Source organism: Dendrobates tinctorius, unplaced genomic scaffold, assembly GCF_039654945.1.
Source record: "Dendrobates tinctorius isolate UK_male_01 unplaced genomic scaffold, ASM3965494v1 ptg000158l, whole genome shotgun sequence".
Classification (NCBI taxonomy): Eukaryota; Metazoa; Chordata; class Amphibia; order Anura; family Dendrobatidae; genus Dendrobates; species Dendrobates tinctorius.
In genome coordinates, this window is record NW_027361825.1 from 27,627,765 (window position 1) to 27,916,122 (window position 288,358).

The 288,358-nt window shown below is 46.5% G+C and overlaps 3 protein-coding genes across 5 annotated transcripts; all 3 read left to right on the forward strand.

Moving 5' to 3' along the window:
• The first annotated feature begins 19,585 nt into the window (after positions 1-19,585).
• LOC141052010 (cytochrome P450 2C8-like) lies at positions 19,586-70,895 on the forward strand. Of its 2 annotated transcripts, none has more exons than XM_073549177.1 (9): positions 19,586-19,933; positions 24,928-25,090; positions 41,273-41,422; positions 41,798-41,958; positions 45,108-45,284; positions 45,640-45,781; positions 60,727-60,914; positions 61,437-61,578; positions 69,229-70,139. In XM_073549177.1, exons 1-9 carry the CDS (start codon positions 19,751-19,753, stop codon positions 69,237-69,239), a joined length of 1,317 nt encoding a protein of 438 aa, XP_073405278.1. In that variant the 5' UTR covers positions 19,586-19,750; the 3' UTR covers positions 69,240-70,139. The 2 variants fall into 2 exon arrangements, with proteins under 2 accessions (XP_073405278.1, XP_073405277.1); XM_073549176.1 differs by lacking the exon at positions 69,229-70,139 and adding an exon at positions 70,146-70,895 and having other exon boundaries at positions 19,587-19,933.
• A 569-nt stretch (positions 70,896-71,464) lies between these two features.
• Positions 71,465-73,885, forward strand: LOC141052011 (uncharacterized). The gene is made up of 2 exons (XM_073549178.1): positions 71,465-72,501; positions 72,637-73,885. Exons 1-2 carry the CDS (start codon positions 72,307-72,309, stop codon positions 73,882-73,884), a joined length of 1,443 nt encoding a protein of 480 aa, XP_073405279.1. The 5' UTR covers positions 71,465-72,306; the 3' UTR covers position 73,885.
• A 9,224-nt stretch (positions 73,886-83,109) lies between these two features.
• Positions 83,110-222,701, forward strand: LOC141052012 (cytochrome P450 2A4-like). 2 transcript variants are annotated; one of them, XM_073549180.1, is made up of 9 exons: positions 83,110-83,447; positions 179,912-180,074; positions 194,174-194,323; positions 196,080-196,240; positions 197,483-197,659; positions 197,858-197,999; positions 199,583-199,770; positions 201,621-201,762; positions 221,120-222,701. In XM_073549180.1, exons 1-9 carry the CDS (start codon positions 83,268-83,270, stop codon positions 221,302-221,304), a joined length of 1,488 nt encoding a protein of 495 aa, XP_073405281.1. In that variant the 5' UTR covers positions 83,110-83,267; the 3' UTR covers positions 221,305-222,701. The 2 variants fall into 2 exon arrangements, with proteins under 2 accessions (XP_073405281.1, XP_073405280.1); XM_073549179.1 differs by lacking the exon at positions 83,110-83,447 and adding an exon at positions 158,386-158,711.
• Positions 222,702-288,358: the final 65,657 nt, after the last annotated feature.

A 288,358-nucleotide genomic window follows, 5' to 3' on the forward strand; every position in this document is an offset into this window, starting at 1 on the left:
TTTTTTGTGACATATGAGTCAACTGTGACTTGTTTTGATTTGATCTCATAGAAAATATTTTTTGGATACTGTGAACCATACAGTATTATGGGCCACATATAATGCTCATTCATACAGTATATCATGGGCCCCATACAATGCTCCTCCACAGCATTATGGGCCCTCTGCTCCTCCATACAGTATATTATGGGCTCCCATGCTCCTCCATATGGTATATTATGGGCCCCCATGCTCCTCCATACAGTATATTATGGGCTCCCATGCTCCTCCATACAGTATTTTATGGGCCCTCATGCTCCTCCATACAGTATATTATGGGCCCCATGCACCTCCATACAGTATATTACGGGCCCCCTGCTCCTCCATACAGTATATTATAGGTCCCCCTGCTCCTCCATACAGTATTATGGGCCCCATGCACCTTCATACAGTATATTATGGGCCCCCTGCTCCTCTATACAGTATATTATGGGCCCCTTGCTCCTCCATACAGTACATTATAGGCCCCCATGCTCCTCCATACAGTATTATGGGCCCCATGCTCCTCCATACAGTATATTATGGACCCCAATGCACCTCCATACAGTATATTATAGGCAACCATGCTCCTCCATACAGTATATTATGGGCCCCCTTGCACCTCCATGCAGTATATTATGGGCCCCCTGCTCCTCTATACAGTATATTATGGGCCCCCTGCTCCTCCATACAGTACATTATAGGCCCCCATGCTCCTCCATACAGTATTATGGGCCCCATGCTCCTCCATACAGTATATTATGGGCCCCAATGCACCTCCATACAGTATATTATAGGCACCCATGCTCCTCCATACAGTATATTATGGGCCCCCTTGCACCTCCATACAGTATATTATGGGCCCCCTGCTCCTCCATAAAGTATATCATGGCCCCCATGCGCCTCCATACAGTATAATATGGGCCCCCTGCTCCTCCATACAGTATATTATGGGCTCCCTGCTCCTCCATACAGTATATTATGGGCCCCCATGCTCCTCCATACAGTATATTATGACCCCATGCTCCTCCATACAGAATATTATGGGCCCCCATGCTCCTCCATACAGTATATTATGGGCCCCATGCTCCATACAGTATATTATGGGCCCATGTACTGCTGCATATATAAAGAAAAAATATCACATACTCACCTTTTCCATTCCCACTACAGGTCCCGTACACTCAGCGTCTCTCCTGGCTCTGCAATGCTCAGGACAGAGAGGGCGCACAGTGATGACGTCACCCTCTGCCCTGAGACGCTGCAGAGACAGAGGGCACTGAAGAAGACCCTGCAGGCTGCAGCTGCCGGAACGAGGAGAGGTGAGTAGGGGGGCCCCGATGCCAGCGCTGGACCCCATGGTGTGTCCCACTCCCACCACCCGTTCACCCAGGACCACCTGGGTTCGCCGGGTGGTGGTGCCACTGGCCCTGGCGGTGGGTCGGGAGTCGGGACCGCACACTCGGGACTCACGCGCCTGGATTGCTCTCACTGATTTAAAGGGCCTGCATCCCTATTTTTTTCTCCTTCTCTTCCTCCTCTCTGGGCCAGCAGGGCCCACCGGGCATTTCACCGGTATGCCGGCGGGCCTGACCGACCCTGTGTGTGCCCATAAACAGTAGTTTTCCCCCACATATGAGGTATTGGCTTACTCAGGAGATATTTCACAACAATTTGTATAGTTCAATTTTTCTGTTACCGTTGTGAAAATAAAAAATGAGGCTTAAATAACATTTTTGCGGGAAAATGCGATTTTTTTTATTCTCACAGCTCAATGTTATGAACTCCTGTGTAGCATCTGGGGGTTCAAGGTGCTCACCACACATCTAGATACCTTTCTTGAGGGGTCTAGCTTACAAAATGGCATCACTTATTTGGATTTTCCACTGTTTAGGTACATCAAGGGCTCTCAAAAAGCGACATGGCGTCCGCTAATGATTCTAGCCAATTTTGCTTTCAAAAAGTCAAGCTGTTCTCCTTCCCTTACGGTCCTGCCATGTGCCCAGCGAGTATTTTTCTCACACATATGGAGTATAGGTGTAGTGACGAGAAGTTGCACAACAATTTTTCAGGTCCACTTTTTTCCTGTTACCTATGTAAAAATTAGAAATTGTGCCGGTTTTCCCCTGTTTAGGTACGTCAAGGGTGCTACATATGTGACATTGTGTCCGCGCACGATTTCAGCAAATTTTTGCATTCAAAAAGTCATCCCGTGCTCCTTTCCTTCCGAGTACCACCATGTGCTCAAACAGTAGTTTTTCCCCACATGTGGGGAATCATAGTGCTCAGGAGAAATTGTACAAAAAATTTTGGACTCCATTTTCTTTGTTCTTTTTCGTGAAAAATGTTGTGTTCATTATTTTTCCTTCCACATTGCAAAAATTCCTGTGAAGCTCATAAAGGGTTAATAAATGTCTTGAATGTGGTTATGAGTTTTGGGCACCTTGAGGGGTAATGTTTTTAGAATTGTGTCAATTTTGGGTATTTTCTGTCATATAGGCCCTTGTAAGTCACTTCAAATGTGAAGTGGTCCCAAAAAATATGGTTTTGTAAATTTTGTTGGAAAAATGAGAGATCGCCGGTCTACTTTTAATTCTTCGAAATTCCTAATAAAGATAATTATGTATTATATTCAAACATTGTGCTGATGTAAATTAGACTTGTGAGAAATGTGATGTATTCACTATTTTGTGTGACATAACTTTCTGGTTTAAAATTTGCAAAATTTTCTCCAAATTTCCGATTTTTTTCATGACTAGTAAACACAAGTCATATCAACAAATTTTACCACGATCATTTAGTACGATATGTCATGAGAATCAGTGTGATCAGTTGAATAATTCCAGAGTTAATACCACATTAAGTGACACTAGTCAGAAATGTAAAATTTGGCCTGGTCATGACATCGCTTGGGGGGTAAAGGGGTTAATCTACGGTAAGTAATCATTGCAGTTTTTACAACCTATTGCACATTAGTGCTGTAATTCTGCACTCTGCACTTCACTGGGAAAGCCTGTTCTCAGCAATGACAAGCTGGAATGTTCCCCTCTCCGGACCCACTGAATATAATACACAGAGGCACAATACAGATGGAGCTGTAGGGGTTGGGGCTCGGGATGGCTCTGAATATGGCAGCAATGATTCTTGTGACAAGAGTTGAGCGAAACGGGTCGAAAAAATTCAAAAGTCGCCGACTTTTGGCAAAGTCGGGTTTCATGAAACGAAACCCGACCCTAGGATGAGGTCGGCCACGAGGTCGGCGACTTACGCGCCAAAGTCGCGTTTCAAAAGTTTGTTTTGCGCTCTTTTTCAGCCAATCAGGATCCACGGACACTGTGGGCAACGTGATGACATAGGCACGGGTCACCACCATCTTTCAGAAGGGCATGCAAGTGATTGGCTTGCTTTGGTGGGCGTCACAGGGGGTATAAAAGGGCGTGCACGCCGACCGCCATCTTACTTCTGCCGATCTCAGTATAGTGAGAGGTTGCTGCTGATTCTGTAGGGAGAGCGTTAGGCAGGGAAGAAGACCAAAAAACTGCTTCTGCTGCTAGCGATTTGGCCTGCACAACACACCAGTCACTGTGTGTGCAGTGCAAGGGGAGGCTATATAGTGGTGTATCAGTGGTGTTGGTTGTTGGGCTGCCTTCTAAGGCTTCCTGACAGGCTGGCATTGCTGTTTACCCACTGCTCCGCAAACTGCTTTTTTAAAAGCAATCCAATCTCCCTTATCCTCTAGTCACTTTGGTCACAGCTGTGCCATCGAGCCTGTCACATAGCGCTCAGATATTCATTGGGCCTCAAACTGCTTTTTTAAAAGCAATCCCAATTTTTTTTTTTTCTCCTGCTGAGAAGAAAAAAAAACTGCTTCTGCTGCTGATAGCAATTTGGCCTGCACAACACACCAGTCACTGTGTGTGCAGTGCAAGGGGAGGCTATATTGTGGTGTATCAGTGGTGTTGGTTGTTGGGCTGCCTTTTAAGGCTTCCTGACAGGCTGGCATTGCTGTTTACCCACTGCTCCGCAAACTGCTTTTTTAAAAGCAATCCAATCTCCCTTATCCTCTAGTCACTTAGGTCACAGCTGTGCCATCGAGCCTGTCACATAGCGCTCAGATATCAGTGGGCCTCACACAATCCAAAAGTGTCCAGTGTCCAAAAGTGTGTGCAGAGATTCAAAATCTCACTTATCCTCTAGTCACTTAGGTCACAGCTGTGCCATCGAGCCTGTCACATAGCGCTCAGATATCAGTGGGCCTCACACAATCCAAAAGTGTCCAGTGTCCAAAAGTGTGGGCAGAGATTCAAAATCTCACTTATCCTCTAGTCACTTAGGTCACAGCTGTGCCATCGAGCCTGTCACATAGCGCTCAGATATCAGTGGGCCTCACACAATCCAAAAGTGTCCAGTGTCCAAAAGTGTGTGCAGAGATTCAAAATCTCACTTATCCTCTAGTCACTTAGGTCACAGCTGTGCCATCGAGCCTGTCACATAGCGCTCAGATATTCATTGGGCCTCACACAATCCAAAAGTGTCCAGTGTCCAAAAGTGTGTGCAGAGATTCAAAATCTCACTTATCCTCTAGTCACTTAGGTCACAGCTGTGCCATCGAGCCTGTCACATAGCGCTCAGATATTCATTGGGCCTCACACAATCCAAAAGTGTCCAGTGTCCAAAAGTGTGTGCAGAGATTCAAAATCTCACTTATCCTCTAGTCACTTAGGTCACAGCTGTGCCATCGAGCCTGTCACATAGCGCTCAGATATCAGTGGGCCTCACACAATCCAAAAGTGTCCAGTGTCCAAAAGTGTGTGCAGAGATTCAAAATCTCACTTATCCTCTAGTCACTTACAGTAGGTCACAGCTGTGCCATCGAGCCTGTCACATAGCGCTCAGATATCAGTGGGCCTCACACAATCCAAAAGTGTCCAGTGTCCAAAAGTGTGTGCAGAGATTCAAAATCTCACTTATCCTCTAGTCACTTAGGTCACAGCTGTGCCATCGAGCCTGTCACATAGCGCTCAGATATTCATTGGGCCTCACACAATCCAAAAGTGTCCAGTGTCCAAAAGTGTGTGCAGAGATTCAAAATCTCACTTATCCTCTAGTCACTTAGTGCACAGCTGTGCCATCGAGCCTGTCACATAGCGCTCAGATATCAGTGGGCCTCACACAATCCAAAAGTGTCCAGTGTCCAAAAGTGTGTGCAGAGATTCAAAATCTCACTTATCCTCTAGTCACTTAGGTCACAGCTGTGCCATCGAGCCTGTCACATAGCGCTCAGATATCAGTGGGCCTCACACAATCCAAAAGTGTCCAGTGTCCAAAAGTGTGTGCAGAGATTCAAAATCTCACTTATCCTCTAGTCACTTAGGTCACAGCTGTGTCATCAAGCCTGTCACATAGCGCTCAGATATTCATTGGGCCTCACACAATCCAAAAGTGTCCAGTGTCTAAAAGTGTGTGCACAGATTCAAAATCTCACTTATCCTCTAGTCACTTAGGTCACAGCTCTGCCATCGAGCCTGTCACATAGCGCTCAGATATCAGTGGGCCTCACACAATCCAAAAGTGTCCAGTGTCCAAAAGTGTGTGCAGAGATTCAAAATCTCACTTATCCTCTAGTCACTTAGGTCACAGCTGTGCCATCGAGCCTGTCACATAGCGCTCAGATATCAGTGGGCCTCACACAATCCAAAAGTGTCCAGTGTCCAAAAGTGTGTGCAGAGATTCAAAATCTCACTTATCCTCTAGTCACAGGTCACAGCTGTGCCATCGAGCCTGTCACATAGCGCTCAGATATTCATTGGGCCTCACACAATCCAAAAGTGTCCAGTGTCCAAAAGTGTGTGCAGAGATTCAAAATCTCACTTATCCTCTAGTCACTTAGGTCACAGCTGTGCCATCGAGCCTGTCACATAGCGCTCAGATATTCATTGGGCCTCACACAATCCAAAAGTGTCCAGTGTCCAAAAGTGTGTGCAGAGATTCAAAATCTCACTTATCCTCTAGTCACTTAGGTCACAGCTGTGCCATCGAGCCTGTCACATAGTGCTCAGATATTCATTGGGCCTCACACAATCCAAAAGTGTCCAGTGTCCAAAAGTGTGTGCAGAGATTCAAAATCTCACTTATCCTCTAGTCACTTAGGTCACAGCTGTGCCATCGAGCCTGTCACATAGAGCTCAAATATCAGTGGGCCTCACACAATCCAAAAGTGTCCAGTGTCCAAAAGTGTGTGCAGAGATTCAAAATCTCACTTATCCTCTAGTCACTTAGGTCACAGCAGTGCCATCGAGCCTGTCACATAGCGCTCAGATATCAGTGGGCCTCACACAATCCAAAAGTGTCCAGTGTCCAAAAGTGTGTGCAGAGATTCAAAATCTCACTTATCCTCTAGTCACTTAGGTCACAGCTGTGCCATCGAGCCTGTCACATAGCGCTCAGATATCAGTGGGCCTCACACAATCCAAAAGTGTCCAGTGTCCAAAAGTGTGTGCAGAGATTCAAAATCTCACTTATCCTCTAGTCACTTAGGTCACAGCTGTGCCATCGAGCCTGTCACATAGCGCTCAGATATTCATTGGGCCTCACACAATCCAAAAGTGTCCAGTGTCCAAAAGTGTGTGCAGAGATTCAAAATCTCACTTATCCTCTAGTCACTTAGGTCACAGCTGTGCCATCGAGCCTGTCACATAGCGCTCAGATATTCATTGGGCCTCACACAATCCAAAAGTGTCCAGTGTCCAAAAGTGTGTGCAGAGATTCAAAATCTCACTTATCCTCCAGTCACTTAGGTCACAGCTGTGCCATCGAGCCTGTCACATAGCGCTCAGATATTCATTGGGCCTCACACAATCCAAAAGTGTCCAGTGTCCAAAAGTGTGTGCAGAGATTCAAAATCTCACTTATCCTCTAGTCACTTAGGTCACAGCTGTGCCATCGAGCCTGTCACATAGCGCTCAGATATTCATTGGGCCTCACACAATCCAAAAGTGTCCAGTGTCCAAAAGTGTGTGCAGAGATTCAAAATCTCACTTATCCTCTAGTCACTTAGGTCACAGCTATGCCATCGAGCCTGTCACATAGCGCTCAGATATCAGTGGGCCTCACACAATCCAAAAGTGTCCAGTGTCCAAAAGTGTGTGCAGAAATTCAAAATCTCACTTATCCTCTAGTCACTTAGGTCACAGCTGTGCCATCGAGCCTGTCACATAGCGCTCAGATATCAGTGGGCCTCACACAATCCAAAAGTGTCCAGTGTCCAAAAGTGTGTGCAGAGATTCAAAATCTCACTTATCCTCTAGTCACTTAGGTCACAGCTGTGCCATCGAGCCTGTCACATAGCGCTCAGATATCAGTGGGCCTCACACAATCCAAAAGTGTCCAGTGTCCAAAAGTGTGTGCAGAGATTCAAAATCTCACTTATCCTCTAGTCACTTAGGTCACAGCTGTGCCATCGAGCCTGTCACATAGCGCTCAGATATTCATTGGGCCTCACACAATCCAAAAGTGTCCAGTGTCCAAAAGTGTGTGCAGAGATTCAAAATCTCACTTATCCTCTAGTCACTTAGGTCACAGCTATGCCATCGAGCCTGTCACATAGCGCTCAGATATCAGTGGGCCTCACACAATCCAAAAGTGTCCAGTGTCCAAAAGTGTGTGCAGAAATTCAAAATCTCACTTATCCTCTAGTCACTTAGGTCACGGCTGTGACATCGAGCCTGTCACATAGCGCTCAGATATCAGTGGGCCTCACACAATCCAAAAGTGTCCAGTGTCCAAAAGTGTGTGCAGAGATTCAAAATCTCACTTATCCTCTAGTCACTTAGGTCACAGCTGTGCCATCGAGCCTGTCACATAGCGCTCAGATATCAGTGGGCCTCACACAATCCAAAAGTGTCCAGTGTCCAAAAGTGTGTGCAGAGATTCAAAATCTCACTTATCCTCTAGTCACTTAGTGCACAGCTGTGCCATCGAGCCTGTCACATAGCGCTCAGATATCAGTGGGCCTCACACAATCCAAAAGTGTCCAGTGTCCAAAAGTGTGTGCAGAGATTCAAAATCTCACTTATCCTCTAGTCACTTAGGTCACAGCTGTGCCATCGAGCCTGTCACATAGCGCTCAGATATCAGTGGGCCTCACACAATCCAAAAGTGTCCAGTGTCCAAAAGTGTGTGCAGAGATTCAAAATCTCACTTATCCTCTAGTCACTTAGGTCACAGCTGTGTCATCAAGCCTGTCACATAGCGCTCAGATATTCATTGGGCCTCACACAATCCAAAAGTGTCCAGTGTCTAAAAGTGTGTGCAGAGATTCAAAATCTCACTTATCCTCTAGTCACTTAGGTCACAGCTCTGCCATCGAGCCTGTCACATAGCGCTCAGATATCAGTGGGCCTCACACAATCCAAAAGTGTCCAGTGTCCAAAAGTGTGTGCAGAGATTCAAAATCTCACTTATCCTCTAGTCACTTAGGTCACAGCTGTGCCATCGAGCCTGTCACATAGCGCTCAGATATCAGTGGGCCTCACACAATCCAAAAGTGTCCAGTGTCCAAAAGTGTGTGCAGAGATTCAAAATCTCACTTATCCTCTAGTCACTTAGGTCACAGCTGTGCCATCGAGCCTGTCACATAGCGCTCAGATATTCATTGGGCCTCACACAATCCAAAAGTGTCCAGTGTCCAAAAGTGTGTGCAGAGATTCAAAATCTCACTTATCCTCTAGTCACTTAGGTCACAGCTGTGCCATCGAGCCTGTCACATAGCGCTCAGATATTCATTGGGCCTCACACAATCCAAAAGTGTCCAGTGTCCAAAAGTGTGTGCAGAGATTCAAAATCTCACTTATCCTCTAGTCACTTAGGTCACAGCTGTGCCATCGAGCCTGTCACATAGTGCTCAGATATTCATTGGGCCTCACACAATCCAAAAGTGTCCAGTGTCCAAAAGTGTGTGCAGAGATTCAAAATCTCACTTATCCTCTAGTCACTTAGGTCACAGCTGTGCCATCGAGCCTGTCACATAGAGCTCAAATATCAGTGGGCCTCACACAATCCAAAAGTGTCCAGTGTCCAAAAGTGTGTGCAGAGATTCAAAATCTCACTTATCCTCTAGTCACTTAGGTCACAGCAGTGCCATCGAGCCTGTCACATAGCGCTCAGATATCAGTGGGCCTCACACAATCCAAAAGTGTCCAGTGTCCAAAAGTGTGTGCAGAGATTCAAAATCTCACTTATCCTCTAGTCACTTAGGTCACAGCTGTGCCATCGAGCCTGTCACATAGCGCTCAGATATCAGTGGGCCTCACACAATCCAAAAGTGTCCAGTGTCCAAAAGTGTGTGCAGAGATTCAAAATCTCACTTATCCTCTAGTCACTTAGGTCACAGCTGTGCCATCGAGCCTGTCACATAGCGCTCAGATATTCATTGGGCCTCACACAATCCAAAAGTGTCCAGTATCCAAAAGTGTGTGCAGAGATTCAAAATCTCACTTATCCTCTAGTCACTTAGGTCACAGCTGTGCCATCGAGCCTGTCACATAGCGCTCAGATATTCATTGGGCCTCACAAAATCCAAAAGTGTCCAGTGTCCAAAAGTGTGTGCAGAGATTCAAAATCTCACTTATCCTCCAGTCACTTAGGTCACAGCTGTGCCATCGAGCCTGTCACATAGCGCTCAGATATTCATTGGGCCTCACACAATCCAAAAGTGTCCAGTGTCCAAAAGTGTGTGCAGAGATTCAAAATCTCACTTATCCTCTAGTCACTTAGGTCACAGCTGTGCCATCGAGCCTGTCACATAGCGCTCAGATATTCATTGGGCCTCACACAATCCAAAAGTGTCCAGTGTCCAAAAGTGTGTGCAGAGATTCAAAATCTCACTTATCCTCTAGTCACTTAGGTCACAGCTATGCCATCGAGCCTGTCACATAGCGCTCAGATATCAGTGGGCCTCACACAATCCAAAAGTGTCCAGTGTCCAAAAGTGTGTGCAGAAATTCAAAATCTCACTTATCCTCTAGTCACTTAGGTCACAGCTGTGCCATCGAGCCTGTCACATAGCGCTCAGATATTCATTGGGCCTCACACAATCCAAAAGTGTCCAGTGTCCAAAAGTGTGTGCAGAAATTCAAAATCTCCCCTATAGACACCTTGTACCTTGTTTTACATACTATATAGTTTGTTGGATTTTGTCTACATTTCTACCAAAAATGAGGAAGGCTGGTGGAAGAGGCCGTGGAATTGGGCGGGGGTTGGCAGCTGGTAATGATGGTGTTGGTGGTGGATCTGATGGTAGTGGCAAGAGCAAAATAGGACCGAATGCAGGAGGTGTTGAGCCTGCGTCATCGTCTGGCTACATAAGGCCTCGAAAGCTTAGTTTTCTAGGAGTTGGCAATCCGCTTTTAAAGCCAGAGCATCAGGAAAAAGTTTTGTCTTACATTGCTGACTCAGCCTCCAGCTCTATCGCCTCCTCTTCTTCAGTTGTAAAAAGTAAAAGCACTGAGTCGTCATTGGAGGCTCATGTTCATGAACCACACCTTTCCTTGTGTCCTTCACCCCAACCAAGATTGAAGGATGACGCAGGCCATACTACTGATTACTCCATGGAGCTGTTTTCACATACCATGCCTGGATTATCAAGTCAAATGGTGAATTACCCAGGCCAAGATGAATCTGACATGGAGTGCACTGATGCACAGCCGCTGATGGATGATTCTGCTGGTACATTCACTCAGAGCACTACATTGTCTTCGCAGTGTACAGAGCCAGATTCTGACCCTGATGAGACTCAGGTGCCCCTTCCCGCACACTATACCACCATACACGGTGACACAGAGGAAGGTGCACATGACATAGAAGAGGAGGTGATGGATGACCCAGTTGTTGACCCAGATTGGCATCCATTGGGGAAGAGGGTGCTGCTTCCAATAGCTCAGATGAGGAGCATCCACAGCAGACATTGACATCGCAACAGCTGTTATCTGGCAGGCCTGGAGCACTCCAAAGACAGGTTCCAAACATCAAAAGAGTTGCTGGACAGCTTGTCCAGAGGGTCAAAAGATCACAGCGTGCTAGGCCGCAAAATGTCTGCCAAAGTAGGAAGAGTGCAGTGTGGCACTTTTTTGAACAAAATCCTCATGATCAGGCCAAGGTTATCTGTAAGAAGTGCGCAAAGACCTTTAGCCGAGGGAAAAATCTGAAAAATTTGAATACCAGTTGTATGCTTAGACATTTAACCAGCATGCACTTGCAAGCGTGGACACAACACCAAACCTCAAGTGCCACATGTGCAACTGATCACAACGAAGGTAGTCATCAACGCTACATTGTTTCCCCCACTGTAAGCCCACCGGTAAGCACAGCAGCAATTGTTGAGGTGTCGTTGCAAGGCCATAGCAGTCAGGGAATCCCACTGTTATATCAACGAAAGACTGATTCTAGGCCATCAGAAAGAACACCAACTCCATCACCATCATCAACCCTCTCTCAGTCCGCCCTGTCCACCGCTACTTCCACCATATGCAGCTCTCAAGTCCAGCTCACCCTCCCAGACACTATGAGTAGGTCAAGAAAGTACTCAGTCTCTCATCCGCGTACACTGGGTTTGAACGCCCACATTGCCAAACTAATCTCGTTTGAGATGATGCCCTTTCGGTTGGTGGAAAGCACAGCTTTCCGCGAACTCATGGCCTATGCAGTACCACGCTATGACCTACCCAGTTGCCACTTCTTCTCTCGCAAAGCCATCCCAGCCCTCCACCATCATGTGAAAGACCGCATTTTCCATGCACTCAAGCAGTCAGTGAGCGGAAAGGTGCACCTCACAACTGACGCATGGTCCAGTCGGCATGGCCAGGGCCGTTACGTGTCCATCACTGCGCACTGGGTTAATGTGGTGGATGCAGGATCCACAGGGGACAGCGGTGGTGGGAGTGTGCTGCCTAGCCCACGGTATAGGAAACAGTTGGCTGTAGGCGTTCCACCCTCCTCCTCCTCCTCCAGAAGCGAAAGCTCGTCCACAGAGCGCAGTCGTACGAGCACTCCATCTGCAGCTGCCACTGTTGCACACGAGGTGTCCCCCTATCGAGCAGCTAGTGGAAAGCGTCAGCAGGCTGTGTTGCAGATGATGTGTTTGGGCGACAGACATACCGCCGAGGTGCTGGCCGAGTACTTGAAGCGACAAACTGAGTCATGGCTGGGCAGTGTACATCTTGAGGCAGGCAAGGTAGTTAGTGATAATGGCCGTAATTTTGTGGCAGCCATAGCCCTTTCAAAACTCAGCCACATACCTTGCTTGGCTCACACCTTGAACCTGGTGGTGCAGTGCTTCCTCAAAAATTATCCGGAGTTAACAGCCCTGCTCCAGAAGGTGCGAAGGCTGTGCGCGCACATCCGCCGGTCGCCTGTACACTCCGTTCATATGCAGAAGCTGCAGCGATTGCTCCACCTTCCCAACCACCGCCTCATTATGGACATTGCAACAAGGTGGAACTCCACCCTGCACATGGTGGAGCGGCTGTGCGAGCAGAGGCAGGCCATAATGCATTTGTGGGAGGATACACGGCCAGGCACTTTGAGAGCAGACATGGAGTTGACAGGTGTGCAGTGGACGAAGCTGAAAGACCTCTGTAAAGTCCTTCAGTGTTTTGAGGAATGCACACGGCTGGTAAGCGCAGACGACGCCATCCTAAGCATGAGCATCCCACTTATGCGTCTGCTCATGCAAACTTTGACGCACCTTAAGGAGCAGGCGTCTGCAGCCAATGTTGATGAGGAGGAAGAGGAGGAGGGAATCCTTGATGACATTCAGCCATTGTCTGCTCAGGGACCTCTCCTGGACGAGGTGGAGGAAGAAGAGGAGGAGGAGGATGATGATGGGGATGATTACTTAGGGGAGGAGGATGCATCTCGTGGGGCAAGTGAAAATGTTGGCGTGGCAAGGTCTGGTACAGGGTTTGTGCGTGACTGGAGGGATGTGGATTTGCCAGAAAGTGCTCCTCCAACCAGCACTCGCAGTGCATCATTGACACCGGGAACATTGGCCCACATGTCAGATTATGCCTTGCGGATCCTAAAAAGGGACCCCCGCATTGCCAAAATGATGAACGATGACGACTACTGGTTGGCCAGCATCCTGGATCCACGCTATAAAGGCAAATTACAAAACATCATGCCACAGGAGAACCTTGACCTAATATTGGCTAATAAACAAGCAACTCTGGTAAATCGGTTGCTTGAGGCATTCCCAGCACACAGCAGCGGTGATGGTTCTCACACGAGCCGTACGGGCCGGGGACAGCTTGGCAGAGGTGTTCGTGGTGCACACAGCAGAAGTGGCGTTGGAGACAGGGGTTTCATGACAATGTTGTGGACTGATTTTTCAAATACCGCTCACACAACTGGTAATACTGCATCGATGGAAAGTGACAGGAGACAGCAGTTGTCAACCATGGTTACAAACTACTTTTCCTCCCATATCGATGTTCTCCCACACAGGTCATTCCCCTTTGACTATTGGGCCGCTAAACTGGACACCTGGCCTGAATTGGCACAATATGCCTTACAGGAGCTCGCTTGCCCAGCTGCAAGTGTGCTATCGGAAAGAGTCTTCAGTGCAGCTGGATCAATCCTGACAGAAAAAAGGACCCGTCTGTCAACCCAAAATGTGGATGATCTAACCTTCATTAAAATGAACCATGCATGGGTTTCCAAGGATTTTGTCCCACCTTCCCCTGATGACACATAGGGTGACAGAAAAATGGGTTGCTTTGGTCCACCTCTTCCTGGGACTTGACCTATTTCGCCTTTTGCATCAGCTGAATGTCCAACATCAACATATGCCACTTTCTAAAACTCCCTAACTGTGCTGCCTCCCCCCCCATGGCCGGGGTCACCACCTAGCGCACGACACCGTGCGAGTGCCGTTGCCCTGGACAGGTGGGTAGGCCAACTCTTGGGCGCGGGCACTGGCACAGGGTCCCTCATAGTGCAATCAAGTGTCTCTGACGGTGGTGGTGCACACCCGCCATCAGACACACCGCTGTACTATGAGGGGCCCAGTGCCAGTACCGACGCCCACGAGTGGGCCCCCCTTGCTTGGGCAGGGCCCCAGCATTTGCAATCTTTACCTCTCCCTGCTCCTCCGCTGTGTAATCTGGGCCGTCAAATCCATACTGTGCCTGACACCGTCTGAGCCTGCCTCCTGAGACATATATTTTGAATGTGTACGCTATCCATACATGTTATCCGGGGATACGATACCCTTTCAAACCTTTGTGCAATCACGTGCAATCCATACTGGGCCTAACACCGTCTGAGCCTGCCTCCTGAGACATATATTTTGAATGTGTACGCTATCCATACATGTTATCCGGGGATACGGTACCCTTTCTAACCTTTGTGCAATCACGTGCAATCCATACTGGGCCTAACACCGTCTGAGCCTGCCTCCTGAGACATATATTTTGAATGTGTACGCTATCCATACATGTTATCCGGGGATACGGTACCCTTTCTAACCTTTGTGCAATCACGTGCAATCCATACTGGGCCTAACACCGTCTGAGCCTGCCTCCTGAGACATATATTTTGAATGTGTACGCTATCCATACATGTTATCCGGGGATACGGTACCCTTTCTAACCTTTGTGCAATCACGTGCAATCCATACTGGGCCTAACACCGTCTGAGCCTGCCTCCTGAGACATATATTTTGAATGTGTACGCTATCCATACATGTTATCCGGGGATACGGTACCCTTTCTAACCTTTGTGCAATCACGTGCAATCCATACTGGGCCTAACACCGTCTGAGCCTGCCTCCTGAGACATATATTTTGAATGTGTACGCTATCCATACATGTTATCCGGGGATACGGTACCCTTTCTAACCTTTGTGCAATCACGTGCAGTCCATACTGGGCCTAACACCGTCTGAGCCTGCCTCCTGAGACATATATTTTGAATGTGTACGCTATCCATACATGTTATCCGGGGATACGGTACCCTTTCTAACCTTTGTGCAATCACGTGCAATCCATACTGGGCCTAACACCGTCTGAGCCTGCCTCCTGAGACATATATTTTGAATGTGTACGCTATCCATACATGTTATCCGGGGATACGGTACCCTTTCTAACCTTTGTGCAATCACGTGCAATCCATACTGGGCCTAACACCGTCTGAGCCTGCCTCCTGAGACATATATTTTGAATGTGTACGCTATCCATACATGTTATCCGGGGATACGGTACCCTTTCTAACCTTTGTGCAATCACGTGCAATCCATACTGGGCCTAACACCGTCTGAGCCTGCCTCCTGAGACATATATTTTGAATGTGTACGCTATCCATACATGTTATCCGGGGATACGGTACCCTTTCTAACCTTTGTGCAATCACGTGCAATCCATACTGGGCCTAACACCGTCTGAGCCTGCCTCCTGAGACATATATTTTGAATGTGTACGCTATCCATACATGTTATCTGGGGATACGGTACCCTTTCTAACCTTTGTGCAATCATGTGCAATCCATACTGGGCCTAACACCGTCTGAGCCTGCCTCCTGAGACATATATTTTGAATGTGTACGCTATCCATACATGTTATCTGGGGATACGGTACCCTTTCTAACCTTTGTGCAATCACGTGTAATCCATACTGGGCGTGAGAACGGCTGGCGAGCTGTTAAGCAAGCTACAGCACCTGTGGTTTGCACACGTAAGTTTTTCATTTTTTCAGGAATGACGGTTAGGCCTAATTCCGGAACTGCAGTTGACCTGCACTTACTGGGAAATCATTGTTCGCGGGTAATAATTGTAATCAGTGATCCCCATCACTAACGTTGTTCAGCGGGTTATCTGCACCTGTAAGCGACAAACGCTGGCCTTTTCAGTGTAGCGCACATGCAGCCACGGACATGTAAGGGCATGACACACCAGTTATTGGCCAATCTCATGTTCCAGAGCCTCACGTGTCCCTCTAGTAAGCCGGACTCGGACCGCGGGGCATGACGGAGTCTCGTTCGTTAACGGAATTAAGCTTGCAATGTGTGCATCTGTTCTGTAGCTGGCATGGTTGAGGTTTCCCAGGTGGAGTCGAATTTAACCGTAGGCTCTACTCCTGGTGGTGCCCTTCTGTATATTCCTTTAAGGTTCAGCTTTGCAACCATACTGCCCACGTAAAACAAACACTTTGCCTTCATGAACGCTGTTTGGAGGGTCATGACTCGTGGGAATAACGCCGCCCAATCAGTTAACCTGCTAGAGAGATCCTTCGTTGCTCCCAAGCATGACATCACACTCCCTAGGAGGAAGGTAATGCCACTGTGGCGACCGTACTCCTGGGGGCGACACAAGTGCACTGATGCCCAGCCACTGCTCGATGAATCTGCTGGTACATTGACCCAGACCACTACATTCCCCTCACACGCTACACGGCCTGAATCTGACCCTGATGAAACTCAGTTTACCCTTCCCATATACAGTTCCATCTTACACGGTGACAAAGAGGAAGCTGCAGATGAAAGTGCAGGTTCGGCCCACCCGCCATCAGACACACCACCGTACTATCAGGGGCCCTGTGCCAGTGCCGTCGCCAACGAGTGGGCCCCCCCTGCTTGCTCAGGATCACAGCACTTGCAAGGTTGAAATACTGTGCAGTGAGATGGAAGATGGGGACGACGAGGAGTCCAGACTAGTACAGGGATTCCCTAGCGAGGAGACTTATTTGATTGTTTTCAATGTTGGGACAGCAATTTTTGGGGAGCACGTTACTCTGGAGAATGATAGATGGGGCCCACCATACACTGGAACATTCCAAAGGTGGACATCAGACACTGGAGCAGCATTTACAGGGCCCATTATACACTAGAGCATTAGAAATGGGGCCCATTATGTTTGGAGCATTATTTGGGCCCATAAGACAGTGGAGCTTCATCCATGGGGACCAACATATACTGTAGCATTATGTGGAGCTCATCATATACTGTTTCAAACATTATATGGGACCAATGATTCTGTATGGAGAAATAGATGGGCCTCGTCATGAGATGTAAAAAGTGAAGTATTTTTCATTGTACTATACCGCTATTTCTCTGCCGTATCGGAGCATGATCATTGATGATTTGTGGTATGTGTTAAAGGGGCGCTCTTTCGCCCAGGGCACATGAAAACCTGCAGCCTGCCCTCCCCCCCCACAACTTTAGCCAAATAACCCCCATTTTTCAGTGCGTAACTTGTATTATGAAGTTAATTAAGGTTGACAAGCTTAAGTAAGAAGAATTGATGCTTTTGGCATTCAAATGGGCACTGTAGGTGTGTTTCCTGTCCTCCTCTCACTGCCGACTTTTATTCCCCATTGACTTACATTGGGTTTCGTGTTTCGGGACGACCCCGACTTTTCCCTATAATCGGACGATCTTGCTCGACCCGACTTTTGGAAAAGTCGGGTTTCACGAAACGAAACGCGACCCTAAAAAACCAAAAGTCGCTCAACTCTACTTGTGACTACTGGAGTCACTCTCCTTTTTTATCTCATTAAATGGTGGGGTAGAGTCAAATACAAGGACCTCGCTTTCCACCTCTTCCGCTTATGATTGATATGCAGTTTTTTTGTTACAAACCATAATTCCATAGATATATATTTTGGTGAGATAAATGGGTCAATCCTATATATTTGAAAATCTCCTCGGTTATCAGAAAATCTGTTCAGTAACCATAGAGCAGGGGAGGAGGAGAATCCAGCTGAAGCATCCCCACCTAAGTTTTGGTCTGTGAGAGGGGTGGGTGTCATGTCTGATTTCCAGAGCGCTCTGACATCACACCAAGATGAGACTGCCCTCTCTGCAAGCACTGAGAGCGGAAGTGTTGAACAATACAGATGTATCTCTGCCCTAGGCAAAAGTTTAAAGTAGTGCCTCAAATGCTAACATTGTAAGATCACACAAACATTTAGGTTACATTACATGAGCAGGATGCGGATACAGTTGGCAGAGGGGCCTGGAGCCAGTGCTCCTCGCACTGTGGCCCCCATATTCAGGGGCCTTGTATCGGCCAGCGAGTCTGCCACTATTAGCAATACGCAGGGGCGTTGCTAGGGTCAGAAAAGATTGGGGACCCAAGCCCCAAGACAAAGAGTTGGCCCCCCAATCCCCTCTTAATTTTTTTTAACACTGCAGATAACACAGTGATAACTCTCTGAGAATAAATAATGTAGTAGATGTTACCTGCAGTCCTATGTAACACCAGAGATAGCAGTGATAACTCTCTGAGAACAGATAATGTAGTAGATGTCACCTGCAGTCCTATGTAACACCAGAGATAGCACAGTGATAACTCTCTGAGAACAGATAATGTAGTAAATGTCACCTGCAGTCCTATGTAACACAACAGATAGAAAAGTGATAACTCTCTGAGTACAGATAATGTAGTAGATGTCACCTGCAGTCCTATGTAACACCAGAGATAGCACAGTGATAACTCTCTGAGAAAAGATAATGTAGTAGATGTCACCTGCAGTCCTATGTAACAACACAGAGAGTACAGTGATAACTCTCTGAGAACAGATAATGTAGTAGATGTCACCTGCAGTCCTGTGTAACACCACAGATAGCACAGTGATAACTCTCTGAGTACAGATAATGTAGCAGATGTCACCTGCAGTCCTATGTAACACCACAGATAGCCATAGTGTTTCAGAGTAAGACTATGTTCACATGCAGCAATTTTTTCAGTAGCTAAAATCTGTTCTATTGGTGGTAAAAATGTTGCGTTCAAAACACCTGTTTTTCAGCTTGTTTTGTGGTGTTCTTTACACTTTTTTTCAGCTTTTTTTTTTGGAGTGAGGATGTTTGCTTTGTCTACAGCATGTTTAAATCGTAGTTCTCAAAGGGGACATTCTTATTCTTGATGGACACTGTATATACCTTCTTCCTTTTTGTATTTTTAATAGTTTTTAGATGTATTTTGTTCTGTTGTCAGTTGTCCAATGAAATTCTCTTTACATTATGATTTTTCTGAGCGTGCACTGATATTCAGGTCGGCTTCTTCTCCTTTGCCCTACCTCTAATCTGCAAATGATGGAAAGATGGAAATATAATTTTCAAAGCATTTTGAATTATTCAGTATGGAGTATTAGCGCCTCATGCAGAAATGCTTTCTTTCTTCATTTGCTTGTCATTAACATGTTTCTCGATCTGGTCATTTTCATAACTCTCCATGAAAGCAGATTTTTGCTTGTTCTTCCGATGATCGGTGGAATATTTCGAAATGTTTACATGAGCAGAATATCATCCCATATAAATGGGTGTTCACTCTAATTCTACTTCTTCTACCGTTTACGATTGATACACAATTTTATGTTCCAAGCCATAGATCCAGGCAGCCATATTACTCATATTTAGGTTGCGATAAAGTACTATATTTTAGAAGGAACCTCAGAAATCAGCAAATCTGTACAGTAGCCATAGAGCAGGGGAGGAGGAGGACCCAGCTGCAGTATTCACCCATCGCATTGTTTGATTTCCAGAGTGCCCTGACATCACACCAAGATGAGACTGCCCTCTCTGCAAGCAATGAGAGCGGAAGTGTTGTACAATACAGATGTAACTCTGAACTTTGCACACACCCAACTTCTTCTCACTGATTACATGTTGGAAGGAACATCGCATATAAATACATAGAACACAGTACAGACGGAGCTGTACTCAGCGGTAGAGGTCGCGGCTCATGATGGCTCTGAACATTGCGACAACGCTTCTCCTGGCTACTGGAGTCACTCTCCTTATTTATCTCATCAAATGGTGGGGTAGGGTCAAACAGAAGGACCTACCCCCAGGACCTACACCTCTGCCCATCCTGGGGAATATGTTTCAAATCAGCAACACGGAATTACCACAGTCATTAGTGAAGGTAAGATTACGACCGACTGTACCTGCTGTTTAATCGTCTGAAATGGGGGAATAGAGAAAAAGATCAGCTCACCAATCCGTGAGTGCACGGGATCCCAATTCCAAAGGAGAGGCAGTCCAAGAATAGCAGGTGATCCAGCACTTCAATAAAATGTAAAAGTTTTATTTCTTCATTTTAACCCCTTCGCACCTGAGCCTGTTTTTGCCTTCGTGACCGAGCCAATTATTTCAATTCTGACCAGTGTCACTTTATGAGGTCATAACTCTAGAACGCTTCAACGGATCCTACTGATTCTGACATTGTTTTCTCATGACATATTGTACTTCATGATGGTGGTGAAATTTTTTAGATATGATCTGCGCTTATTTGTTAAAAAAATCAAAATTTGGCGAAAATTTAGAAAATTTTGCAATTTTCAAACTTTTAATTTTTATGCCCTTAAATCAGAGAGTGATATCGCACAAAATAGTTAATAAATAACATTTCCCACATGTCTACTTTACATCTGCACAATTTTGGAAACATAATTTTTTTTTTTAGGAAGTTATAAGGGTTAAAAGTTGACCAGCGATTTCTCATTTTTACAACAAAATTTGCAACACCATTTTTTTTAGGGATCACATCACATTTAAAGTGAGTTTGGGGGGTCAATATGACAGAAAATACCCAAAAGTGACACCATTATAAAAACTGCACCTCTCCATGTACTCAAAACCACATTCAAGAAGTTTATTAACCCTTCAGGTGCTTCACATGAATGAATGGAATATGGAAGGAAAAAATAAACATTTAACTTTTTTTCACAAACATTTTACTTCAAAACCATTTTTTTTTATTTTCACAAGTGTAAAAAGAGAAAATGAAACACAAATTTTTTTGTGCAATTTCTCCCGAATACGCCAATACCCCGTATGTGGGGCTAAACCACTGTTTGAGCACACGGCAGAGCTCAGAACGGAAGGAGCGACGTTTGACTTTTTCAATGTAGAATTGGCTGGAATTGAGATCGGATGCCATGTCGCATTTGGAGAGCCCCTGATGTACCTAAACAGTGGAAACCCCCCACAAGTGACCCCATTTTGGAAATTAGACCCCCCCAAGGGACTTATCTAGATGTGTGGTGAGCACTTTGAACCCCCAAGTGTTTCACTAAAGTTTATAATGTAGAGCCGTGAAAATAAAAAAAATCATTTTTTTTCCACAAAAATGATCTCTTAGCCTCCAATTTTTATTTTCCTAAGGGTAACAGGAGAAATTGGACCCTAAGAGTTGTTGTCCAATTTGTCCTGAGTACGTTGGTACCCTATATGTGGGAGAAAACTACTGTTTGGGCACACGGTGGGGCTCGGAAGGGAAGTAGTGACGTTCTGAAATGCAGACTTTGATGGAATGGTCTGCGGGTGTAATGTCGCGTTTGCAGAGCCCCTGATGTACCTAAACAGTGGAAACCCCCCACAAGTGACCCCATTTTGGAAACCAGACCCCCCAAGGAACTTATCTAGATGTGTGGTGAGCACTTTGAACCCCCAAGTGTTTCAGTAAAGTTTATAATGTAGAGGCGTGAAAATAAAAAAATCATTTTTTTTCCACAAACATGATCAATTAGTCCCCAATTTTTATTTTCACAAGGGTAACAGGAGAAATTGGACCCTAAGAGTTGTTGTCCAATTTGTCCTGAGTACGCTGGTACCCCATATGTGGGAGAAAACTACTGTTTGGGCACACGGTGGGGCTCGGAAGGGAAGTAGTGACGTTCTGGAATGCAGACTTTGATGGAATGGTCTGCGGGCGTCATATTGCATTTACAGAGCCCCTGATGTACCTAAACAGTGGAAACCCCCAATTCTAATTCCAACCCTAACCCCAACACACCCCTAACCCTAATCTCAGCCCTAACCATAACCCTAACCAAAAACCTAACACCAACACACCCATAACCTTAATCCCAGCCCTAGCCCTAACCCTAGCCCTAACCCTAACCCTAACCCTAGCCCTAACCTGTGTACCTGCTTTTTTTTTCTTTACTTTTTTTTATTTTTGTGAAAAGATCGCTGCCCTGCGATCTGACTCATAGTAACGCCACTTCTCCTCTGATCTCACACTGACAGATGATCAGAGGTGAAGCAGCGTTACTATGTGACATGATCGCTGCCTGGCACATAGTAACGCGACTTCTCCTCTGATCTCACAATGACAGATGATCAGAGGAGAAGCAGCGTTACTGTGTGACAAGATCGCTGCCTGGCACAGCTGTGCCAGGCAGCGATCAGCTGTGCCAGGCACCGATCTAGTCACACAGTAACGCTACTTCACCTCTGATCATCTGTCAGTGTTAGATCAGAGGAGAAGCCGCGTTACAATGAGTGAGATCGCCGGGAAACAAGCAGCTTTCCCAGCGATCGCTCCCATTGGCTGCTGTGACGCTGACGTCATCAGGACCTGAACCAATCAGGTCTCGATGACGTCGGGGGTCCCAGCATGCATTGTGCACCAGGATCCCCGCGTTGTAAGGTATGTGGGGGTCCCGGGGGGCACAAAACCGCCGACAGTAGATAAACGTCGGCGCTGCACAAAGCCCAGCAAGCGCCAACGTTTATCTACTGTGGGCGGTCGGGAAGAGGTTAAAAGAATATTTCTCAAAAAAAAACAGTTGGACATCACCAGTATAATGGCCAAAAAACATATTGAAATGGTTGAATTCAGTTTTTAACCTGAATTATAGTCTCTACAAGGACTTTTTTCCTTGTATGTTTGTGACATTCGCTTTTAAAATGAAATAAAAGTTTTCCATTTTATTGAAGTGCTTGATCATCTGCTATTCAATCGTCTGAAATCAGACGGCCATAAACAGCGACTAAGTATGCATACTTTTATTTCTTAGATTCTATTTATGTTCTTGGAAAAGGAAAATAGGGAGAGGGTGATTTGAACTTTTGCATCTGTACCATGTGTATGCACGTGGCGCTCATACTCAATGCAAAACAAATCAAATTGTTTTCTAATTTATATTCTATTTCATTTATTATTTGGATATGATTAACATATCTATCGATCCTGTGATTTTCAGAATTCCAAGACTTGTTTTTTGGTGTTGCAATTTTAAGATAGCAATATTGAGGAGTCTCATCAATCATCTGAAGGCTTCTCCCTGACACATTGGAACGACAGATCAGCTCTGCTGATCAGCACCTAAGCAAGCCTTCATCTCAAGGTCACCCACCTTGAGATACATAACGATCCTTCAGCATCATATACCCATTACCACAATGGATATGCCTGTAGGCCCATCCTGGGACACCCACACAGCGCCCCCTAGCGGACATAGTGGTCACTGCACCACAATATATATATATATATATATATATATATACTGTATATATACACACACACTGTATCAACATTAAAATTGCAACATCAGAAGGAGTGAAGGAAAAGTCGTGAAATTCTGGAAATCACATGATGGATAGACATGTTAATGATATGGAAATGAGGAAAAAAAATAGAACAATTTTTTTCAAAACTTCTCGATTTATTAAATCTGGAGTATAAGCGCCTGATGCAGAAATCCCTGCACTTACAGTCTCAGCAGCAAACAGTGAGAATATTAATTGTAGTCTGAGGATTGTTTTGCTGCTGAATGCACTTGGGTACAAATATCGTCAAGAACAGCTGCTGGCAGCTTCCTGAGTAATTACCGACCACTGATGTCCCAGATGTGCTCGATGGGAGACTAAAGATTCTGCAGGCCATAGTAGCAGGATTAGTCCACACTGGTTGAAAATGGAAATCTGAGCTTAGATCCCCGACACTTGAATGAGTTTGCCGAATGCTGAGACTGATGTAAATTATAACACTTGTTTTGCTGTCTAAAATTAATAGTGACCTAGATCCCTTAAAAGCATGCCATTCACAAAGTGTCTACCACTGGATCCATGAGCCATCAGCAGTTATCTGTTGCATTGGGTTTTCGATGTGACTACAGCACCCTGCAGGATCAATGAAGCATCACATAATACTATTTCAAAAGGAACCTGTCAGCATTTTTATATCTTAGGCTGGATTCATATTGCATTAGGGGAGTGCGTTTAACGCATCCGTTACATAGCGGCATTAACGCTATGTAACGGATGTGTTAATGCACCCACAGACTGCTATAGACGAGCACATCGCTAACGCATGTCATAATCGGCATGCGTTAGCGATGTGCCGTCAGTCTGTGATGGACCCTCAGACGCGGTCTGCAGCGTCCGAAGGTCCGTCACTGCTAGTGCAGATGAATCATCTGTTCTAGCGGGATCGCATAACACGATCCAAAAAAGGAAGTTGCGCTTGCGCCGTCCGTTTAACGCATACTTTGAACGGACTGTCCTAACACAATGTGAACCTGGGCTTAGAAATCACCTTTGAATGCATGTAAATAAACTTCCTACAACACTTTTATACTCTCATAGGTGCTCATGCATACCTCTGAAAAAAATTGTTTTATTCACGTCCCGCGCTGCATGCAAATTGTGCGGTCCGGTCCAATGGAAGAGTCCAGATCACACTCATTGCAGCCCCAGCCCCTTCAAATGCCACCTTTTCTAAATTGATGGAAGTGGATGACTTCTCCTGCATCATCCACACAATGCTCGAAGTCTCACACCTATGTCACTTCCTCTCTTGCTGTTCAATAGGGCAGAGTTAGGCACAACTGCGCGGGACTCTGCCCTGTGTGGTTGATGTAGGAGATATCATCCACTGCCATTAACTAAAAAGAGGAGACGTTTGAAGGGACTGAAACAGCACTGACCGCGATCTATATTTGAATGGACTGCACATTTTGCATGATGTACGGTACGTGAATTAAACACTTTTTCTGAGGTATGCTGGGACCCCTATGAGAGTATAAAGGGGTTGTGGGAACCCCATTTACTGTTGAGCACATTTCTTATATATTCATGTGAAAATAGCCAAAATTGTTACATACATCATTTTTTTCAATATCTCTATAGCTCAGCCAGACATATGGACCTGTCTATACCATCTACTTTGCAAACTTTCGGATAATAATACTGATTGGCTGTGATGCTGTGAAAGAAGCATTGGTGGACTACAGCGATTCATTTAGTGATAGGGGAGACACAGGATTTGGAGAATTTTATTTAAAGGATTTTGGTAAGGAATATTTAATCAGAAAATGACCCACTGTCTAATTAAGGTGTATGTGTTACATGAATTCTTTAAAAAGTTGACTTTCTTTTCAAATCACAATCTTTATACCAAAAAGCTAAATAGAAATCTTGAAATTAAAATAGAGAAAATAGAAATGCAAAAAAAATGCGGGTGCATAACTGTTAACACCCTCTTATATTTGAGGATGTGCTTGTGTTCAGATTACGCCAATTATATTTGAACCCATGTGAAATAGTAGCCAGTACACAGCTCCATCATTTACTTTAATTTTCATTAGTTGCATTTTATACTAAAAGCCATGGTCCTTACACAACTTACAACCCAGCAAAGGGATCTCAATGCTGAAAGTTGTCAGCCAGGGGAGGGGTACACAAAAACTTCCAAGGCATTAGCTATACCATGGATTTAGAAGGTCATCAAGAATTGGCTTAAATTTGGCACAAAAGTGACATTACCTAAAACTAGATGTCCCTCAAAAACTGTTGAAAGACAAAAAGAAAATATTTCTGAAAGGCACCAAGACGGATGCTGCTAAGAAGCCTATGGTAACATTAAAAGAGTTGTCCGGCCTTTGGCAACAAATCTGCAGTTTCTTTATGTGACTGTAAGATGGGAGCCTTTTCTTAAAGAAAATTATCCAAACCTGGCTATGCTTTAACCTACATCATGTCTGTCAAAAGCATGTGGGAAAATGCCATATTTCCAAAAGGTATCTTTGGTGTAAAGAAAGGATTGTGCATCACCAGAAAAGCACCTTCCCACAGTAATGCTTGGTGGAAGTAGCATTATGTTTTTGGGCTGTTTTTCAGCAGCTGAAACAAGGGCTTTAGCCAAGGTGGAGGGAATTGTGAACAGTTCCAAATATTAATCAATTTTGTATATAAACTTTCAGGCCTCTGCTAGAAAGATCATGATGAAGAGGAATTTCATCTTTCAACATGACTAGAGTTGAGCGAAACGGGTCGAAAAAATTCAAAAGTCGCCGACTTTTGGCAAAGTCGGGTTTCATGAAACGAAACCCGACCCTAGGATGAGGTCGGCCACGAGGTCGGCGACTTACGCGCCAAAGTCGCGTTTCAAAAGTTTGTTTTGCGCTCTTTTTCAGCCAATCAGGATCCACGGACACTGTGGGCAACGTGATGACATAGGCAGGGGTCACCACCATCTTTCAGAAGGGCATGCAAGTGATTGGCTTGCTTTGGTGGGCGTCACAGGGGGTATAAAAGGGCGTGCACGCCGACCGCCATCTTACTTCTGCCGATCTCAGTATAGGGAGAGGTTGCTGCTGATTCTGTAGGGAGAGCGTTAGGCAGGGAAGAAGACCAAAAAACTGCTTCTGCTGCTAGCGATTTGGCCTGCACAACACACCAGTCACTGTGTGTGCAGTGCAAGGGGAGGCTATATAGTGGTGTATCAGTGGTGTTGGTTGTTGGGCTGCCTTCTAAGGCTTCCTGACATTCCTGCATTGCTGTTTACCCACTGCTCCGCAAACTGCTTTTTTAAAAGCAATCCCAATTTTTATTTTTTGTCCTGAGAAGAAGAAAAAAAAACTGCTTCTGCTGCTAGCAATTTGGCCTGCACAACACACCAGTCACTGTGTGTGCAGTGCAAGGGGAGGCTATATTGTGGTGTATCAGTGGTGTTGGTTGTTGGGCTGCCTTTTAAGGCTTCCTGACAGGCTGGCATTGCTGTTTACCCACTGCTCTGCAAACTGCTTTTTTAAAAGCAATCCAATCTCCCTTATCCTCTAGTCACTTTGGTCACAGCTGTGCCATCGAGCCTGTCACATAGCGCTCAGATATTCATTGGGCCTCACACAATCCAAAAGTGTCCAGTGTCCAAAAGTGTCTGCAGAAATTCAAAATCTCCCTTATCCTCTATTCACTTTGGTCACAGCTGTGCCATCGAGCCTGTCACATAGCGCTCAGATATTCATTGGGCCTCACACAATCCAAAAGTGTCCAGTGTCCAAAAGTGTGTGCAGAGATTCAAAATCTCCCTTATCCTCTAGTCACTTTGGTCACAGCTGTGCCATCGAGCCTGTGACATAGCGCTCAGATATTCATTGGGCCTCACACAATCCAAAAGTGTCCAGTGTCCAAAAGTGTGTGCAGAGATTCAAAATCTCCCTTATCCTCTAGTCACTTTGGTCACAGCTGTGCCATCGAGCCTGTGACATAGTGCTCAGATATCAGTGGGCCTCACACAATCCAAAAGTGTCCAGTGTCCAAAAGTGTGTGCAGAGATTCAAAATCTCCCTTATCCTCTAGTCACTTTGGTCACAGCTGTGCCATCGAGCCTGTGACATAGCGCTCAGATATCAGTGGGCCTCACACAATCCAAAAGTGTCCAGTGTCCAAAAGTGTGTGCAGAGATTCAAAATCTCCCTTATCCTCTAGTCACTTTTGTCACAGCTGTGCCATCGAGCCTGTGACATAGCGCTCAGATATCAGTGGGCCTCACACAATCCAAAAGTGTCCAGTGTCCAAAAGTGTGTGCAGAGATTCAAAATCTCCCTTATCCTCTAGTCACTTTGGTCACAGCTGTGCCATCGAGCCTGTGACATAGCGCTCAGATATTCATTGGGCCTCACACAATCCAAAAGTGTGTGCAGAGATTCAAAATCTCCCTTATCCTCTAGTCACTTTGGCCACAGCTGTGCCATCGAGCCTGTCACATAGCGCTCAGATATTCATTGGGCCTCACACAATCCAAAAGTGTCCAGTGTCCAAAAGTGTGTGCAGAGATTCAAAATCTCCCTTATCCTCTAGTCACTTTGGTCACAGCTGTGCCATCGAGCCTGTGACATAGCGCTCAGATATTCATTGGGCCTCACACAATCCAAAAGTGTCCAGTGTCCAAAAGTGTGTGCAGAGATTCAAAATCTCCCTTATCCTCTAGTCACTTTTGTCACAGCTGTGCCATCGAGCCTGTGACATAGCGGTCAGATATCAGTGGGCCTCACACAATCCAAAAGTGTCCAGTGTCCAAAAGTGTGTGCAGAGATTCAAAATCTCCCTTATCCTCTAGTCACTTTGGTCACAGCTGTGCCATCGAGCCTGTGACATAGCGCTCAGATATCAGTGGGCCTCACACAATCCAAAAGTGTCCAGTGTCCAAAAGTGTGTGCAGAGATTCAAAATCTCCCTTATCCTCTAGTCACTTTTGTCACAGCTGTGCCATCGAGCCTGTGACATAGCGCTCAGATATCAGTGGGCCTCACACAATCCAAAAGTGTCCAGTGTCCAAAATTGTGTGCAGAGATTCAAAATCTCCCTTATCCTCTAGTCACTTTTGTCACAGCTGTGCCATCGAGCCTGTGACATAGCGCTCAGATATCAGTGGGCCTCACACAATCCAAAAGTGTCCAGTGGCCAAAAGTGTGTGCAGAGATTCAAAATCTCCCTTATCCTCTAGTCACTTTTGTCACAGCTGTGCCATCGAGCCTGTGACATAGCGCTCAGATATCAGTGGGCCTCACACAATCCAAAAGTGTCCAGTGTCCAAAAGTGTGTGCAGAGATTCAAAATCTCCCTTATCCTCTAGTCACTTTTGTCACAGCTGTGCCATCGAGCCTGTGACATAGCGCTCAGATATTCATTGGGCCTCACACAATCCAAAAGTGTCCAGTGTCCAAAAGTGTGTGCAGAGATTCAAAATCTCCCTTATTCTCTAGTCACTTTGGTCACAGCTGTGCCATCGAGCCTGTCACATAGCGCTCAGATATTCATTGGGCCTCACACAATCCAAAAGTGTCCAGTGTCCAAAAGTGTGTGCAGAGATTCAAAATCTCCCTTATCCTCTAGTCACTTTGGTCACAGCTGTGCCATCGAGCCTGTGACATAGCGCTCAGATATTCATTGGGCCTCACACAATCCAAAAGTGTCCAGTGTCCAATAGTGTGTGCAGAGATTCAAAATCTCCCTTATACTCTAGTCACTTTTGTCACAGCTGTGACATCGAGCCTGTGACATAGCGCTCAGATATCAGTGGGCCTCACACAATCCAAAAGTGTCCAGTGTCCAAAAGTGTGTGCAGAGATTCAAAATCTCCCTTATCCTCTAGTCACTTTGGTCACAGCTGTGCCATCGAGCCTGTGACATAGCGCTCAGATATTCATTGGGCCTCACACAATCCAAAAGTGTCCAGTGTCCAAAAGTGTGTGCAGAGATTCAAAATCTCCCTTATCCTCTAGTCACTTTGGTCACAGCTGTGCCATCGAGCCTGTGACATAGCGCTCAGATATCAGTGGGCCTCACACAATCCAAAAGTGTCCAGTGTCCAAAAGTGTGTGCAGAGATTCAAAATCTCCCTTATCCTCTAGTCACTTTGGTCACAGCTGTGCCATCGAGCCTGTCACATAGCGCTCAGATATTCATTGGGCCTCACACAATCCAAAAGTGTCCAGTGTCCAAAAGTGTGTGCAGAGATTCAAAATCTCCCTTATCCTCTATTCACTTTGGTCACAGCTGTGCCATCGAGCCTGTGACATAGCGCTCAGATATTCATTGGGCCTCACACAATCTAAAAGTGTCCAGTGTCCAAAAGTGTGTGCAGAGATTCAAAATCTCCCTTATCCTCTAGTCACTTTGGTCACAGCTGTGCCATCGAGCCTGTGACATAGCGCTCAGATATCAGTGGGCCTCACACAATCCAAAAGTGTCCAGTGTCCAAAAGTGTGTGCAGAGATTCAAAATCTCCCTTATCCTCTAGTCACTTTGGTCACAGCTGTGCCATCGAGCCTGTGACATAGCGCTCAGATATCAGTGGGCCTCACACAATCCAAAAGTGTCCAGTGTCCAAAAGTGTGTGCAGAGATTCAAAATCTCCCTTATCCTCTAGTCACTTTGGTCACAGCTGTGCCATCGAGCCTGTGACATAGCGCTCAGATATTCATTGGGCCTCACACAATCCAAAAGTGTCCAGTGTCCAAAAGTGTGTGCAAAGATTCAAAATCTCCCTTATCCTCTAGTCACTTTGGTCACAGCTGTGCCATCGAGCCTGTCACATAGCCCTCAGATATTCATTGGGCCTCACACAATGCAAAAGTGTCCATTGTCCAAAAGTGTGTGCAGAGATTCAAAATCTCCCTTATCCTCTAGTCACTTTGGTCACAGCTGTGCCATCGAGCCTGTCACATAGCGCTCAGATATTCATTGGGCCTCACACAATCCAAAAGTGTCCAGTGTCCAAAAGTGTGTGCAGAGATTCAAAATCTCCCTTATCCTCTAGTCACTTTTGTCACAGCTGTTCCATCGAGCCTGTGACATAGCGCTCAGATATCAGTGGGCCTCACACAATCCAAAAGTGTCCAGTGTCCAAAAGTGTGTGCAGAGATTCAAAATCTCCCTTATCCTCTAGTCACTTTGGTCACAGCTGTGCCATCGAGCCTGTGACATAGCGCTCAGATATCAGTGGGCCTCACACAATCCAAAAGTGTCCAGTGTCCAAAAGTGTGTGCAGAGATTCAAAATCTCCCTTATCCTCTAGTCACTTTTGTCACAGCTGTGCCATCGAGCCTGTGACATAGCGCTCAGATATCAGTGGGCCTCACACAATCCAAAAGTGTCCAGTGTCCAAAAGTGTGTGCAGAGATTCAAAATCTCCCTTATCCTCTAGTCACTTTTGTCACAGCTGTGCCATCGAGCCTGTGACATAGCGCTCAGATATCAGTGGGCCTCACACAATCCAAAAGTGTCCAGTGTCCAAAAGTGTGTGCAGAGATTCAAAATCTCCCTTATGCTCTAGTCACTTTGGTCACAGCTGTGCCATCGAGCCTGTCACATAGCGCTCAGATATCAGTGGGCCTCACACAATCCAAAAGTGTCCAGTGTCCACAAGTGTCTGCAGAAATTCAAAATCTCCCCTGTCCTATAGACACCTTGTATCTTGTTTTACATTACTATATAGTTTGTTGGATTTTGTCTACATTTCTACCAAAAATGAGGAAGGCTGGTGGAAGAGGCCGTGGAATTGGGCGGGGGTTGGCAGCTGGTAATGATGGTGTTGGTGGTGGATCTGATGGTAGTGGCAAGAGCAAAATAGGACCGAATGCAGGAGGTGTTGAGCCTGCGTCATCGTCTGGCTACATAAGGCCTCGAACGCTTAGTTTTCTAGGAGTTGGCAAACCGCTTTTAAAGCCAGAGCATCAGGAAAAAGTTTTGTCTTACATTGCTGACTCAGTCTCCAGCTCTATCGCCTCCTCTTCTTCAGTTGTAAAAAGTAAAAGCACTGAGTCGTCATTGGAGGCTCATGTTCATGAACCACACCTTTCCTTGTGTCCTTCACCCCAACCAAGATTGAAGGATGACGCAGGCCATACTACTGATTACTCCATGGAGCTGTTTTCACATACCATGCCTGGATTATCAAGTCAAATGGTGAATTACCCAGGCCAAGATGAATCTGACATGGAGTGCACTGATGCACAGCCGCTGATGGATGATTCTGCTGGTACATTCACTCAGAGCACTACATTGTCCTCGCAGTGTACAGAGCCAGATTCTGACCCTGATGAGACTCAGGTGCCCCTTCCCGCACACTATACCACCATACACGGTGACACAGAGGAAGGTGCACATGACATAGAAGAGGAGGTGATGGATGACCCAGTTGTTGACCCAGATTGGCATCCATTGGGGGAAGAGGGTGCTGCTTCCAATAGCTCAGATGAGGAGCATCCACAGCAGACATCGACATCGCAACAGCTGTTATCTGGCAGGCCCGGAGCACTCCAAAGACAGGTTCCAAACATCAAAAGAGTTGCTGGACAGCATGTCCAGAGGGTCAAAAGATCACAGCGTGCTAGGCCGCAAAATGTCTGCCAAAGTAGGAAGAGTGCAGTGTGGCACTTTTTTGAACAAAATCCTCATGATCAGGCCAAGATTATCTGTAAGAAGTGCGCAAAGACCTTTAGCCGAGTGAAAAATCTGAAAAATTTGAATACCAGTTGCATGCTTAGACATTTAACCAGCATGCACTTGCAAGCGTGGACACAACACCAAACCTCAAGTGCCACATGTGCAACTGATCACAACGAAGGTAGTCAGCAACGCTACATTGTTTCCCCCACTGTAAGCCCACCGGTTAGCACAGCAGCAAATGTTGAGGTGTCGTTGCAAGGCCACAGCAGTCAGGGAATCCCACTGTTATATCAACGAAAGACTGATTCTAGGCCATCAGAAAGAACACCAACTCCATCACCATCATCAACCCTCTCTCAGTCCGCCCTGTCCACCGCTACTTCCACCATATGCAGCTCTCAAGTCCAGCTCACCCTCCCAGACACTATGAGTAGGTCAAGAAAGTACTCAGTCTCTCATCCGGGTACACTGGGTTTGAACGCCCACATTGCCAAACTAATCTCGTTTGAGATGATGCCCTTTCGGTTGGTGGAAAGCACAGCTTTCCGCGAACTCATGGCCTATGCAGTACCACGCTATGACCTACCCAGTCGCCACTTCTTCTCTCGCAAAGCCATCCCAGCCCTCCACCATCATGTGAAAGACCGCATTGTCCATGCACTCAAGCAGTCAGTGAGCGGAAAGGTGCACCTCACAACTGATGCATGGTCCAGTCGGCATGGCCAGGGCCGTTACGTGTCCATCACTGCGCACTGGGTTAATGTGGTGGATGCAGGGTCCACAGGGGACAGCGGTGGTGGGACAGTGCTGCCTAGCCCACGGTATAGGAAACAGTTGGCTGTAGGCGTTCGACCCTCCTCCTCCTCCTCCTCCTCCAGAAGCGAAAGCTCGTCCACAGAGCGCAGTCGTACGAGCACTCCATCTGCAGCTGCCACTGTTGCACACGATGTGTCCCCCTATCGAGCAGCTAGTGGAAAGCGTCAGCAGGCTGTGTTGCAGATGATGTGTTTGGGCGAGAGACATACCGCCGAGGTGCTGGCCGAGTACTTGAAGCGACAAACTGAGTCATGGCTGGGCAGTGTACATCTTGAGGCAGGCAAGGTAGTTAGTGATAACGGCTGTAATTTTGTGGCAGCCATAGCCCTTTCAAAACTCAGCCACATACCTTGCTTGGCTCACACCTTGAACCTGGTGGTGCAGTGCTTCCTCAAAAATTATCCGGAGTTAACAGCCCTGCTCCAGAAGGTGCGAAGGCTGTGCGCACACATCCGCCGGTCGCCTGTACACTCCATTCGTATGCAGAAGCTGCAGCGATTGCTCCACCTTCCCAACCACCGCCTCATTATCGACATTGCAACAAGGTGGAACTCCACCCTGCACATGGTGGAGCGGCTGTGCGAGCAGAGGCAGGCCATAATGCATTTGTGGGAGGATACACGGCCAGGCACTTTGAGAGCAGACATGGAGTTGACAGATGTGCAGTGGTCGAAGCTGAAAGACCTCTGTAAAGTCCTTCAGTGTTTTGAGGAATGCACACGGCTGGTAAGCGCAGACGACGCCATCCTAAGCATGAGCATCCCACTTATGCGTCTGCTCATGCAAACTTTGACGCACCTTAAGGAGCAGGCGTCTGCAGCCAATGTTGATGAGGAGGAAGAGGAGGAGGGAATCCTTGATGAGATTCAGCCATTGTCTGCTCAGGGACCTCTCCTGGACGAGGTGGAGGAAGAAGAGGAGGAGGAGGATGATGATGGGGATGATTACTTAGGGGAGGAGGATGCATCTCGTGGGGCAAGTGAAAATGTTGGCGTGGCAAGGTCTGGTACAGGGTTTGTGCGTGACTGGAGGGATGTGGATTTGCCAGAAAGTGCTCCTCCACCCAGCACTCGCAGTGCATCATTGACACCGGGAACATTGGCCCACATGTCAGATTATGCCTTGCAGATCCTAAAAAGGGACCCCCGCATTGCCAAAATGATGAACGATGACGGCTACTGGTTGGCCAGCATCCTGGATCCACGCTATAAAGGCAAATTACAAAACATCATGCCACAGGAGAACCTTGACCTAATATTGGCTAATAAACAAGCAACTCTGGTAAATCGGTTGCTTGAGGCATTCCCAGCACACAGCAGCGGTGATGGTTCATACACGAGCCGTACGGGCTGGGGGCAGCTTGGCAGAGGTGTTCCTGGTGCACACAGCAGAAGTGGCGTTGGAGACAGGGGTTTCATGACAATGTTGTGGACTGATTTTTCAAATACCGCTCACACAACTGGTAATACTGCATCGATGGAAAGTGACAGGAGACAGCAGTTGTCAACTATGGTTACAAACAGGTCATTCCCCTTTGACTATTGGGCCAGTAAACTTGACACCTGGCCTGAATTCGCAAAATATGCCTTACAGGAGCTCACTTGCCCTGCTAATAGTGTGTTATCTGAACGAGTCTTCAGTGCAGCTGGATCAATCCTGACAGAAAAAAGGACCCGTCTGTCAACCCAAAATGTGGATGATCTAACCTTCATTAAAATGAACCATGCATGGGTTTCCAAGGATTTTGTCCCACCTTCCCCTGATGACACATAGGGTGACAGAAAAATGGCTTGCTTTGGTCCACCTCTTCCTGGGACTTCACCTATTTCGCCTTTTGCATCAGCTGAATGTCCAACATCAACATATGCCACTTTCTAAAACTCCCTAACTGTGCTGCCTCCCCCCCCATGGCCGGGGTCACCACCTAGCACACGACACCGTGCAAGTGCCGTTGCCCTGGACAGGTGGGTAGGCCGACTCTTGGGCGCGGGCACTGGCACAGTGTCCCTCATAGTGCAATCAATTGTCTCTGACGGTGGTGGTGCACACCCGCCGTCAGACACACCGCTGTACTATGAGGGGCCCAGTGCCAGTACCGACGCCCACGAGTGGGCCCCCCTTGCTTTGGCAGGGCCCCAGCATTTGCAATCTTTACCTCTCCCTGCTCCTCCGCTGTGTAATCTGGGCCGTCAAATCCATACTGTGCCTGACACCATCTGAGCCTGCCTCCTGATGTATAGACATATATTTTGAATGTGTACGCTATCCATACATGTTATCCGGGGATACGGTACGCTTTCTAACCTTTGTGCAATCACGTGCAATCCATACTGGGCCTAACACCGTCTGAGCCTGCCTCCTGAGACATATATTTTGAATGTGTACGCTATCCATACATGTTATCCAGGGATACGGTACCCTTTCTAACCTTTGTGCAATCACGTGCAGTCCATACTGGGCCTGACACCGTCTGAGCCTGCCTCCTGCTGTATAGACATATATTTTGAATGTGTACGCTATCCATACATGTTATCCGGGGATACGGTACCCTTTCTAACCTTTGTGCAATCACGTGCAATCCATACTGGGCCTAACACCGTCTGAGCCTGCCTCCTGATGTATAGACATATATTTTGAATGTGTACGCTATCCATTCATGTTATCTGGGGATACGGTACCCTTTCTAACCTTTGTGCAATCACGTGCAATCCACACTGGGCCTAACACCGTCTGAGCCTGCCTCCTGAGACATATATTTTGAATGTGTACGCTATCCATACATGTTATCCGGGGATACGGTACCCTTTCTAACCTTTGTGCAATCACGTGCAATCCATACTGGGCCTAACACCGTCTGAGCCTGCCTCCTGAGACATATATTTTGAATGTGTACGCTATCCATACATGTTATCCGGGGAAACGGTACCCTTTCTAACCTTTGTGCAATCACGTGCAATCATACTGGGCCTAACCCCGACTGAGCCTGCCTCCTGCTGTATAGACATATATTTTGAATGTGTACGCTATCCATTCATATTATCTGGGGATACGGTACCCTTTCTAACCTTTGTGCAATCACGTGCAATCCATACTGGGCCTAACACCGTCTGAGCCTGCCTCCTGAGACATATATTTTGAATGTGTACGCTATCCATACATGTTATCCGGGGAAACGGTACCCTTTCTAACCTTTGTGCAATCACGTGCAATCCATACTGGGCCTAACACCGTCTGAGACTGTCTCCTGAGACATATATTTTGAATGTGTACGCTATCCATACATGTTATCCAGGGATACGGTACCCTTTCTAACCTTTGTGCAATCATGTGCAATCCATACTGGGCCTAACACCGTCTGAGCCTGCCTCCTGCTGTATAGACATATATTTTGAATGTGTACGCTATCCATTCATGTTATCTTGGGATACGGTACCCTTTCTAACCTTTGTGCAATCACGTGCAATCCATACTGTGCCTGACACCGTCTGAGCCTGCCTCCTGAGACATATATTTTGAATGTGTACGCTATCCATACATGTTATCCTGGGATACGGTACCCTTTCTAACCTTTGTGCAATCACGTGCAATCCATACTGTGCCTGACACCGTCTGAGCCTGCCTCCTGAGACATATATTTTGAATGTGTACGCTATCCATACATGTTATCCGGGGATACGGTACCCTTTCTAACCTTTGTGCAATCACGTGCAATCCATACTGGGCCTAACACCGTTTGAGCCTGCCTCCTGAGACATATATTTTGAATGTGTACGCTATCCATACATGTTATCCGGGGATACGGTACCCTTTCTAACCTTTGTGCAATCACGTGCAATCCATACTGGGCCTAACACCGTCTGAGCCTGCCTCCTGATGTATAGACATATATTTTGAATATGTACGCTATCCATACATGTTATCCGGGGAAACGGTACCCTTTCTAACCTTTATGCAATCACGTGCAATCCATACTGGGCCTAACACCGTCTGAGCCTGCCTCCTGCTGTATAGACATATATTTTGAATGTGTACGCTATCCATACATGTTATCCGGGGATACGGTACCCTTTCTAACCTTTGTGCAATCACGTGCAATCCATACTGGGCCTGACACCGTCTGAGCCTGCCTCCTGATGTATAGACATATATTTTGAATGTGTACGCTATCCATACATGTTATCCGGGGTTACGGTACCCTTTCTAACCTTTGTGCAATCACGTGCAATCCATACTGGGCCTGACACCGTCTGAGCCTGCCTCCTGATGTATAGACATATATTTTGAATGTGTACGCTATCCATACATGTTATCCAGGGATACGGTACCCTTTCTAACCTTTGTGCAATCACGTGCAATCCATACTGGGCCTAACATCGTCTGAGCCTGCATCCTGAGACATATATTTTGAATGTGTACGCTATCCATACATGTTATCCAGGGATACGGTACCCTTTCTAACCTTTGTGCAATCACGTGCAATCCATACTGTGCCTGACACCGTCTGAGCCTGCCTCCTGAGACATATATTTTGAATGTGTACGCTATCCATACATGTTATCCAGGGATACGGTACCCTTTCTAACCTTTGTGCAATCACGTGCAATCCATACTGTGCCTGACACCGTCTGAGCCTGCCTCCTGAGACATATATTTTGAATGTGTACGCTATCCATACATGTTATCCGGGGATACGGTACCCTTTCTAACCTTTGTGCAATCACGTGCAATCCATACTGGGCCTAACACCGTCTGAGCCTGCCTCCTGATGTATAGACATATATTTTGAATGTGTACGCTATCCATACATGTTATCCGGGGAAACGGTACCCTTTCTAACCTTTGTGCAATCACGTGCAATCCATACTGGGCCTAACACCGTCTGAGCCTGCCTCCTGCTGTATAGACATATATTTTGAATGTGTACGCTATCCATACATGTTATCCGGGGATACGGTACCCTTTCTAACCTTTGTGCAATCACGTGCAATCCATACTGGGCCTGACACCATCTGTGCCTGCCTCCTGATCTATAGACATATATTTTGAATGTGTACGCTATCCATACATGTTATCCGGGGAAATGGTACCCTTTCTCACCTTTGTGCAATCACGTGTAATCCATACTGGGCGTGAGAACGGCTGGCGAGCTGTTAAGCAAGCTACAGAACCTGTGGTTTGCACACGTAAGTTTTTCATTTTTTCAGGAATGACGGTTAGGCCTAATTCTGGATCTGCGGTTGACCTGCACTTACTGGGAAATCATTGTTCGCGGGTAATAATTGTAATCAGTGATCCCCATCACTAACGTTGTTCAGCGGGTTATCTGCACCTGTAAGCGACAAACGCTGGCCTTTTCAGTGTAGCGCACATGCAGCCACGGACATGTAAGGGCATGACACACCAGTTATTGGCCAATCTCATGTGCCAGAGCCTCACGTGTCCCTCTAGTAAGCCGGACTCGGACCGCGGGGCATGACGGAGTCTCGTTCGTTAACGGAATTAAGCTTGCAATGTGTGCATCTGTTCTGTAGCTGGCATGGTTGAGGTTTCCCAGGTGGAGTCGAATTTAACCGTAGGCTCCACTCCTGGTGGTGCCCTTCTGGACATTCCTTTAAGGTTCAGCTTTGCAACCATACTGCCCACGTAAAACAAACACTTTGCCTTCATGAACGCTGTTTGGAGGGTCATGACTCGTGGGAATAACGCCGCCCAATCAGTTAACCTGCTAGAGAGATCCTTCATTGCTCCCAAGCATGACATCACACTTCCTAGGAAGAAGGTAATGCCACTGTGGCGACCGTACTCCTGGGGGCGACACAAGTGCACTGATGCCCAGCCACTGCTCGATGAATCTGCTGGTACATTGACCCAGACCACTAAATTCCCCTCGCACGCTACCCGGCCTGAATCTGACCCTGATGAAACTCAGGTTACCCTTCCCATATACAGTTCCATCTTACACGGTGACAAAGAGGAAGCTGCAGATGAAAGTGCAGGTTCGGCCCACCCGCCATCAGACACACCACCGTACTATCAGGGGCCCTGTGCCAGTGCCGTCGCCAATGAGTGGGCCCAGGATCACAGCACTTGCAAAGTTGAAATACTGTACAGTGAGATGGAAGATGGGGACGACGAGGAGTCTAGACTAGTACAGGGATTCCCTAGCGAGGAGACTTATTTGATTGTTTTCAATATTGGGACAGCAATTTTTGGGGAGCACTATACTCTGGAGAATGATAGATGGGGCCCACCATACACTGGAACATTCCAAAGGTGGACATCAGACACTGGAGCAGCTTTTACAGGGCCCATTATACACTAGAGCATTAGAAATGGGGCCCATTATGTTTGGAGCATTATTTGGGCCAATAAGACAGTGGAGCTTCATCCATGGGGACCAACATATACTGTAGCATTATGTGGAGCTCATCATATACTGTTTCAAACATTATATGGGACCAATGATTCTATATGGAGAAATAGATGGGCCTCGTCATGAGATGTAAAAAGTGAGGTATTTTTCATTGTACTATACCGCTATTTCTCTGCCGTATCGGAGCATGATGAGTTGTGGTATGTGTTAAAGGGGCGCTCTTTCGCCCAGGGCACATGAAAACCTGCAGCCAGCCCTCCCCCCCCACAACTTTAGCCAAATAACCCCCATTTTTCAGTGCGTAACTTGTATTATGAAGTTAATTAAGGTTGACAAGCTTAAGTAAGAAGAATTGATGCTTTTGGCATTCAAATGGGCACTGTAGGTGTGTTTCCTGTCCTCCTCTCACTGCCGACTTTTATTCCCCATTGACTTACATTGGGTTTCGTGTTTCGGGACGACCCCGACTTTTCCTTATAATCGGACGATCTTGCTCGACCCGACTTTTGGAAAAGTCGGGTTTCACGAAACGAAACGCGACCCTAAAAAACCAAAAGTCGCTCAACTCTAAACATGACAATGACCCAAGTATACCTCAAAATCAGCATAATAATGGCTTATCAAGAAGAAGTTTTAGAAAATCCCAGCCAAGGCCCGGACCTGAATTTAATTGAAAATTTGTTGGTGATCTGTAAAGGGCACTGTAGACAAGAGATGCCGGCATAGTCTAAAGGGTCTGTCACACTAAGCGATATCGCTAGCAATATCGCTATAACGTCACTGGTTTTTGTGACGTTATAGTGATATTGCTAGCGATATCGCTGTGTCTGATACTTACCTCCGACCGCTCCCCCGCTGGTTATCGCTGATCGCGCGAGAACGTCCTGGACCGTTTCTCGTCATCAGCTTCCTGCTGGGCTTCCTGCTGTGGCGACGAGGGACGCGTGGATGCGGGCGGGAGGACGTCAGGACCGCCTCGTCTGAGGTAAGTAGCGACCACCGACCCCTGCGATGTCGCTGGTGAGATCTGCCTGTGTGGCAGCTCGCTAGCGACCACTTAGCGATGTACCAGCGATCCTGACCGCATCATATCGCTCGTCGGGATCGCTGGTACATCGCTAAGTGTGACACTACCTTAACAGATCTAGAGATACTGCAAAGAAGAGCAGGCAAAGATTACCAATTCATATGTGCCATGCTGGTAGGCTTCTACCCAAAAAGAATGAATGCTGTCATAAGTTCAAAAGGTAATTCAGCAAAGGATTACCGTAGTTCAAGGGTGTGCTTTTTTCTGCAACCACAAGATTTTAATTCTTTATTTTTCTTTTATATAACATATATTGTAGCAAAACTAGGTGGGACATGGTTAAATCCTAACACTAAAGGTCTTGATTAGATACACTTGATTAGATACACCTGACTAGTTTCAACTAAGAACCAGTGCCTGTGTTCACTAATGGTGTGTCAGTCTGCTGAACAAAGCAGTTGAGAGTGCTGCTAGTAAGTGACCAGCCAAAATGTGAGCTGTAGCTGGGAGAGAGACATGCCAGAGTCCCTCTCTGAATGGAAACAGCAAGGTTCATCTAGGAAAGCTGAGCAGTGTGTGTGCAAGCTGAAGACTGTTCAGTGGGAACTACCATGCATGGAGGTGAATACTTCAGTTTGGTGGTGAAAGTTGCTGGAGCTCAGGCTGAAGATGATGCCAAGACTGGTGGGATCATGCCTTTTCTGTGTATGAAGTTTTCTCCTGGAGAAAGGACTGTAATCTGTTCAGGTAGAACGTACTGACATATATGTGCCTGCTACATGAACTGTTTATTTGCTGTGATACCTTTGTGCATAGAAAAGGCTGTTTTTAGTTTTGAATCCCTTAGAGTTTTATGAAAACAAAAAAACTGCACCTGTTTGGACCAAACAGCATTGACTGTGTGAACGCTGCCTAATGCCTACCTGAGTGAGTGAAGCCCTACAATATATATACCATATGTATATAGATAAATATGTTTATATCTTTATCTATTTAATATGCCTATATATGTTATTTTTTTAATACAAAACTTAAATTTTTAAAACCCAATGTAGTCTGTAATAACATTTTGCTTGAATTTGCAGGGATCTTTGCAAGCAGTGGAGAAAGATGGAAAATCATTCGACGATTTTCTCTGACAACTCTGAGAAATTTTGGATTGGGAAAGAGAAGTATCGAAGAAAGAATCCAAGAAGAGGCCCAGTGTCTCACAGAGAAATTCATGAAGGATAAAGGTGGATATAATTTCAAACATTTTCCTCATGTTCCCTCAGGCGAGCCATACCTATTAAATTGCTTTTGATCAATAGCCATCAGTCCGGAATACTTCATGAAAATGCACTCTCGGATTGGGCAAATAAACGATTGGTCACATTGAAATTCAACATTTCTGTTTCTTTTTTTTTCCCCAACATTTGCTATGTTGGAACTGTCAGGCTTCCCCTGCACCCATTATGTCAGTGGCTGATTTGCTAAAATGGGTACAGTTAACATTAACATTAGCTCACCATACATAGCGGAATAATTGACATGATCTAGATTTTCTTATTATCTCTAGTGTGTTGTATAGTTAAATCAATGCCTGATACTCTCTTTATCTTTACTTACAGATGCTCCCATTAACCCTTTATATATAATGCGATTCGCTGTTTCTAATGTCATTTGCTCCGTTGTGTTTGGTGAAAGATTTGACTACGAAGACCAAAAATTCTTGTCTCTCTTGAAATATATTGAGGATATTATCCTATTGTCAAGCTCCCGTTCAGGGCAGGTAAATATTACAAAATATGCATTCTAAAATATCTTAGGGTGTAATTTAATTAATATTGAAATTACAACAATAAAGGGATTTCACTACCTATGCCAATTTCTGCCTACACGACTGGCATATGTTAGGACTTCTTGGTGAATTCTGTAATGCTGTAGATAAGCCCCTGATGTAACCTGAAAGATAAGAAAAACGAGTTAGATTATACTCACCCAGGGTCCGGCCCGGTCCGATGGGTGTCACAGTCCGGTCCGGCGCCTACCATCTTCATGCGATGACATCCTCTTCCTTGCTGCTTGTTGCGGCTCCAGCGCAGGCGTACTTTATCTGTCCTATCAGAAAACATGCTTTGTGTCATGTGTTGCAATCTCCATTCACATCAGAGGAGAGATAAATGGGGTCCCCTGATCCTCACCCGGTACGTCTCTGGTGTCCCTGCATCCAACCCGTGATGTCCCTTGGCCGGCGGCATCTTCTTCCGGGAAGAAAATGGCGGGCGCATGCACAGTGCACCCTCCGAGATCTGCCGGCCAGCACCCGGCAACAGTAGGAAACTTTTGCTATTGGTTCATTTTGATCACTGTGATAGACCCTATCACAGTGATCAAAATGAAAAAAATAGTAACTCAAACCCCTTTATCACCCCCTTAGTGAGGTAAAAATAACATAAAAAAGTATATATTTAAATTTTTCCATTAGAGTTAGGGTTGGGCTAAAGTTAGGGTTGAGCTAGGGTTAGGGTTGTGGTTAGGGTTGATATTAGGGTTAGGGGTGTGTTAGGATTGGGAGGTTCCACTGTTTAGGTACATCAGGGGGTCTCCAAACGTGACATGGCGCCATCATTCATTCCAGCCAATTTTGCGTTCAAAAAGTCAAACGATGCTCCCTCCCTTCTGAGCCCTGCCTTGCACCCAAACAGTGGCTTTCCCCCACATATGTGGAAATGGCATACTCAGGAGAAATTGCATTTTTGGTCCTTTTTCTCCTGATACATTTTTTTTGTGAAAAAAGTAAAATGTTCATTTTTTCCTTCCACATTGCTTTAGTTCTTGTGAAGCACCTGAAGGGTTAATAAACTTATTGAATGTGGTTTTATGAACCTTGAGGGGTGTAGTTTTTAGAATGGTGTCACTTTTGGATATGTTCTGTTATATTGACCCCCAAAATCACTTCACATGTGAGGTGGTCCCTAAAAAAATGGTTTTGCAAATTTTGTTGGAAAATGAGAAATTTGCTGGTCAACTTTTAACCCCTATAACGTCCTAACAAAAACAATTATGTTTCCAAAATTGTGCTGATATAAATTAGACGTGGGAAATATTATTTATTAACTATTTTGTGTGACAGTGATCTTTGATGTAAGGGTACAAAAATTAAATGTTTGAAAATTGCAAAATTTTCTACATTTTTGCAAAATTTCCGTTTTTTTCATAAATAAGCACAATTAATATTGAAGAAATTTTACCACTACCATGAAGTACAATATGTCACAAAAAACAATCTCAGAATCAGTGGGATACGTTGAAGCATTCTAGAGCTTTAACTTCATAAAATGACAGTGGCCAGCATTGTAAAAATTGGCTTGTTATCAAGTACCAAATAGGCTCTGTCACTAAGGGGTTAAACTGTATAGGAATAAATGTTAGCACAGCCAAACGGGGAGGTGCCACACAGTAGGTTCCCAAACCTTATAACCAAGTATCAAATACCGGGCAAACTCAAGGATTTTTGGTGCAAAAACATCAGAATTTTAATGCATACAGTAGACACTAGTTACAAACGTTTTGGTCGTGATAGACCTTCATCAATGTACTAGGGTTAATTTCTAGATGCTAGTGTGAGTAAATCACAAATAGTAGCCAGGTATCTTATGTCACGGTATCCACCTCAAGACACATCCCTGTCTTGCAGTGAACGCCGTGACATAAGATACCCGGCATATACCTATTTTGGCACACCTGATTGCAGGTCACTGACCACCTATGTTCCGGGCTACACTCTTTACCTGATCTTTGGCTACTATTTGTGATTGGAATTGAAGGTAACACATTGCCACTATGCACCAAGATGGCTCTTAGGCTTGTTTTGGGTGAATCAATGAAAAGTCTCCATTTGTCTGGATTATGACTTATCTTTAGAGTTTACATTAATCTGTTAATCTTGTTGCATGCCACAAGATCATCCTGCTTGACAAAGAATAGGAGAAAATCTTTATTATGATTGTGGAACCAAAAAATCTGACGTCGCCAACTACGAGATTACACTTCTGTAGCCTGGAACCTAAGAGGCCAGCCTTACTTTTGAAAGGATTCAAATCGCTAACAAGATTGTTCAGTTTATTTTGTGTTTGAAGGTTTGTTTCAGTTGAGGTTACTGATAGAAAGTCTGGTTCATGAGAGGAAGATGCTTCATGACACCATGTGCCATCTTCTTCCTCACTTGACTCAACTGAAAATGTTTCTGGTGCTTTTCGAACCAGCGGTTCTTCTGTATGTCATACTGGGCGTAATGCAGATGGAAGTTTTGGTTAGTGTAAAGTCCGCTTCATCCTTGAAATTCCTTTACTAATGGGCACCATACAGAAATAGCATTTGGTCGTGTGATCAGCTGGCTCTCTCCAGATCATTGGGAATGCAAAAGGCATAGATTGCCTCTTCCCATGCAACCACTGGGTAAGATGTGATGCACATCTATTTCAGCATACGTGTGGAGCCCAAATCTTGTTCTGATCTCCTAGTCTGCAGCCAGATTACAGGTTTTCCTTATTATAGTAGTCAAGTTTTGCCTTTGTGACTTCTCCACATATGCAGCAAAAACTATCCACTTTTGTTAATGCAAGAATGAGGCATGTATGAGAAAAACATATAGAAACATGTCAAAATATTAAGAAGCTAAGCTAAGCAAATTATAATCAGTGGTATGGGAACCGAATCAGATAATGCTGGATTAGTTTGTAGTTTGTGACCATGGAGACACATATCCATTTAATGGAACTGTAGGCACAAAACAGAAGTCTCTGTATGGTATTGTTTTATCATTTATCATTTCAGATTTACGAAAACAGTTTTGCCAGGGCGAAAAATTAAAATTTCACTGAAGCATCAAATTAATGGTAATAATATTTTTATTTTCGATTACTTTTCCTTAATTAGCTCATTGTCATGTTCCCCACCATAATGCCCTATATTCCTGGTCCTCATCAGAGGTTCTTCAAAACTATAGCCAGTCTGAAACAATTTATTAATGAGACGATAAAGACCCATCAAGACAGCCTGGATGTGAACTGTCCTCGTGACTTCATAGATTGCTTCCTCATTAAGATGGAAGAGGTGAGTGTGCAGATAATATTATTAGACCTTGAAGGGTCACATATTTTGGGTAAGGAGCGTTCATAATAACTAAAATGCAACTAGCTTTGAACATTTGGTGTTGAAATCAATCATCATAAAATCAGCCATCATATTGATTATAATTGTTTTGACTCCAATATGGTCTTCTAAGGGTCCATGCTGAGGTTTTTGTTTGCTGAGATGTAAACTGTGCGTTTTGATTGGAAAATTGGAGAATTTTGTGTTCCAAAACCTCACAAAAACAAAAATTATCAGTGAGAACACATCCAACGTGTGTATAAAGGCTTTTGACCTTTTTTGTTAAATAAAAACATTTATAAATTTTAATTTTTAGGAAAAAAAGAATCCAGACACAGAATTTCATCAGGTGAATCTACAGGCCACGATCATTGACCTATTTGTTGCTGGAACAGAGACGACAAGTATGACGTTGAGATACGGTTTTCTCATATTCATGAAATATCCAGAAATCCAAGGTGATGATTTAAATTAATTTAACTAATGCATTTTCATATTATGTAATATACTCCCCGAGTAGATTGTGCAGGAGACATTTCTGAATCGGGCCAAAATCCGATGTAGACGTACACCTGGATTAAAAGAATGGTTGATTTTTAGTGAAAGGAGAAGGAAAACGGGCACTTAACAAACTCGCATACCTCCAGTCGAGCATAGGATTCGGCTTGTGGACAGGTTGCTTCTTACACTGAAAACTCACAGGTGGATATAAACATCCCGGCAGATGAGCTTGTTGAAGCATAGTGTGTACGCGAAACCACCGTAGCCTGTGCCGTCGCCTGCGCTCCCCTGCCTCCATGGCTTTTTTATGCAACTAATAAAGAAGCTTTTTTACCGATCAGTGTCCACAGAGTGCCATCTTTCATCTTCTCTCCTGCATACCGGAATGGTTGATTTTTTGCATCTTTTTCCTCTTGCTGCTCTCTTTTTCCTTTGTATTGACCTACTCCACTAATGTCACCGTAATGTTACTGCATACATGGCCTGGCATATATCTCTATTGTAATTTACTCCACTTTTGTGCATAAACTATGATGAAACTGTTGGTTAGAATTTACACAATTTTACAGATGGGACTGGGGTAAAAAGCCAAAAGTTGTCAGATTTTCGAGTTGCCACATTTCAGATAATTTTGTATAAAAATTCTGGTAAAACCTCTTCGATCAATCAGATAGCATCACACCTCTTGCCATGTTAACCCTCAACACACACACTCCTCAACACACACTCCTCTCACCTTTCACCATCTCCACTCACTCTTTCACTCCACATACAACCCCTTCTCTCACTCCGTCTCTCATACTCACGCCGTCATCGCCGCTGCTCCACGATCCCCGACATCTTCTTCCGCCGGCGCCATCCTGGATCCAGACGTTGTCCACGCCGGTGACATGTTCTTGCGGCGACGCCATCTTGAGTATTCTGAAATCCCGCGATAGTCAAGATAGCGTCGCCGGAAGAACATGTCGCCGGCGTGGACGACGTCGGGATCCAAAATGGCGTCGGCGAAATCTCGCGAGTTTTCGCCGACGCCATTTTGGATCCCGACGTCGTCCTCGCCGGGGACATGTTCTTGCGGCGACGCCATCTTGACTATCGCGGGATTTCGCCGATCCAAAATGGCGTCGCCGCAAGAACATGTCACCGGCGTGGACGACATCGGGATCCAAAATGGCGTCGGCGTAATCTCGCGAGATTTCGCCGACGCCATCTTTTTGGATCCCGAGTCGTCCACGCCAGCGACATGTTCTTGCGGCGACGCCATCTTGAATCTCGCGGGATTTCACGAAATCCAAGATGGCGTCGCCGCAAGAACATGTCGGCGGCCTGGAGAACGTCTGGATCCAGGATCGCGGCGGCGGAGGAAGATGTCGGGGCAGCGACGATGACGGTGTGAGTATGAGAAACGGAGTGAGAGAAAGGAACGTATGTGGAGTGAAAGAGTGAGTGGACGTGAGTGGAGGTGAAAGGTGAGAGGAGTGTGTGTTGAGGCGGTGTTGTGTGTTGAGGGTTAACATGTGCGTGTGTGTGGTGACGTCACCGGTTACAACTGGACAGAAGTTGTTACAACCGGAAGCTGCTTAGGGCATTTATTATTATAGATGATGAGGAAGAAGCCGTCTGTTGTTGGCGGTGATGGCGTGTAGAGGCTTCTTCAGCCAATGTAATAGATTTAGAGTTAGGGGATTCGTGTGTGAGACGACGGCGTTTATAAGCCTTAATCTTGTCAAGTCGATGCTGTTTTTCCTCTGGAGTCTCATTAGCACGGCGTTGTTTTTGTCGTAGTGCTAAAGCTGCTTTCCTTTCACTGGCATTGGCATACTGTGCATCGGTATTGAATGGTGGTATTGATAGGGCAGAAACAGATTGCTGATTAGTTATGTCAGTGAACGGCATATGGGATGAAGTGTAGCAGTAAATTGTTCCACATGCTGATGTGGAAGCATCCTGTTGTGAGTCTAATAATAATGATGAGGAAGAGGCCGTCTGTTGTCGGCGGTGACGGCGTGCAGAGGCTTCTTCAGCCAATCTTATGGATTTAGAGTTAGGGGATTCGTGTGTGAGGCGACGGCGTTTATAAGCCTTAATCTTCTCAAGGCGATGGTGTTTTTCCTTAGGAGTCTCATTAGCATGGCGTTGTTTTTGTCGTAGTGCTAAAGCTGCTTTCCTTTCACTGGCATTGGCATACTTTTTGTTATGACTCATGTTGGCACAGGTAAAGGAGTCTATTTGGCAGTTATCAGGCAGTGAAGAAGGCGTCCTGGAGTATTGTAGAGTAAACAGATACTAATTGACCCTGTAATTGCCCAGCAGTAGTTATGAAGTGGTAGTGGCAAATTGGCCCTGTAGTTAGACACCTGCAGAGGAGCAAGGCAGCAGTAGTTATGGCGGTAGAGGCAAATTGGCCCTGTAATTAGACACCGGCAGAGGAGCAAGGCAGCAGTAGTTATGGCGGTAGAGGCATATTGGCCCTGTAATTAGACACCGGCAGAGAAGCAAGGCAGCAGTAGTTATGGCGGTAGAGGCAAATTGGCCCTGTAATTAGACACAGGCAGTGAACAGTCAGAGGAGCAAGGCAGCAGTACTTATGGCGGTAGAGGCAAATTGGCCCTGTAATGAGGCTGGTTTCACATTTGCGTTAAAACAACGCTGCGCCGTTAAGCCCCGCCCCGAGCCGGCTCCCTGCCGGCCCCATCCGGGATCACCGCCTACTTTCGCATTTGCACGCATGCGATCGGCGCACCCTATCTTTAGCATAGGGTGCGCAGATCGTGCGCTGCCAGTGTGAAAGTAGCGTGCTGCGCACTTTTGACAGTGCGCCGTGCGCGCCGAAATGCAGCATGTTGCATTTCGGCGCGCACGGCGCACCGTCAAAAGTGCGCAGCACGCTACTTTCACACTGGCAGCGCACGATCTGCGCACCCTATGCTAAAGATAGGGTGCGCCGATCGCATGCGTGCAAATGCGAAAGTAGGCGGTGATCCCGGATGGGGCCGGCAGGGAGCCGGCTCGGGGCGGGGCTTAACGGCGCAGGGCGCAGCGTTGTTTTAACGCAAATGTGAAACCAGCCTTAGACACCGGCAGAGGAGCAAGGCAGCAGTAGTTATGGCGGTATAGGCAAATTGGCCCTGTAATTAGACACCAGCAGAGGAGCAATGCAGCAGTAGTTATGGCGGTAGAGGCAAATTGATCCTGTAATTAGACACCGGCAGAGGAGCAAGGCAGCAGTAATTATGGTGGTAGAGGCAAATTGATCCTGTAATTAGACACCAGCAGAGGAGCAATGCAGCAGTAGTTATGGCGGTAGAGGCAAATTGATCCTGTAATTAGACACCGGCAGAGGAGCAAGGCAGCAGTAGTTATGGCGGTAGAGGCAAATTGATCCTGTAATTAGACACCGGCAGAGGAGCAATGCAGCAGTAGTTATGGCGGTAGAGGCAAATTAGCCCTGTAATTAGACACCGGCAGAGGAGCAAGGCAGCAGTAGTTATGGCGGTATAGGCAAATTGGCCCTGTAATTAGACACCGGCAGAGGAGCAATGCAGCAGTAGTTATGGCGGTAGAGGCAAATTGGCCCTGTAATTAGACACCGACAGAGGAGCAAGGCAGCAGTAGTTATGGCGGTAGAGACAAATTAGCCCTGTAATTAGACACCAGCAGAGGAGCAAGGCAGCAGTAGTTATGGCGGTAGAGGCAAATTAGCCCTGTAATTAGACACCGGCAGAGGAGCAAGGCAGCAGTAGTTATGGCGGTATAGGCAAATTGGCCCTGTAATTAGACACCGGCAGAGGAGCAATGCAGCAGTAGTTATGGCGGTATAGGCAAATTGGCCCTGTAATTAGACACCGGCAGAGGAGCAAGGCAGCAGTAGTTATAGCGGTATAGGCAAATTAGCCCTGTAATTAGACACCGGCAGAGGAGCAAGGCAGCAGTAGTTATGGCGGTAGAGGCAAATTAGCCCTGTAATTAGACACCGGCAGAGGAGCAAGGCAGCAGTAGTTATGGCGGTAGAGGCAAATTAGCCCTGTAATTAGACACCGGCAGAGGAGCAAGGCAGCAGTAGTTATGGCGGTAGAGGCAAATTAGCCCTGTAATTAGACACCGGCAGAGTAGCAAGGTAGCAATAGTTATGGCAGTATAGGCAAATTGGCCCTGTAATTAGACACCGGCAGTAAACAGGCATAGGACCAAGGCAGCAGTAGTTATGGTGGTACAGGCAATGCCAAGCGTCCGCACAGCAAGTCGGCGTGAGGTAAATGACGCAATTTCACGAATGCAAGATGGCGTCGGCGAAATCTCGCGAGATTTCGCCGACGTCGTTAAGGCTGTGTGCACACGCTGCGGATTAGGTGCGGATTCATCCGCGCGGATTTTGTAAAATCCGCAGGTGAAACCGCAGGTCAAAAGACCTGCGGTTTTACCTGCGGATTGCTCTGCGGTTTTGCCCTGCGGTTTTTCATCTCCTAAATAGAGGAGATGGCAAACCGCAGGAGAATCCGCAGAAAGAATTGACATGTCAATTCTTTCTGCGGATTGAAAACCGCAGATAATCCGCGCGGAAAATTCCGCACCGTCTGCACTGCGGTTTTTGATTCCCATAGGGAATCATGGTACTGTACACCGCAGCAAAAACTGCTGCGGGTCCGCAGCGGTCAAAACCGCTGCGGAACCGCAGCAAAATCCGCAGCGTGTGCACACAGCCTCACACCTCTTGCCATGTTAACCCTCAACACACCACACCGCCTCAACACACACTCCTCTCACCTTTCACCTCCACTCATGTCCACTCACTCTTTCACTCCACATACATTCCTTTCTCTCACTCCGTTTCTCATACTCACACCGTCATCGTCGCTGCCCCGACATCTTCCTCCGCCGCCGCGATCCAGGATCCAGACGTTCTCCAGGCCGCCGACATGTTCTTGCGGGACGCCATCTTGGATTTCATGAAGTCCCGCGATATTCAAGATGGCGTCGCCGCAACAACATGTTGCTGGCATGGGCGACATCGGGATCCAAAATGGCGTCGGCGTAATCTCGCGAGATTTCGCCGACGCCATCTTTTTGGATCCCGATGTCGGCGGCCTGGAGAACGTCTGGATCCTGGATCGCGGCGGCGGAGGAAGATGTCGGGGCAGCGACGATGACGGTGTGAGTATGAGAAACGGAGTGAGAGAAAGGAACGTATGTGGAGTGAAAGAGTGAGTGGACATGAGTGGAGGTGAAAGGTGAGAGGAGTGTGTGTTGAGGCGGTGTGGTGTGTTGAGGGTTAACGTGCGTGTGTGTGTGGTGACGTCACCGGTTACAACTGGACGGAAGTTGTTACAACCGGAAGCTGGTTAGGGCATTTATTATTATAGATGGGGCAGCCGCTTATGTTTTCACACAAACTGTGTATCCATGTGACACACATGGAGACATGTCCATTTCATTTTGCAAGCATGCTGATAAATAGATTTATAGATAGATAGATAGATAGATAGATAGATAGATATGGGATATGGGATAGATAGATTTTTAGGCATCGGGTTCCTGTCGCTGCACAGCAGGAATCCCAAGCCTTGCATTCGGCGGTCTCCCATTACTCTACCCCCCAGAGGAGGCTGCTCAGCAGACTCGTCGATCCCATCGCTCTGCTCAGACTAACACTGTGGGTTTGGTTGCTGCTGCCCCCTCTCGTCCAACTATAGCAATGCATGCTGGCCAGCAGCGAGCTACTCAAGGGACTAAGTCTTCCTTTCGGTCCACCGAGCATGCCCATGGGGCGATCTCTCATTGGAGATCGGAGGTCACATGCTCAGGTCCTTCTCCAGCTCGGATTGGACCATCAGGAAGGTCCCGGAAGCACGCTGATATAAAAAGGTTGCATGGCTGCTCCGCCATGCGCTAAGATAGACTTTTGTTGAGACTTGTGTGAGTGATGATGGATGCATGGAACTGGTGACTGACTTATTAAATAACCCCTCCCTTTGATACATATGTGTTAGGGTTAGTTTAGTTAGAGTCAGCGCCTCATGGTGGCAAAGCATGTGCCACAGTGCTCCAGTCAAAGCACAAAGGTTCGCGCCATAGTGCCACCATATCTCCCGTACCTCTGGGCGGTACAAGTGTATCCGCTGCACCCTGTGAAAGCTAACAGGGCACAGCATTCACCTAGAGTCACCCTCTAGTGCCGCTGCAGTGGCTCCGTGCGCAAGTGGGTCTAGAAGGACTCTGACTCTGTGCCTCTGGGCAGAGTTCTGTGACCACATTGCTTGGGCTCATATCTTATTAGTATAACCCTGTGAAGCTCGCCTCGTACACTCCGGGTGAGGTAACCCGAGTGTGCTATTATCCGCCATTACCTAGCAGCAGGTTACATCTCTGCACAGTGGACCCCGGGCTGCGAACGCACCTCTTACCATCATAATTATTAGGTGCGTTCCGCTAGCCCCTAACATAGATAGGCAGATAATTGATAGGAAGATAGATAGATAGATAGATAGATAGATAGATAGCAGATGATAGATAGGTAATAGATATGATAGATAGATAGATAGATAGATAGATAGATAATAGTTAGTTAGAAAAAAATGGAACAGCACATGCAATCAAGTGGGTGCACAGGCCTCCCGGCAACTAATCCATATACTTGTGAAATATACAAGAATTAAAAATGGGAAGCAACACTCCAGTTTTAGCAAAAAATGTAAGAGTGGATTTTATTAGGCCCACATGGCGTGGTGCAACGTTTTGGCTTCAAAAGACTTTTTCAAGCAGTGAAGATAAAAGTGAATACAAGCATATAAATAGGTTCATGGTAATGAGATACAATTAACATAATAATCATACCAGATCATTTTACAAGTAATATTTTCACATTTTCATATAATACATGCTGTCCAGTCATGTCACAAAAAGTGCCTGTGCTATAAAGTGCAAAGTGACTGCATACCTTACAGTAAAAAAACATGTATCGCTCATTGTGCTACAAGTGATATCATGTGCATCGCATTAATATCTTATCACTCACCCAGGTGTGCATTGCCGTAATCGCTAGTTTCTTTGATTACATACCATAGTTGGCGTGTTTGAGATGAAACTGCGCATGTACTGCGCATAATCTTTCTGTCACTAGCCGCTAAGCCAATCAAAGCGGGATATTCCCAGCGCATGCGCACTAAAGAAGGTCCTGCACTGTCGGCACCATGTTTAGTATGGAATATTCCATTAATGTTATTGTGCATGCGTAGTGTCCCGCCATTGCATTTATGCATAGCTGAGACTTCGTTACTTTAGCATCTGCTGCGGCTAGTGACAGGATGATATCTCTTGTAGCACAATGAGCGATACATGCTTTTTTACTGTAAGGTATGCAGTCACTTTGCACTTTATACCACACGCGCTTTTTGTGATATGACTGGACAGCATGTATTATATGAAAATTTGAAAACAATACTTGTAAAATGATCTTGTATGATTATTATGTTAATTGTATCTCATTACCATGCACCTATTTATATGCTTGCATTCACTTGTATCTTCACTGCTTGAAAAAGGCTTTTGAAGCCGAAATGTTGCACCACTCCATGTGGGCTTAATAAAGTCCACTCTTACATTTTTTGCCCAACCTGGAGTGATGCTTTTCATTTTTTATTCCTAGATAATAGATAGATAGATAGATACAGTTGAAATCAGAAGTTTACATCTATATATATATACCGGGTGAGTCATAAAGGACGGACGTTTTTAAACTAATCATAAAATCGTTAAATATAAAGGACGGATGTATTTGAAGTAGCTATAACTCACCACCAGGTGGAGGTAGAGATGTGCAGGAGGCGGGGTTATGTTTGTGAGGTGAAAGCATTGTTTTTATTTTAGTTTCAGTTTAAGCTATGGTGCCGTGGACGATAGAACATCGCGTTTTTGCGTACGACAGTTTTGTCAAGAATAATGAGTGCATCACAGCCGTTCAGCGTGAGTTTCGGCGTCATTTCAATATTCACAGAAATCAAGCTGTTCCCGCTCGTAACACTATCCTACGTTGGGTTGAAGCACTCCGTACACGAGGTACACTAATGAACAAACGACCACCGGGGGCTCCACGAACGGCACGTACCCCTGAAAATGTGGAACGCGTCAGGCAAGCCATGCTGCGTAGTCCGAGTCGATCTGCTCGGAAACATTCTTTAGAACTTGCCCTCAGTAATCGTACAGTAAGGCGTATTTTGCATTTAGACCTGCATTTCCACCCCTATAAATTGGCCATTGTGCAACAGTTGGAGCGCGGGGTTACGCAGCGCGACTGAAGTTCGCACATGAGATGGAAGCAATTATTGAGCAAAACGACAACCTTATTTTATTCATGAGTGATGAAGCTCATTTCCATGTCAATGGCATGGTTAATCAGCAGAACTGCCGTTATTGGGCCTATGAAAATCCGAAAGAATTACATGAACGACCGCTGCACAGCCCTAAGGTAACGGTGTGGTGCGCTATGGGCAAATATGGCGTGATCGGTCCGTACTTTTTCGAAGGCGATAATGGCAATACTGTTACCGTGAACTCACAACGTTATATCGCCATGATAAATAACTTCTTTGTTCCTGAGTTACGACGGCAACATATCCCCATCTCTAGTGTGTGGTTTCAACAAGATGGGGCAACGGCCCACACAGCCGGAGCAACAATGAACGTTCTTCGCCCTCTCTTCCCTGGTCGCATCATTTCCAGGTTTGGCGATATTAATTGGCCTCCTAGGTCCCCAGACCTGTCCATGTGCGATTATTACTTATGGGGTCACCTCAAATCACGTGTATACAAGCTTAAGCCTCGATCATTACAAGAACTGAAGGAAGCTATTCGAGTGGAAGTTGCCCAAATCGACAGAGTTGTGTTGGAACGTGTTGATGCCAACTTCCAAGAACGCCTTTGGAAATGCATCACTGATAATGGCCACCACATGGCAGATGTTGTTTTCCACACTTGAATTTGTCAAATGCTATTAGTATACATAACCAAATCTGTGAATACATTTATATTTAATAAATATTTAACGATTTTATGATTAGTTTAAAAACGTCCGTCCTTTATGACTCACCCGGTATATATAAAAATAGCAACCAATCACTAAGCATCTTTCATTTCACTAGAGCTGTTTAAAAGAAGCTGAGTTGTGGTTGGTTGCTATGAGCAGCAGTTTTCCTTGTAGACAGTTGTGGTAACTGAGGCCTATAATTCTTATCATTTCTATGGTGTTATCGTCCTTCTGTAAAGCTGGAAATAACACAATTTATTACCGTGCCGACACAGACCACCCTCTGACACAGACTGCAGGGGGAGCCCAGGATCACATAGGATAGGATTAGATACACAGCTCAGCAGTCAGTATCACACAGGATAGGATTAGATACACAGGTCAGCAGACAGTATCACACAGGATAGGATTAGATACATGGCTCAGAACACAGTATCACACAGGATAGGATTAGATACACAGGTCAGCAGACAGTATAGGATTAGATACACAGCCCAGTATCACACAGGATAGGATTAGATACACAGCTCAGCAGTCAGTATCACACAGGATAGGTGTAGATACATAGCTCAGCAGTCAGTATCACACAGGATAGGATTAGATACACAAGTCAGCAGACAGTATCACACAGGATAGGATTAGATACACGGCTCAGAACACAGTATCACACATGATAGGATTAGATACACAGGTCAGCAGACAGTATCATACAGGATAGGATTAGATACACAGCCCAGTAACACAGAGGATAGGATTAGATGCACAGCCCAGTATCCCAGGATAGGATTAGATACACAGGATAGGATTAGAACTTGAAGACCTACCTCTTCCAACAAGCCTACAACTTGCAGTAACCACCGATCCACCAAACCGCTGCACGACCAGCTCTACCCTCGCCTACTGTATCCTCAGCCATCCCGTTGTAGATTGTGAGCCCTAACGGGCAGTGTCCGCTCTCATTCTGTACCAGTCGTGACTTGTATTGTTTAAGATTACTGTACTTGTATGTATTATGTATACCCCTCCTCACATGTAAAGCGCCATGGAAAAAATGGCGCTATAATCTAATATATAAAGCTCAAGTGTGTGTATGTATGTATGTATGTATGTGTGTATGTCCGGGATTGGCATCCGCACTGTCGCAGCTACAGCCACAAAATTTGGCACAGTCACACGTCTGGACCCCGAGAGCGTCCTAGGCTATGTTGTGAGGTGAAATTTTAACCCTGCGCGTTCCAATTCACCAAACAATTTTGCCCCGATCTACATAATGGGGAAAAAGTGTGTGTGTATCATGCCCCGCCCCTCATTATGATGTCATAATGGTTGACTATGGGATGGGGGATGTGTGATGGGTATATGGGCACTGGACTATGGGATGGAGGATATGTATGATGGGTATATGGGCACGGGACTATGGGATGGAGGATGTGTGATGGGTATATGGGCACTGGACTATGGGATGGAGGATATGTATGATGGGTATATGGGCACGGGACTATGGGATGGAGGATATGTATGACGGGTATATGGGCATGGGACTATGGGATGGAGGATGTGTGATGGGTATATGGGCAATCAAATATGGGATGGAGGATAGGTATGTTGGGTATATGGGCACGGGACTATGGGATGGACGATAATTATAATTTGTTATAACTATCCACAGTTAGTTACTATGCCCTGGCAGTGTCGTGCTCTTCAGCTAGTAATAAATAATAATAATAATAATAATAATAGATACACAGCCCAGTATCACACAGGATAGGATTAGATACACAGCTCAGCAGACAATATCACACAGGATAGGATTAGATACACAGCCCAGTATCACACAGGATAGGATTAGATACACAGCTCAGCAGACTGTATCACACAGTATAGGATTAGGTACACAGCTCAGCAGATAGTATCACACAGGATAGGATTAGATACTCAGCTCAGCAGTCAGTAACACAGGATTAGAGTAGATACACAGCTCAGCAGACAGTATCACACAGGATAGGATTAGATACACGGCTCAGCAGAATGTATCACACAACAAAAGATTAGATACACTGCTCAGCAGACAGTATTAAACAGGATAAGATTATATACACAGGTCAGCTGAGAGTAACACACAGGATAGGATTAGATATGCAGCTCAGCAGACAGTGTCACACAGGGTAGGATTAGATACACGGCTCAGCACACAGTAGCACACAGGATAGGATTAGACACATGGCTCAGCAGGCAGTAACACACAGGATAGGATTAGATACACGGTTTCACAGTCAGTATCACACAGGATATTAGATACACAGCTCAGCAGACAGTATCAAACAGGATAAGATTAGATACACAGGTCAGCTGACAGTAACACACAGGATAGGATTAGATATACAGCTCAGCAGACAGTATCAGACAGGAGAGGATTAGATACACGGCTCAGCAGTCAGTAACACACAGGATAGGGTTAGATACACGGCTCAGCAGTCAGTATCACACAGGATAGGATTAGATACACAGGTCAGCAGTCAGTATCACACAGGATAGGATTAGATACACGGCTCAGCAGACAATAACACACAGGAAAGGATTAGATACACAGGTCAGCAGTGAGTATCACACAGGATAGTATTAAATACATGGCTCAGCACACAGAAACATTCAGGATAGGATTAGATACATGGCTCAGCAGACAGTATCACACATGATAGGATTAGATACACAGTTTAGCAGTCAGTATCACACAGGATTAGATTAGATACACAACTCAGCATACTGTACCGTAACACACAGGATAGGATCAGATACACAGCTCAGCAGACTGTATCACATAAGATTAGATGCACGTCTCAGCAGACAGTATCACACAAGATAGGATTAGATACACCACTCAACTGTCAGTATCACACATAATAGGATTAGATACACAGCTCAGCAGACAGTACCACACAGGATACAATTAGATACATAGCTCAGGAGACAGTATCACACAGGACAGGATTAGGTGCACAGCTCAGGAGACAGTATCTCACAGGATAGGGTAAGATACACAGCTCAGCAAACAGTATCACAAAGGACAGGATTAGATACACAGCTCATCAGATGTTATCACACAGGATAGGATTAGATAAATAGCTCAGCAACAGGATGTGCCAAAGGAAAGGACATTTTCATTCCAAGAATTCCACTCATTCCATCTGATTTGCCTTTTGATTTTAAACGCCTCCAGTTTCCACTTCAACTGGTATTTGCAATGTCCATTAACAAGGCTCAGGGACAGTCCTTGAAAGTAGTAGGGATCGATTTGCAATCTCCATGCTTTTCTCATGGTCAATTTTGTTCAAGAATTGGAACTGCCAAAAATCTGTTCATCTTTGCACCGAAAGACAAAAACAAAAAGGTTGTTTAACAGAAGGCTCTTGAATGAGTTGAAAATAAAATTTTGTCAATACTTAGGTAATCATTATGTTAATTTGTGTTGCAAATCTGTAGGGTTTAAAGTATGATGTGAAATGTTTTTATGTGCAATATAATCATTATAATTTGTTATAACTAACCACAGTTAGTTACTATGCCCGGGCAACGCTGGGCTCTTCAGCTAGTACACTATATAAAAAGACACATCTGCATGTTTTTCTCAATATGTGACATGAAATCAGAATAAAACTTTCTTTTTTTAGGCCAATTAGGATTATCAAAATTATTAATATTTACCAAATGCCAGAATAATGAGAGAGAGAGAATTTCTTAAGGCATTTTTATGCATATACTAAGATTACTATGCCTTTGAACAATTTTGGACTGCCCATGTGATGATGTCATGTGTTTGAAACTTCTGATAGGTTTTAGGACTATATTCAACTCTTTTCCAGCTCTTAAACTCAAACACAACTTTAGCAATGTCAAGGTCACTTTCAAATACATTGTATGGCCATGGGAAAATAGGTAGTAACCATTTTTACTGCTGTTTTGTCACACAAGCTTATTGTAGAGCATATTCAGAAAGTTTTAGCTTTAACTCCCTACATCCATTGCTAAACTGTAATCTGTAACATTCCCTCACTAAACAGATTCACTCCAAGTTGGCTGCTATATTCCTTGCCTCAGCTTTTATGCAGGCTATGATATGGTTAGTTTCACCTGGTGAGGTGGATCCTCCAAAACTAAGGTCCGGGTGGGCACATGGGCATCAATGCAGCAGGTGAGGAATGTGGGATACACATAACGGAGGTACTAGAGACCGCAAGCAGACAGGAAACTGGGAACAGGTAGCTGAGGTACAGACAGGAGAAAGGTACGCTAAAGTGACATGATTTCTCCACTCAGTGAGGTGAGTGGCAGCTCTGTTGTACAATCTAGGATAGGGGAATGGTGAGTGGTCAGTAATGTGATTGATAACTCAGCTGGTTAACCTGGGGCTGGGATGTGCTGAGCTATTGGTGTTCTGAGTGACAATTCTTTCGCCCAATAAGGGTTGGGGTGTGCTGGGTTTCCTGCAGGTGTTTTCTTTTCTGAGGTATTCCCTAGCTATTTAGCTATCTGTCTGTGTTATGAGCGATCGCAGACAGTCTTAGCAAGATTGGCACCAAAACAGCAAAGATGTAGCCACAGACGCACTTGACACAAGCTACCCCAGTTGGGGGAGCCTCTTCACCCAGTTCCCAGTAAATAGGAAGGGGACTTGGGCAGATCCCTTCCAAGGCCCTCTGTTGATGGGCAGCTGGTGCATGGTGACGTGGCCAGAGCCTAGTCGAGGTAGGTGTCTCTGCGAGAAACCCTGGGAGTGTAGCGCAAAGAGAAAAGGAAGGGAATACCAAGACCAATTCCAAAAGAGAGCAACCAAAACTGCAAGCACAGTTCATCACCACAACTCATATGAATTGTAATAAATAACAAAGTTCTGAGCTGGGAGAAGGGTTAAATAGCCCTCCTGATTCTGAAGGAAATGATCTCAATACTTCCTAATCACCCCAGACAACAAATCCCTGGTAACTTGCACAGCAGAATGGACACAATCCCACAACTGCCTACTACCAGACACAGCAGCATCTTGCATTGCCTGGAAACCGGGGCTCACAGCGTTCCATTTTTCCCAGGCAGTGAAATCGGTGGGAGGTACGGTATCCTGCATCCCCACACATAATACTACTCCAGAACGCAATGCTATATAAGAATGAGATGGTATCCCTGTGTGTGGGAGCTCTAGATCCAGGGTGTGCAGACCCTTTACTGATAACCAGGGAAGGCTGACAGTGTACCCTCTCAGGGCCAACAGGACAATGGCAATGCTTGACCAAGGTGTCTGTCTTGGTGGTCCTTATACAGGCCAAAGGAGATCATCCCATGGGTTCATGCTGGACCTTCTGCAAAGCCCGACGTCAAGCACAACAGGATTTAGCTGACCGGGGTGAGGGGAGCAAAGCTTTGATGGAGGACAGGGGTTAAAAGATATGTTGTGTTATATTATGTAATCTCCTATACTATATGATAGCTGTGAGACATTATTGAGAAGCACACCTGGTCACTCTTGAGGTAACTTCTCTGACTGAAGGAACCTTCTGCAGTCTGTAAAATAGTTATAGACATTTTTGGCATTTTGCTTGAATCAAATTGTAATTGATTATACTGGGACCTGCAAAATTCGACTCAAAGTTGAATCACAACTAATCATTTACTATACATATTATCTTATCAAAAACCTGTGTTACCTTGTATTTCTTGGTCTTGGCATGGTGACATTTTCAACTAATTTTTGATTAATAATAATCTTTAATAATAATCTTTATTTTTAAATAGCGCTAACATATTCTGCAGCGCTTTACAGTTTTGATTGTAAAATAGCACTATACTGAAAAGTATGAAAGTTTGTTCTTTGTTCCATTTTGGAAATTTCAGAGAAGATCCACAAAGAGATTGATCATGTAATAGGCAAGGATCGCTGTCCATCAATAGAAGACAAGAGTAAAATGCCATATACAGAAGCTGTAATCCACGAGATCCAGAGATTTGCTGATATTGTACCTATAGGAGTGCTCCATGCTGCCAGCAAGGACACAATCTTCAGAGGATATCACATTCCTAAGGTACAATATACTTTTCTTATCGACCACATCTGAAAATTTTTTCTGTTTGGCATCAATTTAAGTGTGTGCTACTGTAAATTTTCGGTCATAGTTACACATTATCTTAGGGGCCATGCACTTTCCTACGCATTCTTCACTCCACCAACCCTTGGTCCTTACCTTTCTGACACAGTAAGGGAAAATTAAACATTTTGGGTCCCTGGACAGCTGCTTACTTTTCTATGAGTCTGGAACGTTTACTCATTTTACATGAGTGTACTGACCGATCCAGGAGACTTGACAAGCATGACTTCTTAGCTCATCACCTGTTTCTATCTTTTACGTTTATGAAACAAGTTCAGCATTTAACATGTTTTCTTTTAATTATTACTCTACTCCTATTTATACAGTATCTTGGAGCCACTGTCAAAAAAGTTGTTTTGATCTTTTTAATGTCTTGGCTCTTCCTATCAGCTGCTACCTAGATCTCACTTTTAACATTTCAGATTTCTATATCTACATATTTTATATATTTACTTTCAGAGAAGCTTATTGCTTCCAGTCTTGACATCTGTCCTAAAAGACCCCAAATATTTCAAAAACCCAGGGGAGTTTGATCCTGGACACTTCCTTAATGAAAACGGTGAATTTAAGAAAAGTGATGGGTTTATGCCATTCGCTGCAGGTAAGAAACCATTTCTTGACTATGGCAAAAAAATTGTCTGTAAACTATGACTGAATTTAAGCTTCAAATTTTCTGAGGTTTAGAATGTGAGATTATCCTAGTTTGATATGGTTGGCAGATACAGGCTGGGTTTAAGGTAGGCCAAATTATGCCTTGATATGCCTTTGTTTTTACAAACACACCATATTTATAATATTACAGCGAGAGATGAGTGAACCTCTTGACGTTCGGTTCGGCGAACATTTTGTTCTCTGACTTGTTTGACAAACGTAACCAAACGTCGAAAGCCCCTGTGCTGGTCATTGCCGATCTGTCAGATGACATAGTGAGCTTGCAGCTTTGACTGAAGGTAAAAAGTTTACCTCTGGTCACAAGCGTCTGCTGATGTGACTACAGCTCCCATCAGCGCACGTCTACTGAAGCTGATAACGGCTGCAGCAGGTGCCGCTCATGGGAGTATTAATTTATATATACCTACAAAGCCATCCATAATCTATTTCCTTCATGTATCGCTGAACTAATCTCCCAATATCTTCCAACACATAATCTCTGGTTCTCCCAAAACCTGCTTCTCTCCTGTACACTTATACGCTCCTCACCTAATTGCCTCCAAAACTTTTCCAAAATATGCACAATCCTCTGGAATTCTGTGCTTCAACACGTCCGATTATCTGCCACTAGAGTTGAGCGAAACGGGTCGGTCATATTCAAAAGTCTCCGACTTTCACTGAAGTCGGGTTTCATGAAACAAAACCCGACCATAGCGTGAGGTCGGCCACGAGGTCGGCGACCTGAGCGCCCAAGTCGCGTTTCAAAAGATGCTTCCAGCGCCCTTTTTCAGCCAATGATGGAGGACGCACACTGTGGGCAATGTGATGACATAGGCATCGGTCACCACCATCTTTGAGAAGGGCATGCAAGTGATTGGCTGGCTTTGTGTGGCGTCACAGGGGCTATAAAAGGGCGTGCACGCCGACCGCCATCTTACTTCTGCTGATCTTAGCATTAGGGAGAGCTGCTGCTGCTGCTGATTCTGTAGGGAGAGCGATAGGCAGGGAGGAAGAACCAAAAAAACTTCTTCTGCTGTTAGCGATTTCCACTTACAACACAACACTTTGTGTGCAGTGACAGGGGAGGCTATATTTTTGTGCATCAGCTCTGTTGGTTATTAAGCTGCCTTATAAGGCTCCCTGATAGCTGCATTGCTGTTTGCACACTGCTGTGCAAACTGCTTTTTTTAAAAGCAAAAATACTTTTCTTCTACTGGGCCAGACACAATAGTTCTGCGTCCTCAAATCTATAGTGTGATTCAAATTCTCACCAATCCTATAGATACCCTACACCTTGTCATACACCATCCAATTTCAGCCTGTTACATTGAGGTGTAAACTCTACTGGGCCAGAGACAATAGTTCAGCATCCTCAAATCTATAATGAGATTCAAAATCTCACCAATCCTATAGACACCCTCCACCTTGTCATTCACCATCCAATTTCAGCCTGTTACATTGAGGTGTAATCTCTACTGGGCCAGAGACAATAGTTCAGCGTCCTCAAATCTATAGTGAGATTCAAAATCTCACCAATCCTATGGACACCCTCCACCTTGTCATTCACCATCCAATTTCAGCCTGTTACATTGAGGTGTAATCTCTCCTGGGCCTGAGACAATAGTTCAGCGTCCTCAAATCTATAGTGAGATTCAAATTCTCACCAATAGTAGATACACCTTCTACCTTCTATTACAGTACCATATAGCTGGTGGCATTTTGGGTACATTTTCCCAAAAATGAGCAAGTATGTGGAAGACGCCATGGAAGTGGGCGGGGGTTGCCAGCTGGTCCCGATGGTGGTGGTGTCGCATCTGTTGGTAGTGGCAAAAGCACAATAGCACCTAAGGCAGGAGGTGTTGAGCCTGCGTCATCATCTGGCTCCACAAGGCCTCGAAGGCTCTCTTTTCTGGGAGTAGGTAAACGACTTTTAAAGCCGGAGCTTCAGGAGCAAGTTTTGGCTTATATTGCTGACACAGCCACCAGATCTCTCGCCTCCTCTTCTGAAGTTTCAAAAAATAAAAGCACTGAGTCGTCATTGGAGGCTCCTGGTGAGGAACAACACCTTTCCTTGTGTCCTTCACCCCTACCAAAAGTGAAGGATGTGGCAGGCCACACTACCGATTAATCCATGGAGCTCTTTTCACATACCATGCCTGGGTTAGCAAGTCAAATCGTGAATTCCCCAGTCAAAGATGAATCTGACATGGAGTGCACTGATGCACAGTCACTGCTAGATTTTTCTGCTGGTACATTCACTCAGAGCACTACATTGTCCTCGCAGTGTACTGAGGCAGAATCAGACCCTGATGAAACACAGGTGCCCCTTCCTGCATACTATACCACCTTACACGGTGACACAGAGGAAGGTGCACATAAAATTGAAGAGGAGGTGATGGATGACCCAGTTGTTGACCCAGATTGGCATCCATTGGGGGAAGAGGGTGCCGCTGCCAATAGCTCAGAAGAGGAGGAGGATCCGCAGCAGGCAACGACGTCGCAACAGCTGTTATCTGGCAGGACCGTAGCAGTCCAAAAACGTGTTACAAAAAAACAAAATAGTTGCAGGACAGCTTGGCCAGAAGGTCAAATTAGCACAGCGTGCAAGGTCTCAAAATGTCTTCCATAGTAGGAAGAGTGCAGTGTGGCACTTTTTTGAACAAAATCCTAATGATCAGGCAAAGGTAATCTGTAAGAAGTGCGCAAAGACCTTTAGCCGAGGGAAAAATCTGAGAAATTTGAATACCAGTTGCATGCTTAGACATTTAACCACCATGCACTTGCAAGCGTGGACGGACTACCAGACCTCACGTACCACATGTGCACCTGCTCCGAATGAAGGTAGTTAGCAATGCTACATCGCTTCCCCCACTGTAAGCCCACTGGTTAGCACACCACCAGCAGCAAACGTCGAGGTGTCATCGCAAAGGCAAAGCAGTCATGGAATCACAATGCTATTGCTACGAAAGACTGAATCTAGGCCATCAGCAACACCACCAACACCATCACCATCACCAACCCTCTCTCAGTCTGCCATATCCACCGCTAGTTCCAACATATGCAGCTCTCAAGTCCAGCTCACCCTACCAGAGACTCTTAGTAGGACAAGAAAGCACTCATCCTCTCATCCGTGTACACTGGCTTTGAACGCCCACATTGCCAAACTAATCTCGTTGGAGATGATGCCCTACCATTGGTTGAAAGCAAAGCTTTCCGCGAGCTCATGGCCTACGCAGTACCACGCTATGACCTACCCAGTCGACACTTCTTTTCGTGAAAAGCCATCCCAGCCCTCCATGTGCATGTGAAAGACATGTGTGGGAGGATACACGGGCAGGCAGTTTGAATGCAGACATGGAGTTGTCTGGTGTGCAGTGGTCGAAGCTGAAAGACCTCTGTAAAGTCCTTCAGTGTTTTGAGGAATGCACACGGCTGGTAAGCGCAGACGACGCCATCATAAGCATGAGCATCCCACTTATGCGTCTGCTCATGCAAACTTTGACACACATTAAGGAGCAGGCTTCTGCAGCCGAGGAGGAAGAGGAGGAGCGAAGCCTTGATGACAATCAGCCATTGTCTGCTCAGGGAAGTCTCATGGACGAGGTGGAGGAAGGAGAGGAGGAGGAGGAGGATGATGGGGATGATTATTTTGGGGAGGAGGATGCTTTTCAGGGGGCAAGAAAAAATGTTGGCATGGCAAGGTCAGGTACAGGGTTTGTGCATGACTGGAGGGATGTTGATTTGCCAGAAAGTGCTCCTCCACCCAGCACTCGCAGTGCATCATTGACACCTGGAAAAAAAAGGGACCCCCGCATTGCCAAAATGATGAACGATGACGACTCCTGGTTGGCCAGCATCCTGGATACACGCTATAAAGGCAAATTCCAAAACATCATGCCACAGGAGAACCTAGAGCTAATATTGGCTAACAAACAAGCAACTCTGGTAAACCTTTTGTTTGAGGCATTCCCAGCACACAGCGGTGGTGATGTTTTTCCAACGAGCCATAGGGGGCAACATGGAAGAGGTGTTCGTGGTGCACACAGCCGAAGTGGCGTTGGACACAGGGGTTTCACGACCATGTTGTGGACTGATTTTTCAAGTACCGCTCACACGACTGGTAATACTGCATTGATCGAAAGTGACAGGAGACAGCAGTTGTCAACTATGGTAACAAACTACTTCTCTCATATCGATGTTCTCCCTCACCGGTCATTCCCCTTTGACTATTGGGCCAGTAAACTTGACACCTGGCCTGAATTCGCAAAATATGCCTTACAGGAGCTCACTTGCCCTGCTAATAGTGTGTTATCTGAACGAGTCTTCAGTGCAGCTGGATCAATCCTGACAGAAAAAAGGACCCATCTGTCGACCCAAAATGTTGATGATCTAACCTTCATTAAAATGAACCATGCATAGTGTTGAGCTATACCACCCGATACTGAAAAATATCGGATCGAAATGGATCGGCTGATCTAAAAAAAGTATCGGGTATCGCCGATTCCGGAAGTCCCATTCAAGTCAATGGGACAGAAATATCGGAACTAAAAAAACCCCTTTCTTGCCTTGTACAGCCTGTTCGGGAGAGGGGAAGAGTGTGGGCGGTATAGTACAATGAAAAATACTTCACTTTTACATCACATGACTGATATCCATTTTAAATTCTCCAATAGCTCCAAAAACGGACAGTATATTACTCCATACAGTATTATGGCCACCGCATAGTGCGCTATACAGAGTAATGAGGCCCATATATTTCTCCATACAGAATCATTGGTCCCATATAATGTTTGAAACAGTATATGATGAGCTCCACATAATGCTACAGTATATGTTGGTCCCCATGGATGAAGCTCCACTGTGTTATGGGCCCAAATAATGCTCCATATATAATGGGCCCCATTTCTAATGCTCCAGTGCATAATGGGCCCTGTAAATGCTGCTCCAGTGTCTGATGTCCACCTTTGGAATGCTCCAGTGTATGGTGGGCCTCATATATCATTCTCCAGAGTATAGTGCTCCCCAAAAATAGCTGTCCCAACAACCTGTCTCCTTTCCCATTATTTTGTAGACTATAAGCCCACAAGGGTAGTCCTCTCCCCTCTGTACCAGTCTGTCATTGTTAATTTGTTCACTGTAATTTACAGTGGGTACGGAAAGTATTCAGACCCCTTTAAATTTTTCACTCTTTGTTTCATTGCAGCATTTGGTAAATTCAAAAAAGTTCATTTTTTTTCTCATAAATGTACACTCTGGACCCCATCTTGACTGAAAAAAACAGAAATGTAGAAATGTTTGCATGTTTCTTAAAAAAGAAAAACTGAAATATCACATGGTCATAAGTATTCAGACCCCTTGCTCAGACACTCATATTTAAGTCAAATGCTATCCATTTTCTTGTGATCCTCCTTGAGATGGTTCTACTCCTTCATTTGAGTCCAGCTGTGTTTAATTAAACTGATAGGACTTGATTTGTAAAGGCACACACCTGTCTATATAAGACCATCATTCCCAAGAATGCTATAAATGGAAATTTGTGGATATCACCCAAGCTGCTGAAAAAAAGAGAGTCCAGGCTTATTGCAAATAGAAGATGGTGGTTTATTCTCAATGCTTTTCGAAGTCAATAGGACTTCTTCCTCAGGAGATAGCACAAATGGTTTCTCCTGAGGAAGTCCTACTGAGTTTGAAACTCAAGCTCAAAAGGGTGCTTCTACTTAATACTGAGCAAAGAGTCTGAATACTTATGACCATGTGATACTTCAGTTTTTCTTTTATAATAAATTTGCAAAAATTTCTACATTTCTGTTTTGTTTTTCAGTCAAGATGGGGTGCAGAGTGTACATTACTGAGAAAAAAATGAACTTTTTGAATTTACCAAATGGCTGCCATAAAACAAAGAGTGAAAAATTTAAAGGGGTCTGAATACTTTCCATACCCACTGTATATTTGTATTTTATTTGTTACCCCTTCTCAAGTACAGCACCATGGAAATAATGGTAATCTAAAATAAAGAATAGGAATAATAATAATTTCTCACACATGCTATGATTATAGGCCTTATAATAGCAAAGATTGGCCTAGGAACCCCCATAAGTACAAATTAATAATTTCAATCTGATTGGAATCACTACTAAATCTAGAGTATTGAAAACATAAAAGGGACCTCCTGTACTTATGGTGACTCAAAATTTCTTTAAAGACAATTTAGAATATTCTTTCTACACCACACAACTCTTTAAAGGAACTCTGTCAGCAGAGAATGACTTTTCAAACCAAACACAGACACGTGGTGCTTTGTAAAGAGGTGGCAGGACCCCCTCAACTGCCCCTCTCCCAAGTGTGACCTATGCGACCTTCTTTTTGACAAAACTTGTATATGATATGTGTCACATACAGCTCTGGCAAAAATTAAGAGACCATTTCCAAATGTTCAGTTTGTCTGATTTTTCTCTTTATAGGCATATTAGCTGAAGAGCCCGGCGCTGCCCGGGCATGGTAACTAACTGTGGTTAGTTATAGCAAATTATAATTATCCTCCATCCCATAGTCCCGTGCCCATATACCCATCATATATATCCACGATCCCATAGGCCCGTGCCCATATACCCATCATACATATCCTCCATCCCATAGTCCAGTGCCCATATACCCATCACACATCCTCCATCCCATAGTCAACCATTATGACATCAGAATGAGCAGCTGGGCTTGCAACTTATGATGACATCAGCGTCGCCATGGCAACCATTATGACATCATAATGAGGGGGGGGTTTGATATACACACACACTTTTTACCCATTATGTAGATAGGGGCAAAATTGTTTGGTGAATTGGAATGCGCGGGGTTAAAATTTTGCCTCACAACATAGCCTAAGACACTCTCGGGGTCCACACGTGTGACTGCCAAATTTTGTGGCTGTAGCTGCGACGGTGCGGATGCCAATCCCGGACATACACACATACATACATACACACACTTGAGCTTTATATATTAGATTTTTGAGTAATATGTAAGTTTTAGTCTACAAATTTCTGACAACATGTCTCTGAATTTCCAAGCAATAAATTTTGTATTTTTTTCTGAAAAGGAGAAATGGTCAAAATAAAAAAACAGTGCTTTCGGATATCAAATAATACAAAGAAAACAAGTCCATAATCACTGAGAAACAACAATACTAATGTTTTAACTCAGGAAGAGTTCAGAAATCAACATTTTGTGGAATAACCATGATTTTTAAAAATAGCTTTCATGCGTTTTGGCATGCTTGCCACCAGTCTTTCACGTTGCTTCTGGTGCAAAAATTTAAGCAGTTCTTTGGTTGATGGCTTGTGACTATCCATCATACTCTTGATTACATTCCAGAGGTTTTCAATGGGGTTCAGGTCTGGAGCCCTTGACAGGGTTTTGATGTGGTGGTCTCTTAATTTTTGCCTGAGCTGCATGTTCTCTCTGTGTACTATTGTTGTAGTCCACTGTAAACACCATGTGATCGTACTGACTTGCCTTATCTTGTAGCGTTCTATATACATTGTGGTATTGTGAAAGTGTCCTTTAAATCATCTGTGCTGTTTCACTGATGTAGAGTTATCAACAGGTAATAGTTAAGGAAGTGGGCTGGGCCAGCTGCAGCAAAGGTGGCAGGATGCTGCTGCTCCCAGTTGAGAAGCTTGGGCACGTTAGCCCTGAGCAGATGTGTGGCTGTAGCTGGGGCATTGCTAGACTCCAAGGAGGGAGAGGATCTGCTGCCCCGGGCCAAAGGACGCAACAGAGCATTGCCAGACTCCCAGGAGGGGGGAAATCTGCTGCACCGGACTAAGAACTAAAGGACCACAACACGGGCCCCGGACTTTGGATGGGCCCCAGCTGAAGGGACAATAAGCGTCCAGATTCCAGCATGTGGACTGATTGCCTGAACTCAGCTACCGTGGCCATTGTGGGTACGGCTGTGGATAGTTTCAGGGAAAGAGCAGGAAGACAGTGTTATATCTTCTTTTCTACTACTTTTTTCTACTTTGTTACTATTGAGAAAACATAAAATAGTTATCCCTGTTGGATCACATCAGTGACCCTGAATTTTGATTGCCAGATTACAGTGGCTGGAAAGAAAAGGTAACTCTTGGGAAGGAGATGTGTCAGTTCTGTCTATTTATGCACAAGGGGCCGGGGGTGTTCGCTGACCATTTGCTTAGTGGACTCTATCTGTGGACTATGCCTTTAAGTATCTCGACCATAACTACCCCCCCCCCGTGCCCCCTTGTTACAGCTTTATGGCCGGGCCAATTATATACCGTACACCTTCCTAACTGCTTGTTTTCCATCTATGGTCAGCCTTCTTTGACTCTATGAAGCCTGAGTTGCTAATCAAAGAAGATTGAAAGTGTATTTAAATATTTAGCCCCACCATGAAGCATCGAGCTGCGGGATTTAGAACCGTCATGTTGTGCTGACAGAGTCCCTTTAAGTTTAGCTTGACTTCCTATTGTGTACTCTCATTCCATACTGTTTTCTCAGGTAAACGTACATGTATGGGAGAAGGCCTGGCTCGCATGGAGCTCTTCCTTTTTCTGACCACCATACTGCAGAAGTTCACCTTGGAGCCCACTGTAGACAGAAATAATCTGAGCATAAGACCCGAGCCCAACACCAATGCTTCAAGACCTCAGTCCTACCAGATGAATGTCATCCCTCGTTTCTGAGATGAAGATGAACGTCTTGCACAATGGAAAAGACTAAGCTCCAAAGTCCATGCCAAAAAGGAAAAAATAGGTGACATTCCGTGATGCAGTAAAACAATCCTTTGTTTATTCAATACAAGTAGTACATGGACCAACCTTTAAAGCATCTGATCGATGCAAAACGGCCATTGACTTCCTCTTAACCTGTGCTCTTGCATCCATGTACCACTTGAATTGAATAAAGAACGGACTGCTTTACTGCGTCATGGAGTGCCACCTATTTTTTCCTCTTTGACCTGGCCTTTGTACGACGCTGATCATGTTGTTGCACCCTGGATTTTGCAAGCTATACACCGAGTAATCTCGAAAAGGTATGTTTTTAGTTGTTTGGTGCTGGTTTTCTTTATTTTCCACAAATAGGTTCCATAACCGACAAAACACTACAAAAACTTGCTGGCTCAAAATAATCATACAGGTTTTTTAATTATATTTTTAGTGTTTTTTATGCCACAACTCTATTTTGCACAATATAATACAATATACAACATCTGTGATCATTTTATCTTAATAAAAATATTGGACTGTATCGTGTCTATTGTCCTGAATACTTTGCATCTCCTGTTTGCTTTTTCACAATTATTTATTTTATTGAGGCTTCTATGCTACTTTGTGTAACAGAGTTGTATAGCTTTAGATATCTTCACATACTGTATGCATTTAGTCTGGAATAATGGTAGACACCATGACGAAAGGCTAACAGCTCCCAATATAGTCAACAGGTCCATCCATTGGAAGCACCAGGGGCCATCATGTGATGCATCTGACACTTTCAAATGATTTGTTTTTCTTCTCCTATGATCGAGTGGAATAACATTCTTAACATTTTAGTTGTGAACAGTCTTGTTGCATGGAAGCAGATCATTCACCTGGTTAATGATTGGATTGTTGAATGTTTAGCATATTATATGATCCTAAAGGGGTTTTCTGCTTTCAAGCAACCTGCAGAATATAGAAAGCAAGAAAGAGTCAGCTTAAAAACAAAACAGCCATCAAAGGGTTAAAACAGCTGTAAAGGAAGATTCAGCATGTGTTGAAGCTGCATTTTTCCATGGTACATGACGGCACCACGAGAGAGGGGATCCGCCCTACGAGGACAGGAAACCTTCAAGATAAAAAGGGGCGGCTCCTCTCTCCGCATCAGTTGGTTTCCTGTCCTCGATGGGGAACCCTCAAGATGAAAACCTCTTGATGGAAGAAAGAAGAGGATGCCTGGGCCTGGGTCGGGTGATTAGTGGCAGGCATGGGTCTGCTACACCCGACACCGGGTACCGGTAGTCGCCTCGGGGGCCATATACACCTATGCCCCCCCTGAGCGAGAGCATGGCCACAGCCGGGCAGATACCCAGGCGAACGGAGGTCAGCGAGGAGGTCCAGGGAGGCCACTGATAGTGTCCCTCCCTGTTGACATATAGTGGCCATGCAGCCCGGGAGGCACATCAGTGCCCGGGCAGAAGAGCTCCTCGGAGGCCACAGATTGTGTACCCTCCCTGTGAGCACCAGACACCGGACCCCGCAGCAGAGGTCGTTCCGCACATACCTGCGCCAGAGCAGGGAGATGGGGTCCACCATGCAGGTAAGAGGTGTCCGGGGGTCCCGAAATGCAGACGCTCACTCGGCCGGGCCGCACCGGGAGGCGCGCGCACTGAGAGCGCGCATCATGGCCGACGAACCGGAAGTGGTGCGGCGACCCGGAAGTAGAGCGGCGCGCACGACACCACGGGGCCTGGGAGAAGCAGAAGGTGTGCACGGTCCCGGGAGGGGCACGGAGCACGCATGCGCGCGCACGCACGTCCACATAGAGGCGCGGCAGGTGCAAGACCAGTTGGTCTAAAAAAAAAAAAAAAAAAAGGGGGCTATTTAAGTTCGCCAGAGAAGGCGAGCAGGCGTCACAGCACCAATTTGGAGCAGAAGTAACTGCTTGCAGCATAAGCAGCGTAATGGAGAGCCCTTCGCCAGAGCATGTGCTACCACGCCAGGAAGCAAAAGAGGGGCGGTCGCGCTCGGAGGAGAAAGCACGTCGCAGCAGTAGTGTGAGCCACTCGGGCAGCGCACGGGCGGGTCGTCACCGCAGGAAAGAGGGGTCCGTAGTCTCGTTGGGAGACAGTGAAAGGACCAGCCAACCTCCAGATCCGGTACCCGTTCTATGAAGCGTCCGAGTGGTGAGTGAACTTCGAGAAAGTCCAGTTATCTAATATCTGTTCTCTTTCTCCTTTTCTTTCTCCCTCTCCTCCTCCTCCTCTTATATACATTGGCGGGGTGGAGTATAGGACGTCCCTAAGAAATATAGAGGGAAGTCGAAGAATAAGGAATGTGCCTTATGTAAAAACCCCACAGAGGCAGCCTGGAACAAAAAGTTGTGCCAGGAATGCATTAACAAAACCATAGCGGAGGAGACACCCTCATTTTCGGCTAGTCTGAGGACCATAATTCAGACAGAAGTTTCAAAATCAGTAAGAGCATTACAACCTGTAGATACAGAAAGGAAAAATAGGAGAGCAAGCACCTCAGGGGTCTCTCAGCAAGACTCTACAGAGTCAGAGGACGACTCAAATAAGTCTCAGTATGTAGGAAGTAGCTCGGATGGGGAAGATACATTTCCAGTAGAAACTACGGATGAGCTCATTAAAGCAGTTAGATCTACCATGGGACTAGTAGAAGAACAGACAAAAAAGACAGCCCAAGATCTCATGTTCAGCGGATTGCAAAAGAAAAAACGTAAAGCCTTCCCTGTTAACGAGCAACTAAAAGCACTAATAAAACGCGAATGGGAAAAGCCAGAAAGGAAGTCCCAGATAACGAATTCCCTAAAGAGGAGATACCCCTTTGAGGAGGAAGCGTCCTCGTCCTGGGATAGGGCCCCCAAAATTGATGTGGCGATATCAAAGGTCGCCAGAAAATCTTCCCTACCCTTTGAGGACCTGGGGTTCCTAAAAGAGCCACTGGACCGAAAGGTAGACAATTGCCTTAAATCAGCCTGGGAAACCTCGGCTGGCGCACTAAGACCCGCCATCGCAGCCACTTGTGTGGCTAGGTCCCTAAAGATATGGACAGACAACTTGGAAGATCAGTTAGAACAAGGATTTCCCAGGGACATGATTCTGGAATCATTACCGGCTATTAGAGCGGCGGCGGGCTTTCTTGCAGAGGCGTCAGCAGATTCGGCCAGACTAGCGTCAAAATCAGCAGCCTTAACAAATGTAGGACGGCGGGCGGTATGGCTCAAGTGCTGGCCGGGGGACACACAAGCAAAACTGAAGCTTTGTTCTCTACCATGTGAGGGAAATTTCTTATTCGGTCCAGCACTGGATGAAGTATTGGAAAAAGCGAGTGACACAAAAAAGAATTTTCCGAAACAACCGTTTCAGGCCTTTCGGCGCTCCTTTCAGAGGGGCCGAAAGTTTAGAAGGCAACAGTTCAAAGAACGTGACAGAAATAATTCTGACAGACGATACAGAGGAGGGAGAGGCTTCTATTTTAGTAAGCCCCCTAGAGAAGCCAAAAAACCCGGCCAGTGACGGTCCCTCTCAGGTGGGGGGAAGGCTCTCTCACTTCCTCCCAGCCTGGGAAAGGATCTCATCCAGTACCTGGATCCGACAAATAGTAGGGTCAGGTCTGGAGTTAAAATTCCACCACTGGCCACCACAAAAATTCATCCAAACTCCGGTACAATCATCCCAAGAAAGACAAAAGAGTTTAGAGGGGGAGGTGTTATCGCTTATACAAAAGCGCGTACTGGAAGAAGTTCCAGAAGGGGAAAAGAAGGAAGGTTTTTACTCCCCCCTATTTCTGATAAAGAAACCAGACGATTCCTGGAGGACGATTGTAAACCTGAAAGGCCTCAACAAGTATCTAGTAGTCCCATCGTTCAAAATGGAAACGATAAGGTCTACGGTGAAACTCCTCTTCCCTCGGTGTTACATGTCGGTCCTGGATCTCAAGGACGCTTACTATCATGTCCCGATCCGGCAGCAAGACCGCAAATTTCTCAGGGTGGCAGTCCAGATAAACTCTCAGTGGCATCATTTTCAATACAAGGCTCTGCCCTTTGGGGTAGCAACAGCCCCCCGGGTCTTTACGAAGTTAATTGCGGAGGTCACGGCACATCTCAGAGAAAAAGATGCTCTAGTAATACCATATCTGGACGACTTCTTGATAGTGGGGAAGGATTTCGCTCACTGTCAGGAACAAGTCAAGACAGTAATAGAGACTCTTCAGACTCTGGGTTGGCAACTGAACTTCAAAAAATCCAGGTTGGAGCCAACGATGGTCCAGAATTTTTTGGGCCTAACAATAGACTCGGTAATGCAGGAGTGTCGCCTCCCAGAGGAGAAAGAAGAGAAAATCAAAAACCTAATCAGAACAACGTTAGGAAAGCCAACAATGATGCTGAGGAAAGCCATGTCAGTGTTGGGGTCCCTAACCTCCTGCATACCAGCGGTAAAATGGGCCCAACTTCACACAAGGGAACTTCAGTGGTGTGTGTTACAAAACGATCTGACGCTTCAGGGGCAATTGGAACAGAAGCTTACCATCCCGGATCCTGTACTCCAGTCGCTAAAGTGGTGGCTACAGATAGAGTCCTCTCCGAGGGGAGTACCCTGGACATATGCAGCCTCCAGAGTAGTCACGACAGATGCCAGTCCCTGGGGCTGGGGAGCCCATCTAGACACCCTGTGGCTCCAAGACCCTTGGGCGCGGGGGGAAAAAGATCTATCCTCAAACGAGTGGGAACTACTAGCCATCGAAAGAGCGCTGGAAAGATTACTGACACACCTAAGAGGACATCATGTGAAAGTCCTATCAGACAATCGTACGGCGGTTGCATACGTAAACCATCAAGGGGGCACTCGTTCTCGGTCTTTGATGGAAATAGCGAAAAGAATCTTGACTCTGGCGGAACATCAGTTCCTTTCATTATCGGCCCTGCATATTCGAGGCGCGGACAACCTGAAGGCGGACTTTCTGAGCAGGAACCACTTAAAGCAAGGAGAATGGTGCCTAAAAGAGTCCATTTTTCAGCACATTGTGCAGAGGTGGGGAAAACCCATAATAGATCTCTTCGCCTCAATAACCAACAGGAAAGTTCAAAAATTCTGCTCCCTAAGACCAGCAGACATGCCACTGGCAGTAGACGCCTTCAGAATGAGATGGACATCAGGTCTCCTATACGCCTTCCCTCCAATATGCCTCATTCCATTAGTCCTGAAAAAAATCAGGGAGGATCAAGCCAGAGTAATTATGATAGCTCCCTTTTGGCCAAAAAGGCCGTGGTTCTATTGGCTGAGGGTGATGTCAGTGACAAACCCATGGGTGCTCCCAGAGGATCACGACCTCCTAACACAGGGTCCCTTCAATCATCCTCCGAATTCCAGGCTGCATTTGACAGCCTGGAATTTGAAAGGTCACTGTTAGAGAAGAAAGGCTTTTCAGCAAGATTGATTTCCACCCTAATTAGTAGCAGAAAGCCAGTGACCACAAAAATATATGGGAGGATATGGAGAAAATTTTTGTCCACCTCAGGCCCAATACAGGAGGGGGAAGTGCCTGTGAGGGCGGTACTAGAATTCCTACAAAAGGGTTTGGACCTGGGCTTAGCAGTCAGCACCCTGAAAGTACACGTTTCAGCCCTGGCAGCATTATTTAATTGTGACCTGGCAAGCGATAGATGGGTCGTCAGATTTATCCGGGCCTGTGCTAGAGCTGACTCTGTCCCATCTCCTAAACCTCCTCCCTGGGATCTAAATTTAGTCCTATCATCCCTAACGGAAAGTCCATTTGAACCAATAGACGCAACATCAGATAAAGTGGTAACTTTAAAAACAGCCCTGTTAGTGGCGCTCACATCGGCACGTAGGGTTGGGGACTTACACGCAGATCCACCATACACTCAGGTTATGGACGATAGAGTCGTGTTGAGATTAGATCCAGCATACCTCCCTAAGGTAGTGTCAAAATTCCACAGAGCCCAGGAAATAATCTTGCCATCCTTTTGTCCTAACCCCGGTAACAAAAAGGAAGAGAAATTACATTGCTTAGACGTTAGAAGATGTATCCTACAGTATTTAGAGGTGACAAAACCATGGAGGAAACAGAGGGCCTTATTTGTCTCGTATCAAGGAGCAAGGAAAGGCCTTAAAGCCTCTAAGCAAACTATAGCTAGATGGGTGAGAGAGGCCATCATACTAGCATATAGTAGTGCAGGTAGGGCTGTTCCAGAGGGCCTAAAAGCCCACTCCACGAGGGCCATGGCAACGTCCTGGGCGGAGAAAGCGGACGCCTCCATCGACCAAATCTGTAAGGCGGCCACTTGGTCCTCTCCATCTACCTTTTTCAGACATTACAGATTAGACCTATCTGCCACCTCTGATCTCACATTTGGGAGAAGAGTGTTACAGGCAGTGATCCCCCCCTAAAAGAGAATACAAATCTCTGTAACTCTCTTGTGGTGCCGTCATGTACCATGGAAAAACACGGGTATTACATACCTGGTAATGTGTTTTTTCATGAGACATGACGGCACCCTTATATTCCCGCCCTATCACGTCATTAGTTGGGTGTTTCGTTAGTATTATACACTCCCTTGGTGTTGGAAATTTAGCAGTGTAAAATATGTATTGTTCATGTGTGAACTAACCTGCGGAGTTCCTCTCGTGCTCTGTAAAACAACTGATGCGGAGAGAGGAGCCGCCCCTTTTTATCTTGAAGGTTTCCTGTCCTCGTAGGGCAGATCCCCTCTCTCGTGGTGCCGTCATGTCTCATGAAAAAACACATTACCAGGTATGTAATACCCGTGTTTTATGCCAGTACTGGCCCATCTACAAAGCATATATGGTGTATAGATTCTGGTGCAAGCAGTTATATAACAAATAACAAGGATTTCTTCACTGACCTTAATGAAAGCAAGTCAGAAAAGGTCATCTTAGCTAATGGTCACTATATGACTTCAGAAGAAGTAGGGGACTGCTACCTCCACTGTCCAGTTTCCTCAGCACAAAGCCAAAAGATCCCAATAAAGGATGTTCTCTGTGTTCCCAGCCTTGAAAGCAATCTTCTGTCAGTAAAGAAGCTCACGCAAAAAGGGAATGTAGTTACTTTTAGAGATAACAGCTGCATCATCTCAAAGAAGGGTCACACTCTTGCAGAAGGAAAAACCCAAAATGAACTTTATCACCTATAATGCAAAGAAAGAGTGTACGGTGCTAGACAAGATCTACATAAAAACTGTATCAGCCATCTTGGGCACAGAGACCCAGAAGCAGTAAGGAAGCTAGCTCTACTAGCAAATGGTATTGAAATCAACCAGTGTAGTCAAATGATGAAGAGCACTAGCTGTCTTATAGGGAAAATGTCCAGAAAATCCTTTCCTAAAATAAGCACCACTAGATCTACACAGCCTCTGGATCTGATACATACAGAAGTGTGTGGTCCAATGAGTGTTCAAACTCCTAGCAAGAAGGGATATACAGTCGCCTACCTGCTTCACAGTAAGGATGAAGTTCCACAGAAACTTGAAGAATATCTTGATGTAGTGTTTAACAAATTTGGAAGAATGCCAAAAGCCCTGCGTGCAGATAATGGAACTGAATATACAGCTGTCGCAAAAATTAAGAGACTACTGCAACATTTTCAGTTTGTCTGATTTTTATCTTTGTAGGTATATTTTTGAGTAAAATGTAAATTGCTCCTTTATTTTATAAACTACTGACAACATTATTTGTATTTCTAAGCACTAAATTTTGTATTTATTTTCAGAAAATGAGAAATGGTCAAAATAACAAAAAAAATGCAGAGCTTGCAGACTTCAAATAATGCTAAGAAAACAAATTCATAATCATATAGAAACAACAATACTAATGTTTTATCTCAGGAAGAGTTCAGAAATCAATATTTTGTGGAATAACCATGATTTTTAATCCCTGCTTTTTTGCGTCTAGGCATGCTTTCCGCCAGTCTTTCACACTGCTTTTGGGTGACATTATGCCACTCCTGGTACAAAAATGTAAGCAGTTCTTCTTTGTTTGATGGCTTGTGACTATCCATATTCCTCTTCAGTACATTCCAAAAGTTTTCAATGGGGTTCAGGTCTGGAGATTGGGCTGGCCATGACAGGGATTTGATGTGATGGTCCTTCATCCACATAATGATTGACCCAGCTGTGTGGCATGGCACATTATCCTGCTGGAAAAACCAGTCCTCAGAGTTGGGGAACATTGCCTGAGCAGAAGGAATCAACTGTTTTTCCAGGATAACCTTATATGCGACTTGAAGTATATATCCTTCGCAAAGATTAACCTGCCCAATTCCAGCCTTGCTGAAGCATCCCCAGATCATCACTGATCCTCCACCAAATTTCACAGTGGGTGCAAGACACTGTGGCTTGTACGCTTCTCCAGGTCTCCATCTAATGATTAGACCATGCGCTTGACAAAGCTGAAAATTAACCCTGACGAAGGAAGCTGTAGTCTTCTGAAACGCGTAGGAAATTTGGTCCGTCTAGCACTCCTTAGCTGATCACGTGACTCATCACGTGATTGTGACGTCACGCAAGGTCCTGTTCCTTGCCGGTTTGCAGCTTTTACACAGCGTGTCTCTTGCTGTGCTGCGGCGCTATTCTGTTAACAAGGTGGACGATTGTCATCAGTCAGGACATCGTCCTTTACCTGTCATCACATTAGTGACATTTTATCATTAACCTTTGATACCAATTTTGGAGGTTCCCTCACTTGGACTATAACGGGACATCTTTTCAGCACAAGGACCTTCGGCTTTCAGTGGGAGCAGCCACTCTGTGTACTCAGCCTTGGATTGTGATTACAGAGCACCTCTTAAACATGGCTCTATTCAGGTGTTGAAAGGTACTCGTCTGGTTAACATAATTGTGCTTTATCTTAAAATCACACCAATCCCATTTCTCTAGGCATAGTAGTGCTTTATCTTTATTTATTATTTTTTATGGATATTGCATGTTATACTTTAGGGTGTTTTGTCTTTGAATTTTAGGACACACTTTTTTAGCGCAAATATTTATGTAATTATAAAGCTGAAAATTAGACTCAACAGAGAAGATTACCTTACACCAGTCCTTTATGGTCCAATCCTTATGGTCTGTGGCAAACTTCAGCCTGGCTCTCTTTTGCTTCTCATTGATGAAAGTTTTTTCTGCTTTTACATGAATCATAGAATCGTAGAGTTGGAAGGGACCTCCTGGGCCATCTGGTCCAACCCCCTGCTCAAAGCAGGATTCGCTAAATCATCCCAGTCAGATGTCTGTCCAGCCTCTGTTTGAAGACTTCCATTGAAGGAAAACTCACCAGCCTGTTGCACTCATTGATCACTCTAACTGTCAAAAAGTTTTTTCTAATAACTAATCTGTGTCTCCTCCCATTCAGTTTCATCCCATTGCTTCTAGTCTTTCCTTGTGCAAATGAGAATAAAGATGATCCTTCTACAATGTGACAGCCCTTTAGATATTTGTAGACAGCTATTAAGTCTCCTCTCAGTCTTCTCTTTTGCTAACTAAACATTCCCAAACATGACTTGAGCCCTGCCTCTAGGAGCCTGTTGCAAACTGTTCTTGCCCTGCACTTCACCACAACATCCATTTGCCATTCCTTTTGTAGGTCACTTGATGTCATCCTGCGGTTGCTGAGTGACATGCGAATAAGATGACGGTCATCCCGGTCAGTGGAGAGTCGTTTTCGCCCTCTGCCGGTCTGTAGCTTTGTTGTCCCCAGTGTCTACTGCTTGACCTTGTTGTAATGGACTACTGTCTTAGACATTTTAAGGATGGAGGCAACATGACACTCTCTGTATCCCTCTGAGAGTAAAGCCAGAATTGAGCCCTTCTTTCCCTCACTCAAGACTTTTCTTTTCAACTCCTTGGCATGTTTAAAAGTAATTTTTTCATTCCTATTACGTTGGGATATTACTACCACTTGCTTTGCCATCCATACATTGTTTTGTATATATATATATATATATATATATATATATATATATATACAACCCCTGGAATCACCGGCCTTGGAGGATGATCATTCAGTTGTTTAATTTTGTAGAAAAAAAGCAGATCACAGTCATGGCACAAAACTAAAGTCAATTCAAATGGCAATTTTCTGGCTTTAAAAAACACTAAAAGAAAGCAAGAACAAAAAATGTGGTAGTCAGTAATGGTTACTTTTTTAATCCAAGCATACGGGAAAAATTATGGAATCACTCAATTCTGAGGAAAAAATTATGGAATCACCCTGTAAATTTTCATTCCCAAAACTAACACCTGCCTCAAATTAGATCTGCTCGTTAGTCTGCATCTAAAAAGGAGTGATCACACCTTGGAGAGCTGTTGCACCGGGTGGACTGACATGAATCATGGCTCCAACACGAGAGATGTCAATTGAAACAAAGGAGAGGATTATCAAACTCTTAAAAGAGGGTAAATCATCATGCAATCTTGCAAAAGATATTGGTTGTTCACAGTCAGCTGTGTCTAAAATCTGGACCAAATGTACCTTGTCTCTTTAAGGTACTTGTATATTTATCTTCTTATTATAATGCACATCTAGTGCTATTTGCTTACTTGATGAATGTGGCCCAACTTAGGCCTTGTTAATTCTGCCTAATTTGGGTATTCTCTATTGCCATTGTGCATATATGAGCGATGTGTTATATATTCATTATTATGATGTTGTTATGTACCTGTTTTTTATCTTTTATTGCCACTGTGCATACATGAGCAATGTGTTATGATGTTGCTATGTACCTGCCTTCTGTCATACCTACCCAGGGCCCCGTACATGTGGTTGGAATGACCTTTACATCTTCAAGCTTCACTTTGTGCCTGTCTGCCTATATGATCTTTTATGTACCAATAAAATTGATTTTATTTGTTATTTGACCTTATGACTGGTTTTGTCCTCTGTCTGTGATTATACTACTACAGTTGGTCTTCTGTTGTCCGTACTTGTTGTGGGTGCGTGAGATTATATCTTTTTCTACTTCATCTAATTTTTCACCCACTATTATCATTAGATTCATCTTATATCCTGCCATAGAGCAAAAACTGTGAAAACATTGTCAATGTCATAGTCTGCAAATAGTCAATGTCATGTCAAGTCAATGTCATGGCCTGCAGATAGTCTGGATCTCAATCCAATTGAAAATCTTTGGTGGAAGTTGAAGAAAATGGTCCATGACAAGGCTCCAACCTGCAAAGCTGATCTGGCAACAGCAATCAGAGAAAGTTGGAGCCAGATTGATGAAGAGTACTGTTTGACACTCAATAAAGGCCCCGTTACACATAACGATGTCCCAGCGATCCCACCAACGATCCGACATGATGGGATCGCTGGCACATCATTAACCTGGTCGCTGGTGCCGCGCGGCTCCTGGATACCCGATGTTTACATTAGAAACCAGCATTCAGCGTCGCTGATCGCTGGTCTCTCGCTGCCACACGCAGCGATGCGTGATGGCCAGCGGGAGACCAGTGAACGAAAAATGGCCCAGCAATACCCGGCAGTGGGGCCGATCGCTGATCCCCGTCACACACAGCGATCTTGCTGGTGAGATTGCTGTGGCGTCACAAAATCAGCGATCTCGCTAGCAAGATCGCTGTGTGTGACGGGCCGTAAGTCCATGCCTCAGAGACTGCAAGCTGTTATAAAAGCCAGAGGTGGTGCAACAAAATACTAGTGATGTGTTGGAGTGTTTTTGTTTGTTTTTCATGATTCCATAATTATTTCCCTCAGAATTGAGTGATTCTATAATTTTTTCCCTATGCTTGGTTTAAAAAAGTAACCAATACTGACTACCACATTTTTTCTTGATTTCTTTTAGTGTTTCTTAAAGCCAGAAAGTTGCCATTTGAAATGACTTTAGTTTTGTGCCATGTCTGTGATCTGCTTTTTTTCTACAAAATTAAACAATTGCATGAACATCCTCCAAGGCAGGTGATTCCATAAATTTTGCCAAGGGTTGTATATATGCACAAATATGCATAAATATGTGATACTTCAGATTTTGTATTAGTCTAGCCTGATGAAGAGACCTGAGTAGTCTGGAAAGCTTGCAATGTGTTACCATCTTTTCAGTTAGCCATTAAAAGGTATCAACCACTGAGGACTCTCAATTCTGAATATTCTTCTATCTACTGGCTAACACGGTACAAAGATATACATCCTTCCTGCATCTTTCTATAGAGATTTCCAGTAACAGCATGGTTCTCAGATGAAGTCCCCTATATCTATTAGGTTGCTCCACTAGAGTTGTACACGCAGTAGCCTGGTTAGGAGCCCACTCAAATATTTTGCCCCCTCCAGCTGAATTCCTAGCTACGCGTCTGCATGATCTATCCAGTGATATCCAGACTTCCACAGGCTCACCACCCTCAGGAAAGCAGATGTTTTGCTCATTCTTTAGATTACCAGCGGAATGTTTACATGAGACGAGTACCTTCCTGTATAAATGGACGTTCTCTCTCTTTCCTCTTCTTCTGCTGCTTCATCCATAGTAATAATATTTTGATTGAAATAAAGGAGTATATTTTGGAAGGGTCAAATCTATATTTGATTTTTTAATATGTTCTCAGTAATTAGCATATCTGTATAGTAGCAAAAGAACAGAGGAGTCAGCTACAGTATCCCCCCCATCTCAGTGTTTGCTGTGAGAGGGGTGGGGTGTCATGTCTGATTTCCAGAGTGCTCTGACATCACACCAAGATGAGACTGCCCTCTCTGCAAGCAATGAGAGCGGAAGTGTTGTACAATACAGATGTAACTCTGCACTCTCCATTCACCCTATCTGTTCTCACTGATTTCATGTTGGAAGATCACCCTTTACCTTACTGAATACAAATACACAGGACACAACACAAACTGAGCTGTAGTCACAGGGGCTCAGAATGGCTCTGAACATCGCAACAACGCTTCTCCTGGCTGCTGGAGTCACTCTACTTATTTATCTCATCAAATGGTGGGGTAGGGTCAAACAGAAGGACCTACCCCCAGGACCTACACCTCTGCCCTTCTTGGGGAATATCTTTCAAATCAGCAATACTGAACTGCCACAGTCATTAGTCAAGGTAAGATTACATAATACACGACCGTCTGTAAATGCTGTTCAATAAAGATGAGGAAACCTTCCAAGGTTCAGTTCGGTTAGCCGAATGACCTGATGTTCGTTGAACATGGTCGCCGAACAGTTTGATGAACGTACCCGAATCCCATTAAATTCAATGGGAGGCCAAACAAAACATATATACAAAACCTTAAAGGGTGAAAAAAAAGTTTCCCAAACAGCTAAGATTAGGGGCAGACAACATGAAAAGTGGCATCAATTTACCCACAGTAGACATTTGCAAATGGCAGAGCAGCAGTCACCCATAGGCCATGCATGATGAATCAGGACCTGGCCCAGTATTCAGAGCTTTGAATTCAAGTTTCAGTTAAGACCTGGTGGCTAATTGTAAGCCTTCTTTGCTAGGAGCCCTGATACCTCATGCAACACTTCCAATTGTTTTATTCCCCAGCCACACTCAGATGGCACAAACGTCAGTTTCATAGACTATTTTTGGTTGAAAAATGTAAGGAAAGTAACACAGGTAGTTGACTGATCAGCTGCCCACAGTAGAACATTTTATAATTGCACTGAAGTAGTCAGCCATGGCCAGTGTATGAGGTATGAGGGTCTGGACCAGCATTTATAGCTTTGAAATTAAGTTTGATTTAAAATTAGGTTGCTCAGGGAGCAGTGTAAGCCTTCTTTGCTGGGAGCCCTGATACCTCATGCAACACATGAAATGTTTTTTTTCCCAGCCACACTCAGATGGCACAAACATCAGTTTCACAGAGTACTATTGGTAGAAAAATGTAAGGAAAGTAACACAGGTAGTTGACTGATTAATTGACCCACAGTAGAACATTTTATAATGGCACAGAAGAACAGCAGAAAAATGCATGAAGAGTAAAGCTTGCAGTAAGGTGAAAATAAGTGCAGGCCTAACTGTCTGGGAGCCCTACTGCTACAGGCAACACACAAGAAGGAGACCCAGCTTGGATTTGCAGATTTCTTGCAGATTAATTGCGGATTTGTTGCGGATTATCATGCATTTTTTGATGTGCGGATTTGCCTTACTCAATGTTTAGTCAATGGGTGCAGAAACGCTGCATTTCCGCGCAAAAAATTAACATGCTGCGGAAAAAAAACTGCAGCGAATCCACGTGGATTTTTCCACAGCATTTGCACTCCAATTCTCAAATTCCCATTGACTATTATTGGTAATGAATAGAATTGGGTGATGTTACTGCTCTACAGGGCCTCTCACAATGCACTGGCAGGAGACAATGGCACCTGCAGTGCATCACTGAAGAGGTTACCTGAGTTCATCTCCTCACTTTATGGCAATGCTGCGTGAGAATTTTCTCACACAGCATTGGCGGTAAAAGAATGAACTTAGGGTTAGGGTTAGGTATAGGGTTAGAGGACCTCTCTGCTGGCGGCGGAGGGATACAATGCGGATGATTACCTCCGCCTGTGCATCGCGGAGGCCCTGTAGAGCACTGACATCACCCAATGTCAGTGTTCTACACAGAAGCTCGTCATAGGACACTCGTTATTAACTGGACTACGGCGGAAAAGTAATGAATAGTTTGATTTATTATTTTTATTACAGGAGATCGAGGGCTTCGGGGACTAGGTGATTGGTGAGTATGTTCTCTATGTTATATGTTGTATGTACTGTCTGTAATGTATGTGTATATGTATGTACTGTATGTTCTGTATGTTTGTTTTTTTCCATTACTGAACACATGCATTGTCTAATGGGACTACTGTCCCATCATCGGCAATGCTATCACTGTGAGCATTCATAGCCGGATGGGAGCAGTAGTCTCATCAGACAATGGCTGCTTACACAGACATGCACACACACAGGGACACACGCACACACTCAGATACACACACAGACACACAGACCCGCACACACACATACAGGCAGACCCCCCGCAAACAGACACACACATAGTCTCCACCCACACTCCGTCCACACTCTTCCCTCCTCCCGATCTGCAGCGCTTCTCGCACCCACAGTCGCAGCAAATCCGCAGATCTTTTTTACACCTGTGGTTTTGCTGCGGATGTGCCTGACTCAATGGAAGTCAATGGATGAAGAAACACTGCAGATCCCCAAAAAGAATTGACATGCTGTGGAAAAAAAACACTGCAAATCTGCGAATTTTCTCACAGCATGTGGTCAACAAACCTGAATTTCCCATTCACTAACATTGGCTGTGCACTACACTGCAGATTTGATGCAAATCCGTGCAGCCAAAAATGCTGTGGATCCGCATCTAAATATGCAACATGTGCACATACCCTAATAGGCTTCTGGCACACATTCCAATACAGGCAAACCAGCAGATGGAGACCCAACTTGGTGTCTTCAGATTTCAAAAGAGTACTGTCACACACCACTAAATTGTCATCAATTTCCACAGAGTAGAAACAGTACAATAGGCCTCTGACACACCTTACACTACAGGCAACCCACCAAACACCATCGCTTAGTTTGCCCGGTCTATGACTGGGGTGCAAAAGTCATTGGAGATGGATGTCTTGTTCATGTTGATGAATGTTTGGTGGTCTACACTTTCAGTGGAAAGCCGGATGTGTTTATCCATCAGCAGTGCTAAATGAGATATTGCTGGCATGACAAAACCTCAAAGGCATGACATGCGAGCTCAGGTCACTCTTCCATTTTTTAAAACCAAAATACAAAAGGGTCCAAATTCCCCTGATGGCATTGATATTGAGTTCGAGATACTTCTGCACCATCTTCTCAATTCATTCACAACATGTCAGACATGTACTCTGTTCTGCTAGTGCTGGTGTAAAAAATGTGTGAAATGACTCACAAAAATTGCTTATACCATTTACATTGTTACTGTGGCTAATGTTTTTGCAGTGACACTTTGACATTCCCGGACTTGGAAGTCTAGAGCTGTGATGCACATGGGTCACCCTCCCAGGGCTGTGGGGTACTCGGTACCGGGCCGGTATCAACGGGATGTGTCACGGCAGCAGTGACCCGGTCCGTGGCCCTGGACGCCCAATTAATAGGGGAGATTGAATGGTGGAATGTAGTGGATTAAATGAATAGTTCGTGACGCCACCTGTGGTGTTCGGCAATTGAGATGTTAAGCCGACGCTGCATGGAGATCCTCTGGGACTGGTGGTGTGGTGCAGCAAAGATGCTGAAGCTCCCCACAGGTGGAGCTGAAGTCCCAGGGCAGTGTAAAGGAGATGATAGTTGGGAGACGTGAATGGTGCAGCAATGTAGCAGTGTTGGGGGTGTTGGTGCCGGAATGAGTAGAGGACACGAGGGCTGGTAGTTCCAAAGCTTTACTCACAGTCTGTTGTACAAACAGGTGCCTGCCTCCGTGCTGTGCCCTCCGGGTCAGGGGCCCAGTCAGCCTCCAAGCAAGATGGAATGCTCCCTTCCAACACTCCACCAACATGTGCCTTTCTGAACGTCTCCTCTATAGCGCCTTTGAGTGAAGTACTGGAGTTCATCCTGTTAGATGTTCCCAAGAACTATACTTGTATGGCAGACAGCTGTAGCCTGCTTCAGGGACTCCTCACTCCTAAGTCCCAGCTCACTATCCAAGTTGCTGTTGTGCCCTCAAGTCTTAGATGGGAGTAGTGCATTTACAGCCCACTACTCCACCGGTGTCTGCTGTAGGACTCTTAGTATCCATACAACCTCGGGGACCGGGCCCCGGCCTTGCGCTTACAACTTCTAGGCAGGGTTCTCTTCTAACCCATGTCCTCTGTTCCCTTTTACTCCTACTTTCCGTACTAGTCCTTTCCTTCTTATGGAAAATCAGGGTTCTCTTCAATGTCTGACTCTTTCTTTCCTTTCCCGTGCCAGCAGACCCAGGTCACTGTGATCTGCTGAAGCACTTCCTTCTTCCATCCCTCTCCCAGGGATCTCCTCTCCTCCACTCCGAACTGAACTGACTGACTTGAACTCCTAAACCTTCCCACTCTTTTATGTATTCTAACTCCACCCGCCTCCCAGCACGTTTCGTGTTCCAAGCATGGAGCCACCAAAGGTGCTCTGCTACACTCCAAGCAAGGAGCCTCAATGTGGCTTTGCTACACTACTTTGTGATGATGGGTGCAGGTGTTGGAATGTGGTCAGGAGCCTCCAACTTACCTGGATGGTGGGGTACCACACCTCAGGAGGTGGTGCAGTACCTCTGTGGCAACTGAACCCTCAGCGGCGCCACACACACAGTGTGTCTGACTGCTGTCTTGGGGAAAACAACTCTTAAGATTGTCTACAAGCATGTTTCAATATTCCAGTATGTGCCATCCTTTCTAGCGTGAAGCATCTGGCAAAATTTACTCTTGTATTGTGGATCTAACAGAGTGGGAACCCAGTAGACAGCATCATTTTCTAATTGTAAAAATACAGGCATCATGGTGCAGCAAGAAGGAGCTCATGTGTTGGGCATTTCAATGATGCCCAAGTCCATGGTGTGTTGGTGGCAGGGTAACACTCAAGCTTGCTTCCTCCGTCCCCTCATGCACAACAGAGAAGAAATCATTTTCCTCTTCATCTACTGACTGTGGCGCAGCCATCACCTCTTTCTCCTCATCCTCAATTAGTTCCTTGCCTCCTGCACCTTCAGTAAAAGGTAGTCTGGTATCAAGAGCTCCCCTCAATCACTGTAATCCATGCTCCCATGGCACCTGCCTGTACGGTGGCAGTCCAGAACTTAGAGATATTGTTGTCTCTTCTGCATCCTCCTCTGCTTCCACCTCTTCCTCTGGGACCACCATCTCATCACACAGGCTATTCAGAGTGCTCCAGAACGTAGATGACCGGAATAGGGATGCTGATTATGGCATCGTCAGCGCTACCCATCTTAGTAGCCATTTTAAAACTGTGCAGAAGGGTGCAGAGATCCTTCATCTGTGCCTACATCTTTGCACCACGTCTGTACTGCGTTGGCCCAGGCTATGCAAAAAAACATACTGCACCAGGGCTCATCGCTGCTGCCTCAGCTGCTGCAACATGTGCAAAGTGGAATTCCACCATGTCAGAACATCGCAAATCAAACAGGTAACCGGTAGGCCAAAAGACCTCTGCAACAATGCAAGTCAATGACCCTCGGGGTGCGACTGTCGGAAGTTGGAAGTGAGCACACAGTGACAGTGCTCTCTGTAGCAGTGCATCCAGGCCAGGATAGTGGCAGAGAAATTGTTGTACCACCATATTGAGGACTTGAGCCATTCAAGGCAGATATATGAGGTTGGCCTGGCCTAGGGCCACCACCAGGTTTTCATCATTATCCACACAGCCTTCCCTGGCTCCAGGTTCATTTGAGACAGCCGTTGCTCTAACTCAGCCTGAATAGCTGTCCACGATCTTTGAGCTGTGTGACTGCAATCTACAATGCATATTAGTGGAAGGTGATTCACTTTGCACTGTTGGGTCAAATGTCTCCTTAAGGGAGAGGTTGAGGGCGCAGGTGGAGGCCCTAGAGGAGGTAGACGAGGCAGAAGCAGTGGAGGAAGTGCTAGATAGAGGTTTGTCCAGCAAGCCATGGGGATTCCAAGACTTGTTGAGCAGCCCCTTTGCTTGCCTTCCCCCACAGCCACCAGTCATCCAGTGCCCAGTCAGTGCGGTGTAACATTCTGCCCATGTTTGCTCATCCAGGTGTCAGTCATCAAATGCACCCTGGCAGCCATAGATTTTTTTCAGAGAATGGGTGATACTGTCTGCGACTTGTTGGTGTAGCCCAGGCACAGTATTCTCAGAGATGTAATGGTGTCCAGGCAACTGGTGCTGGGGGACTGCGACGGCCATCAACTTTTCAGAAAATGTCTGAATCCACCAGGCGGAAATGCAGCATTTCCATGGACAACAGATTGGAGATGGTGTAATTCAAGCTCTTAGCTTTGGCATGTGTAGAGGGACACATTCTTTTACGTGACCACAACTGCGGGACCGAGGAATGGCTGCTGTGCTAAGAGAGGGTGGAGTAGGATGAACACAACAAACTGCTGGACTGTGAGTGAGGTGCAGGATTAGTGGACTGAGAAAGATGTGTTGTTCTTGGTGACAGAAAAACAGCAGGCATGTCCACTTCTGCAACAGCTGACATGCTCTCACTGACATGACTTTCGGGGTTAAACAAGTGGAGTTTCTTCGATCAGAGACCTATGTGAGATGACTTGGCATGGTGACGGAAGAGGAAGAAGCAGCAGATTTGGTTGATGGATGGGTCAGTCAATGTTTGGCAAGGCCCGCTAGTCCGCATTTTAGTGCAGTGAGATTCCCAGACTAAGGAATGTTGTATGCGCATATGCCTGTAATGCATGTAGTTGCCAAATTATTGCAATTTTTGCCTTTGCGGAGTTTCTTTTAGCAAATTTGGCAGATAAGAGAGTTGGGTCATTGTTTGCAGTTTAAAAAAATGCCCATGCTAGCAATTCTTGCCGCCCCTGCAAACTGCATACTATCAACCGATGCTGGCCATAGCCAGACTTGTGGCTGAAGATGCAGGGCTTGTCATGGTTGTGTCACTCAGTATCATGATAAATGTTTGGTCATTGGTGTAGATGCTTTTCTCCTCTGGATTCTGTGGAGAAGACCTCTGATGCCCATAGAACATAATGTATGAACTTCACTGCCAAATGGCCCATCTGTGTTTCCCCACAGTCAGTTGGAAGTTTGTGGCACGGGTGTTATGCATCGAGTTCCTGCAACTGCACAGGGGGAATCTCAAGCCATGTCCGCTACGGTCTCCCATTCTTCTGCAGCCGCAGAGGTTCCTGCTCAGCAGAGACGTTGGTCCCAGTGTCTTGCTCAGGCTAATGCTATGCGTTTGGTTGCTGTTGCCGCCTCAGGTTCAGTTATAGCAGTCAGCATCAGTCAGCGGCGAGTAGACTCTCCTGGAACTAAGTACTGCTTTCTCCATCTGAGCATGCCCGTGAGACGACCGCTCATTGGTGGTCGGAGGACACATGCTCAGGTCTTCAAGCAGCTCGGATTGGGCCATCAGCAAGGTCCCGTAAGTTATAAAAGGATCGCATGGCTGCACGCTAGTATAGATAATGTGGAGTGAGTGTTGTATGCATGTATGAATGTACACACGTGCCCTCTACAGTGCTGTTACTTGGAAAGTTCACCTAACCACAAACACGTGGACAAGTTCATGTGGTCAGGGATGGTACATCTCACTGAGGGCACACTGGGTTAACACAGTGGAAGCCGGGACCCACTCTGACCTTGGTATGGTGCACGTGCCCCCAACCTCAAGTATTGCAGGCCCCACGTCAGTCTGGGTTGCCCCCAGTCTACAGCTCCTGCATCTCCTCCTCCTTTTCAGCCTCCATCTTGAAAAGTATCACATCATTCACAAGCTGGAAGCACTGCAGCACTGCCTCATCAAAGTGGCAATAGGCTGTGCTGAAGCTAATATACTTAGGTGTCAAACCACACAATGATGAAGAGTTGTGGACAGCTCTGAAAGAGCAGGTGTGATGAAGGAGCAGCTGCCATCTTAGATATGGGGCCACATGTCTGAGCTTGGCATCCATTTTGGTCTAAGTTCAGGAATTACAGGCAGCTAACATACCCCCAGGTGCTGTGTACTTAGTAAATACAGGCAGGATTTAGTGTGTCAATGCTATATAGACAGGGCCATTGGTGTGATAATGAGGATAGGCCCAAAACAGAGCTTCAAAGCCCAGGTACGGAGCCGTGCCAGCAGGGGGCCAGAAAAAAGCCTAGGGCTTCAATTAGAATGTACCTGCTAGCAGATGCAGGAATATACGTCCTTTGTGTGTCCCAGACGCTTTGGCTCCTTCCTAGGAGCATGGATTATTAGCCCACCCTCTGACATAGGGGGAGGAACCTAGCGTGTTTAAGGGCTAGCAGCCCCTGGCAGATATTCATTCCTTAACACAGAAGATCTAGACGATGATGATCTAAGAAGGACCTGGGGACAGACCTGCCGAGGGGAGCAGTGGCCCATGCTTTGGGGGTCTGTCCGGCAACTAAAATTCTTGTACCTGTGGACTGCAGAGCTCCCCAGCACCCACATGACCCTACAATCTGGTAAATTGACCTCCAGCTTAATATCTTAAGTCTTGTACCCTTATTGTTATATATTTTCTCTGACTGCAAATTTACTGTATATTTCTGTAACTATCTAGTGTGCCCTTAAGGCAATTAAACTATAAACTTAATCTTGGGTTGATGCTTTTACTCTGATCACGAATCTTAGAACCCCCAGCGGGTAAAAGGACCTCCTCCCCAGCGACCATTTGCTCTAGGTGCAGTTCCCTTACTGACCTGAGAGACAAAGGGGGCGCCGGAGACCTGTGCCTGTGTAGTTACGTCACGGTGGTGACGTGGGAGGAACCAGTCCATGTGCGTTCCTCCACACTTGGTGGCAAGCGGTGGGATCAGAGTAATAGTGTGCGTGGGACCCATACTCCCAGACATTAGAGACTACCAGCGGTAACTTTCACTGCTGGGGTCTTAAGGTCAGCCCAGCACTAGGCGGTCAGAGTGCAAATATAATAAGTTGTGTGCGAGGCTAGGGTTGCAGCTGTGTCAGTAACCAGAGGTTCCCAAAATGGCGGAAGGCACCAGAAGTAGGACAAAGGGGAGGCCAAAGCTATGGTCTATGAGGAGGTGGTGGAGGACAATACCAATGAAGGCGAGGGGGAGCTCAGCCAGGGCTCCCCAAGGAGCCAGACCCCCGTGCTCAGTTCCGCAGTGGACTGCCCACCACCTGCCCACCCCAGCCTGTCCAGATCGGAGGCCCTTTTCCAAGCGGCTATGGCACAGCTCGAGGCTGGTAACGGCGCCACCCATGACAGACTCCTAGCGGCAGCAGAGAAAGCAGCGGAGCATGAGCAAGCGGCGGCCGAGAGAGCAGCGGAGCGTGAGCATACTGAACGCCGTGAAGCTGCAGAGCGCCGGCACTGACTGGAGATGGCTCAGGACGGGCTCCCGCTGGATTCTCCAGCCCCACCAGGGACCAAGGCTTCCAAGGTCCGGGCGGAGGACTTCCCCCTGCTTGAAAAGGATGGAGACCTGGATTCCTTTCTGCTGGCCTTTGAAAGAACCTGCCTCCAACACCATCTGGCCCTGGATCAGTGGGCAAGGTACCTGACCCCCTGTTTGAGGGGTAAGTCCCTGGAAGTTTTGGGGGACTTACCTGCCAGGGAGGAGCAGGACTACAACAGCATCAAGCGGGCCCTGATCCAGCACTACAACCTCACCCCGGAGTCGTACCGCAGGAAGTTCTGGAGCCTGCAGCGGGGCTCAAAGGACACCTGGACGACCACATGCGGGCACTGCTGAGAGCTGCGGAGCACTGGACCTCGGGTCTAGAGCTCACCACCCGCCAGGAGGTCCAGGAACTGTTTGTCACGGAGCAGTTTTTGTGGAACTGCCCAGAGGACCTCCAGCAGTTCCTCCATGACCGGAAACCAAAGGGGGCTTCTGCTACAGCCGCCCTGGCAGATGAGTATGCCAACAACAGGGCCTCTGAGCCGGAGAAGCCTGCCAGCAGCACCTGTAGAGGGGGTAAGCCCAGTCCTGCCCCTGTCCCCCCAGCCCCCAGAGTGCAAAGGGTGTTCCCCCCTGCTGCCCTCTCCAGGCCAGGAGCAGAACCCACACGTTGTCATCATTGCAACCAGCCGTGACACTTTAAGGCTGCGTGTCCCCAGCGCCATAAGGCCCCATCCCTGTCCCAGAAACCGTCCACTGTTTTGTGTGTGGGAGGGGGTGGTGGGAGGTCCCTGGACAATTACCAACCCGTCACCATCGGCCGCTCAGCGGTCATGGGACTGCGGGACACAGGCGCTGAACGAATCCTGGCACGTCCTGAGGTGGTGTCCCCTCAAGACTTGGTGCCTGGGAAAACCCTTTCCATCTCCGGAATTGGAGGTGTTGAACCGGCGCTGCCCGTCGCCAAGGTGTTTTTGGACTGGGGCGCCGGGAGGGTAATGCGGGAGGTGGGAGTAACGCCAAATATTCCTGCCAATGTGTTGCTTGGGACCGATTTGGGGCAGCTAGTGTCAGTATGTGGCCACTGAACCCTCAAGTCTGGCTCCCCAAGAATGTCATGACCCTACTGTGACTGCCAATGCTAATGTATTGAGTGTGCCTCCAACAATGGAGGTGGGAGTAATGCCAAATTTTCTTGCAAATGTGTTGCTTGGGACTGATTTGGGGTGGCTAGTGACTTAGTGGGTGACCACTGAACCCCCAAGTCCGGCTCCCCAAGAATGTCATGACTCTACTGTGAATGCTAATGTTAATGTGTTGAATGTGCCTCCAACAGGAGGGAGTGAAACCTGATGGTAAGCCATGCACTGACACTACACACACAGGGCTCACAGTGAGGACAGGTGAGAAGCCTGCAGGGGAGAGCTCAGAGGTGGAGGGAGGGGCTGCTATGGGCAGTGTAGGGCCCCTAAGTGAATCCAGCCTGCTGAGTCGAGGGCCTCTGCAGAAAGAGGAACAGGCCATGGGGGAGGGGGCGTCCCGGGAGAGGAGCCACCAGGTAAGACCCCAGGGCAGGAGTTCCCCACATCTGGGATGTCAGGAGGCCAGGGAAGTCTGCCTGACCCGGCGACTTGGTCAGGAGCCGAGGGGAAGCAGGCGCTACCTGTGGTCGCAGCGGTCGTGGCCGCTGTTACCAGGAGTAGGAGCGCCGGAGCCCAAGGAGCCTCGCGGAGGTCCGACGGTTCCCCTCTCTCCGACCAAGTGGCTGCCGAGTCAGACAGCGGCCAGGAGACAGATCCCGGGGAGCTGACAGAGGAGGTGGCAGTTTCGTCAATTCTTGCCACATCGAGTCAGGGATTTTCAGGCAGCGTTGGAAGCTGACGCTAGCCTGAAAGCTCTCAAGGAGAAGGCGGCACAGCCTCCCCTGGAGTCCGACCGCGAGCGAGTGGTCTGGGACCAGGGACGGCTGTACCGGGTAACGGTCCAGCAGGGTTCACCGGAGGCGTGGCCCAGGGACCGACAGTTAGTGGTACCCTATCCGTTCAGGGCAGAATTGTTGCGGATCGCACATGAGAATCCCATGGCCGGACACCTAGGGATCGCTAAAACCAGGGCCAGGCTAGCTCAGCATTTCTACTGGCCAGGAATGAGGACCGAGGTGATTGCCTACTGCCGTTCGTGTGACACCTGTCAGAGGGTGGGGAAGGCGGAGCGGCGCCCCAAAGCCCCACTGTAACTCTGCCCATCATCAAAGAGCCTTTCTCAAGGGTGGCTGCGGATCTCATTGGACCTCTGTCCACTCCCAGCCGCTTCGGGAAATGCTTCATACTAACGGTAGTGGACTATGCCACCCGGTACCCGGAGGCGGTAGCTTTGTCGTCCATTCGGGCCAACAAAGTGGCCACTGCCTTACTGGAGATTTTCTCCAGAGTGGGGTTTCCCCAGGAATTGCTCACCGACCGAGGGACCCTGTTCATGTCGCAGCTGATGGAGTCTCTCTGTAAGCAGGTACAGGTGCAACATCTGGTACCCAGCCCGTACCACCCACAGACCAATGGCCTGTGTGAGCGGTTCAATGGCACCTTAAAGCAGATGCTGAAGATGTTGGTCGACTCCCACGGGAGAGACTGGGAGCGGTATCTCCCACACCTGCTGTTTGCCTACCGAGAGGTCCCACAGACCTCAACAGGATTCTCCCCCTTTGAGCTCCTGTACGGGCGACGTGTACGGGGGCCCCTTGCTCTGGTGAAGAAAGCATGGGAAGGGGATTTGGCTACCCCTGGAGTGTCGGTCATTGAGTATGTCATGCGCTTCCAGGACAGAATGACGGCCTTGACACGGCTGGTGCATGACAATATGGCCTAAGCCCAGGCTGACCAGAAGCGGTGGTACGACCAGAATGCTTGTGAGCGGACCTACGAGGTGGGTCAAAAGGTGTGGGTACTAGTCCCCGTACCTCAAGACAAGCTTCAGGCGGCCTGGGAGGGTCCATACCTCGCGAACCAGCGGCTCAACGCTGTCACCTATCTGGTCACCCTGGACCACGCCCGTGGAAGGAGGAAGGCCTTCCACGTGAACATTAGGGATGGGCGAATCTACTCGTTAGGACTCGTTACTCTGCGAGTAGTAGGGACTCGCAGGAGTCGGTACTCTGCGAGTTTCCAAGCGATTACTCGCACAGTAACGAGTCCAATGCAAATCAATGGCAATCCTAGTTTTTTCAGAGTTTAATACAAGCAATCCTAGTTTCTTAGCGATTTTGTGTCCCGCTGTCAGCAGCGAGTCTTAGCGAGTCTAGGACTCCTATATACTGTATTCGGGACTCGCAGAATACAGAATATGTTAATTTTCAGAGACAGCCTAGTTTGTTAGGTGAGAAAACTGTGAAGAGCACTACTATGATTGGCTGCTGTCCATCATGATGCCTATGTCATGTATCACAGGCAAGGCTGTATATAAACCCTGCCCCTGCCATTTTGGGCATATTCCTGTGACTATCTGAGCTAGTGCAGGGCGAGTTGGAGACATAGAGCAGATCTAGGGACTGTTAGTCAGTGTAGGACCTCAAGATTCCTCACATATAACACAAAAGTTCTTTTCAGAACTACCAGGACGGAGGAGTACTGTAGAGGACTGTAGGCAGGGAGAAAGGCAGGAGCAGCCTTACAGTGCATACAGCACCATCCTCAGAGCTTAGCTTACTCACTCAGCTTCCATCAGAGCTGAAATCAGAAGCATAGCTGAGCAAATTTTCTTTTTTTTTTCCACCAGATATTATTGGGGTCATATTTACCCCTGCAGCGGTATTGTTTCTGTGGCAGACTAGTGCGTTGCTGCTATCTATCCCACCAGCTAATAGCATGCACGCTGCCTGCTTGTGTGCACCACAGTCCACCTAGGTGACTGCCTTTGCGCACTAAACAATTTTTTCAGGGAGAGTGCAGGGCTTCTCTGCTACCAGCTAATAGCACGCACGTTACCTTCCTGCTGTGCCAATACGCATCACTAGCCTTGATTGTCCTCCTATTACAGTCCCCTGTAGTTATCCCCTTTGCACTGTGCATCCCCTGAGACTACAGCACGGGTCACATCACATCCCCCAGTGAAGCAGACCCCGGCCCGGTGCTGGGTACCACGGTTTCAGTGCGTCACAGACGCCAATGGTGACACAAGAAATCTCACTCTCTCCTAATCCAAAAAAGGGTACAGTAAAAGAAAATAGAAGAAATGACATCACATAACTCTTACCCATGTTTGCCTGCCCATCTTCTCCAGCGTGATCAAATGACGGGAACATACTTCTGGCGATGGACCTCCAAGCCATATTTCGCTGTCTTTCATCACCATAGCCAGGGTGGGTGGGCTGCCACAGCTGGGGCCACTCTTCAACCAGGCCGATCAGCCTCTCTGTATCACGTCTGATACACATCTTTGGTGGGCCTGTGTGTGCAGATCAGATCTGCCTGTGTGTGCAGAATATCAGATCAGCCTGTGCAGTAAATCGGTTAGCACAGGCGACTTCCTGTTTAGCTTCTAGCGTGATGTAGAAACGATTTTCTGTGCTTTAGGGATGAATTCTAAATCGCTAAGCTAGGGGCCACTTGCGAGAGTAAAGAGTAAAAAAAATGGCAGCACAGGAATCGCTGCAATACTCGCATCCCCATTCATTAACATTGGACTCGCTAGACTTGCAACGAATAGCGAGTTTCCGAGTCGGACTCGTTAGAGTCTAGCGATTCTGAGTATTTCAGGATTCGCCCATCCCTAGTGAACATGATGAAGGCCCATCATGAGCGGGAGGCTTGTGCCCACCCAGTGTGCAACCTTCCCGCGGAAGGAGAGGTAGAAACCCCTCTGGATCTGGTCACACATGCCAAGGCGGGTGGATCCATCGAGGATGTGGGGGTTGGCCACCGACTCTCGGAGGAACAACGTTCCCAGCTGAGGGTCACCCTACACCCCTTTAGGGAGCTGTTCAGCAGCCTGCCCGGAAGGACTGAGACAGCTTTCCAGGCGCTTAAGACCGCCCTTTCTAGTTCTCCTGTACTACAGGCAGCCGACTTCACGCGGCCGTTCGTAGTGCAGACCGACACCAGCGACTTCGGCCTCGGTGCTGTGCTCAGCCAGGTCGACCCTACGGGCCATGAACACCCCGTTCTGTACCTGAGCCGGAAGCTCCTGCTGAGGGAAGTGGCCTATTACACGATGGAGAAGGAATGTCTGGCAATTGTGTGGGCCCTGCAGCGTCTGCAGCCATACTTGTACGGATGCCAATTCACCGTGGAAACAGACCACAACCCCCTCAGCTGGTTATACACGGTCTCTGGGATGAATGGGAGGTTGTTACACTGGAGCCTCTCTCTCCAACAGTATCACTTCACCATTCTCCACATAAGAGGCAGGGACCATGGTAACGCTGATGGGCTGTCCCGGCAAGGAGAGGGTGCGGAAGGGCGCATGGGGGATCAAAAGAATGTTATACCCCCTAGTGCCCTCTAAAGCAGGGAGGTGTGATGAAGGAGCAGCCGCCATCTTAGATATGGGGCCACATGTCTGAGCTTGGCATCCATTTTGGTCTAAATTCAGGAATTACAGGCAGCTAACATACCCCCAGGTGCTGTGTACTTAGTAAATACAAGCAGGATTTAGTGTTCCAATGCTAAATAGCCAGGGCCATTGGTGTGATAATGAGGATAGGCCCAAAACAGAGCTTCAAAGCTCAGGTATGGAGCCGTGCCAGCAGGGGGCCGGACAAAAGCCTAGGGCTTCAATTAGAATGTACCTGCTAGCAGATGCAGGAATATACGTCCTTTGTGTGTCCCAGACGCTTTGGCTCCATCCTAGGAGCATGGATTATTAGCCCACCCTCTGACACAGGGGGAGGACCCTAGCGTGTTTAAGGGCTAGCAGCCCCTGGCAGATAATCATTCCTTCACACAGAAGATCTAGACGATGATGATCTAAGAAGGACCTGGGGACAGACCTGCCGAGGGGAGCAGCGGCCCATGCTTTGGGGGTCTGTCCGGCAACTAAGATTCTTGTACCTGTGGACTGCAGAGCTCCCCAGCACCCACATGACCCTACAATCTGGTAAATTGACCTCCAGCTTAATATCTTAAGTCTTGTACCCTTATTGTTATATATTTTCTCTGACTGCAAATTTACTGTATATTTCTGTAATTATCTAGTGCGCCCTTAAGGCAATTAAACTATAAACTTAATCTTGGGCTGATGCTTTTACTCTGATCACGAATCTTAGAACCCCCAGCGGGTAACAAGACCTCCTCCCCGGCGACCATTTGCTCTAGGTGCAGTTCCCTTACTGACCTGAGAGACAAAGGGGGTGCCGGAGAGCTGTGCCTGTGTAATTACGTCACGATGGTGACGTGGGAGGAACCGGTCCGTGTGCGTTCCTCCACAGCAGGCAGATCTGTGGCTGACACCACTGAACCCACAGCCAGGCATAGTTATGTGTGACAATGGCTGGAACCTGGTGGCTGCTTTGTGGCAAGGCGAGCTCACATGCATGCCATACCTGGCTCATGTGTTTAACCTCATTGGTCAACGTTTTCTGAAAAGCGACACAGAGCTGCCAGATCTGCTAGGAAAATTACAACGCTCTGCATACCCATTTTAGAAAGTCAGCTCCAGCTTCATCTGCCCTTGCTGTGCTTTAGCAGTGCTTGCAGCTTCTGGCTCACCGACTGGTGTGTGATGTCCCCAGGCATTGGAACTCTACACTGCAGATGTTGGAAAGGATTTGTGAACAGAAGAGGGCAGTTGGTGACTAGTCTACCAGCATCAACAAGAATGTCGGTATTGAGTTCTGACTTCACACATAAGATCTCAGGAGTGGACATGGATGTCTGACATGTGTACCATTCTCCAAAACTTTGAGGAATCCACCAAGAGGGTGAGCGTCAGTGACACCATAATTAACATCTCCATCCTGCTTATCTGTGTTCTAATTTGAATATTGAAAGTTATTATAGAGTGAAACATATTTACAGTTTAACAGTTTCAAACATAACAGTCATAAATAACAACAATAACAATAATCAAAGCCAAATAAAACTACCCTGCTCGTGACAGCTTACAGTCTGCACTAAGTAACAATGATAACAATAATTTAACCCAAACAAAACAATCCTGCTCTTGACAACTTACAATCCAAAATGAGATGGGGGAACTTAAAAATACAGGGGTGTATTTACAAGAAGGTATTTACAATGATGTTTGTACTATGATCTTACTGAGGTTTGCTGTAAGTGCTGCAGGCCTGAGGACAAGGAGGAGGAGGACAGCATGGTCAGTCGTCCCCTTGGTGACGACACGGAAGTGGAGCGCCCTCAGTCACCAGGGCAATGGGGTGCTCGGGCCAGTTGATCTCAATGGGGTGAATGTCATCACGGCAGTTGTGACCTGGCCCGTGGCCCTGGGCTCCATTCTAAAAGGGGGATAAAGTCTATTGATGATTCGTGACGCCATCTGAGGTGTTCGGCAAGGGAGGTGTTAAGCCGACGCTGCATGCAGATCCTCTGGGACTGATGGTGTGGTGCAGCAAAGATGTTGTAGCCCTCCACAAGCAGGTGTTATGATTGAGTCACCGTAGGAGGCAAAAACAGAAATGCTAGCTAAGTCCAGAAAACCAGAGAAGTTGTCAGCTATCAGATTGCAGACCCCTGAACCTATCAACACAACTAGCAGTAGCCGTGGGGGGTTCCTACGATGCCCTAGACCCCTCGATCACAGCCAGAGAATTAAATAGGCCTAATGAAAGAAAGGGGAAATCTAAACTGCCCCAGAGCAGACCCCAAAGCAATAGGCAGCCCCCAACATATAATGACGGTGAAGCAAGATGAAAATACTAACACAGACAGAAAGATAGACTGAGCAAAGAAGGGGCACAAGCTAACTAAATAGAAAAGGACAGGAAGGCTGCTGTCTGCAATCCGTAAAAAAACCCTATGAAAATCAGAGCCAACAGACTGACAGTGAAAAAGGCCCTGAAGACGCTAGGCTTCAAAAAAGCTATGTCAGTACTCAGGAATAAACTGAAGACAGAGCTACAGGCAAAAGGAGATTCAGCTCACCCCAGCAGGGAATGGCAGAATACTGAAAAGCAAGGAAAACAAAAAACAAAACAAAAAGCTAACAGGCAAAACAGAAACTTAGCTTTAGAGGAGCAGGAATCAGACTGGTGTCCTAGAAGTCCACAGAGAAATCACCAGCAGGGCAGAAGGGCGTCGGCAGCCTTATATCCAGTCCGTGACTCCACTCAGCCAGTCATCCTCATTAGACTCAGGTGCCTGATAATCAGGCTCATTACCTTCCTCCACCAGAATAGGGAGTTCACCAGACCCCAGTGACGAAGGGGAAAATGAACTCACAACAGGCAGGGCTGTAGTCCCAGGGCAGTGTAGTAAATGAAGAGGCAGGGAATAGGCGCAGACAGTGTAGTGGATGGCACCGAGATGTAGCCGTGCTGAATGTGTTGGTGCAGGAATAAGTGGAGGACACCAGGGCATGTAATTCCAAAGCTTTACTCACAGTCTGTTGTGCAAACAGGTGCCCGCTTCCGTGCTGCGTCCTCCGGGTCCAGGACTCAGTCAACCTCCAGGCCCGATGAAACACTCCTTTCCAACACTCCGCTAACATGTGCCTTCTCCGAACGTCTCCTTTTATAGCACCTAAAATGAAGTACTCTCAGTACTGAGTTACACTGGAGTGCCTCCTGTCAGATGTTCCTATGAACTCTACTTGTACGGCAGACAGCTGTAGACTGCTTCGGGAACTCCTTGCTACTAAGTCCCAGCTCATTTCTCTGATGCTGTTATGCCCCCAAGTCTTGTGTGGGAATAAAGTGGTCACTACTTCTATTCCTCCGGTGTCTGCTGCAGGACCATTAGTATCCATACAACCTTGGGGACCGGGCCCCGGCCTTGCGCTTAGAACTTCTAGGAAGAGTTCTCCTCTAACCCAAGTCCTCTGTTCTCTTTTCTCCTCACGTTCCGAACTAATCTTTCCTTCTTATGGAGAATTAGGCTTTCAGTCTTTGTCGCTCTCTCACTCTTCCTTACCTGTGCCAGCAGTCCCAGATCACTGGGATCTGCTGCAGCACTTCCATCCATCCATCCCTCTCTCTGGGGATCCACTCAGCCGCGCTCGCTGGCTGACTGCTCACTCTCCGACTCAGACTACCAAAGGACCCTAAAGCTTCCCGCTCTTTTAATATATACTAACTCCACCCGCCTCCCAGCACGTTTCGTGTTCCAAGCAGGGAGCCACCAATGGGTGCTTTGCTATACTCCAAGCAGGGAGCCGCCGAAGGTGCTTTGCTACACTACTTTGTGGTGTGGGGGTGCAGGTGTTGGAGTGTGGTCAGGAGTCTCCACCTTACCTGGATGGTGGGGTTCCACACCTCAGGAGGAGGTGCAGTACTTCTGTGGTGACTGAAGCCTCAGGGGCGCCACAGAAGTATTGCGTGTTAGCAGTCTAGGATGCATTGGGCTGACTTTATGCTGCTCTGTGTTTCCCGTGACACTCGCATTATCAAATTTTCGGTGACACTCATTACTGGTTGGTGACACTTCTAGACCCACACTACAAGGAGAACTTTCAATCTCTTCTTCCAGAGGCAGAGAGGTGTACAAAAATTTTGCTGTACCAGAGGGCCCTTGTAGCGGAATTACTGAAAAAATTCCCTTGTGAGAACACTGGCAGCAGACGTCAGAGTTAGATGTACAACCAAGGAGTCCAAACGAGCGAGAAAGAAGTACAAACCAGCTCAGGCAGGGGAACCTGAGACAGTTTTCTCAGACCCTCCAATCGTTTCGGCACAGAGGCAAGGGGTGCTGGCACAAGAAGTGTTTGGGAAGATACTGAGGGAGTACCTTGCAGATCATACAAACGTCCTCCGGGATTCCTCTGTGCCTTTGAATTATTGGGTATCCAAGCTGGACACGTGGCATGAACTGGCTCTCTACGCCTTGGTGGTCCTGGCCTGCCCTGCCGCTAGCATTCTGTCAGAGCATGTTTTTCGTGCCGCAGGTGGAGTTATAACAGATAAGTGCATCCATAGTCACAGTAAGAAAAGATGGACTGCACTCACCGGGCTAGTGAAGAAAAAACTTGCTTCTTTATTGGCACATATAACACATTCTGGCCAGGGGGGTGAGAGCAGGACTGAACAGAAAACTGCATCCGCCTGTCAACTGACAATGCTGGCAGGCTGACTCTTATAAAAATGAACAAGGGCTGGATTGGGCAAGACTTCTGTACACCACCGAATGAAAACAGCAAAACATAACCTCAAATACATTGTCTTTTTTGTTGAGGTGTATTCTCATACACCTCTTCACAACCACACATGGGTATCCGCTTCCTGACTTGGTCTGTTTGGTGTTATCCTCCTCCTTATCCTCATCCTCATCATCCACAACCAGTAGAACACCAGGGTGAACGTATTCTGTGATGCAAAATTCACTCAATTTTTGTGCAAGGGTGTTTTTATGATGCCCGTTACTAATTTGAAACCAAAACCAATGTTACTCCCCCAGAGGGAACTGTCATAAAAATAAGATGTACGTTTATTCTTCCCATTTATTGTTATATTTTCCAGTTTTACTATCTCTCGACCATCCTCTTAGGACCTAGTGTGTACCTCTACAATAGAAAAATACTGAACTACTATTATATTATATTTTAATTTATATCCGCTGTTACAGGCAGTCCAAATTTTGGCAAGGGTGTCTATGATGCCCATAGTATATTTTTAAAAAATGTACCCCCCATGGGGAAATGTTTGTCAGCCCATGCACTGCATGTATATAATGAGAGTGACAGACTGCCCAAAAAAGGGAATTTAGGCCTAAAATGCCTCAATTTATGGCACACGGATGTATGTATGAGGCATGTCAGAGATAGACCCCACTGTAAAATGTGGCCTGTTTTTATTTAAAAAATGCAACATACTGCTGTATATAACTTGAGTACCAGACAGGAAAACACTGGAGTACTGGCCTAAAATCCACAAATTTTTTGTCATGATCCATTTTTTGGATCTGTCAGTTCTGGATCTCCTCATATCTAAACCTTTTTTCCTTTTTGGTCATCAGGGTTAATATGAGTTTTTGCCAACGGTGGCCACCGGGGTTACTGCATGGAAACTGCACGTGATTAATTATTTATGCAGGTGGTGACTTCACCCCCTCCTTCCTATAAAAGGAGTGCAGGTGCTAGAGATCACTGTTGGTCATACAGTACACTTGCTCTTGGGAGACCAACCAAGCTGGAGTTTAGGAGCTGAGCTCTGTGGTGCTTCAGTTGTTTTGCTGTTGTCAAGTGCTATCTCTGCTGTCCAGGAGCAATGCAGCAGAGCAAGCTAAGTTTTATTTTATTTTTACCCTGTCTGTTGTATCTTTCCTTTGGGTTTTTTGTGTAGCACACTTTTTCCCTGTCTCACCTCCTGGGGAGGGGGTTGGGGGTTTAGCTTAGGGCTAAACAGGAGAAAGGGACAGGTCGGCGACTTGGGCCTCACTACCTTTAAGTGTACCCCCAAGTTAAGGAAAGACAGGGCAACCCCTTAGCTTGAGGGGCAGTTCAGGGGTCCCGGTTCCATATCACCTGTCTTCCCCTTAGTGCCCCGTGACATTATAACCAAACCTCACATTTTGCCTGCTGAGCCATGGCCCAAATGCAGGCCTTCGCCCAAATGCTACAGTCTCTCACCGATGAGTTTAAGTTGTTGCGAGGTGAGATGGTGCAACAACTGCAGCAGTTGGTGGGGACCTGGGGCCTCAGCTCAGGTACAGGCCCAACCAGAACCTAAGATCTCTCTCCTGGACAAGTTTTCTGGTGGAAGAGACAAGTTTATTGTGTTTCAGGAGGCCTGTAAATTATATTTTAGGCTTCGCCCCCTGTGGAGGACACAACACAGGACCCATTCGTCCCCCGTCACCAATGTGACATAACTACACAGGCACAGCTCTCCGGCGCCCCCTTGGCCTCTCAGGTCAGTAAGGGAACTGCACCTAGAGCAAATGGCCACCAGGGAGGATGTCCTGTTACCCTCTGGCTATTCTAGGATTCATGATCAGAGTAAAAGCATCAGCCCAAGATTAATTTTATAGTTTAATTGCCTTAAGGGCACACTAGATAATTACAGAAATATACAGAAAGCTATACAATGGAATTACAGTGGATTTGTAGTCAGAGTAAAATATTGCAATAAGGGTACAAGACTTAGAGATATTAAGCTGGAGGTCAATTTACCAGATTGTAGGGTGCATGTGGGTGCCGGGAGCTCTGCAGTCCACAGGTACAAGAATCTTAGCTGCCGGACAGACCCCCAAATCACGGGCCGCTGCTCCTCTTGGCAGGTCTGTCCCCAGTTCCTTCTTAGATCACCATCATCTGGTTCTTCTGTGTGAGTGTCTGTCTCTGCCATGGGCTGCTAGTTCTTAAACACGCTAGGTTCCTCCCCCTGTGTCAGAGGGTGGGCTAATAATCTCCACCCTTTAGTTCTCTGCAGAACTTATTCCCAATATCTAAGAAAGGGGGTAACTTTCAGCAGCATGATCGGATCAGGACATGAGAGGTGCCAGTGAATGCGGTTTGTTTTGCCTGTCATGTGGAGAGCGAACATAGCCCCATTGGGTCGCTGTGGAGGGCCAATCTATGTATCTCAGGTCCCAGAACCCTCAACGAGGTCACCGTAGGAGGCAAAAACAGAAATGCTAGCTAAGTCCAGAAAACCAAAGAAGTTGGCAGCTATCGGATTGCAGACCCCTGAACCTATCAACACAGCTAACAGTAGCCGTGGGGGGTTCCTACGATGCCCTAGACCTCTCGATCACAGCCGGAGAATTAAATAGGCCTAAAGAAAGAAAGGGGAAATCTAAACTGCCCCAGAGCAGACCCCAAAGCAATAGGCAGCCCCCAACATATAATGACGGTGAAGCAAGATGAAAATACTAACACAGACAGAAAGATAGACTGAGCAAAGAGGGGCCCAAGCTAACTAAATAGAAAAGGACAGGAAGGCTGCTGTCTGCAATCCGAGAAAAACCCTATGAAAATAAGAGCCAACAGACTGACAGTGAAAAAGGCCCTGAAGATGCTAGGCTTCAAAAAAGCTAAGTCAGTACTCAGGAACATACTGAAGACAGAGCTACAGGCAAAAGGAGATTCAGCTCACCCCAGCAGGGAATGGCAGAATACTGAAAAGCAAGGAAAACAAAAAACAAAACAAAAAGCTAACAGGCAAAACAGAAACTTAGCTTTAGAGGAGCAGGAATCAGACTGGTGTCCTTGAAGTCCACAGAGAAATCACCTGCAGGGCAGAAGGGCGTCGGCAGCCTTATATCCAGTCCGTGACTCCACTCAGCCAGTCATCCTCATTAGACTCAGGTGCCTGATAATCAGGCTCATTACCTTCCTTTACCAGAATAGGGAGTTCACCAGACCCCAGTGACGAAGGGGAAAATGAACTCACAACAGTACCTCCCCCTTGAGGAGGGGTCACCGAACCCTCACCCACGCCACCAGGGCGATCAGGGTGAGCCCGATGAAATGCACGCACCAATCTTTTGGCATGAATATCAGAGGCAGAGACCCGGGAATTATCCTCCTGACCATAACCCTTCCACTAACCAAATACTGGAGTCTCCGTCTAGCCAGACGGGAATCCAGTATTTTCTCTACCTCATATTCGATGTTACCTTCAACCAATACAGGGTCTGGAGGTGCCACCCCAGGAACAACTGGTTCAACAAACCTCTTCAACAAGGACTTATAGAACACATTATGGATTTTAAATGTGACAGGAAGAGACAAACGAAAAGAGACCGGATTAATAATCTCCAAAATCTTGTAAGGTCCAATAAATCTAGGCTTAAACTTAGGAGAAGCCACCTTCATAGCAATATTTTTTGATGATAACCACACCATATCACCAATCTTAAACTGGGGACCAATGGTCCTATGTCGATTGGAAAACCGCTGGGCCTTATCCTGGGAGAGAGATAACTTATCCACCACTTGGTCCCAGATCTGGTGCATTCTCTCCACCACAGTGTCAACACCTGGGCAGGCAGAAGGCTCCACCTGCCCTGAAGAAAATCGAGGATGAAACCCAAAGTTACAAAAAAAAGGTGACATCAAAGTGGCAGAACTAGCTCTATTATTTAAAGCAAATTCGGCCAAGGACAAAAACGAAACCCAATCATCCTGATCAGCGGAAATAAAACATCTCAAAAACGACTCCAAGGTCTGGTTTGTTCTCTCTGTCTGCCCATTGGTCTGAGGGTGAAAAGCAGAGGAGAAGGACAACTGAATTCCCAGCTTGGAACAGAAAGTCCTCCAAAATCTAGACACAAACTGAACTCCTCTGTCAGACACAATGTTCTTAGGAATCCCGTGTAAGCAAACCACCTGTTGCAAAAACAGGGGCACCAACTCAGAGGAAGATGGCAACTTAGGGAGTGTTACAAGATGAACCATCTTAGAGAACCTATCACAAATCACCCAAATAACAGTCATTCTTTGAGAGACCGGCATATCAGAGATGAAATCCATTGAAATATGGGTCCATGGCCTCCTGGGGACCGGCAAAGGCATCAACAACCCACTAGAGCGAGAACAAGATTTAGACCGGGAGCAAGTCCCACAGGACTGCACAAAATTCCTGACATCATGAGACAAGGTGGGCCACCAAAAAGAGCGACTCACCAGATCTCTAGTACCAAAAATACCTGGATGACCAGCCAATGCAGAGCAATGAACTTCAGACATCACTCTCTTCTTCCACTGGTCAGGAACATACAACTTTCCACTGGGACAACGCTCAGGTTTGTCCTCCTGGAACTCTTGCAGAGCAAGACTCAAATCGGGCGAGATGGCAGAAAGAACTACCCCTTCGCTTAAGATGGTAGCAGGCTTGGTCACCACAGGAGAATCAGCAAAGAAACTCCTAGAGAGGGCGTCTGCCTTGACATTCTTAGTTCCAGGAAGAAAAGAGACCACAAAATCAAAACGTTTAAAAAACAAGGCCCACCTAGCCTGTCTAGGGTTCAAGCGTTTAGCCGACTCTAGGTAAATCAAATTCTTGTGGTCAGTGAGGACCACAACTTGATGTTTATCTCCCTCCAACCAATGTCTCCACTCCTCAAATGCCCATTTCATGGCCAATAGTTCCCGATTCCCCACATCATAGTTACGTTCAGATGGAGAGAACTTTCGGGAAAAGAAAGCACAGGGATTCATTTTAGATGTTACAGGATCCTTTTGGGACAAAACAGCTCCTGCACCAATCTCAGAAGCTTCCACCTCTACCTGGAATGGGAGTGAGACATCAGTTTGCCGCAAAACCGGGGCGGAGGTAAATCTTCGCTTCAGCTCCTGAAAGGAAGCAACAGCCTCAGGAGACCAATTCAACACATCAGCACCCTTCTTAGTCAGATCAGTCAATGGCTTGGCAATACTAGAAAATTTTGCTATAAATTTCCGATAAAAATTAGCAAAACCCAAAAATTTCTGGAGGGCCTTCAAAGAAGTGGGCTGAACCCAATCGTAAATGGCCTGTACCTTGGCCGGGTCCATTTCAATAGTCGACGGAGACAAAATAAATCCCAAAAATGAAATCCTCTGTACTCCAAAAAGGCATTTTGATCCTTTGACATACAGGGAATTCTCCCTCAAGATCGGGAACACAGTCCGAATATGTTCCACATGAGAATCCCAATCCTTGGAGAAGATCAAAATATCATCCAGATAGATAATCAAAAATTTATCGACAAAGTCTCGGAAAATATCGTTCATGAAGCACTGGAAGACAGAAGGGGCATTAGTGAGCCCAAAAGGCATCACCAGGTACTCAAAATGTCCCTCCGGAGTATTAAACGCCGTCTTCCATTCATCCCCCTGCTTAATGTGGATAAGATTATATGCCCCCCTGAGGTCAAGCTTGGTAAACCAGCAAGCACCTCTAACTCTAGAGAATAGATCCGAAATCAGGGGTAACGGATACTGATATTTAATAGTAATTTTATTGAGGGCACGATAATCAATACAAGGCCTTAAAGAACCATCCTTTTTGGCCACAAAAAAAAAACCGGCACCTAAGGGTGAAGGGGATGGTCTAATATGACCCTTCTCCAACGCCTCCTTAATATAGGTCCGCATAGCCTCGTGCTCGGGTACAGATAAATTGAAGAGCCGACCCTTGGGAAATTTACACCCCGAGCTTAGTTCAATTGCACAGTCATAACTCCTATGAGGAGGCAAGGACGCAGACTCATTCTCACTAAATACATCATAAAAGTCTGCCAAATAGTCAGGAACATCATGCGACTGAGGAGAGGTGGAAAAAACCGGAGCCTCACTAAAGGCACACCGACAACCCCAACTCACCACAGACACAGATTTCCAATCCAAAACTGGATTATGAATTTGCAACCAGGGAAACCCCAGAACAACGGCATCATGCAGACCATGCAATACCAAAAATCTGCAATTTTCTTGATGGTCTGGGACAACCCGCATGACCACCTGGGTCCAAAACTGAGGTTTATTTTTAGCCAAAGGAGTAGCATCAATACCCCTCAAAGGGATAGGCGTCTGCAGAGGTGTCATCGGAAATCCACAACGTTTAGCAAAATCCAAGTCCATTAGGTTTAGCGCTGCTTCCGAATCCACAAAAGCCTTGGCGGAAAATGTGGACAGGGAGCAGATCAGAGTAATTGCCAGAAGAAACTTAGGTTGAACACCACCAACAGAAAACGTGTGTGCAAAGCGTTTCTCTCGTTTAGGACAAACAGAAATAATATGCGAGGCATCTCCACAGAAAAAACAAAGCTTATTACGCCTTCTGAACTCCTGACGTTGCGCCCTAGACAAAACTCTATCACATTGCATAGGTTCAGACGTCTGTTCAACCGGTGGCAACACCTTTCGTGCAATCCTGCGTTCACGTAAACGCCGATCAACCTGAATGGCTAATGACATAGAATCATCCAGACCAGAGGGAACAGGAAATCCCACCATAGTATCTTTTACGGCTTCTGACAAACCCTTCCGAAAGAGAGCAGCCAAGGCATTATCATTCCAGGTAGATAGTAAGGACCGCCCACTTTCGGAACTTTTGACAGTACAACTCTGCAGAATCTCGACCCTGGTTCAATGCCAACAGGGTCTTTTCAGCCTGATCAATAGCATTAGGTTCGTCATACAACAACCCCAAAGCTTGAAAGAATGCGTTCACATTAGTCAGAATAGGATCATCTGGTTTCAAAGAAAACGCCCAATCCTGGGGATCGCCAAGCAGCAAAGAGATGACAATTTTAACCTGCTGCGCAGAGCTCCCTGACGAGTTAGGCTTCAAGGCAAAAAATAATTTACAATTATTTTTGAAACTCAAAAATTTAGATCGATCCCCAAAAAATACATCAGGTGTAGGGATCTTTGGTTCAACAGCATGCGAACGAGCAAGGTAGGCGGAAATTCCCCGCACTTCCGCAGCGAGCTGCTCCCCCCTACGGCCTCAGAGATATAGAGGAAAGAATATACAAACACCTTTTTTTTTTTTAAATCACAATTCTTTCCTGCTATTGAGTACCCTAGGATCTGCGGTATGGCGGGTGATTCTGTTATGATTGAGTCACCGTAGGAGGCAAAAACAGAAATGCTAGCTAAGTCCAGAAAAGCAAAGAAGTTCGCAGCTATCGGATTGCAGACCCCTGAACCTATCAACACAACTAACAGTAGCCTTGGGGGTTCCTACGATGCCCTAGACCCCTCGATCACAGCCGGAGAATTAAATAGGCCTAAAGAAAGAAAGGGGAAATCTAAACTGCCCCAGAGCAGACCCCAAAGCAATAGGCAGCCCCCAACATATAATGACGGTGAAGCAAGATGAAAATACTAACACAGACAGAAAGATAGACTGAGCAAAGAGGGGCCCAAGCTAACTAAATAGAAAAGGACAGGAAGGCTGCTGTCTGCAATCCGAGAAAAACCCTATGAAAATAAGAGCCAACAGACTGACAGTGAAAAAGGCCCTGAAGACGCTAGGCTTCAAAAAAGCTATGTCAGTACTCAGGAATATAGTGAAGACAGAGCTACAGGCAAAAGGAGATTCAGCTCACCCCAGCAGGGAATGGCAGAATACTGAAAAGCAAGGAAAACAAAAAACAAAACAAAAAGCTAACAGGCAAAACAGAAACTTAGCTTTAGAGGAGCAGGAATCAGACTGGTGTCCTAGAAGTCCACAGAGAAATCACCAGCAGGGCAGAAGGGCGTCGGCAGCCTTATATCCAGTCCGTGACTCCACTCAGCCAGTCATCCTCATTAGACTCAGGTGCCTGATAATCAGGCTCATTACCTTCCTTTACCAGAATAGGGAGTTCACCAGACCCCAGTGACGAAGGGGAAAATGAACTCACAACAGTCCATAACTCGAAAGATGTGCTCATAATCCGTGATCCTAGGATGGAGCCGGAGAGGCTGGGAGAGACAATGGATGTGTATTTCTGTGTCTAGCTGGCAGGTACCTTCTGATTGAAGCCCTCAGGCTTCTTCCTGCCCCATGCTGGCGTGGCTCCATACCTAAGCTTTGAAGTTCTGTTTTGGGCCTTATCTCATTATCATACTAAAAGGCCTTGCTATTCAGCATTGGAACACGAAATCCTGCTTTCTTCAATATGCTTACAGGTCCTGGGGGGGTAGGAGCAGTTAACTCCTTCATCACACCTCCCTGCTTTAGAGGGCGCTAGGGGGTATCACATTCCTGTGTTCCCCCATGCACCCTTACGCACCCTCTCCTTCCTCGGGAAGGTTGCACACTGGGTGGGCACAAGCCTCCCGCTCAAGATGGGCCTTCATCATGTTCACGTGGAAGGCCTTCCTCCTTCCACGGGCGTGGTCCAGGGTGACCAGATAGGTGACAGCTTTGAGCCGCTGGTGCACGAGGTATGGACCCTCCCAGGCCGCCTGAAGCTTGTTTTGAGGTATGGGGACCAGTACTCACATCCTTTGACCCACCTCGTAGGTCCGCTCACAAGCATTCTGGTCATACCACCGCTTCTGGTCAGCCTGGGCTTGGGCCTTATTGTCATGCACCAGCCGTGTCAAGGCCATCATTCTGTCTCGGAAGCGCACAACATACTCAATGACCAACACTCCAGGGGTGGCCAAATCCCCTTCCCATGCTTCCTTCACCAGAGCAAGGGGTCCCCGTACACATCGCCCGTACAGGAGCTCAAAGGGGGAGAACCCCGTTGAGGTCTGTGGGACATCCCGGTAGGCAAACAGCAGTTGTGGGAGATACCGCTCCCAGTCTCTCCCGTGGGAGTCGACCAACATCTTCAGCATCTGCTTTAAGGTGCCATTGAACCGCTCACACAGGCCATTGGTCTGTGGGTGGTACGGGCTGGGTACCAGATGTTGCACCTGTACCTGCTTACAGAGAGACTCCATCAGCTGCGACATGAACTGGGTCCCTCGGTCGGTGAGCATTTCCTGGGGAAACCCCACTCTGGAGAAAATCTCCAGTAAGGCAGTGGCCACTTTGTCGGCCCGAATGGACGACAAAGCTACCGCCTCCAGGTACCAGGTGGCATAGTCCACTACCGTTAGTATGAAGCATTTCCCGGAGCGGCTGGGAGTGGACAGAGGTCCAGTGAAATCCACAGCCACCCTCGAGAAAGGCTCTTCGATGATGGGCAGAGTTACCAGTGGGGCTTTTGGGGCGCCGCCCCGCCTTCCCCACCTTTTGACAGGTGTCACACGAACGGCAGTAGGCAATCACCTCGGTCCTCATTCCCGGCCAGTAGAAATGCTGAGCTAGCCTGGCCCAGGTTTTGGTGATCCCTAGGTGTCCGGCCATGGGAATCTCGTGTGCGATCCGTAACAATTCTGCCCTGAACGGATAGGGTACCACTAACTGTCGGTCCCTGGGCCACGCCTCCGGTGAACCCTGCTGGACCATTACCCGGTACAGCCGTCCCTGGTTCCAGACCACTCGCTCGCGGTCGGACTCCAGGGGAGGCTATGCCGCCTGCTCCTTGAGAGCTTTCAGACTAGCGTCAGCTTCCAACGCTGCCTGAAATCCCTGACTCGATGTGGCAAGAATTGACGAAACTGCCACATCCTCTGTCAGCTCCCCGGGATCTGTCTCCTGGCCGCTGTCTGACTCGGCAGCCACTTGGTCGGAGAGGGGGAAACCGACGGACCTCCGCGAGGCTCCTTGGGCTCCGGTGCTCCTACTCCTGGTAACAGTGGCCATGACCGCTGAGACCACAGGTAGCACCTGCTTCCCCTCGGCCCCCAACCAAGTCGCCGGGTCAGACAGACTTCCCTTGCCTCCTGACATCCCAGATGTGGGGAACTCCTGCCCTAGGGTCTTACCTGGTGGCTCCTCTCCCGGGACGCCCCCTCCCCCCATGGCCTGTTCCTCTTTCTGCAGAGACCCTAGACTCAGCAGGCTGGATTCACTTAGGGGCACTACACTGCGCATAGCAGCCCCTCCCTCCACCTCTGAGGTCTCCCCTGCAGTCTTCTCACCTGTCCTCACTGTGAGCTCTGTGTGTGTAGTGTCAGTGCATGGCTTACCATCAGGTTTCACTCCCTCCTCCACTGTTGGAGGCACATTGAACACATTAACATTAGCATTCACAGTAGAGTCATGACTAGTGTTGAGCATTCTGATACAGAAAATATCGGGTATCGGCCGATATTCGCTGTATCGGAATTCCGATACCGAGTACCGATATTTTTACAATATCGGATACCGGAATCGATAGTTCCCATAATGCAATGAGCCAGTGTTGTGACTGTGATTGGCTGCTGAATTGATGCCATCATGATGCGCGGTCTGTGCGCATCATGATGCGCGGTCTGTGCAGGCCTGCTGGGGGTCTGTACGGGACTGCTGGGGGTCTGTGCGGGCTGCCAGGGGTCTGTGCGGGCCTGCCGGGGGTCTGTACGGGACTGCTGGGGGTCTGTGCGGGCTGCCGGGGGTCTGTGCAGGCCTGCCGGGGGTTGTGTGTGTGTGCAGGCATCGTCCGATGGGACTACAAGTCCCATCGGGCTATGCCTGCTACAATGACAGTGATTGACACATTAGCCAATGATGGGACAGTAGTAGTCCCATCATCCGGCTAATGTGTTGAATGTAAAAAAAAAAAAACAAACATATATACAACATTGATACAACATACATACATACTACATACAGACTTCATATATACTACATTCATACAACATACATACATACTACATATATACTACATTCATACAACATACATGCAGCATACATACTACATATATACTACATTCATACAACATACATACAACATACATGCTACATATATACTACATACATACTACATACATACTACATTCATACAACATACATACATACTACATACCACATACATACTACATATATACTGCATTCATACATACATACATACTTACTACATACATACAACATACATACAACATGCTACATACATACAACATACATACAACATACATACTACATACATACTACATACAATACATTCATACAATACATACATATAGACATACAGTACATATAACATAGAGTACATACTCACCATCACTTGTCACTTTGATCCCCGAAGCCAGTGTCATCTTTAAAAAATATTAAAATAACAAACAACCGATATACTCCCTGATCCACAGAAATCCACAAGTGTCCCACGACGATCTCCTGCAGCTGCATCACTGAGAGGTTACTGTAGTTCACTGGTCTCACTTTATGGCAAAAGCTGCGTGGGAACTTTCTCACACAGCAATGCCAAAAGTGAGACTAGGGACTATTTTTTTACAATGGCGGAGGAATACAGTGCGGAAGGATACCTACCTCCCATCATTGTATTCCTGGGGCCCCTAGAGAGCGGTGGCATCAGCTGATGCTGCTGTTCTCCACGGGAGATCGTCGTGGGACACTCGTGGATTTCTGCGGATCAGGGAGTATATCAGTTGTTTGTTATTTTAATATTTTTTAAAGATGACACTGGCTTCGGGGATCAAAGTGACAAGTGATGGTGAGTATGTACTCTATGTTATATGTACTGTATGTCTATATGTATGTATTGTATGAATGTATGAATGTATTGTATGTAGTATATAGTATGTCTGTAGTATGTCTGTAGTATGTATGTTGTATGTCTGTAGCATGTTTTATGTATGTTTTATGTATGTTGTATGTATGTTATATGTATGTAGTTTGTACTATGTATGTATGTATGTTGCATGAATTTAGTATATATGTAGTATGTATGTAGTATATATTTTGTATGAATGTAGTATATATGTAGTATGTTTGTAGTATGTATGTATGTTGTATGAATGTAGTATATTTGAAGTATGCATGTAGTATGTAGTATGTATACATGTTGTATGAATGTTGTATATATGTAGTATGTATGTAGTATGTATGTATGTATGTATGTTGTATGAATGCAGTGTATATGCAGTATGTATTTAGTATGTATGTTTTTTTTTTTTGTTTTTTTTTACATTCAACACATTAGCCGGATGATGGGACTACTACTGTCTAGAGTTGAGCGACTTTTGGTTTTTTAGGGTCGCGTTTCGTTTCGTGAAACCCGACTTTTCCAAAAGTCGGGTCGAGCAAGATCGTCCGATTATAGGGAAAAGTCGGGGTCGTCCCGAAACACGAAACCCAATGTAAGTCAATGGGGAATAAAAGTCGGCAGTGAGAGGAGGACAGGAAACACACCTACAGTGTCCATTTGAATGCCAAAAGCATCAATTCTTCTTACTTAAGCTTGTCAACCTTAATTAACTTCATAATACAAGTTACGCACTGAAAAATGGGGGTTATTTGGCTAAACTTGTGGGGGGGAGGGCTGGCTGCAGGTTTTCATGTGCCCTGGGCGAAAGAGCGCCCCTTTAACACATACCACAACTCATCATGCTCTGATATGGCAGAGAAATAGCGGTATAGTACAATGAAAAATACCTCACTTTTTACATCTCATGACGAGGCCCATCTATTTCTCCATACAGAATCATTGGTCCCATATAATGTTTGAAACAGTATATGATGAGCTCCACATAATGCTACTGTATATGTTGGTCCCCATGGATGAAGCTCCACTGTCTTATGGGCCCAAATAATGCTCCAAACATAATGGGCCCCATTTCTAATGCTCTAGTGTATAATGGGCCCTGTAAATGCTGCTCCAGTGTCTGATGTCCACCTTTGGAATGTTCCAGTGTATGGTGGGCCCCATCTATCATTCTCCAGAGTAACGTGCTCCCCAAAAATTGCTGTCCCAACATTGAAAATAATCAAATAAGTCTCCTCGCTAGGGAATCCCTGTACTTGTCTGGACTCCTCGTCGTCCCCATCTTCCATCTCACTGCACAGTATTTCAACTTTGCAAGTGCTGTGATCCTGGGCAAGCAGAGGGGGCCCACTCGTTGGCGACGGCACTGGCACAGGGCCCCTGATAGTACGGTGGTGTGTCTGATGGCGGGTGGGCCGAACCTGCACTTTCATCTGCAGCTTCCTCTTTGTCACCGTGTAAGATGGAACTGTATATGGGAAGGGTAACCTGAGTTTCATCAGGGTCAGATTCAGGCCGGGTAGCGTGCGAGGGGAATGTAGTGGTCTGGGTCAATGTACCAGCAGATTCATCGAGCAGTGGCTGGGCATGAGTGCACTTGTGTCACCCCCAGGAGTACGGTCGCCACAGTGGCATTACCTTCCTCCTAGGGAGTGTGATGTCATGCTTGGGAGCAACGAAGGATCTCTCTAGCAGGTTAACTGATTGGGCGGCGTTATTCCCACGAGTCATGACCCTCCAAACAGCGTTCATGAAGGCAAAGTGTTTGTTTTACGTGGGCAGTATGGTTGCAAAGCTGAACCTTAAAGGAATGTCCAGAAGGGCACCACCAGGAGTGGAGCCTACGGCGTAATTCGACTCCACCTGGGAAACCTCAACCATGCCAGCTACAGAACAGATGCACACATTGCAAGCTTAATTCCGTTAACGAACGAGACTCCGTCATGCCCCGCGGTCCGAGTCCGGCTTACTAGAGGGACACGTGAGGCTCTGGCACATGAGATTGGCCAATAACTGGTGTGTCATGCCCTTACATGTCCGTGGCTGCATGTGCGCTACACTGAATAGGCCAGCGTTTGTCGCTTACAGGTGCAGATAACCCGCTGAACAACGTTAGTGATGGGGATCACTGATTACAATTATTACCCGCGAACGATGATTTCCCAGTAAGTGCAGGTCAACCGCAGTTCCGGAATTAGGCCTAACCGTCATTCCTGAAAAAATTAAAAACTTACGTGTGCAAACCACAGGTGCTGTAGCTTGCTTAACAGCTCGCCAGCCGTTCTCACGCCCAGTATGGATTACACGTGATTGCACAAAGGTTAGAAAGGGTACCGTATCCCCAGATAACATGTATGGATAGCGTACACATTCAAAATATATGTCTCAGGAGGCAGGCTCAGACGGTGTTAGGCCCAGTATGGATTGCACGTGATTGCACAAAGGTTAGAAAGGGTACCGTTTCCCCGGATAACATGTATGGATAGCGTACACATTCAAAATATATGTCTATACATCAGGAGGCAGGCTCAGACGGTGTTAGGCCCAGTATGGATTGCACGTGATTGCACAAAGGTTAGAAAGGGTACCGTATCCCCAGATAACATGTATGGATAGCGTACACATTCAAAATATATGTCTCAGGAGGCAGGCTCAGACGGTGTTAGGCCCAGTATGGATTGCACGTGATTGCATAAAGGTTAGAAAGGGTACCGTATCCCCAGATAACATGTATGGATAGCGTACACATTCAAAATATATGTCTCAGGAGGCAGGCTCAGACGGTGTTAGGCCCAGTATGGATTGCACGTGATTGCACAAAGGTTAGAAAGGGTACTGTTTCCCCGGATAACATGTATGGATAGCGTACACATTCAAAATATATGTCTATACATCAGGAGGCAGGCTCAGACGGTGTTAGGCCCAGTATGGATTGCACGTGATTGCACAAAGGTTAGAAAGGGTACCGTATCCCCAGATAACATGTATGGATAGCGTACACATTCAAAATATATGTCTCAGGAGGCAGGCTCAGACGGTGTTAGGCCCAGTATGGATTGCACGTGATTGCACAAAGGTTAGAAAGGGTACCGTATCCCCGGATAACATGTATTGATAGCGTACACATTCAAAAAATATGTCTATACATCAGGAGGCAGGCTCAGACGGTGTTAGGCCCAGTATGGACTGCACGTGATTGCACAAAGGTTAGAAAGGGTACCGTATCCCCAGATAACATGTATGGATAGCGTACACATTCAAAATATATGTCTCAGGAGGCAGGCTCAGACGGTGTTAGGCCCAGTATGGATTGCACGTGATTGCACAAAGGTTAGAAAGGGTACCGTTTCCCCGGATAACATGTATGGATAGCGTACACATTCAAAATATATGTCTATACATCAGGAGGCAGGCTCAGACGGTGTCAGGCACAGTATGGATTTGACGGCCCAGATTACACAGCGGAGGAGCAGGGAGAGGTAAAGATTGCAAATGCTGGGGCCCTGCCCAAGCAAGGGGGGCCCACTCGTGGGCGTCGGTACTGGCACTGGGCCCCTCATAGTTCAGCAGTGTGTCTGACGGCGGGTGTGCACCACCACCGTCAGAGACACTTGATTGCACTATGAGGGACCCTGTGCCAGTGCCCGCGCCCAAGAGTCGGCCTACCCACCTGTCCAGGGCAACGGCACTCGCACGGTGTCGTGCGCTAGGTGGTGACCCCGGCCATGGGGGGGAGGCAGCACAGTTAGGGAGTTTTAGAAAGTGGCATATGTTGATGTTGGACATTCAGCTGATGCAAAAGGCGAAATAGGTGAAGTCCCAGGAAGAGGTGGACCAAAGCAAGCCATTTTTCTGTCACCCTATGTGTCATCAGGGGAAGGTGGGACAAAATCCTTGGAAACCCATGCATGGTTCATTTTAATGAAGGTTAGATCATCCACATTTTGGGTTGACAGACGGGTCCTTTTTTCTGTCAGGATTGATCCAGCTGCACTGAAGACTCTTTCCGATAGCACACTTGCAGCTGGGCAAGCGAGCTCCTGTAAGGCATATTGGGCCAATTCAGGCCAGGTGTCCAGTTTAGCGGCCCAATAGTCAAAGGGGAATGACCTGTGTGGGAGAACATCGATATGGGAGGAAAAGTAGTTTGTAACCATAGTTGACAACTGCTGTCTCCTGTCACTTTCCATCGATGCAGTATTACCAGTTGTGTGAGCGGTATTTGAAAAATCAGTCCACAACATTGTCATGAAACCCCTGTCTCCAACGCCACTTCTGCTGTGTGCACCACGAACACCTCTGCCAAGCTGCCCCCGGCCCGTACGGCTCGTGTGAGAACCATCACCGCTGCTGTGTGCTGGGAATGCCTCAAGCAACCGATTTACCAGAGTTGCTTGTTTATTAGCCAATATTAGGTCAAGGTTCTCCTGTGGCATGATGTTTTGTAATTTGCCTTTATAGCGTGGATCCAGGATGCTGGCCAACCAGTAGTCGTCATCGTTCATCATTTTGGCAATGCGGGGGTCCCTTTTTAGGATCTGCAAGGCATAATCTGACATGTGGGCCAATGTTCCCGGTGTCAATGATGCACTGCGAGTGCTGGGTGGAGGAGCACTTTATGGCAAATCCACATCCCTCCAGTCACGCACAAACCCTGTACCAGACCTTGCCACGCCAACATTTTCACTTGCCCCACGAGATGCATCCTCCTCCCCTAAGTAATCATCCCCATCATCATCCTCCTCCTCCTCTTCTTCCTCCACCTCGTCCAGGAGAGGTCCCTGAGCAGACAATGGCTGAATGTCATCAAGGATTCCCTCCTCCTCTTCCTCCTCATCAACATTGGCTGCAGACGCCTGCTCCTTAAGGTGCGTCAAAGTTTGCATGAGCAGACGCATAAGTGGGATGCTCATGCTTAGGATGGCGTCGTCTGCGCTTACCAGCCGTGTGCATTCCTCAAAACACTGAAGGACTTTACAGAGGTCTTTCAGCTTCGACCACTGCACACCTGTCAACTCCATGTCTGCTCTCAAAGTGCCTGGCCGTGTATCCTCCCACAAATGCATTATGGCCTGCCTCTGCTCGCACAGCCGCTCCACCATGTGCAGGGTGGAGTTCCACCTTGTTGCAATGTCGATAATGAGGCGGTGGTTGGGAAGGTGGAGCAATCGCTGCAGCTTCTGCATACGAACGGAGTGTACAGGCGACCGGCGGATGTGCGCGCACAGTCTTCGCACCTTCTGGAGCAGGGCTGTTAACGCCGGATAATTTTTGAGGAAGCACTGCACCACCAGGTTCAAGGTGTGAGCCAAGCAAGGTATGTGGCTGAGTTTTGAAAGGGCTATGGCTGCCACAAAATTACGGCCGTTATCACTAACTACCTTGCCTGCCTCAAGATGTACACTGCCCAGCCATGACTCAGTTTGTCGCTTCAAGTACTCGGCCAGCACCTCGGCGGTGTGTCTGTTGCCCAAACACATCATCTGCAACACAGCCTGCTGACGCTTTCCACTAGCTGCTCGATAGGGGGACACATCGTGTGCAACAGTGGCAGCTGCAGATGGAGTGCTCGTACGACTGCGCTCTGTGGACGAGCTTTTGCTTCTGGAGGAGGAGGAGGAGGAGGAGGGTCGAACGCCTACAGCCAACTGTTTCCTATACCATGGGCTAGGCAGCACTGTCCCACCACCGCTGTCCCCTGTGGACCCTGCATCCACCACATTAACCCAGTGCGCAGTGATGGACACGTAATGGCCCTGGCCATGCCGACTGCATCATGCATCAGTTGTGAGGTGCACCTTTCCGCTCACTGACTGCTTGAGTGCATGGACAATGCGGTCTTTCACATGATGGTGGAGGGCTGGGATGGCTTTGCGAGAGAAGAAGTGGCGACTGGGTAGGTCATAGCGTGATACTGCATAGGCCATGAGTTCGCGGAAAGCTGTGCTTTCCACCAACCGAAAGGGCATCATCTCAAACGAGATTAGTTTGGCAATGTGGGCGTTCAAACCCAGTGTACGCGGATGAGAGACTGAGTACTTTCTTGACCTACTCATAGTGTCTGGGAGGGTGAGCTGGACTTGAGAGCTGCATATGGTGGAAGTAGCGGTGGACAGGGTGGACTGAGAGAGGGTTGATGATGGTGATGGAGTTGGTGTTCTTTCTGATGGCCTAGAATCAGTCTTTCGTTGATATAACAGTGGGATTCCCTGACTGCTGTGGCCTTGCAACGACACCTCAACATTTGCTGCTGTGCTAACCGGTGGGCTTACAGTGGGGGAAACAATGTAGCGTTGCTGACTACCTTCGTTGTGATCAGTTGCACATGTGGCACTTGAGGTTTGGTGTTGTGTCCACGCTTGCAAGTGCATGCTGGTTAAATGTCTAAGCATGCAACTGGTATTCAAATTTTTCAGATTTTTCCCTCGGCTAAAGGTCTTTGCGCACTTCTTACAGATAACCTTGGCCTGATCATGAGGATTTTGTTCAAAAAAGTGCCACACTGCACTCTTCCTACTTTGGCAGACATTTTGCGGCCTAGCACGCTGTGATCTTTTGACCCTCTGGACAAGCTGTCCAGCAACTCTTTTGATGTTTGGAACCTGTCTTTGGAGTGCTCCGGGCCTGCCAGATAACAGCTGTTGCGATGTCGATGTCTGCTGTGGATGCTCCTCATCTGAGCTATTGGAAGCAGCACCCTCTTCCCCCAATGGATGCCAATCTGGGTCAACAACTGGGTCATCCATCACCTCCTCTTCTATGTCATGTGCACCTTCCTCTGTGTCACCGTGTATGGTGGTATAGTGTGCGGGAAGGGGCACCTGAGTCTCATCAGGGTCAGAATCTGGCTCTGTACACTGCGAGGACAATGTAGTGCTCTGAGTGAATGTACCAGGAGAATCATCCATCAGCGGCTGTGCATCAGTGCACTCCATGTCAGATTCATCTTGGCCTGGGTAATTCACCATTTCACTTGATAATCCAGGCATGGTATGTGAAAACAGCTCCATGGAGTAATCAGTAGTATGGCCTGCGTCATCCTTCAATCTTGGTTGGGGTGAAGGACACAAGGAAAGGTGTAGTTCATGAACATGAGCCTCCAATGACGACTCAGTGCTTTTACTTTTTACAACTGAAGAAGAGGAGGCGATAGAGCTGGAGGCTGAGTCAGCAATGTAAGACAAAACTTTTTCCTGATGCTCTGCCTTTAAAAGCGGTTAGCCAACTCCTAGAAAACTAAGCGTTCGAGGCCTTATGTAGCCAGACGATGACGCAGGGTCAGCACCTCCTGCATTCGGTCCTATTTTGCTCTTGCCACTACCATCAGATCCACCACCAACACCATCATTACCAGCTGCCAACCCCTGCCCAATTCCACGGCCTCTTCCACCAGCCTTCCTCATTTTTGGTAGAAATGTAGACAAAATCCAACAAACTATATAGTAATGTAAAACAAGGTACAAGGTGTCTATAGGACAGGGGAGATTTAGAATTTCTTCAGACACTTGTGGACACTGGACACTTTTGGATTGTGTGAGGCCCACTGATATCTGAGCGCTATGTGACAGGCTCGATGGCACAGCTGTGACCAAAGTGACTAGAGGATAAGGGAGATTTTGAATCTCTGCACACACTTTTGGACACTGGACACTTTTGGATTGTGTGAGGCCCACTGATATCTGAGCGCTATGTCACAGGCTCGATGGCACAGCTGTGACCAAAGTGACTAGAGGATAAGGGAGATTTTGAATCTCTGCACACACTTTTAGACACTGGACACTTTTGGATTGTGTGAGGCCCAATGAATATCTGAGCGCTATGTGACAGGCTCGATGGCACAGCTGTGACCAAAGTGACTAGAGGATAAGGGAGATTTTGAATCTCTGCACACACTTTTGGACACTGGACACTTTTGGATTGTGTGAGGCCCACTGATATCTGAGCACTATGTGACAGGCTCGATGGCACAGCTGTGACCAAAGTGACTAGAGGATAAGGGAGATTTTGAATCTCTGCACCCACTTTTAGACACTGGACACTTTTGGATTGTGTGAGGCCCAATGAATATCTGAGCGCTATGTGACAGGCTCGATGGCACAGCTGTGACCAAAGTGACTAGAGGATAAGGGAGATTTTGAATCTCTGCACACACTTTTGGACACTGGACACTTTTGGATTGTGTGAGGCCCAATGAATATCTGAGCGCTATGTGACAGGCTCGATGGCACAGCTGCTGTGACCAAAGTGACTAGAGGATAAGGGAGATTTTGAATCTCTGCACACACTTTTGGACACTGGACACTTTTGGATTGTGTGAGGCCCACTGATATCTGAGCGCTATGTCACAGGCTCGATGGCACAGCTGTGACCAAAGTGACTAGAGGATAAGGGAGATTTTGAATCTCTGCACACACTTTTGGACACTGGACACTTTTGGATTGTGTGAGGCCCAATGAATATCTGAGCGCTATGTGACAGGCTCGATGACACAGCTGCTGTGACCAAAGTGACTAGAGGATAAGGGAGATTTTGAATCTCTGCACACACTTTTGGACACTGGACACTTTTGGATTGTGTGAGGCCCACTGATATCTTAGCGCTATGTGACAGGCTCGATGGCACAGCTGTGACCAAAGTGACTAGAGGGTAAGGGAGATTTTGAATCTCTGCACACACTTTTGGACACTGGACACTTTTGGATTGTGTGAGGCCCAATGAATATCTGAGCGCTATGTGACAGGCTCGATGGCACAGCTGTGACCAAAGTGACTAGAGGATAAGGGAGATTTTGAATCTCTGCACACACTTTTGGACACTGGACACTTTTGGATTGTGTGAGGCCCTCTGATATCTTAGCGCTATGTGACAGGCTCGATGGCACAGCTGTGACCAAAGTGACTAGAGGGTAAGGGAGATTTTGAATCTCTGCACACACTTTTGGACACTGGACACTTTTGGATTGTGTGAGGCCCAATGAATATCTGAGCGCTATGTAACAGGCTCGATGGTACAGCTGTGACCAAAGTGACTAGAGGATAAGGGAGATTTTGAATCTCTGCACACACTTTTGGACACTGGACACTTTTGGATTGTGTAAGGCCCACTGATATCTGAGCGCTATGTCACAGGCTCGATGGCACAGCTGTGACCAAAGTGACTAGAAAATAAGGGAGATTTTGAATCTCTGCACACACTTTTGGACACTGGACACTTTTGGATTGTGTGAGGCCCAATGAATATCTGAGTGCTATGTGACAGGCTCGATGGCACAGCTGCTGTGACCAAAGTGACTAGAGGATAAGGGAGATTTTGAATCTCTGCACACACTTTTGGACACTGGACACTTTTGGATTGTGTGAGGCCCACTGATATCTGAGCGCTATGTGACAGGCTCGATGGCACAGCTGTGACCAAAGTGACTAGAGGATAAGGGAGATTTTGAATCTCTGCACACACTTTTGGACACTGGACACTTTTGGATTGTGTGAGGCCCAATGAATATCTGAGCGCTATGTGACAGGCTCGATGGCACAGCTGCTGTGACCAAAGTGACTAGAGGATAAGGGAGATTTTGAATCTCTGCACACACTTTTGGACACTGGACACTTTTGGATTGTGTGAGGCCCAATGAATATCTGAGCGCTATGTGACAGGCTCGATGGCACAGCTGTGACCAAAGTGACTAGAGGATAAGGGAGATTTTGAATCTCTGCACACACTTTTGGACACTGGACACTTTTGGATTGTGTGAGGCCCACTGATATCTGAGCGCTATGCGACAGGCTCGATGGCACAGCTGTGACAAAAGTGACTAGAGGATAAGGGAGATTGGATTGCTTTTAAAAAAGCAGTTTGCGGAGCAGTGGGTAAACAGCAATGCCAGCCTGTCAGGAAGCCTTAAAAGGCAGCCCAACAACCAACACCACTGATACACCACAATATAGCCTCCCCTTGCACTGCACACACAGTGACTGGTGTGTTGTGCAGGCCAAATTGCTAGCAGCAGAAGCAGTTTTTTTTTCTTCTCAGCAGGACAAAAAAAAAATTGGGATTGCTTTTAAAAAAGCAGTTTGCGGAGCAGTGGGTAAACAGCAATGCAGGAATGTCAGGAAGCCTAAGAAGGCAGCCCAACAACCAACACCACTGATACACCACTATATAGCCTCCCCTTGCACTGCACACACAGTGACTGGTGTGTTGTGCAGGCCAAATCGCTAGCAGCAGAAGCAGTTTTTTTGTCTTCTTCCCTGCCTAACGCTCTCCCTACAGAATCAGCAGCAACCTCTCCCTATACTGAGATCGGCAGAAGTAAGATGGCGGTCGGCGTGCACGCCCTTTTATACCCCCTGTGACGCCCACCAAAGCAAGCCAATCACTTGCATGCCCTTCTGAAAGATGGTGGTGACCCCTGCCTATGTCATCACGTTGCCCACAGTGTCCGTGGATCCTGATTGGCTGAAAAAGAGCGCAAAACAAACTTTTGAAACGCGACTTTGGCGCGTAAGTCGCCGACCTCATGGCCGACCTCATCCTAGGGTCGGGTTTCGTTTCATGAAACCCGACTCTGACAAAAGTCGGCGACTTTTGAAATTTTTCGACCCGTTTCGCTCAACTCTACTACTGTCCCATCATTGGCTAATGTGTCAATCACTGTCATTGTAGCAGGCATCGTCCGATGGGACTTGTAGTCCCTTTGGGCGATGGCTGCACACACACACAACCCCCCGGCAGGCCCGCACTAACCCCCGGAAGCCCGCACAGACACCTGGCAGCCCGCACAGACCCCCGGCAGGCCCGTACAGACCCCCGGCAGGCCCGCACAGACCCCCGCCAGCCCGCACAAACCCCCGGCAGACCCGTACAGACCCCCGGCAGGCCCGCACAGACCCCCGGCAGCCCGCACAGACCCCCTGCAGGCCCGCACAGACCCCCGGCAGGCCCACACAGACCCCCGGCAGGCCCGCACAGACCCCCGAGAGGCCCGTACAGACCCCGCCCGCACACACAGACACGCAGTGTCCGCCCAAGCACCGCCCACACTCTTCCCCCCTCCTGAACTGATGTGCAAGTAAAGAAAGGGTTTTTTTTAATTCCGATATTTCTGTCCCATTGACTTGCATGAGGTTTCCGGTATCGGAATCGGCGATACCCGATACTTTTTGGGTATCGGTCCGATCCAATCCGATCCGATATTTCTCAATATCGGAAAGTATCGCTCAACACTCGTCATGACATTCTTGGGGAGCCGGACTTGGGGATTCAGTGGCCACATACTGAGACACTAGCCGCCCCAAATCAGTCCCAAGCAACACATTGGCAGGAAAATTTGGCGTTACTCCCACCTCCACTGTGGGAGGCTCATTCAACACATTAACGTTAGCAGTCACAGTAGGGTCATGACATTCTTGGGGAACCAGACTTGGGGGTTCAGTGGCCACATACTGAGACACTAGCCGCCCCAAATCGGTCCCAACAACACATTGGCTGGAATATTTGGCATTACTCCCACCTCCCGCATTCCCCTCCTGGTGCCCCAGTCCAAAAACACCTTGGCGACGGGCAGCACCGTTTCAACACCTCCAATTCCGGAGATGGAAAGGGTCTTCCCAGGCACCAAGTCTGGAGGGGACACCACCTCAGGATGTACCAGGGTTCGTTCAGCGCCTGTGTCCCGCAGTCCCATGACCGCTGAGCGGCTGATGGTGACGGGTTGGTAATTGTCCAGGGACCTCCCACCACCCCCTCCCACACACAAAACAGTGGACAGTTTCTGGGACAGGGATTGGGCCTTATGGCGCTGGGGACACGCAGCCTTAAAGTGTCCCGGCTGGTTGCAATGATGACAACGTCTGGGTTCTGCTCCTGGCCTGGAGAGGGCAGCAGGGGGGTACACCCCTTGAACACTGGGGGCTGGGGGGACAGGGGCAGGATTGGGCTTACCCCCTCTCCAGGTGCTGCTGGAAGGCTTCTTTGGCTCAGAGGCCCTGTTGTTGGCATACTCGTTCTCCCCAAAACTTCCAGGGACTTACCCCTCAAACGGGGGGTCAGGTACCTTGCCCACTGATTCAGGGCCAGATGGTGTTGGAGGCAGGTTCTCTCAAAGGCCAACAGAAAGGAATCCAGGTCTCCATCCTTTTCAAGCAGGGGGAAGTCCTCCTCCCGGACCTTGAAAGCCTTGGTCCCCGGTGGGGCTGGAGCGTCCAGCGGGAGCCCGTGCTGATCCATCTCCAGTCGGTGTCGGCGCTCCGCAGCTTCACGGCGTTCTGCAGCCTGCAGCACACGTTCGGCATGCTCACGCTCTACGGCCGCTTGCTCACGCTCTGCTACTTTCTCTGCCACCACCAGGAGTCTGTCATGGGCGGCGTTGTTACCAGCCTCGAGCTGTGCCATAGCCGCTTGGAAAAGGGCCTATGATCTGAACAGGCTGGGGTGGGCAGGTGGTGGACGTCCACTACGGGACTGAGCACGGGGGTCTGGCTCCTTGGGGAGCCCTGGCTGAGCTCCCCTTTGCCTTCATTGGTATTGTCCTCCACCACCTCCTCATAGACCATAGCATTGGCCTCCCCCTTTGCCTTACTCCTGGTGCCTTCTGCCATCTTGGGAACCTCTGGTTACTGACACAGCTGCAACCCTGACCTCGCACACAACTTATTATATATGCATTCTGACCGTCTAGTGCTGGGCTGACCTTAGGACCCCAGCAGTGAAAGTTACCGCTGATAGTCTTTAGTGTCTGGGAGTAGGGGTCCCACGCACACCATTACTCTGATCCCACCGCTGCCACTAATGTGAAGGACACAACACAGGACCCGTTCCTCCCATGTCACCAATGTGACGTAACTACACAGGCACAGCTCTCCGGCGCCCCCTTGGTCTCTCAGGTCAGTAAGGGAACTGTAGCTAGAGCAAATGGCCGCCGGGGAGGATGTCCTGTTACCCGCTGGGTATTCTAAGATTCGTGATCAGAGTAAAAGCATCAGCCCAAGATTAATTTTATAGTTTAATTGCCGGGTGCACTAGATAATTACAGAAATATACAGAAAGCTATACAATGGAATTACAGTGGATTTGTAGTCAGAGTAAAATATAGCAATAAGGGTACAAGACTTTGAGATATTAAGCTGGAGGTCAATTTACCAGATTGTAGGGTGCATGTGGGTGCTGGGAGCTCTGCAGTCCACAGGTATAAGAATCTTAGTTGCTGGACAGACCCCCAAATCACGGGCCGCTGCTCCCCTTGGCAGGTCTGTCCCCAGCTCCTTCTTAGATCACCATTGTCTGGTTCTTCTGTGTGAGTGTCTGTCTCTGCTATAGGCTGCTAGTTCTTAAACATGTTAGGTTCCTCCCCCTGTGTCAGAGGGTGGGCTAATAATCTCCGCCCTTTAGCTCTCTGCAGAACTTATTCCCAATATCTAAGAAAGGGGGTAACTTTCAGCAGCATGATCGGATCAGGACATGAGAGGTACCAGTGAATGCGGTTTGTTTTGCCTGTCATGTGGAGAGCGAACATGACCCCATTGGGTCTCTGTGGAGGACCAATCTATGTATCTCAGGTCCCAGAACCCTCACCAACTCAGAAGTCACACTGCCAGATGCACGATTTCCTCAGGGTCACTCGGATATTTTTCATGAGTCCATAACTCGAAAGATGTGCTCATAATCCATGATCCTAGGATGGAGCCGGAGATGCTGGGAGAGACAATGGATGTGTATTTCTGTGTCTAGCTGGCAGGTACCTTATAATTGAAGTCCTCAGGCATCTTCCTGCCCCATGCTGGCGTGGCTCCTTACCTAAGCTTTGAAGTTCTGTTTTGGGCCTTATCTCATTATCATACTAAAAGGCCTTGCTAGTCAGTATTGGAACACTAAATCCTGCTTTCTTTAATATGCTTACAGGCCCTGGGGGAGTAGGAGCAGTTAACTTCTTCATCACACCCCCGTTCTTCAGGGAGTGAAGAACAGCGCGTGGGAATTATTGTCTCCTTACTTAGAGGTGATCCCCAGGCCTGAACTTTCTCCCTGCCGACCGGTACGCCATCTTTACAGTCTGTAGACAGGTTTTTTACTGCTCTGGCGCTGGTGTATAGCGATCCTGATGGCGTCTCCCTGGCGGAATCCCGACTCCGTAAGATCAAGCAGGGAGGCCGGCTTGTTGAGGACTACTGCTCAGAGTTTAGGAGGTGGGCCACTGACACACAGTGGAATGACCCTGCACTGAGGAGTCAATTTGTACAGGGTCTGTCTCCGAAGTTGCAAGATACTCTGGTGCAGTACGCCGCCCCCAGGTCGCTGGAGGCCGCCATGTCCCTTGCCATTCGGGTGGATAGACGCCTCAGGGAGATACATACACCATATGTGCCCCCTATGGTCCTTGCTAGGGAGAAGGACACACCTGGGCAATCGGAGGAACCCATGTAGCTTGGAGTAGTAGTTTCCAAAAAGAGGTTGCCTGTGGTTTGCTGAGGTGTGAGGGCATGTTTTTACTGTGGGCAGACTGGCCTTTTTATAGGAGTCTGCCCAGTGCGCGCCAAATCTTCCGTATCACCGAAGAAGCAGCCCCCCCTGGTCGTGTGGAGGGAGACAACCAGGGAGTGTAGATTTCCTCCATTTCTTCCCCTCAGTGTACCCTATCGGCAGAGTTTACGATGGGTGGGGAAACTGAGGGCCTTCCGTACTTGTGGACAGTGGAGGTGGAGTCAACCTGGTGGATGCCATATTTGTCAAGACCCATGGCCTCAAGTGTAGGATGCTAGCCAAACCCTTAAGCGTATAGGCCATTGACTCAGTCCCACTAAGCCAGGGGAGCCTTACCCAAGTCGTCGACAATACAATCTTCGTGTAGGGACTCATCATGAGGAGTCCCTGTCATGCTACGTCTTGGGCGGAATACCATTACCCATCGTTCTAGGCCTCTCTTGGTTAAAGAAACACAACCCGGTGATAGATTGGCGCTCTGGGAAAGTTGTCAGCTGGGGGCAGTCGTGTGAGGGCTGCTGCCCAGGGGCAACTGTCTCCACCGTCCTGCTACAGCAGTTCCCTTCTTCCTCAGTGGAGGCAGCAGAGGTGCTGCCCGGGAGTGGGGACAAGTCTCAACCCTCACCAGTAGCCAACCCTGGTAGTCGGAGTCCTCGTAGGAGGAGGGATCAGCGGAGGGTGGTGGTTTCCACTGAAAATTGTGGGGGTGTGAGTGTGGCGACACAGGGGGATGCCTCTGTTGTCAGTCCTTCAAAGAGTTCACCATTTTGTGGCAGACGCATGAGTGGTATTAAACGTTCAGGTCCGGACTTGTGTGTGAACGAGTTTGTATGGGTGTCCACCAATCACATCCGGTGGAAGTGTGCTGCTGGATTCTGGAACTCTTGAGTTATTGGTCCTTATCGAGTGTCTGCCATTCTCGGCCCAGCGACCTACCAGCTGGAATTACCCTCTGTCATGCCCATACACAATTCGTTGCCCAGGTCGGCGCTCTGAAGATGTGTGTCGCCTCCGGAACATCTACATAACCGCATTTGCCATAAACCTGTGAGTCAGGTGTTTACTTAGGTGAACTCAGCTGTGTCAGGCGTCCTCATCATAGGTGTTGTTTTTGGTGAAACGCTTTTTTGAGGGTCCAGAGGCCCCTCTTTGAGGGAGGGGTACTGTCATGATCCATTTTTTGGATCTGTCAGTTCTGGATCTCCTCATATCTAAACCTTTTTTTCCTTTTTGGTCATCAGGGTTAATATGTGTTTTTGCCCCCGGTGGCCACCGGGGTTACTGCATGGAAACTGCACGTGATTAATTATTTATGCAGGTGGTGACTTCTCCCCCTCCTTCCTATAAAAGGAGTGCAGGTGTCGGAGATCACTGTTGGTTATACACTTGCTTTTGGGTGACCAACCAAGCTGGAGTTCAGGAGCTGAGCTCTGTGGTGCTTCAGTTGTTTTGCTGTTGTCAAGTGCTATATCTGCTGTCCAGGAGCATTGCAGCAGAGCAAACTAAGCTTCATTTTATTTTTACCGTGTCTGTTGTATCTTTCCTTTGGGTTTTTTGTGTAGTACACTTTTTCCCTGTCTCACCTCCTCTGGAGGGGGTTGGGGGTTTAGCTTAGGGCTAAACATGAGAAAGGGACAGGTCAGGGACTTGGGCCTCACTACCTTTAAGAGTAACCCCAAGTTAAGGAAAGACAGGGCAACCCCTTAGCTTGAGGGGCAGTTCAGGGGTCCCGGTTCCACATCACCTGGCTTCCCCTTAGTGCCCCGTGACATTTTTATTACACGGACGTAGGAGGCATTGCACAGATATACCACACTGTAAAATATGTTTCTTTGTTTTTTGGTGGATGCAAAAGACTGCTGGATATAACTAGAGTGACAGACTGCCCAAAAAAGAGAATTTTGGCCTAAAATGCCTCAATTTTTGGCACACGGATGTATGAGGCATGTCAGAGATAGACCCCACTGTAAAATGTTTTTCATTTTTTTTTAAAAAAATGCAACATACTACTGAATATAAGTACAGTTTCACCCAGGACAAAAAATGAAAACCACCGAAAACTGGCAAAACTTTGAGGACACACAGATATCAGCTGGCACGGAGATACCACTATGACAAATGTGTGCCCTGTGTTTTTTTTTTATTTTGGGCTAACTAGTGCTGTATTTAACCAAAAGTGACAGCCAGGCAAAAAAAAGAAAACAGCCGTAAACGGGCCACACTTTGAGCATGCGCAGATATGAGCTACCATGGAGATACCACTACAACAAATGTGTGGCCTGTTTTTTTATTTTTGGGCTAACTAGTGATGTATATAGGTAAAGTTTCACCCAGGACAAAAAGATAAAACCGCAGTAAACTGGCAAAACTTTGGGCACACACAGATATGAGCAGCCATGGAGATACCACTACGACAAATGTGTGACCTGTATTTTTTTTGTTGGCTAAATACTGCTGTATCTAACCAAAAGTTACATCCAGGCAAAAAAAGAAAACAGCCGTATACTGGCCAAACTTTGAGCACGCACAGATATGAGCTGGCACGGAGATACCACACGAAAAAAAACGTGTGGTCTGTATTTCTTTTTGCTAAATACTGCTGTATTTAACCAAAAGTGACAGCCAGGCAAAAAAAACAAAAGAAAACAGATGTAATCTGGCCAAACTTTGAGCACACACAGATATGAGCTGCACGGAGATACCACACAAAAAAATTTTTGACATTTTTTTTTTACCTGATCCAGATCCCTCTATTTGGTGAGACCGTTCCTACCTATTGAATGAATGCCATATTTTTGTGTCATGATTGTCCCCTCTAGTAAGAGGGCAGATGAGGTGCTTACTGCTAAAGTGAGGATATGTATGAATATTTAATTTCCTCTGTAACACCATATTGTGCATTTGTTGTATAAGTTAACCCCTCAAGAACCTGCAGAAGTCTCAATAACTGGGGTTAAGGAGGGTTAAAGCTGGTAAGTGGACTATAGCTCTGGGTGAAAGTCCGCTATATTGGTCTGTGCACCTAAAGAAGCTGTAGCAATGTTTTGTGAGGTCCTGAATAGACCTATTGATATGCTATGCTTTGAATAAGATACTGAGTCGCCCTCCCAGGGCTGTGGGGTACTCGGTACCGGGCCAGTGTCAGGGGGAATGTGTCACAGCGGTGGCGGTGACTCGGTCTGTGGCCCTGGGCGCCCAATATCAATGTGATGGTTTTTGTGGTTAATGGAATAGTTTGTGACGCCACCTGTGGTTTTTGGCAAGTAAGATGTTAAGCCAACGCTGCTTGCAGATCCGCTGGGACTGATGGTGTGATGCAGCAAAGATGGTGTAGCTCCCCACACATGGAGCTGTAGTCCCAGGGTAGTGTAGGCGCTATGGATGAGGAAGGGTACAGGATGGTGTGGATGCTGATACCCAGATGTAGCAGTGCTGAAGATGTTAGCGACGAATGAATGGAAAACACCAGGGCTTGCAGTTTCAAAGCTTTACTCACAGTTCGTGGTACCCACTGGTGCCTGCCTCCGTGCCATGTCCTCCGGGGTAGAGACTCAATCATCCTCCCGGGCAAATCAGGGCTCTCCTCTCCAACACTCCGCCAACATGTACCTTCCTGAATGACTCCGCCAATGCGCCTTGTGGTGTGAAGCACTCCAGTACTTAGTAACCCTGGAATACCTCCTAGGAGGTACTCGTCTTGAACGTTACCAACAATTCTTATTTAGCTATCTAAAATTTTTAATTCTAAGTGCAGTTCTCAATTTCAAAGTGCTATGCTCTGTAACACATTTTCTCTATCATTTTTCTCTTTCTCTTTCTTCTGACGCAAGACGCTGACCTCAAATACCTTGTCCGTTACCTGTCACTTTCAATTCTTTATTCAAATTGCTCATCTCTATATCAGACATTCCTAATTCTTCTATAAAAGCTATCTCTCAGCTACTAATACTCTTATAAAACACATTATCAAATACTTTTCAATAAAACAGTGTAAAGATTCTTGTAAGTGCTGGGCACCGCTCCAAGACGGGATTTCTTGCAGTGTCCTTAGAGTTAGACATCATCTTCGAAAAGTGTCCATGCAGAACATCATCTTCGAAAAGTGTCTATTTATGTAAAACCAAGAAAGGGCACCTAAAGAGGTGCAACTATTTACAAGAAAGTTTTGGATCATACAGCGTCCATGATCTCCTCAGTTCCAATCAGAAAACAACGCTGCCAATAATATTAGGCAACAAAAAGTGCTACCAGCAAAAATAGAGCATGATGAACAAAAAGGCACAACTGGTGCAAACTAACCCTCCTGGGTAACGAGAAATTTTGAAAATATTCTAATTGTGGTCCCCTCCTGGGGTTCTGGAAGCTGAACTGGAACTGCTACCAGCTGAAATGCTTGCTGTGTCTTCATCTTGATTCTGGTTTCTGGCCAAGGAACCTCGAAACTGTGGCAATGGGAACCCGTGATGCATCTCAATGCCCATCAACTGTTCTTCAGCAATAGGTGGTTCCACGACTCTGGTGCGAGGTCTAGCACCGAGGGATGTCTCTGCTTGTCGGCGCTGATAGGCGACTAAGCGGGGGTTTTCCGGCAACGGGATGTCAATGTTACTATGCCAAATCGACCTAGATTCTTCCAAGCCATAGAGATGCCTGACCCTGCGGGCTTGGTCCAACCGTACCCTTCTCAATAGGGACCTCCTCCACCTTCCCATCTCCGACTGACTTAGGCCCCCAGCCGACTCTTCTAACTGCCCCAATTCGAGTTGCAGCAAGCCCGCCTCTGACAACGTGAACTCAGAGGGTAACCCATTAGGAGGGCCAGTATATATACCTGGTACTTCCCAGCGGTGCGGCCTCTGCTCCGGTGCAGGTGTAGTGGCGTTGGGCTCAGCCCGGTGGGACACCGGGGACGGCGGTGGAGCGAATGGCGGCTCCGGGTCCGCAGGGGCTTCCGGTGGGACCTGCGCGGCCGCGTCAGGTCCAGGAATGAGGGCGGCCTCAGCCCCCAGGGTCTCCGGTGACTCCTCCGGTGGGGTGATGGCAGTGGCAGGCTCCATACAGTCAGCCAGGATAGAATCCGGTGTAGCAGCGGCTAGTACCGGAGTAGCGGGTACCGCGGGTGTAGGCCCCTCCTGGGCGTGCTGCCAGTTCAGTGTCCATAGCGCTTCCTGCCTCAGCCACAGGCGGCGCGTCAGCTGGATAATCTCGTCCTCCAGCCGCTGGCAGTTCATCTCGTAGATTGGGTTGGAGCCTTCAGCCATGGCGCCAGGGAGATCTGTTTCCCCGCGCTCCGCAGGACTCCTTCCCTCTCTCTCCAAAATGGCGTTCTGGCGTTCTTCCTGCCTCGCCCCTTTCCCGCCACTGGCTTCTTCTGCCCCTCCTTCCGGGGGCGGCATCTTCTTCCAGCGCCTCCATACCAAGCCAGTATACGAACCCCTCGAGGGATGGGCCATGTAGATCTCACATAGTAATTCAGGCAGGGGAGGCCCAAGACTTTTCGCGGTCTTTTCCTAGGACCTCCCATCTCTTCACGCCCTTCTTCTCCACTCCAGCGGCCATTTCTAATGTCCATTTTATAGTCTATCAAATCAGGTCTTCTACACATTTTCAAAAATACAGAGTCCAATAAATCTCAAGCGCACAGAACCCGATGGCATCGGGTCTTGTCATCCTGTTCGTGACGCCAAATATTGGGTCACCTTCCCAGGGCAGTGGAGTACTCGGTACCGGGCCGGTGTCAGGGGGAATGTGTCACAGCGGTGGCGGTGACCCGGTCTGTGGCCCTGGGCGCCCAATATCAATGTGATAGTTTTTGTGGTTAATGGAATAGTTCGTGACGTCACCTGTGGTGTTTGGCAAGTAAGATGTTAAGCCAACGCTGCTTGTAGATCCGCTGGGACTGATGGTGTGATGCAGCAAAGATGGTGTAGCTCCCCACAGATGGAGCTGTAGTCCCAGGGCAGTGTAGACGCTATGCATGAGGAGGGGTACAGGATGGTGTGGATGCTGATACCCAGATGTAGCAGTGCTGAAGGTGTTAGCGACGAATGAATGGAAGACACCAGGGCTTGCAGTTTCAAAGCTTTACTCACAGTTCGTGGTACCCACTGGTGCCTGCCTCCATGCCGTGTCTTCCGGGGTAGACACTCAATCAACCTCCCGGGCAAATCAGGGCTCGCCTCTCCAACACTCCGCCAACATGTACCTTCCTGAACGACTCCGCCAATGCGCCTTGTGGTGTGAAACACTCCAGTACTTTGTTACCCTGGAAAACCTCCTGTCTAGATGTTCCTAGAACGCTACTTGTATGACAGACAGCTGTAGCCTGCTCAGGGATGCTCCTGGATCCCGGCTCTCTATCCATGTTGCTGTTGTGTCCCAAGTCTTGGATGGGAGTAGTGCATTTACAGCCAACTACTCCACCGGTGTCTGCTGCAGAACCATAAGTGTCCATACAACCTCGGGGACCGGGCCCCAGCCTTGCGCTGAGAACCTATAGGCAGGGTTCCTATCCAACCCACTCCTCCTCTCTGTTCTCTTTACTCCTTCATTCCGTACTTGTCTCTCCTTCTGATGGATGCTTAGGTTACAGGTCTATGTCTCTCCATCTTTCTTACTTTCCCGTGCCAGCTGGCTCAGGTCACTGAGGCAGCTGCAGCACTCCTTCCTCCATCCCTTCTTCCAGGGATTCCCACTCCTCACTGACTGGCTTCCTACTCCGCCGACCTTCTGTCAGACTCAACCTGAGACTGTCTTATCCTGTTCTGTAATTCTAAACCTTCCCAACCTTTTATATGGATCTAAACTCCACCCACCTCCCAGCACATCTCGTGTTACAAAGCAAGGACCAACGAAAGGTGCTCTGCTACCCTCTAAGCATGGAGCTGCAATCTGGTCCTTTGCTGAACTATCCTGTGTGCGGGTGCAGATGTTGGAGTGTGGAAAGGAGTTCCCAACTTACCAGGATGGTGGGGCACTACACCTTAGGAGAAGGTGCAGTACCTCTGTGGCAACTGAGCCTCAGGGGTGCCACAATACCATGAGGTGAATTTGATCCTGATATTTGAACCACAGTATCTGATATTAGTTATCTGTGGATTGAATTAATATAACATTGTGTCACTGACAATGGCCTAGTGGCCAAACTACAATACCTAGCTATCGGGCATTACCTTTGTTTTTTAAGCCTAAATGTGCTATCTGTATGGACCCGGTATTTAAGGTGCAGTATTGTAACACAGGGCAATAGCGTTGGACCCAAGTTTTCTGTCATAAAGTTAAATGTTAAGACAGACACTTCCTGTTGAAGTCGTGTGGACCGATACTTTTACTTCACCAGCTTTTTGCTTGGTTATCTGATTTTGAGCACCTTGCACTCTACTATTGAGACATGTTTTTATATTACTGAAATAAAAGTTGTATCTTAATCCAATTTGCTGAATCAAAAAATGTGTGGCCTGTATTTTTTTTTTGGCTAAATACTGCTGTATTTAACCAAAAGTGACATCCAGCCAAAAAAAAGAAAACAGCCGTAAACTGGCCAAACTTTGAGCATGCACAGATATGAGCTCGCACGGACACACCACACCAAAAAATGTGTGACTTGTATTCCAGTTACACCTGGGGCTAGCTATATATGGCTAATATATCCCACAGGTAGCAGCAGCAGCAGCACCAGAACCCAAGAAGGGAATGGACCCTCTTGATGTATGCAATGATCTAGGCCTACAGGCCTTGCACTGATGTGTATAGAGCGATGTACACTATCCCGCCTGCCTAACACTGGAACCTATATCCTCCGGAATTAGTCCTTAGAAGGACTGTTGGTTTAGCTGGATGTGAGTATTTAGGATGCTAGACCCCACAATAACTAATAAATCCCCAATTCAGACCCTATCAAGGCAGCCGCTCTCCCTACACTCTCTCAATCCAGAGCTGAATGCGCTGAGCAGGGCGGCGTCTGGTCTCTTATACCCCTGATGATGCTGTGCGGAGAGCCGATCACTGCACAACCACAACAAAGATGGCTGCGGCGGTTCACGGCCTGGCAGACCATCCCTGCAGCATGATTGGGTCTCTAAAGTCTGCCAAAAATGCTGGGTGGAGACCCGAGTTCTCGCCGAGTAATCCTGGAAATGCTCGGTGCTCACCGAGTACACCGTGTACAGTGATACACAGGCGGGTAACAAGTAGTAGCGAGTAGAGTTGAGCGAAACGGGTCGAACAATTTCAAAAGTCACCGACTTTTGGCAAAGTCGGGTTTCATGAAACGAAACCCGACCCTAGGATGAGGCTATGTGTTTTTAAACCTGTGGAATCTGCATCAGCTGGCCTTTCCTAACATTGAGGGTGAACAAGCCATATCCCTTACAGGCTAATTAAGGTCTGAAACCTTGGTCAAAGTTATATGAGCACTAGAGTTGAGCGAAACGGGTCGAAAAAATTCAAAAGTCGCCGACTTTTGGCAAAGTCGGGTTTCATGAAACGAAACCCGACCCTAGGATGAGGTCGGCCACGAGGTCGGCGACTTACGCGCCAAAGTCGCGTTTCAAAAGTTTGTTTAGCGCTCTTTTTCAGCCAATCAGGATCCACGGACACTGTGGGCAACGTGATGACATAGGCAGGGGTCGCCACCATCTTTCAGAAGGGCATGCAAGTGATTGGCTTGCTTTGGTGGGCGTCACAGGGGTTATAAAAGGGCGTGCACGCCGACCGTCATCTTACTTCTGCCGATCTTAGCATAGGGAGAGGTTGCTGATTCTGTAGGGAGAGCGTTAGGCAGGGAAGAAGACAAAAAACTGCTTCTGCTGCTAGCGATTTTGCCTGTGCAACACACCAGTCACTGTGTGTGCAGTGCAAGGGGAGGCTATATTGTGGTGGATCAGCGGTGTTGGTTGTTAGGCTGCCTTCTAAGGCTTCCTGACAGCTGCATTGCTGTTTCCCCACTGCTCTGCAAACTGCTTTTTTAAAAGTAATCCCAATTTTTTTTTGTCCTGCTAAGGTACTGAGCGTGCACCACACAGCGGTGTACGCTCCTCACACAGTACCGTGTAACGGCTGTTATGACAGCCACAGTGAAGCTATCTGTGTGTCACTGTGGAGGACTTGTTCCGTTCTTACAGACCTACACTCTAGGGAGATTCCTATTCTGCACAATTCTACAATTTACTTTTTTCACACCTGTGCCATCGAGCCTGTGACATAGCGCTCTAATATTCAGTGGGCCTCACACAATCCAAAAGTGTCCAGTGTCCACAAGTGTCTGCAGAAATTCAAAATCTCCCTTATCCTGTAGTCACTTTTTTCACACCTGCTGCATCGAGCCTGTGACATAGCGCTGTGATATTCAGTGGGCCTCACACAATCCAAGTGTCCAGTGTCCACAAGTGTCTGCAGAAATTCAAAATCTCCCTTATCCTGTAGTCACTTTTTTCACACCTGCTGCATCGAGCCTGTGACATAGAGCTGTGATATTCAGTGGGCCTCACACAATCCAAGTGTCCAGTGTCCACAAGTGTCTGCAGAAATTCAAAATCTCACAGAAATTCAAAATCTCCCTTATCCTGTAGTCAATTTTTTAAAACCTGTGCCATCGAGCCTGTGACATAGCGCTGTGATATTCAGTGGGCCTCACACAATCCAAGTGTCCAGTGTCCACAAGTGTCTGCAGAAATTCAAAATCTCACAGAAATTCAAAATCTCCCTTATCCTGTAGTCACTTTTTTCACACCTGTGCCATCGAGCCTGTGACATAGCGCTGTGATATTCAGTGGGCCTCACACAATCCAAGTGTCCAGTGTCCACAAGTGTCTGCAGAAAATCTAAATCTCCCTTATCCTGTAGTCACTTTTTTCACACCTGTGCCATCGAGCCTGTGACATAGCGCTGTGATATTCAGTGGGCCTCACACAATCCAAGTGTCCAGTGTCCACAAGTGTCTGCAGAAATTCAAAATCTCCCAGAAATTCAAAATCTCCCTTATCCTGTAGTCACTTTTATCACACCTGTGCCATCGAGCCTGTGACATAGCGCTGTGATATTCAGTGGGCCTCACACAATCCAAGTGTCCAGTGTCCACAAGTGTCTGCAGAAATTCAAAATCTCCCAGAGATTCAAAATCTCCCTTATCCTGTAGTCACTTTTTTCACACCTGTGCCATCGAGCCTGTGACATAGCGCTGTGATATTCAGTGGGCCTCACACAATCCAAGTGTCCAGTGTCCACAAGTGTCTGCAGAAATTCAAAATCTCCCAGAAATTCAAAATCTCCCTTATCCTGTAGTCACTTTTTTCACACCTGTGCCATCGAGCCTGTGACATAGCGCTGTGATATTCAGTGGGCCTCACACAATCCAAATGTCCAGTGTCCACAAGTGTCTGCAGAAATTCAAAATCTCACAGAAATTCAAAATCTCCCTTATCCTGTAGTCACTTTTTTCACACCTGTGCCATCGAGCCTGTGACATAGCGCTCTGATATTCAGTGGGCCTCACACAATCCAAAAGTGTCCAGTGTCCACTAGTGTGTGCAGAAAATCTAAATCTCCCCTGTCCTTTAGACACCTTGTACCTTGTTTTACATTACTATATAGTTTGTTGGATTTTGTCTACATTTCTACCAAAAATGAGGAAGGCTGGTGGAAGAGGCTGTGGAATTGGGCGGGGGTTGGCAGCTGGTAATGATGGTGTTGGTGGTGGATCTGATGGTAGTGGCAAAAGCAAAATAGGACCGAATGCAGGAGGTGTTGAGCCTGCGTCATCGTCTGGCTCCATAAGGCTTCGAAGGCTTAGTTTTCTAGGAGTTGGCAAACCGCTTTTAACGCCAGAGCATCAGGAAAAAGTTTTGTCTTACATTGCTGACTCAGCCTCCAGCTCTATCGCCTCCTCTTCTGAAGTTGTAAAAAGTAAAAGCACTGAGTCGTCATTGGAGGCTCATGTTCATGAACCACACCTTTCCTTGTGTACTTCACCACAACCAAGATTGATGGATGACGCAGGCCATACTACTGATTACTCCATGGAGCTGTTTTCACATACCATGCCTGGATTATCAAGTGAAATGGTGAATTACCCAGGCCAAGATGAATCTGACATGGAGGGAACTGATGCACAGCCGCTGATAGATGATTCTGCTGGTACATTCACTCAGAGCACTACATTGTCCTCGCAGTGTACAGAGCCAGATTCTGACCCTGATGAGACTCAGGTGCCCCTTCCCGCACACTATACCACCATACACGGTGACACAGAGGAAGGTGCACATGACATTGAAGAGGAGGTGATGGATGACCCAGTTGTTGACCCAGATTGGCATCCATTGGGGGAAGAGGGTGCTGCTTCCAATAGCTCAGATGAGGAGCATCCACAGCAGACATCAACATCGCAACAGCTGTTATCTGGCAGGCCCGGAGCACTCCAAAGACAGGTTCCAAAAATCAAAAGAGTTGCTGGACAGCTTGTCCAGAGGGTCAAAAGATCACAGCGTGCTAGGCCGCAAAATGTCTGCCAAAGTAGGAAGAGTGCAGTGTGGCACTTTTTTTAAAAAAATCCTCATGATCAGGCCAAGGTTATCTGTAAGAAGTGCGCAAAGACCTTTAGCCGAGGGAAAAATCTGAAAAATTTGAATACCAGTTGCATGCTTAGACATTTAACCAGCATGCACTTGCAAGCGTGGACACAACACCAAACCTCAAGTGCCACATGTGCAACTGATCACAAAGAAGGTAGTCAGCAACGCTACATTGTTTCCCCACTGTAAGCCCACCGGTTAGCACAGCAGCAAATGTTGAGGTGTCGTTGCAAGGCCACAGCAGTCAGGGAATCCCACTGTTATATCAACGAAATACTGAATCTAGGCCATCAGAAAGAACACCAACTCCATCACCATCATCAACCCTCTCTCAGTCCGCCCTGTCCACCGCTACTTCTACCATATGCAGCTCTCAAGTCCAGCTCACCCTCCCAGACACTATGAGTAGGTCAAGAAAGTACTCAGTCTCTCATCCGCGTACACTGGGTTTGAACGCCCACATTGCCAAACTAATCTCGTTTGAGATGATGCCCTATCGGTTGGTGGAAAGCGCAGCTTTCCGCGAACTCATGGCCTATGCAGTACCACGCTATGACCTACCCAGTCGCCACTTCTTCTCTCGCAAAGCCATCCCAGCCCTCCACCATCATGTGAAAGACCGAATTGTCCATGCACTCAAGCAGTCAGTGAGTGGAAAGGTGCACCTCACAACTGATGCATGGTCCAGTCGGCATGGCCAGGGCCATTACGTGTCCATCACTGCGCACTGGGTTAATGTGGTGGATGCAGGGTCCACAGGGGACAGCGGTGGTGGGACAGTGCTGCCTAGCCCACGGTATAGGAAACAGTTGGCTGTAGGCGTTCCACCCTCCTCCTCCTCCAGAAGCGAAAGCTCGTCCACAGAGCGCAGTCGTACGAGCACTCCATCTGCAGCTGCCACTGTTGCACACGAGGTGTCCCCCTATCGAGCAGCTAGTGGAAAGCGTCAGCAGGCTGCGTTGCAGATGATGTGTTTGGGCGATAGACACACCGCCGAGGTGCTGGCCGAGTACTTGAAGCGACAAACTGAGTCATGGTTGGGCAGTATACATCTTGAGGCAGGCAAGGTAGTTAGTAATAACGGCCGTAATTTTGTGGCAGCCATAGCCCTTTCAAAACTCAGCCACATACCTTGCTTGGCTCACAACTTGAACCTGGTGGTGCAGTGCTTCCTCAAAAATTATCCGGAGTTAACAGCCCTGCTCCATAAGGTGCGAAGACTGTGCGCGCACATCCGCCGGTCGCCTGTACACTCCGTTCGTATGCAGAAGCTGCAGCGATTGCTCCACCTTCCCAACCACCGCCTCATTATCGACATTGCAACAAGGTGGAACTCCACCCTGCACATGGTGGAGCGGCTGTGCGAACAGAGGCAGGCCATAATGCATTTGTGGGAGGATACACGGCCAGGCATTTGAGAGCAGACATGGAGTTGACAGGTGTGCAGTGGTCGAAGCTGAAAGACCTCTGTAAAGTCCTTCAGTGTTTTGAGGAATGCACACGGCTGGTAAGCGCAGACGACGCCATCCTAAGCATGAGCATCCCACTTATGCGTCTGCTCATGCAAACTTTGACGCACCTTAAGGAGCAGGCGTCTGCAGCCAATGTTGACGAGGAGGAAGAGGTGGAGGGAATCCTTGATGACATTCAGCCATTGTCTGCTCAGGGACCTCTCCTGGATGAGTTGGAGGAAGAAGAGGAGGAGGAGGAGGAGGATGATGGGGATGATTACTTAGGGGAGGAGGATGCATCTCGTGGGGCAAGTGAAAATGTTGGCGTGGCAAGGTCTGGTACAGGGTTTGTGCGTGACTGGAGGGATGTGGATTTGCCAGAAAGTGCTCCTCCAACCAGTTATCACAGTGCATCATTGACACCGGGAACATTGGCCCACATGTCAGATTATGCCTTGCAGATCCTAAAAAGGGACCCCCGCATTGCCAAAATGATGAACGATGACGACTACTGGTTGGCCAGCATCCTGGATCCACGCTATAAAGGCAAATTACAAAACATCATGCCACAGGAGAACCTTGACCTAATATTGGCTAATAAACAAGCAACTGTGGTAAATCGGTTGCTTGAGGCATTCCCAGCACACAGCAGCGGTGATGGTTCTCACACGAGCCGTACGGGCCGTGGGCAGCTTGGCAGAGGTGTTCATGGTGCACACAGCAGAAGTGGCGTTGGAGACAGGGGTTTCATGACCATGTTGTGGACTGATTTTTCAAGTACCGCTCACACAACTGGTAATACAGCATCGATGGAAAGTGACAGGAGACAGCAGTTGTCAACTATGGTTACAAACTACTTTTCCTCCCATATCGATGTTCTCCCACACAGGTCATTCCCCTTTGACTATTGGGCTGCTAAACTGGACACCTGGCCTGAATTGGCACAATATGCCTTACAGGAGCTCGCTTGCCCAGCTGCAAGTGTGCTATCGGAAAGAGTCTTCAGTGCAGCTGGATCAATCCTGACAGAAAAAAGGACCCGTCTGTCAACCCAAAATGTGGATGATCTAACCTTCATTAAAATGAACCATGCATGGGTTTCCAAGGATTTTGTCCCACCTTCCCTTGATGACACATAGGGTGACAGAAAAATGGCTTGCTTTGGTCCACCTCTTCCTGGGACTTGACCTATTTCGCCTTTTGCATCAGCTGAATGTCCAACATCAGCATATGCCACTTTCTAAAACTCTCTAACTGTGCTGCCTCCCCCCCCCATGGCCGGGGTCACCACCTAGCGCATGACACCGTGCGAGTGCCGTTGCCCTGGACAGGTGGGTAGGCCGACTCTTGGGTGCGGACACTGGCACAGGGTCCCTCATAGTGCAATCAAGTGTCTCTGACGGTGGTGGTGCACACCCGCCGTCAGACACACCGCCGTACTATGAGGGGCCCAGTGCCAGTACCGACGCCCACGAGTGGGCCCCCCTTGCTTGGGCAGGGCCCCAGCATTTGCAATCTTTACCTCTCCCTGCTCCTCCGCTGTGTAGTCTGGGCCGTCAAATCCATACTGTGCCTGACACTGTCTGAGCCTGCCTCCTGGTGTATTGACATATATTTTGAATGTGTACGCTATCCATACATGTTATCCGGGGATACGGTACCCTTTGTGCAATCACGTGCAATCCATACTGGGCCTAACACCGTCTGAGCCTGCCTCCTGATGTATAGACATATCTTTTGAATGTGTACGCTATCCATACATGTTATCCGGGGATACGGTACCCTTTCTCACCTTTGTGCAATCACTTGCAAGCCATACTGGGCCTTACACCGTCTGAGCCTGCCTCCTGATGTATAGACATATCTTTTGAATGTGTACGCTATCCATACATGTTATCCGGGGATACGGTACCCTTTCTCACCTTTGTGCAATCACGTGCAAGCCATACTGGGCCTAACACCGTCTGAGCCTGCCTCCTGATGTATAGACATATATTTTGAATGTGTACGCTATCCATACATGTTATCCGGGGATACGGTACCCTTTTTCACCTTTGTGCAATCACTTGCAAGCCATACTGGGCCTAACACCGTCTGAGCCTGCCTCCTGATGTATAGACATATATTTTGAATGTGTACGCTATCCATACATGTTATCCGGGGATACGGTACCCTTTCTCACCTTTGTGCAATCACGTGTTACCCATACTGGGCATGAGAACGGCTGGCGAGCTGTTAAGCAAGCTACAGCACCTGTGGTTTGCACACGTAAGTTTTTCATTTTTTTCAGGAATGACGGTTAGGCCTAATTCCGGAACTGCGGTTGACCTGCACTTACTGGGAAATCATCGTTCGCGAGTAATAATTGTAATCAATGATCCCCATCACTAACGTTGTTCAGCGGGTTATCTGCACCTGTAAGCGACAAACGCTGGCCTTTTCAGTGTAGCGCACATGCAGCCACGGACATGTAAGGGCATGACACACCAGTCATTGGCCAATCTCATGTGCCAGAGCCTCACGTGTCCCTCTAGTAAGCCAGACTCGGACCGTGGGGCATGACGGAGTCTCGTTCGTTAACGGAATTAAGCTTGCAATGTGTGCATCTGTTCTGTAGCTGGCATGGTTGAGGTTGCCCGTGTTGAGTCAAATTACGCCGTAGGCTCCACTCCTGGTGGTGCCCTTCTGGACATTCCTTTAAGGTTCAGCTTTGCAACCATACTGCCCATGTAAAACAAACACTTTGCCTTCATGAACGCTGTTTGGAGGGTCATGACTCGTGGGAATAACGCTGCCCAATCAGTTAACCTGCTAGAGTGATCCTTCGTTGCTCCCAAGCATGACATCACACTCCCTAGGAGGAAGGTAATGCCACTGTGGCGACCGTACTCCTGGGGGCGACACAAGTGCACTGATGCCCAGCCACTAGAGTTGAGCGATACCGTCCGATACTTCAAAGTATCGTATCGGATGGTATCGGCCGATCTTTAAAAAAAGTATCGGTATCGCCGATTCCGATACCGGAAGTCCCATTCAAGTCTATGGGACTTCCGGTATCGGAATAAGAAAAACCCTTTCCTGCCCTTGTACAGCCTCTCTGGGGTCTGTACGGGCCTTTCGGGGGGCTGTGCCGGCCTGCCAGGGGGTCTGTGCAGGCTCCGGTGGTCTGTGCCGGCCTGCCGGTGGTCTGTGCAGGCTCCGGGGGGCTGTGCCGGCCTGCCGGGGGGCTGTGCCGGCCTGCCGGGGGGCTGTGCCGGCCTGCCGGGGGGCTGTGCAGGCTCCGGGGGGCTGTGCCGGCCTGCCGGGGGGCTGTGCCGGCCTGCCGGGGGGCTGTGCCGGCCTGCCGGTGGTCTGTGCAGGCATCGTCCGATGGGACTACAAGTCCCATCGGGCGATGCCTGCTACCATGACAGTGATTGACACATTAGCCAATGATGGGACAGTAGTAGTCCCATCATCCGGCTAATGTGTTAAATGTAAAAAAAAAAAAAAAAAAAATTACATGCTACATACATACAACATGCATACTACATACATGCTACATTCATACTACATACTACATACATGCTACATTCATACTACATAAATACTACATGCAACATACATACTACATATATACTACATGCATGCTACATACATACTGCATGCTACATACATACCACATATATACTACATACATACTACATGCATGCTACATGCATGCTACATGCTACATACATAACACATATATACTACATGCATGCTACATACATACTACATGCTACATACATACTACATATATACTACATGCATGCTACATACATACTACATGCTACATACTACATGCATGCTACATACATACTACATGCTACATACTACATATATACTACATGCATGCTACATACATACTACATGCTACATACATACTACATATATACTACATGCATGCTACATACATACTACATGCTACATACATACTACATATATACTACATGCATGCTACATACATGCTACATGCTACATACATACTACATATATACTACATGCATGCTACATACTACATGCTACATACATACTACATATATACTACATTCATACTACATACTACATATATACTACATACATACTACATACATACTACATGCATGCTACATACTACATGCTACATACATACTACATATATACTACATTCATACTACATACTACATATATACTACATACATACCACATACATACTACATGCATGCTACATACATACTACATGCATGCTACATACATACTACATACATACTACATGCATACCACATATATACTACATACATACAATACATTCATACAATACATACATAGACATACAGTACATATAACATAGAGTAACATACTTACCAATACTTGTCACATTGTTCCCCGAAGCCATTGTCTTTTCCGGGATAAATATTAACATAACAAACCACAAAAATACTCACCCACGATCCGAAGCAGTCCACGAGTGTGTCCCACGACGATCTTGGGTAGAGAACTGCAGCATCAGATGATGCTGCCGTTCTCTACGGGCTGCAGGAATCCAATGACGGAAGGTAGGTATCCTTCCGCACTGTATTCCTCCGCCACTTAAAAAAAAAAAAGTCCCTAGTCTCACTTTATGCCATTGCTGTGTGGGAAATTCCCACACAGCAATGGCATAAAGTGAGACTAGGGACTTTTTTTTTTTAAGTGGCGGAGGAATACAGTGCGGAAGGATACCTACCTTCCATCATTGGATTCCTGCAGCCCGTAGAGAACGGCAGCATCATCTGATGCTGCAGTTCTCTACCCAAGATCGTCGTGGGACACACTCGTGGACTGCTTCGGATCGTGGGTGAGTATTTTTGTGGTTTGTTATGTTAATATTTATCCCGGAAAAGACAATGGCTTCGGGGAACAATGTGACAAGTATTGGTAAGTATGTTACTCTATGTTATATGTACTGTATGTCTATGTATGTATTGTATGAATGTATTGTATGTATGTAGTATATATGTGGTATGTATGTAGCATGTAGTATGTATGTGGTATGTATGTAGCATGCATGTAGTATGTATGTAGCATGCATGTAGTATGTATGTAGCATGCATGTAGTATGTATGTAGTATGTATGTAGTATGTATGTAGTATGTATGTAGCATGCAGTATGTATGTAGCATGTATGTAGTATGTATGTAGTATATATGTAGTATGTATGTAGCATGTAGTATGTATGTAGCATGCATGTAGTATATATGTAGTATGTATGTAGTATGTATGTAGCATGCATGTAGTATGTATGTAGTATGTATGTAGTATGCAGTATGTATATAGCATGTATGTAGTATGTAGGTAGTATGTATGTAGCATGCATGTAGTATGTATGTAGTATGTATGTAGCATGCAGTATGTATGTAGCATGTATGTAGTATGTATGTAGTATATATGTAGTATGTATGTAGCATGCATGTAGTATGTATGTAGTATGTATGTAGCATGCAGTATGTATGTAGCATGTATGTAGTATGTATGTAGTATATATGTAGTATGTAGCATGCATGTAGTATGTATGTAGCATGCATGTAGTATGTATGTAGTATTTTTTTTTTTTTTTTTTAACATTTAACACATTAGCCGGATGATGGGACTACTACTGTCCCATCATTGGCTAATGTGTCAATCACTGTCATGGTAGCAGGCATCGCCCGATGGGACTTGTAGTCCCATCGGACGATGCTTGCACAGACCCCCACAGGGTGCACAGCCCCCCGGCAGGCCGGCACAGCCCCCCGGCAGGCCGGTACAGACCCCCACAGGGTGCACAGACCACCGGCAGGCCGGCACAGCCCCCCGGCAGGCCGGTACAGACCCCGGGCAGTCCACACAGCCCCCTGGCAGGCCGGCACAGCCCCCCGGCAGGCCGGCAGAGACCCCCGGAAGGCCCGAAATGACGGCGCATCATGATGCGCACACACCGCGCATCATGATGACGTCAGGCCGTCAATCAACTGAACTTCCGATTCCGATGCCGAATTCCGATATTGAAAAAATATCGGAAGTCGGTATCGGAATTCCGATACAGCAAGTATCGGCCGATACCCGATACTTGCGGTATCGGAATGCTCAACACTACCAGCCACTGCTCGATGAATCTGCTGGTACATTGACCCAGACCACTACATTCCCCTCGCACGCTACCCGGCCTGAATCTGACCCTGATGAAACTCAGGTTACCCTTCCCATATACAGTTCCATCTTACACGGTGACAAAGAGGAAACTGCAGATGAAAGTGCAGTTTCGGCCCACCCGCCATCAGACACACCACCGTACTATCAGGGGCCCTGTGCCAGTGCCGTCGCCAACGAGTGGGCCCCCCTGCTTGCTCAGGATCACAGCACTTGCAAGGTTGAAATACTGTGCAGTGAGATGGAAGATGGGGACGACGAGGAGTCCATACTAGTACAGGGATTCCCTAGCGAGGAGACTTATTTGATTGTTTTCAATGTTGGGACAGCAATTTTTGGGGAGCACTATACTCTGGAGAATGATAGATGGGGCCCACCATACACTGGAACATTCCAAAGGTGGACATCAGACACTGGAGCAGCATTTACAGGGCCCATTATACACTAGAGCATTAGAAATGGGGTCCATTATGTTTGGAGCATTATTTGGGCCCATAAGACAGTGGAGCTTCATCCATGGGGACCAACATATACTGTAGCATTATGTGGAGCTCATCATATACTGTTTCAAACATTATATGGGACCAATGATTCTGTATGGAGAAATAGATGGGCCTCGTCATGAGATGTAAAAAGTGAAGTATTTTTCATTGTACTATACCACTATTTCTCTGCCGTATCGGAGCATGATGAGTTGTGGTATTATGTGTTAAAGGGGCGCTCTTTCGCCCAGGGCACATGAAAACCTGGAGCCAGCCCTACCCCCCCACAACTTTAGCCAAATAACCCCCATTTTTCAGTGCGTAACTTGTATTATGAAGTTAATTAAGGTTGACCAGCTTAAGTAAGAAGAATTGATGCTTTTGGCATTCAAATGAGCACTGTAGGTGTGTTTCCTGTCCTCCTCTCACTGCCGACTTTTATTCCCCATTGACTTACATTGGGTTTTTAAATTTAAAACAACAATCGCACCGCACATCCGCTAATGTATAAGGGAGGGAGGGTGGGTCAAAAGCTTCTAGGTATCGCCCGGGGAGGAAAGAGGAAGACCCCCACCCCAGCACCTGAATTTAACCCCTGAGGGTGTGGCCAGACACCCCTTCCTCTCTCTTCCCGTTGGCCAGTGGGGCGTCCTAATTATGGCATCACCTTGGTGGGAGTAGTGGGAGGGGGAGGCACTGCACGGAATTCGCTTCTAAATCAAATCCATGGGGGCTCTACAGTCAGATGCACGATCCTTAAGCAGGACTGTGCCTGCCAGTCCGGCTGCTGGTGAAACCATCTAATCTGCAGTGTCTGCCTTCCACTGACTGGTTACAGCTGACGTCTTTGATCCTCATCTACTTGAGGTCGTATCTTTCCTCTGTCACAAGCAGAGACCCAAGCAATGAACGAGTATGTAAATTAGAAAACTATACTGTTGTGGAGGGCCAAATCAATAGGTTGAAATGTATTCTGCTCAATATTAATATATCATTTATTACTATTTTATATTAATGTTAAATGTATCACTTAATAATTAAGAATTATGTATGCAAACATCCTCCTAAATTCCATAAGAGCCCTCAAACAGCCCCCTATGAACTGTAAGAGCCTCCCCCCCACATCCTCTTATATACAGGAGGAGCCCCCACTCAGCCTCCTTTATACAGGAGGAGCCCCCACTAGCCTCCTATATGCAAGAGGAACATCCAGTGAAGCCCCCACACAACTTTTATATACAGGAGGAGACATCACACAGCCACTTATGTATAAGAGGAGCCCCCACACAACCTCATATATACAGAAGGAGCCCCCACACAGCCCGGACACTCTGACTTTGTTTTCTCCAATGCGCTGACTCTCCACAGTGGACAGCTGATGCAATAAAATGATATCACTTCATTTGTCTCACAAGCTGATTGGTGGAAGGAGGGGCCCAATGCATTCAACTCTGCCTGCATCCTAGGGATGCAGATATTGGTGACAGTGGGTGGTGGCAGACAGACTGAAGAGGACATGGTGAAGTCGGTCCGCAGGTCAGGTAGGAACAGCCAGATAGCCGGATGTGGCCCACAGGCCGCACTTTGCCCAGGTCTGTGCTAGGGGATTCATCTAGAAGTCTTCTTCACCGGCTGGAGCTGGTTTCTTTTTGTTAAAAAGATGGATGGAACTCTCTAGCTGCGTATTGACTTTAGCGGTCTCAACCAGATCACAATCACAAACAAGTATCCGCTGCCTCTCATCCTGGAACTGTTTGACCACTTAAGAGATGCCAGGATCTTCACCAAGCTGGATCTGAGAGGAAACTATAATCTAATCTGCATCCGCCAAGGATATGAGTGGGAGACTGCTTTCAACATCCGGACAGCCGGTATAAGTACTATGTTATGGCGTTTGGGCTCAGTAATGCCCAGCAGTCTTCCTAGAATTTGGGAATGACATCTTTTGAGATCTCCTTTACTCCTGAGTGGTGGTGTACCTGGACAATGTAATGGTTTTCTTTCCAAACCTACCTTTTCATAGGAGAAATGTTGCCATGTCTGGCACAGATGGAGAAAGAATCACCTGTACGCTAAGTATGAGAAATGCGTCTTTGAGCATGGGGTTAAAAATGGATCTGGAGAGGGTGTCTTCATTCTCAAATGCCCATGTCTAGATGACTTTAAGGCAATTTAGCGATTTTTAGAACTTCCCAACTATTGCCACCATTTTATTCACCATTTCTCCTCTCTAACCACCTTTGTTATTTCAGCGCTGATCCCTAAGTGTGCCAAACCAAAGGTGTAGACTCCAGAGACTGACGACGCATTTCTGATCTTAAATGAGTCCTTTGCATGCCTTAGCTCAGGAGCAGATGCAATCAATTAACATTTTTTTCTGGAAGTGGATGATTCATCCTATGGGGCAGGGGCAGTTCTCATTCAGTTTTCCTCTGGTCATATGGTCACCTGCGGTTTCTTCCCCAAGGTCTTCTCTGCTCCTGAATGCAACTACTCAATTGAGTGAAAGTTACTAGCGATTAAGATAGTTCTAGTAGAGTGGTGCTACTTTCTTGATGGAGCAGTTCATACAGTCATTATATACTCTGACCATAAGACATCCTCAAGCATATTAACCTGGTGTCCTACAAGTTGAAGCTCCCCCGCTTCATTACATGTGCCTAACTCCTTACACATATTTCTCCTCAAGCCAGTTGTCTTAAGTCCATTCTTCAAGGATTCGGTACAACTCCTGCACCAGTCAGCTCAGAGAAGGTCTTCGAGCTAGACACCACCTTGGCATGAAAAAGATGTGAGGAAAAACCTTTTTGTCTAGTGGATTTGAAGGGATTCGGTCCCGAATAGAGATTGTGGAAACTCAAGGAAATGATTCAGACCCTACTAATTCTGAAGAGGTTCCTGGAAGGCTGGAAGAAAAGGAGGCATAAGGGGTGTTATACCAGTGCCAACATCCCTACATGGCACCTCTCCCTTCCTCCCCACAGGTATGCCGACTTACTCACCACCCTGGCTGCTCCTTGTTCTGGCACAGCTCTTAAAGCAGCAGCGTGCATTCCTGATTTGTACCCAGCCAATAGTTGGTAGACACTGGCTACTAATCTGATGCTAGGTCTCTGTGTCATGATCTGACAGTTTTAAATCGGACAAAGTGAATTTTTTTTACTTTGTCAAGTGCAAAGTGTGACGTGATTGCCCCCGGTGGCCATTGGAATTATCACACGTGGTGTCTTTCATTTTAAGTTGCCCGGTGGTGGGGAGTGGTATCGCACCTTAGTGTTAGGTTTAATTTGTAATTATAAATCAGGTGTTAGGCTCTATAAATGAGTCTCAGGGTATGCAATCATTGTTGGTGATAGTTGTTCATTTGCAGCCAACCTTGGTGGTGGAAGGAGCTGGAGAGATTGCTCAGCTCAATCTGAGAGTCAGAAGGAAGTTCTTGGCAGCGCTGACTGAACTTGGTGGCAGCTATTCAGGAGGAAGGCTGCAGTCGGTTGCTGGACTCTGTGCTGGAGCATTTGCACAGAGAGAGCTAAGTTTTCTATTTTCCCTGTTTGTGACTTTCCTTGTGTGTGATCTAGTGCAGTGGTGGGATTAGTTTCCGCACCGGCAAATGCCCTAGCGAGGGACTAGGTTCAGGGCGAGTCAGGGCATAAGGTTCGCATGCGGCGACAGGTGCGGAGCCTGTATAGGGAACGTAAGGAGTGCAGGGACGTTGCCTCAGGGGAGCTTAGGAGGTCTCCACGTCCCGATTTCCTATTACAGGGTCCACCACTGTAATTGTTCCTGTGTTTCCCCTTAGTATTTAAATTCGCCAGCTGGAGGCGCTGTATCCAGTTTTACGTGTACTTTTTAAATTCGCCAGCTGGAGGCGGTGTATCCGGCTGCACGTCCCGGTATTATTTAAATTCGCCCCGCTGGAGGCGCTGTATCCAGGGTCACGTGTGTCATAAATTTGCCCTGCTGGAGGCGCTGTGTCCAGTCACACGTTGATCGTTACATTATCACCAACCCTCAAAATTTTGTTTTCTGCTGAGCCATGGACCTAATGCAAACCTTTACCCAGGTACTGCAGACCTTTACTGAAGAGATTAGAGGGCTGCGCGGTGAGATGGTGCAGCAACTGCAGCTGTTGGTGGGCTTTGGAGGTTTGGTTCAGGCACAGGCTCAGCCAGAACCCAAGATATCTCTCCCAGACCGGTTTTCTGGAGGGAGAGATCAATTCTTGGTATTTCAGCAAGCCTGTAAATTATATTTCAGGCTGCACCCTCGTTCTTCAGGAAGCGAAGAGCAACGGGTGGGAATCATTATGTCCCTTTTGAAGGGGGATCCCCAATCCTGGGCCTTCTCCATGCCGGACGATTCACCATTTTTAAAGTCCGTGGACGAGTTTTTTGCGGCTTTGGCGCTTGTGTATGGGGATCCTGATGGCGTCTCTCTGGCGGAATCCCGACTCCGTAGGTGTAAACAGGGAGCCCGGGTTGCTGAGGAGTACTGCTCTGAGTTTAGGAGATGGGCCACTAACACTCAGTGGAATGACCCTGCACTTAGGAGTCAATTTGTGCAGGGTCTGTCTCCAAAGTTGCAGGACACTCTGGTGCAGTACGCCGCCCCCAGGTCGCTGGAGGCCGCCATGTCCCTCGCCATCCGGGTGGATAGACGCCTTAGGGAAAGACATACACAAAATGTGCCCCCTGTAGTCCCCTCCGGGGGGGAGGACCCCCCGGTACGGTTGGTGGAACCCAGGCAGCCCGGGGTTGTTGGTACAAATAGGGGGTTGCCTGGGGTTCGCCGTGGTGGGGGGGTATGCTTTTCCTGTGGGAAGCCGGGCCATTTCATGGGAACCTGCCCAGGGCGTGCCAAGTCTCCGGACAAACCTATGCAAGTAGGAGGTGTTGGGTTGTGTTCAGGCCTGCCTACGGTTCAGGGAGTGGTGTTGGCATGTTTTTTCTGTGGGCAGACTGGTCATTTCCTTAAGGCGTGCCCATTACGTGCCAAAATATCTGTGTCATCTCAGAAGCCGCAGACTCCTGGTCGTTTGGAGGAAGGCAACCAGGGAGTGTGCATTTCCTCCATTTTGCCCTCCCAAGGTATTATGTCAGCGGAAGTGTTGGCTGGCGGGGTACCGGAGGTAGTACCGGTGCTTGTGGACAGCGGAGCAGGAGTCAGTCTGGTGGATGCTCGTTTTGTCCAGACTCATGGCCTGAAGTGTAGGACGCTGGCCCAACCTATAAGCATCCAGGCCATTAACTCTGTTCCACTGAGCCAGGGGAGTCTTACCCAAGTCGTAGATAACATCCATCTGCGTATAGGACATCATGAGGAGTCCTTGTCATGCTACGTCTTGGAGGGAATGCCAGTACCTATCGTTTTAGGCTTCCCTTGGCTGAAAAAACACAACCCGGGGATAGATTGGCGAGCAAGGGAAGTAGTTAGCTGGGGGCAGTCGTGTGAGGGCTGCTGCCTTGGGACTACTGTCTCTGCCATCTCTCTTCAGGGGACCCCTTCCTCTCTAGTGAGAGCAGCGATTGTGCGGCGGGAGAGTAGGGGCAAGTTTCAGCCCTCGCCGCTACCAAACCCTGTGAGAGGCAGACCTCGTGGTGGAAAGGGTTGGAGGGTGGTGTACCCTATGGTGTAGTGCGGGGGTGTGAGTGTGGTGACTCAGGGGGACGCCTCTGTTATCAGGTCCAGAATTAGTTCACCTATTTTATGACAAACGAATGTGTGCAATAAACGTTCAGGTCCGGACCTGTGTGTGAACGAGCCTGTATGGGTGGCCACCAACAAACATCTTGTGGAAGAGTGTTGTGGAGCCTGATCAGCTCATAACAATGATACTCATACATAAACTCGTTCCCCAGGTTGGCGCTGTGGAGATGAGTGATGCCTCCAAAATAAACTTTATTTGCCAATACCAGCTGTGTGTTTGTCATAAATTTGAATTCAGGCTGATGGTGGGGTGAACTCAGGGTCTGGGCGTCCCCGCTGTAGGTGTTTCCCTAATGAGGGGTGGTCTTGAGGGTCCAGAGGCCCCTCATTAAGGAGGGGGTACTGTCATGATCTGACAGTTTTAAATTGGACAAAGTGAATTTTTTTTACTTTGTCAAGTGCAAAGTGTGACGTGATTGCCCCCGGTGGCCATTGGAATTATCACATGTGGTGTCTTTCATTTTAAGTTGCCCGGTGGTGGGGAGTGGTATCGCACCTTAGTGTTAGGTTTAATTTGTAATTATAAATCAGGTGTTAGGCTCTATAAATGAGTCTCAGGGTATGCAATCATTGTTGGTGATAGTTGTTCATTTGCAGCCAACCTTGGTGGTGGAAGGAGCTGGAGAGATTGCTCAGCTCAATCTGAGAGTCAGAAGGAAGTTCTTGGCAGCGCTGACTGAACTTGGTGGCAGCTATTCAGGAGGAAGGCTGCAGTCGGTTGCTGGACTCTGTGCTGGAGCATTTGCACAGAGAGAGCTAAGTTTTCTATTTTCCCTGTTTGTGACTTTCCTTGTGTGTGATCTAGTGCAGTGGTGGGATTAGTTTCCGCACCGGCCAATGCCCTAGCGAGGGACTAGGTTCAGGGCGAGTCAGGGCATAAGGTTCGCGTGCCGCGACAGGTGCGGAGCCTGTATAGGGAACGTAAGGAGTGCAGGGACGTTGCCTCAGGGGAGCTTAGGAGGTCTTCACGTCCCGATTTCCTATTACAGGGCCCACCACTGTAATTGTTCCTGTGTTTCCCCTTAGTATTTAAATTCGCTAGCTGGAGGCGCTGTATCCAGTTTTACGTGTACTTTTTAAATTCGCCAGCTGGAGGCGGTGTATCCGGCTGCACGTCCCGGTATTATTTAAATTCGCCCCGCTGGAGGCGCTGTATCCAGGGTCACGTGTGTCATAAATTCGCCCTGCTGGAGGCGCTGTGTCCAGTCACACGTTGATCGTTACACTCTGTTCTTGTCAAGTTTATCTGTACCAGTACTAGCCTTGTCTGAATCAGTACCATAACCCAAAGCCAAACCTGCGGTGTCTAAACCTGAAACCACTCTGGTGGCACCCGAACTTGAAATCTCTCAGGTGGTACCCAAGCCTAAAACCGCTCTGATGTTACCTGACCCTGAAACTGCTCCTGAAGTATTTGAGCCTGAAACTGCTCCAGTGGTACCTGAACCAGTACCTGTGCTTGATAGCCATACTATCTGAATCAACACTAGTGCCTATCCCTTCTGAAAGTCCAGTTCTGTCAGAGCCTGATCCGTCTGAACCAGCTCCGATATCTGTTCCATCATAATCTCGTCCTACCTTGGACTTAGAGTCTATGTCTGCTATCCTGACCCTTTGGGTCAGCTGCCCCAGTACCGAGGGCTTTCCTTAGAGTGGTACGAGGTGGATACCTGCAGCTTAAGCCTAATGCCACCATTAGGAGCTCCAACAAACACCAGGTAGCCGCTTAGCCACCCCCTCCAGGATAATCCCGGCCCCTGGCTCAGAAGTTCCACAATTCTTCAGCATGAGAACTGCAATAGGAATCACACCCTGCCTATATGCCTGCTCTAATCTAAAGCTGGAGTCACACATAGCGACTCACCAGTGATCCCGACAACGTTATCAACGTGTCAGGATCGCTGGTAGGTCGCTATGTGATCGCTGGTGAGCTGTCAAACAGACAGCTTCACCAGCGATCAGCACAGTGACGCCGATACCCAATGTGTACGTTAGTTACCAGCTGATCGCTGGTCTCCCGCCTGTCACATGCAGCAATGTGTGCTGGCCAGCGGGAGACCAGCGACCAAAAAAATGTCCAGGGCTTTCCTACAGCGATCAGCGATACCGGCAGGGGGCCGGTCACTGATCGCTGTCATACACAGCGATCTCGCTGGTGAGATCGCTGTTGTGTCACAAAACTTGTGACTCAGCAGCGATCTCGCTAGCGAGATCTCTATGTGTGATGGGGCCCTAAGGGTCCCATTTCACTTAGCGACGCACCAGCGATCCCGACAACGATACGACCTGGTAGGGATCGCTGGTGCGTCGCTAATAAGCTAGTAAGCTGCCAAACAGGCAGATCTCTTCAGCGATGCAGCAACGATCCAGCGATAAAACACAGCGATGCATGCTGGCAAGCGGGACGCCAACGACGAAAAAATGGCCCTGGACATTCCTGCATGATCAGCGATATCCAGCAGGGGGGCCGGTCGCTGCTGCGTGTCACATGTAGTGAGATCGCAGGCGAGATTGCTGTTGTGTCACAAAATCAGTGATGCATTAGCGATCTTGCTAGCGATCTCGCTATGTGAGACGGGGCCTTAAGTTCTCCCCCTTAGATCAGCTCTCTTTGAACTGCTTCCAGAGGAGATGTGCAGAGCATTGCTTCACCGACTGTTCTTTAAGACCTGATGACACGATGTGGCCTTATGGCCCCGTTACACACAGCGATCTCGCTGATTTTGTGACATATCAGCGATCTCTCCAGCGAGATTGCTGTGTGTGACATCCAGCTGTTACCGGCCCCCCTGTCGGCTATCGCTGATCGTGCTGGATCGTCCTGGGCCGCTTTTTCATCGCTGGTCTCCCACTGGCCAGCGCGCATCGCTGCGTGTGGCAGCAGGAGCTAGCGATGAGCGATGCTGCACGCTGGTATCCAACGTAAACATCGGGTTTCTAAGAGCCGTGGAGCACTTAGAAACCCGATGTTTACCCTAGATACCAGCGTGCATTGCAGGCAGGGCGGGAGGTGGAGGCAGAGCGGCGCACAGACAGACCGGAGTAGCTCTGCTCCGCAGCTCTTAGAAACCTGATGTTTATGTTGGATACCAGCGTGCTCGCTGGTCCTGATTGCTGGTGAGTCTGTCTATGTGACAGCTCACCAGCGATCAGCTTAACATGTCCCAGCGATCCCATCCATGTCAGATCGTTGGTGGGATTGCTGGGACATCGTTATGTGTAACAGGGCCCTTACAATCACAGTCATGCCAGTAGCCAACATGGCTATGGAATTATCGTGTGAGGCAGGCAATCCCCACATGTTTATTGACTTGCTTACAGCTGATAAACATGTGAGACGGGGACTCAAGCATGACGCTCAAGCACCCGCGATACTAAATTGAGTAACAAGCGCACCCAAGCACCCCTAATCAAGTATCGAGCAGAACTCCAAAATTTGTATGAGAACCAGACAACTATCAATAACTTATCTGATAGCATCCGAGGCTGTCAATGAGGAAATTCATGACTTCAGCTCTCATACTCTAGAGTGAATAAACTGAGATGTTTTTAAAAATGTGTTTCTATTTTTGCATCATTTGCAGATCAGTAACATGTCCATCTGATAACTTCCATAATTCCACATGCATATCAGCCCGGGTGTTTTATAGATGATCAGCGGAATGTTTACATGAGCCGAGTATCTTCCTGTATAAATGGACGTTCTCTCTCTTTCCACTTCTTCTGCTGCTTCTGATTGATATGTAGTTTTCTGTTACAAACCATAAATCCACAGTACTAATATTTTGGTTGAGATAAAAGGGTCAATCCTATATTAGATATTTGAAAGTGTCCTTACAGTTATCAGCTTATCTGTACAGTAGCCATAGAGCAGGGGAGGAGGATCCAGCTACAGTATCCCCCCCCATCTCAGTGTTTGCTGTGAGAGGGGTGGGTGTCATGTCTGATTTCCAGAGTGCTCTGACATCACACCAAGATGAGACTGCCCTCTCTGCAAGCAATGAGAGCGGAAGTGTTGTACAATACAGATGTAACTCTGAACTTTACACACACCCAACTTCTTCTCACTGATTACATGTCGGAACATTGCCCTGAACGTGCTTGTATATAAATAAACAGGGACACAATACAGACGGAGCGGTACAGGCCGCGGCTCATGATGGCTCTGAACATTGCGACAACGCTTCTCCTGGCTACTGGAGTCACTCTCCTTATTTATCTCATCAAATGGTGGGGCAGGGTCAAACAGAAGGACCTACCCCCAGGACCTACACCTCTGCCCATCCTGGGGAATATCCTTCAGGTGAACAAGTCAGAATTAGGACAGTCATTAATTAAGGTAAGAACACTTTACCTGATGTCCAACTTCCTGAAAGCAGCAACCTATAACCTACTGCCAAACAAACCTACAGAGTTAAAAAAAGAAACTTTCTGACCCTCTTTGCTCAGCATTGCATTGATTTGTTCGTTTAACCAGTGGTACAGCCTTTTCTCTATTATTAACACCACAACCACAGGACGCATGTTGCTGGTGATACTGTGATCAGCCGGTGCGTCCTAAATGTGCTACCGTGGCCTTAGCGTCTCTGGTCTTGTCTCCCATGGAGCATGTCTGGGACATTATTGGTCAGCAATTATTAAAGTGCATTCAATTAGGCAGAGCATTCCTCAGGCAAAGGGATACCTTAGACAACCATATTGGCGGTCTGAGTGTGATCTGACAAACATTGGATTACACTCGGACCAATGTTAGTTAATTGGGCCATACACGTCATCACTCGCATGTCATGAACGGTCTCCGTAAAAAAAAATCACAGCTTGCCTGTTTGTTTCGATATTCGGATCACACGCGGCCACGCAAGTCAAAAAGTGCGAGGAAACCATCGGACTGCAAGCAGATGGAATATGAAAAGTCTGCAAAGTTTTTTTCATATAATAAAATCATATCAAGAAGAATCATTTCAGAACTTTTTCCACCCATAATCTGTACAATTCAATTGAAAAAATAAACTTTCCAGAGTGAAAAAGAAAGAAAAATAAGGAACTAAGATTATGTGGTTGCATAAATATGCACACCCTTAAACTAATACTTTGTGGAAGAACCCTTTGATAATATTCAGTCTTTTGGGGTAGGAGTCTGATTACCACAGCACATCTAGAATTGGCAAACTTTGCCCACTCTTCTTTGCTGCAGCGTCAGATCTGTTAGATTGTGACAGAAAAATATTCAGGATTGAGAGTCCTCAGTAGTTGATACCTTTTAATGGCTAACTGAAAAGATGGTAACACATTGCAAGCTTTCCACACTACTCAGGTCTCTTCATCAGGCTAGACTAATACAAAATCTGAAGTCACATATTTATGCACAATACATCCTAGAAAAAATGCAATAGATAAGACAAGTGACGTGAAGCAGAACTATCAATATGGGAGAGGGAGAAACATAAATATAAACATTGGACCAGTTCATAGATAAGGAGTCTGGATGTTTTATGGTCCTCTGATTGGGGTCTAGTTCTGTGTTGCCCCACAAGGTTTTAAAAGGAAATTCCTTAATTGATGTAAAAAGACATAAATCCATGCGACACATTCATTCCAGCACTGAGAGTGTCAAAGTTCGTCATAAATTTGTACTCCCAAACTCGTCTCTCTCTCTGAGATGTGAAGTTACCTTTCAATACCAGTAATTTCATATCCATGCTGCTGTGATCAGGGATACAGAAATGTTTTGCCACAGGTAGATCCATTCTTTTTTCTCTTATTGTGTGACGATGAGCATTCATCCTTGTTCTAAGCTTTTGCCCTGTCTCCCCCACATACAGACCCCCAGTTGGACATTTAGTACAAATAATTAAGTACACCACATTAGATGTAATGCAGGTGAAAGTACCTGGGATCTTGTAGTCCTGATGTGAGTTGGGGATCTTTATCTTGTCCGTGGTCATTATAAATGGACAGGTTTTACATTTTTTCTGGTTGCAAGGAAAGGTTCCTGCAGCTGTTGGAGAGGACAGGGAGCTTCTGACAATGATGCTTCTTAAATTTGGGGGCTGCCTAAAACACAGCAGTGGGGGGTCTGGAAAAATGGATTTTAGTCGGGCATCTTTTTGTAGTAAAGGTTGTAATTTCCGTGCAGCTCCCCTTAGCACCTCCAGATTTGGGTTGTAGGTGACTACTAGAGGCACTCGGTTATTTTCTTCTTTAGCTTTGTAATGTAGCAGGTGATTCCTTGACAATCTGGTGGCTCTTGTAATTTGGTTTTCAATTGTTCTTGTTCTCTCCAAGAATAGGGACATTCTACATGCTTCCCAAAATCCACAAATCTGGAAATCCAGGAAGACCAATTATTTCATGTGTGGGCACCCTCACTGAGCAGGTATCTGGATGGGTAGAGGGTATTCTTAAACCACTGGTGAAGGATTCATCCAGCTACATTCAGGACACAACTGACCTATTGAATAAACTAGCAGCAATAGGTCCTCTACCAGAAGGAACCATCCTGGCCACCATGGATGTGGAATCTTTGTACTCTAATATCCCACACCAAGATGGTTTACATGCCTGCAAATTCTTCATGGAAAACACAGGGACTGATGCTGATGCTGTGGTGAAACTTATAAAATTCATCCTCACCCACAATTACTTTGAATTTGACAACAGGATCTATCTACAGGAGACTGGCACAGCTATGGGAAGTAAAATGGCTCCACAGTATGCAAATCTTTTCATGGCCAAGCTTGAAAGCGATTTTTTGTCCTCATGCCCCATCAGGCCCCTGGCCTACTACCGCTTCATTGATGATATTTTAATCATCTGGACGGAGTCTGAGCAACAGCTAAAGACGTTCCACGAACAGTTTAATCAATTTCATCCCACCATCAATTTAACACTCAACTACTCCAGTACCGAGATTAATTTTTTGGACACCATCATTAAGCTAAAAAACAATGAAATAGAGACATCCCTGTATCAGAAGCCAATCGACCGTCCAACATACCTTAAATGGGACAGTTTCCATCCAAAACACATAAAGAACTCTATTATCTATAGCCAAGCCATCAGATACAATCGTATATGTTCCAACCCCATGGATAGAGACAAACACCTTGGTCGCCTCAAAAAGACCTTTTTGAATCAGGGTTACCATCCAAGAACAATTGAAAACCAAATTACAAGAGCCACCAGATTGTCAAGGAATCACCTGCTACATTACAAAGCTAAAGAAGAAAATAACCGAGTGCCTCTAGTAGTCACCTACAACCCAAATCTGGAGGTGCTAAGGGGAGCTGCACGGAAATTACAACCTTTACTACAAAAAGATGCCCGACTAAAATCCATTTTTCCAGACCCCCCACTGCTGTGTTTTAGGCAGCCCCCAAATTTAAGAAGCATCATTGTCAGAAGCTCCCTGTCCTCTCCAACAGCTGCAGGAACCTTTCCTTGCAACCAGAAAAAATGTAAAACCTGTCCATTTATAATGACCACGGACAAGATAAAGATCCCCAACTCACATCAGGACTACAAGATCCCAGGTACTTTCACCTGCATTACATCTAATGTGGTATACTTAATTATTTGTACTAAATGTCCAACTGGGGGTCTGTATGTGGGGGAGACAGGGCAAAAGCTTAGAACAAGGATGAATGCTCATCGTCACACAATAAGAGAAAAAAGAATGGATCTACCTGTGGCAAAACATTTCTGTATCCCTGATCACAGCAGCATGGATATGAAATTACTGGTATTGAAAGGTAACTTCACATCTCAGAGAGAGAGACGAGTTTGGGAGTACAAATTTATGACGAACTTTGACACTCTCAGTGCTGGAATGAATGTGTCGCATGGATTTATGTCTTTTTACATCAATTAAGGAATTTCCTTTTAAAACCTTGTGGGGCAACACAGAACTAGAACCCAATCAGAGGACCATAAAACATCCAGACTCCTTATCTATGAACTGGTCCAATGTTTATATTTATGTTTCTCCCTCTCCCATATTGATAGTTCTGCTTCACGTCACTTGTCTTATCTATTGCATTTTTTCTGTGTTGTATTGTGCATAAATATGTGACTTCAGATTTTGTATTAGTCTAGCCTGATGAAGAGACCTGAGTAGTGTGGAAAGCTTGCAATGTATTACCATCTTTTCAGTTAGCCATTAAAAGGTATCAACCACTGAGGACTCTCAATCCTGAATATTTTTCTATCCACTGGCTAACACGGTACAAAGATATACATCTTTCCTGTATTAGATTGTGACAGAAACCCCTGTGTACAGTGCCCTCTTTAGATCATCTACAGATTTTTAATTGGATTCAGGTCAGGCCTCTGGCGGGGCCATTCCAAAACTTTGATCGTCTTTTGGAAAAGCTATTCTTTTGTTTTTCTCTTGTCTCTGCTATTTGTAGAAACAAGAATTCTCTTGTCCCTACATTTATCATTCCCTTCTTCAACTCCTGACCCAACTGCTCTGCTATTCTCCCTTCCGGGACTTTTGCAGTGAGTTATGACTCATACAAGGAAAACTGACCTCCTATTTCTACATAGAGATTAGAAGGATTCAGCATGTCAGTTTTTAGGCATGTGCAAATCAGAAAAATTAACTGGGTAGAAAGGGCAAAATTAGCAACTGTATGAACACAGTGCTATATATTATGACAACTGCAATATATTAAGAGGATATTTTCGTGGAAGGAGAAGTGCTTCTTTAACCCCTTTCTGACATCTGACGTACTATCTCGTCCATGGGACCCGGGTCCCTATGCCCATGGACGGTATATTACGTCATAGTGATCAGCGGCACTCACGTGGTAAGCGCCGCTGATCGCGGCCAGGTGTCAGCTGATTATCACAGCTGACAGCACTGTGTCAGGGGCGGTCACAAACCACCCCCGACACGTTAACCTCTGGCACACTGCGATCAAACACGATCGCAGTGTAGCGGGGGTTTAGAGAAGCATCGGCAGGGAGGGGGCTCCCTCTGTGCTTCCCTGAGACGCCCGCAGCAGCACAACGTGCAGCACTGCTGCGGGGGCCTCCTACTCTGCTGGTCCCCGGATCCAAAATAGCGGCGGGGACCTTTGGGGGCCTGCAGGGAGGTGGCTTCCTCATGCCTGCAAAGCGCCGGCAAGGAGGAAACCTGCACACTGCCTGTGACAGATCGCTGATCTGTCACAGGCAGATCTGTGATGTGACAGATCAGCGATCAGTCACATGACAGCTATGTCCCCCCTGGGACATTGTAATAAAGTTAAAAAAAAAAAGTGTAAAAATAATTTATAAAAAATCGCTAAATAAATTTAAAAAATATATATTCCCTAATAAATTTATTTTTTGGAAATAAAAAAAAACTAAATAATAAAAGTACGCATATTTAAAAACGGTGCGTCCGTAACGAACCGCCCTATAAAACTGTCCCATTAGTTAACCCCTTTAGCGAACCACTTAAAAAATAAAAATAAAAAACAAAGCAAAAAATAATGCTTCATTATCATACTGCCGAACAAAAAGTGCAATAATGCGCAATCAAAAAGACGGATATAAATATCCATGGTACCGGTGAAAACGTCATCTCACGGTATCATCAGCGAAAAAATAAAAAAGTTATAGCTCGCAGAATAAAGAGATGCAAAAATAATTATTTTTTATATAAAATTGTTTTTATTGCATAAAAGCGCCAAAAAATAAAAAAAATATAAATGAGGTATCGTTGTAATCGTACTGACCCGAAGAATAAAACCGCTTTATCAATTTTACCTCACATGGAGCGGTGTAAACACACCCCCAAAAGAAATTCTTGAAATGCTGTTTTTTGTTCAATCTGTGTCCCAAAAATTGGAATAAAAAGCGATCAAAAAATATCATGTGCCCGAAAATGTTACCAATAAAAACGTCAACTCGTCCCGCAAAAAATAAGACCTCACATGACTCGGTGGGTCAAAATATGGAAAAATTATAGCTCTCAATATGTGGTGATGCAAAAACTATTTTTACAATAAAAAGCGTCTTTTAGCGTATGACAGCTGCCAAACATAAAAACCCACTATAAATAGTAAATCAAATCTCCGTTTATCACCCCCTTAGTTAGGGAAAAATAATAAAATTAAAAAAATGTATTTATTTCCATTTTTCCATTAGGGTTAGGGTTAGGGTTAGGGCTAGGGCTGAGATTAGGGTTATGGGTGTGTTGGGATTAGGGTTGGAGTTAGAATTGGGGGTTTCCACTGTTTGGGCACATGAGGTGCTCTCCAAACGCAACATGGTGTCTGATCTCAATTCCAGCCAATTCTGCGTTGAAAAAGTCAAACGGTGCTTTTTCCCTTCCAGGCTCTGCTATGCGCCCAAACAGTGCTTTACTCCCACATATGGGGCATCAGCCTACTCAGGACAAATTGCAAAACAACTTTTGGGGTCCAATTTCTCCTGTTACCCATAGGAAAATAAAAAATTGGGGGCAAAAACATCATTTTTGTGGAAAAAAAATATGATTTTTTTATTTTCACACCCGGGTGTTATAAATTTCTGTGAAGCACTTGGGGGTTCAAAGTGCTCACTACACATCTAGATAAGTTCCGTGGGGGGTCTAGTTTCCGAAATGGGGTCACTTGTGGGGAGTTTCAACAGTTTAGGCACATCAGAGGCTCTCCAAACGCGACATGACACCCGCAGACCATTTGTCACGAGCCCCGTCCTGTGTGACACAGCCAGCAGGCCGGTAACTAATACAAAAGGACACGGCACGTGTAATTGCACAGTATGACGCGGCCCGCAGGCCAGTAACTAATACAACAAGACACAGGGGATAGGGAAACATTTACAACGGTGGGCCCTGCGATAGGGGACGGGGGATGTGGAGACCTCATGCACTCCCCTGAGTCAGTATCCCTAACACTCCTAACGTTCCCTCTACAGGGTCCTCACCTGTCGCCGATCAGGATACCTGTCACCCTAGCACACCCTACACCTATTCCTTACTAGGGAGCTGGGTGGTGCAGGCACTGGCCCCACCGCTGTACTAACACCAGCATGAGGAAAAGTGACAAACAGGGAAACACTTAGCTTTGCTCTGATGCACTTGCTCCAGGCAACAGAGTCCAACACCTGAGTGCATCTTCCTCCCACTGTGTCCAAAATCTGGGTGCAGCTGTCTAGCAACAGAGTCCAGCACCTGAGTGCAGCTGTCCAGCAATGGAGTCCAGCAACTGAGTGCAGCTCTACACCATAACTGCCACTCCATCAAGCTTTGCAAGAATTCTTCACTGACGCCATAGCTGCCACTCCACCATGCTTTACACGAACTCCTCGCTGACACCATAGCTGCCACTCCAGGACTCTGACTGAGCTGTCCTGGACTCTCCTCAGCTCCTTCCTTCCCACCACCTGAGTGCAGCTGTCCAGCAACGGAGTCCAGCACCTGAGTGCAGCTTCCAGCAAAAGAGTCCAGCAACTGAGTGCAGCTCTACATCATAGCTGCCACTCCACCAAGCTTTGCAAGAATTCTTTACTGACACCATAGCTGCCACTCCACCATGCTTTACACGAACTCCTTGCTGACACCATAGCTGCCACTCCAGGACTCTGACTGTGCTGTCCTGGACTCTCCTCAGCTCCTTCCTTCACCCAGCATGGTTGGAAAAGACCAACAATATCATCAAACATGAGTCAGAACAACTGACACACCTTTATTGAGTAAACACACCTGTTAGTGATTCCCGTGCAATTACACTAACCACCACCGGGGGCAAAACTAACTCTAAAAACACCAGTGCAATGACCATACTGGCCACGGGGCAAAACTACCTCTAAGTACACCAGTGCAATGACCATACTGGCCACCGAGGGCAAAACTATCTCTAAGCACAAAGCTTAGAGAGAGGGAAAAAAAAAGGTTGCCAGTGCTCTTATCTGACATGATCCCGCATGGATCATGACACCATTCCATCAAAGTCTGCATTCCAAAACATCACTACTTGCCTTCCGAGCCCGAAAGTGGGCCCATATGGTAGTTTTCTCCCACATATGGGGTATCAGCGTACTCAGGATAAATTGGACAACAACTTTTGGGGTCCATTTTCTCCTGTTACTCTTGGAAAAATAAAAAAATTGGGGACTAAAAGATCATGTTTGTGGAAAAAATATGATTTTTTTTTATTTTCACGCCCGGGCGTTATAAACTTCTGTGAATCCCTTGGGGGTTCAAAGTTCTCACCAAACATCTAGATAAGCTCCTTGGGGGGGTCTAGTTTCCAAAATAGTGTCATTTGTGGGGGGTTTCCACTGTTTTGGCACATCAGGGGCTTTCCAAACGCGACATGGTGTCCGATCTCAATTCCAGCCAAAAAAGTCAAATGGCGCTGCTTCCCTTCCGAGCTCTGGCATGACCCCAAATAGTTGTTTACACCCACATAAGGGGTATCAGCGTACTCAGGACAAATTGCACAATAACTTTTAGGGTCCTGTTACCCTTGGAAAATAAAAATTGGGGGTGAAAAGATCATTTTTGTGGAAAAAATATGATTTTTTAATTGTACGGCTGTACGTTATCAACTTCTGTGAAGCCCTTGTGGGTTCAGAGTTCTCACCACATATCTCGATAAGTTCCTTGGGGGGTCTAGTTTCCAAAATGGTGTCACTTGTGGGGGCTTCCCACTGTTTAGGCACATCAGAGGCTCTCCAAACGTGACATGGTGTCCGATCTGAATTCCAGCCAATTTTGCATTGAGAAAGTCAAGCGGCGCTCCTTCCCTCCTGAGCTCTGCCATACGCTGAAACAGTGGTTCCCCCCACATATCAGGTATCAGCGTACTCAGAAGAAATTTCACAATAACTTTTGCAGTCCAATTTCTCCTGTTACCCTTGGTAAAATAAAAAAAATTGGCCCTGAAGTAATTTTTTTGTGAATAAAAGTTAAATGTTCATTTTTTTTAAAACATTAAAAAAATTCATGTGAAGCACCTGAAGGGTTAATAAACTTCTTGAATGTGGTTTTGAGCACCTTGAGGGGTGCAGTTTTTAGAGTGGTGTCACTTTTGGGTATTTTCTATCATGTAGACCCCTTAAAGTGACTTTAAATGTGATGTGGTCCGTAAAAATAAAATGGTTTTGTAAAATTGAGAAATCTCTGGTCAACTTTTAACCCTTATAACTTCCTAACAAAAAAAGTTTTGGTTCCAAAATTGTGCTGATGTAAAGTAAACATGTGGAAAATGTTACTTACTAAGTTTTTTGTGTGCTGTATCTCTGTGATTTAAGGGCATAAAAATTCAAAGGTGGAAAATTACAAAATTTTCAAAATTTTCGCCAAATTTCTGTTTTTTTCACAAATAAACGCTAGTTATTTGAATGAAATTTTACCACTAACATGAAGTACAATATGTCACGAGAAAACAGAATCAGAATCACTGGGATCCATGGAAGCACTTCAGAGTTATTACCTCATAAAGGGAAAGTGGTCATAATTGTAAAAATTGGCCCGGTCATGAACGTGCAAACCACCCTTGGGGGTAAAGGGGTTAGAAGAGCTTTTGAGATAACTGTCCAATTATTTTTGTCCCTTTAAAAAGAGGCAGCTACAATTAAAGAGCTGTGATTCCTAAACCCTTACTCCAATTATGCTGTGAATATCCTCAAATTAAAGCTGAGTGTCTGTACGTTAATTCCATATAGATTATGTCAGGAACAACATGGAAGCGATCACACAGATCCCACCACTGCCACCAATTTGTCAGAGATAAGAGCAGGAGGAATAGCGCAGATCCCGTTTGTCCAGAGACGCAACTCTGCTGTCTCCAAACATCAGGACAATTACGCAATTGACTGACAACTTGTCAGTGACAAATGATGGAAGAGGCCACTGCTGCTTCCACTACTAGGCTGCTTTTTGGGGAACTCGCCGTGAGTATATGGTATATACACCTCCTATTCAAATGCATGGAATATATAAATATATACAGTGAGGAAATAAGTATTTGATACACTGCTGATTTTGCAAGTTTTCCCACCTGCAAAGAATGGAGAGATGTGTAATTTTTATCATAGGTACACTTCAACTGTGAGAGAGAAATTCTTTAAAAAAAATCCAGAAACTCACATTGCATGATTTTTACATAACTAACTTGCATATTATTGCATGAAATAAGTATTTGATACAATATAAAAACAGAACAATTTGGTACAGAAACCTTTGTTTGCAATTACAGAGGTCAGACTTTTCGTGTAGTTTTTAACCAAGTGTGCACACACTGCAGCAGGGATTTTGGCCCACTAATCCATGCACATCTCCAAATCTTTCAGGTGTCAGTGCTGTCACTGGACAACATTGAGTCTGAGCTCTCGCCAAAGATTTCCTATTGGGTTCAGGTCTGGGGACTGGCTAGCCCACTACAGGACCTTGAAATGCTTCTTATGGAGCCACGCCTTAGTTGTCCTGGCTGTGTGTTTCAAGTCATTGTCATTCCGATATTTGCGGTATCGGAATGCTCAACGCTACTGGTCATGCCTGGGTCTTCCACAGTCCTTTATGCCCAGCTTTGTAGGACCTCGCCATAGCCCACTGCTGCGGCACGAACAAATTGAAGCTGTTGTCGGATGGAGAGATGTGTAATTTTTATCATAGGTACACTTCAACTGTGAGAGAGAAATTCTTTAAAAAAAATCCAGAAACTCACATTGCATGATTTTTACATAACTAACTTGCATATTATTGCATGAAATAAGTATTTGATACAATATAAAAACAGAACAATTTGGTACAGAAACCTTTGTTTGCAAATACAGAGGTCAGACTTTTCGTGTAGTTTTTAACCAAGTGTGCATACACTGCAGCAGGGATTTTGGCCCACTAATCCTTGCACATCTCCAAATCTTTCAGGTGTCAGTGCTGTCACTGGACAACATTGAGTCTGAGCTCTCGCCAAAGATTTCCTATTGGGTTCAGGTCTGGGGACTGGCTAGCCCACTACAGGACCTTGAAATGCTTCTTATGGAGCCACGCCTTAGTTGTCCTGGCTGTGTGTTTCAAGTCATTGTCATTCCGATATTTGCGGTATCGGAATGCTCAACGCTACTGGTCATGCCTGGGTCTTCCACAGTCCTTTATGCGCAGCTTTGTAGGACCTCGCCATAGCCCACTGCTGCGGCACGAACAAATTGAAGCTGTTGTCGGATGGAGGGATGTGTAATTTTTATCATAGGTACACTTCAACTGTGAGAGAGAAATTCTTTAAAAAAAATCCAGAAACTCACATTGCATGATTTTTACATAACTAACTTGCATATTATTGCATGAAATAAGTATTTGATACAATATAAAAACAGAACAATTTGGTACAGAAACCTTTGTTTGCAAATACAGAGGTCAGACTTTTCGTGTAGTTTTTAACCAAGTGTGCACACACTGCAGCAGGGATTTTGGCCCACTAATCCATGCACATCTCCAAATCTTTCAGGTGTCAGTGCTGTCACTGGACAACATTGAGTCTGAGCTCTCGCCAAAGATTTCCTATTGGGTTCAGGTCTGGGGACTGGCTAGCCCACTACAGGACCTTGAAATGCTTCTTATAGAGCCACGCCTTAGTTGTCCTGGCTGTGTGTTTCAAGTCATTGTCATTGTCATTCCGATATTTGCGGTATCGGAATGCTCAACGCTACTGGTCATGCCTGGGTCTTCCACAGTCCTTTATGCGCAGCTTTGTAGGACCTCGCCATAGCCCACTGCTGCGGCACGAACAAATTGAAGCCGTTGTCAGATGGATGGCAGCTAACGCATCGACTTCAATTACTTCCACATCCTTTCAGGGCCAGAGCACTGAAGAGCAACCATCTGTCTCTTCACCACCTGCCAAATTGCCAAGGCAGTCTGAGAGCCCTGGACAGGAGCCATCTCTACTTCTGTTCTCTGAATCTCTTGGCTTGGAAACAGGGGGCCAGCCAAGCAGCATTCTAGAATGTGAAGAAGAGGGAGTATGCAGTGATGCGCAACTGCTTTGTCTCTCTGAATCTGAAGAGGTGGGTGGGCCAGTGCCTATGCTCAGCACACCTCAGTACGCATCAGATGATGAGACTCAGGTGCCACTTTCTGGTGCGTACTGTGCTGGCGAGACTACCCAGGAGAAGCAGGTGTTTGAAGAGGGGAGTGTAGATGATGAGGTCCTTGACCCATCATGGCGTGAGGAACAGGAAGGTGGTGGGAGCAGCTCTGAGGAAGAGATTCCCCGAACGGCCAAAACCGGAGGGAGAGGGAGGGGGCAGACTTGGTTGCCTGTAGCCTCCACTTCGGCACCCATTAGGAACATTCCTCCTCCAAAACCCAAAACGGGCGCTCCCAAGACTTGCAGTGCGTGGTCTTTTTTTTGACACAGTTGCAGATGACATTTGCTTTGTCAAATGCAAGCTGTGTGATCAGAAAGTCAAAAGAGGGAAAAGTGTCAGCAACCTCAATACCACAAATATGTGAAAACATGTGCGGACCAAGCATGTGGTGGAGTTACAAAGACACACTGAAGACGTAGGCCAACCTACAGCACCACCTACCACCTCTTCAGCTCGTGTTGTAGCCTCTTCCTCCAGCTCACACACAGCTGGTTCAGCTTCCTCACAGGATCACCATGGATGAACCTCTGGCACTGTTGTCCAGAGACCCAGTGACATTCCACCCACAGCACCATATTCCCTGTCATCCTCACACTCCCAGGCCACTCTACAGCCATCGGTAGCACAGGCATGGGAGAAAAGGCGGCCATACTCGGCAAATCATCCCCGAGCACAGGCTCTGAATGCTGGCATTGCAAAACTACTGGCCCTTGAAATGCTCTCATTCAGGCTGGTGGAGACTGACACCTTCTGTAACTTCATGGCATTGGCATTCCCACAATACACCGTGCCCAGCCGCTTTTATTTCAGCAGGCAAGCCGTCCCTGCCCTGCAAAAGCATGTGGAGGGAAAAATTAAACATGCGCTACTAAACGCCGTCAGTAGCAAGGTCCACCTGACCACCGATGCGTGGACCAGTAACCATGGACAGGGACGATACCTTTCCCTCACTGCCCATTGGGTCAATGTTGTGGAGCCGGGTACAGATCTTGAGAGTGGCGCTGTATGTGTTCTGCCAACTCCAAGGATTGCAGGAATCCAGTCTGTACACATTGACTCCTCCTCATACTCCAGTTCCTCAGAATCAGCGCTGCAGGAGCCGTCACGGTCTACCTCCACATGGACCCGTGAACGCTTATCTGTTACGACCAATATGAGCACAGCCATGGCCAAACGTCAACAGGCGTTTGAAATGAATTTCTTTGGGGAATCGAAGCCACACAGCGCAGGAGCTCTGGAATGCCATCAAGCAGGAGAGCGACATGTGGTTTGTGCCAGCGAATCTCCAGCCAGGCATGGTAGTGTGTGACAATGGCCGAAATCTGGTGGCAGCTCTGGGCCTAGGCAACCTCACTCACATCCCATGTCTGGCACATGTGCTCAACTTGGTCGTGCAGAGCTTTCTGATTGACTTTCCGGATCTTGATGCACTGCTGCACAAGGTCCGCATAGAGTGCGCTCACTTGCAGCGTTCCAGCATGGCAAGATCGCGCATTACAGCTCTGCAGCGCCGATTCCGCCTTCCGGAACATCGCATCATATGTGACCTACCCACCAGGTGGAATTCAACGTTACATATGTTGGAGCGGTTGTGTGAGCAGCAGGCAGCAGTCATGGAGTACCAGCTGCATCAGGCGCAAACAAGTCGCAATGTGCGTCGGTCACACTTCACCACCACTGAGTCGGCCTATATGAAGGACATCTGCCACGTTTTGCATGCCTTCAATGATTCCACGTGGATGGCAAGTGCAGATGATACACTAGTCACCATGACTGTCCCCCTTATCTGACTGCTTCAAAAAACACTGCAAGCACTAAGGGAGGAGGTTTTGGAAGAGGTGGAGGGTGAGGAGCCACAAATGCCATCTGCTTCTGGACAGTCTGCGCAACATGGTTCCTCACAAAGGCCTAGGCAGGGGACACTTGATGAGGAGGAGTCAATGGAGGAGGAAGACATCTCTCCAGAGGAGGGAGGTACACAATGCTCTAGTAGTCAGTATGTAGAGCTAGGATGGGGTGATGCAGAGCAGGCAGAGACGACGCCTCAAGCAGGGGACAGCGTTTCTTGGCAAGTTGGGAGTCTGGAGCACATGGTTGATCTCATGCTGCCGTGCCTGAGAGACGACCACCGCATCGCCCACATTCTCAACACGGCTGATTTTTGGTTGTACACCCTCCTAGATCCTTGCTACTGGGACAACTTACAAAGCCTCATAACACCGTTAAAGCGGGAGCGTAAAATGTGGGAGTACCGAGACACACTGGTGCACTCCCTCATGTTCTCCATTCCACCTGAGAGCAGTGCTGCTAGTGCTTTACAAAGCAGCTCTGTGCGTCGAGGCAGTGGAGGAAGCTCTGCACAAAGAGGGAGCAGAAGCAGCGCCTCAGCACAAGGCAAAACCAGTATGGCCAAAATGTGGCAAAGTTTTGTGTGCCCGCCACAAATGTCTACACCATCACGGCTCCAGTCAGCAGGAGGCAACGTTTCCGTCAGATGGTGACAGACTACATGTCTTGCCCTCTCAATATACTCCCAGACAGCTCTTCCCCTTCAAGATTTGGGTCTCTAAGCTGGATACCTGGCCAGAGCTTAGCCAGTATGCATTGGAGGTGCTGGCTTGCCCTGCTGCTAGTTTATTATCGGAACGCATGTTTAGTGCCGCAGGTGGTGTACTAACAGACCGTCGCATGCGACTATCCTCCGATAATATTGACCGGCTTACTTTTCTGAAAATGAACAAGGCCTGGATCTCGCCTGAATTTGCCAGTCCTCTTCCAGATTAAATAATTTGTTGGCAACAGTATCCAGGTCTCCTGTTGTGTTCATGTTTCTACCACCTGAACTGTAATCCCTGGGCTCCAACATGACCAGTTGCTGCTCAGAAGTGCCGTCTTCACAGAAAAAAACACTAGCTCCTGTGTTATTGGGGTTCAGTAGCGCCAGCTGCGCCCCTGCTGTGTGTACGGCAATGTCTCCTGCTCCCTCCACATTCAAACTACATCAGATATTAAACTTGCTCCAATTAGGCCTCAGCCTACTCCTTGATTGACCCTGGGCTCCAACACCGCCAGTTTCTGCTCGGAAGTGCCGTCTGCACAGATAAAAACACTAGCTCTTGTGTTAGTGGGGGTCAGTAACGCCAGCTGCTTCCCTGCTGTGTGTCCGGCAATATCTCCTGCTCCCTCCACATTCACACAACAATATCAGATATTAAACTTGCTCCAATTAGGCCTCAGCCTACACCATGATTGATCCTGGGCTCCAACACCGCCAGTTGTTGCTCGGAAGTGCCGTCTGCACAGATAAAACACTAGCTCCTGTGTTAATGGGGTTCAGTAATGCCAGCTGCTCCCCAGCTGTGTGTTGTCAATATCTCCTGCTCCATCCTCATTCACACTACAACATCAGATATTAAACTTGCTCCAATTAGGCCTCAGCCTACACCATGATTGATCCTGGGCTCCAACACCGCCAGTTGTTATTCAGAAGTCCCGTCTGCACAGAAAAAAACACTAGCTCCTGTGTTAGTGGGGTTCAGTAACGCCATCTGCTCCCCTGCTGTGTGTCCGGCAACATCTCCTGCTCCCTCCACATTCACGCTACAACATCAGATTTTAAACTTGCTCCAAGTAGGCTTCAGCCTACTTGGTGATTGTTCCTGGGCTCCAACACCGCCAGCTGTTGCTCAGAAGTGCCGTATGCACAGAAAAAACACTAGCTCCTGTGTTAGTGGGGTTCAGTAACACAAGCTGCTCTCCTGCTGTGTGTCCAGCAATATCGCCTGCTCCCTCCACATTCACACTACAACATCAGATTTTACACTTGCTCCAATTAGGCCTCAGCCTACTCCTTTTGATTGACCCTGGGCTCCAACACCACCAGTTGCTGCTTGGAAGTGCCGTCTGCACAGAGAAAAACACTAGGTCCTGTGTTAATGGGGTTCAGTAACGCCAGCTGCTCCACTGCTGTGTGTCCGGCAATATCTCCTGCTCCCTCCACATTCAAACTACAACATCAGATTTTAAACTTGCTCCAAGTAGGCCTCAGCCTACTCCTTGATTGACCCTGGGCTCCAACACCGCCAGTTGCTGCTCAGCAGTGCCGTCTGCACAGTCAACATATGCTCCAGTGTTATTGGGGTTCAGTAATGTCAGCTGATCTCCAGCTGTGTGTTCGGCATTGTCTCCTGCTCTGTCCACACTCACACAACTAAAGATTTTAAACTTAGGACTCTTCCTCCACTCTGTTTGAACTGTAATCCCAGGGCTCCAACACCGCCAGTTGCTGCTCAGAAGTGTCTTTGGCACAGGTAGTCCTTCCTGGCCAGCCTGGTTCAGCACGCCAGCTGTTTCCGGGAGGTGTCAACGTCACTTTGTCACCAATATGTTGTCCTGTCGTGTTGTGGTTGGGTTAGCCGACTCTATGGTGCCTGCAGTTTAGGTGCTTCCTATGTGGGTTGCGGGTTCTGACAATAAAGGCTGGTTCTGTAGTGCCAATAGGACAAGCACCCCCTGTAGGACTGTGGGTTTCAGTAACTGCGGCGGGCTCGCGGCCTTGCAACTTTGTTTTTCATGGGTACCTTCTGCTACCCATCCGGGTTCCAGCACCTTCAGCTGGTTCTCGGCAGTGCCTTTGGCTTAGGTGCCTCCATCTCGGTATCCGAGTTCCAGCAACGTCTGCTGGTCCTTGGTAGTGCTTTCTAGAACAGGTACCTCCTGCTTAGTCAATGGGTTCCAGTAACGTCAGCTGGTCCTTGGTAGTGCCATTGGCTCTTGTAGCTTCTGCTACCCATCCGGGTTCCAGCACCGTCAGCTGGTCCTCGGTAGTTCCATTGCCTCTTGATCCTTCTGCTGCCCCTCCGGGTTCCAGCACCGTCAGCTGGTTCTCGGCAGTGCCTTTGGCTTAGGTGCCTCCATCTCGGTATCCGAGTTCCAGCAACATCTGCTGATCCTTGGTAGTGCTTTCTAGCACAGGTACCTCCTGCTTAGTCACCGGGTTCCAGTAACGTCAGCTGGTCCTCGGTAGTGCCATTGGCTTTTGTTCCTTCTGCTGCCCCTCCGGGTTCCAGCACCGCCAGCCGGTTCTCAGCAGTGTCAATGTCACTTTGGCACCAATACGTTGTCCTGTCGTGTTGCGGTCAGGTTAGCCGACTCTATGGTGCCTGCAGTTTAGGTGCTTCCTATGTGGGCTGCGGGTTCTGGCAATAAAGGCTGGTTCCGTAGTGCCAATAGGACAAGCACCCCTGTAGGACTGTGGGTTTCGGTAACTGCGGCCGGCTCGCGGCCTTGCAACTTTGTTTTTCATGGGTACCTTCTGCTACCCATCCGAGTTCCAGCACCGTCAGCTGGTTCTCGGCAGTGCCTTTGGCTTAGGTGCCTCCATCTCAGTATTCGAGTTCCAGTAACGTCAGCTGGTCCTCGGTAGTGCCATTGGCTCTTGTTCCTTCTGCTGCCCCTCCGGGTTCCCGCAACGTCAGCTGCTTCTCGGCAGCGTCAACGTCACTTTAGCACCAATGCACTGTCCTGTCGTGTTGCGACATTATTATTAGTTGTTTTTCTTCATGTAGAATTAACCTACAAGGAAAGAAAGGGTTTATTTTAATTCCGATATTTCTGTCCCATTGACTTGCATTGGTTTCCGGTATCGGAATCGGCGATATCCGATACTTTTTGGGTATCGGTCCGATCCAATCCGATCAGATATTTCACGATATCGGAAGGTATCGCTCAAAACTAATGACCAGTCTTCAATGCTCTTACTGAGGGAAGGAGGTTGTTGTCCAAAATGTTGCAATACATGACCCCATTCATACTCCCTTCAATATGTTGCAGTCACCCTGTTCCCTTTGCAGAAAATCACCCCCAAAGTTTGATGTTTCCCCCACCTTGATTCACGGTTTGGGATTGTACTCATCCTTCTTCCTCCAAACACGTCAAGTGAAGTTGATACCAAAAAGTTCTATTTTGGTCTGATCTGACCACATGACCTTCTCCCATGCCTCATCTGGATAATCCAGATGATCATTGATAAACACCAAACAGGCCTGGACATGTTCTGGCATGAACAGGGGGACCTTGAGTGCCCTACAGGATTTTAAGCCATCACTGTGTAGAGTGCTACTAACAGTAATGTTTGAGACTGTGGTCCCAGCTCTCATCAGGTCATTGACCAGGTCCTCCCATGTAGTTCTGGACTGATGCCTGACCATTCTCAGATCACAGATAGCCCATGAGGCGAGACCTTGCATGGAGCCCTAGACCGAGGAAGATTGACAGTGTTTCTTCCATTTTCTAATAATTGTGCCAACAGTTGTTGCCTTTTCACCAAGTTGCTTCCCTATTGTCCAGTAGCCCATCTCAGCCTTGTTCAGGTCTACAATTTTGTCCTTGGTGTCCTTAGACAGCGCTTTGGTCTTGGCCGTGGTGGGGAGGTTGGAGTATGATTGATTGAGCGTGTGGACAGGTGTTTTCAATAGGTGCAATTAATACAAGTAATAAGTGCAGAGTAGGAGGGCTTCTTTAAAAAAAACTAACAAGTCTGTGAGAGCCAGAATTCTTGCTGGTTCGTAGGTGATCAAATACTTATTTCATGCAATAAAAAACAATTAAATTATTTAAAAAATCATACAATGTGATTTTCTGGGTTTCACTTTTGGATTCTGTCTGTCACAGTTGAATTGTAGGTACGATTAAAGTTACAGACCTCTCATTCCTTGAAGATGGGAAAACTTGCAAAATCTGCAGTGTATCAAATACTTATTTTCCACACTGTATCTGTAAAAACACACACATTACATATATATATATATACTGTATATATATATATATATATATATAGTATATACAGTATATTCCGATAATTATTTCCAACTCCACAAGCAAAAAGTCCTACTAGCTGCCACTACCAATCGTTTATACATGCAGATTGGACACCCATTTCAGATAGCCTATGGTTTCAGGGGTATGTTTTACAGATCAAGAGGAAAGGATCCATTGCATTTTATATATTTAATCCAGAAAGATATGCAAAAATATACGTTATATGCAACTACATGGGATAAAAGGAATAACAAAAGAATAAGTACTAAACCTGTGTCATGGAAATGGTTCAGAGCTTAGTGGAGGGGGGTACTCTTTTAGGAAATGGATAGAACTACAGCAAGCTATACTTTCCAGAACCAACGAATGACCAAAACCCAAACTCCGATTTTTTTTAGATCACGTTTACGCCCACATACCTCCACTTGGGGAGCTCATATTGGGACTGGTCATGAGATGTACTAGATCCTTTAGAAGCTTATGAGACTTTCAGGATATTTTTGCACCTGGAGATTGTAGGCGACAGATATTGCTGTCATTTTTATCATGATTTTACATTTCATGGATAAAGTAAAGTATCTGAATTTAGTTGAAGGTCTTCGACAAGTCTTGGTGATGTGAGTGAGTGCGTTATGCTTGTCCCTTCATTATGACACACAAAATATATCTTCCTTAAATATCGGATTTATGCAAGCCTCAATATTCATCACTGAATACTGGCTCCAGAGAGTCTAAGATAAATCCTTTGAACTGAGAAAGCTAATTACTTTGAACAGAGGGAGCCCCTGTGCCTCTAAGGCTAATTTCACACTAGCGTTACAGGGCGCAGCGCACGGCTGCCACTAAGCTCCGCCCTGGCCATGCCCCCTCCAGTCAGCTCCTCCTCTGATTGCATAACGCTGCATGCCATCAAGGAACCCTATATTTAGTGTTGGGTATGCTGGTCGTGCGCTGGCACACTTGCCGGTGCATCCCAGCTTTTGGCGCTGCGCCGAGTGTACAAAAATGCAACAGTGTGTTTGGCGCACGTCGGCGCAGCGCCAAAAGGGCAGATGCACCGGCAAAAGTGTGACAGCGCACGACCAGCATACCCAACGCTAAATATAGGGTACGCTGATCGCATGCAGCGTCATGTGATCAGAGGAGGAGCTGACCGGAGGGGGAGTGGCCAGGGGCAGAGCTTAGCGGCGGCCGTGCACTGCGCCCTGTAATGCTAGTGTGAAACTAGCCTTAGTATATATAATAAAAAGATGGTAATAAGGTGCGTTTGCAGCCCTGGATCCACCGTGCAGAAATGTTAACAAATATTTCTATATCTAACTACTTGGAGTTGGAAAAAATTTATAAAAATGATGCTATGGTCAAAATACGCACTTGTCTAACAATTCTGCACAAAGTGTATCTATAATGATTTTCCTTTTTTGTACAGCTTTTAATTAGTCTTTCTAAGGGACTTGAAACTATGATCACTTATACACTGCACTGCAGTACTGTAATATTGCAGGATATTGTATGTTACAAATTGCCTGTGATCTGGATGGACTTCATTGGTGTACAAACATGCTAGACACTTCATCACAACCCCAGCTACATGACAATGCTATACTGCCATAGGCATCGCTCAATTTGAAGGAAAACCTGCCCAACATTTCCAACATCTTAGATTCTGCTGTCATGACAAACAGAACACTCTAAAGGGTTGAACGGCTGCAATTGGAGCAACATCTGATAGATGGATCTGATAATTGGAGCAACACATAGACTTGAGAGCTGGTTGCAAATCACAGGGCCAGATACCCCTCCATTTGTGCCGTGTACACATTGGCTGTTCATGCACACCAAATGGAAATCTGGGCTGAGTTGGACCTCACCATTTAACCAGATTCGCTGATTGCTGATATTGCCTGTAATGGAGTATACACAATAACTATTTTTGCTATGTAAAAATAGTGGATGGTGATTTATATCCCTTTACAGCATGCTATTGACAAAGTACCTAGCCTCTGGACTTAACGAAAATCATCTGTTATCTGTTGTCTGTTGCAGTTGAGTGTTAAATATGTCTGCAGCACCCCCACAGTAGCATGAAAGTATTACATGGTGCTAGTTTAAATTGTAATGCATGGACATGTTGGGTCCTCCAAGAGAGGTTATGCCCAGCTGTTTTACTCTCTAAAAAGGGGTAGCCCTAAAATGACACCCTTTATATTAATTAAAATAAATATTAGTATAATACAGGTCTGTAAGTTAATCATATCTCATCACATAGGAAATAAAAACCAGACGATGGCGAGTCCAGCACAGTGGTAATGAATTCCACAGGAAGGGGTGAAGAATTTTTGTATTCCGGTTAAAAATGATGATGAAGACTAAGTATCAATAAATATATGTATCATTAAAAAAAATGTATCAATGGGTGTATCAGGTGAGCATACATCTTATGTCTCACCTTATCCAGATGGCAATTTGCTTTTCCCTTTTTCCCGAAAAAGTTTATAATCTCATCCTATAAGTGCAAGAAAACATTTTCCCAAATCTTCTAGGTAAAATATTATTGCACTGAGCATGATGTGTTATATACTGTATATGCATTATATACTGTATGTTTTTTTTTATGCTTTTTTTTTTTAGCTGAGCCAGAAATATGGACCTGTCTATACCTTCTACTTAGCAAGCTATCGGACGATAATGCTGATTGGATACGATACTGTGAAGGAAGCTTTGGTGGACTGTGGCGACGTGTTTAGTGATAGGGGAGAAACAGGAATAGGAGATTTCTTTTTAAAGAATTTTGGTAAGTTAAAAAAGGGAATAGTTATCAAGAACAGGACTATCTATTTCAGGAGTTAATGTTACATGGATTGTTTAAAAAATTTTGGATTTTTTTTGGCCAAATCCAAATTGTTATGAAAAAAATGTACAAATAGAAATTTTGCAATTTTCACATTGGGTGCTGGGGATATTGTACACTCAAGCTTTCTGATCTTTCAGGTAATGCGCATGTGCATTAGCAGCAATATACTATCTTTTGTATTGAAGCATCTAATGAACTGTGACATCTCCTATTGTGAATGCTGGATTCTATTGTAACTGCTCTGTATAGAGGTGAAATCTGTCATTGTAGAGCTGTCTGTGATGATAAGACAACTGTGGAAATGCCTTCCCTAAAGAACAGGAAGCATTAGTCTAAAATAGCCTCAGTAGCCAATGTAGAATTTGCAAGATTTCTCAGTTTGTATGCAGATTCTGATATGGAAAAATATTAAAACTGCCAAAATTTTAAAAAAAAAAATACATTTTACACAAAAATTATTTAAATAGCAGGTCATTTATGATTTCTTTAAGTACATGAATAAAATGGTAGTAAGTCGTGAATGATTTCAATGTGAATTCTTAATTATATGCACACGCCATATTGTTCTAGAAATAAATATAGTGTATATACTGTATGTTAATAATAAATAAACCTGATAGAAACTTGCGCTAATTAAATGTGTCTTGGTTAAATAAAGATATCTTATGAAGAAATCTATTACCTTTACTGAAGCTAAAAACTGGCGAGGCAGGGAAAAAGGTCTTCAGAATGCAGGGTGGATTTCCAGGTCCTTTCCCAATAATACTCCCCGACACAGGTATATAAAAACTTACTGGAGCTAAAGGGTGCTACCTCCTAGCATGCCGCTGTCCCGGCCAGTGACTGGCGTGCAGCTGGAGGTGTATATCGGCAGGCTGTAAGAGTACCAGCTGCCGCTTGCAAAAGCAGGCCTGCAAGGTCCAAAAAAGCTGAAGGACCTTGCGTGACGTCACAGTCACGTGATAGATCACGTGACAGGCAAGAAAGCCCTATGGGGCGCTGATGGGGCCAGAAAGCAATGGCAAACCTACGCGTTGCGGAATTCACTGATTCTTTCTTGCCGATATACACCTCCAGCTGCGCGCCAGTCACTGGCCGGGACGGCGGCATGCTAGGAGGTAGCACCCTTTAGCTCCAGTAAGTTTTTATATACCTGTGTCGGGGAGTATTATTGGGAAAGGACCTGGAAATCCACCCTGCATTCTGAAGACCTTTTTCCCTGCCTCGCCAGTTTTTAGCTTCAGTAAAGGTAATAGATTTCTTCATAAGATATCTTTATTTAACCAAGACACATTTAATTAGCGCAAGTTTCTATCAGGTTTATTTATTATTATTATTTTATGGAGACAACTTGAGTGGTGTGTTGTCTTATTACTTGCTGCTTTGTGTTCTGTGGGTGTACGCTTGAGCGCCATTGGTATACACATATATTTATTATATACTGTATGTATCTGGCAAAAATTAAGAGACCACTGCAAACATTTTCAGTTTGATTCTTCTCTTTATAGGTATATTTTTGAGTACAATGTAAAGTGCTCTTTTATTCTATAAACTACTGACAACATGTCTATGAATTTCCAAGCAATACATTTTGTATTTTTTTTTTTTTAGAAAATGAGAAATGGTCAAAATAACAAAAAAATGCAGTGCTTGCAGACCTCAAATAATGCTAAGAAAACAAGTTCCTAATCATTTAGAAACAACAATACTAATGTTTTAACTCAGGAAGAGTTCAGACATCAATATTTTGTGGAATAACCATGATTTTTAATCACAGCTTTCATGTGTCTTGGCATGCTTTCCACCAGTCTTTTGAGTGACCTTATGCCACTCCTGGTACAAAAATTTAAGCAGTTCTTCTTTGTTTGATCGCTTGTGACTATCCATCTTAAACTTGATTATATTCCAGAAGATTTCAATGGGGTTCAGGTCTGGAGACTGGGCTGGCCATGACAGGGATTTGATGTGGTGGACCTCAATGCATATATTAATTGACATAGCTGTGTGGCATGCCACATTATCCTGCTGGAAAAACCAGTCCTCAGAGTTGGGGAACATTGCCTGAGCCGAAGGAATCAACTGTTTTTCCAGGATAACCTTGTATGCGGCTTGATTCATACATCCTTCGCAAAAAATAACCTGCCCAATTCCATCCTTGCTGAAGCATCCCCAGGTTATCACCGATCCTCAGCCAAATTTCACAGTGGGTGCAAGACACTGTGGCTTGTACGCATTTCCAGTTCTCTGTCTAACCATTAGACGACCAGGTGTTGGGCAAAACTGAAAATTAGACTCATCAAAGAAGATTACCTTACTCCAGTACCCTATGGTCCAATCCTTATGGTCTTTGGCAAACTTCAACCTGGCTCTCCTTTGCTTCTCATTGATGAAAGGTTTTTTTCTAGCTTTACATGACTTGAGCCTGCCATTAGGAGCCTGCTACGAACTGTTCTTGCCATGCACTTCACCCCAGCTGCCATTTGCCATTCATTTTTTAGGTCACTTGATGTCATCCTGCGATTGCTGGGTGACGTTCAAATAAGATGACGGTCATCCCGGTCAGTGGAGAGTCATTTTCGCCCTCTGCTGGTCTGTAGCTTTGTTGTCCCCAATGTCTGCTGCTTGACCTTGTTGTAATGGACTCCCATCTTAGAAATTTTAAGGATGGAGGTAACATGATGCTCACTGTATCCCTCTGCTAGTAAAGCCAGAATTGAGCCCTTCTTTTCCTCACTCAAGACTTTTCTTTTCAACTCCTTTGGCATGGTTAAAAGTTATTTTTTCATTCCTATTACTTCTGGAATATTATTAGCACTTGTTTTGCCATCTAGCTTGTCCTATTGCAAGAGAATTGTGAACACCACAGCAGGGTTTTTTATACTTTACTTCATTAAATAAGATTTGGTTCAGGTGATCACCTAATCAGAAGCACATTAAGTAGAATGAGGTGCACTCTGGTTGGAATTTAACTGACACTGGAATGGAATGGCTGTCAGACATGTAGGGAAGCTGGTTTTTATAAAACTGTGCAGTGATCTCTTAATTTTTGCCAGAGCTGTACAAGTGGTAAGGTGCAAACCATTTTGAAAAAGGATCGAATCTTGTTCCTGACTACCATTCCAAACAAGCCAGAACAAAATGGCATTGCAGAGAGATGGCTTCACATTAGCGTTTTTTAGCCCAGCGCATCATGCGCGTCCATGCGCATGCGCCATACGCCCCTATGTTTAACATGGCGGGTGCATGGTCTAGCGTTTGCACGCGCACGTATGCGGTTTTGTGCGCATGCATTTTTTTGTAGTGTGTGCCTAGGCTCGCCCGACTCAACCTGTTGCATTTTTGGGTCCGCCCAATGGTGTCAAAATAATGCATGCACATGGTAGCGCACAGAATGCACAAAAATAACACATTGCAGTCTATGGGAACACAGGCGTGTGCGTGGTCATGCGCACGCCTGCGTTTGAAATCGCATGCGTTTTAAGAGTTAACATGGCTACAAACTGGTTAAAACGCATGCGCCTAAAAAACGCAAACGCATGCAAAATGCATGATGCGTTTTTTGCATGCTTTTCTATTGCGCACAAAGCGCAGCGCTAAAAAACGCTAATGTGAAACTAGCCTAAGTATGACAATGTGCATGATATACAGTGGGTGTTTGTAATATGTGATATCTATGCAGAGTAACATATGTCCACTGTAGTGTCTAATTTGTAATTTTTGCATCAGGTATCTAATGTTTGAGAGCAGTTAGAGTTCATGCTAGCGTCTGATGTGCAAAAAGTGTAAATGCAGTATATGTGTTTGCATTACAGTGTTTGCCTCAGCTCTCCCAAAAACGTGGTAAAACACATCTTTTTGTTGTGATTTTCAAAAATTACAGCAGAAGAACGCAACACAAACGCGTTGTGTGAACATACTCAACTGTCATGATTTCTCGGTAGTCCCTCAGAAGCGGTCGGTCGCAGATTTGTGTGTATGCAGCTTGCATACTTGACATCAGGTGCCGAAAACTAGACTCATTCAGCTTCTCCCAATTTACTTCTTCTGAGAGAAGTCAAAGGCGTATAGTCAGTGTGTGGCCACAAGTTTGCAAATCGCATACATGCTGTCATTAGACCGCTCTCTCGCACCAGCAATACTAAGGTATCGTGAGAGTGTGCCCACCACACACTGTCACTATTAAGCAGTCCGCAGTCACATTGACTGCCAACCAACTTTTACTCAAATCTGGACAACCCCTTTAATGAAGTTATAATGTAATCAATCATTTAGGGTCTGGGGCAGAGGGGTCTTTTGTCAGTTACGGCCTTATAGGTGATATAGAAAGAGAGCTTTCCAGAAAACATGTTTGGGGTGGACATAGAGAAGGTTCTTTTTGTAAATCAATAAAACCATAACAGCTTGAGGGTTCCACTGTCAGTAGGGATACATGCATACACGGGAGATTTGCAGTGAATTTTTGCACAGCATATCTCCAGCTTATCGTTTGCAAAATCTGTTACACGCTGCTTTTGCTGTAGATTTAGGGTATGCTCACATGACGTGTTTTTTTCATCATGGTTTTTTTATGTGCTTTTGCTTTTTACACCTTTACATCCAATGACGGACACAGTCCGTCATGGCAGGGTGTAAGTTCCCCCACCAGGATGGACTGTGTCCATCATGCATTTCAACTACCACTGCGAGTTCAGTGCCGACAACTGTCTGTGACAGCTGAGAGGCACGGGAAGAGGTGCAAGGACCCGTGCTGTCGGTCCCCGGGTCATCAAGCTACGGAAAGACTCTGAGACCATGCTCACAGCATGGTATCAGAAGCTATCAGCATAGGTATAATGCACTGCAATGCTGGAGCATTGCAATGTATTATACCTGCAATCAAAGTGAAAAAAGTGAAAGTCCCATGAAGGGACGAGGTAAGAAAGAAAATGTAAAAAAAAAAAATGTTAAATTTTTTTTAAAGATAATAATAATAAAAGAATCCACTAATACACATTTTTATGTAAAAAAATTAAATAATCGATCTATAAAAACAACACACTAGTTAACCCCTTCAGTGAATGCCGTTAAAAAAAAAACACACAAAAAAGTAGCAAATTATGCCTTATCATCATACAGCTTGGAAAAAGTGGAATAAAACGAGATGAAAAAGACGAATGGTAATAAAAAAATTATCACTGAAAGAGCTATCTTGTCCCACAAAAAACAAGCCACCATACAGCTCCATCAGCGGAAAAAAAAAAAAAAAAATATAGCTCTCAGAATAAAGCAATGCTAAAATAATTCCTATTTCTATAAAAGTTTTTATTGTGTAAAAATGCCAAAACCTTTGTATTGTCAGGTGACATCAAGCCCACGGATTAGTAATGGAGAAAGGTCTATAAGACACCTATCCATTACTAACCCTATAGTTGTATAGTAAATAAAGACACAGCCAGAATAAAGTCCTTTATTTGAAATAAGACTAAACGCAGTTTTCCATTTTTATTTAAACGCCTAATTGCAGGGAAGCCCTCGTTCTCCTGTAATAAAAGTAAAATAAAAAAAACAGCAATATAAGCTGTGTGCTTGAATGTCAAAAATACAAAGGTGACATCAACCCCACAAATATGAACCCCACTTGTCATCGCTCCAGGTCAAGTGGGAACAGCCGGGCAAAGATCCAGAATTGGCGCATCTAAGAGATGTGCCTTTTCTGGGCAGCTTTGGGCTGCTATTTTTAGGCTGGGGGGGCCAATATCTATGGCCCCTTAACAGCCTGAGAATACCAGCCCCCAACTCTCTGCTTTAGCAAGGTTGGTTGTCAAAAATGGGGGGAACTCCACACCATTTTTTAAATTATTTATTTACATAATTAAAAAAACTGTGGGGACCCCTCTATTCTTGATAACTTGCCTTGCTGAAGCTGACAGCAGAGGGTTGCAGCCCCCAGCTGTGAGTTTTGTCTGGCTGGTTAGCAAAAATAAGGGGGAATCCACGCCATTTTTTAAAATTATTTATTTACAGCGTAGGAGCGGCTGATGAACACTCCCATCCGCCGCTCCTGCTCTCATTGTAATTAGCAGCAGTAGGTGTCGGATGATGGGATCAGTAGTCCCATCAGCTGACACCAGTGACCGGAGGTAAGCTTTATACCTCCGATCACAGCTGAGTGCTCACACTGTCTTTTGACAGAGTGGGAACCATGGCTCTCTGACTGGTGGGGACGATTTCCCTGCCGATCAGAAGCGGTGTTTGCACATTTCAGCACAGGAAACACTGGATGTTCGGGCACCCCATTCAATCGAATGGGGTCCGGGATCAGGTTCAGGTACTGTTCTGGTACCAGAACCCAAACTTTTGTAACTGTTTGGCCGAACTCGCCAGACCCGAACATCCAGGTGTCTGCCCATCTCTACTTCTTACCCTGCCCCCCACCAACTCTGCCACTGTGATGAAGCAACCTCCATTTTGAACCACGCCTAAGATAACTGCACCCAGCTCAACTTCGACCGACCCCATGTGATTAAAAAAGGGGGAGGGTGGGTGGGTCTTCTCCTGCTGTCTTTCGGACTAAGTGAAGGGTTCCCGCACTATTCCTGACCCTATATATCGCCCCACCCCCAATTCTCCTCCGCTCTCCCTGAACCACCAATCCTATCCTGCCCACCTGATTTTAAAACAAAATAAAAAAAAACCTTCATGTCCCCAGCGCAGTCATGTGGGGCTTCCATACGAGCTGTGCCTATTCCTGCCCCTTCTTGACCGCGTATGGCCAATCTGGGGGTTTTTCTTCATCCTGTACCCCCATACACAACTCCCGTACTGGGAAAAACACCCGCCTTATTAAAATAAAAACACTACACATTATCTTCTTTGGATAATTTTGGCAACAGCCTTCAGTTTTTTAACAAATAACATAAACATTTACAATAAATATTAAATACACAATCTTATACAACATGAGGGGAGGGTTCTTGGAGCCCTAACAATCTGGCTAAATATTTGGCAAAAAACACAAGAACTTAAAACTCCACATTACCCTCAGCCGTAAACCATCAGCTCTAGGGCACCAAACCTCCAAAGGCTAACCACCAAAAGCTTCCGCGTAAAAAACCCCGTCCAGAGCCGTAACCAAAAGCCAGATCCACCGAAACAATTTTAACTATCCAGAATTTTAACTTCCAATTCCTTTTCGCTGATTCAGCGTCAACTCCAAGAACCCCGCCAACCACGAACAGCCCTGACCACCTCAGGCTCGTGAGTGCCCCAACACCGCCAGTGGTCTTTCGACTCCACCTTGTATTGCCAATGCCCACAAATCAATTCCTGTCTCATTCAAATGAACCCCGTCGCCCCTCCAAAAATTACCAACCTCCGCTTCTAATTCGAAATGCCGCATGCAGATACCCCCATTTCTGGAAACAAAACTGGATACGGCCCGATTCAACTTCACCCTGGCCTGTTAATCCCTTTTAACGATCGGGCTGCCCTCTACTTCTTTCTGGGAACAATATCAGACCAAATAGTCAGCACCCCAGGAAACGATGCCCACAAAGAAAGTCAAAGCGAATGTTCCTAATAAACTCCCTGACAGTTTTGACGCACAAATCATTTCCTCCCAGATGCACCACCAAAATGTTGGGGTCATTATCCAAACGAGCAAATCTAGAAAACTCTGACAAAGCCCTGCTCCAGACCATCCCTCGAAGTCCCAACCATCGAATGACAACTTGATCCCTCCTAAAACCCAATTGCCTACCATCCGGCCTCACATCCGCCTGAAGCGCCCCCAATGCACAAAAGAGTGTCTGAAAATCTAGGCTAAGTACGGATCCCGACCTGAAATACATAACAAAAACAGCATTTGTCAATCGCCCCCAAACCGTTTACCCCAGCACCAATCAATGCCACACATACGTCAAGTATCGATCGGAATTCCAGAGGCCGATACACTTGATCTCATCCACCCCCAAACCACGACTATCTGCTTCAGAGGCCGCGCCAATCCTAAAAGAATGCGACCCATATGAACCTGGTGGGAGACCCAACTCCCTCAAACCTTTCTTAAGAACCGCAATAAACTGGAAACGAGACAAAAACGCACCGCCTTTGTGGCACATCAAGGGGCCCACTCGACCTGACAACAAGCGCCAATAAGACTCCAAACTCTTTTCTGGGCACATCACAGCTCTCTCCACTCTCCCCAATACCACTTGCTTACCCCTTCCCAACTGATCAGTTTTTGAATGCCGAATCCAAAAAACAATCCCCCTTTCCAAAATTCAAAATCCTCCGCCAGCAGACCTCCAGCCCTATCTTTACTATGTGACACTATTTCACCTATCTGCATAGCCCCAAAAAACGCTAAAGAAAAAGCCAATTTGAACAATGCCACCTCAAATGTAGAACTACAAATCCTTTCCAGAACTCTCCTCAACCGTTCCAACATGCTAAATGAAATAGGTCGACACCTGTCAAAACTCTGGGTCCCTTTTCGGAAACCTTTCAACGCTTGCCTCACCAGGAAATTCTTCGTCACATCGAACAAACCTTCCAACTTAAAGCCAAAAGCAAGGCCAGCGATGAATTTATTAACCCTCATAATTGACCAGCCCGTTTCCGCCACCCTGCCAACCAAAAACAATACCGCCGATGTCCTGTCTTCTTTGGATTCCAATGCTCCCCAACGGGACACCCAAGTCCGCCAAATGTTCCATGCTGCTTCGTATGATTAACAAGTCTGTCTCGTAACCGACTCCCGGATCAAGCTTCCTGCCCGTCCGTAATAATCTGCCACAAGTGCAAAGGGCATTCCGCTCCTGGGGCCTCAGCGTCTAGTGCCAGTTCCCGCAAGCGCTCCCACTGCAAACGAGACAAAGCATCTGCTATAGAGTTTTGCACGCCCGGCACATGCACCGCAGTTATCCAAGCATTCAATTCCAGGCACCGTACCACCAGTTCCCTCACCAGCTTAATCACCGGGGGAGAAGAAGCGGACAAAGTGTTGATCACCGACACCACACTCATGTTATCACAATGAAACCTAACTCTCCTATTCTCGAACATCTCGCCCCGAATCCATACTGCCACCACAATGGGGAACAATTCCAACAAAACCAGATTTTTTGTCAAGCCTCTCTGATGCCACTGATCGGGCCACATGCCCACGCTCCACCGACCCCTACAATAGGCCCCATATCCGACCCTGCCTGCTGCGTCCGTATAAATCTCGTAATCGAAATTATTCAAAAATTCCTGTTGAATCAAAGATCTGCCATTGTAAGTCTCCAAAAAATGCTGCCACACCGCCAAATCCTCCCTGTGTTCCCTAGTCACCCGAATGAAATGATGCGCTAATTGCACCCCGGCTGTTGCGCCGGACAACCTGCGGCAAAAAATTCGGCCCATGGGCATGATCCTGCATGCAAAATTCAACCGGCCTAGCAACGACTGCAACTATTTCAATGTCACCTTCCTTAATCTCCTAACCCTAAGCACTTCCTGCTTCAACAACGACAGTTTATCCTCCGGTAGCCGACACTCCATTCTTTCTGAATCAATCAGTATACCCAGAAAACTCAAAACCGTACAGGGGGCTTCGGTCTTTTCCCTCACCAACGGCACCCCAAAACTCTCTGCCACCCATTCCATGGCGGCCAAGGTATTCCTACATAAAACCAACTCTGGTGGACCTATAAACAAAAAATCGTCCAGATAATGAATGACAGATGGCACACCAGAAACATCCCTGACCACCCATTCCAAAAAGGAACTGAACGTTTCAAGCAAAGAACACGAGATTGCGCAACCCATCGACAAACACCTATCCAAGAAATACCCCCCTTTCCAAAAACAACCCAACAACGGAATGCTATCTGGGTGCACTGGTAGCAATCTAAAGGCCGACTCAGTGTCGGTTTTAGCCAACAAAGCCCCCGTGCCATATTTGCAAACCCAGTGTACTGCCGTATCAATTGATGTATATACCACTGAACACAACTCCTGAGCAATACCATCATTGACCGACAAACCCTTTGGTTAAGATAGATACTGTATTATCCTAAATTTATTAGGCTCCTTTTTTGGCACCACGCACCAACGGGGAAGCAATCACCCCTTCAACTGGTAGTAACGCAAACGGCCCCGCCATCCTACCCAACTCGACTTCCTTTTGTAATTTTGCGCTAACCACTTCCGAGTGCAGATTGGTCGACCTCAAATTCTTAATAGAAAAAGGTACCATGTGGCTGGGAGGGGGTATCTTGAAACCCTCTGCGAAACCCGTCCAGATCACCCTGGCCTTATCTTGATCCGGGTATCTACTTAGAAAGGGGGCCATTCTTTGAAGCCTCACCGGCGTCTCCCACTTGACTGGCACCCACCGCTGGCTTACCCTTTGCTTTCCTAAAACATTTTGAGGCCCCGTGTGAGCCACCGTTGCAATGGGAGCACACGTGTGTGAACTTATAGGTGCTGCCATAATTCCACTGCTCCTCATTGAATTGCCAGCACTTTCCTGATTTTTCTTTTCCTCCTTGCATACCCTGACCACTGCTTCCGAGCCGCCCTGCTGATTACCACTACCTCCGCTGCCATGAAAGGACTGCCCGTACCTGACTGGCGCCATCACTTTTAACCAGAGCCCAATGTCCTTCTGATCCCACCTAATTTCCGGCCTCACCGCCTTCCTCTGCCTAATCTGTTCATCATAGCGCAGCCACGCCTGCCCACCATAAGTACGTTGCGCCTCACCAATCGCATCGAGGTAACAAAACAGACCCAAACAGTTTTTGGGAGCCTTTTCCCCTATAACACTTGCCAATATCGCAAATGCTTGTAACCAGTTCACAAATGTCTGCGGAATAAGCCGCCACCTCCATTTTTCCTCCTCCTCTTTCTTACTGTCTTCTTTCTTCCCCTTATCCAAATTAAACTTCTCAAGGGGAGAAGGAAGAAAATCTCCACATACTCATCCCGCCAGATCTTCTCTTTTATCTCCTTTTTCAAATGCGCCCCCAAATGTCCTTCGAAGCACACGTACACTTCCCCTTTTGCCCTGTCGTCCAATTTTACCGAATTTTCCTTATTCTTTTCAGTCTGAACAAATACCAATACACCTCCTATTGCCCCGTTCTCTCAAACTGGCCTCAATGACTCCCCGACCAAAGGTGGACCGACCTCCACACCCGGGAGCGAAGCCCCCACGGATGACGTCCCAGATCTGCTCACAGCCCCCCCTCCATTCTTTTTAAAATTTGGGACAAACTACAAAACAAGCCTGGTGCCTCCATCCCGATTACTCCTCCTATCCCCCTTTCATCCAACCCTGACTTCTGACTCACCCCGACCCCTCGTGCTATTGCTCCCATGGGCGACAAACAAGACATACTCACATGGCTGCGTGGGTGCTGTGTCCCCACCAGCCGGACCTCCCGAATCCTGCTGCTGTTTGCTGCCATCCTCCGAATTTTCAGTGCTGCTCCGCTGGCCCTCGCCCCTGGCCTCCTCGTCACCAGGGGGGCCAGAGCTCCTGCAGCACCCCGCACCAACGACCTCCTCCTCGATCTTCACCGCGCTTGCCCGCCAGACCTAGGTCGATTAGCCCAGTCCACTCAACGCCCCCGTGACCTGCCAGGCAGCTCGTCCTCAATGCCCACCGCCTGCGGATAGCTGCTTGGGCCCGGCAGCATAGGATCACGCTGCTGCTGCCGGCCCGCTGCGACTCTCCCCATGCGCTCCTTTCAGCCAGCCCTCGACTAGGGCCGCCACCATATGCCCTCGCTGCAGTGGTGTTCCTGGGGTCCCCGTCCATGGCAGTGCAGGCCGTCGCCCCTGGACCGCCGCTGCCTCCGCTCTAACACGGGAGGCCGCCAGCCTCTCTGCTGTGCCGTGGGCCCAGGTGCCACACTCCTCACCGCCGGCCGCACTTCCGGTGCAGCCCTCACTTCCAGAGTGGCATTCCCTGCAGCCACAACCCGCCAACCCGCGCCCGCCGGCCGGCTTGGTGGATTCCTGCCGGGCGGCGCAGGGCGAGAAGAAGCCGCACCGCTGCCGCCAGCCTCCGCAGGGTCCCCGGAGTGGCTCCTTGGCCTACGCCAGCTGCGCGTCGTTACCTCCAGCGAGAGCCTCTCCGGGGGCCTGGTCCTCCTTCTGCCTGCGCTCTCCCGGGTCCCGGCATCGCCTAGCAGGGAGGAGAGCTGCTCCTCCAGCCATCCTCCCCTCCTGGAACGAGCGACGTCCCGCAGCCTCTCCAGCAGCATGTCCACGGACTCCATGGTAAGGACTGCTGCTTCTTCTGTCTTCTCTTCTCCTGTTGTCTTTCGGCCGAAGTGAAGGGTTCCCGCACTATTCCTGACCCTATATATCGCCCCACCCCCAATTCTTCTCCCCTATCCCTGCTCCACCAATCCAATCCTGCCCACCTGATTTTAAAACAAAATAAAAAAAAACCTTCGTGTCCCCAGCGCAGTCATGTGGGGCTTCCATACGAGCTGCACCTATTCCTGCCCCTTCTTGAGCAACTTAATAAATAAAAAAAAAGGCTAAACAGTTTCCTATGCTTAAGAATATAATGGTTTTGTGAAAAATGCATGACATACTGTACAGTGGATAACTCAGAAATGATGCATTAAAAATCTCCACAAAACAGGATTCAGGTGTATGCACCGATGGGACCATTGACTATAATGGTGCAGACAGAGTCAATGTGTACTCTGCTGTGCATCATTTTCAGGCATTCATGCCTACTAGAGGCAGACACCCAAACAAAGTCTACTACGTCTTGGTGTCCACCTCCATTGGGCGTATACGCCAGAAAATAATGCACAACATAAAACACGTTGACTCTGTTTGCACTACTATAATCACTGGCACCACCAGTCCATATACCTGAATCCCGGTTTGCAGGGGTTTGAATATATAAGACACTGAACAGAAGAGAAAGTGCAGTGGGAATTGGTGAGTCTGATCTGAAATTCAGGTTAAAGTAGTCCGTGATGTGATTTTTCACACGCAGACTATTTGTACATATGTAAAAATGTTCATGTGAACTAATACATTGACTTGTATTTCCGCTCCATGCATCATTAACTGTTGAGGAAGAGTAAGACACTGACTCCTGTTGACGGTATCGCTGTCAGAGGCTACATCTTCCTGCTGTGATTAAGATGAGTGGTGTGATAGACATTCTATTACACCCTCCACTTCCTCTCCATTAATATATTTGCCAGAGGGAAAGGAGGCCAAGTATGACCTGTGTTTAGTACCACTACTACTACTACTGGAATTGTTGCAGTTTCGGTGGTGTTGCTGTTGCTTGCAGCTCTCACATTTTCTCCTGATATTTTTTTCTGTCACTCAACCATATCCATTGCCCGTGCCATATTTTGGTTTAATATACATTTCAGACACAAGTATTATGTTTATTTTGTGTTCAACCCAGGTAAAAATATGAAATCAATCTGAAATTCTAAAAATGACGGACAAAAAGGATAACTCAACAATAGTCTTCCTTTAATATTGATGTAGCGTGTATGTGTCTCCAATTTGACGATTTAGACAGCTGTGGCAAAGCAGACCTGCACGGTTAAATATCTCAATTTGATGTTTGAAAATGTGGGGTTAAAGCAAATTAATTAATAACCTCATTATTGAAGCCAAGGTGTGCAAATGTATTCCTGCGAATAGTGCTCACACTCGATACTGAATAAATGGAATTGCTTTGAAAATTTGGCCTCCATTTTTTCATCACTTTCAGATCATTAGTATGTCTTTCAATCCTGTGATTTTAAAATTCCTTTTTCCTTTTTTTTTAATGGTGAGGCATGTATATATATATGAATTGTGTATTTTGAATTTGCAAAACCAAGTACCGAAATCAACAAACCCTTAACTTACTAGATACAATATGGGGGTTACTAAGGAAAACAAACTCTTATGTAGGTATATCTGAAAAAAAAATAGAGTTATAAGCTTTTTAATAATATTTTGGGGTTAATTGCCTCATCTAGAAGTGCCTGTTTTGGAAAGCAATCTTTTTAACCGTTTGCTTGAACTTACAGGGATCTTTGCAAGCAGTGGAGAAAGATGGAAAGTTCTTCGCCGATTTTCAATGACAACTTTGAGAAATTTTGGTTGGGGAAAAAGAAACATCGAAGAAAGAATTCAGGGAGAAGCCCAGTGCCTCACTGATAAATTAATTAAGGATAAAGGTGGGTGCAATGTCAGAAATATACCTTATGTTATTGGGCCAGTCATATCTGTTTTGGTTTTTGACCAGCAACAAGCATTTAAGACTTCCCTATCAACATGCACACTTGGACTGGGAGAAAAAAGGACCAGTTATGTTGAGATTCAACAATGCCAACCCTTCCTTTCATACATTTTTTTGTTGTATGAGGTAAAACTGTCAGATCAATGACTGATAGACTGAAGTTGAAGGGTACGGTTAAAATATGAGCCTTCCATGCAAATTGGATTACAGATCTGCAGTCCCATTTGGTAGCAGTCTTGCCATTGTCCATATTTTTGCTAATATCTCTAGTGTTTTATAATTGATCTGAAGATGCTAGATAATTGGATTCGCACACAGTAGCTAAAGATTAAAAATACAGTTTTCCAAAATGATAACAAAAAATACACGCAAGAGGATATATATATAAATATATATATATATATATATATATATATATTATGGCAAAAGATGTATACAAGACAATACAAAACATACAAGACATAAAAAAATGTATAATGTCAAAAAGGACAATAACAATAAACTTGTATTATACTCAGCCTCCACATCTGAAAGAGCCCCTGTCTAGAGTGCTTCCACATCTCAGGGAGTCCCTCCCTGCCTAGACTGCCTCGACATCTGGGAGAGTGTCTCCTGGCCTAGACTGCCTCCACATCTGGGGGAGCACCTCCCTGCCTAGACCACCTCTACATCTGGGAGAACACCTCTCTGCCTAGTCTGACTTTACATCTGGGGGAGTTCATCCCTGCCTAGACCACTTCCACATCTGATGGAAACCCTCCCTGCCTAGACTGCCTTCACATCTGTGGGAGCATCACCCTGGCTAGACTCCTCCACATCTGAGGAGCGCATTTCTTCCTAGACCACCTTCACATCTGGGGGAGTGCCTCCAGCCTAGACCACTTCCCTATCTGGGGAAATCTCCCTGCCTAGACTGCCTCCATATCTAGGGAAGCTTTTCTGCCTAGACCACTTCCACATCTGATGGAAACCCTCCCTGCCTAGACTGCCTTCACATCTGTGGGAGCATCACCCTGGCTAGACTCCTCCACATCTGAGGAGCGCATTTCTTCCTAGACCACCTTCACATCTGGGGGAGTGCCTCCAGCCTAGACCACTTCCCTATCTGGGGAAATCTCCCTGCCTAGACTGCCTCCATATCTAGGGAAGCTTTTCTGCCTAGACTGCCTCCACATCAGGGGGAACCCCTCCCTGCCTAGACTGCCTCCACATCTGGGAGAGCACCTCACTGCCTAGAGCATCTCTATATCTGGGGGAGCGAATCTCTGCCGAGACCACCTTCACATACATGGGAATGCCTCGGTGCCTAGACCGCCTCCATATCTGGAGGAATGCCTCTCTGCCAAGGCCCTTATAGACTCAAGTGCAAAACTTCCATATTACAGTTTCTAATGGACTGAACCCTTCACTTAACAACATTTTTATACCCTTGAGACCTTTAGACAACCCCATTGTGTTAAAGCCTCTTTCTACACAGTGGACTGGTCTTACCTGTTGATCCTGAGATCAACACTTTGGAATGTCTTTGTCTAGCAGGTGCCTATGTACTGTGCACTCCCTGGTATCAAAAAACTAAATCGATGCTGACCATAGGATTATTAAAGTGGTAGAATCAAATAGAGCCAGTAAATTAATCCTGTACTATACACTCTGGTGATACCAGTGACTGAAGGCCTCTTTATATTTACTTACAGACACACCAATTGACCCTGAAAATATATTGCGACTCACTGTTTCTAATATAATTTGCGCCATTGTGTTTGGTGAAAGATATGACTATGAAGATCAAAAATTCTTGACCCTCTTATCATACTTTAATGAGATTTTACAACTGACGGGCTCCTTTGCAGGACAGGTAAATATTACATATGTAAATGCTAAAATGTCCGAGGGTGCCATGTTAGCAACATGAATTTACAAAAATAAAAAGATTTCACTTCTTATACCAACCTCTGCTTACATGACTGACATATGTACAAAATGGATCAAAGATCCACCTAGTCATTGGTTAAGGCAAGTTTATAGACAGTCTCGATTAAAAATTATCCTTCTGTTTAGTGTCTACAGCTCCTGCACACACAGGGGTACACCTGTGGGGAGTGCAGAGCTAGCAGTCCACCAAATTCTTGGTAAACTACTGTACCAAATACGTTAGTAAGATGTACATGGCAGAAAGTATGACGAACTGCAGGATATGACAACGCAGGGTTTGTTTGTAGTCTGTCACCGTAGAAACAAAGAATATCTCCTCAGAGATATTTGGGTCTGCTCAAAATACTGGGGCACACAGCAATTAAAAATACTAATGTGTCATTTTAAAGGAGTTGTCCAACTTAAATGAAACATAACTTGTGTGAAAAAAGTAAAATCTGGCGGATTCTGCTGCTGTCACCCCCATGGATCAAGCCCAGGCCTCTCCTTCAGTAAGGACGCCATCCTTTTTCTCCTGAGCCTCATATTGCATCATCATAGAAAATTTACATTCATCTGACCGCTACAGGCGTTCACAGGCTTCAGTTTACATATTGAAGAAAAAGGTGACATCATCACAAAAGAAGACCTCAGATTTTGTTATTTTCACCCCCTCCATACCCCCAACAAAGTTTACTTTAGGTTGAAGGGCTCATTTATAATGGCAGAGATGGGGGTAGTATTTTTAATTGCATTGGAGTCCACTACTTTCCAATTGCACTTCTGTTTGCACATCTTTTTTGTCTCCAGGGTTACAGACCATAAACAAATCCTGTGTTGTCCTAAACTGCAGTCCATCGTACCCTCATCCATCTGCCTCCTCTTTCTTATAAAACCACATTTGAGGTAGCTTGACAAGAATTAGTGGATGAATAATTGATAGTATGAAAACATGATCAGTTTTTTTTTCAGTCTGTAACCATGGAGACAACTCTGTCGTGGAACTGTAGACATAAAACAACAGTGGTTTTTTTTTAAATCCCACATTGTTGTCTCATTTTTAAATTCAGATGCACTGAAGAAATGCAAAAAAAAACAGTTTTGTGAAGCTGAATAATGAAGATGAAGACAACTGAACCAATTGTGTTTTTTTTCCATTTTTTTTTTTGCTTCTTTCCAAATTTAGCTCCTTAATACAGTCCCAAGCATAATGCCCTACATTCCGGGTCCTCATCAAAAGTTCTTCAAACTTGTCAAAAGCCTGAAGCTGTTTATTAAGGAGATGATAAAAAACCATCGAGACACCCTGGATGAAAACTGTCCTCGCGACTTCATAGATTGCTTCCTCATAAAGATGGAAGAGGTGAGTGTGTAGATAATATTAAATTATCAAACCATTTGGTATGTAGAGAAAGTCCATGTATTCAAAATTTTACTAACTTTGAAAATAAGACATCATCATATTGACTGCGCTTGTTGTGACTCCTATTTGGTCTACACCGTATGTGTATTTTGACCATAAATACGCATTAAAATTTCACGAATTTACATTTTTTTTTAGGAAAAAAAAAATCTGGACACAGAGTTCCATGATGAAAATCTAGAGGCGACAATCATAGACTTATTCTTTGCTGGAACAGAGACGACAAGTATGACGTTGACATACGGTTTTCTTGTACTCTTGAAATATCCAGACATACAAGGTGATCATTGTAGTTCATTTTCTTAAAGCATTTCTATATTTCTCATACTCAAGTATAAGTGGATATTTTCAGCCCGTTTTTTTAGGCTGAAAGTGCCCCTCTCGGCTTATACACGAATCATTGTCCCAGGGGGTCGGCGGTGGAGGGGGAGTGGCAGGAGCTGGTGGCTGCCAGATCATACTCATCCACTCCTTGCCTGGTCGCTGCAAGTCCTCCCTGCATCTCTCTGTTGTCCGGCGAGGCAGCTTCTTCCTATGTTCAGTGGTCATGTGGTACCGCTCATTAAAGTAATGAATATGCATGCGTCTCCACTCCCATAGGCGAGGAGCGCATATTCATTACTTTAATGAGCAGTACCATGTGACCGCTGAACACAGGAAGAAGCTTTGCTCCCACAGACCCTGTTCACACACAGGCAGACAGGGCAATGTCCGTTAAACACTCAGTTCCATAGGACAGTACAGTCTCTTACTGACCGGGGTAAGTGCCACTCACGGTTGTCCGACCATCCACTCTGGAGATATCTCACAGACCTCGTTCTGCTGGTTCAGGACAGCCAGTACTGCTTCCCCAGGCTGTGTGATATCCAGCAAGCAGGGTTGGCCTGGAGCCACACACACAGGAGGCCTTCTACCTCCCTGGTCACAAACAACTCTGTAGTGTCCCACCTGGACACATGGAAGTCTGTGCACAAACCAGACTCCCAACACTCTCTCATGTGCTAAACACACCTTCATTATGTAGGCTGTAACCTCACCCTCAGGTGAGGTATGGAATACATGGCTGGTCATCTGGTCATGACCTCACGGCAGATCCTGAGAATACCTGCAGGTCCTGAAGGAAAATAGGGGTACAGCCAGCACCCTCACCCAAAGGTGAGGTAATATGGGTAGCCTGACCCTCCCATCTCTCATAGCTACCCGCAACCCGGACCCAGGTGCACTAACCGTTATATTAGTGCTCACATGCACTAATAATAAGACACTCCGGGTTGCATCTCAGGGATCATCCATCCCTGTGACATATATCGACCATTCACAACCCTGCCAGTCACTGTTTCTGCATCACCACAGAGAGAATGCCTGTATGCATGACCTGAGGAGCCCACATAGCACCCCCTAGCTGTCACAGGGGTCACGGCATTACAGTGCATTCAAAGTTTTTTTTGGCCTTCTCTCCATATTTTCATTGCTAAGCAGTAAGATCCTCTAAGTAAACAGATTCACTCCAAATTGGCTGCTGCATTCTATGCCTCAGCTTTTATGCAGGCTGTGATAGATTGTTTTATACTATCTGATGTGCTATATTATGTGATATGTTGTTTATAAGGCATTATGGGGAAACCCGCCTCATCATCAATCAGTTTTTAATTGGCTATCCCATGTATACTATTTATGTATTGTGTAAGCTATTTTCTTATTGTGCTTATTTAATAAAATATTACTTTCTTATCTAGAAGATGCATCACTCACCTCATATTTTTTGGTCTTGGAGTAGTGACATTTTCCACAGAAACAATGTTTGGTGGTAAAATAGAACTATTACAGTATATTATGTTTTTCGTTCCATTTTGGACATTTCAGAGAAGATCCACAAAGAGATCGATAATGTAATAGGCAAAGATCGCTGTCCATCAATAGAAGACAGGAGTAAAATGCCATATACAGATGCCGTAATCCACGAGATCCAGAGACTTTCTGATGTTGCCCCTACAGGCGTGCCCCATGCTCCCAGCAAGGATACAACCTTCAGAGGATATCACATTCCAAAGGTACAGTATTATGGTCTTATCAACCCCTCTTGACAATGTTTGTTGTTTGGCATCAGTTTAGCAATGTGTGTGTCGCTACAAATTTTCAGTTATTGTCACATTCCATTTTAAGGGCCATGTTCTTGACTCTTCATTCTCATCCTCTCCATTCTCTGCCCCACCAACCCTTGGTCTTCATTTTCTGAGCCAGTGGGAAAAAGAAACATTCCGAGTTCTTGGAAATGTTCTTATTTTTCGAAGAGACTGAATTGTTTCTTCTTTTCCATTAAGGGGAATCTGTCACCTATTTTTAGCTTTAAGGTCCCGTCACACCTAGCGACGCTATAACGATCCCGACAGCGATACGACATGACAGGGATTGTTGCCGCATCGCTATGTGGTCGCTATTGAGATGTCAGACAGTCCAATCTACCCAACAACGGAGCAATGATCTAGCGTGTCATAGTGACCTTTGTAACGATGTCGGGAACGCTAATCCCCACCTTGTCTTGCTTCTGAGTCGCTAATGAGGTCGTTAGGCTAGGTGTCAAACGTGACGATACAAGCGACTCAGCGGGACATGAGTGACCAAAGAAATGTCCAGACATTTCGGGCACGATCAGCGATACCCGGCAGGGGAGCTGGTCGCTGGTCACTGTCACACACAGCGATCTCGTTGGTAAGATCGCTATAACGTCACAGTTCTAGTGACTCAGCAGCGATCTCGCTAGCGATCTCGCTTAGTGTGACAGGGCCTTTATAAGCTGCGGCCACCGCCATCAGGGACTTATCTACAGCATTTTGTAATTCTGTAGATAAGCCCCCCCCGATGTAACTTGAAAGATAAGAAAAGCAAGTTAGACATTACTTACCCAAGCGTCCGGTCCGGTCCGATGGGTGTCGCGGTCCGGTCCAGCGCCTCCCATCTTCTAGTGATGCCGTCCTCCTTCTTATTTCTGCCGCGGCTCCTGCGCAGGCGTAATTTATCTGCCCTGTTGAGGGCAGAGCAGAGTACTACAGTGCGCAGGCGCTGGGCCTCTCTGACCTTTCCTGGCGGCAAAAGTAAGAAGGAGGACGCCATCACTAGAAGATGGAAGGCGCCGGACCGGACCGCGACACCCACCTCACCTGACCGTGCCCGCCGGTAAGTATAATCTAAATTGTTTTTCTTCTCTTTCAGGTTACATCAGAATGTTGTAGATAAGCCCCTGATGCCGGTGGCCGCATCTTTTAGGGCTAAAAATAGGTGACAGATTCCCTTTAAGCCTCCTGACCGATCCAGGAGACATGGCACTATTGCTGTTACTGTCTTAGCTTGTTATCTGTTCTTTTATTTTATGTTTATGAACCACAGCCAGTATTTGACATTTTCTCTCTTTATTATTATTTATACAGTAACGAGTCAATAAACCTTAGACATACCAGGTAGAGTTGAGCGACTTTAGTCAGATCGGGTTTCATGAAACAAAATTCGTTTCAGATGAAACTGGTCCGACTAGGGCAAAAAAAGTCGGAGTTTCGTCCGAAATCCGACCCCAATGCAAGTCAATGGGAAATAAAAGTCGGCATTGAGCGGATGAAATTCATCCGCTCAATGCCGACTTTTATTTCCCATTGACTTACACTGAGGTCGGGTTTCGGACGAAACTCCGACTTTTTTTGCCATAGTCGGACCACTTTCATCTGAAACGAATTTTGTTTCATGAAACCCGATCCGACTAAAGTCGCTCAACTCTAATACCAGGGTAATTCCATGGAAAACAAAGTGCTGATCTTCTCTGTGTCTTGGGTCACTTCTTCCCATCAGTTATTTACTAGACCTCACTTCTAACACTTTTTGACATTGACATATTTCTTACATTTACTTTCAGGGAACCATAGTGATTACAGTTCTGACCTCTGTCCTAAAAGACCCCAAATATTTCAAAAACCCAGATGAGTTTGATCCTGGACATTTCCTTGATGAGAAAGGCAGCTTAAAAAAAAATGATGGATTTATTCCATTTTCTACAGGTAGGAAACTATTTCTTGATTATGGTAAAAAATTATCTGTAAATACTAGTGATGGGTGAGCACTAAAATGCTCGGGTGTTTGTTGCTCAGGTCGAGCAAATTGGAATGCTCGGGTGCTCGACCTGAGCAACGAGCCCAATGTAAGTCTATGGGAGACCCGAGCATTTTTTGCCGCGATCCCCCCTGAGGGTCCTTTAAGGGTCTAAAATCATCTGAAATCAATGGAAACAGTGCTCTAATGCCATGGGAACATCATGGGAAATAACCCTGGAAGCATTTCTGAGTCACAGGTCACAGCTGTGAACAAGGTTGTCAGAGTATTACGCCACGCACATAAAAAGGTACAAAAACGAAACCAAAATGGATTTTCCTGGGAAATATGTTAAGGATCATCCTTTCCAGGGTATTGATTTGTATGTTAGGCAAAATAAAGAACCCCCCCAAAAAATGTACCTCCACCACTTGGCCTATTTTCACACGTAGAGTTTTTGATGCATTTTTCCACTGTAGCATTGCTTTCAACCAATACAAATGCATTCACTGGTAAATGCCATTTTAACATTAAACAACCTTAGCTGGCCATGTGGAGTGTGACACATCATCAGACGCATCCTGTTTCATTTATGAAGGAGGGACTCTGAAAGTCACAAAGTCTATTTTTATAGGGCCAGCAGTCGGCCCTCAATTTTCTTAGAAAGCCATAAGCCGGCTATGCATTGTTGTTCCCATTATTAAAGGGAACCTTTCCCCCCAGGGTATTTTTAAGTAAAAGATCCACCTTCAGCAGCACTAAGGCTGTTATGTTATGAAAATAAACAGTTAAGAGTCATTAATTATGTTGGAGACAGAGCATTCTCCATCTAGCATTGAAAAGATGCCACCATTCCTATCCTCTGAAGACACAATAGGACCAGCTCAGTCACTGGTCTGGAGAATGTCTTAGGTCCTTCTCCTTTGGCCATCGTGAGTTCGACTTTGCGGACATTGTCATATTTACTCAGGAATGTTGCAGTCAATAGTCCAAGTGGCCAGTGGTTCCGATGGGCCTGACAGTATTTGACAAGGACGAGGTCACCGATACTCAGATTAGGCCTGGTAGATTGCCACTTCCTCCGTGGCTACAGGTTAGACAAGCGTCGTTTGCGCCACCTCTCCCAGAATGCATTGGCAAGACTTTGTACCTGCATCCATTGGCGCTTGTAAAGGTCCTTAGCGTCGAATCCTCCTGGAGGGGCACTGGATAGTCCTGTTTTCTGGGTTAGGAGACTAGCTGCAGTCTTTGTATGAAGTGTAGACACCTGAGGGCGGATTTCAGCACCTGAGTCCTCTCACAAGTTCAAAAGTGTCTGGACAACGTTCCTCAGTGTACAATAGTTCTGGTCCTGAGAGCCATATTGTGCTCTCTAGTCTACTTGCGTCAACTGCTCTAGATGCATGATCTGCAGGGTTTTGGTCCATGGGCATGTAATGCCACTCTTTTGGATGATGGATGTATCCCAGGACTACTTTGCTGTCTGAGTAGAACTTGGCTTGTGTCAGGTCGATATCTATCTCAGATGTGATGAACTCTGCTAACTCGACGGCTAAGACTACAGCACAAAGTTCTAACCTAGGTATGGTGTGCTGTAGTTGTGGAGCAAGTTTGGCCTTCCCCATAACAAATCCAATGTGGCTCTAACATTTGGAGTCCACAGTTTTGAGATAGGCAACAGCAGCAATTGCTTTTACTGAAGCATCTGCAAATACATACAGTCTTTGACTCTGTATCTCTGTAGACGGCACAGGGGTGTATGGCCTTGGCACATTCAGGTTGGAGAAGGCTGCTAAAGAGTTCTTCCACACTTCCCACTGGATTCTCTTATCAGGTGGCAGAGGTGCATCCCAGTCATAAGTCTCCTTAGTTAAGTCTCTTAGTATGGCTATAGTGACAGGAGCTGCAAAACCTAAGGGATCGTACAGGCTGTTGATGGTAGACAAGACACCTCTGCGTGTGAAAGGCTTTTCTTCCTGGCTGACCTGAAAGGTAAAGGTGTCTGACTGTAGATTCCAGAAAAGCCCGAGGCTACGTTGCATTGGTTTGGGGTCTGACCCCAGGTCTAGGTCTCAGAGACTGTTACACAAGTCTTGTGAAGGGAATGCTTTCATGAGTTCTTGGCTGTTTAAGGCTATTTTGTGAAGCCTGAGGTTAGAGCAAGCAAGCATCTCTTGGGCTCTCCTGAAAAGACTGATGGCAGTCTCATTTGAAGGCATGGCTTTCAGACAATCATGAACATAAAAGTCTTTTTCTGACATCTGATCCGTACTCTGTTTCTCCTTCTTGAGCTGACCTTTTGAGTCCATAAATGGCGACTACAGAAGAAGGTCTATTGCCAAAGATGTGCATTCTCATGCGGTACTCTGTGACTTCTTTAGCAGGATCATTGTCTCTGTACCAGAAGAATCTTAGGAAGTTCCTGTCTCTCTCTCTCACAAGGAAACAATGGAACATTTGCTGGATGTCAGCGATGACGGCAATGGAATCCTTACGGAAGCGCATAAGTACTGCCAGTAATTTGTTATTGAGGTCTGGTCCTGTCAGTAGAACATCATTCAGGGAGACATCATTAAACTTAGCACTGGAGTCGAACACCACTCTAATATGGCCCGGTTTCTTAGGGTGGTATACTCCAAACATAGGTAGAAACCAGCATTCTTCGGAGACTTTGAGAGTGGGAGCTAGTTCTGCATGGCAGTTCTCAAATATCTTTGACATGAAGGAGAAGAAGTGATCTTTCATCTCTGACTTCCTTTGCAGATTATGTTTGAGAGAGGAGAAACGTTTGAATGCCTGATCTCTGTTGTTTGGTAGACGTGGTCTGTTGGTTGTGAAGTGAAGAGGTGCGATCTAGTTGTTGGTCTCATCATTTACGAGTCCCTTGTCCATTACCACTAAGAACAACTTATCCTCTACCGACATTGCTACTTGGTTGTCTTGCTTAGTTCTCTGGAAGACCGTGCACCCCAACTGATCCCATAGCTTCCTAACACCATACTGCTGTCATGAGTAAAGTCTATTAAATGATTGGGCAGTTGGATGCTGTGTGGTAGTTCCTTGACATGGAACTCATTATTGCAAGTTTGAAACAGAAATGGGTATCATTTCTCCAGTGTATTTGTTAGCATACTTGTCACAGAAGATGGGGCATGCATGTGTCCCAAGCATACGTTTCTTATTATGGCTAGTGTTGAGCGATACCTTCCGATATCGGGAAATATCGGATCGGATTGGATCGGACCGATACCCCAAAAATATCGGATATCGCCGATTCCGATATCGGAAACCAATGCAAGTCAATGGGACTCAAATATCGGAATGAAAATAAACCCTTACTTTCCTTGTAGGTTAATTCTACATGAAGGAAAACAACTAAGAATAATGTAGAATGTATTGGGGGAGGTGGAGGAGACATTAAAGGCATAGAGGTTTAGCCCAATCAAATGGAATAGCAGGAATTAATTTTTTTTTTTAAGACACTTCATCGTCTTCTTCGGGGTGGTCTTCAGGGTCGTCGTCTTTAGGGTCGTCGTCAGGGAGATCCAGAGTGATTACCAAAAACCATTTCAAAAAGCTTGAACTTGGAAATGTAGCAGAAGGTACAAGAAAGCTGAGGAGCTGCTGAGAACCAGCTGACGGTACTGGAACCTGGATGGGTAGCCGAAGGTGCAAGAGCCAATGGAACTACCGAGGACCAGCTGATGGTACTGGAACCCGGTTACAAAGCAGGAAGTACCTGTGCCAGAAAGCACAGCAAGGACCAGCAGACGTTGGTGGAACTCGGATACCGAGAAGGAGGCACCTAAGCCAAAGGCTCTGCCTGGAACCAGCAGTTACTGGAAATCAGGGGAACATATTCAAGATTGACTTCCAAAGAACCAGCTAGTGGTACTAGAACTCAGATAGGCAGCAGAAGGTACACATGAAAAAAAAAGTTGCAAGGCCGCGAGCCGGCAGGAGTTACTGAAACCGACAGTCCTACAGGGGGAGCTTGTCCTATTGGCACTACGGAACCAGCCTTCATTGCAAGATCCTGCAGTCCACATAAGAAGCACCTAAACTGCAGGCACCATAGAGTCGGCTAAACCGACCGCAACACGACAGGACAACATATTGGAGGCAAAGTGACGTTGACACTACCCGGAAACAGCTGGCGTGCTGGATCCAGGCTGGGCAGGAGGGAGTAACCGTGCCAAAGACACTTCTGAGCAGCAACTGGCGGTGTTGGAGCCCAGAGATTACAGTAGAAACAGAGTGTAGCCAGAGGCCTAATTGGAGCAAGTTTAATATCTGTAGTAGTGTGAATGTGGACAGAGCAGGCGAAATTGCCAGACACACAGCAGGGGATCAGCTGACGTTACTGAACCCCAATAACACTGGAGCATGTGTTGACTGTGCAGACGGCACTTCTGAGCAGCAACTGGCGATGTTGGAGCCCAGGGATTACAGTAGAAACAGAGTGTAGCCAGAGGCCTAATTGGAGCAAATTTAATATCTGTAGTAGTGTGAATGTGGACAGAGCAGGCGAAATTGCCGGACACACAGCAGGGGATCAGCTGACTTTACTGAACCCCAATAACACTGGAGCATGTGTTGACTGTGCAGACGGCACTTCTGAGCAGCAACTGGCGGTGTTGGAGCCCAGGGATTACAGGAGAAACAGAGTGTAGCCAGAGGCCTAATTGGAACAAGTTTAATATCTGTAGTAGTGTGATTGTGGTCGGAGCAGGAGAAATTGCCGGACAAACAGCAGGGGATCAGCTGACGTTACTGAACCCCAATAACACTGGAGCATGTGTTGACTGTGCAGACGGCACTTCTGAGCAGCAACTGGCGGTGTTGGAGCCCAGGGATTACAGTTCAGGTGGTAGAAACATGAACACAACAGGAGACCTGGATACTGTTGCCAACCAATTATTTAATCTGGAAGAGGACTGGCAAATTCCTGCAAGATCCAGGCCTTGTTCATTTTCAGAAAAGTAAGCCAGTCAACGTTATCGGAGGATAGTCGCATGCGACGGTCTGTTAGTGCACCACCTGCGGCACTAAAGACGGGTACTGATAATACACTAGCAGCAGGGCAAGCCAGCACCTCCAATACATACTGGCAAGCTCTGGCCATGTATCCAGCTTAGAGACCCAAAATTTGAAGGGGGAAGAGCCGTGTGGGAGAACACTGAGTGGGCAAGACATGTAGTCTGTCACCATCTGACGGAAACGTTGTCTCCTGCTGACTGGAGCCGTCTGTGATGGTGTAGACATTTGTAGCAGGGACTCAAAACTTTGCCACATTTGGGCCATACTGGTCTTGCCTTTTGCTGAGACGCTGCTTCTGCTCCCTCTTTGTGCAGAGTTTTCTCCTCTGCCTCGATGCACTGAGCTGCTTTGTAAAGCACTAGCAGCACTGCTCTCGGGTGGAATGGAGAACATGATGGAATGCACCAGTGTGTCTTGGTACTCCCGCATTTTACGCTCCCGGTTCAACGGTGTTGTAAGGCTTTGTAAGTTGCCCCGGTAGCGAGGATCTAGGAGGGTGTACACGCAATAATCAGCCATGTTGAGAATGTGGGCGATGCGGCGGTCGTTTCTCAGACACTGCAGCATGAAATCAACCATGTGCTGCAGACTGCTAACTGGCCAAGAAACGCTGTCCCCTGCTTGAGGCGTCATCTCTGCCTGCTCTGCATCACCCCACCCTCGCTCTACATACTGACTACTAGAGCATTGTGTACCTCCCTCCTCTGGACAGATGTCTTCCTCCTCCATTGACTCCTCCTCATCCTCCTCACAAAGTGTCCCCTGCCTAGGCCTTTGTGAGGAACCACGTTGCGCAGACTGTCCAGAAGCAGATGGCATTTGTGACTCCTCATCCTCCACCTCTTCCACAACCTCCTCCCTTAGTGCTTGCAGTGTTTTTTCAAGCAGGCAGATAAGGGGGATAGTCATGCTGACTAGTGCATCATCTGCACTCGCCATCCGCGTGGAATCATCGAAGGCACGCAAAACGTGGCAGATGTCCTTCATAGAGGCCCACTCAGTGGTGGTGAAGTGTGAATGGCGCGCAGTGCAACTTATTTGCGCCTGATGCAGCTGGTACTCCATTACTGCTGCCTGCTGCTCACACAACCTCTCCAACATATGTAACGTTGAATTCCACCTGGTGGGTAGGTCACATATAATGCGATGTTCCGGAAGGCGGAATCGGTGCTGCAGAGCTGCAATGCGCGATCTTGCCATGCTGGAACGCCGCAAGTGAGCGCACTGTATGCGGACCTTGTGCAGCAGTGCATCAAGATCCGGATCGTCCCTCAAAAAACTCTGCACGACCAAGTTGAGCACATGTGCCAGACATGGGATGTGAGTGAGGTTGCCTAGGCCCAGAGCTGCCACCAGATTTTGGCCATTGTCACACACTACCATGCCTGGCTGGAGATTCGCTGGCACAAACCACACATCACTCTCCTGCTTGATGGCATTCCAGAGCTCCTGCGCTGTGTGGCTTCGATTCCCCAAAGAAATTAATTTCAATACGGCCTGTTGATGTTTGGCCACGGCTGTGCTCATATCGGTTGTAACAGGTAAGCGTTCATGGGTGCATGTGGAGGTAGACTGTGACGGCTCCTGCAGCGCTGATTTAGAGGAACTGGAGTATGAGGAGGAGTCAATGTGTACAGACTGGATTCCTGCAATCCTTGGAGTTGGCAGAACACGTACAGCGTCACTCTCAAGATCTGTACCCGGCTCCAAAACATTTACCCAATGGGCAGTGAGGGAAAGTTATCGTCCCTGTCCATGGTTACTTGTCCATGCATCGGTGGTCAGGTGGACCTTTCTACTGACGGTGTTTCGTAGCGCATGTTTAATTTTTCCCTCCAGATGCTTTTGCAGGGCAGGGACGGCTTGCCTGCTGAAATAAAAGCAGCTGGGCACGTTGTACTGTTGGACTGCCAATGCCATGAAGGTACGGAAGGTGCCAGTCTCCACCAGCCTGAATGAGAGCATTTCAAGGGACAGTAGTTTTGCCATGCCAGCATTCAGAGCCTGTGCTCGGGGGTGGTTTGCCGAGTATGGGCGCCTTTTCTCCCATGCCTGTGCTACTGATGGCTGTAGACTGGCCTGGGAGTGTGAGGATGACAGGGAACGTGGTGCTGTGGGTGGAATGACACTGTGTCTCTGTACAACAGTGCCAGAGGCTCTTCCATGGCGATCCTGTGAGGAAGCCGAACCAGCTGTGTGTGAGGTGGAGGAAGAGGCTACAACACGAGCTGAAGAGGTGGTAGGTGGCGCTGTAGTTTGGCCTAGGTCTTCAGTGTGTCTTTGTAACTCCACCACGTGCTTGGTCCGCACATGTTTCCACATATTTGTGGTATTGAGGTTGCTGACTCTTTTCCCTCTTTTCACTTTCTGATCATACAGCTTGCATTTGACAAAGCAAATGTCATCTGCAACTGTGTCCAAAAAGGACCAGGCACTGCAAGTCTTGGGAACGCCCGTTTTGGGTTTTGGAAGAGGCATGCTCCCAATGGGTGCCGAAGTGGAGGCTACAGGCAACTGAGTCTGCCCCCTCCCTCTCCCTCCTTTTTTGGCCGTTCGGGGAATCTCTTCCTCAGAGCTGCTCCCACCACCTTCCTGTACCTCACGCCATGATGGGTCAAGGACCTCATCATCTACACTACCCTCTTCAAATGACTGCTTCTCCTGGGTAGTCTCGACAGCACCGTACGCACCAGAAAGTGGCACCTGAGTCTCATCATCAGATGCGTACTGAGGTGTGCTGACCATAGGCACTGGCCCACCCGCCTCTTCAGATTCAGAGAGACAAAGCTGTTGCGCATCACTGCATACTACCTCTTCTTCAAATTCTCGAATGCTGCTTGGCTGGCCCCCTCTTTTCAAGTCAACAGATTCAGAGAACAGAAGTAGAGATGGCTCCTGTCCAGGGCTTTCTGACTGCCTGGGCTATTTGGCAGGTGGTGAAGAGACAGATGGGTGCTCTTCAGTGCTCTGGACCTGAGAGGATCTGGAACTAATTGAAATCGATGCGTTAGCTGCCATCCATCCAACAACGGCTTCAATTTGTTCGTCTCGCAGCAGTGGGGTACAGCGAGCTCCTACAAAGCTGCGCATAAAGGACTGTTCCCTGGTAAAACTGGGGGATGCTGAGTTACTGGTGCCCGCAGCAGGCACAGAATCCCCACGTCCTCTCCCTGTAGAAACTCCACGCCCACGACCACGTGCCTTACTCCCTGCCTTCTTCATCTTGGTAGACTGATAAAGATAGGCAGAAAAGTACTAAGGGCTTAGTGTGCTGCTTATACCTGAACAGCTGCTAACAGGTATAAGAAACACTAATTTTATAGAGTGTGGACTAGACTTTAATATGAGCTAATGTGGCCTACACATCTGTAAAGTGAAGTGTTTGGTGAACGTTATTAACTTTTTTTTCACAAAGACACTGGATGTGCCCAAAGATGTAAAACCGATAGTATCACAAACTTTTTATAGCTATGACAATGCAGGAAGGTAACCTACAATGCAATAGATGAGGCTCCAAAAAATAGGCTAATACTAATCTGGCTGGGGCTGCAGGGCACAAGCCAGCAGAAAGGCTCCTCTATCTACTTCTATATAGTGTTTGCAAATATTCTAGCTGGATACGGATGGAACCACACTAATAGGAGAAATCTGGGAAAATGAGCAGCACTAATGCAAAAAAGGACAATGTATGAGGCAGTGACGCACGCTGAACAGACTGCAACCGGAGGTGGCTGCAGAACACAGTACAGCGTGAGCTGCACTCACACACAGAGACCTCGCAGACAGCCGTGAACAGCGCTGCAAGGCTGCAGAAAATCTCCTCTATCTACTCCTATATAGTGTTTTCAAGCAATCTAGCTGGATACAGATGGAACCACACTAATAGGAGAAATCTGGAAAAATGAGCAGCACTAATGCAAAAAAGGACAATGTATGAGGCAGTGACGCATGCTGAGTGGACTACAACCGGAGGTGGCTGCAGAACACACTACAGCGTGAGCTGCACTCACACACAGAGACCTCGCAGACAGCCGTGAACAGCGCTGCAAGGCAAAAGAAAGCTTCTCACACAGTGGTTGCTAAAGTAGCCTTGGTAAAGCACAATAAAGCAAATCGCTAGCTCAAACTGTCCCTCAGAGTCAGAAAAGCAGCGTCCTGTCCCTAAGTAAATTAACAGCAGAGTGAACTCAAAATGGCAGCGGCGGCTTTTATAGTGCATCATGACATCATTTCAGCAGCCAATTACAGCCATGCCATTAGTTAACATGCCTAACATGCATAACAGGATGTGCCCACACTTCTTAGGATTCCTCATTGGCTGAATAAAATTAAACTGGCTCATTGCATTATGGGAACGTCCGATTCCGGCATTCGATTTTCTAAAAGTATCGGAACTCAGTATCGGAACTCAGTATCGGAACGCCGATACCGCGAATATCGGCCGATACCCGATATTGCAGTATCGGAATGCTCAACACTAATTATGACCCATCCTAGGTCTAGATTTTGGGCATAAGGAGCATTGTGGAGTCCATTGATATGACTTCTCACTTTATGAACCTGTAGGATATCTCTTCCCAATAGCAGTATTATCTGTGCCTGATGGTAAAGTTCTGGTATAAGGTGTGCTATGCATTTCAAATGAGCATGATGGATTGCTACATCTGGGGTAGGTATTTCAGATCTATTGTCTGGGATCTGGTTACACTTGATGATTGTAGGTAGTGGCAGGCAGAATTGTCCGTCTTTCCTGCCTGCTGTTGTCACAGTACCTGCACATGTCTTTAATGAGTAAGGGGTGCTTGGTCCTTTGACGATGAATAGGTCGAAGAATGTTGTTCTAGCCAGGGATCGATTACTTTGATCATCCAATATAGCATACAGTCATACAGCTTTGTCTTTATGGCCCTTTGGGTACACTCTGACGAGGCATATTTTAGAACAAGACCTACTGTCTATTGTCCCTTTACAGACTTTAGTACATTGTGAAGTGATCTCTGGCATAGCTGCATCAGTGCTCCTTTCCTCCCCGCCATGCTCACTGTCAATTCGCGTGTTCTGTGCACTCCATGGAGCTGGCCCAGGGTGTAGGGCAGTGTTGTGATCTTTGGTACCATATTCTCTGCATTTTACTGTACACTGACCTTACAATCCTTGGCGAGATGAGTGGTGGATGAGCAGCATTTGTACCAGATACCGTTCTCTTTCAGGAAGCTTCTGGGATCTGGCATAGATTTTCCTCGGAAGACTCTGCATTTCAGGAGAGGATGAGGCTTCTGATGAAGCAGGCACTGCTTGTCAGGTTCTTGTACCTTTGTCTCTGATTGAGAGCATCCAGCAGACCTGTAATTGGAACGTGGAGAAGAAACATAAGTCTTGTGCACTGCCATAGATGTTCTGCGTGGGTTTGCAGCTGGTGGTGGTGCGGTATATGACATTGCAAAGTCAAAGCTGGGATCATTTCTGATTGTCGCTTGCTCGTGTATAAAGTCTACAAAAACGGAGAAGGGAGGGAATGAAACACTGTGTTTGTATTTGTGCGTGGAACCACGTGTGAGCCACCTCTCCTGTAGATTGTAGGGCAACTTTTTGACTATAGGGTTAACACCTTTGGCTTTGTCGAGGTATGCAAGTCCTGGTTGGTCACCTTCACATTTGGCAACTAGGACCTTTTGTAGCAGATTACCTAGCTCTCTAAGTTTTGGGAGACCTTTGTTAGATATTTTAGGAAAGTCATTGATTCTTTAGAACAAGGCTCTCTCTATGACCTCTGCTGAGCCGTAACACTCATCCAGCCTCTTCCAGATCTCTTTGAGACCGATTTCAAGGTGATTTATGTTAATGTCTCTGATCCTTACTGCATGTTTGACTGACTCTTTTCCTAGGTATTTGACTAAGAGGTCTATCTCTTCCCTGTGTTGTAGCCCCAAGTCTCTAATAACATTTCGGAAGGAAGCTTTCCAAGCTTTGTAACCTTCAGCATGGTCAGTGAATTTCATGAGTCCCTTGGTAACCAGATCACGTCGTGTAAAGATCCTAGCAAGTTCTGATGTGAACCGGTTGTCAGCAGAGTATACTGGTGATGGGTCACCCTGATACTGATGTGAGGTGCATTCATACCTGTTAGTATCCTCGGGGTGGCACCAGCCGGTGTCATATTGCTTCGGTCTGACGTGCGGTGTGTCAGCAAAGTGATTCACGTTGGTTACCTGGTGAGAGGCAATGGAGACATTAGCAGAGTTGCTTTGCTCCACATTTTCCTTGAGTTGAGCCTCATGATGACTCTCACTCGTTTCACTGGATGTGTCATGATCTTGGTTATAGTTTGGATCAGGAAGTTCATTAACATACTGAGATGTGCGTTGTGGTGAATCTTGCAGTGGCAACTCCAGACTTGACACACTGCTACGGCTATGCAGCTCAGGGTTGTGCACAGCTTCTAGTGATTCTGCCTCTGCTATTGCTGCAGCAGCCTCTCTTTTTACTGCTAGGCTCTCTAAGGCGGCATCCACACGTGCCTTCTCTAACTGCGTCTTTCTCTCTTGAGCCTCTCTTTCTATGCGTGACCTTCTCTCTTGGTCTTCTAAGCGTGCCTTCTCTAATTTAAGAGGAGAGGGAAGATAAAAACCTTCCAAAACAACAATAAAGGTCGAAAATATATAAAATTGCTTTATTGGACACAGGGCAAGGAACAATACAGATAGAAAATTATAGCAGATAGCTTGTCACAAAAAAGGCACCGTGGTCTACATATACTGCTTCATGTGCACCATGTGCCGGCCAGGGGGCGGGATCATCTGGCCGCACTGAGCAGGGAATGCCGCGCATGCGCATAAGAATTAAAACAAACCTGGGCGCCATATTCACTATGGGCACTAGTGCCCACTGTGAGTGGAGCATGGCAATGCAATTATACCACCCACAAAAAATTATATAAAAAATAGCTAGTGCCCTACAAGGACAGGCTAATGCATAAGCATGGCCGGCACATGGTGGCTTTGGGCGTCCGGTCACGTGGGGCCCCGCGTCTTCCGGGCGTCACGGCCATCCATGTGCTATGCAGGGGGATGTATCTATGGTTGCCGGGGCAGCGATGACGCACATCCGGCCACTGTGATCGGAGCTATTTCCGACCCTTGTACTATTTATAGCACGTCTCAATACTGTATCACAGCGCCCCCTGACGAAGGTTCCCGAAATGCGCGTCGGGGCAGGCACCAGACCTCTCATCTGCTTGCGTGCACTTGCACATATTTGGTATGTAGGATGTTTTTTATCTTTTATATGGCTATCCTTAGTGCACTTTTTGTGCTATTACTGTTCAATTGAATGTGCTATGCCTTGTCATTGTATATGTAATGAGGGATACAGTGGGGAAAAAAAGTATTTAGTCAGTCAGCAATAGTGCAAGTTCCACCACTTAAAAAGATGAGAGGCGTCTGTAATTTACATCATAGGTAGACCTCAACTATGGGAGACAAACTGAGAAAAAAAAATCCAGAAAATCACATTGTCTGTTTTTTTTTCATTTTATTTGCATATTATGGTGGAAAATAAGTATTTGGTCAGAAACAAGCAATCAAGATTTCTGGCTCTCACAGACCTGTAACTTCTTCTTTAAGAGTCTCCTCTTTCCTCCACTCATTACCTGTAGTAATGGCACCTGTTTAAACTTGTTATCAGTATAAAAAGACACATGTGCACACCCTCAAACAGTCTGACTCCAAACTCCACTATGGTGAAGACCAAAGAGCTGTCAAAGGACACCAGAAACAAAATTGTAGCCCTGCACCAGGCTGGGAAGACTGAATCTGCAATAGCCAACCAGCTTGGAGTGAAGAAATCAACTGTGGGAGCAATAATTAGAAAATGGAAGACATACAAGACCACTGATAATCTCCCTCGATCTGGTGCTCCACGCAAAATCCCACCCCGTGGGGTCAGATTGATCACAAGAACGGTGAGCAAAAATCCCAGAACCACGCGGGGGGACCTAGTGAATGAACTGCAGAGAGCTGGGACCAATGTAACAAGGCCTACCATAAGTAACACACTACGCCACCATGGACTCAGATCCTGCAGTGCCAGACGTGTCCCACTGCTTAAGCCTGTACATGTCCGGGCCCGTCTGAAGTTTGCTAGAGAGCATTTGGATGATCCAGAGGAGTTTTGGGAGAATGTCCTATGGTCTGATGAAACCAAACTGGAACTGTTTGGTAGAAACACAACTTGTCGTGTTTGGAGGAAAAAGAATACTGAGTTGCATCCTTCAAACACCATACCTACTGTAAAGCATGGTGGTGGAAACATCATGCTTTGGGGCTGTTTCTCTGCAAAGGGGCCAGGACGACTGATCCGGGTACATGAAAGAATGAATGGGGCCATGTATCGTGAGATTTTGAGTGCAAACCTCCTTCCATCAGCAAGGGCATTGAAGATGAAACGTGGCTAGGTCTTTCAACATGACAATGATCCAAAGCACACCGCCAGGGCAACGAAGGAGTGGCTTCGTAAGAAGCATTTCAAGGTCCTGGAGTGGCCTAGCCAGTCTCCAGATCTCAACCCTATAGAAAACCTTTGGAGGGAGTTGAAAGTCCGTGTTGCCAAGCGAAAAGCCAAAAACATCACTGCTCTAGAGGAGATCTGCATGGAGGAATGGGCCAACATACCAACAACAGTGTGTGGCAACCTTGTGAAGACTTACAGAAAACGTTTGACCTCTGTCATTGCCAGCAAAGGATATATCACAAAGTATTGAGATGAAATTTTGTTTCTGACCAAATACTTATTTTCCACCATAATATGCAAATAAAATGAAAAAAAAACAGACAATGTGATTTTCTGGATTTTTTTTTCTCAGTTTGTCTCCCATAGTTGAGGTCTACCTATGATGTAAATTACAGACGCCTCTCATCTTTTTAAGTGGTGGAACTTGCACTATTGCTGACTGACTAAGTACTTTTTTTCCCCACTGTATATATCTCTACCCCCTTATATGGGTGATATTGAAGCAATATATAGGGGCGGGCATTGGACCTCTCACTCTGCCTGCGTGCATTTGCACATTTTTGGTTTGTGGGACATATTCATTGCCCTTAGTGCTTTTTTGTGCTAGCACTGTTCAATTGAATATGTTATGTTTTGTCATATGAAATGAAGGTTATACTTTCTCGTCCCCCGTATATATGGGTTATATTGAAGCAGTATATGTAGACCACGGTGCCTTTTTTGTGACAAGCTATCTGCTATAATTTTCTATCTGTATTGTTCCTTGCTCTGTGTCCAATAAAACAATTTTATATATTTTCGACCTTTATTGTCGTTTTGGAAGGTTTTTATCTTCCCTCTCCTCCTATGTCAGTCTGACAATTGGTCTGTGTACAGTCCACAGCACTATAAGTATTATGGGGTATTTTATTGTTACACTGTCTTTACTATGATATATTCCCCATATAGCAGGTTTGCTGGAGTATGCCTCTTTTTTCTTTATCTTCTCTAATTTAAGTTGCATCTCTTCTTCAGGATAGCGTGCTTGCATTTTGGCGGCTTCCGCATTTGTGTGGGCAATGGCGACCACGCTGCTGATAGATACAGTCTTTGAGGAGACGGATGTAGCAGATTTTGTTATGTGTGATTTGTGGGACATGGTGTCTTGGAGGGATGCTTCGCTGTGCAGAGATTGCTGTAGCTGTGTTAGTCTCTGTGTAGCCAGTGAATTGAATCTCACTAGATGGATTTCTGCAGTTTACTAGTTCCTACAAACTGGGTGAAGGGGTGTCTTTTCCCTGAATTGCACTAGCTGGATGGTGCTGTGTAAGGCTACTTTCACACATCAGGTTTTCGGCGTCAGGCGCGATCCGGCGTCGTGCCGGAATGCCGGATCCGGCAAATGTTTTGTAAAACCTGATGTGCCGGATCCGGTTTTCTGCCGGATCCGTCTTGTTCTTGACAGACAAAACCGGATCCGTCTCATCCGGTTCATCCGTTTTTCTATCCGTTTTTCGACGGATTACGCCGGATCTGGTTTTTAAAATTGACCCTTGTGGCCTTCCGAACGGGATTGGCTACTGGAAAACTATATATAGCATGTTCCTACAGCCCTTCTTTGACAGGTTGTAGAGGAGAAAGTGCAGGTTGGAGAGAAGAGCAAGTTACTGGCGAAGATGGATGTTGTCATTGGAAATATTACCACTAGAAGTTCTGTGACGGTTTCAGTAATGAGGGACAATTTTGCACTATACTTTATGTCACCTCAAGGCAGAGTACACTGGCAGGATGACAGAGTGTGAAAGATTTGTGCCCTAACCAAACTTGTGTACCTTCTGGACCAACAGTATATACCTTTGCCAACCAAAGTTGGCTATCTTGTCATGGTCTTACTATTTTTAGCTTTAGGCCACAGGTGTGTACCTGGTTGTGTTTTATGCAAAGTATTTCACCTTTTAACAAAAGTTGTGTACATTGTTAGGAAATCACCAACAATAAACACAACTTTTCAGGTGAAATACTTTGCTTCAAACACAACCAGAAACACAACTGTGGCAAAAAGCTAAAATTTACCCACAGTTATATACCTGGTTTTGAATACCTTTTTACCTTTTAAATACCCTGTATTTAACCTTTTTTTTAAACATATTTCGCCGCAGAAAGAAATGACAGACAACCAGTGTAAACAATAATTTAACTTTTATTTAAAATATTTTTTTTAGTGTAAACTGTTTTTAAAGTTAAAAAAACTTTTTTAATAAAGGTTTGAAACCAACCAAATGGGCATTTTTATTACAAAAAAAACATTATAACTCGGTGTAGTGTGGGGTGGAAATACTGCTGGAGGGGCTGCGGGACACTTCGACAATGGGAGTGTGGAGAGAGGACTGGGATCGTGGTGGGGAAGGAACAGTTAGAGGTGATGGTGTGGAAAAAGCTACAGAATGGGTGGACATGTGGGAGGCAGAAGAGGTGGTGGGCGGTGGAGTGGAGGGTTGGGCAGGGACTGTAGGAGCAGATGATATTGATGGAAAGTTGTATGGGGAAGGAGTTTGGTACGGGGAAGGAGTTTGGTACGGGGAAGGAGTTTGGTACGGGGCAGGTTGCTGGAAGTGGGGAGATGTCTGGTACTGGGGAGGTTGCTGGTACTGGGAAGGTTGCTTGTACTGGTGAGGTTGCTGGTATGTAATAGGAGGGGGAGGATGGAAAGTGGCTGGAGGGGGTGCAGATGTAATAGGAGGGGGAGGATGGAAAGTGGCTGGAGGGGGTGCAGATGTAATAGGAGGGGGAGGATAGAAAGTGGCTGGAGGGGGTGCAGGTGGAGGAACTACAGTGGTGGGAGGTGGAGGTTGGGAGGTAACCTGCTGTAGAGCACCGTGGCACGAATGCATTACATGCATCTGCTGGGTAGGAGATAGTGTTGCCATGCGCTCCACAACAGACCTGAAAAAGGTGTGGTTTGGCGAAGATCTTGCTTCTGAATGCATGGTTTGCAGAAGTGTCTTCACCTCCAGAATGCTGGAGTTGATCTGCTGAAAGCCTGCGGAGACTTGCTCTGACAAGACTTTTAGACAGTTCTGGAAAGATGCATTCAGATGCAAGAACTCTGGCGCATAACTCTTTTCCTGACCCCTCTGCCGCTGCCGCCCAGTACCCGCAGGTGTACTAGAGGTGGCAGGGGCAGAAGGGTGGGGTAAAGGGAAAGCGATCTCCTCACCAGCAGCTTCATGTAATGTAGGCGGCCACGATGCTCCTGTGCTGGTGGATGGGACAGATGGGTCGAATGTGTGGGAAGGCTGGGAAGGTGCAGATGTACCGGGGCGGTCGAAGTGTCCCTCGGTGCCGGTCTCCTCAGGGATCGCCTCAGAAGGGTCCAATCGTGCAGGCTCCCGAGTGCTGCTCACCGTGCTGTGGAATAAAGAGACAAAAAAACAATTAAAATACTGACATGGTATGGCCCTGGCTGAAAAAAAAAAGTTACATCTAACATTTTTTTTCACATGTGGTGTGTAATATTTACCTTCTAGTGACCATTGTTTCCCGGAGGAACGACAGGGCTTGTGCGTACTTGTACTTGCTCCTGCGTCCTCCAGATCCACTCGGGGCCCGCATCTCTTTATTGAACTCCTTCTTGAAACGATCCCTCACAGACCGCCACCGATTCACAATTCTGTTCCCTGAAACGAGAAAGGAGTGGTTAGTATACAACATCAGTGTTTCACAAACTCCAGTCCTCATGGTCCCCAGGGGTCATGTTTTCAGGATTTCCATAGTAAATAGAAATCCTGAACACATGATCCGTGGGGACCACGAGGACTGGAGTTCGGGAAACACTGGTTTACATCAAGCAACCGGTACTGTATATACTTACGCTCTTTAATCTGGGCCCGAACATCGAGGTCCTCCCAGCGGCCCACAAGGAGCGAACAGATTTCCTCCCAGAGTCGTCGGGTAACGATAAGGTCAGCGTGGCGGCGGTCAGCCATATTCCAGAGCGGCTCCCTTTCTCTGACGAGATCGATGAGGTGGTCCACATCGAGTCCTCCATCCTCACCGTCAGAGTCGGGAGCACGCTGTGAAGGCTGTTAAAGAAAAAGACAAAAATAACATAATTAGCCTCCACAAAAGAAATGAAATAAAAAGTGCAAAAAAACAAAGCAAAAATATTTATACTTACACGCTGGTGACCGCCGCGTTGCTGTCGCCGACGACCCTGGGAGGCACTGCGAGGACCTCTTGGCCGAGCACCAGATTGGGAAGACTAGAGAAGAAAACAAAAAATGTTATGTCTTTGGATGTAGGCATTTGTTTGCTGTGTGTGGTCTGCAGAACATTGTTTTCTATGTGTTGTGTGTAGTGTGATGTTGTGTTTCTGCGTTTGATGCAAAAAACTTACCAATTGTGAGCCCACTCCAAGTGTCTGTCCACCCCTTCCTTCTTCTTCTGGGAGCTCCTCTTCATCTTGTGAATCCTGTTTTGAAATAAAAGGCAATGAATAGACATATATTACAGAGATGATGGATTTTGGAAATAAAAACTTACCGTCAAACGCTGACGATGCTAGGGAGGGCTCCCAGAAGATGATGTGCTGTCTTCCTGGTGGCCACACTCCATGCCTGTGGGTGGTGTTCCAGCTGCTGCCATTGCTGCTGCTGCTGCTGCTGCATCTATTGGGCGGCTGTTGAATAAAGAGAAACAAAGGGCCAATGAATATCTTGATATTCAATAGCCCTAGTTTGGAGGAATGGGGGATTTGATAATTACCGTCTCTCATCTGCTGCTGGCCTCCCCTCCTCAGCATGTTCCATTTGCTGCTCCATTTGGGGTGGTGGTGGTGCTGATGGTGCTGCAGTGGTCTCCTGCCTTCTCCTGCTGCGCTTGGTTGCTTTCTTGGGTGGCATGTTGGGTGTGGCTGTGGGTCCCACTGTCTTGCTTTTATATATGTCTTGTGGGCAGAGCTACTGAGCATGCTCAGACCAAAAAAAACGGATCCGGCCACCGGATCCGGCTTTCGCCGGATCAGTCGCATTGCGGCGCTCATAGGCTTTCATTGTGTGAAAAAGCCGGACGCGCCGGATCCGGCGTGTCCGGCTTTTTCGCCGGAGACAAAAAACGTTACAGTAGCCGTTTTTTCCAGACGCCGGATCGCGACACATTGCCGGATCCGGCGAAAACCGGATGAAACGCATGGCCATCCGGCACGATCCGGCACAAATGCAAGTCAATGGGGGGGAAACCGGATCCGGCATTGCATTTCGCCAGATCCGGTTTCTGTCAAAAGCACCGGATCGCGCCTGACGGCGAAAACCTGATGTGTGAAAGAGGCCTAACTGGCCTCTGCAGGATGGAAGACTCTTCTATCTCTGGGTTCCACTAGCTGTTCACGGTGGTCCTGCAAGATGGAAGGCTCTTCTCTCTGTATTCCCACTAGCTGGAGAGCCAGATTCCCAGCCCCGCAGTGTGAATACATCATATCACACTGCGGGACGGGATCTGGGGCCTCCACAACACGTTAGCTCACTCATCACTTGTAAATACATGACTTAACTTAGGTTTCAAATTAACTGGGATTTGGAATATGGGACTACTGTATCTAACCTTGACATGGTTTTTAGGCTGGGTTTAAGGAAGACCAGACTTGTCTCCCAACGAGCACATCTGGGATTTCTTGGGTTTGCAATTGCACAGGAAGCGGATCTTGATTATTTGCCCAAGTAAATTCAGTGTGGCAGCACATTCTTCAGACAACCTTTAATAACCTCATTGATAATAGATTGCCAATGTGTTCTGTTTTCTCAGGCAAGCGCATGTGTATGGGAGAAGGCCTGGCTCGCATGCAGCTCTTCCTATTTCTAACCTCTACACTGCAGAAGTTCATCTTGGAGCCCACTGTAGACAGAAATAATCTGAGCATAAAACCCGATCCAAACGTTAATGGTTTGAAAGCTCAGTCATACCAGATGAGAATTGTGCCACGTTTCTGAGCTGAAGACAAACTTCTTACTTAAAGAAAACCTACAAGTTCCAGAAGTTAAAAAAAGTGCACAAAAATTCACATATTTTTTTTAAATTTTTTTAGCACTGTGATACCACAATAGTAACTGACACAAAATAGTATACTGTATATTCTAACTTCCAAAATAAAATTTTATGTTAACTAAAATATTAAAATATTAGACTGTAAAGAAATATATATATATATATATATATATATATATATACACACACACACACACTGAGGGAAGCAAGTATTTGATCCCTTGCTGATTTTGTAAGTTTGCCCACTGACAAAGACATGTCTATTTTAAAGGTAGGTTAATTTTAATGAGAGATAGAATATCAAAAATATAATCCAGAAAATTACATTGTATAAATTATATAAATTTATTTGCATTTTGCAGTAAGAATTAAGTATTTGATCCCCTACCAAGAGTTCTGGCTGCTACAGACCAGTTAGATGCTCCTAATCAGAGTAATCCTTGACTCTGCACTGTCTTTCAAACTGCACATCCAAGCTCTTTCAACCTCCTGTCGCCTCCAGCTCAAAAATATTTCCAGAATCCGTCCTTTCCTCAACCCTCAATCTACTAAAATGCTTGTGCATGCCCTCATCATTTCCCGCCGTGACTACTGCAACATCCTTTTCTGTGGCCTCCCAGCTAACACCTTCGCACCACTCCAGTCCATGCTTAACTCTGCTGCCTGATTAATTTGTCTCTTTCCTCACTAATCCTCCACTTCTCCACTCTGCGAAATCTCTTCACTGGCTCCCATTCCCTCAGCGTATCCAATTCAAATTACTAATACTGACCTACAAGGCCATCCATAACATGTCTCCTCAATATATCACTGAACTAATCTCCTGATATCTTCCCTCATGTAATCTCCTGTCCTCCCAAGACTTCCTTCTCTCCTCCACATTTATTCACTCCTCACCCAACCGCCTCCAAGATTTCTCCCAAATATCCCCATCCTCAGGAATTCTTTGCCCCAACACATGCGACTATCAACCACATTCGGATCCTTCAGACGGAACCTGAAAACACATCTCTTCAGGAAAGCTTACAGCCTGCAATAACCCCGCTGCATCCTCACCACTACCGGAGCTACCGCCTCACCAACACCAGAGCTGCTGCAACCCCCCAACCTACTGTCTCCTTCCCCAACATCCTGTAGAATGTAAGCCCACAAGGGCAGGGTCCTCTCCCCTCTGAATCAGTCTGTCATTGTTAGTTTGTTTACTATAAGTGATATCTGTAATTTGTATGTAACCCTCTCATGTACAGCACCATGGAATCAATGGTGCTATAGAAATAAATAATAATAATCAACTCGTTACCTGCATTAAAGACAGCTGTCTTACATAGTCACCTTTATAAAAGACTCGTGTCCACAGACTCAATTAATTAGTCAGACTCTAACCTCTACAACATGGGCAAGACCAAAGAGCTTTCAAAGGATGAAAGGGATAATAATAATAATAATAATAATAATAATTAATACATTTTATTTCTGTAGCGACAACATATTCCGCAGCACTTTGCATTTCAGAGGGGACTTGTACAGACGATAGACGTTACAGCATAACAATAATCACATAGATCATAACAGATACCAAGAGGAATGAGGGCCCTGCTCACAAGTTACAATCTATGAGGAAAAAAGGTAGACACGAAAGGTGGGTGGTAACAATTGCCCTGATTGTTTGGACCAGCCGTAATGTTAAGTGTGTAACAGTACAGACACAGAGGGATAATAGATGCATAAAGCATGTGGGAACATGATACGGGGAACCTGGTTATGGTAAAACTTTTGACTGTGCCACACAGGGATAGTTAGATTAATGTGTTGAGGCGGTAGGCCAGTCAGAATAAATGCGTTTTCAGGGCACGCTTAAAATTGTAGGGATTGGGGAATAATCGTATTGACCTGGGAAGTGCATTCCAAAGAATTGGCGCAGCGCGTGTATAGTCTTGGAGACGGGAGTGGGAGGTTCTGATTATTGAGGATGCTAACCACAGGTCATCAGCAGAACGGAGGGCATGGGTAGGGTGGTAGCCTAAAATGAGGGAGGAGATGTAGGGTGGTGCTGAGTCATGGAGAGCTTTGTGGATGAGGGTAATAAGTTTGTACTGGATTCTGGAGTGGATGGATTGCCAGTGTAATGACTGGACAAGATCATAGACCTGCACAAAGCTGGAATGGGCTGCAAAACCATACTTAAGATGCTGGGTGAGAAGGAGACAACTGTTGGTGCAATAGTAAGAAAATGGAAGAAATACAAAATGACTGTCAATTAACATCGATCTGGGGCATCATGCAAAATCTCACCTCGTGGGGTATCCTTGATCATGAGGAAGGTGAGGAATCAGCCTAAAACTACATGAGGAGAACTTGTTAAAGATCTCAAGGCAGCTGGGACCATAGTCAACAAGAAAACGATTTCTAACACATTATGCCTTAAAGGTTTAAAATCCTGCAGTGCCCTCAAGGTCCCCCTGCTCAAGAAGTCACATGTGCAGGCGGCCCATCTGAAGTTTGCCAATGAACACCTGGATGATTCTGTGAGTGACTGGGAGGAGGAGCTGTGGTCAGATGAGACAAAAATTGAGCTCTTTGGCATTAACTCAACCCGCCATGTTAGGAGGAAGAGAAATGCTGCATATGGCCCAAAGAACACCGTCCCCACTGTCAAGCATGGAGATTGAAGCATTATGTTTTGGGGGTGTTTCTCTGCTAAGGGCTCAGGACTACTTCACCGCATCAATAGGAGAATGGATGGAGCCATGTACCGTAAAATCCTGAGTGACAATCTCCTTACCTCCGCCAGGACAATAAAAATGGGTCATGGCTGGGTCTTCCAGGAAGACAATAACCCAAAACATACAGCCAAGGCAACAAAGGAGTGGATCAATAAGAAGCACTTTAAGGTCATGGAGTTGTCTAGCCAGTCTCCATACCTTAATCCCATAGAAAGCTTATGGAGGGAGTTGAAGCTCCGAGTTGCCAAGCGACAGCACCAAAATTTTAATGATTTAGAAATGATCTGCAAAGCGGATTGGACCAAAATTCCTCCTGACTAGTGTTGAGCATTCCGATACCGCAAGTATCGGGTATCGGCCGATACTTGCTGTATCGGAATTCCGATACCGACTTCCGATATTTTTTCAATATCGGAAGTCGGCATCGGAATCGGAAGTTCAAAGTTGATTGACAGCCTGACGTCATCATGATGCGCGGTGTGTGCGCATCATGATGCGCCGTCATTTCGGGCCTTCCGGGGGTCTCTGCCGGCCTGCCGGGGGGCTGTGCCGGCCTGCCGGGGGGCTGTGCCGGCCTGCCGGTGGTCTGTGCACCCTGTGGGGGTCTGTACCGGCCTGCCGGGGGGCTGTGCCGGCCTGCCGGTGGTCTGTGCACCCTGTGGGGGTCTGTACCGGCCTGCCGGGGGGCTGTGCCGGCCTGCCGGGGGGCTGTGCTGATGTCCGGGGGTCTGTGCAAGCATCGTCCGATGGGACTACAAGTCCCATCTGGCGATGCCTGCTACCATGACAGTGATTGACACATTAGCCAATGATGGGACAGTAGTAGTCCCATCATCCGGCTAATGTGTTAAATGTTAAAAAAAAAAAAAAAAAAATACTACATACATACTACATACATACTACATGCATGCTACATACATACTACATGCTACATACATACTACATACATACTACATACATACATACTACATAACACATATATACTACATACATACTACATACATACTACATACTACATACATACTACATACATACTACATACATACTACATGCTACATACATACTACATACATACTACATACATACTACATGTATGTAGCATGCATGTAGTATATATGTAGTATGTATGTAGCATGTATTATGTATGTAGCATGCATGTAGTATGTATGTAGTATGTATGTAGTATGTATGTAGCATGTAGTATGTATGTAGCATGCATGTAGTATATATGTAGTATGTATGTAGCATGTAGTATGTATGTAGCATGTAGTATATATGTAGCATGCAGTATGTATGTAGTATGTATGTAGCATATATGTAGTATGTATGTAGCATATAGTATATATGTAGTATGCATGTTGCATGCATGTAGTATATATGTAGTATGTATGTTGCATGTAGTATATATGTAGTATGTATGTAGCATGTAGTATGTATGTAGTATGTATGTAGTATGTATGTGGTATGTATGTAGCATGTATGTAGCATGCAGTATGTATGTAGCATGCATGTAGTATATATGTAGTATGTATGTAGCATATATGTAGTATGTATGTATGTAGCATGTAGTATATATGTAGTATGTATGTTGCATGTAGTATATATGTAGTATGTATGTTGCATGTAGTATATATGTAGTATGAATGTAGCATGTATGTAGTATGTAGTATGAATGTAGCATGTATGTAGTATGCATGTTGTATGTATGTAGCATGTAATTTTTTTTTTTTTTTTACATTCAACACATTAGCCGGATGATGGGACTACTACTGTCCCATCATTGACTAATGTGTCAATCACTGTCATGGTAGCAGGCATCGCCCGATGGGACTTGTAGTCCCATCGGACGATGCCTGCACAGACCCCCGAAGCCTGCACAGCCCCCCGGAGCCTCCACAGCCCCCCGGCAGGCCGGCACAGCCCACCGGAGCCTGCACAGCCCCCCGGCAGGCCGGCACAGCCCACCGGAGCCTGCACAGCCCCCCGGCAGGCCGGCACAGACCACCGGAGACTGCACAGACCCCCTGGCAGGCCGGCACAGCCCCCCGAAAGGCCCGTACAGACCCCAGAGAGGCTGTACAAGGGAAAAACAGGATTTTTCTTATTCCGATACCGGAAGTCCCATAGACTTGAATGGGACTTCCGGTATCGGAATCGGCGATACCGATACTTTTTTTTATGATCGGCCGATCCTTTCCGATCCGATACTTTGAAGTATCGGACGGTATCGCTCAACTCTACTCCTGACGTGTGCAAACCTCATCAACTACAAAAAAGTCTGATTGCTGTGCTTGCCAGCAAGGGTTTTGCCAACAAGCATTAAGTCTTGTTTGCCAGAGGGATCAAATACTTATTTCTCACTGCAAAATGCAAATAAATTTATATAATTATTACAATGCGATTTTCTGAATTTTATTTTTTATATTCTGTCTCTCACAGAACACAGTTGATGGCCAATGCTCCAATGCTTGATTTTTCTCTCTTCTGACATCTTAAGTCGGGAGAGGATTGGAAGACCCCCTTACACATCAGATGTTCGGCCAGGTTCAGTTGACTTTTAGTTAATGTTTATGGGAACCTTAAGGCTATGTTCACATTTTCATTGGAAGCTTACTTTAAAGCTGCACTAATAAATAGTACACATCATAATAGAAAGACTTTGTATGTAGTGAGGAGCAAATATGATGAAATTTGTTAGCTCACTCTAATTTAGCCAAGAAATTTGATTGACATTAAAGTTATTTGATGCAAATGGAATGTTCTTATTCTCTTATATCTTTTTAGACCCCAGATCATAATAAACATGTGGCAAAAAATTGGTCACCTCACTATTCACTTTGGCGCCTCTGCAGCCCCCTGTTCTGATTTCTGCACAACTTTTTCTGGTGTCTTAGTTCTTTCAACACCACTCATACGCATGATTGATGATTGGATCATTTGTACAAATAAACAACTCAATCTTTAACCCTTTAATGAGCCATTTTGCTTAATGACCAGGCCGATTTTTACAATTCTGACTACTGTCACTTTATGAGGTTATAACTCTGGAACGATTTAATGGATCCCGCTGATTCTAAGATTGTTTTTTCGTGACATATTGTACTTCATGATAGTGGTAAAAATTTCTTCTATATGACTTGTATTTATTTATGAAAAAAATGGAAATATGGCAAAAAGAAAATTTTGCAATTTTCAACTTTTAAATATTTATGCCCTTAAATCAGAAAGATACAGTATGTCACACAAATTTCTTAAAAAAATAACATTTCCCACATGTCTACTTTAGATCAGCACAATTTTGGAAACAAATTTTTCTCATTAAGTTATAAGTAGAGTTGAGCGATACCGTCCGATACTTCAAAGTATCGTATCGGATGGTATCGGCCGATCTTTAAAAAAAGTATCGGTATCGCCGATTCCGATACCGGAAGTCCCATTCAAGTCTATGGGACTTCCGGTATCGGAATAAGAAAAACCCTTTCCTGCCCTTGTACAGCCTCTCTGGGGTCTGTACGGGCCTTTCGGGGGGCTGTGCCGGCCTGCCAGGGGGTCTGTGCAGGCTCCGGTGGTCTGTGCCGGCCTGCCGGTGGTCTGTGCAGGCTCCGGGGGGCTGTGCCGGCCTGCCGGGGGGCTGTGCCGGCCTGCCGGGGGGCTGTGCAGGCTCCGGGGGGCTGTGCCGGCCTGCCGGGGGGCTGTGCCGGCCTGCCGGGGGGCTGTGCAGGCTCCGGGGGTCTGTGCAGGCATCGTCCGATGGGACTACAAGTCCCATCGGGCGATGCCTGCTACCATGACAGTGATTGACACATTAGCCAATGATGGGACAGTAGTAGTCCCATCATCCGGCTAATGTGTTAAATGTAAAAAAAAAAAAAAAAAATTACATGCTACATACATACAACATGCATACTACATACATGCTACATTCATACTACATACTACATACATGCTACATTCATACTACATGCAACATACATACTACATATATACTACATGCATGCTACATACATACTGCATGCTACATACATACCACATATATACTACATACATACTACATGCATGCTACATGCATCATACATAACACATATATACTACATGCATGCTACATACATACTACATGCTACATACTACATATATACTACATGCATGCTACATACTACATGCTACATACATACTACATATATACTACATGCATGCTACATACATACTGCATGCTACATGCATGCTACATACATACTACATACATACTACATGCTACATACATACTACATATATACTACATACATACTACATACATACTACATGCATGCTACATGCATACTACATACATACCACATACATAACACATATATACTACATGCATGCTACATACATACTACATGCTACATACATACCATATACATACTACATGCATGCTACATACATACTACATGCATGCTACATATATACTACATGCATGCTACATACATACTACATGCTACATACATACCACATACATACTACATGCATGCTACATGCATGCTACATACATACTACATGCTACATACATACCACATACATACTACATACATGCTACATATATACTACATGCATGCTACATACATACTACATATATACTACATGCATGCTACATACATACTACATACATACCACATATATACTACATACATACAATACATACATAGACATACAGTACATATAACATAGAGTAACATACTTACCAATACTTGTCACATTGTTCCCCGAAGCCATTGTCTTTCCGGAATAAATATTAACATAACAAACCACAAAAATACTCACCCACGATCCGAAGCAGTCCACGAGTGTGTCCCACGACGATCTTGGGTAGAGAACTGCAGCATCAGCTGTTGCTGCCGTTCTCTACTGGCTGCAGGAATCCAATGACGGAAGGTAGGTATCCTTCCGCACTGTATTCCTCCGCCACTTAAAAAAAAAAAAAGTCCCTAGTCTCACTTTATGCCATTGCTGTGTGGGAAATTCCCACGCAGCAATGGCATAAAGTGAGACTAGGGACTTTTTTTTTTTTAAGTGGCGGAGGAATACAGTGCGGAAGGATACCTACCTTCCGTCATTGGATTCCTGCAGCCCGTAGAGAACGGCAGCATCATCTGATGCTGCAGTTCTCTACCCAAGATCGTCGTGGGACACACTCGTGGACTGCTTCGGATCGTGGGTGAGTATTTTTGTGGTTTGTTATGTTAATATTTATTCCGGAAAGACAATGGCTTCGGGGAACAATGTGACAAGTATTGGTAAGTATGTTACTCTATGTTATATGTACTGTATGTCTATGTATGTATTGTATGTATGTAGTATATATGTGGTATGTATGTAGTATGTATGTAGCATGCATGTAGTATATATGTAGTATGTATGTAGCATGCATGTAGTATATATGTAGCATGTATGTAGTATGTATGTGGTATGTATGTAGCATGTAGTATGTATGTGGTATGTATGTAGCATGTAGTATGTATGTAGCATGCATGTAGCATGCATGTAGTATGTATGTGGTATGTATGTAGCATGTAGTATGTATGTAGCATGCATGTAGTATGTATGTAGTATGTATGTAGTATGTATGTAGCATGCAGTATGTATGTAGCATGTATGTAGTATGTATGTAGTATATATGTAGTATGTATGTAGCATGTAGTATGTATGTAGCATGTAGTATGTATGTAGCATGTAGTATATATGTAGTATGTATGTAGTATATATGTAGTATGTATGTAGCATGCAGTATGTATGTAGCATGTAGTATATATGTAGTATGCATGTAGTATGTATGTAGCATGCATGTAGTATGTATGCAGTATGTATGTAGCATGTATGTAGTATGTATGTAGCATGCATGTAGTATGTATGTAGCATGTAGTATGTATGTAGCATGCAGTATGTATGTAGCATGTATGTAGTATGTATGTAGTATATATGTAGTATGTATGTAGCATGTAGTATGTATGTAGCATGCATGTAGTATGTATGTAGTATTTTTTTTTTTTTTTTTTTTTTTTTTAACATTTAACACATTAGCCGGATGATGGGACTACTACTGTCCCATCATTGGCTAATGTGTCAATCACTGTCATGGTAGCAGGCATCGCCCGATGGGACTTGTAGTCCCATTGGACGATGCTTGCACAGACCCCCGGACATCAGCACAGCCCCCCGGCAGGCCGGCACAGCCCCCCGGCAGGCCGGTACAGACCCCCACAGGGTGCACAGACCACCGGCAGGCCGGCACAGCCCCCCGGCAGGCCGGCAGAGACCCCGGGCAGTCCACACAGCCCCCCGGCAGGCCGGCACAGCCCCCCGGCAGGCCGGCAGAGACCCCCGGAAGGCCCGAAATGACGGCGCATCATGATGCGCACACACCGCGCATCATGATGACGTCAGGCCGTCAATCAACTGAACTTCCGATTCCGATGCCGAATTCCGATATTGAAAAAATATCGGAAGTCGGTATCGGAATTCCGATACAGCAAGTATCGGCCGATACCCGATACTTGCGGTATCGGAATGCTCAACACTAGTTATAAGGGTTAAAAGTTGACCAGAGATTTCTCATTTTTACAACAAAATTTACGAAACCACTTTTTTTAGGGACCACCTCACATTTAAAGTCATTTTGAGGGGTGTACATGACAGAAAATACCCAAAAGTGACACCATTCTAAAAACTGGACCCCTCAAAGTGCTCAAAACCACGTTCATGAAGTTAATTAACCCTTTATGTGTTTCAGAGGAACTGAAGCAATGTGGAAGGAAAAAATTAACATTTAACTTTTTTTTTTGCAAAACAAATTACTTTAGAACCAGTTTTTTTATTTTCACAAGTGTTAAAAGAGAAAATGAACGAAAAAATTTGTTGTTCAATTTCTCCTGAATACGCCGATACCCCATATGTGGGGGTAAACGACTTTTTGTGCGCACGGTAGAGCTTGCAAGGGAAGGAGTGCCGTTTGACTTTTTCAACGCAGAATTGTCTGGAATTGAGATCGGACACCATGTTACGTTTGGAGAGCCCCTGATGTGCCTAAGCAGTGGAAACCCCCAACAAGTGACTCCATTTGGAAACAAGACCCCTTAAAGAACTTATGTGCTTCACAGAAGTTTATAACGCAGAGCAGTGAAAATAAAATTTATTTTCCTCAAAAATGATTTTTTTAGCCCGCTATTTTATATTTTCACAAGGCTAACAGGAGAAATTGGACCACAAAAGTTGTTGTGCAATTTGTCCTGAGTACACTGATACCCCATGTGTGGGGGGAATAACTGTTTGAGCGCATGGGAGAGCCCGGAAGGGAAGGAGCGCTATTTTGGAATGCAGACTTTGATGGAATGTTCTGCAGCATCATGTTGCGTTTGCAGAGCCCCTGATGTGCCTAAGCAGTAGAAACCCACCACAAGTGACACCATTTTAGAAACTAAACCCTCGAAGGAGCTTATCTAAATGTGTAGTGAGCACTTTGAACCCCCAATTGCTTCACAGAAGCTTATAACGCAGAGCCATGAAAATAAAAAATCTTTTTCCCACAAAAGTGATTTTTTTAGCCTCCAATTTTTTATTTTCCCAAGGGTAACAGGAGAAATTAGACCCCTAAAGTTGGTGTGCAATGTGTCCTGAGTACGCTGATGCCCCATATGTTGGGGTAAACCACTGTTTGGGCACACGTCTGGGCTTGGAAGAAATGGAGCACCATTTGACTTTTTGAACGCAAAATTGGCTGGAATGAATGGTGGCACCATGTTGCATTTGGAGACCCCTGATGTGCCTAAATAGTGGAAGCCCCTCAATTCTAGCTCTAACCTTAACCCCAACACTCCTCTAACCCTAATCCCAACCCTAACTCTAATCCCTAAACCTAATCCTAACACTAATCCCCACCCTAACTCTAATTCCAACCCTAATCCTAATTCCAACCCTAACCCTAATTCTAACCCTAATTCCAACCCTAACCCTAATGGAAAAATGAAAATAAATATATATTCTTTATTTCATTATATTTCCTTAACTAAGGGGGTGATAGAATCATTGAATCATAGAATCATAGAATCGCAGAGTTGGAAGGGACCTCCTGGGCCATCTGGTCCAACTCCCTGCTCAAAGCAGGATTCGCTAAATCATCCCAGTCAGATGTCTGTCCAGCCTCTGTTTGAAGACATCCATTGAAGGAGAACTCACCACTTCTTGTGGCAGCTTGTTCCACTCATTGATCACTCTAACTGTCAAAAAGTTTTTTCTAATATCTAATCTGTGTCTCCTCCCATTCAGTTTCATCCCATTGCTTCTAGTCTTTCCTTGTGCAAATGAGAATAAAGTTGATCCTTCTACAATGTGACAGCCCTTTAGATATTTGTAGACAGCTAATAAGTCTCCTCTCAGTCTTCTCTTTTGCAAACTAAACATTCCCAAATCCTGCAACCTTTCCTCATAAGACAGGGTTTGCAGACCGGTCACCATTCTGGTCGCTCTTTTCTGAACTTGCTCCAGTTTGTTGATGTCTTTTTTAAAGTGTGGTGCCCAAAACTGGACACAATATCCCAGATGAGGTCTGACCAAAGAGGAGAAAAGGGAAATAATGATTTCACGTGATCTAGACTGTATTCTTCTGTTGATACATCCTAGAATTGCATTTGCCTTTTTTGCTGCTGCATCACACTGTTGACTCATATTCAGTCTGTGATCTATTAGTATACCCAAGTCTTTTTCACATGTGCTGTTGCTTAGCCCTATTCCTCCCATTCTATATATGCTTTTTTCATTTTTATTGCCCAGATGTAGTACTTTGCATTTTTCCCTGTTAAAAACCATTCTGTTAGTTGCTGCCCACTTCTCCAGTTTATTTATATATTTTTGAATTCTCTCTCTCTTCTCTAGTATTAGCTATCCCTCCTAGCTTTGTGTCATCAGCAAGTTTAATCAGTTTACCCTCAATTCCTTCATCTAAATCGTTGATAAAGATGTTGAACAATACAGGGCCTAGGACAGAGCCCTGTGGTACCCCACTTGAGACATTCTTCCAGCTGGATGTGCAGCCATTTACGACCACTCTTTGGGTCCGATCACTAAGCCAGTTATGAATCCACCTAACAGTTGCCTTGTCCATTCCATACTTAGTCATTTTTTCAATAACTATTGTATGAGATACTTTGTCAAATGCTTTGCTGAAGTCAAGATATACTATATCTTCAGCATTTCCTTGATCCACCCAATCAGTGATTCCGTCATAGAAGGAAATTAAGTTAGTCTGACATGACTTATTAGTTACAAACCCATGCTGACTCTGTTTAATCACTTCATTCTTATCCAGGTACTGACATACATGTTGTTTAATAATTTGCTCAAAGATCTTTCCTGGTATAGAAGTCAGACTCACCGGCCTATGTTGCCTGGGTCCACCTTCTTCCCCTTTTTAAGATAGGAACAACATTTGCTCTTCTCCAGTCTTCTGGGACTTCTCCTGTTCTCCAAGAATTTTCAAAGATTATTGAGAAGAGTTCAAAAATTTCTTCTGCTATCTCCTTCAGTACTCTGGGGTGTAATTCATCTGGACCTGGAGACTTGAATTCATTTAGGTTAGCTAAGTGTTTCCTCACTATATTTCTGTTTATAGATATCCTGGATTCTTCTATTCCCTTAATAGGACAGTGAAGAACAGTTGATGTTACATTTCCTTTCTGAGAGAAAACAGATGCAAAATAGGAATTTAAAAGTTCGGCCTTCTCAACATCCTGTCTTACCATTTCATCATTTTCATCCTGTAAAAATCCTATAGCATCTTTGACTTTTCTTTTACTTTTGACATATCCCCCAAATCCTTTATTATTGCTTTTGACATCTCTTGCAAGCCTCAATTCATTGTCAGCTTTAGATAATCTGATTTGTGCCCTGCAGGTTCTGCAGACAGCATTATATTCTTCTTTAGATATACTTCCCTCTTTCCACTTTATAAACATTTTTTTCTTCCATTTTAGCATGTGCTTAAGTTCTGTGTTCATCCATCCTAGCTTCCTGAAATGCTTCCTATTCTTCCCTCTTTTCGGAATTGTTAACAATTGTGCTTTGAGAATTTCATTTTTCAAGATTTCCCATCCTTCCTGGACATTTTTGTCTTTAAGGATATCCAGCCATTGGATCCCTCCAATTCTCTTTCTGAATCGCTTAAAATCAGCATTTCTGAAATCTAACCTTGACGTCTGAGTCTTCACAGGTCTTCCTCCTCTAGTTATCCAAAATTCTAAAATAGCATGGTCGCTACCTCCTAGGGTCCCAGCCACTTTTACCTCCTCAACCATTTCCTCCCTGTTTATAAGGATTAGATCCAAGGTAGCAGTTCCCCTTGTTTTCTCCCTGTCATGTCCGCCATGTTTGTCATGTCTGCCATGTCTGTTATGTCTCAAGAACTCCTGGAGCGATGTGCATGTGCATATCTTGTCTGCTGTCCTGCATGTTCACTAGAGCAGTGTGCACACTCACCTCATGTCTGAGCTGCAGGATGCCTGCATTTCTGCTCTGCCTTCTGTGATCTTCTCGTCATGTCTAGGTTTCCTGATAATGTGTTCCTGCCTGGATCCTGCACTGTCTGGTTCTGCAATCATCTCGTCATGTCTGAAACGCTGATCATGTGACCTTTCCTAGGATCCTGCACTGTCTGGTTCGGCGATCATCTCGTCATGTCTGGAACTCTGATCATGTGACTATGCTCTGTTATCCTGTGGATCTGAACCCGGAAGTGCTCCCATGGTCCTGACCTGGAAGAGGAGGTGCTATGCCCTATATCAGGCCGCCCCTTCCTATGCTCAGGGCCTGAGTATTGTGTTGTGTCTCTGCATGGTCTGTGGAGTGCTCCCTCTATTCTGTGCCCTTGGACTCTGCTCTGTCGTGCATCTCTGCACACGCTCCGTGCTCGTACTCCATCTCTTGTCCTGTGCCTTGTCTTATGTTTGTCCGTTGTGCCATGTTCGTCCTTGTCCTGCTTGGACTTGTAGTCCTTCTGTTATCTCTGCCTTGCCTGTTTTTCCCATGTCTTGCCTTCGCTATGCTCTGCCTTGTTCCTCCCTATGGTCTCTGTTTTTGCTTGCTCTGCCTCGCTCTCTCCTATGGTGCTCTGTAGTGCTCTCTGGCACACGCACCACCCCTCCTTTCTTTCCTTTCATGCTCTTTTCCATGTCTAGTCCCAAGGCTCTGCCTTGGCCCGGCTCTGGGCTTCGGCCTACGCTCCGCTGCTAGACTCTTTCCTATTATGCTCTCTTGCACGTTTCTAGGCTAGTCCCAAGGCTCTCCCTTGGCCCGGCTATGGGCTTCGGCCTACGCTCCACTGCTAGCTCTGTTCTTGTTCTGACCTGATTCCGTGTTTCTGCCTATGCTTCCGTTCCTGGTTCTTTACTCTGCTTAAGCTCTGCCTTGTTTCTCATCTTGTCTTCCCTTGCTCTGTTTCTTCGTGTGCCCTTTGCATACGCCTGACCTTCCTAGCCTCCTGTTTGTGCCTCAGCCGTGCCCGCCCTAGCCGTGCCCGCCTGCTTGTGCCTCAGTCGTGCTCGTCGGTCAGTGACAGCTGTGTCGCCTGCCATGCCTCAGTCGGGTTTGCTGGAGTCTTGCCTGTCTGTCAGTGCCACAGCCCGATCAGTTAGCCAGTGCCCCAGCCGTGCTCTCTGTGCTCTCTTGCACCTCACGCTGTTTCCGCACTGTGCTCTGCGTGCTCTCTAAAGCACGCGCAGGCCCTTGTCTGCCCATGGCATACCTCCCCGTGCTTCTATAATAGTACGCGCAGGTTTGGCCATGTACTCTGTCGTGCCCTCTTGCACGCACAGGCCTAACCTGGTCCTTGAACCCTGTCCCTGGCGTGCCTCTCTGCACGTGCACGCCTCTGTCTCGCCTGGACGATGGCGTGCCCCTTTGCACGCTCAGGACTCTGTCTTGTACCTCGTGCCTTGGCGTGTCTCTACACACGCACTCTGTCTCGTACCTTGTGCCTTGGCGTGTCTCTACACACGCACTCTGCCCCGTGCCTTGGCGTGTCTCCACACACGCACCCTGTCTTGTTTTGTGAACCCTGGCGTGTCCCCTACACACGCACCTAGCCTTGAACCCTGGCGTGTCCCCTACACACGCACCCTGCCTTGCACCTAGCCTTGGACCTCGGCGTGTTCCCTAACACGCACCATGCCTGGATATCTGTCGTGCCTCCTTGCCTGAAACCTGGTTTGCCTGCCGGATGCCCGGAACCTGCCGATCGCTGCCAGAGATCATGAGCTGGATGACTGCGGCCTGACGTCCGGAGCTGATGTCCGCAGCCTGATGCCTTGATGATGTCGATCGTTGCCAGCAGTCCGGAGTCCGAAGCCATCGTGCCGTTACCTGTACCTAGGCGTGCCACCTGGCACGTACCATGCTATGGACCTTGGCGTGCCCACGCACGCACCTTTCCGTGTTTGCTTTCTCACGTTTATGCACTGTATGTGATCCTGAGTTATCCTAATGAAGATACCTTGCACCTACATCTTGTCTTGTCTTGCTTCCTGCTCGTCTTTGTAGTCAGACACTCATCTAGTGTCCCCTGAGCCGGCTGTCTGGTCCCAGCAGTCATGGTGGCTCACCCCCTTGGTCTTGCCCCTGACTCTCCCTGTATAGGGGGTGGATTCTCACAAGGTTAGCTCGCCCTTGGTGGGTGGGTGCCACGACCCAGAGGGTCCACTCAAAAAATGGGCTCAGCAGGAGCTGAGTCCGTCACACTCCCCTACCTTTTGGAAGATAAAGTTGTCAGCAAGAGAGGATAAGAATTTCCTTGACCTGTTAGTTTTGCCTGAGAGAGATTCCCAACAAATGTCTGGATAGTTGAAATCTCCCATGACAACTATGTCATATTTTTTGGAGAACTTGGCCATTTGATGCATACACTGTGTTCCAAATTATTATGCAAATGATATTTTTCTATGATTTTCCTAAATAGTCAGTACAAATGACAGTCAGTCTAATAAAAGTCATCACCCGTTAGAGTATACATCAAATTTTATTGAAGAAACCTCCCAATAATAACAGTATAATCTCCAATATGAATAAAAACTCAAATTGCACTGTGCCAAATTATTAGGCACAGTAGAATTTCTAAACATTTGATATGTTTTAAAGAACCGAAAATGTTCATTTGTGGAATTTGCAGCATTAGGAGGTCACATTCACTGAACAAAAAAGCTATTTAACTCCAAAACATCCTAACAGGCCAAGTTACATGCTATCATAGGAACCCTTCTGTGACATCACCTTCACAATTCTTGTATCCATTGAACTTGGGAGTTTTTGGAGAGTTTCTGCTTGGATTTCTTTGCATGTCGGAATAGCCTCCCAGAGTTGCTGTTTTGATGTGAACTGCCTCCCACATAGATCTTTTGCTTGATGATACTCCAAAGGTTCTCTACAGGGTTGAGGTCAGGGGAAGATGGTGGCCACACCATGAGTTTATCTCCTTTTATGCCTATAGCAGTCAATGACTCAGAGGTATTCTTTGCAGCATGACATGGTGCATTGTCATGCATGAAGAGGATTTTGCTCCTGAAGGCACATTTCTGCTTTTTATACCATGGAAGACAGCTGTCAGTCAGAAACTCTATATACAGTACTTTGCAGAGGTCATTTTCACACCTTCAGGAACCTTAAAGAGCCCTACCAGCTGTTTCCCCATGATTCCGGCCCAAAACATGACTCCTCCTCCTCCTTGCTGAAGTCACAGCCTTGTTGGGACATAGTGGCCATCCACCAACCATCCATCTGGACCATACAGGGTTGCTCGACACTCATCAGTAAACAAGACTGTATGAAAAATAGTCTTCATGTATGTCTGGACCCACTGCTACAATTTCTGCTTGTGAACACTTTTTAGGGGTGGCCGAATAGTAGGTTTATGCACCACAGCAAGCCTTTGAAGGATCCTACACCATGAGGTTCGAGGGACTCCAGAGGAAAAGCAGCTTTAAATATCTGTTTGCTGGTTTGTAATGGCTTTTTAGCAGCTGCTCTCTTAATCCGATGAACTTCCTCATTCTGCCTTTATCAGCACAAACATGTCTGTGCTCAGAATCAACCACAAATCTCTTAACAGTACGATGGTCATGTTTAAATTTTTGGGAAATATCTAATGTTTTCATCTCTTGACCAAGGCATTGCACTATTTGATGCTTTTCAGCAGCAGAGAGGTCCTTTTTCTTTCCTAAATTCCTTGAAACCTGTGCCCTGCTTAATAATGTGGAACATCATTCTTAAGTAGTTTTCCTTTAATTGGGCTCACCTGGTAAACTAATTATCACAGGAATTTGAGATTGATTTCAGTGATCCAAAGAGCCCTGATACACAATACCATCTATGAGTTTATTTGAAAAACAAAAAATTACATCTTTATGACACTTAAATCCAATTTGCATAATAATTTGGAACACAGTGTAAAGAGTTCATCCATATCTTCAGCTTGCACAGGCGGCCTGTAGTAAATGATTACAATGGTGTCCTTTCCATTGTTCTGTCCTTGTATTCTTACTGTGAGAATCATGTGGGAAATAGTGGATGAGGGCAGGTATATCTCGCCCAGATTCCTTTCCTATGTGGCCTAGTCTGGTCAGTATCGCACCTGCTTGCTAATGAATAATGGGAGGTGGATATAAAAGGATGCCAGGTGGTTGTGTGAGTGTCTCAGCCTGGGAACACAGAGAGCCTGTCTGTGTGAGAGACACATGAGTGGAAGCAGTGCCCACTGCAACTGTGGTTTGGCTGGACGGGAGAAGCCCGCCAGTTGGTAGTTAGGTTGTCCATTGTTTAGTTAGTGCCGGACAGGCAAGGATTTGTTTTATGTTTTATTTCCTTTTTGCATTGCTTTCACCGTTAATAAACCTGACTCAGGGTCAGTTACACCCGAATCCCAGCTCTGCGCCTGAGTTTCATACTGAACGCACGTGACCTTTGACCCCAGCAAAGGCGAACCCGGAGTATTTTATCACATTGTGGTGGAGAACGCGGGCATCACGTTGCAAGCATGAGCATGGAGGACGTGGTGAAAGCGCTGGTACAGTCCACCGCCGTCCAGCAAGAAGCTAATCGGGTGATGATGGCCCAGCTGAAGGAGTTGGTGGACATGACAGCTACCGATCGTTCGCTTCTCCAGCAGGTGGCGCAGCGCCTGGCAAGCCTACATGAGGTTAACCTGGAAGCCGAGTCGAGAGTGATTCACGTGAGTCGGTACTGGCAGAAGATGACGACCGAAGATGACGTCGAGGCATACCTGACCACGTTTGAACGGACGGCGGTGCGAGAAAAATGGCCGAAGGCACGATGGGCCGGCCTGATTGCCCCGTTTCTTTCAGGTGAGGCCGAAAAGGCTTATTATGACTTAGAGCCTGAAGCCGCGCAGGACTTTGACAAACTGAAAGCCGAGATCTTGGCCCGGCTGGGAGTGACGACCGCTGTCCGTGCACAGAGAGTGCATCAATGGACTTATCAGCCGGATAAACCACCGCGGTCACAGATGTTCGACCTGATCCACGTGACGAAGAAGTGGCTACAACCCGAGGTGTTGACAGTGCCAGAGATAATCCAGAGAGTCGTCATGGACAAGTACTTGAGAGCTCTACCACCAGCCCTGAGGAAGTGGGTAAGCCATGGAAATCCTACGACGGCAGATCAACTGGTGGATCTGGTTGAACGTTACTCCGTGGCGGAAGGACTCCGAGACGACGCTACCCCACCTCGTTCTTCATCATCTCCACGTGGAACCGGTAAGACTGTTCCAGGGAGTAGGGGAGATGGAAAAATCCCTAAGACAGTGGGGGAGGAAAACGGGACTGCCCGCACTGCGAGGCCGAGAGTAACGAACTATGGTCTAAGCAAGGGGCCCGTTAGGTGTTTCCGCTGCCAAGAGATGGGACATATTGCTGCGAACTGTCCGGTCACTACTGAACCCATGCAGTGTGACGTCATAGACTCTAAAAACCGCATGTCTATGGTTGCACGGGTAGTGAGTGTGAATGCCGGTCAAAAGGATGTGGAAAAACACTTCTGTGATTTAACTGTTGATGGCAAAAATGTGGTGGCATTGTTAGACTCGGGAAGTGTGGTGACTCTGGTGAAGGCCAGTCTGGTGTCAGCCCCGACTGGACCATCAGACAAATTTTCTGTAACGTGTGTGCATGGAGACACCTGTTCGTACCTCACCACGGTCATATGCTTTACTACTTCCTATGGGTCTGTGCAACATAAAGTGGGACTCGTCCCGGCGTTATTGCATGATGTTATCCTGGGCCGGGATTTTCCCCACTTCTGGCAATTGTGGGAGAATCAGTTGATGCCCTCGGGTAATAGTGTACATGGTTCTTCTCCCAGGGTGCATGTGGGTCCCGAATCCCTGGGAGAGGTCTCCCCGGAAGACTCGGCGGAAGAGTCTGCGGGAAATGGCCTGCAGTTCCCGTTTTCAGTCATGGCGGGTGATACGGAAGAGACCGGGGAAGAGGCGGAGGCCGACAGCCGTCCACCTCCCCGTTTGCCGGATTTAGAAGTTCAGAAAGATGACTTCCAAAGTGAGCAAATAAAGGATCCTACCCTTTCTCAGGCTAGGACGAATGTAAAAGTGATAAATGGGGTACCCGTAGAACCTGGCTCTAGGCTGGCATAATCTTACATGGTTCTGGAGAATGATTTACTCTATCAGATAGAGAAAAAGGGGGAAGATACGGTGCAACTATTAGTCGTGCCAAAACCCTACCGACGGCAGGTGCTGGACCTGGCCCACGGACATGTGATGGGAGGTCACCTGGGAGTCCAGAAAACCACCGAAAGGATATTACACTGTTTTGTTTGGCCAGGCATGCATCACGATATTCGTGTATATTGTGAGTCTTGTCCTGACTGCCAAGCCTCTGCACCTAAGCCCCGATTCTGTAGCCCTTTGGTACCCCTACCTATTATTGAAGTCCCGTTTGAGAGGATTGGGATGGATTTAGTTGGGCCCCTTCCACGGTCTGCACGTGGACACCAACATATCCTGGTCATCTTGGATTATGCCACTCGTTACCCGGAGGCCATCCCTTTGCGTAACACGGCCACCAAGACGATTGCCAAGGAACTGGTGCATGTGTTTAGTCGGGTCGGTATACCAAAACAGATACTCACCGACCAGGGGACCCCCTTTATGTCCAGGGTAATGAAGGAGCTGTGCCGATTGTTACAAATCGAACCGTTACGCACATCCGTGTATCACCCTCAAACAGACGGGTTGGTCGAACGGTTCAATAAAACTCTGAAGCAGATGCTGAGAAAGGTGATAGACAAGGATGGGAAGAACTGGGACTATTTACTTCCATATTTGCTTTTTGCCATCAGGGAAGTACCCCAGTCTTCCACGGGATTCTCGCCTTTCGAGTTATTGTACACCCGACGTCCTCGCGGACTGTTAGACGTTGCAAAAGAAACCTGGGAGGGTCAGGTCACTCCGTTTAAAACAGTGATAGATCACGTCACACAAATGCAGGACCGTATTGCGGCTGTTATGCCTATCGTCAAAGAACACATGATACAGGCTCAAGGAGCCCAAAAAAGAATCTATGATAGGGGCGCCAAGATCCGTACGTTTGCACCCGGAGATAGGGTGTTGATCCTGGTCCCCACGGTGGACAGTAAGTTCCTGGCAAAGTGGCAGGGCCCCTTTGAGATTAAGGAAAGAGTTGGTGAAGTAAACTACAAAGTATATCAGGCAGGTAAACGGAAACCTGAACAGATTTATCATGTAAATCTGATAAAACCCTGGAAAGATCGGTCTGCCTTGTCAGCGGAGCTGGCCCGTCCCGTCTGCTCGCATACCGTACCGGAGGTACGGGTGGCAGAGACTCTCTCGGAGCGGCAAAAGACTGAGGTCAGGCAGTGTCTACTTCACAACCAAAAGTTTTTCTCAGAAAAACCTGGGCAGACTACGCTCATGGAACATGACATCGTAACGGAACCTGGTGTCACAGTTCACGTAAAGCCCTACAGAATCCCGGAAGCGCGCCGTGAAGCCGTTTCCCGAGAAGTGAAGGCAATGTTAGAGTTAGGCGTCATTGAGGAATCGCACAGTGCTTGGTCCAGCCCGATTGTGCTAATTCCTAAACCGGACGGCGCCATCCGGTTCTGCAATGACTTCAGGAAACTGAATGCGGTCTCAAAATTTGATGCCTACCCTATGCCCCGGGTCGTCGAGTTAATAGGTCGGTTAGGAAAAGCCCGGTATATTACGACTCTAGACCTAACAAAGGGGTATTGGCAGATCCCTCTGGCGGAGGCTGCCAGAGAGAAGACGGCATTTGCTACCCCAGAAGGTCTATTTCAGTATGTGTATATGCCGTTTGGACTGCACGGAGCACCGGCGACCTTCCAGAGACTGATGGATCGAGTCCTGAGGCCACATAGGCAGTACGCTTCGGCCTATTTGGACAACATTGTCATTTACAGTTTGGACTGGGAGACTCATCTCCAGAAAGTACAAGCTGTGATTGACGACCTGTGGGAGGCAGGTCTAACCGCGAACCCCAATAAATGTCACATCGGGCTAGAAGAAGCCAGTTATTTGGGGTATGTAATTGGGAGGGGTGTTGTTAAACCCCAGGTTAATAAGATTCAGGCGGTTCAGGACTGGCCACAACCTGTCAACAAGAAGCAGGTGCAAGCCTTCCTGGGGATCGCCGGCTATTATCGCCGGTTCATACCCAATTTTGCAGCCATCGCTACCCCCCTGACTAGAGTTGAGCGATACCAGCCGATACTTGAAAATATCGGATCGGAATGGATCGGCCGATCTTAAAAAAAAGTATCGGTATCGCCGATTCCGATACCGGGAACCAATGCAAGTCAATGGGGCCAAAATATCGGAATTAAAAAAAACCCTTTCTTTCCTTGTAGGTTAATTCTACATGAAGAAAAACAACTAAGAATAATGTAGAATGTATTGTGGGAGGTGGAGGAGACATTAAAGCCATAGAGGTTTAGCCCAATCAAATGGAATAGCAGGAATTAAACTTTTTTTTTAAAGATGTTAGGAGTTACAAAGATATTGACTATGTTAGCCTCATTTATATTTTGCCAGACATGTATGTCTTCTTCTTCTTTCTTCTTTCTTCTTCTTTCTTATTCTTCTTCCTTTTTTTACCTTCTTCTTCTTCTTCTTATTCCTTTTTTTACATTCTTCTTCTTCTTCTTCTTCCTTTTTTTACATTCTTCTTCTTCTTCTTCCTTTTTTTACATTCTTCTTCTTATTCCTTTTTTTACATTCTTCTTCTTCTTCCTTTTTTAAATTCTTCTACTTCCTTTTTTTACATTCTTCTTCTTCTTCTTCCTTTTCTTACATTCTTCATATTCTTCTTATTCAACAATTATTATTCTACATATTCAACTTCTTCATCTTCTTCCTATTCTTCTTCATCATATTCTTGTTTGTGTCAGGCATTCCTGTAGTTGTTATCTGGAAAAGTTAGAAGTTTACACCTTCCGTTCTGCCTGTCACAAAAGATTTACAACAGGATTTGTCCGCGTTCAGTTTGGCCTGCAGCAGCAGGCCTTTTCCAGGGGCACCACGAGGAGGAACGGACTCACCCCCATACACTGCTTAGTCTTCTTCTGCTTATAAATAAGATAATATCATTTGCTCAGAGTATTAGTCTTATGCTTAATGTTCTTCTGCTTTGTTTTTTTTATGCTTCTTTGTCTTCTCTCTCTTGTTGTTCTGCATCTTGGTGGTTGTCTTCCTGTTCTTTGTCCTCTTGAACCAGCTGACGGTATTGGCACCGGGAGGGGCAGCAGAAGGAACAAGAGCCAATGGCACTACCGAGGACCAGCTGACGGTGCTGGAACCCGGTTACTAAGCAGGAGGTACCTGTGCTACAAAGCACTACCAAGGACCAGCAGACGTTGCCGGAACTCGGATACCGAGATGGAGGCACCTAGGCCAAAGGCTCTGACGAGAACCAGCTGACGGTGCTGGAACCCGGAGGGGTAGCATAAGCTGCAAGAGCAAATGGAAATAGCGAGGACCATCTGACAGTGCTGGCACCCGGAGGGGCAGCAGAAGGAATAAGAGCCAATGGCACAACCAAGGACCAGCTGACGGTGCTGGAACCCGGTTACTAAGCAGGAGGTACCTGTGCTACAAAGCACTACCAAGGACCAGCAGACGTTGCCGGAACTCGGATACCGAGATGGAGGCACCTAGGCCAAAGGCTCTGACGAGAACCAGCTGACGGTGCAGGAACCCGGAGGGGTAGCATAAGCTGCAAGAGCAAATGGAAATAGCGAGGACCAGCTGACAGTGCTGGCACCCGGAGGGGCAGCAGAAGGAATAAGAGCCAATGGCACAACCGAGGACCAGCTGACGGTGCTGGAACACGGTTACTAAGCAGGAGGTACCTGTGCTACAAAGCACTACCAAGGACCAGCAGACGTTGCCGGAACTCGGATACCGAGATGGAGGCACCTAGGCCAAAGGCTCTGACGAGAACCAGCTGACGGTGCTGGAACCCGGAGGGGTATCAGAAGTTACCCCTGAAAAGCAAAGTTGGCATGCCGCAAGCTGGCCGCAGTTACCGAATCACACAGTCCTACAGGGGGTGCTTGTCCTACTGGCACTATGGAACAAGCCTTTCTTACCAGAACCCGCAGTCCACATAGGAAGCACCTAAACTGCTGGCACCCTAGCCTCGGCTAACCCAACCGCAACACGACATGGCAACTTGGGGTGGCAAACTGACATTGACACTTCCCGGAAACAGCAGGCAGGGCTGGAACCAAGCTGGGCAGGAGGGAGTACCCGTGCCAAAGTCAGTTATGAGCAGCAACTGGCGATGTTGGAGCCCAGGACAAGCACTTAGCAGGCTGAGGCCTGATGTGCTGTCAATTTGGAGGCAGCAGGACAGATTGCCATCAAAACAGCAGGGGAACAGCTGACGTTACTGAACCCCACAAACACAGGAGCTAGTGTTTTACTCTGTGAAGACGGCACTTCCGAGCAACAACTGGCTGTGTTGAAGCCCAGGGACAAGCACGGAGCAGGCTGAGGCTGCATTGAAGAAATTTTAAGATCGGTTGTAGACTACTAATTTGAACCAAGCTCCACTTAGGCCTGTGGCTTCACTGATTTTCGTATTTCCCCTGTCCTCCAACCCCGCCAGTTACAGCTCCGAAGTGGCGTCTGCACAATCCACACTTGTTCCTGTGTTACAGGTGTTCAGTCCGGTCAGTTAATCCCCTGATGTGTGTCCGGCAATGTCGCCTGCTCTGTCCACATTCCCATTATGGGAATGTGGACAGAGCAGGCGACATTGCCGGACACACATCAGGGGATTAACTGACCGGACTGAACACCTGTAACACAGGAACAAGTGTGGATTGTGCAGACGCCACTTCGGAGCTGTAACTGGCAGGGTTGGAGGACAGGGGAAATACGAGAGACAGTGGAGCCACAGGCCTAATTGGAGCACGGTTAAAAATCAGTAGTGGTATGACTGTGTAGGCAGCAGGAGACTTTGCCATCTACACAGCAGGGGATCAGCTGACGTTACTGAACCCCACTGAGACACGGGAGCAAGTATCTCTTTCCGTGTGGACGGCACTTCCGAACTACAACTGGCTGTGTTGAAGCCCAGGAAATAGGAGGGTGTAGGCAGAGGCCTACTGTATTTTGAATGAGGTGACAGCAGGAGAGACTGCCATCCACACAGCAGGGGATCAGCTGACGTTACTGAACCCCACTGAGACACGGGAGCAAGTGTCTCTTTCCGTGTGGACGGCACTTCCGAGCTACAACTGGCTGTGTTGAAGCCCAGGAAATAGGAGGGTGTAGGCAGAGGCCTACTGTCTTTGTAATGCGGAGACAGCAGGAGAGACTGCCATCCACACAGCAGGGGATCAGCTGACGTTACTGAACCCCACTGAGACACGGGAGCAAGTGTCTCTTTCCGTGTGGACGGCACTTCCGAGCTACAACTGGCTGTGTTGAAGCCCAGGAAATAGGAGGGTGTAGGCAGAGGCCTACTGTATTTTGAATGAGGTGACAGCAGGAGAGACTGCCATCCACACAGCAGGGGATCAGCTGACGTTACTGAACCCCACTGAGACACGGGAGCAAGTATCTCTTTCCGTGTGGACGGCACTTCCGAACTACAACTGGCTGTGTTGAAGCCCAGGACATAGGAGGGTGTAGGCAGAGGCCTACTGTATTTTGAATGAGGTGACAGCAGGAGAGACTGCCATCCACACAGCAGGGGATCAGCTGACGTTACTGAACCCCACTGAGACACGGGAGCAAGTGTCTCTTTCCGTGTGGACGGCACTTCCGAACTACAACTGGCTGTGTTGAAGCCCAGGAAATAGGAGGGTGTAGGCAGAGGCCTACTGTATTTTGAATGAAGTGACAGCAGGAGAGACTGCCATCCACACAGCAGGGGATCAGCTGACGTTACTGAACCCCACTGAGACACGGGAGCAAGTGTCTCTTTCCGTGTGGACGGCACTTCCGAGCTACAACTGGCTGTGTTGAAGCCCAGGAAATAGGAGGGTGTAGGCAGAGGCCTACTGTCTTTGTAATGCGGAGACAGCAGGAGAGACTGCCATCCACACAGCAGGGGATCAGCTGACGTTACTGAACCCCACTGAGACACGGGAGCAAGTGTCTCTTTCCGTGTGGACGGCACTTCCGAGCTACAACTGGCTGTGTTGAAGCCCAGGAAATAGGAGGGTGTAGGCAGAGGCCTACTGTATTTTGAATGAGGTGACAGCAGGAGAGACTGCCATCCACACAGCAGGGGATCAGCTGACGTTACTGAACCCCACTGAGACACGGGAGCAAGTATCTCTTTCCGTGTGGACGGCACTTCCGAACTACAACTGGCTGTGTTGAAGCCCAGGACATAGGAGGGTGTAGGCAGAGGCCTACTGTATTTTGAATGAGGTGACAGCAGGAGAGACTGCCATCCACACAGCAGGGGATCAGCTGACGTTACTGAACCCCACTGAGACACGGGAGCAAGTGTCTCTTTCCGTGTGGACGGCACTTCCGAACTACAACTGGCTGTGTTGAAGCCCAGGAAATAGGAGGGTGTAGGCAGAGGCCTACTGTATTTTGAATGAGGTGACAGCAGGAGAGACTGCCATCCACACAGCAGGGGATCAGCTGACGTTACTGAACCCCACTGAGACACGGGAGCAAGTGTCTCTTTCCGTGTGGACGGCACTTCCGAGCTACAACTGGCTGTGTTGAAGCCCAGTAAATAGGAGGGTGTAGGCAGAGGCCTACTGTATTTTGAATGAGGTGACAGCAGGAGAGACTGCCATCCACACAGCAGGGGATCAGCTGACGTTACTGAACCCCACTGAGACACGGGAGCAAGTATCTCTTTCCGTGTGGACGGCACTTCCGAGCTACAACTGGCTGTGTTGAAGCCCAGGAAATAGGAGGGTGTAGGCAGAGGCCTACTGTATTTTGAATGAGGTGACAGCAGGAGAGACTGCCATCCACACAGCAGGGGATCAGTTGACGTTACTGAACCCCACTGAGACACGGGAGCAAGTATCTCTTTCCGTGTGGACGGCACTTCCGAACTACAAATGGCTGTGTTGAAGCCCAGGACATAGGAGGGTGTAGGCAGAGGCCTACTGTATTTTGAATGAGGTGACAGCAGGAGAGACTGCCATCCACACAGCAGGGGATCAGCTGACGTTACTGAACCCCACTGAGACACGGGAGCAAGTGTCTCTTTCCGTGTGGACGGCACTTCCGAACTACAACTGGCTGTGTTGAAGCCCAGGAAATAGGAGGGTGTAGGCAGAGGCCTACTGTATTTTGAATGAGGTGACAGCAGGAGAGACTGCCATCCACACAGCAGGGGATCAGCTGACGTTACTGAACCCCACTGAGACACGGGAGCAAGTGTCTCTTTCCGTGTGGACGGCACTTCCGAACTACAACTGGCTGTGTTGAAGCCCAGGAAATAGGAGGGTGTAGGCAGAGGCCTACTGTCTTTGTAATGCGGAGACAGCAGGAGAGACTGCCATCTCCACAGCAGGGGAACAGCTGGCAGTGCTGAACCCCACTAACACTTGAACGAATGTGTTTGGCTCTGTGGAGACGACACTTCTGAACACCAACTGACGCTGTTGGAGCCCAGGATTAGGCGAGGAGCAGGCTGGGGCCTACTGGATTTTGGCAGGTGAAGGCAGCAGGAGACTTGCCATCTCCACAGCAGGGGAACAGCTGGCAGTGCTGAACCCCACTAACACTTGAACGAATGTGTTTGGCTCTGTGGAGGCGACACTTCTGAACACCAACTGACGCTGTTGGAGCCCAGGATTAGGCGAGGAGCAGGCTGGGGCCTACTGGATTTTGGCAGGTGAAGGCAGCAGGAGACTTGCCATCTCCACAGCAGGGGAACAGCTGGCAGTGCTGAACCCCACTAACACTTGAACGAATGTGTTTGGCTCTGTGGAGACGACACTTCTGAACACCAACTGACGCTGTTGGAGCCCAGGATTAGGCGAGGAGCAGGCTGGGGCCTACTGGATTTTGGCAGGTGAAGGCAGCAGGAGACTTGCCATCTCCACAGCAGGGGAACAGCTGGCAGTGCTGAACCCCACTAACACTTGAACGAATGTGTTTGGCTCTGTGGAGACGACACTTCTGAACACCAACTGACGCTGTTGGAGCCCAGGATTAGGCGAGGAGCAGGCTGGGGCCTACTGGATTTTGGCAGGTGAAGGCAGCAGGAGACTTGCCATCTCCACAGCAAGGGAACAGCTGGCAGTGCTGAAACCCACTAACACTTGAACGAATGTGTTTGGCTCTGTGGAGACGACACTTCTGAACACCAACTGACGCTGTTGGAGCCCAGGATTACGCATGCCGCATGCAGAGGCCAATGGGCAGCGGTTTTTATGGAGGTTGTGGACTACTACTGATTCTAACCATGCTCCACTTAGGCCTCTGGCTCCACTGTCTCTACTATTTACCCTGGCCTCCAACCCCGCCAGCTACATCTCTGAAGTGGCGTCAGCACAATCTACACTTGTTCCTGTGTTACTGGTGCTCAGTCCCGTCAGTTGATCCCCTGATGTTTGTCCGGCAAGTTCGCCAGCTCTGTCCTCATTCCCACTACTGGTTATGGGAATGTGGACAGAGCAGGAGACCTTGCCGGACACACATCAGGGGATAAACTGATGGGACTGAGCCACAGGAACACAGGAACAAGTGTAGATTGTGCTGACGCCACTTCAGAGATGTAGATGGCGGGGTTGGAGGTCAGGGGAAATAGTAGAGACAGTGGAGCCAGAGACCTAAGTTGGGCACGGTTAAAAATCAGTAGTGGTTTGAATGTTGATGGAGCTGGTGACTCTGCCGTCCACACAGCAGGGGATCAGCTGGCATTACTGAACCCCACTAACACAGGAGCTAGTGTGTTTCTCTGTGCAGACGACACATCTGAGCGACAACTGGCTGTGTTGAAGCACAGGGATTATAGTTCAGGTGGTAGAAAAATGAACACACCAGCAGACCTGGATACAGTTGCCAACCACTAATTTAGTCTGTAAGAGGAATGGCAAAGTCTTTGGAGATCCAGGCCTTGTTCATTTTCAGAAAAGTCAGCCGGTCAACATTATCGGAAGATAGTCGCGTGCGACGGTCTGTTAGTACACCACCTGCGGCACTAAAGACACGTTCCGATAATACACTGGCAGCAGGGCAAGCCAGCACCTCCAATGCATACTGGCTAAGCTCTGGCCATGTATCCAGCTTTGAGACCCAAAACTTGAAGGGGGAAGAGCCATCTGGGAGTACAGCGACAGGGCAAGACATGTAGTCTGACACCATCTGACGGAAGCGTTGCCTCCTGCTGACTCGAGGCGTCGCTGATGGTGTAGACAATTGTGGTGGACACACAAAACTTTGCCACATTTGGGCCATAGTGGTCTTGCCTTGTGCTGCGGCACTGCCTCTGCTCCCTCTTTGTGCAGAGTTTCCTCCACTGCCTCGACGCACAGAGCTGCTTTGTAAAGCACTAGCAACAATGCTGTCGGGTGGAATGGAAAACATTATGGACTGCACCAGTGACTCTTCGTACTCCCGCATTTTACGCTCCCGGTTCAACGTTGGTATGAGCCTTTGTACGCTGTCCCGGTAGCGAGGATCTAGGAGGGTGTACACCCAATAATCAGCCGAGACGAGAATGTGGGCGATGCGGCGGTCGTTTCTCAGGCACTGCAGCATGAAATCAACCATGTGCTGCAGACTCCCAACTGCCAAAGAACCGCTGTCCCCTGTTTGAGGCGTGACCTCGGCCTGCTCTGCATCACCCCACCCTCGCTGTACATACTGAGTAGAGGTTTGTGTACCTCCCTCCTCTGGAGAGATGTCTTCCTCCTCCATCGACTCCTCCTCATCCTCCTCACAAAGTGTCCCCTGCCTAGGCCTTTGTGAGGAAACACGTAGCGCAGACTGTCCAGAAGCAGATGGCATTTGGGACTCCTCATCCTCCACCTCTTCTGAAACCTCATCCCTTAGTGCTTGCAGTGTTTGTTGAAGCAGGCAGATAAGGGGGACAGTCATGCTGACTAGTGCATCATCTGCACTCGCCATCCGCGTGGATTCATCGAAGGCACGCAAAACGAGGCAGATGTCCTTCATAGAGGCCCACTCAATGGTGCTGAAGTGTGAACGGCGCACAGTGCGACTTGTTTGCGCCTGATGCAGCTGGTACTCCATGACTGCTGCCTGCTGCTCACACAACCGCTCCAACATATGTAACGTTGAATTCCACCGGGTGGGTAGGTCACATATGATGCGATGTTCCGGAAGGCCAAATCGTCGCTGCAGAGCAGCGAGGCGCGATCTTGCCGTGCTGGAACGTCGCAAGTGAGCGCACTCTATGCGGACCTTGTGCAACAGTGCAGCAAGATCCGGATAGTCCCTCAGAAAGCTCTGCACGACCAAGTTAAGAACATGTGCCAGACATGGGATGTGTGTGAGGTTGCCTAGGCCAAGAGCTGCCACCAGATTTCGGCCATTGTCACACACTACCAAGCCCGGCTGGAGATTCGCTGGCCCAAACCACACATCGCTCTCCAGCTTGATAGCATTCCAGAGCTCCTGCGCTGTGTGGCTTCGATTCCCCAAAGAAATTAATTTGAGTACAGCCTGTTGACGTTTGGCCACGGCTGTGCTCATATTGGTCGTAACAGGCTCCTGCTCTGCTGTTTCTGAGGAACTTGAGTAGGAGGAGGAGTCTATGTGTACAGACTGGAGTCCTGCAATCCGTGGCGTTGGAAGAACACGTACAGCGCCACTCTCCAGATCGGTACCCGGCTCCACAACATTGACCCAGTGGGCAGTGAGGGAAAGGTATCGTCCCTGTCCATGGTTACTTGTCCACGCATCGGTGGTCAGGTGGACCTTGCTACTAACGGCGTTTAGTAGCGCATGTTTTATTTTGCCCTCAACATGTTTCTGCAGGGCAGGGACGGCTCGCCTGCTGAAATAAAAGCGGCTGGGCACGTTGTATTGGGGGACTGCCAATGCCATTAAGTCCCGGAAGGTGTCAGTGTCCACCAGCCTGAATGACAGCATTTCAACTGCCAGAAGTTTGGCAATGCCAGCATTCAGAGACTGTGCTCGGGGATGGTTTGCCGAGTAAGGGCGCCTTTTATCCCATGCCTGTGCTACCGATGGCTGTGATGGATGGGAACGTGCTGCTATGGGTGTAATCTGACAGGGTCTCCGGACAACAGTGGCAGAGGTTCTTCCTTGGCGATCCTGTGAGGAAGCCGAACCAGCAGTGTGTGAGCTGGAGGAAGAGGGCCCAACACGAACTGAAGAGGTGGTAGGTGGTGCTGTACGTTGGCCTACGTCTTCAGGGTGTCTCTGCAACTCCAACTCGTGCTTGGTGCGCACATGTTTCCACATATTTGTGGTATTGAGGTTGCTGACATTTCTCCCTCTTTTGACTCTCTGATGACACAGCTTGCATTTGACAAAGCAAATGTCATCTGCAACTGTGTCAAAAAAGGACCACGCACTGCAACTCTTGTGAGCGCCCGGTTTGCCTTTGGAAGGAGGAATGCTCCTAACGGGTGCCGAAGTGGAGGGTACAGGCAACCAAGTCTTCCCCCTCCCTCCTGTTTTGGCCGGTAGGGGAATCTCTTCCTCAGAGCTGCTCCCACCACCTTCCTGTTGCTCATGCCATGATGGGTCAAGGACCTCATCATCTTCCCTCCCCTCTTCAAACAGCTGGTTCTCCGGGGTTGTCTCGCCAGCACCGTACGCACCAGAAAGTGGCAACTGAGTCTCGTCATCATCTGATGCGTACTGAGGTGTGCTGACCATAGGCACTGGCCCACTCGCCTCTTCAGATTCAGAGGGACAAAGAAGTTGCGCATCACTGCATACTCCCTCTTCTTCACATTCAGGAATGCTGCTTGGCTGGCCCCCTCTTTCCAAGCCAACAGATTCCGAGAACAGAAGTAGAGACTGTGATGGCTCCTGTCCATGTCTCTCTGACTGCCTGGGCACTTTGGCAGGTGGTGAAGAGACAGATGGTTGCTCTTCGGTGCTCTGACCCTGAGAGGATGCGGAAGTAATTGAAGTCGATGCGTTAGCTGCCATCCATCCGACAACGGCTTCAATTTGTTCCTCCCGCAGCAGTGGGGTACGTTGAGGTCCTACAAAGCTGCGCATAAAGGACTGTTGCCTGCTAAAACTGGGGGATGCTGATCCACTGGTGCCCGCAGCAGGCCCAGAATCCCCACGTCCTCTACCTGTAGAATCCCCACGTCCTCTCCCTGCAGAATCCCCACGTCCTCTCCCTGCTGAAACTCCACGCCCACGCCCACGCCCCCGCGCCTTACTCCCTGCCTTCTTCATCTTGCAAGACTGCTTAAGATAGGCAAAAAAGTACAAAGGGGGGCCTTAGTGTGCTTATTCCTGAACAGCTGGTTACAGGTACAAGAAACACTAATTTTATGAAGTGTGTGTGTGTGGACTAGACTTTAATAGGAGCTGATGTGGCCTACACAAGTTCAAAATGTAGTGTTTGGTGAACTTTTTATGTGGTTTCTTTGTTTGAAACAAACTCAAAGTATGTGAACAAAGAATTGAAACTGATAGTATCACCAACTTTTTGGAGCTATTACAATGCAGGCAGGTAACCTACAATGCAAAAGATGAGGCTCCCAAAAAATTGGGTAATACTAATCTGGCTGCGCCGGCAGGGCACAAGCCAGAAAAAAAGGCTCCTCTATCTACTCCTATATAGTGTTTGCAACCAACCAATGTTGATGGATACGGATGGATGCACACTAATAGGAGAAGAAAAAATGAGCTGCACTCAAAGACAAATATGTGTGAGGCAGTGACGCACGTTGAGCGTCCTACAACCAGACGTAGCTGCAGGACACTCTACTCAGCGTGAGCTGCACTCACACACAGTCAGAGACCTCTCAGACAGCCGTCAACAGTGCAGCTAAGTGGGCACTGGCACTGACAGGCTGCAGAAAGGCTCCGCTGTCTACTACTAGTGTTTGCAACCAACGTATATGGATACGGATGGAAGCACACTAGATTGAAATTATGTAAAAAATGCAGCTCAAAAAATAAAAGATGTATGAGGCAGCAGTGATCACACTGGGTGGCCTACAGCCTGACGTGGCTGCAGGACCCACTCCACAGCGTGAGCTGCACTCACACAGCCCTTGCAGACAGCTGTGAACACTGCTGCTAGGGCAAAGAACGCTACAGTGGTGGTTTTTGTAGCCTGGGTAAAGCACTAGATGTTTGGTGGAATCGCTATTTCTAACTGTCCCTCACAGTCTTCTACAGCAGCCTGTCCCTAACTGAATTCACAGCAGAGTGACCAGAAATGGCGGCTGCGGTGGCTTTTATAGTGCATCATGACATCATTTCGGCAGCCAATCACAGCCATGCCAATAGTTAACATGCCTACATGCCTAACAGGATGTGCCCACACTTCGGAGGATTCCCATTGGCTTAATCAAAGCAAGCAGGCTCATAGCATGATGGGAACTTCCTATTCCGATTCCGATCCCGGAATCCGATATGACAAAAGTATCGGAATTAAGTATCGGAATTCCGATACCGCTAATATCGGCCGATACCCGATACTTGCGGTATCGGAATGCTCAACACTACCCCTGACAGATCTTACAAAAGGGAAAGACTCCGTCATGATTAAATGGAGTTTAGCGGCTGAAGAAGCCTTCCATAGCCTAAAACGGGCACTTTGCTCTCAGCCCGTACTGGTGACTCCGGACTTCTGCAGCGAGTTTGTGGTACAAACAGATGCCTCTGATACCGGTATCGGGGCCGTACTCTCACAAGTGAGGGACGGAGTGGAACACCCAGTCCTCTATCTCAGCAGGAAGCTGAATAAACACGAGCAAAGGTATGCAGTAGAAAAAGAGTGCCTCGCCATTAAGTGGGCTCTAGAGGCCCTCAAATATTACCTGGTGGGCCGAAAGTTCAGGCTGATCACTGACCATGCCCCTCTCAAGTGGATACACTTGCACAAGGAACGGAATAGCCGGGTGACCCGGTGGTTCCTTGCCCTGCAGGCCTACACTTTTACGGTGGAGCACCGCCCAGGGGTACAGATGGGAAATGCAGAAGCCCTGTCCCGAGTGCACTGTTTGGCGGGTGTCATTGCTCGACCGGAGTGGTCTGAGCAGAGGGGGGGGATATGTCAGAATCATGTGGGAATAGTGGATGAGGGCAGGTATATCTCGCCCAGATTCCTTTCCTATGTGGCCTAGTCTGGTCAGTATCGCACCTGCTTGCTAATGAATAATGGGAGGTGGATATAAAAGGATGCCAGGTGGTTGTGTGAGTGTCTCAGCCTGGGAACACAGAGAGCCTGTCTGTGTGAGAGACACACGTGAGTGGAAGCAGTGCCCACTGCAACTGTGGTTTGGCTGGACGGGAGAAGCCCGCCAGTTGGTAGTTAGGTTGTCCACTGTTTAGTTAGTGCCGGACAGGCAAGGATTTGTTTTATGTTTTATTTTCTTTTTGCATTGCTTTCACCGTTAATAAACCTGACTCAGGGTCATTTACACCCGAATCCCAGCTCTGCACCTGAGTTTCATACTGAACGCACGTGACCTTTGACCCCAGCAAAGGCGAACCCGGAGTATTTTATCACATTACCCAAACAGTTTCCACAGAACTCCCAGTCTCTGAAGCTTCAATCTCTGTGCAGATATACGCGTTTCTAACATACAATGCGACACCTCCTCCTCATTTATCAAGTCTGTTTCTTGCAAATAAGTTGTATCCTTCTAGTCTTGTATTCCAATCATGTGTATTGTCCCACCAAGTTTCAGTGATTCCAATTACATCATATTTCTTTTCCTGTGTTAGTAGTTCCAATTCTCCTTGTTTGTTGCCCATGCTTTGTGCATTAGTATAGAAACATTTTAGTTTGTGATTGGTTTCTCTTTCGCCAATATTTGCATTAATTAGATTCTTTTGTCTTTGTTCTTCCTTTCCACTTCTAATAGCAGAGTTCTCAATAGCATTTGTCAGGTGTTTGGCTTTTTCTGGTCTTTTGCTTCCCTTCCCATGTTGTTCTATTTTAAAGCTCTCCTTACAAGTGTAGCAAGACGACTTCCAAATACATGTTTTCCAGTCTTCGTAAGGTGCACCCCATCTCTAGCAAGTAGTCCATTGTAAAGGTAATTCAATCCGTGATCCATAAATCCAAATCGTTGCTGACGGCACTATCGACATAGCCAGTTGTTCACCTGCAGAATCTTATTCCACCTCCTTGTTCGATGGCCATCCACTGAGAGGATGGAAGAGAAGACCACCTGCGCTCCCAGTTCTTTCACTTTCTTGTCTAAGTCTTCAAAGATAAAGGGGGGGTTATTTACTATTTTTTATTTTGAACACTGTGATAGAGATTATCACAGTGATCAAAATGTACATTGAATGAATGAATGGTATATGCCGGCTGGCAGATTCGGCAGGCGCACTGCTCATACGCCCGCCATTTTCTTCCCTGACGAAGATGGCGGCACCCACCGGAGGATGCAGGAGGGCCCGGGGACCAATGGGAGGTACCGGGGGGGGGAACGGGGACCCTATTTCTCTCTACTCTGATGTGCGATGACATCAGAGGAGAGAGAAATTTAATGCAAAATTGTGGCCTTTTTTTTGCGGTCACCGTTATACGGTTAATAACGGCGATCTCAAAAGCGGGATCGGTAAGAACCAACCCGAATCATGTTCTCTGGGGTCTTGGCTACCCCCGGCAGCCAAGACCCCGGAGAAAATCACCATTAATTAACGGCGCTGTAGTTTAAGTACCCTTAACTACCGCCGTTAAAAGGCGTATTGGCGGTTGTTAAGGGGTTAATTGATGGGCAACATATTTGTTCTGCCCTCTGATATAGGGCAGTCTGTTTTTGTTATGTGCTCTGAATAAAGCAATATGTTTGTATTATTGCTGGGTTAATTATAGCACCATCTAGTGGTTGCTGAATTTATAGCTACGTCCTAAGTAGCATTTAAAGCCTGTGACTTTAACAGAAGCAATGCACTGTGGGATTGAAGCAATGCTTTGTAGAAATGAAGCAGTGTATTCTAGGAGGAGGGGACTCCATTTTCCTTTTGTGGATCTCACAGGATGCACATGTTATTTTGGCCTCCTGTGTAACCTTTGTTTTTCCTGCAACTCCTCTACTTGAGTCACTACCCGGCTAAAGCACATCTGGTAAGAGTCAGTGTTTTCTTGCAATGCAGTGATTCAGAGAGGTGTTATTTACTGTCTAGCAGTCAAAAGATGTCACTAACCCTTTAGTTGCCAGTTCTCAGTAAATGTAATCATAAACTAATGTATTCCTATGTAATGTTTGCATCACAATGTACACTTCCTGTGATTGTGTTAGCTGTGATCATCTGCCCAATACTTATGCATGTTATTTGTATTCCTTGTAGTTTTACCGCGCATGTTCTATACTCTTCACAAATAAACAAGTTAGACTACAGAGAACAGTCTGCTTATTTTGGAAGACAGAGCTGTGGTTTATACTGTATGCTGGATTGCACATCGTGTCAGCGTGCCTGAAGGCAGAATAGTAAAACAGATCGCCATACGTCTGCGACAGTGAATTCAAGCTGTAAGGGACCGCTATCACCCAGACTGCTCCGCATACGGGTACTACAACAGCCACCATACAGCCGCAGGAGACAATCCCAGGGCTCAGTAAAGGACCGCCGGTCGCACGGGGTGATTGCATAGACTGTACGGGACCGCTAACACCCACACTGCTCTGCATACGGATTTCCCGCCACGCGGAAGCCCACCATACACAGACTGTTTCCCTCCAATATACTCAGCAGTAGTGTTGAGCATTCCGATACCGCAAGTATCGGGTATCAGCCGATATTCGCTGTATCGGAATTCCGATACCGAGTACCGATATTTTTTCAATATCGGATACCGGAATCGGAAGTCCCTATAATGCAATGAGCCACTGTTGTGGCTGTGATTGGCTGCTGAAATGATGTCATCATGATTCGCGGTCTGTGCGCATCATGATGCGTGGTCTGTGCCGACTGCAGGGGGTCTGTGCCGACTGTCGGGGGTCTGTACGGGCCTCTCGGGGGTCTGTACAGGCCTGTCGGGGGCATGTGCCGGCTGCCGGTGGTCTGTACGGGCCTCTTGGGGGCCTGTGCCGGCTGTCGGTGGTCTGTACGGGCCTCTCGGGGGTCTGTACATGCCTGTCGGGGGCCTGTGCCGGCTGCCGGTGGTCTGTACCGGCCTCTCGGGGGCCTGTGCCGGCTGTCGGTGGTCTGTACGGGCCTCTCGGGGGCCTGTGCCGGTCTGTCGGTGGTCTGTGCCGGCTGCCGGGGGCCTGTGCCGGCTGCCGGTGGTCTGTACGGGCCAATCGGGGGCCTGTGTCGGCTGCCGGGGCCCTGTGCCAGCTGCCGGTGGTCTGTGCCGGCCTGCTGGGGGTCTTGTGTGTGTGCAGGCATCATCCTGCAAGTCCCATCGGGCGATGCCTGCTACAATGACAGTGATTGACACATTAGCCAATGATGGGACAGTAGTAGTCCCATCATCCAGCTAATGTGTTGAATGTAAAAAAGAAACAAAACATACTACATACATACTACATATATACTACATTCATACAGCATACATACATACTACATTCATACAACATACATATATACTACATACTACATTCATACAACATACATACTACATACATACTTCATATATACTACATTCATACAACACACATATATACTAGATACTACATACATGCTAGATATATACTACATTCATACAACATGCATACATACTACATACATGCTACATATATACTACATTCATACAACATACATATATACTGCATAGATGCTACATATATACTACATTCATGCAACATACATACATACTACATACATACTTCATATATACTACATTCATACAACATACATATATACTACATACTACATACATGCTACATATATACTACATTCATACAACATACATACATACTACATACATGCTACATATATACTACATTCATACATCATACATACATACTACATACATACTACATATATACTACATTCATACAACATACATACTACATACATGCTACATATATACTACATTCATACAACATACATACATGCTACATATATATTACATTCATACAACATACATACTACATACTGCATATATACTACATTCATACAACATACATACATACATACTACATGCATACCACATGTATACTACATTCATACAACATACATACATAATACATGCATACTACATACATGCTACATATATACTACATTCATACAACATACATACTACATAATACATACATACTACATATATACTACATTCATACAACATACATACATACTACATACATGCTACATATATACTACATTCATACAACATACATACATACTACATACTACATACATGCTTAATATAGACTACATTCATACAACATACATACATACTACATACATACTACAGACATACTACATACTACATACTGCATACATGCTACATATATACTGCATACAATACATTCATACAATACATACATAGACATACAGTTCATATAACATAGAGTACATACTCACCATCACTTATCACTTTGATCCTCGAAGCCAGTGTCATCTATGAAAAAATATGAAAATAGCAAACAAGCCATATACTCCCTGATCCGCAGAAATCCACGCGTGTCCCATGACGATCTCCGGTGGAGAACAGCAGCATCAGCTGATGCGACCGTTCTCTACGGGGCTCCAGGAATCCAGTGACGGGAGGTAGGTATCCTTCCGCACTGTATTCCTCCGCCACTGTAAAAAAATAGTCCCTAGTCTCATTTTTGGCATTGCTGTGTGAGAAAGTTCCCACACAGCTTTTGCCATAAAGTGAGACCAGGGACTATTTTTTTTACAGTGGCGGAGGAATACAGTGCGGAGGGATACCTACCTCCCGTCACTGCATTCCTGGAGCCCCATAGAGAGCGGTCGCATCAGCTGATGCTGCTGTTCTCCATGGCATGGCAGATCGGCATGGGACACGCATGGATTTCTGCAGATCAGTGAGTATATTGTTTGTTTGTTATTTTCATATTTTTCCACAGATGACACTGACTTCGGGGATCGAAGTGACAAGTATTGGTGAGTATGAACTCTATGTTATATGTACTGTATGTCTATGTATGTATTGTGAATGTATGAATGTATTGTATGCAGTACGTATGTAGTATGTATGTTGTATGTATGTATGTTGTATGTCTGTAGCATGTTGTATGTATGTAGTATGTATGTACTATGTATGTATGTTGTATGAATGTAGTATATATGAAGCATGCATGTAGTATGTAGTATGTATGTATGTTGTATGTCTGTAGCATGTTGTATGTATGTATGTAGTATGTATGTACTGTGTATGTATGTTGTATGAATGTAGTATATATGTAGCATGTATGTAGTATGTAGTATGCATGTATGTTGTATGTCTGTAGCATGTTGTATGTATGTAGTATGTGCTATGTATGTATGTTGTATGAATGTAGTATATATGTAGCATGTATGTAGTATGTATGTATGTTGTATGAATGTAGTATATATGTAGCATGTATGTAGTATGTATGTATGCTGTATGAATGTAGTATATATGTAGTATGTATGTATGTTGTGTGAATGTAGTATATATGTAGCATGTATGTAGTATGTAGTGTGTATGTATGTTGTATGAATGTAGTATATATGTAGCATGTATGTAGTATGTATGTATGCTGTATGAATGTAGTATATATATAGCATTTATTTAGTATGTATGTATGTTGTATGAATGTAGTATGTATGTAGTATGTAGTATGTATGTATGTTGTATGAATGTAGTATATATGTAGCATGTATGTAGTATATATGTATGTTGTATGAATGTAGTATATATGTAGCATGTATGTAGTATGTAGTATGTATGTATGTTGTATGAATGTAGTATATATGTAGCATGTATGTAGTATATATGTATGTTGTATGAATGTTGTATATATGAAGTATGTATGTAGTATGTATGCATGTTGTATGAATGTAGTATATTTTTTTTTACATTCAACACATTAGCCGGATGATGGGACTACTACTGTCCCATCATTGGTTAATGTGTCAATCACTGTCATTGTAGCAGTCATCGCCCGATGGGACTTGTAGTCACATCAGACGATGCCTGCACACACACAAGACCCCCGGCAGGCCCGCACAGACCACCGGCAGCCGGCACAGGCCCTCGACAGGCCTGTACAGACCCCCAAGAGGCCCGTACAGACCATCGGCAGCCGGCACAGGCCCCCGACAGTCGGCACAGACCCCCAAGAGGCCTGTACAGACCACCGGCAGCCGGCACAGGCCCCCGACAGTCGCCACAGACCCCTGAGAGGCCCGTACAGACCACCGGCAGCCGGCACAGGCCCCCGACAGTCGGCACAGACCCCCGAGAGGCCCGCACAGAGCCCGCCCACACACACAGACACGCACAGTGTCTGCCCACGCACCGCCCACACTCTTCCCCCCTCTCGAACAGGATGTACAAGGCAAGAAAGGGTTTTTTAATTCCGATATTTCTGTCCCATTGACTTGAATGGGACTTCCGGGATTGGAATCGGCGATACCCGATACTATTTTCATATCGGCCGATCCAATCCGATCCGATATTTTTCAATATCGGGTGGTATCGCTCCACACTACTCAGCAGTAGTCAGCCAAACGCACAATATCTCGGAAAAGCACATCCTCACTCAAAATGAGGTCACGAGCAAGCTCCAGCAGATCGTCATTAGCAGAACTAGCTGGTGTCGCTCGTGCCGAGGCTGAGGCAGCCGAAGCAAGATCTTCCTTTGCCGAAAGAGAGATGCATCTAAAGCTGAGACAAGCAGAGCACGAGGCAGAGAGAGGCTGAAACCGTACGTTTGCGGGCAGAGAGAGAATCGGAAACCACATGTTTGCAGGCAAAGAGAGTCGAAACTGCACGTTTGCAAGCAGAGCTAGAGAAACTTGAGACAGACAAAGAGACAGCCGCTGCAATAGCTAAAGCAGAGTATTTGGAAGCTATGAAAGATCCTGATTCTGAGAGACACAGCAGCATTCTCGGACCAGATCTAGAGCAGCAAGATCCAGCGCACCGCGTCGCAGAGTACGTCCGTCAACATTCCGGCATAAATGACAGCCCTGGCACATCATATCGATCAGCCCATGCCGATTACCAGCGATCCAACCCTGAGCTTCACTACCATAGGCGAGGAGATGTCTAGCACAGAGATATCGACTACAGCTACCGTTCCACTGAAAAGAAGGTACAGCTCCCATCCCGCCTGCCTTAAAGAGACACCTTCTTCACCAACAAGATACCGCACAGACTATCCAGAGTCACAAGCATCTTACAGGTATGGTGATGCACCACACACTAGACATGACTATTACACACCAGCTTGTGCCAGCACTGACAGAGCCATCAAAGACCTTGCAAAGTTCCTTGCCTACCAAGAACTGGTTACAAAGGGACTTGCAAAGTTCACTGACAAACCTGAGAACTATCGGTCATGGCGAGCCTTGTTCCGGAGCGCCATTCATGGTCTGGACCTTTTTTGTGGTGAGGAGTTAGATCTCCTGGCAAAGTGACTCGGAAGTGAGTCAGTCGAGCATGCCAAAAGACTGAGAGACATTAATGTAAAGCATCCTCGCACAGCCCTACATAAGGTGTGGGAAAGACTCGATGAATGCTATGGGGCAGTAGAAGTCATAGAGAATGCTTTATATAAAAGAATTGAGGATTTTCCTAAGATAGGACCTAAAGGTTATCTAAAGCTTAGAGAACTGAGAGATTTGTTGAATGAGTTGCAGGTTGCTCACTGAGAGATTTGTTGAATGAGTTGCAGGTTGCTCAGCAGGAAGGAGACTTGCCTGGATTGGCATTCTTAGATACCGCTAGGGGTATCAATCTGATAGTACAGAAACTTCCTTACAACCTACAAGAAAAGTTGATTACATGTGGTTCAGAGTATAAACACAATCATAATGTATCATTCCTCCTTTCAATGTATTTGTTGATTGTGTCACCAAACAATCTAGGATTAGAAAAGACCCTAGTTTTGATTTTACTCTGTCGTGTTCCACTGCCACTGGTGTAAAATCTGGTAAGACACCCTTGGCAGTCCACAAAACTAACATTGATTCCACAGGCCCTCTTCCCAAGGTGAATAAACCCCTCCAGACGAGATCAAACCTCAGGATGTCAGTAAATATTGTCCTCTACACAAGAAACCACATCCTCTACTAAAATGGAGAGCCTTCAGGGAGAAGTTTTTAAAGGATCGCAAAGGATTCCTCAAGGAGAACAACATCTGCTTCAAATGTTGTGCCGCAACCTCTCACTTCGCCAGGAACTGTGAAGCTAGCATGAAATGTGCAGAATGCAGCAGCACGGATCACAATACCGCCTTGCAACCTGGATCACCTCCATGAGTGTTGTCGCAAGCAGAGGAGCACAATGGGAAGCAGAAGGACACTGATGAAGACACCCCTGAGGTCAGCTCTAAATATACTGAGATCTGTAGAGGACTTACAGGAGGAAGGTCCTGTTCAAAAATCTGCCTTGTCTGAGTCTATCCTGCAGGCCACAAGGACAAAGCCTTCAAGATTTATGTAATCCTGGATGACCAAAGTAACAGGTCTCTAGCCAGGTCCATCTTCTTTGACAACTTCACCACCATAGGCCCTGGTTCTCCCTACACCCTGAGGACGTGTTCAGGTACTGTTGAGGCGGCGGGGAGAAAAGCAACCGGATACAAAGTGGAGTCCATAGATGGCCAGACCTGCCTATCATTACCGACCATCCTGGAGTGCAACCAGATTCCTGACAACAGGTCAGAAATACCTTCACGGGAGGTGGCGACATATCACCCCCATCTACAGTAAAGCATATACCCCACCTGATACCTGAATTAGATCCAGGAACCCCAATAGGTCTACTACAAGTACACAAGCCTAGAGAATGTTTAAATGACTCCGGGAATGCTCCGTACGCACAGAGGCACGACCTTGGATGGGTCATCATAGGGGACGTCTGCCTAGGAGGAGCACACAAACCGGCCTTAGTTGACAGCATGCTTACCAATACTCTTGAAAATAGACGTCCGTCTCTCTTCCAGCCATGTAAGAGTAGCTTCCTGGTAAAAGAATTGCCACACAATGCTCCTCTACCTTGTCCATTAGCTGATCCTTCCTGTGAAGACCACTCATGTGACGGCAACAAAGAGCACACAGGGTGCACAGTGTTAGGCGTCGGGTTCCTGTCGCTGCACAGCGGGAATCCCGAGCCTTGCTTCCGGCGGTCTCCCATTCCTCTCCAGCCACAGAGGAGGTTGCACAGCAGACTTGTCGGTCCCGGCGCTCCGCCCAGACTAGCTCTGAGGGTTTGGTTGCTGCTGCCACCTCTGGGCTAACTATAGCAACGCATGCTGGTCAGCAGCGAGTTTCTCCAGGGACTAAGTCCGCCTGTCGGTCCACTGAGCATGCCCGTGGAGTGATCTCCCATTGGAGATTGAAGGTCACGTGCTCAGGTCCTGCTCCTGTTCGGATTGGCCCATCCGAGAAGCCAGGAGTGTCCCGGACGCGCTCGCGGCTATAAAAGGTTTGCATGACTGCTCGGCCATGCGCTAGGATAGACTGTATTTTCAGACTATAAGCAGTGAGTGATGAATGCACGTATGAATGTCTCTGGTGACTGACTCATTATGAAACCCGTACCCTTGGTATGCATGTGTTGTGCAGCCTAGCCTGCTAGCGCCCGGGCTTAGGCGTAGGTAGGTCAGAGTCTTAGTCAGGCATTAGGCATCATCAGTGACTCGGCACGCCTCAGTGCAAGTGCTCCACACTCCATAGCCAGCGTCTTTAGCAGCGTTCGTGGCAGCGACGCCGCACGCTCAGTAGGCCTAGAGGGACTCTAACCCCATGTCCTTTGGGGTAGAGTCCTGTGGCCGCTTTCTGTGCGCTCATTGGCTGGGCTCCGTGAGCTAAACAGGCCCCGTCATTTATGTTCAGCAGTAGTGCGGCTCTGTGAGTTAACAGAGCTCGCTCCTGTTCACACTGGGTGACGTAACCCATGTGTGACCTTTCCACACCGGTTTATACTTCCGCCATTATCTAGCAGCAGTGTACCACCTCTGCACGGTGGACCCCAGGCTGCGAATGCACCTACTATTATTTTATAATTTGGTGCATTCCGCCAGCCCTAACACACAGTTTTCCACAGAACAAGAGAGGACAACAAGATAGCAATGTCCATAGAATACAGATTGTGTTTGGATATCATGGATCAAGAGATGCTGAGAGATGAGTCAAAGAGTTGGATAGCCCTCTACCATTTAAACCCAAGAGGCAACGCTTATCCACCATTCAGAAGTCTTGTAAAGGTTGGCACCATTGCAAACACGCATTTACCGCTCCGAACCTGGAAAATGCCAAAAACACGATAATTCGTACCATACAACGCGAGTGTTACGCCAAAGAAATAGACAACCTCAACAAAGGTCAACCCATTTCTAGAGACAGCCTCTTGAAAAAGCTTGATCCAATAATTGACCAAAGCGAGCTGATACGAATTGGAGGTCGTCTTCAGGAAGCCAAGGTGGAATTCGTGGAAAAACACCCTGTAATAATTCCTGGCAATCATCATGTGACTACTCTGCTTGTACAGCACCATCATGTTTTGGTGAAACATCAGAGCCGATTGTTTACCGAAGGGAAACTACGAACTGCTGGACTATGGATAGTCGGAGCAAAGAGATGTGTGAGTAAACTCATCTTCAACTGTGTGACTTGTCGTAAACTCCGCAGCGCGACTCAAAGCCCAAAGATGGCCAATCTTAGTATGGATCCTCCCTTTACCAATGTTGGACTGGATGTATTCGGGCCGTGGTCTGTGGTTGCACGGCATACTAGAAGAGTCCAAGCCAACGCAAAATGTTGGGCAGTTATGTTTACCTGCATGTCCATCAGAGAGGTCCAAATCGAAGTGATTGAATCCATGGACACATCAAATTTCATAAATGCACTCCGACACTTCATCGCCACCAGATGCACCGTGAAACACATTCGCTCTGACAGAGGCACAAATTTCATAGGAGCAGTGAGAGAACTCCAAATTCCTTCCAACCTAGACATTACCAGTGTGGAAAGATACCTGAGTGAGCAGGGATGTAAATGGACCTTCAATTTACCACACTCTTCTCACATGGGAGGTGCTTGGAAGAGGATGATAGGAATAACATGCAGAATCTTAGACTCTATCTTCTTACTAGAAGGTAGCACAAGACTCACACACGAAGGTTTGACTACATTCTTGGCAGAAGTTTCGGTCATCATAAATGCCAGATCATTGACTGCACTCTCCATTGATGCTGAAGATCCAACCATTCTCACTCCCGCCATGTTACTCACTCAGAAAACCGACACTCCTAGCACTCCACTGGGAGAATTCAGGAACAAGGACCTCTACAGACGTCAATGGAGACAAGTTCAAAGCCTCTCCAATACTTTCTGGGACAGATGGAGAAAGCAATATCTCTCCACCTTACAGCCTAGAAAGAAGTGGCAGATCAATAGGCCGAACATTAAACCCGGTGATATTGTGCTCATGAAAGACAGTCAGTCACACTGACATGAGTGGCCACTAGGCCTCATCACCAAGGTGCTCCCAAGCAAAGATGAGAAGGTGCGCACGGTCGAGGTCAAAGTGTGGAAGGCTGGGGAGAGTAAACTATTCCTCAGACCAGTTGCAGAGCTAATTCTATTGCTTTTGTCTAAAGAGCCTGTAAGTGGCATCAGTTGATGCCAAGCGGGGAATGTTCTGCCCTCTGATATAGGGCAGTCTGTTTTTGGTATGTGCTCTGAATAAAGCAATATGTTTGTATTATTGCTGGGTTAATTATAGCACCATCTAGTGGTTGCTGAATTTATAGCTACGTCCTAAGTAGCATTTAAAGCCTGTGACTTTAACAGAAGCAATGCACTGTGGGATTGAAGCAATGCTTTGTAGAAATGAAGCAGTGTATTCTAGGAGGAGGGGACTCCATTTTCCTTTTGTGGATCTCATAGGATGCACATGTTATTTTGTCCTCCTGTGTAACCTTTGTTTTTCCTGCAACTTCTCTACTTGAGTCACTACCCGGTTAAAGCATATCTGGTAAGAGTCAGTGTTTTCTTAAAATGCAGTGATTCAGAGAGGTGTTATTTACTGTCTAGCAGCCAAGAGATGTCATTAACCCTTTAGTTGCCAGTTCTCATTAAACGTAATCATAAACTAATGCATTCCTATGTAATGTTTGCATCACAATGTACACTTTCTGTAATTGTGTTAGCTGTGATCATCTGCCCAATACTTGCGCATGTTAGTTGTATTCCTTGTAGTTTTACCACGCATATTCTATACTCATCACAAATAAACAAGTAGGACTACAGAGAACAGTCTGCTTATTTTGGAAGACAGAGCTGTGGTTTATACTGTATGCTGGATTGCACATCGTGTCAGCGTGCCTGAAGGCAGAATAATATTATCTAACTTATTTGAGTATGGTCATCTTTTGTTACGGGCAAATAAAGGAGTTTATAATGGTACAGGGAAATGTATCTGTACCTTGTGCTGGGGCGAAGGGATGCATTATTATAATCATTCCCTCTAATGTTTTAACAAATAAAAATGGTCTCCTATTGGAACACCCTTGTCAAACAAATAAGCAGATGTCCCTTTTATTATATAATAATCTGCCTCTAAAGATAGCCATAATAGTTGTTGGGAAGTCAAAAAACACAATCCAAAGATCCATTGAGCATCTTCATTCTCTGATATTCAGCAAACAAGTACACAAAACAACATTGTGTGGGGCTGTCAGGCACGCAGCAGAATAGCCTATGTCTAAATTATTACCATCATTTGTATAGTTAACGACATTTAGAATCATTAGAATATTTTCATAAAAAGTGCTACAGTCAAAAGGTTGGTGGTAATCCAGTTTTCTGGCATCTTTCTGGAGAGTGTTCAAAGGCCTCTCATATGATGAGAGGTTGGAAAAGTTGGACTTTTTCAGCTTAGAAAAAATGAATAAATATGTGTGTGGTCAGTACAAAGGACTGGCACATGACTTATTCCTTCCAAAGACCATACTAAGGACCAGGGGTCACTCAATACGGATGGAAGAAAGGTGATTCTAGCAGCTAAATAGAAAAGGGTTCTTTACAGTTAGAGCAGTCAGACTGTGGAATGCCCCACCACAAAAAGTAGTAATGGCAGACACTAACAGCTTTTAAGAAAGGGCTGGATGATTTCTTAAATGCAAATAATATTGGGAGTTATAGTTAAAATAGTGACAAAATGTACAATTGGTGGAGAAAAGTTGAACTTGATGGACCTAGGTTTTTTTTCAACTTATTTAACTATGTACTTATACTGGTTTTACTCAACTTTGCTAGAAGAAAGGAGACTCCACTAACAGCTAATACAACGACAATTATCACATCTTAGATGCTGTGTTTAACTAGACCAACAGAACCCTCTGTGCCATGTCTGACTCCATTGACTCAAAGAGGCAACTTTGGAAAAACTTGACTCTAGTCATTCCATCTAGCATGTCCCAGAAGAACCTTGGCTTTTACGCTTTAACTTTTAAACTGGGGTCTGAACTTACTAACTGGCCTTATGGTATGAAATACCTTTTTGTTGGAATACTGAGACTGTAATGTGGAGGGGTGGATTTTACATTTTTTTTAATCAAAAATATGTTAACCAAGTATCCTATATTATTTTAATGCACTATTGCTATTTATTTATTTACTGGAAGGTATTTGCTCATTTTGTTTTTGTCTTGGGTTTTGTCTGTTTAGTGGTCAGTGTGAACATGTGCCTACATGCTGCACGCACACCAACTTATAGCCCATTTCATTGCTTTAGCTTTCTGTTTCAGAATAACCAAGGTCTAGCTGAAGAAATATCATGGAGATATCACAGTACAAAGAGTAAGCCAAGTAAATTGTCAACTTCAAATAGACTGCTGGAAGTTTAAATAGAGTGTGGTGCTGACCCATGAGCTACAGCAGAGAGCTGATTATCTCTGCTGAGAACCTAAACAGCACACAGTTTCTGTTCCTGATTGGGAAACACCATAGGTCACAGTCACACCAGTATACTTAGCTGCACAGTACCTATGCTGCCCAGCAGGGCCAGACTAGCCATCTGCCAAATACCAAAAGGGTCTGTCTGGTCGTGGGCCGCCTTGTCTGCTACATTGTTATCAGAATCTGCATGCTCAGGATGCCAAAACAGTTGTGATGGATCAAGAACTTGCTGGCTCTGTCACTTGCACCAGCAGGTGTCGGGTGTCCTTTCAGGCTGTGACCTGCTGGAGGCCAGCACCAACAGGTGACCTTGGCCGTGCAATAACGTCACTGCATCTTGCCTCCAGCATCTATTGCTAGAATGGAAATAACATGAGTCAGACGCTGTGAAGGATGAGGTGTCTGATTAGGTGAGTGTAAGGATTTTTTTTAATTTTTGGTTTGTTGTGGGGGACCATCACACTATATAGGGTGTTGTGAGTTGGGCCATCATAGTATATAAGGGACTGTGGGGTGGACCACTATAGTATATGGGGGACTGTGAGGTGGACCATCATACTATACAGGGGGCTATGAAATAAACCATCATACTACATGGGGGGCTATTGGGGGTACCAACGTACTGCATAGGAGCTATGAGGTGTACCATCATCATATATTAGGAGCTGTGGGTTGTACCATCATACTATAAAGGGGGATGTTGGCGTGCCATCATAATATATAGGGGGATGTTGGAAGGACCATCATACTTTATAGGGGGTTGTGAGGTGGACCATCATACCATATAGGGGGCAATGAGGTGATTCGCCATACTATATGGAGGCCTATAGGGGGTACCATCATACTACATAGGAGCTATGAGGTGTACCATCCTAATATATTAGGAGCTGTGGGTTGTACCATCATACTATATGGGGGGAATGTTGGGGACTATCATAATACCATTGTGTTCAAAAGTTTACATACCCCGGCAGAATTTTTGCTGTCTTGGCCTTTTTTCAGAGAATATGAATGATAACACCAAAACTTTTTCTCCACTCAGGGTTAGTGGTTGGGTAAAGCCAATTATTGTCAAACTACTGTGTTTTCTCTTTCTAAATCATAATGACAACCCAAAATATCCAAATATCCCTGATCAAAAGTTCACATACCCCATTTCTTAATACCGTGTATTGCCCGCTCTAACGTCAATGACAGCTTGAAGTCTATTGTGGTAATTGTTCTTTATTTTCTCAGATGGTAAAGCTGCCCACTCTTCTTGGCAAAAAGCATCCAGTTGCTGTAAATTCCTGGGCTGTCTAGCATGAACTGCGAGCTTGAGATCTCCCCAGAGTGGCTCAGTGGTATTGTCATCCAGGGGTTTGGTCTCTTATGGACAGGGAGGCTGGCACTCTTCACATGGCGCTATGCACCTCTCCTGCTCTGTCCCTGCTGCAGGTCCAGTCTCCACTGTGCAGGGAGACCAGCGCCTATCACGCAGCTTCACTGGTACTGCTCACCTTCTCCGTGGCTCCAGACGATCGGCGGCTCCGTTCTCTGCTAGAAACTTGCATTCCCTTGGCAGGTCTCCTAGTATTGATCTTAAGAGGTGCGGCCCGCTTCCTGCGCATACTTAAAGCAGCACGGCACCTGTTCTCTATTAGGGCTGTCTGTGCTGTGTTGCTCTGTGCATAAAAGGCATCCTCCCCTTAAGGGAGGTGCCTGAGCAGCGTGTTCACTCTGTAAGATCGTTGCCTCCGGCTCAGACGGAACTCTGCTGTGCTCTGCTATTTGAAGGCTGTTGCTTTGCATTTTACTAATACCTCCATCTCCACAAAATCCTCTGCTGGCAGTTCCCTATCCCGGTTCCCTCTGGACATTCTGGATCTCAATCCAGGCTGACCAAGCCTGTCCTCACGGAACCAGCCAGATGCCACTACTGGTGGGATCAGCCTTTCCAGGAATTACACAGAGCTTCCGGCATTCTCTCCACCGACGGAGCCAGTATTCCACAGTCTCTTCTATCTGGTCTGTACTGGTCATCATTCTGGTCCAGTATTCGCGGTATTTAGGTCTCCTGGTGTTGTGACGGGGGAATCCCTGTATAAAGGTTTACCTTGCCCGGTGCTCCACTATGCAGTACAGTGTCATAATCCAGAGTGTTATGAATGGGTCACCGAGGAGGAAAACAAGACCAAGCCTAGTCACAGAAAACCAGAGAGGTTGGTAACTACGCGGATTGCAGACTCCTGATCCTAACTACACAACTAACAGCAGCCGTGGAGCGTACCTACGATGATTCTAGACGCCTCGTCACAGCCGGAGGACTAAATAAGCCTAAAGCAAGAAAAGGGGAAATCTAAAACTGCTCCAGAGCAGACCCCAAAGGAATAGACAGCCCCCACACATGTATTGACGGTGAGACAAGATGAAAACACGAACACAGGTAGGAAAATAGGCTGAGCAAACGATGGGGCACACACTAGCTAGAAAGGACAGGAAAGAAAAGATACTGTCTGCAATCACGCCAAAGAAACCCTGCAAAAATGTACAACACTTCTGATCGCAAAAAGTACCCTGAAGTCACTAGACATCTCCCACTATATCAGCTCTCTGGCATATTCTGAGAACAGAGCAAAAAGAGGCCAATCTAATAAGGGACAAAACGCAAACTGGCACATACAGTGACATAAGAGTGGAAATTCAGCACAGCCCCAGCCGGGGCTGGCTGACCACACAAAAAACTGAATAGACCAAACCAAATCAAATGTGAGCATTAGCAAAGACAACTTAGCTTGAGAAGGCAGGAACTGAGCTGGAAACTAAGACCTCAGGAGGCAGGAAAAAATCACCAGCATGGGAATAGGGAGTCGGCTGTCTTAAATCCAGTCTGAGACTCCAGATGTCCAATCCTCTTCCTCATTATCAGGTGGCAGGTCTCTGTTAATTAAATTAGCTTCACTACCTCCTGCCACCACCAGAGGGAGCCCGGAAAGAGAACTCACAACTCCTCTGTCAGCACAACCAGCTCCCTCACCAGAAACCAGAGGCAGACAAGAAAATGAGTTCACAACACCAGAGGGTCCTCCTCTCAGGCACCTTTTCCCTTTTGTTAAACTTTCGTTAATAAATATCTGTTTTTTTGAAGCTCATTCTCCTTTCTCTTGAACATCAGGTATACAGGTACCACTGCACCATCAGTGGCCTAGTGAGTCCACTATATATTGACACACCCTCTGGGCGTAACAGATATTGAAGTCAGGAGACTGAGATGGCCACTCCAGAACCTTAACTTTGCTCTCCTGTAGCCAATGACAGGTCGACTTGGCCTTGTCTTTTGGATCGTTGTCATGTTGGAACATCCAAGTATGTCCCATGAACAGCTTACGGGCTGATGATTGCAAATTTTCTTGTGCCTTTGTCGCTCATACATCCCAAAACATTAGTAATCCACCTGTGTGCTTTACAGTAGGAATGGTGTTTATTTCATCATAGGCCTTGTTAACCTCTCCAAATGTAACATTTATGGTTGTGGCCAAAAAGTTTAATTTTGGTCTCATCATTCCAAATTACTTTGTTCCAGAAGTTTTGAGGCTTGTCTCTGTGCTGTTTTGCATATTGTAGGCGAGATAATTTGTGGAATTTGCGCAGTAATGGCTTTCTTTTGGCGACTCGACCATGCAGCCCACTTTTCTTCAAGTGCCTCCTTATTGAGCATCTTGAAACAGCCACAGTGCTAGTTTTCAGAGAGTCCAGAATTTCAACTGATGTTATTTGTGAGTTTTTCTGTGTATCCCGAACAATTTTCCTGGCAGTTGTGGATGAAATTTTTGTTCATTTTCTGACTGTGGTTTTGTTTTTACAGCGCCCCTGATTTTCCATTTGTTAATCACAGTTTGAACGCTGCTGACTGGCATAATCAATTCCATGGATATCTTTATGCATCCCTTTCCTGTTTTGTACAGCTCAACTACCTTTTCCCATAGATCTATTGACAATTCTTTTTCTTTCCTCACGTCTCACAATCCAGAAACAAAGGGAGGTATCACCAGGGACGGCATCAGCATCCGACGTACCCAGGCAAGCGCTGGGGCCCTAGGGAGACGGAGGGCCCACTCAGCACCTGAACAAGCTTTTTTTTTATTTATAATTCTGGGGTCAGTCCCCCGCTCTCAGCCCTCCGCTCTCCACTCTCCGCAAAACATCATACTCATCACTATCTTTTTTCCTGTGAGAGTACGCGGTCCACACATTACCGCTCATTAAGGTCATGAATAGTGTTGAGCGATACCTTCCGATATCGGGAAATATCAGATAGAATTGGATTGGACCGATACCCCAAAAATATCGGATATCGCCGATTCTGATACCGGAAACCAATGCAAGTCAATGGGACACAAATATCGGAATGAAAATAAACCCTTACTTTCCTTGTAGGTTAATTTTACATGAAGGAAAACAACTAAGAATAATGTAGAATGCATTGGGGGAGGTGGAGGAGACATTAAAGGCATAGAGGTTTAGCCCAATCAAATGGAAAAGCAGGAATTAAATTTTTTTTAAGACATTCGGAGTTACAAAGATATTGACTATGTTAAGCTTTTTTATGTTTTGTCAGATATTTATGTTTCACTACTTCCATGCTCTTCACCTTCTTTTTTTACTTCTACCACACTTTCTCCTTCATCATCCTCAGCAGCAGCATCTTTTTCATCAACTTCTTCTTCACCTTATTCATCTTCTTCTTCTTCACCTTCTTCCTATTATTCTTTTTTTTACATTCTTCATATTTTTCTTATTCAACTATTATTCTTCTTCATATTCTACTTCTTCATCTTCTTCCTATTCTTCTTCTTCATCATATTCTTATTTGTGACAGGCATTCCTGTAGTTGTTACCTATAAAAGTTTGAAGATTACACCTTCCGTTCTGCCTGTCACAAAAGATTTACAACAGGATTTGTCCGCGTTCAGTTTTGCCTGCAGCAGCAGGTACTTTCCAGGGGCACCATGAGGAGGAATGGACTCACCCCCATACACTGCTTAGTCTTCTTCTGCTTATAATTTAGATCTTTTGCTCTGATTTTTAGTCTTATGCTTAATGTTCTTCTGCTTTTTGTTCTGCAGCTTCTTGTTCTTCTGCTTCTTGGTCTTCTGTCTCTTGTTCTTCTGTATCTTGGTGGTTGTCTTCTTGTTCTTTGTCCTCTTGGTCATCTTCATCAGGGTCATCTTCTTGGTCTTCTTCCGGGTGGTCTTCAGGGTCATCATCTTTAGGGTCGTCATCAGGGAGATCCAGAGTGATTACCAAAAAAACATTTCAAAATGCTTGAACTTGGAAATGTAGCAGAAGGTACAAGAAGGCTGAGGAACTGCTGAGAACCAGCTGACGGTACTGGAACCTGGATGGGTAGCCAAAGGTACAAGAGACAATGGAACTACTGAGGACCAGCTGATGGTACTGGAACCCAGTTACTAAGCAGGAGGTACATGTGCCAGAAAGCACTACCAAGGACCAGCAGACATTGGTGGAACTCGGATACCGAGAAGGCGGCACCTAAGCCAAAGGCTCTGCCTGGAACCAGCTGACGTTACTGGAACCCAGGTTGGCATATTCAAGATTGACTTCCAAAGAACCAGCTAACGGTACTGGAACTCAGATAGGCAGCAGAAGGTACACATGAAAAAAAAAGTTACAAGGCCGCGAGCCGGCCGGAGTTACCGAAACCCACAGTCCTACAGGGGGAGCTTGTCCTATTGGCACTATGGAACCAGCCTTCATTGCCGGATCCCGCAGCCCACATAAGAAGCATCTAAACTGCAGGCACCAACCGCAACACGACAGGACAACGTATTGGAGGCAAAGTGACGTTGACACTACCCGGAAACAGCTGGCGTACTGGAACCAGGCTGGGCAGGAGGGAGTACCCGTGCCAAAGACACTTCTGAGCAGCAACTGGCGGTGTTGGAGCCCAGGGATTACAGTAGAAACAGAGTGTAGCAAGAGGCCTAATTGGAGCAAGTTTAATATCTGTAGTAGTGTGAGTGTGGTCGGAGCAGGAGAAATTGCCGGACATACAGCAGGGGATCAGCTGATGTTACTGAACCCCAATAACACAGGAGCAAGTGTTGACTGTGCAGACGGCACTTCTGGCGGTGTTGGAGCCCAGGGATTACAGTTCAGGTGGTAGAAACATGAACACAACAGGAGACCTGGATACTGTTGCCAACCAATTATTTAATCTGAAAGAGGACTGGCAAATTCCTGCGAAATCCAGGCCTTGTTCATTTTCAGAAAAGTAAGCCGGTCAACGTTATTGGAGGATAGTCGCATGCGACGGTCTGTTAGTACACCACCTGCGACACTAAAGATGCGTTCCGATAATACACTAGCAGCAGGGCAAGCCAGCACCTCCAATGCATACTGGCTAACCTCTGGCCATGTATCCAGCTTAGAGACCCAAAACTTGAAGGGGGAAGATCAGTGTGGGAGAACACTGAGAGGGCAAGACATGTAGTCTGTCACCATCTGACGGAAACGTTGTCTCCTGCTGACTGGAGCCGTCTGTGATGGTGTAGACATTTGTGACGGGGACACAAAAACTTTGCCACATTTGGGCCATACTGGTCTTGCCTTGTGCTGAGGCGCTGCTTCTGCTCCCTCTTTGTGCAGAGCTTCCTCCACTGCCTCAACGCACTGAGCTGCTTTGTAAAGCACTAGCAGCACTGCTCTCAGGTGGAATGGAGAACATGATGGAATGCACCAGTGTGTCTTGGTACTCCCGCATTTTACGCTCCCGGTTCAACGGTGTTATGAGGCTTGGTAAGTTGTCCCGGTAGCGAGGATCTAGGAGGGTGTACACCCAATAATCAGCCGTGTTGAGGATGTGGGCGATGCGGCGGTCGTTTCTCAGGTACTGCAGCATGAAATCAACCATGTGCTGCAGACTGCCAACTGACCAAGAAACACTGTCCCCTGCTTGAGGCGTCATCTCTGCCTGCTCTGCATCACCCCACCCTCCTCATCCTCCTCACAAAGTGTCTCCTGCCTAGGCCTTTGTGAGGAACCACGTTGCGCAGACTGTCCAGAAGCAGATGGCATTTGTGACTCCTCATCCTCCACCTCTTCCACAACCTCCTCCCTTAGTGCTTGCAGTGTTTTTTCAAGCAGGCAGATAAGGGGGATAGTCATGCTGACTGGTGCTTCATCTGCACTTGCCATCCGCGTGGAATCATTGAAGGCGCGCAAAACGTGGCAGATGTCCTTCATAGAGGCCCACTCAGTGGTGGTGAAGTGTGAACGGCGCTCAGTGCGACTTGTTGGCGCCTGATGCAGCTGCTACTCCATTACTGTTGCCTGCTGCTCACACAACCTCTGCAACATATGTAACGTTGAATTCCACCTGGTGGGTAGGTCACATTTGATGCGATGTTCCGGAAGGCGGAATCGGTGCTGCAAAGCTGCAATGCGCGATCTTGCCATGCTGGAACGCCGCAAGTGAGCGCACTGTATGCGGACCTTGTGTAGCAGTGCATCAAGATCTGGATAGTCACTCAAAAAACTCTGCACGACCAAGTTGAGCACATGTGCCAGACATGGGATGTGAGTGAGGTTGCCTAGGCCCAGAGCTGCCACCAGATTTCGGCCATTGTCACACACTACCATGACTGGCTGGAGATTCGCTGGCACAAACCACACGTCACTCTCCTGCTTGATGGCATTCCAGAGCTCCTGTGCTGTGTGGCTTCGATTCCCCAAAGAAATAAATTTCAATACGGCCTGGTGATGTTTGGCCACGGCTGTGCTCATATCGGTCGTAACAGGTAAGCGTTCATGGGTCCATGTGGAGGTAGACTGTGACGGCTCCTGCAGCGCTGATTCAGAGGAACTGGAGTATGAGGAGTTAATGTGTACAGACTGGATTCCTGCAATCCTTGGAGTTGGCAGAACACGTACAGTGCCACTCTCAAGATCTCTACCCGATCTCCACAACATTTACCCAATGGGCAGTGAGGGAAAGATATCGTCCCTGTCCATGGTTACTGGTCCACGCATCGGTGGTCAGGTGGACCTTTCTACTGATGGTGTTTAGTAGCGCATGTTTAATTTTTCCCTCCACATGCTTTTGCAGGGCAGGGACAGCTTGCCTGCTGAAATAAAAGCGGCTGGGCACGATGTATTGTGGGACTGCCAATGCCATGAAGTTACGGAAGGTGTCAGTCTCCACCAGCCTGAATGAGAGCATTTCAAGGGACAGTAGTTTTGCAATGCCAGCATTCAGAGCCTGTGCTCAGGGGTGGATTGCCGAGTATGGGCACCTTTTCTCCCATGCCTGTGCTATCGATGTCTGTAGACTGGCCTGGGAGTGTGAGGATGACAGGGAACGTGGTGCTGTGGGTGGAATGACACTGGGTCTCTGGACAACAGTGCCAAAGGTTCTTCCATGGCGATCCTGTGAGGAAGCCGAACCAGCTGTGTGTGAGCTGGAGGAAGAGGCTACAACACGAGCTGAAGAGGTGGTAGGTGGCGCTGTAGGTTGGCCTAGGTCTTCAGAGTGTCTTTGTAACTCCACCACGTGCTTGGTCCGCACATGTTTCCACATATTTGTGGTATTGAGGTTGCTGACACTTTTCCCTCTTTTGACTTTCTGATTACACAGCTTGCATTTGACAAAGCAAATGTCATCTGCAACTGTGTCAAAAAAGGACCAGGCACTGCAAGTCTTGGGAGCGCCCGTTTTGGGTTTTGGAAGAGGCATGCTCCTAATGGTTGCCGAAGTGGAGGCTACAGGCAACCAAGTCTGCCCCCTCCCTCTCCCTCCTTTTTTGGCCGTTCGGGGAATCTCTTCCTCAGAGCTGCTACCACCACCTTCCTATACCTCACACCATAATGGGTTAAGGACCTCATCATCTACACTACCCTCTTCAAATTACTGCTTCTCCTGGGTAGTCTTGACAGCACAGTACGCACCAGAAAGTGGCACCTGAGTCTCATCATCAGATGCCTACTGAGGTGTGCTGAACATAGGCACTGGCCCACTCGCCTCTTCAGATTCAGAGAGACAAAGCTGTTGCGCATCACTGCATACTACCTCTTCTTCAAATTCTCGAATGCTGCTTGGCTGGCCCCCTCTTTCCAAGTCAACAGATTCAGAGAACAGAAGTAGAGATAGCTCCTGTCCAGGGCTCTCTGACTGTCTGGGCAATTTGGCAGGTGGTGAAGAGACAGATGGGTGCTCTTCAGTGCTCTGGACCTGAGAGGATCTGGAACTAATTGAAGTCGATGCGTTAGCTGCCATCCATCCGACAACGGCTTCAATTTGTTCGTCCTGCAGCAGTGGGGTATGGCGAGCTCCTGCAAAACTCGACATAAAGGACTGTTCCCTGGGAAAACTGGGGGATGCTGAGTCACTGGGGCCCGCAGCAGGCACAGAATCCCCACATCCTCTCCCTGCAGAAACTCCACGCCCACGACCACTTGCCTTACTCCCTGCCTTCTTCATCTTGGTAGACTGATAAAGATAGGCAGAAAAGTATTAAGGGCTTAGTGTGCTTATGCATGAACAGCTGCTAACAGGTATAAGAAACACTAATTTTATAAAGTGTAGACTATACTTTAATATGAGCTAATGTGGCCTACACAACTGTAAAGTAGAGTGTTTGGTGAACTTTATTAACTTTTTTTTTTTCACAAAAAGACACTGGATGTGCCCAAAGATGCAAAACTGATAGTATCAAAAACTTTTTGTAGCTATTACAATGCAGGAAGGTAACCTACTATGCAATAGATGAGGCTCCAAAAAATAGGCTAATACTAATCTGGCTGGGGCTGCAGGGCACAAGCCAGCAGAAAGGCTCCTCTATCTACTCCTATATAGTGTTTGCAAATATTCTAGCTGGATACGGATGGAACCACACTAATAGGAGAAATCTGGAAAAATGAGCAGCACTAATGCAAAAAAGGACAACGTATGAGGCAGTGACGCACGCTGAGCGGACTACAACCGGAGGTGGCAGCAGAACACACTGCAGCGTGAGCTGCACTCACACACAGAGACCTCGCAGACAGCCGTGAACAGCACTGCAAGGCTTCAGAAAAGCTCCTCTATCGACTCCTATATAGTATTTTCAAGCAATCTAGCTGGATAAGGATGGAACCACACTAATAGGAGAAATCTGGGAAAATGAGCAGCACTAATGCAAAAAAGGTCAATGTATGAGGCAGTGACACACGCTGAGCGGACTACTACTGGAGGTGGCTACAGAACACACTAAAGTGTGAGCTGCACTCACACACAGAGACCTTGCAGACAGCCATGAACAGCGCTGCAAGGCTGCCGAAAAGCTCCTCTATCTACTTCTACATATCAGATCTCATACTTTGCACTGATGAGGGCCAATAGCCCGAAACACCATGTCTGCAAATTGAGATTCTGATTTGGCTTTTATCCTAAGTCATATTACAAGACTCATTAAAGGGTTGATTGTGACTTGTAGGATCGCTACTACCAATAGGTGGCGCAGTAGAGTAAAAGTCCTCTTTCTCTCTGAAGAGGCAATTTGCATACTCCTATATAGTGTTTTCAAGCAATCTAGCTGGATACGGATGGAACCACACTAATAGGAGAAATCTGGAAAAATGAGCAGCACTAATGCAAAAAAGGACAATGTATGAGGCAGTGATTCACGCTGAGCGGACTACAACCGGAGGTGGTGAAGAACACGCTACAGCGTGAGCTGCACTCACACACAGAGACCTCGCAGACAGCCGTGAACAGCGCTGCAAGGCAAAAGAAAGCTTCTCACACAGCGGTTGCTAAAGTAGCCTGGGTAAAGCACAATAAAGCAAATCGCTAGTGTAGGGTCTAACAGATTCTCAGGATGCATTGACGAGACACGAGACAGGGTATGACTTGTGTAATTAACTTTTATAAACTGGCACCACTAGGGCTATGCTGAACAGGCAGAAGAAGGGGTAACACAAATCTGTCCTCGCAGGGACTCAATAAAATAAACAATACTTTTCTAAGTAGCGGGAAGCACCCGGCTAGTCCGGGTCTCAAAGACCGAAATATGGCCAAACTATGGTGCTTATTGCTATAGTCCACTTATCCTTCCTTGCGTCACTCGGGATCGCAGATGCAACTGCTTTGAGATCATTGATGCGGCTGTCTTGATGCCTCGATATTCCGGGAAGACTTGGGGCGCAACAGGCCCTGAAGAAACGGTGTCGCTGGGGCACAACAGGCCCTGAAGAAATAGTGCCGGTGGGGCGTAACAGGCCCTGAAGAAGCGATGCCGGTGGGGCGCAACAGGCCCTGAAAAAATTATGCCGGTGGAGCGCAACAGGCCCTGAAGAAACAATGCTGGTGGGGCGCAACAGGCCCTGATGAAACTATGCCGGTGGGGTGCAACAGTGGCTGTCCTCCGCTAAGGGTCCCTCCCGTAGCCGGGACAAGGGCCTCTAATGTCGCCTATGGCGAGATGGCGTCCCCTGAGGCCGGTGATGACAGTGTCGCCGCGGTGGGAGAAGGCCGGGGGGCAATGTCCAAGCCTCTGTGGCCGTTTTATGCGTAGATGCAGCCGCGACCTGAGGTAAGGGATCTGTCTCACAAGGGCGGAGGATGGCGGGCGTGGCTCTCTGAGAACGTAGGCAGGAAGCAGCCTCCGGTAAAAGTGTCTCACGTCTCACTTGTCGGTGAGTGCGCAGTATCCTCCTCACAGGCCCCTGTCCATGTCTCCTCAAGTCACCCGGCTTCCTGCCTCCTGTCACACTCTCTCCCAACTGCCACTGGAGCGCGCCCCCTGCTCCTTTTATCCTCGCCCCGCCCCCTGTTGCCGTGATAACTCCAGTCATGTCTCTCCCTTTACTGTTCTCCCAGTATTGTTCCCTCAGGAACCCTGATGACGGTCCCCTGGGTACCGGCCCAGTCACTGTCTGGGAGTCCTCCTCCCCACACTAGCTCAAACTGTCCCTCAGAGTCAGAACAGCAGTGTCCTGTCCCTAAGTAAATTCACAGCAGAGTGAACCCAAAATGGCGGCGGCGGCTTTTATAGTGCATCATGACATCATTTCAGCAGCCAATCACAGCCATGCCATTAGTTAACATGCCTAACATGCATAACAGGATGTGCCCACACTTCTTAGGATTCCTCATTGGCTGAATAAAATCAAACTGGCTCATTGCATTATGGGAACTTCCGGTATTCAATATTCTAAAAGTATCGGAACTCAGCATCGGAACTCCGATACCGCAAATATCAACACTAGTCATGATCATGAATATGGACACCACTCCTCTCCCATAGACGTGGCACCCATATTCATGACCTTAATGAGCGGTACCACGTGGCCGCGCGCTCTCACAGGAAAAAGTTACCGGTGCCTGGACTCAGGTGAGCGGCGTTGAGAATGAGCGGCGGCGGGACCGGGGGGAAAATGAGCCCAGTGGAGAAGATAAGAGTGAGCCGGGGGGAGGAAAATGAGCCCAACGGGGGAGATGAGCCCATTATTCTCTATGGGGCATTATATGGGGCCCATTATCCAGTACGGAGCATTATATGGGGCCCATTATCCTGTATGGAGCATTATATGGGGCTCATTATCCTGTATGGAGCATTATATTGGGCCCATTATCCCATGTGGAGCAATATGTGGGGCCCATTATCCTGTATGGAGCATTATATGGTGCCTATTATCCAGTATAGAGCATTACATGGGGCCCACTATCCAGTATGAAGCATTATATGGGGCCCATTATCCAGTACAGAGCATTATATGTGGCCCATTATCCTGTATGGAGCATTATATGGGGCCCATTATCCAGTATGGAGCATTATATGGGGCCCATTATTCAGTATGGAGCAATATATGGAGCCCATTATCCTGTATTGAGCATTATATGGGGCCCATTATCCTGTATGGATCATTATATTGGGCCCATTATTCTGCATGAAGCATTATATTGGGCCCGTTATTCTGTATGGATCATTATATTGGGCCCGTTATTCTGTATGGAGCATTATATTGGGCCCGTTATTCTGTATGGAGCATTATATTGGGCCTGTTATTCTGTATGGATTATTATATTGGGCCCATTATTCATATGGAGCATTATATTGGGCCTGTTATTCTGTATGGAGCATTATATTGGGCCCGTTATTCTATATAGAACATTATATGGTTTCCATTATTCTGTATGGAGCATTATATGAGGCCCATTTTCTGTGTGGAGTTCTGTATGGAGCATAGTATGGGGCCCATTATTCTGTATAGACCATTATATGATGCCCATTATTATGCAAAGAGCATTATATGAGGACCCTTTTTCTGTATATAGCAATATATAGGGCCCATTATTCTGTATGGAGCATTATATGGGGCTCATTATACTGTATGAAGCAATATATGGTGCTCATTATTCTGTATGGAGCATTATATGAGGCTCATTATTCTGTATGAAGCAATATGTGATGCCCAGAATACGGTATGGAGTTCTTTACTGTCCGGTCTTAAATGAAAACTTTTGAATCACCACTAGGGCACGCACTGTGCTCTGCAAGGATTTGCTGGTTTCTGAGCTATTGTAGACTTTACAATAGATATCACTCATGTAATGTAAGAAGTCAGTGATATCTTTGGCATTGTACTATACCTATATTTCTTTGCCGTATCTATGCATCATGAATTGTGGTATGTGTTAAACGGGCGCACTGAGACACTTTCGCCCAGGGCCCACAAAAACCTGGAGCCAGCCCTGGGTATCACTTATGCACTGATGAGATGAAATCCTTAAAATCAAATCATTTATTGGAACAGGTTAATAAGTCAGTGTGATTCGAGGTCATGTAGGACCTCTTCATCAGGACAAACCTGAAGATTACTTTGAAACAAATACTGGGGTAAAAAAATCACCAAATACTCAATGTGTGCATGTGGCCTTAATGTGATAGCATCTGGTGACAGGTATGAATATTCCATTGCAATATTCTAAAAAGAGTTATTGGGTCATATTAAAGATAAAATGTTGTAGTCTGATATTTATTTTGCAGTGGAAAAAATTATATTTATGGCGACCAGAATAGGAATTCAGATTCTCGAGAGGTGATGCGAAAAGGAACTAACAGTGCACAGATGTAAAATAGTGTATTAAAGAAATTGTCTCATAACAAATGTCTGCAAGGATGAAATTGTTTGAAAAGTAGGAGGTGATTTTTATATATACTTTCGATTGTTGAACTCCGTAAAAATATTGAAAACATTCCATCAGGAACACTTTTTTCATAAACATTGGCTCCATAGACTTTTTCTTGCAGCATATTTTCTGTGACCTTTGTTGGATGATTTTGATGTCATTAGGTTAGATAGAAATTAATGGACGTTGTGCTGCGATTGGCTGCTATGGTCAGAGAAGATTTTCTTAACCCAGCTTCAAAAGAGTCTGGTGGTGTCCTTAACATCCAATCACAATATATCTTTCATTTTACCTCAGCAATATAAGAAGTGAAAGCTGTGCTGTGATTGGCTGTTATAGGCATTGAGACAGATTACTTTTAATCACCGTGCATAATAGTGTGGTGTCCATAGCAACCAATCAGAGCACAGCTTTCATTTTACCTCAGCAGTATAAGAACTGAAAACTGTACTGCAAAGGCAGATTTTCTTTTGTTTGTTTTAAACGTCTTTTTATTCAGTTTTTCGGAAGTGTTAGAACATTAACAGTACAAGGTATGAATATGTAAACAAGAAAGTATTATAACAATATCTTTCAATAAGGCACAGCAAATTACATGGTAGATCATATTGAGTTACACATTATATATCCTTCTTCCAAAACAATTTGCCAATATTTTTTCCTACTACTTTTTCAGGTTAAAACACAAAAATAGAGCTTGGTTTGAGTTGGTACACATGCAGCATATAAATGCATGTTCACATGGCCAAAAAGCATACAAAACCTACAAAAGACAAAATGAAAAAAACCCTGCTGTAATTAAATCAGTAAAAAGCAAAAGTGCATTTATATCATACAGAGATCTTAGTAGTACTAAGAAATAATTTCTTTTGTAGGTTTTGTGGTTGGGACCCGGTCCTTGTCTGTCCTTATTCACACAGACGTCAACTTTGACACATGATAAGGTTTTTAATACTAGACAGTGTAGGACCGCCCCGACCACAGAGTCACCTTGTCGATGGTGGGACGGCTTTTATGCTATGTTTGATCAAATAGAGTATTACTAAGAACTCTGTATGAGTTAAATGCACTTTTGCTTTTTACTTATTTAGTTATAGCAGGATTTTTTTAATTTTGTCTTTTGTAGGATTTGTATACTTTTTCTGGTTGGCTAATTGACCAATGCTTACATACCTAAATAACAAAATGAAACAATTATATAGTTAGACGTAAAGGAAAAGAAATAGAGCGGTAGGTATGGGGGGGGGGGAAGGGGATGGAACCAGAGGGAGCCCCTATTATAGGGGTGGATAATGGTATTGGTGGTTGATGACTTCTATTTCTATTAGGCCTCTTTCACACTTCAGTTTTTTGTGTCAGTTAAAATCCGCCAAAAAGGCGGAAAAACGGATCGGTTCCTAACTGATGTGAACGGATGCCACAGGATCCGTTTTTTGACGGATCCTCAGAATGAAGAATTTTAAAGGAACTGCTGAGAGAGAGAGAGAGAATTTTTTCCGTCCGCCAGAAAGGATTTCAGGGTTAATTTTCTCCCTGACTTCCTTTCTCCGGACATGCGCACTGGAAAATGCGGATCCTACAACCAAAAAAACGTTGCAGGGTCCGTCCAGGCATACCGGCGGATGCAAAAAATTTGGCAGATCAGCAAAAAAAACGGATCCAACGGATGGCCATCCGTCAAGATCCGCCAGTAATGCTACTCAATGGGGAAAAAAACGGATCCGCCCAAAAAAATTGCGGATCCGTTTTTTTCAAAAACTGGCAGATTCTGACTGATGGTCAAAAACGGAAGTGTGAACGAGGCCTAAGCCTCAGGAGGGATAGTAATAGTGTCTGGTTGTGGTTTGCTGAGTTTTGTAGAGTGTATACCTGACCATCACTTGTTTATTATTTCGGATTATTGGGTTGTTGCCTTTAGATATTAAACTGACTCTCTATGAAACCCACAGCGCCCAAATTACCTTGAATTTATCTTTTGAGAAGTGAGTGAGTGTAAGCTCCAATTTCCTTGATGTAGTAGAGCTGGTCTACTTTTTGGATTCACTCAGTAACACTTGGGCAGTTCTGGGAACGCCATTTTGCGGGTATTAATCAATTTAGCTGCGGCTATAAAAAATAGAAGCAGTTAGTTATGATTGATCTTAGAAATGTCGCTAGACAAGTTTAAAAATATGAGACGTGGTTGGGGAGTTTTGGCAGTCTGCACAGCTTAGTCACAATCTTCAGGACTAGAGTTGAGCGAAACGGGCCGGTCAAATTCAAAAATAGCCATCTTTAGCTAAAGTCGGGTTTCGCCGATCGAAACTCGACCATAGTGTGAGGTCGGCCATGAGGTCGCCGACCAGAGCGCCAAAGTTGCGTTTCAAATAATGCTTCCAGCACCTTTTCTCAGCCAATGACACTGTGGGCAACGCGATGACATGGGCAGCGGCCATCACCATCTTAGAGAAGGGCATTGAAGTGATTGGCTGGCTTTGTGTGGCGTCACAGTGTGTATAAAAGGCCATGACCGCTGACCGCCATCTTACTTCTGCCGATCTTAGAATAGGGAGAGGTGCTGCTACTGATTCTGAACAGGGAGAGCGTTAGGCAGGGAAGAAGAAAAAAAAATTGCTTCTGCTGATAGCGCTTTTCACTGTACAGTTAATGTGTAGTGAAAGGGGAGGATTTTTGTCGTGTGCAGCAGCGCTGGTGGTGATTAGGCTGCCTTTTAAGGCTATCTGATAGCTGCATTGCTTTGTGCACACTGCTGTTCAAACTGCTTTTTTCAAAGCACTCCAACTTTTATTATTTTGTTCTAGTGACTGTGAGTTACAGAGCGTTCATTTTTTCACACACCGTATAGCGGTGTACCCTCCTCACACACTACCGTGTACCGGCAGGTATCACGGACAATTAGAAGCTATCTGTGTGTGACTCTGGAAAAACAAGCCGAGTAGATTTTCCATTTTTCCAGACCTACACCTTAGAGAGCTGTCCGCTTTTCAAACAGTTTCGTATATCTGCTGTTTGATGATGGTCAAAATTAGACAAAGATAGCGTGTGTCACTCCATATAAAAATAGACCGAGATTGACAATTTTCCATACAGACACCATATAGAGCTGTCCGATTCTCAAACAGTATTGTATATCTGCAGTTCGCATTACAGTCACATCTATACAGAGTCAGAGTGTGTGTGTGACACTCCGTAAATACATATACGGAGATTGTTAGCTACACAAAAAACACATACAGCTGTACACTTCTGATACAGGTCCGTATATCTGCTTGTTGGATTACGGTCAAATACATAATGGGAGAGCGTTTGTGACTAACAAAATATATACGTAGATTTCAATTTTTTAATACACCTTACACAGCTGGACGCTCCTCATACAGTACCATCTCTCTGCTGGTATTTTTGGTACATTTTCCCAAACATGAGGAAGTATGGTGGAAGAGTGGCTGTGTTAAAGATGATGTCTTTGGGCGACAACAGACATACCGCGGAGGTACTGGCCGACTACTTGCATCGAGAAACTGAGTCATGGCTGGGCAGTCTACATCTTGAGCCAGGCAAGGTAGTCAGTGATAACGGCCGTAATTTTGTGGCAGCCATAGCCCGTGCAAAACTGACACACATACCTTGCCTGGCTCACACTTTGAACCTGGTGGTGCAGTGCTTCCTTAACCCCTTTCTGACATCCGACGTACTATCCCGTCCATGGGACCCGGGCCCCTATGCCCATGGACGGGATAGTACGTCTACCGTGATCAGCGGCGCCCACGTGGCAAAGCGCAGGCATGAGGAAGCCTTCTGCACTGCCTGTGACAGATTGCTGATCTGTCACAGTGATCTGTGATTTGACAGATCAGCGATCTGTCACAGGACAGTGATGTCCCACCTGGGACTATTTAATAAAGTTAAAAAAAAATAAAAAAAAGTGTTAAAATAAATTTAAAAAAATCGCCAAATAAATTAGAAAAAAAAAAAAAATATTCCCCCAAATAAATCCTTTTTTTGGAAATAAAAAAAACAAACAATAAAAGTACACATATTAGGTATCGCCGCATCCGTAACGACCTGCCCTATAAAACTATCCCATTAGTTAACCCCTTTAGCGAACCCCTTAAAAAATAAAAATAAAAAATGAAGCAAAAAATAATGATTTATTATCATACCGCCAAACAAAAAGTGTAATAACGCGCGATCAAAAAGACGCCTATAAATATCCATGGTACCGCTGAAAACGTCATCTTGTCCCGCAAAAAACGAGCTGCCACACAGCATCATCAGCGAAAAAGTAAAAAAGTTATAGCTCGCAGAATAAAGCGATGCAAAAATAATTATTTTTTATATAAAATAGTTTTCATTGCATAAAACCGACAAAACATAAAAAACTACCTAAATGAGGTATCACTGTAACCGTACTGACCCGAAGAATAAAGCCGCTTTATCAATTTTACCGTACGCGGAACGGTGTAAACGCACCCCCCAAAAGAAATTCATGAAATGCTGGTTTTTGTTCATTCTGCGTCCCAAAAATTGGAATAAAAAGCGATCAAAAATGTCACGTGCCTGAAAATGGTACCAATAAAAACGTCAACTCGTCCCGCAAAAAATAAGACCTCACATGACTCGGTGGGTCAAAATACAGAAAAATTATAGCTCTCAATATGTGGTGATGCAAAAACTATTTTTACAATAAACAGCGTCTTTTAGCGTGCGACAGCCGCCAAACATAAAAACCGCCATAAATAGTAAATCAAACCCCCCCCGTTATCACCCCCTTAGCTAGGGAAAAATAATAAAATAAAAAAAATGTATTTATCTCCATTTTTCCATTAGGGTTAGGGTTAGGGCTAGGGTTAGGGTTAGGGCTGAGATTAGGGTTAGGGGTGTGTTGGGGTTCGGGTTGGAGTTAGAATTGGGGGTTTCCACTGTTTGGGCACTTCAGGGGCTCTCCAAATGCAACATGGCGTCTGATTTCAATTTCAGCCAATTCTGAGTTGAAAAAGTCAAATGGTGCTCCTTCCCTTCCAAGCTCTGCCATGCGCCCAAACAGTGTTTTACCCCCACATGTAGGGTATCAGCCTACTCAGGTCAAATTGCAAAACAATTTTTGGGGTCCAATTTCTCCTGTTACCCTTAGGAAAATAAAACATTGGGGGCAAAAATATCATTTTTGTGGAAAAAAATGATTTTTTTATTTTCACTTCTGAGCGTTATAAACTTCTGTGAAGCACTTGGGGGTTCAAAGTGCTCACCACACATCTAGTAAGTTCCGTGGGGGGTCTAGTGTCCAAAATGGGGTCACTTGTGGGGAGTTTCAATAGTTTAGGTACATCAGGGGCTCTCCAAACGCACATGACCCCCGCAGACCATTC

Excerpts from the sequence above, each read along its gene's own strand:
- LOC141052010 (XM_073549176.1), top strand. The coding sequence starts at position 19,751 with ATGATGGCTCTGAACATTGCGACAACGCTTCTCCTGGCTACTGGAGTC. Across the intron at positions 41,959-45,107 it reads CAAGCTCCCGTTCAGGGCAG|CTCATTGTCATGTTCCCCAC; the intron begins GTAAATATTACA and ends TTCCTTAATTAG. Across the intron at positions 45,782-60,726 it reads GAAATATCCAGAAATCCAAG|AGAAGATCCACAAAGAGATT; the intron begins GTGATGATTTAA and ends TGGAAATTTCAG.
- LOC141052012 (XM_073549179.1), top strand. The coding sequence starts at position 158,529 with ATGATGGCTCTGAACATTGCGACAACGCTTCTCCTGGCTACTGGAGTC. Across the intron at positions 194,324-196,079 it reads TAAATTAATTAAGGATAAAG|ACACACCAATTGACCCTGAA; the intron begins GTGGGTGCAATG and ends ATTTACTTACAG. Across the intron at positions 198,000-199,582 it reads GAAATATCCAGACATACAAG|AGAAGATCCACAAAGAGATC; the intron begins GTGATCATTGTA and ends TGGACATTTCAG.
- LOC141052011 (XM_073549178.1), top strand. The coding sequence starts at position 72,307 with ATGGAGAGCCCTTCGCCAGAGCATGTGCTACCACGCCAGGAAGCAAAA. Across the intron at positions 72,502-72,636 it reads CCAGCCAACCTCCAGATCCG|GACGTCCCTAAGAAATATAG; the intron begins GTACCCGTTCTA and ends GGTGGAGTATAG.